This window comes from Homo sapiens, chromosome 3 (assembly GCF_000001405.40).
Source record: "Homo sapiens chromosome 3, GRCh38.p14 Primary Assembly".
NCBI lineage: Eukaryota > Metazoa > Chordata > Mammalia > Primates > Hominidae > Homo > Homo sapiens.
The window spans coordinates 22,390,639-22,678,996 of NC_000003.12; the positions used below are offsets into that span (position 1 = coordinate 22,390,639).

At 36.8% G+C, this 288,358-nt stretch overlaps 1 pseudogene; it reads right to left on the bottom strand.

Moving 5' to 3' along the window:
- FCRL4P1 (FCRL4 pseudogene 1) lies at positions 279,563-280,073 on the bottom strand (annotated as a pseudogene).

Sequence of the window (288,358 nt, forward strand, 5' to 3'; positions counted from 1 at the left end):
ATATACACTTTCACTTTGCTAGCACAAGGGGACATAAAAAGGTAAAACGCACAGTGCTGCTCCTTGAAGGCTGACTTCTTTAAGAACACATAAGGGCTGCTGTTCTGCACCACACGATGAGGAGGGGAAGTTTTGGCTAACAGTTTGGCACACTGATGCTGAGCCAGGTTTGCCTTGGTCCAGCTTTACTGCTAAAGAGTTCTACAGCCTTAGGCAAGTTTCTGAACCTTCCTGGACTTCAGTTTCATACTCCATAAAATCCTGAAAATAAAAGCAGCTGCCTCATGGGATACTTGTCAGCATTTAATGAGCATTTACAGCATTCAATATATGGCTAGCTGGTATTATAACTTCACCTTGTCTCGTATTTTTAGTTTAAATGCTTCTGAGCTTTTTTATGTGTGTATCTATGAGCATACATATAGACACAGCCTTGGGGATAGAGACCACAGCCTTTTGTTGTTCTTGTCTTGCTTAGCAGCAACTTAGTACTTCGCCTTGCATCTAATAAGTGTTCTATAAATGTTTCTAAAAAGGTACAAATCTGTCCCAACTGGTAGGGCAGGACCAGTAGGTTGGATGTCAGGAAGTATCCTCCTCTCACCTCACTCTCCACTTGTTATACCCTTTCAGAGGGTTTACCTTTCTATTCTTGCACATTCAGCCTCTTAGCTCCCAAATAAATTTAAATAGCGAAAAATCAAATAATACACCTCATTTACCACTCTGGGGGAGTAGACAAGCAAGAGATTTGCTACATTTGCAAAATCTTCACTCTCCAGAAGATGCTCAGGAACACCATGTACAAAACATGCACTAGTCTCAGAAGCTAAGGGAAGAATTTTTTTTCTCTCTTAAATGTTATCAGGAAGATGTGAGAAACTCAGCAGTAGCTCACCTCCCCAGTACAAAGGGGAGAGCCAAGCTGAGCCTTTCAAGACAAGCAAGTTAGCATTTGGCAGTGACTGTATAAAGAAGGTCACCTAAAGAGCAGGGCAGTGCAAGAGCAGTCCAAATGACCAGACTCTAGAAGCTTCTATTCAGGCCAGGTCTGATGAAGAGTAAACTTCTCTCAGCACATGACCCTAGGTTGTATAATATTTTACAAGTTTCTGTTGGAATAAAGAGAGCTAAGACCTGGAAATTCTTAGATATATAAAATTAGAAATGATTGCTCCCATTAATCAAGAACCTATATCCTTAAAACAGGTAGTATATAATTCCTAAAGGCTTTGAAGCAACAATTACATCTAAGAGAGGTTGCCAAGATACAGGAGGTGTTTCAGGCTTAACAACATGGAGAAAAAATTATCCAAGTTAGAGTTAACATACGCAGGCTTTGCTAGTTCTAAAGAAGAGTCTTATCAATGCTAATTCATAAGAGGCATCTCAGCCCTTTAGTTACCAAGTGGAACCTTGGGGTATCTTCTTTCTTCTAACATTCTGTATGTCAGGTACAGCAAGTGCCAAGACCAATCAGTAAGTTGTCTTGCTATTAACGAGAAAAACCAGAGTATTATGCTACTACAAATCTTACCAAATATTAAGAGATTAAATATGAAAAACCCTGCATTTCTTCCTTTAAAGCTTTTGCATAGTATCTACATTATAAAATTTATGCTGATAAAATTCACTGCAATTAAAAAGGAAAAAAATGAAACCTCCATGCCAGCATCAGGACTTATACCAATATTACTGACCAGCAAGTTTCCTAGCATCAGTAAACTTCTATGGAAAATTAATTTCATGCTTGTCTGCTCTGGTAAAACCCCTTACTGAGTTGTTATAAAAAGAGAAAATTGAGATGGGTTGTGGGAATACCAAAAAGAGTTGATGCAGCTAAAAAGAATTGTCATGTTTACACGTTTTATTGCTGTAGGGCTCTCATCCACCTAGAACCTTCAGTAAGTTTGCCTTGCCTGCTGACATCAGAGCTCAAAAGTTCTGTTCTCACAAAAAATTCCAGAAAGAAACACGTATACCCAGAGTTAGTAAGCAATAATAATATTAAGCAAGGCATGCTTAAGTCATTTAATGAACAGGTACACAAAGTTTCAGTGTGAAAAAACTGGCCAATCAGTGGCAAATACGCATAATGCTTCCTGAACAGAGTTTATACCTCTATCTTCCAATAATTGCCTTTGCTATACTTTGTTTCACAAGACTAATTCTAGAGTACATTCATTTAGCTTAGGGAGCTGCATATCTTTTCATTCTGCAGAAAAAAATTTAAGCAGAAACTAAATATTTATTTTGTTTATCTGAGGAAGAAATTTGCTTGAAGGTGAAATTTTAAAAAATTCACCTTCCAAATGATGTTACATTTTTTGTTATCATGCATTTGAAAACAGCTTGGGCATGACATACCACACCTTCTGCTCTTCTAAATAAGACTGAGGAACAGATGGCTACTGACCTTTATCTCCAATCAGGTTCTGCCTGCCTGCATATTATCTTATTTGTAAAAATTAATCTTCTTATCTTCAAAATTTTTCAAATTGGAACAGTTGATTCAACAGCCAATCAATAATCAACATAATTATTAAAACCTTGACACACATACATATTCCCCCATAAACTTCTATTTGGGAAGTGAACTTTTTAGCATTTTTAACAAACAAAATCCCAGGTGGAGATATAAGAAAATAAGTACATTTGCAAACCAGTGTGTCCATCCTAAAATGCTCTGGTACATTTATCAGATAAATGAGCAAATCATTCAAATATCAACATAAAAAAAAATTTACAATGATTCAGATTAATTTAAAAATTTACCATTGAGAAGCAAATATATTATTTTAAATCATGTTTTACTAACTAGAAAAGAAAGCATTTTATACATGAACACCCTTTGTGAGGCATATTATTCCTTTAGCAAATTAAGCATATATTTTATATAGATAAAATTGATGTGCTCTATAGGAAATATTTCTAGGATGTGTAGGTGTTTATTTCCATGCTAGGAGTACACAGATCTTGGGCAGAGTTAAGGGAGTGATAACTATATGCCTACTTAAAAAGTTACGCATTTTTTCACATATAGTTTCTTGTTTTACTTTTACATATTATGTGGTAGATGTTATATTCTGGTAGGTGATAATATAGATAACAAATAAATATTTAAACATTTGCAGCAATAGTCTATTCAGTTCAGAAGACATTTTCTTAGAACTGAAATATCCAAAATTATCTAAAATTGTACTTTGGTATGAAGACCCAAGTATCATATGACATATTCTTAGAGAATACAAAATATAATCTTTGAACAAAATTGTTCCAGAATGTTTTGTGATCAGAAAATAATCTTTCCTAAACTAACAGCGACCAATGTTATACGGATGGCTCCTGGGAATGGACTTCAGATTTTGTTCTCTCTATGCTGGAACATTTTTTAAAATAAAACAAATAAGTCAGGCAAACAAGTCTTCCTGAAACCAAAAGTCCTGGTGTTATCTGTGCGCAGTTTTCTTTTAATGCTAGCATCAGTAGTCCGATATTTTCTACTTAAGAAGACAGCAAATTTTCAGGGTGTGCTTTGCTTGGAAGTATAATCTCTTACCAATGAGCCTACAGATTAAATTCAGTATGAAAATTTATAAATAACATAAAGTAAAATGTTACTCCCTATTTGGAGACTGTCAGAACTTCACTTTTGATCCCAAAGTAACTAAAATAATGTAGACTGATGAGGTCAGAGTCCAGAATTCTACCTGAATGAGATCTCCTGAGAATTTACTACAAACATTCAAATACTCTTTGAAAAAGGAAATTATAATTGTTCACCTATTCTGGCTTATTAATAGCTTAAAGCAAAACTCAACAATTCAAGCTGCAATTATAAGAAATAATCACACTACTTCCCTAAAGTATTACTGAAAAATAAATACTAGGTTCATCACTAAAAAGTACAATGATATGGTCAAGATAATTAATATTTTAATGGGTAAACTCTGTTTAATTGGATTTTTAAAACTCTTACAAAAAGGGATCCATCTTAAAAATGATGTAAACATCTATTTAATATCATGTTTGCTCTCCTGAAGTACAACATTCATATAAACAATTTTTACTTAAAAATCATTATTATGGGCCTCTTTAGACAGGGTAGGCCTCTCTAGCTTACTAGAGTACACACTATTTCTATATCTATATCAATGCCAGTGTGATCCTCTAAAATGTATGTTCCTTGTCACCCTTCTCTAAAATCAAACTCTAACAAAATATTGGAACTCTTCTGCACCTTGGCATTCCCTACTTCTTCAGTATAACTTCTCTCTACTTTTCCATATGCATCTCCACCCAAAGAAATTACTTACAGATCCTTGAAAGCATAGTGCTCTTCCTGGGTGCACACGTTGCACAGGATAATCCTACCATCTTGAGCACCTTTGTGCCACCATTTTTGCCTAGCTTACTCCTTCACATCCTTCAGGCTCAAGAAACATCTCCCCCAGAATCTTTCTATAACCCTAGCTGGTCTGTGTCGTAGCACTCATCTCATCTACAATTATCACCTGTTTGATCATGATGTTCAAGTCTTTACCTCTATCCTACATTGCTCATTCATGTACCATTTAAGTCCTGTATCCATATTTCTGATTTTCATGTTCATACTTTTATTTTTTTATTTTTATTTATTTTTTATTATACTTTAAGTTTTAGGGTACATGGGCACAGCGTGCAGGTTTGTTACATATGTATACATGTGCCATGTTGCTGTGCTGTACCCATTAACTCGTCATTTAACATCAGGTATATCTCCTAATGCTATCCCTTCCCCCTCCCCCAACCCCACAACAGGCCCCGGTGTATGATGTTCCCCTTCCTGTGTCCATGTGTTCTCATTGTTCAATTCCCACCTATGAGTGAGAACATGTAGTGTTTGGTTTTTTGTCCTTGCGACAGTTTAGTGAGAAAGATGGTTTCCAGCTTCATCCATGTCCCTATAAAGGACATGAACTCATCATTTTTTATGGCCGCATAGTATTCCATCATGTATATGTGTCACATTTTCTTAATCCAGTCTATCATTGTTGGACATTTGGGTTGGTTCCAAGTCTTTGCTATTGTGAATAGTGCTGCTATAAACATACTGTTGTGTGCATGTGTCTTTATAGCAGCATGATTTATAATCCTTTGGGTATATACCCAGGAATGGGATGACTGGGTCAAATGGTATTTCTAGTTCTAGATCCCAGAGGAATCACCACACTGACTTCCACAATGGTTGAACTAGTTTACAGTCCCACCAACAGTGTAAAAGTGTTCCTATTTCTCCACATCCTCTCCAGCACCTGTTGTTTCCTGACTTTTTAATGATTGCCATTCTAACTGGTGTGAGATGGTATCTCATTGTGGTTTTGATTCTCTGATGGCCAGTGATGATGAGCATTTTTTCATGTGTCTTTTGGCTGAATAAATGTCTTCCTTTGAGAAGTGTCTGTTCATATCCTTCACCCACCTGTTGATGGGGTTGTTTTTTTCTTGTAAATTTCTTTGAGTACTTTGTAGATGCTGGATATTAGCCCTTTGTCAGATGAGTAGATTGCGAAAATTTTCTCCCATTCTGTAGGTTGCCTGTTCACTCTGATGGTAGTTTCTTTTGCTGTGCAGAAGCTCTTTAGTTTAATTCGATCCCATTTGTCAATTTTGGCTTTTGTTGCCATTGCTTTTGGTGTTTTGGACCTGAAGTCCTTGCCCATGCCTATGTCCTGAATGGTATTGCCTAGGTTTTCTTCTAGGGTTTTTATGGATTTAGGTCTAACATGTAAGTCTTTAATCCATCTTGAATTAATTTTTGTATAAGGTATAAGGAAGGGATCCAGTTTCAGCTTTCTCCATATGGCTAGCCAGTTTTCCCAGCACCATTTATTAAATAGGGAATCCTTTCCCCATTGCTTGTTTTTCTCAGGTTTGTCAAAGATCAGATGGTTGTAGATATGCAGCATTATTTCTGAGGGCTCTGTTCTGTTCCATTGGTCTACATCTCTGTTTTAGTACCAGTACCATGCTGTTTTGGTTACTATAGCCTTGTAGTATAGTTTGAAGTCAGGTAGCGTGATGCCTCCAGCTTTGTTCTTTTGGCTTAGGATTGACTTGGCGATGTGGGCTCTTTTTTGGTTCCATATGAACTTTAAAGTAGTTTTTTCCAGTTCTGTGAAGAAAGTCACTGGTAGCTTAACGGGGATGGCATTGAATCTATAAATTACCTTGGGCAGTATGGCCTTTTCATGATATTGATTCTTCCTATCCATGAGCAGGGAATGTTCTTCCATTTGTTTGTAGCCTCTTTTATTTCCTTGAGCAGTGGTTTCTAGTTCTCCTTGAAGAGGTCCTTCACATCCCTTGTAAGTTGGATTCCTAGGTATTTTATTCTCTTTGATGCAACTGTGAATGGGAGTTCACTCATGATTTGGCTTTCTGTTTGTCTGTTATTGGTGTATAAGAATATTTGTGATTTTTGCACATTGATTTTGTATCCTGAGACTTTACTGAAGTTGCCTATCAGCTTAAGGAGATTTTGGGCTGAGATGATGGGGTTTTCTAGATAAACAATCTTGTCATCTGCAAACAGGGACAATTTGACTTCCTCTTTTCCTAATTGAATACCCTTTATTTCCTTCTCCTGCCCGATTGCCCTGGCCAGAACTTCCAACACTATGTTGAATAGGAGTGGTGAGAGAGGGCATACTTTTAAATGGTCTATATAGATGTGTGTTACCCATATCCAAACCTCAATATATGTCCCCAAGTATCCACAAACTCCTCCCATGCTATTCCCTATTTTAATGAATGAATGTCCCAATGTTCTGGTGAGAAACTTAAGAATCATACTTGATACTGTCCATGGTGCATGAGCATGCACTCACAGATTATCAAATACAAGGCTATAGGTAATGCACCAGGAAATCCATCCCACATTTGTACTGGGGTCACAACTCTATAGGGCCATTGATGAAGTTCATCAGAAATCCTGTGGTAGATTCATTCATTCCTAGAGATAAAGGCCTCCTCAGATGGACAGCTTTAGTTTGAAAACTCCATAATAAACAACTTTGCAGAAAATTTATTGGACTCTACACCATCTGGAAAACTTCCACCTAACCTTCTCTTTCTCTTCTTCACTTGAGATCACACTTGCATAATGATCTGCCAGCTCTCCCAACCTTTCCAGCTTTTTCCCTACTTTTTTTTCACGTAGGTACTCTGCTTAATAAAATTCTTGCATGTTTAACCCCATGCTTGCTTCTGCCTCTCAGAGCATCTGTACTAACATTCTGTCTAACACCTGTTATCTATGTCCAGTTGATTATTTTTCCTAAATATGCCGTGATTTTATTCCTATTATCATTAATATTGCAGAGCAGGCCACTAACAACTTTTATTTAGGTCTGTTTAAATATAACAGCTTTGCGATATAATTAGAATACAATATTATTCACCCGTGTAAAATGTACAAATCAGTGATTTATAGTGTTATCGCAGAATTGAGCAGCTATCACCACAGTCAACCTTAGAACAATTTGCTTCTCCCTAGAAAGAAACCTCATACTCAGCAGTCATTCCCTATTTTCTCACTATTCTCACTCCTGGCAACCACTAATCCTCTATCTCTATAGATTTGACTATTCTGGACATTTCATATAAATGGAATCATACAACATGTGTTCTTTCATGACTGGTTTCTTTCATTTAGCATGTTTTCAAGATTCACACACCTTATAGCATGTTTTAGTATTTCATTGTTTTTTACTACTGAATATTTTTCCATTGTATGGATATGCCACATTTTATTCATCCATTCATAAATTGATGGACGTTTGGGTTGTTTTTCCTTTTTTGGGTATTATGTGTAATTTTGCTAAGCATATTCATGTACAAGTTTGACGTAGACATATATTTTCATTTCTCTTGGATATGTAACTAGGAGTGGAATTGCTATGTCACATGGTAACTCTATGTTTAACCTTTTTTTGTTTTGTTTGTTTTTGTTTTTCGAGACGGAGTCTTGCTCTGTCAACAGGCTGGAGTGCAGTGGCACGATCTCGGCTCACTGCAGCCTCTGCCTCCCAGGTTCAAGAAGTCCTCTTGCCTCAGCCTCCCGAGTACCTGGGGGACTACATGTGTGTGCCACCATGCCCAGCTAATTTTTTTTTATTTTTAGTAGAGATGGGGTTTCACCGTGTTGGCTGGGATGGTCTAGATCTCTTGACCTCATGATCCGCCCGCCTGGGTTTCCCAAAGTGCTGGGATTACAGGTGTGAGCCACCGCATCTGGCCTATGTTTAACCTTTTAAGAAATGTTTTCTATAATGGCTACACAATTTTACTTTCACATCAGCAGTGTATGAACATTCAAATTTCCCCATATTCTCACCAGCAGCTGTTATTACTGGTCTTTTAAAATTATATATTTCCTAATGGATATCTAGTGGTATCTCATTGTGACTTTGATTTGCATTTTTCTGATGGTTAATTATGTTGAACATTTTTTCATGTGCTTGTTGGCCATGTGTAAATCTTCTTTAGAGAAATGTCTATTCAGAACCTTTTCCCATTTTTTAACTGGGTTTTTGTGTTTATGTTATTGAGTTCTCAGTACTCTTTATACATTCTAGATACAACTCACTTATCAAGTATATGATTTGCAATATTTTTTCTCATTCTGTGCATTGTCTTCTCACTTTCTTGGTAGTATCCTTTTAAAAACAAAAATTTTAAATTTTGATAAAGTCCAGTTTGTCTATTTGTTTTTGTTGCCTGTGCTTTTGGTGTAATACTAAGAAACCATTGCTAATGAAATGTCACAAAGATTTATACCTATATTTTCTTTTAAGGGTTTTACCCTTTAGCTCTTACATTTTGTTTTAATTTATTTTGAGTTAATTTTTGTATCTAATGTGAGGAAGGCACCCATCTTTATTCTTTTATGTGTGGATACCCAGCAATCCTAGCGCCATTTATTGAAATGTCTAGTCTTTCTCCCATTGAATTGTCTTAGGATCCTTGTTAAAAATTAATAGATCATAAATGTGATGGTTTGTTTCTGGACTCTCACTGCTATTCTATTAATTTATACATCTGCCCTTATGCCAGTACCATATGGTTTTGATTACTGCAGCATTGCATTACGTTTTGAAATCAGTGAGTGTGAGTCATCCAAATTTGTACTTTTTTTAAGGTAGTTAGGCCATTCCAGGTCCCTTGAATTTCCATACGAATTTTAGTATAGCTTGTCGATTTCTGAAAGAAGCCAGCTAATATTTTAATAGGGACTGTATGGAATCTGTAAATTAATTTGAGTGGTACAGCCATCTTAACAATATTAAATCTTCTAATCCATGAACATGAGATAACTTTTCATTTAGTCAGAACTTCTTTCCCTTCTTTCAATGACAGTTCATAGTTTTCATAACATAATTTTTATGTTTATTTTATTGAATTTATTCTTAGTATTTTATTTTGATACTGTCATAAATAAAAGTATTTTCTTAACTTTATTTTCTAATTGTTAATTGCTCATGCATAGAACTACATTTGATTTATATATAATTGTCTTACATCCTGTAACTTTGCTGAACTTATTAGTTCTAATAGTTTTTAAATAGATTTGGCCTAAATTAGCACAATAACCTTCCAACTTGCCTATAGTTTTGCTTCTGTCCAATACCTTGTTCAGAGTACATCAAATAATCTTTTAAAACTAAACTTACAGTGTTCCCATTTAGAAGTACACAGTCACTCCCCATTGATCTTAGCATAAAGTCTACATTTCTCAATATGATTTACAAGACTTCACTTCTTAACATGTATCTTAACATAGCTTTCATACACCGGCTTCTCTCCACCTCCCACATTTATCTCGTTACTCCCTTCCTTGAACTGAAAACACACTATGCTTTTTTTAAATATTTTTTTCCAGGACTGAAAACACACTATGCTTACATTTTGCTCCCAGCAACATGCTGTTCCCTATGTCCAGAGCACAATTATTTTTTTCCCTCTTACCCTATAAAATTTCATTTTTAAAGATCCACTTAAATAAGTTTTCCAATATCTACCCAGTAGCCTTGAATAAGAAATCTTATTTATATTCCATCACAAGTATCTTACTAATGTCCCTGATCTTTCTCATTTTTCTTTGTGTAATTGCACATGTTCCATGAAAGATTTTTAGCTCCATTGCTATTATTCTACTTTCATCATTAAATTATTCAACAAATATTACAAATATATGACTGAATAAGATATTTATGGTTTCTGGAGTCATGCATTCTACACTGTAATAGGTTAACAATTAAACAATCAAAACAATTGCAAACTTTAGTTAAACCTACATAGAAAACAGCTCACTAGAATTGAAAACAAACATTTTTATCTTTGTCTAGGCCTACATTTCTAGCACTGTGGAAAGTCCTGTCATATAGTAGGAGTACTATATATACATGAATACATATATATGTGTACATATATATGTGCGTATATATATATGCGTGTGTGTGTGTATATATATATATATATTTTTTTTTTTCTTTTGAGACAGAGTTTTGCTCTTGTTGCCCAGGCTGAAGTACAATGGCATGATCTCGGCTCACTGCAACCTCCACCTCCAGGGTTCAAGCAATTCTCCTGCCTCAGCCTCCTGAGTAGCTGGAATTACAGGCATGTGCCACCACACTCAGCTAATTTTGTATTTTTAGTAGAGACAGGGTTTCTCCATGTTGGTCAGGCTGGTCTCGAACTCCCGACCTCAGGGGACCTGCCCTCCTCAGCCTCCCAAAGTGCTGGGATTACAGGCATGAGCCACCATGCCCAGCCACAATAAATATTTATTAGTTAAGTAACAGGGAACACATAAAGGAACAATGAGCTGAGGTGTAAACCAACAGGTTATTATGAGGAACAACAACAGGAAGCCTATTAATGAACATGGCATTTAGTCTGAGAACCAAATGACAATGGAAACTGTCATTTAAAAAATGAAAGAGCACTCTAAGGAATGAAAATAACATGTGCAAAATTCCTGATAGACAATGGATGGACAAATGGATGGGTACAGACATAGATAAATAATAAAGAGATATTATCTGCCTTTTTAAAGAATGACTCAGAAATGACTGGTATTAAGTTTGGAGAAGCCCAAATTAGACTTTTAAAGGATTATTTGAGGCTCCTACCCAACCCCAACACTTCAGTCTAAAATAAGATATTTTAACCAAATTTCTTCTGTTCTTCTCTGACCTGGAGTCCAATAGTGATCCCCACTGCCTTGTCTAGCCCACACCTGCCCACACAACAGGGGAGTCAGATTCCTGGTTCTGAACCACTTGCCCCTCTTTTGCCCATTTGACATCCATATCTGGAGTCCCCTTCTACAGGGACACGTTTCCCAGATAATCTCTGATTATGTCTGTTCTATGGTCACTCCCAAGTTCTAATTTACCACATGCTTTGCAAACTATATTTGTATCACTTTGGAACTTGTTAAAAAGTACAGATTCCTAGACCTACTGAATCAGTGTCTACATTTTAGAGGACATTCTCTCAGATGATGTATATGCACATTAAAGTTTGAGGAGCTCTGCTCTAATTATTCTACTCTTCAGTTTCCACTTCTACCTATTTCCAGCATCCTGATTCTTCTGATTGGCAGATTTATGCAAGTACTAGAGTGACTCATACTGAACCTTTCTGAGTCTTCACATCCCCATGGATAATTTCTCTCTCTTTTCATTTCAGTTAAAAACAAATTCAGTCATCATGGTTGGTGGGGTAAGGGAAGGAGTTCGTTTTAGGGTCTTGTTACAGAAAAAAAAAAAAAGATAAAAGCTTGAATTGTTCTTGTTAACCTGGTTAGCAATGATTCTTATCTACTGGAAATTAAGAGAGATCCTATTAAAACGAAATAGGAGCAGTGTAAAGCCTTCTCAAGCTCTGAAACAGAATGACTTTAAATTACTACTTCAAAGCCCTTGGCCCATTCTAACATTACATGATTTGCTACATATGCTTAGAAAAACATCCTTTATTTTATCAGACCCTTTAAATATCTGTACATCATACCAACATCCTAATGCCTTTACAACACTTCCCTCATTTGGAAACAAAATAGTTGATAGACTCGTGGAGTTCTAGATAATTTCTTCATCAACAGCTTCTGCTAAATGGGAGTTTTATTAGGTTGGTGGAAAAATGGCAAAAATCACAATTACTTTTGCGCCAACATAATAAATTTCACAAGGAAAACCCATAGCCCGCTGTGAGCATAGGTGATTATAGTAAAGAGATAATCCATCAAGAACTGGTATCAGGACTCACTATTGAAGCCCTCTGTATTCACCAATCAAATTTGGGGCCTTTCAGGATTCAGAAGAAATTTAGAGCAAGCAGAGTTCAGGTGACTCACAGAAACTTAACATTTCTCAACTATACATTATCTATCAAGACCTGAAGTTAAACATAGCCCCAGTCCAAGAAAGAAGGCACTAAAGATTATACAACCTCCACTTTTCCAAAATATTCTTCAGACATCTTCTCCTAATTTCTTCTATCTGACCTTATTACCACATACATAATAAAGAGGGGAAGAAGTGATGTTTCTGATGTTTACCTGATTCAGGGGCATTATCCTGTCCTTGATTTCCATAATTTCTATCACCAAGGAAGTCATACGTAGATTCCTTATCACCTTAGGGGCTAAATCCAAAGTATTAAATTACATAAATAGTATGATACATATCAGCTGGAGTAGGCATACATATTTCACTTTCCCTACACCACATCCTTGCTCATAGCCAAAGCTGGTTCTAGGTACATGTGAAGGAAAAATAATTGCTATAATCACTATGTTTAACATCTATTAAAGTTGTAAATATGATTTTCTTCTTATGTCCCTTAAGTTCAACCTACAAATCTTGGTATTTTATTTACAAATTTAGTGATTTCAGGGTTAAATTGTAAATATTTTTTATTTTTCCTTGATTAGTTTATAAATATGACAATTGAATGTTCCCTAAATAAGTATTATCAGGTTTAGTTAAGTTCCAGCAAACAATTTAAATGTTAATCATAGTTTTCTTAAGAAATTAAAACTTACAATTTAAGTTATGTTTTTTTCTGGGGATTCCAAACACCTCAAGAAGTAGAAAAAATCTCCACAGATTATAAAAATATTTTTTAATTTATGAATTTAATTGAACCAGATGAGTTTGGCTGATTTATTTATCATCTCTATCCTTACTTTCATACTTCCACTGGCATTGTAGAGTCACATAATGCCTACAGAGAACAGAATTAACAACCTTAAACTCAACTAAGTCTGATCAGTAGAAAATTTAGGACTAGGATACAATTACAAATTTGGGCAACCAATCAGAGGGCTGTAACTGGGACACAGACACCTAGATAAAATAATAATTTGAGTAAAACTGGCATATTATGGCTAGTGTTATCATAATAATTGTTTTTTTTCCTAAGCCCATGTTTTTTCTCCAAATCATATCTGATTTTTTTCAGGAATTCAGCCCTCAGACGGTTCAGGTAATCAGAGGAATCTGCCCCATCCTTAGAATCCAGGGTGTTTCCTAATGAATCTGTCAGTGAAAGCAAAGGCAGACACCTAGAAGCTCTTTCTTCAGAGTTAAGCACAGGGCTAAAGTTGTCACACGCAGGTTGAACGAAAGCAATGGCTGGGAGGTGCTTCTCTTTCCAGTTACTGCTGAAAGTAACTTATGATCATGAAACAGCCAGCCTGGTAGGAAAGTCAGTACTGACTGCATGACCAAATGACATGGAAAGGACACAGGTGTTTGGTAAACTGGATATTAGAGCTTACCTTACCTCTTGGATGATATTTTACGTGAGATAGTACACTTTTTAAAATGATGAGGTGCCATAGAAAGCTACAAAATTTTGCAAGGAAATTCTAACTTCAGATTTTTAGCAAAATTTAAATAAAGTATGCATCCCATTCAAATTGTTCAATACAAACACTTTTTACGATAATTTATTGGAAAGTCTGCCACCTCCCTGGTTCAAGATATTCTCTTGCCTGAGCCTCCCAGGTAGTTGGGATTACAGGCATGCAGCCATCACACTCGGCTAATTTTTGTATTTTTAGTAGAGACGGGGTTGCACCATGTTGGCCAGTCTGGTCTCGAAATCCTGAGCTCAAGTGATCTGCCCGCCTTAGCCTCCCAAAGTGCTGGAATTACAGGCGTGAGCCACCACTCCCTGCCACACTTTAAAATACCTATTATTTTTATATTTTGAGTATTATTAGGGACACATAGCTTTGATTAATTATTGTTTTCTGTATAATACTCAAAATATAACAGCTTTACCTATGAGAAATTCTTTAAACTGGCTCGTTTGTGATTTCAACCATGTATACTCCCCACTTTTTAAAAAATATTTTTTCTCTCTGGAAACAATAAGAACATGGCTCATCCTAAATCCCACAACAAAACCTGATTTATTTTGGATGAAGAACAGTATTAGACACAGAAATCTGACCAGAAATATAATTGTTCCACATAATTATTGATGGTGTTTTTTTTAAGTGACACTTGCAGACCCACTTAGTAACATAGCTAGAAAATATTTTTAAAGTTAATACATTCACATTGATATTTCTGATTTAACTTTTACAAGACTAAATGTTTTAAAACCTTTATTCCAAAGTAAAAATGTTATTAACCACTCTACTTAGGTTTTTTAAACTCCTCAAATTGCAGATAGAATCCTTTTTTGCTTTCAGAGTCCTTATCATCTCATGAAACACCAGTGTGTAGTGTAGTCACTTTAATAACAGATATTCTAACATGACTACAGGCAAAATAAGACAGGAAAACTCTTCTGTAAGACAGGCCCTTTTAGCTTTAGAAAATATCAAGCAAGGGAGACAGTAATTCCAGTTTTCCAGTTATGTTTGAATATAAAGATCTCCTTATTAATATTGGGGCTCTGTACCCTAAATTCTCACCTTAATTTACTAGTCCTTATCTATACCATCTGTTTAAACCCTGAAACTTTGGAGATCTATAAATGATGAACTGCAGGCTCATCTTGCATGTGGAATTTACAATGCAGCTCTCCAGTGATGCATCTTGACTGAAATAAATACATTTATAATGTCCCATAAAAACCACCAGGCAGAAAGGCTGTATCTTTATATGCCAGATAAATTTTAAAAGTAGCTTATACTACACTCATGCAATAAACAAGCTTGCAAACAGTTAATCTAAAATGTGCCTCATACTTGGAAGAAGGAAAGTGAATATCAGAATATTGGAAATGTATCTCAATGTGGTAGTATTATTTACTAGATATACCAGCCCCATGTCTGTCTTAGAGTTTCTAAAAAGCAAAATATATATTCTTTACAAAGAAGGAGTAACCTCAGATAATACACTTTAAATTTCATTAAAAATTCTTACAAAGTACCAGTTTTATGTTACATTGTATGATACTATTGTTTACATTGCAAACACAATAATCTTATAAATTCTGAAAGTAAAAGATTCTCATATACATAAGACTGAATGTGTAACATGCAGATTGGTCCATGTCGTGTTTAATGCAACTTCTATAAGCTCAAAAAAACGACTTCATTAAATTGATTGGACACACTGTGTGTTCTCCAGCATATCCGACCAAGATGGTACTATAGCTGGGTGTTGTCATATGAATATAAGGTAGAACTTCTTCACACTGATGATTTAGCTCAACACAACAATAAGGAGAACAAATATCTCTTGGAAGGAAAAAAGTTAGTTCAGGCTAGCAAAAAAAAAAAAAAAATCAGAGTACAAAGCATTTTACCATTAAAAGAGCCTTACTGAAGGAAACTGTCGATAGATTTCCTAAATTACTCTCAGAAGAACTGAGGACTTAAATTAGACAAAGAATCTTACGTGATTCCATCTGGATCCAGCCCTTGAACTAATTTACTTGAAATCTAACAGCATATGTGATGCTCAAAGGAAGAAAACTGAGGACTACTTTGAGCCTTTAATAAAGGCACCCTTGAATCAGTTACACACAGAAATTCACTAGCATGTGTTCCACAAATTCTCTGCATCCTGAATGCTATACTTCAGATGCTTTGCTAAGGTGAGCTTTATGAAGGCTACAAAAACATAACGCCTACAAAACTATTAAAAAACAGTTTAATGAACTTCAGAACTAGTCATTTTTGGGGTTCAGATCATGACTATACTGAGAGTTATTAACTGTGTGAGTCTGATATAAGACTTAAAAGTCTATGGACACCTTTTTCTGTCTAAGTAAGCATGATAATAGTGATTGGTAGCATGATTGGAGGAAAGAAAAAATGTAATATGCAGATGCAAATGACACAGCACTTGAAGAATTAAGGCTATTTATAAAACCAATATAAATTTTCTGTCAAAAATGATAGAAAAATTGAGATTTTCTTCAAGTCAGTATTTATCATGCTGCCTTAGCCACACTCCATATAACATATCCAGAAATTAAATAAAATTATTCTCTTCAAATTATATTTGATTTCGGTATTGAAAAGAGAATCAAAAGTATAGCATACATGTATATATTTGGCATGATTTATAAAAGTCACCTAAAATAATAGTCAGGCATTCGTCCTAAATTTTATCAGTATTAAAAACAAAGAAGGAAGTATTCCAATATGCTCCTTAATATCTGTATTAGTTATTTATTGCTGCATAACAACTGATCCCAAAACGTAGCAGCTTAAAACAACATTTATTATCTCAGTTTCTGTGGGTTAGAAATCTAGGCATGGTTATTCTAGATCTCTAAAACACAATTCAGAACACACATTTAGAATATGGCAAAAGTCAATACGTTTTGTTAATCTCAATATTAATGTCATTATATGTCCTTCTACAAAGTGGGAGAAACATAAGGGAGATTAAGGCTTTGTACTTGGTCTCAACCAACATTGTACACTAGATACTTTCCCTGGCGAAGCCGAAAACGGCCACGTGTTCATTAATAGACTCAGTCATGGTATCATGGTATAGGATTCACACAGACTATGCCCCTTGCTTTGTCCAGGTAAGCTGTTAATTCTTAGTAATTCATGTTTCTTATTATAGCTTCAACACTGCTTATTTCAATATATAATTTCAAGCCCAACATTTTTATTCCAATTCCATTTGGATCATTCCTAGCCTTTTTCTCTCTGGCATTCCCCACTTCCCACCTTGCATTTCTTCTTTGATGTGTTACATAGCTTTTCTTCTTGGGGTATATACCAACCTCATACACAAAAGTAAATCTTAAGCTCAGAAAAAAAGTGATAAACTATACATCCTCAAAAAGTAGTGACCATTAACCAGGGCAGGTTGAGACTCCAGGGAGAAGACTTTGAGGTGGGATTTGCCATGCAAGAGGTTTATTAAGGAGTATGCTTGGGATCAACATTTGTGAATGGGATGGAAATGATAGACTGTTCCTACTGCCTCTGGTAGTTCCTACAAAACTTTTCTGTTTAGGCAAAAGGTGCCTGGGCAGTATACATATTCAGGCTTACAAAAGCATGCTAAAGTGAAAAGTGGATTTTTTAGGAAGTAACTTTATCCAGGAAATATTTTATTTTTCTTCCTCATTCCTCATGATATATATGTAAAAATTATATACATTCTCTTTTAAAGGAAGAAGGGAAAAATTAGAGTCAACGCATTTTACCAGTGAATTAATAGTTACTATAGTTTGGACTTAGAGTTTCTGATAATTTTGTATTTATAAAATGAGATAATAGATGTCAAAAATGAAATAAATTATAGGAAGGTCTCATATACAAGTAAGCTTTCTTTGTAGTAATAATAAAAATCAAAGAATCCATTCTATTTTAAAAGGTAACCCTCAGAAGCTTTCTTTGACAAGCTTCAACTCACCTTGATTTTTATTTTCCTATATCTAAGACTAAATCAGTTGATTTTTCTTTTTTTATTTGTTCCTTTTTAAGAATTTAATTGACAGATAAAGATTGAATACATCAAAGGTGCACAACATGATGATTTGATATAAGTACACATTGTAATGATTATCACAGTCAAATCAATGAACACATCCATCACCACCCATGCTGTACATTAGATCCCTAAGCCTTGTTCATATATATTTTTTAAAATTTTAAGTTATGGGATACACATCCAGAATCTAATTGTTCAACTCCCACTTGTAAGTGAGAAAATGTGGTGTTTCGTTTTCTGTTCCTGTGTTAGTTTGCTGAGAATGATGGTTCCAGCTTCATCCATATCCCTGCAAAGGACATGAACTCATTCTTTTTTATGGCTGCATAGTATTCCATGGTGTATATGTGCCACATTTTCTTTATCCAGTCTATCATTGTTGGGCATTGGGGTTGGTTCTAAGTCTTTGCTATTGTAAATAGTGCTGTAATAAACATACGTGTGCATGTGTCTTTATAGCAGAATGATTTATAATCCTTTGGGTATATACCCAGTAATGGGATTGCTGGGTCAAATGGTATTTCTGGTTCTAGATCCTTGAAGAATCACCAATCTTCCACAATGGTTGAACTAATTTACACTCCCACCAACAGTGTAAAATTGTTCCTATTTCTCCACATCCTCTCCAGCATTTATTGTTTCCTGACTTTTTAATGATTGCCATTCTAACTGGCATGAGATGGTATCTTATTGTGGTTTTGATTTGCATTCCTCTGATGGCCAGTGATGATGAGATTTTTTCATATGTTTGTCGGCCACATAAACATCTTCTTTTGAGGACTGTCTGTTCATATCCTTCGCCCGCTTTCTGATGGGGTTGTTTTTTTTCTTGAAAATTTGTTTAAGTTCCTTGTAGATTCTGGATACTAACCCTCTGTCAGATGGATAGATTGCAAAAATTTTCTCCCATTCTCTAGGGTGCCTGTTGACTCTGATGATAATTTATTTTGCTGAGTACAAGCTCTTTAGTTTAATTAGATCCCATTTGTCAATTTTGGCTTTTCTTACAATTGCTTTTGGTGTTTTAGTCATGAAGACTTTGCCCATGCCTAAGTCCTGAATGGTTTTGCGTAGATTTTCTGCTAGGGCTTTTATGGTTTTAGGTCTTAGGTTTAAGTCTTTAATCCATCTCAATTTAATTTTTGTGTAAGTTGCAAAGAAGGGATCCAGTTTCAGTTTTCTGCATATGGCTAGCCAGTTTTCCCATCACCATATATTAAGTAGGGAATCCTTTCCCCTTTGCATGTTTTTGTCAGGTTTGTCAAAGGTCATATGTTATTTCTGAGGCCTCTGTTCTGTTCCATTGGTCTATACGTCTGTTTTGGTACCAGTACCATAATCTTTTGGTTACTGTAGCCTTGTGGTATACTTTGAAGTCAGGTAGCCTGATGCCTCCAGCTTTGTTCTTTTTGCTTAGAATTGTCTTGGCTATATGGGCTCTTTTTTGGTTCCATATGAAATTTAAAGTAGTTTTTTCTAACTCTGTGAAGAAAGTCAATGGTAGCTTGATGTGAATAGCATTGAATCTGTAAAATACTTAGGGCAGTTTGGCTGTTTTCATGATACCGATACTTCCTATCCATGAGCATGGAATATTCTTCCATTTGTTTGTGTCCTCTCTTATTTCTTTGAGCAGTGGTTTGTAGTTCTCCTTAAAGAGGCCCTTCATGTCCCTTGTAAATTGTATTCCTAGGTATTTTATTCTCTTTGTAGCAATTGTGAATGGGAGTTCACTCATAATTTGGCTCTCTGTCTATTATTGCTGTATAGGAATGTTTGTGATTTTTCCACATTGATTTTGTATCCTGAGACTTTGCTGAAGTTGCTTATCAGCTTAAGGAGATTTTGGGTTTAGACGATGGGGTTTTCTAAATATACAATCATGTCATCTGCAGAGATGATTTAATTTCCTCTCTACCTATTTGAATACCCTTTATTTCTTTCTCTTGCCTTATTGTCCTGGCCAGAACTTCCAATACTGTGTTGAATAGGAGTGGTGAGAGAGTGCATCCTTCTCTTGTGCTGGTTTTCAAAGGGAATGCTTCCAGCTTTTGCCCATTCAGTATGATATTGGCTATGGGTTTATCATAAATAGCTCTTATTATTTTGGGATATGTTCCAACAATACCTAGTTTATCAAGTGTTTTTAGCATGAAGGGTGTTGAATTTCACTGAAGGCCTTTTCTGCATCTATTGAGATAATCATGTGGTTTTTGTCATTGGTTCTGTTTATGTGATGGATTACGTTTATTGATTTGCATATGTTGAACCAGCCTTGCATCCCAAGGGTGAAGCTGACTTGATCATGGTGAATAAGGTTTATAATGTGCTGCTGGATTTGGATTGCCAGTATTTTATTGAGGATTTTTGCATTGAACTGGAATTTTGCATATTCCAATATTCATTGGGAATATTGGCCTGATATTTTCTTTTTGTTGTTGTGTCTCTGCCAGGTTTTGGTATCAGGATGATGCTGCCCTCATAAAATGAGTTAGGGAGGAGTCCCTCTTTTTCTATTGTTTGGAATAGTTTCAGAAGGAATGATACCAGCTCCTCTTTGTACCTCTGGTAGAATTTGGCTGTGAATCCATCTGGTCCTGGGCTTTTGTTTGTTGGTAGGCTATCAATTACTGCCTCAATTTAAAAACTTGTTATTTGTCTACTCAGGGATTTGACTTCTTTCTGGTTTAGTCTTGGGATGGTGTATGTGTCCAGGAATTTATCCATTCCATCTAGATTTTCTAGTTTATTTTCATAGAGGTGTTCACAGTATTCTCTGACGGTAGTTTGTATTTCTGTGGGATCAGTGGTGATACCCATTTATCATTTTTTATTGTGTCTATTTGATTCCTCTCTCTTTTCTTATTAGTCTGGCTAGTGGTCTATTTTGTTAATTTTTTCTAAAAACCAGCTCCTGGATTCATTGATTTTTTGAAGGGATTTTTGTGTCTCTATCAGTTCTGCTCTGATCTTAGTTATTTCTTGTCTTCTGCTAGCTTCTGAATTTCCTCTTGCTTCTCTAGTTCTCTTCATTGTGATATTAGGGTGTTGATTTTAGATCTTTCCCACTTTCTGATGTGGGCATTTAGTGCTATAAATTTCCTTCTAAACACTGCGTTTACCTGTGTCCCAGAGACTCTGGTACATTGTGTCTTTCTTCTCATTGGTTTCAAAAAACTTATTTATTTCTGCCTGAATTTCATTACTCAGTAGTCTTTCAGGAGCAGGTTGTTCAGTTTCCATGTAGTTGTGTGGTTTTGAGTGAGTTTCTTAATGCTGAGTTCTAATTTGATTGCACTGTCATTTGAGAGATTCTTTGTCATGATTTCCATTCTTTTGCATTTGCTGGGGAGTGTTTTACTTCCAATTACGTGGTCTATTTTAGAATAAGTGCTATGTGGTGCTGAGAAGAATGTATATTCCTGTTGATTTGAAGTGGAGAGTTCTGTAGATGTCTATTAGGTCTTCTTGGTCCAGAGGTGAGTTCAAGTCCTAAATATCCTTGTTAATTTTCTGTCTCATGAAATGTCTAATATTGACAATGGGGTGCTAAAGTCTCCCACCATTATTGTGTGGGAGTCTAAGTCTCTTTGTAGGTCTCTAAGAACTTGCTTTATGAATCTGGGTGCTCCTGTCTTGGGTGTATATATATTTAGGATAGTGAGCTCTTCTTGTTCCATTGATCTCTTTACCATTATGTAATGCCCTTCTTTGTCTGTTTTGATCTTTGTCTGTTCAAAGTCTGTTTTATCAGAGACTAGGATTGCAACCCCTCTTTTTTTCTTTCCATTTGCTTGGTAACTATTACTCCGTCCCTTTATTTTGAGCCTATATATGTCTTTGCACATGAGATGGATCTCCTGAATACAGCACACCGATGGGTCTTGACTCTTTATCCAATTTGTCAGTCCATGTCTTTTAATTGTGGGCATTTAGCTCATTTACATTTAAAGTTAATAAGTTATCTATGAATTTGATCCCATCATCAAGATTCTAGCTGGTTATTTTGCACATTCGTTGATTCAGTTTCTTCATAGTGTCGTTGATCTTTATATTTTGGTATGTTTTTTCAGTGGCTGGTACTGGTTTTTCCTTTCCATATTTAGTGCTTCCTTCAGGAGCTCTTCTAAGGCTGGCCTGGTGGTGACAAAATCCCTCAGCATTTGCTTGTCTGTAAAGAATTTTATTTCTCCTTCACTTATGAAGCTTAGTTTGCCTGGATAAGAAATGCTGGGTTGAAAATTCTTTAAGAATGTCAAATATTGGCCCCCACTCTCTTCTGGCTTGTGGGGTTTCTGCAGAGAGGTCCGCTGTTAGTCTGATGGGCTTCCCTTTGTGGGTAACCTGACCTTTCTCTCTGGCTGCGCTTAACTTTTTTCCTTCATTTCAGCCTTGGTGAATCTGACCATTATATGTGTTGGGGTTGTTCTTGTCAAGGAGTATCTTAATGGTGTTCTGTGTATTTCCTGAATTTGAATGTTGGCCTGTCTTGCTAGGTTGGGGAAGTTCTCCTGGATAATATCCTGAAGTGTGTTTTCCAACTTGGTTCCATTCTCTCCATCACTTTCAGGTACACCAATCAATCATAGGTTTGGTCTTTTCACATAGTCCCATACTTCTTGGAGGCTTTGTTCATTTCTTTTTATTTTTTTTCTCTAATCTTGTCTTCATGCTTTATTTTATTAAGTTGATCTTCAATCCCTGATATCCATTCTTACACTTGATCGATTTGGCTATTGATACTTGTGTATGCTTCAAGAAGTTCTCATGCTGTGTTTTTCAGCTCCATCAGGTCATTTCTGTTCTTCTCTAAACTGGTTATTCTAGTTAGCAGTTCCTGAACATTTTATCAAGGTTCTTAGCTTCCTTCCATTGGTTTAGAACAGGCTCCTTTAGCTCAGAGGAGTTTATTATTACCCATCTTCTGAAGCCACTTCAGTCCATTCATCAAACTCCTTCTCTGTCCAGTTTTGTGCCCTTGCTGGCGAGGAGTTGCGATCACTTGGATGAGAAGAGGCATTCTGGTTTTTGAAATTTTCAGCATTTTTGAGCTGGTTTTTCCCCATCTTCATAGATTTATCTACACTTGGTCTTTGATGCTGATGACCTTTGGATAGGGTTTTTGAGTGGGCATACTTTTTGTTGATGTTGGTATTACTGCTTTCTGTTTGTTAGTTTTCCTTCTAACAATCAGGCCCCTCTTCTGCAATTCTCCTGGAGTTTGCTGGAGATCCACTGCAGACTGTGTTTGCCTGGGTATCACCAGCAGAGGCTGCAGAACAGCAGAGATTGTTGCCTCTTCCTTCCTCTGGAAGCTTCGTCCCAGAGGGGCACCCAACAGATGCCAACTGGAGCTCTCCTATGTGAGGTGTCTGTCGACCCCTGCTGGGAGGTGTCTCCCAGTCAGGAGGTATGGGGGTCAGGGCCCACTTGAGGAGGCAGTCTGTCCCTTAACAGAGCTTGAGCGCTATGCTGGGAGATCCACTGCTCTTTTCAGAAACAGCAGGGAGGAACGTTTAAGCATACTGGAGCTGTGCCCATAGCTGCCCCTTCCCCCAGGTGCTCTGTTCCCAGGGAGATGGGAGTTTTATCTGTAAGTCCCTGACTGGAGCTGTTGCCTTTCTTTCAGAGATGCCCTACCCAGTGAGGAGGAATCTAGAGAGGCAGTCTGGCCACAGCCATTTTGTTGCACAGTCTGAACTTCTCAGTGGCTTCCTTTACACTGTGAGGGGAAAACTGCCTACTCACGCCTCAGTAATGGTGGACGCCCTTCCCCCACCAAGCTCTAGCATCCCAGGTTGACTTCAGACTGCTGTGCTGGCAGTGAGAATTTCAAGTCAATGGTTTTAGCTTCCTGGGCTCCATGTGGGTGGGACCCACTGAGCAAGACCACTTGGCTTTGTGGTCAGCACCCTTTCAAGGGGAGTGAATGCTTCTGTCTTGCTGGGGTTCCAGGCACCACTGGGGTATGAAAAAACAAAACAAAACAAAAAAACTCCTGCAGCTAGCTCGGTGTCTGCCTGAACAGCCTCCCAGTTTTGTGCCTGAAACCCTTGGCCTTGGTGGTGTAGGCACACAAGGGAATCTCCTTGTCTGTGGGTTGCAAAAACTGTGGGAAAGGTATAATGTCTGGGCCAGATAGCACAGTCCCTCACGGCTTCCCTTGGCTGGGGTGAGGGAGGTCCCTGGCCCATTGCACTTCCCGGGTGAGGCAACACATCACCCTGCTTCTGTTTGCCCTCCTTGGGCTGCACCCACTCTCTAACCAGTCCCAGTGAGATGAATCGGATACCTCAGCTGGAAATACAGGAATCACCAGCCTTCTGCATTGGTCTCACTGGGAGCTGCAGACCAGAGCTCTTCCTATTTGGCCATCTTGCCAGAGATTTTTCTACAACTATTTCTTCTTAAATGACTGAAGCCATTTCCTTGAGGAAATGTATTTTTCAACAGGTGCAAATTCTATTTTTTGTATCATGTTACTGCCCAATACAATTATCAGCACTTAAAAGTCCAGCATTCAATTTGCTAATTGACTATAAGAGTTTGAATTATAGTACTAGATTTTCTTAATCATAAATTATGACTTCATTGTAAGTTGACCAATTCATAAGCTGCATGAAGTTGAGTAGAACACCAGAACCTCATCTACAAAATTACTGTTCAAATTTATGTAGCTTCCAAAATGCCCAATTAATTCTCAAGATATAATTTATTCCCTGGAAGAATGTATCTTATTAAATTTATATTCCTTCAAACTAAAAGATTATTTTAAAATAAGGGACATTGCACACGCAATATCTCTTTGTTCTCCATATGAGATACCCCAGATGTGACTGTAATTACCTTAGCAATGCTTTTCCACAGTATTTTATAGTTTTTAAAGTAGTTCCACACTTGGTCTACATATAATTCCTGTGAGCTGTCAGACCCAGTATTATTGACTTTATCTGACAGTGTAAAAAATGGTGACAGAGAAACAAAGTGATTTTTCTAAGGTCATACATTTACAAGATGCTTTTACATCTCTTGGCTGGCACGTGTTCCAATTCAGTTTCCATTATACCATCCTGCCTTCCTCCCATCAATATTCTTGTGATTTTATATACTCCACATGAGCCTACACACCCACACATAGTTTAGTCCTAGGCTAGTGGAATGCCATTATGTTAAAACTCCCTTTTTTTAATGTCAAGAGACACCATCTGCATTTACTACACATATTTCTTCTACGACAGCAGCAATGACCCTGAGGTAAATATGCACTAAAGGATGCCCCATTGATCAGGGTGGTAAAGGCAATGGGAGGGGAAAGAGGAACTCTTCTGCCAGTTTTAAGGACACTCTTCATTACCTCTTTTCTTCACTCCATTACGTAAACCTCAGGGCTTGAGAAAACAAATCAGCATAGCTCACAATCAGCCAGCATGTTTATAAATGAGCAAATGGGGAAGGACTCATTGTCCTCCAGAATTTGTAAGGGTGAAAAGCACAGACAAGAATGGAAAAGCAGAGCTCTGCCTGTGTCAAAGGCTCACATTCTATTAACGACTATGAAAGGAAAAGATCAAAGAAAATCCAACAGAACTTAATTTGAGTTTGCCTCTTGCCGTTCTGACAAACCAATATTTCTCAATAAAATAAAAAATAGGTAGCAGAACAAGCGTGAAAATTCCATTCTAAAGCCATAGTGGTAAGAACTGTTAAGGCAGCTGTTTTTGACTAAAATTTGGAGTTACGGCATCTGGGTTCTCTTTACGTGTTACCTTTACTTTAAACTCTTAATTAAAAAAAAGGAAAAAAGACTTCATTGTAAATAGATTTCCATTTAAATTATCAGAACTTGTCTGAAGGAGTCTTCATATTGAATGAAGGAACTCACTAATTAAATAAGAAATATGGCAAAGAAACCCAATATGAAGATTTATGTTAAAAAAAAAAAAGAAGCTAATAGGCGCCCAAAATATAATCAAAATATAATGTTATACTCTTTATTTTGTTTTGTTTTATTTATTTTGAGTGTTTTGGAGAATTTTTTCATTACAAAAACATTTTTAATATAGTTGAATGGAATAAGTTGCTTAAGCTCACTGAATCTCAGTCTCCTCATTCCTATGTACCTCAGTGGGTTTTCATCACAACTAAGCCAAGGTATGTGAAAGTGAGAGGTGACAGTGTGCCGGCAGCCCTTGCTCATTCTCGGCGCCTCCTGGGCCTCAGCGCCCACACTGGCCATGCTTGAGGAGCCCTTCAGCCCGCTGCTGCACTGTGGGAGCCCCTCTCTGGGCTGGCCGAGGCTGGAGCCGGCTCCCTCTGCTTGCAGAGAGGTGTGGAGGGAGAGGTGCGGGCGGGAACCAGGGCTGTGCATGGTGCTTGCAGGCCAGCACGAGTTCTGGGTGGGCATGGGCTCGGAGGGCCCCGCCCTCAGAGCGGCTGGCCGGCACCACCAGCCCTGGGCAGTGAGGGGCTTAGCACCTGGGCCAGCAGCTGTGGAGGGTGCACCAGGTTCCCCAGCAGTGCCAGCCCACCTGCGCTGTGCTCAAATTCTCGCCGGGCCTCAGCTGCCTCCCCCCGGGGCAGGGCTTGGGACCTGCAGCCCACCATGCCTGAGCCTCCCCCCTGCCATGGGCTCCTGCTCAGCCCAAGCCTCCCTGATGAGCACCACCCCCTGCTCCATGGCACCGGGTCCCATCAACCGCCCAAGGGCTGAGGAGTGCCAGTGCATGACGTGGGACTGGCGAGCAGCTCCACCCACGGCCCTGGCACAGGATCCACTAGGTGAAGCCAGCTGGGCTCCTGAGTTGGGTGGGGACTTGGAGATCTTTTGTGTCTAGCTAGAGGATTGTAAATACACCAATCAGCACTCTGTGTCTAGCTCAAGGTTTGTAAATGCACCAATCAGCACTCTGTATCTAGCTAATCTGGTGGGGACTTAGAGAACCTTTATGTCTAGCTAAGGGATTGTAAATACACCAATCAGCACTCTGTGTCTAGCTCAAGGTTTGTAAATACACCAATCAGCACTCTGTATCTAGCTAATCTGGTGGGGACTTGTAGAACCTTTATGTCTAGCTAAGGATTGTAAATACACCAATCAGCAGTCTGTGTCTAGCTCAAGGTGTGTAAACACACCAATCAGCACCCTGTGTCTAGCTCAAGGTTTGTAAATGCACCAATTGGTGCTCTGTGTCTAACTAATCTAGTGGGGACTTGGAGAACTTTTGTATCTAGCTCAGGGATTGTAAATGCACCAATCAGCACCCTTTCAAAACGGACCAATCAGCTATCTGTAAAACAGACCAATCAGCTCTCTGTAAAATGGACCAATCAGCAGGATGTGGGTGGGGCCAGATAAGGGAATAAAAGCAGGCTGCCCAAGCCAGCAGTGGCAACCCGCTTGGGTCCCCTTCCACACCGTGGAAGCATTGTTCTTTCGCTCTTTGCAACAAATCTTGCTGCTCCTCACTCTTTGGGTCCACACTGCCTTCATGAGCTGTAACACTCACTGCGAAGGTCTGCAGTTTCACTCCTGAGGCCAGCAAGACCACAAACCCACCAGGAGGAATGAACAACTCCGGACAGGAGGAATGAACAACTCCGGATGGGAGGAACGAACAACTCCAGACACACCACCTTAAGAGCGGTAACACTCATGGCAAAGGTCTGCAGCTTTACTCCTGAAGCCAGCGAGACCACAAATCCGCCAGAAGAAAGGAACTCTGAACAAGTCTAAACATCAGAAGGAACAAACTCCGGACACACCATCTTTAAGAACTGTAACACTCACTGCGCGAGTCCGTGGCTTCATTCTGGAAGTCAGTGAGACCAAGAACCCACCAATTCTGGACACAAAAGCACCTTGTAAATGAGTTTGCTTTACCTTTTACTCCATTGCCTCCCCAAGAGAAGAGTGTAAATATGTTGGGTGCACAGTCATACAAACTAAATCAACCATATTCTTTTTTAATAAAATATTTATGATTTGTGTTCCAACAGTGACATATATGATTATTCTGATTTACTTTAATGTTTTGGGGCAATGAAAAAGGCGTAAATTGTATTTTTTTATTTTAAGATTTTGCAGGCTAGAGTATTTTCCCTCGGTCAAATCCAAGACTCAGAGGAGCCCATCATCCTGCCATGTAGAATTAAGCAGGATCACAATCAAAGGTCTATTGATCCATTAGACAGACAGGGCTCTGTAACCAATTCAGGGATTTTTAAACCTCTATCAGTACCCAATGACTTACATGGGGCGCACAAAACTTGTGGGTAAGATTTTGAACTTTGCCCACAATTTAGATTCAGACAAATACAAATAAATTGATTGGGGCTTTGGGAGATACAATTAACAAGGCAGCCGCTGAGAGGAACAAAGAAGACCTGAAGGGGAAAATCTCTGCAAGCAAGGAAGAAATCTGACAGAGTACACTAGAGTCCACTGAGTTTCTGAGGGAAGTGATTCCAAGCTCAGTGTGAGGGTGTATGTGACCAGTCCTCATATGTGTGTTCCCTACCACAATGCCTGTGTACTCTTGGAAAGGAGAGCCCTGCGGGAGCAGAAGGAGCTGTGTCCTCAGGAGCACAAGCAGTGGTGCTGTGAGACCACCTGCTCATGGAATGGGGCACAAGACAAGATTATTTAATTGCTGTATTTTGTTTTTGTTTAGTTTTGGCTAGGAAAAAAAGGGTAAGCATGTAAGCATCATAGACAGATTTTCTCCTGGAAAAACTCTGACAGGCAGCTCAGTTTGGCCCACAAGACCACAAAAATCTAGTGAGTTCTCTGTCACAAAACTCACATACTAAAGCCTTATTCTTACAAACACCTATGACCCTCCTGGCAAGATGTCAAAAAAGGAAGTAAAGGAGTCTTTTGATAAGAATTTTATGTCAAGACAGGCCTCCTGCCTGGACTCAATTCTAGCCTGAATGAAGGTACCTAGATCCTTATGTAGCAAATAAATGTAAATAAGAGGACATGGTCCAGCACTCAGGAACCAGTGTGGAGGGCAGCAGGCTTAAGGCAACACCTGTAAATTTTTTCAATACACTTGTAATAAAACCAAGCATGCAACTCATCCAACTTATCCAACTTGTCTCCTGATTGGTTTTATGGACATGGTAGTTGAGATATATATGCCTATGGAAGTTATGAGCTAGGAAATATGGACACAAACCTATATGTATATATGTAGTGGTGTGTGTGTGTGTGTGTGTGTGTGTGTGTATATATGTACATATACACCACTACCAACGTGTCCACGTTTCCTATCTCATAACTCCCATAGCACATTTTGCAGTATTTTGTTATAATGTTGAGGCACTTTAGGCCTCAACAGCAGGCCTCAGAAAACAGAATCTCTCTGCTTCACTTTCTCCTGTCCTCCTTTCACCTGCCCAAAACAGAACTCTAATTAAATTATGTGTCAAAAGACCCTCATTCCAGAGTGGTCTTCCCCATACTCTGGAGGAAGGAATGCTGTACACACAGGCCGAAAAACATCAAAACAGAGAAGAATTGCTGGGTTTAGATCATATCAATTTTGTGCAATCATATTTCAACATGGTTGTCAATTATCCCAATGCAATGAAATCTCCATAAAAGACCCAAAGGATAGGGTTAGGAGAGCTTCTGGATAGCTGAAACTGTGGAGGTTCCTGGAGGGTGGCATGTCCAGGAGGGCATGGGAGCTCCATGCCCCATTCCGCATACTTTGCCTTCCATGTCTCTTTATCTGTATCCTTTGCAATATCCTTTATAATAAACCTGTAAATGTGTTTCCCTGAGTTCTGTGAGCTGCTCTAGCAACTTAATTGAACCCAAAAGAAAGGGTTGTGGGAATCTCAACTTGGAGCTGGTCAATGAGAACTTCCAGAGTCCTGGACTTGTGACTGGTGTCTGAAGGGGAGCCAGCTTTGCGGACCGAGCCCTCAACCTGTGAGATCTGACACTACCTTTAGGTAGACAGTGTTGAAAGACACCCAGATGGTATCCATGGCAGAACTGATTGCTCAATTACTGATGGGGAAAACTCCCACCTCCCACATTTGGTCATGGAAGCCTTCTGTATGAATGATTGTGTGGTGTGAGAACGGAGAAAGAAAAAGTTTGAGAGTTTTTCCAAAAGTAGCGGAGTAGCATTATGTGGTAGCTACCTTTAAAATTTTCCATAAAATCTGCCTCAGCAGTAGAGGACTGAGTTATCCAGATGGTCCAGAGGTGACACAGCTTTGGAGAGACAAGAGGCAGCAGCAAATACTAAGTCATGACGGGTAGGAGCTTGGATTCCAGATTTTCCAAGGGCACTAGGGGATCCAGGGGCATAAGCAGCAGTGTATGTGTGCAGTCCTGGAGATTCGGGAACTGACAATGCAGTGGCCAGCAGTGGGCAAGTAGTGGTCTGCAGTCAGCGCAATGATTAAGAGTTTAAAAGGAGGCAGACAATGGCCCAAACCCAGCAGAAGTCAATAACTGATTGAGAGAGAACACACTCATTCTTCTCCAAATTTCTTGTAGTATCTATTAACCCTGTAGAAAAAAATAATATCCAGAACCATGATATCATAACCATGAGTGATAACATGGCTATTTATATTTAGATTATTTAAAATTAAATAAATTAAAAGTTCAATTGCTCAGTCACACTAGCCACGTATCAAGTGCTCAATAGCCACATATGCCCAATGGCTACCACATTGGGCAGTACAGAAAGAGAACATATCCATTATCATAGAAAGTTCTTTTGGACAGCATTCATCTAGCAGCGACCTTACATAGGACCAGTAAACTACTGCCTAGGGGACACTTGAGTTAAACACGTAAGAATTCTAAGTGATACCTAAATTGAGTGTGTGGTACATAAATAATTGTTGAATCAATAAAAGAAGAGAAAACATCAAAAATACTAGAATTCCTATTATTCACACAGATGGGAGCAAGAAGTGTGAGGCATTGAAGTGCTACTGATAAGGTGACCCTTAAAGTACAAGCCCAGGGTTCTCCAAATGCATTTGTAATGACATCCAGATGCTCTGGTAATAATAATTAATATGAGAGAGTGAAATTACATTTGCTCACACACAGTCTTATTTCCATACCTAGAATACAATGCCTCTACACTTTGGGTGTCTTTAAAAATCACTTTGATGTGTAACTTCCCTATTGTGTATGACGTCATACTGCAATCAGCAGATTGAGAGGAATTTTGGTATGGAAGAAAAACAAAGCAATTCCAACGTTAGGGTTCAGGAGCATCTTGACAGTAGCTTATTGGTCCTCCAGCCCTCCTTCTAAAATACGGGCATTGGAAAAGAAACATGTACATTAATAATCCTTGTAAGACAAATGACGTTGGTGCTATCTTTACAAATAAGAGTTGTTTCTAACAATATATAAATATTTTCAGTATTCTAAGTTAGGAAGCTTATGTTTTGTTTTAAAAAATATTTTATACAGAGAAATATTAAACCCTAAAATTATTTTGTGGAAATACAGTCATATGCTTCATTACACATCAAATAGCATTTTTAGGAATAATTCCTTTTAAGCAACAGAAATCGACACAATTAAATAATATGCAGTTTTAGGTGTGATACTAAATACATGATCCTAATAGTGATATCCAGTCCAATTAAAACACAGATGTGTAAGCTAAAAGAGACATGTTAGTACTACAAATTATATGATCCATTTCTGTTTCCTTTGGAACTACTGCATCCAACTTTTCTACACAAAAGCAGCAAACAAGGCCTTGTGATGTTAAGAAATTTCCAGGGCTCATCTAGACTGGAGGGACATCTCACTCAGATGTGCTAAAACGGAGTTCACACCCTGGCTTAAGGGCAGACAAATAATTTAAAACAGTGGCAAGGTGTGGAAATATACATTTTATGAATTACTCCACATCCACGCCAGTGAATTCAATAAATTTACTAACACAGTTTAAATACTACATACGCATGATCTAAGCTAACAGGCACAAAAAAGCATTCATTGTTTACAAATCTACTGGTTAAAATGGTACTAATGAAGCAAAATAAAGGGGATTCTCTCTTTATATAGAAATTATATTTACCAAAAGAAGTATCTGTCCCATAACTGTAAAGTAAACCTTTTTTCCTGGCTAACTACTAACCATTGGTTTCAAGGGGCACTGAGACAAAAAATAATAATACATTTACTTCATACCAAATATGAGTTAAGTACCTATTAGTAGCTATGGCAATTAAAAAAAAATAATGCAGGAGACAGAATTTAAAGTGCTGTGCAGGAGGGGTAGGCAATTTTAAATAACATGCCAAAGGTAGACCTCCTTTTACCAGCACATGAACAAAGATTCAAATGTGTAAGGTGAGGGTGATAGCCATATGAATACTTAGGGATAGAGTATCCCAGGAAGAAGGAAAAGCTAGTACAAAGGCCTTGAAATGAGACCATGCCTGTTTCATTAAAGATCAAGGAGACCAGAGTGGTTAGTGCCAAATGAATGTGAGAAAGAGGTTTTAGAAGGAGCCAGAGAGGTAATAGGGGGCTAGATCATGTAAAGACTAGTATATCATCCTAAGTAAACTTTGCTTTGACTAGGGATGAAATGGGGAGTTAGTGCAAGTTTGACTAGAGAGAGACATTATTGGATATACCTTTAAAAAGATCACTCTGACTCCTTCAATGACAGCAGTCTATAAGGAGACAGGGGATGAGGCAGAAAGCCCAGCTAGAATGCTATTAGGGTAGTCCAAGGGAGAGATGATGGCATCTGGGACTGGTATGGTAATAGAAGTGATAAAAAGTGGTCAGATTATCAATCTATTTTGAAAATAGAGTTAGCAGAATTTTCTGTTGTCAAGTATTAACAATGTCTAATAAATTATTTGCAAATATATATATATACATAGGTATATATTCATTACACATATACCAGTATCACATCCTGATTATAATATTTACAAAGACTGTTTTATTTTTCTCCAGCAGTCATGTAGGAGGGAGGCCAGTGCCTTAAATAAATCAGGAAAATTCTTTAAAAAGATGAAGTTCATTTATAACCAAAGCCACATTCAGAAAATTCATATGGTCATAAGGAAATGAACATTTTAACCTTATATGCTAGCTGCAATTGGCCCTTCGGTATTACAGTAGTAAATGAAAATGTATCACAGCTTTTGTTGTCTTCATTTGATAATATTAATTGCTGTGGTCTCAATTTTTTAATTGAAATGCTCCTTGTCCTGAGGATACAATAGATTCCTAACTGATCCATTTTTTTTAGGTTATGCACTTGTGTTCTCTTTGATATTATCTTTCAGTAACTAAAACTGTTTAACGTCTCCCTCTTGAGAATATCTGAATCTTGCCTCTCATTAAAAAGTCTTTAATAGTCTTCCTGGGGTCTTGGTCTTGTAGAAAATAATAAAAATCTCTAAAGGAGAGACAATTTTGATGAACTTAAGAACAGATGTTTGTAGATATCTATTATAGATATAAGATATGATATATGTATGTGTGTATATATATATATATATGTATGTGTGTGTGTGTGTATAACCTCAAAGATAAACCAACTTTTAAATTTAATAAAATTAATAGAAAAAAAGTCCAGAAACTTTCCTTAATTACAGTTCTTTCAGAATAAAATTGATAGGTAAGTAGGACACCCATTAAAAAGCAATAGAAATATGAAATACATTTCTAACAGTAAGTATAGTATGGCATATTTTACGAGCATATATGCTAAAATACAGTATGTTAAATGTAGTATAAACTTTTGGAGTTGGTTATATTAGACATATAGAAGAGAAAATGGAATTTAAACCTGTGCAAATAATTTTTTGCACAGATAATAAACCCAAATAGCTTATACACTAAGGAATACAATCTTCTGCATTAAAAATTACTAATAGGAAATAATGAAACTTAAAATATTCATGAAAATTAGGCTGAAACAATTAGGTTATAACATATAATTGGAAGGCTTTTATATTTTGCAAGCAGAAAGTTCCCTACAATGGGTTTAATTAAATAATAGAAAACCAGGTGATAGAGGATATAGGCAATGGTCCTACTTACTAAGAATGTTACATGCACATGTATTTAGTGTGAGCGGACAGGCAAATATATTATGTTGTTGAAATGAGAATAATCAATAAAATTCCATGGCTGGAAATTTGCTACAAAGAAAATTAATAGAAAGGAACAAAAAGTTCACAGTTCTGCTTGATATTTTTTATTGTTGTTTTTACTTGAGAAGCGCAAATGTGGAAGAGAATAGATCAGGGCATTGTCCTTATAGCGAAGATTGAATAAATTCCTATTTACCATTTCATTAATGACTGAAGGCTAGATGCTTAGAATTAGAACTGTGTACACCAACTCAGGTATCCAAAGAGGAAGTATTAATACTACTTGTATCCCTAGAGGCCAAGGGTTTACAGAAAAAGCAAAGCTATGTTTTGCAATCTCATGTGCATTTGGGTTTTACCTCATCCAATAATGATTTCAGAGGGAGAGAATACATTTCAAGGTTAATAGGTGAACCCACCATAATCTTAGCTCACATTAATATAAGACACCCTCATGTTACCTAATCAATCCTGTCAGGTCTATTTTGTATGTTTTCTCCATCCCTAAGAAATACCTGAGATATAAAACCCAAACATCACCTCTGCTTCCAACAAATATATGGATTAACAAGAACTAGACTTATGCTGTCATGTAAAACAACCAAGATAAAACACATAAAGCAATGATTTTCAAGACACTGGAACTCAGGTAACAAAGGACAGTGATCCCTGAGAAATTGAAAACAAGATGCGCCCTGTAATTGTCCTGGTTTGAGAGACTTCCAAAGCTATAGCACATTAGGGGGTCACCCAAGAAGAACTTGATAAACTCAATGAGTTAAGAAGACAGAAGATAGAATCTGGGGAAACCAAGGCTGCACTGAAGGAGAATTCCAGAAAAGTACAGAGGGCCTTGACTTATTTTGCGAAGTACTAATCAACACATATGTGTGAATAACTTAAACCCTAGAAAAAGAATTGAAAGGATTAAATAGAACAGCGCCTGACACTCACACAGGGCTAGGAACAGAGCCTGTTCCCACAAACTATGTTAGAAAAACTCACCATTCATTGTAGTGCACTCAGGAAAGTCTTACCACAGCAGGGGGAAATAAACTGCTATAAACTGAGCATTGCTACGAAAATATTCAACATTAACAAGGTACAAATTGCAATGTTTGGCATGCAATCAGAGATTACCTGGCATGCAAAGAAGCAGAAAAATGTGGCCCATTATAGGGAAAATAAGAAAATAAAAATAACTCAGTATTGTCACAAATACTAGAATTAACAAAGATATTTAAACCTCATAATTGTATTATGTACATTCAGAGTATTAAGTAGAAACATGGAAGACATTTTTTAAAAAAACAAACCAAACCTCTAGAGACACAAACCACATTATATAATATGAAAATACACCACATGTAATTAACAACAATTAAATATTGCAAAAAAAAAAAAAAAACAGTGAAATTGAAACAGATAGGGAAAAGAGAATTTATAGAAAATGGAAACAACTTTAGTGAGCTGTGGGATATTTCAAGCAGGTTAATATGCAAATATTTGGGATTACTCAAAGGAGAAAAGAGGAAGGACACAAATTTTCAGAAAATGATGGCTGAAATTTTCCAAAATTGATAAAAATTATCAACCTGATCATCTCAGGACCCTGACAAGTCTCAATCACAAGAAACATGAAAAAAGCATATCTTAATCAAAGTACACAAGATCAGTGAGAAAGAGAAAAACTTAAATGCAACCAAAGTAAAACAATGTATATACAGAGAAAGAGAGACAAAGACGGAAATATTTCTCACCAGAAACAATGTAAGCAAGAAGACAGTGGTAAAATGACTCCATAGTACTAGAATCAAAACAAAACTGTAACATTATGCTAACACTAGTCAAAAGAAAGTTGGAGTGGCTATGTTAATATTGAAGTAGATTTTGGAGCAAAAGGTAATTACTAGGGATACCTGAAGGTCAGTTCTTCAAAAGGTCATAGCAATTGTGAATTTTTATGTACCTAATAATCAAGCTTCAAAATTCATGAAGCAAAATTGGTTGAACTACAAGGATAAATAGATAAATCCACAATTGTAATCATAGATTTCAATGCCCTTGCTCCATAAGTGATAGAACAAATAGAAAAAAAAAATAAGCAAAGATATAGTAGACTGGTACCATATTGTCAACTAACTTGACTTAATTGACTGCAAATAAATTATCTACCCAACGACAGCAGAATACATATTCTTTTCAAGTGCACATGGAACACTTACCAACATACTCTGGAATATAAAGCAAATCACAATAAATTTTAATGATTCAAGTCATACAAGGCATGTCCTTTGACCAAAGTAAAACAAATTAGATACTAATAACAGAAAGATATCCGAAAATCCCCAAATATTTGGGAACTAAACAATGTACTTCTAAATAATGTTGAAAAAGACACTCAAATGATAAATTAGAAAAGGTTTTGAACGAATAAAAATAAAACACCATATATCAGAATTTGTGAGATGGTATTAAAGCTGTACTTTGAGGAAACTTTATAGCAATAAACCTCTATATTAATAAAGATGAAAGATCTCAGATTAATGATCTCATTTTATATCTTAAGAAACTTAAAAAAATAAAAATAAGAAAAACTAGTGATACTCAAAGTGAGCAGAAAAAATACAATAATAAAGATAAAAATGAAAATCAATGAAATAGAAAATAAAAACAGTACAAAATTGATTGAATTAAAAGCTGGTGCTTTAAGGTTGTCAATAACATTGATAAAGTAAAATTACCAATAAAAGGAATGAGAAAGGTGGTATCACTCAGATTCAGAAGACATCAAAAGGATAGTATGTGAGTAGTATTATTAACTAATTCATGCCTATTAATTTGATGACTTAGATGAAATGGTCACATTTTTTGGAAGACGCAAGTTATCAATGTTCTTTCAAAGAGAAATAAATTACCTGAATAGCTGTATATCTAGTACAGAAATTCAATTTGTAGTTTAAAAACTTCCCCAAAAAGAGAAGTCCAGGCCAATATCTCTTGTTGTGCATTCTGCCAAATATTTAATGAGAAAATATTACCAAGTCTATACAAATTCTTCCAGAAAACTAAAGAGGATAAAATAATTCCTAATACATCCTATAAGGCCAGGATTGCCCTGACATTAAACTCAAAGACTAGACAAACAAAACCATAGATCAATATCTCACGTGAACATAGATGTAAAAATTCTAAACAAAACTTTAGCAATTTGAATGTAATGATGTATAAAAAGTATAATTTATCATGACCAAGTGATATTTATCTCAAGAATGCACATTAAATTTAACATTTGAAAATCAATAAATGTAATTTATTCATATAAACATATGATCATCTCTACAGGCATAGAGAAAACATTTGATGAAAATCAAAATCTATTCCTGATTAAAAACGAAAGACCAAACAAACTCTAAGCAAAGTTCTATTAGAAATAGAAGTATACTTTCTCAATTAAAAACAAAAAGGAGTTGGGGGGCGGGGGAGTTCTACAAAATTTTATGGTTTTCTAGGTAAGATCAGGGAGAAGAAAAGTATTTCTGTTCTCACTCTGTTTCTATTCAACATTGTGCTGGAGATTCTAGCCAGTACATTCTGATAAAAGATTTAAAAAAACAAAAAAAGAAGAAGAAAAACAAAACAAAATTTGTTTTGACAAATTTGACAAGAAGTCTTTCTTCACATACAACATGATGATCTATAAAGAAAATCTGATCGATTCAATAAAATAACAAGATCGATATACAAAAGACAAAGTATTGTTACATACCATATACACCATATGCTTTATATATGAAACATAAATGAAAACAATATTATTTATGATATCAAAAATATGAAGTACTTAATGATAAATCTGATAAAACATATGGAAAACTTAAGTACTGAAACTGTAAAACATCACTGAGAGAATATAAATAAATCCTAAATAAGAGTTTTGGTTTGTTTATGGGGTAGAAGAGTCAATATTGTTAAGACATCAGTTCATCTTCATCTACAGATTCAATGCAACTATAATCAAAATTGTAGCATCTTTTACAATCTGAAACACAGGGTATGTAAGTGGAGTCAGGAATCTTCAAGGTATAAACTTCAGTTCCATATAGTACATATTTTTCAGATGCTGAGTAGAAAGGGGAAAGGGCCATGTCTCTGCTTCCTTTTGCTCACCAAAAAGACCAAAACTTAAGGATGTAAAAGATGGGATTTTCTTGCATAGTGTAAGGGTGTTCTTATTCAGGGGTAAGAAACTCAAGGTGTAATACATATGGGTGTTGCACAGAATTCTATTCATGCACACACGCAGCAAGTGTAGATAGAATATGCTCCTAAAATAGACTTACTGGTGAAAAAAATGTTTCTGAAGAACAAATCACCTCTAAAATAAGCTGTATGGGTAATAATCTTGTTTTTGAGTGAGGCAATCTTTACACAAGTAACTCAGGTACTCAGCCATCTTCAATTTTATTCTGGTTTTATTTATCACCAGCCTTGATGAAGTTCTTCATAAATTCTCCATAAAATCCACCCAGAAAATAAATTACTGGGTAATGAATAATGTACCAAAAATTTCATAAGGAGCCATAAGAGAGTGCTTACCAAAACCGAGCAAATTCCATACCAAACCTAGTCCAATAGCCATCATCAGAAAAGTCAAGTATCCCAGGTGATTTTCTCATGTGCCCTGCAACATGAACTACTTGCTCTCTGCCATTCTAGTGTTCTCGGCCTCAACTTGCTCCTAAACTTCCGTACCACATTCATCTCAGTGTCTAGCAAAACAAACACCCTCTTATTAATGAGGCACCTCTTCCTCCTTGAAGATAGCTTATTGTTCAGTGAGCATGCTCTGTGGGAGTTTCACCTCCTGCCCCAAATCACTAACCAAGGTATTCCTTCCAACCACAAGCAGGTTTTTCCTTGAGAGAGGTCTGAGAGATAACATCTTTCTTATTTCATTATATGCAATGTAAATAAATAAATGAATAACTGTGTGTTATTTATGTGACTGTCCATTGACACTGACATGCAAGCTTCAATGTTCACAGATAGTCACAGCTAAACAGTTGACCTCCTATACATTTTTAGGGGGGGGTGATTCTATGAGGTTCACTCAAAAAGGCTAAAAATAAAAATATACCTGTGCAAGGTTTAGATTACTTTGTGAATGGTAAAATATCGACCATCTAGTTCATAGAAATATGCTAATTTCACTTTTAGCCCCTTCCATCGAATCCTGGGCAGATTACCCATTAGAAGATTACCCACGCATTTGGCCACACCATGCACACTACCCATGAAAGAGCTAAGCTCCAGGCTCTGTGTCCTTTTGGACCTTGATTAGAGTAACTTGCAATATGAATGGAACCATCCTTTGCAGTTCAAATCACAAAAGAAGAGAGAAAAGTTCTAGGATATCTAGTTTTAAAAACACATACATTTCTATTTTTAAAAACATTTCCTCACTCTTCAGTATGCTTTTCTAAAACTGAAACCAAATGATGGGCATATTGACTTTATTAAAATATCAGTTAAGTGACTAATATACATGATTATTTAATGTCCTTTTCCAAATATGACAAAGAGATACCCTCAAGCCAAAGAAAAAACTCTTGTTGAAAATTTGAATGCATTTGGTGCACACAATAGCATTGGGCTGAAAAATCATCTTTCAATCTGAGGCAAATTGTTCCCTATTTGTTTTTAACATACGTCATGTAAGTTAGGTTTTTTTCTATATATATAGAATAGAAAATCGAAGACGAGTTGTAGAAAAAGAATACCTCAAAATTTATCTCTAATTTTTAAAGTAAGTGAAATGAAAATTAAGTGCCTCTGAAAGACATTTATTCTCCTCATATTCATGTCATGTTTCTAGGCTTCAAAAAGGTAAATTGCATCATTGCTTGTTTCTAAAATAATTCATTAAAGGGAATTTTAGCAAATCAAGATATAGTAAAGCTAGAAGTTCCTTCAGGTAAAAAATTTTGTAACAGCTGTTATGGAAAGAAGATTACTGCTTTTTAAAAGAGTCATTTGGATAATGATATTTTATAATTTGATTTCATCTTTTATTTTGATATTTTATTTTTGATAGGTGATGTTTATTCCAGGTGCAATATATATTGGAAATGTAGCTAATCTGGCCAAACTGAACTCTTCAGTTCAGTAGTCCTGATGTCAGAATCTGCTTTTTATTTATCCAAGTTAGCCATTCAATTATTTATTGACAATATCCACACAAGCATTAATTTAGCAAATTGGTATTGTTAATCTCAGTCACGAGGGGAAAAACAATATCATTACTGTCAAATTACTGACAGCATGGTGTCTGGTCAAATTAAGTAAGTTTGCTGTTTCATAATAAACCAAGTTAATGGTTTGCTTTGCAAATGTAAGTGTTAAAATTAATCTTTTCAATGGTATAGAATCATCACTTGAAATGACATAGTTTAATGATCAAAAAAGCATTCATTGGTTTTACCTAAAACCTTGATGTTCACTAGTCAAAACAGATTATGAATTATGTTACTTACATTTAAAAATAACAAACCTAGGTTTTTAAAGTTGACATATTTTTTGAATGTCAATAATATGTGTATGTAGGTATGTGCATAATTAGAAGACAGAATAAAAAAGAACTTAAACCCATATTCACATCTTGATGTATATCAATTAGCTTACTTTATGTCTATCATATATTCAGCACTGTGATAGATACTGGATGAGAGCATGACATCTCTTTGGAGAGTGCAGTAATTGGGAGAAGGGCTAGAAACAGGAAATTTGTAATGCAGTTTGACAAGCGTGGTGAGTGACAGAATATATGAGCACATAACAGAAGGTGACAGGCACATTTTCTTGAAGAAAGGAATAATGATGCTGAGTCTTTAGGATGAATAGGTGTTGGGCTGGATAAGAGTGAGTTTCTGAGTAGGGCTGGATAAGTAATGGGCTTGGGGTGAACCTGTCCCAGGTGAATGAAGAGCTTTTGTAAAGGTTCTGTGGTAGGAACCATTACAATCAATTTCAGGAATTTTAGTATGCAAAGAAATCTGAGCATGATGAGAAAGAGGAAGGAAATAGAGCTAAACCTGGGACCAGTTTCAACACTTACAATTTTTTCCTCTACCAGAATTCCCAAGTTGATACTAATTTTCAACCTATGGTTGAATTCATTTGGCCTCAGTGCCCATCATACTTCCTTTAGCTAAAGTTTCTTCACTCATTTTTTGGTTGGGTAAAGTTTATCATCTGGTAGTTTATTTGAGAATATTTTGTATGACCAAAACTATCTGTTGCCTTTCTACTTAAATGTCTATTGGTTAATTATAAACTCAAGGGTATGTTTTATTTCTCTAACTATTTGAAGGCATCTTACCATTGTCTTCTTGTGTGGAGAATCCAAAGGCCAGACAGGTTTGTTTTGCCTGATATAGTAACTTTATGAAATTTTGTAACAAACATCAGAGGAAATTCTTGTCATGCTATCATGCTCAAATGTTGTAAATAATATTTTTAACAGGACAGTGAGTAAAAGGTTACTCTTTCCAAGCAACAATCATCACTCAGAAGAAATTTTTAACAAAGTGCTCCCTATAACAGGACCATAATTCCAGGAGACACCTCTTTATGTCTATGTTTCAGGGTTGCAAATTCATACACATTATATTCACAGTGAAGATAAAATATATATCTTTGCATATCCTTAACTAATTTTATTTTATTGTAAACTCTTTATCAAGTAGTGGGGAAACAAAAGGTTACCAGTTAATAATATTTCTACCTCATTCCATTTAAATAGTTGCATTGTAGCTTAACATATTTCTTTCAAGAAAGTACTGTCAGGATTTTTTTCAGAGGTTCCCCCCACTCCAGTTTCCACTCCTTAATGGTCCCTATAAGTATGGGGGTGGGGTTGGGGTAGGAAGAGTTTATTACACATTTCTGCAGCAGGGGTGGAATCAGAGCTGCAGAGTTTTCCTCTGTAGTGTCTCCACAGGTGAAGTTCGCCTTTCACTCTTGGCCTCTCTTGACTTCTCTTTCCCTTCCCCAGCTCCAACCACCTTTAATGTGGAGGACTGTATACTGACCTGCAGAGAATATATCTAGGCAAAGAAACTAGTCAGAAGTATATTGTCATAGTCCAGGAAAGAAATGAAGATACTCTGTACCAAGGAAGTAGCAGTAGGAATCCAGATACAAAATACACAAATATTATTTTATTTCTCTCTATAAGTCTGAGTGGTATGGAGTATCATACCAACAAGGCAGATAACAGGTTCAGAGAAACAACAAACTGTGGAAGACTTTGCAATTGATAAGTTGATCCTTCTAACCCATTAATGGATGGATTCATGAATAAGTTTATCAATGGGTCAATCAATAGATCAATGAACCAACAAAAGACATGTGTCTGGAGCTGAGTAGAGAGGACCATCACCATGAGTGTGGAGCCTGATTCTTGAAGCCCTAGTGAGCGATATTACCTCACAGTGATATTCAGAGAAAGCTAAGAATGGAACTTTTAAAAAGGCTAATGTGAAAAGACTTACAAGTATTACTAGAATGGACAGATTCAAGCTATTTATATTACCATTTCTAAACTCTGAAGAAATTCTGCAGGTGGAGCTTTGCTTCAGATGTTTACCCATCACTGATCCACAGGTCAAGATGAGCCTGAATCCCTGGCCCTTCCTGAGAGGATCCACTCAGATCCCACCAACATTTTAATCCACAATTGGAATGCCTTGTTTAACTCTTCAGATCCAGGTAATTCTCATTTGAAGGCAGGGTTCAAATTTTCCTGTCACTCAGTATTCTATTTGTTGAGTGTTAAAATTCTAAACTTTTATTGAATGCTTCAATTTGCTGTTCACTGAGTTTAATGATTTGACTATTTTCTCCTACTTGTCTGTTCAAATCTAATCAAAATTCCAGATACACATTCTGATTAAAAGTTAATGACATTAGGACTATGAGAAATTTAAAATGAATCAGGTGTTAACATCACGTAAGCTATTTCAGCTTTGATACTAAATGTGAATGACTCTCAAAAAAATCTTTAAAAATAAATCATGCTGCTATAAAGACACATGCACACGTATGTTTATTGCGGCATTATTCACAATAGCAAAGACTTGGAACCAACCCAAATGTCCAACAATGATAGACTGGATTAAGAAAATGTGGCACATATACACCATGGAATACTATGCAGCCATAAAAAATGATGAGTTCATGTCCTTTGTAGGGACATGGATGAAATTGGAAATCATCATTCTCAGTAAACTATCGCAAGAACAAAAAACCAAACACCGCATATTCTCACTAATAGGTGGGAATTGAACAATGAGATCACATGGACACATGAAGGGGAATATCACACTCTGGGGACTGTGGTGGGGTGGGGGGAGGGGGGAGGGATAGCACTGGGAGATATACCTAATGCTAGATGACGAGTTAGTGGGTGCAGCGCACCAGCATGGCACATGTATACATATGTAACTAACCTGCACAATGTGCACATGTACCCTAAAACTTAAAGTATAATAAAAAAAAATCAAAAATAAAAAAATAAAATAAAATAAAAATTAAAAAAAAAATCCTTCTTATCTCAGTCTGAGCTTCTTTGAAGTCAAATAGTCTTCTTTTTTAGCTTTTTATACCTATTAAATTGAGATTTGAGGGAGTATTTATTTTTAATGATTTTATTCCATTAGCATTGCCTTATAGGTAAGTAACATTTTTATGTGTGGCTGGTACATCTCTATGCACGGCTTTTACCTGAATCCCCTTCATTATTATCTGAATGAAAACCACTTCCTTTAATAAAAACAATTTATAGACATATATATATAGAGAGAGAGAGGGAGAGAGAGAATTAACACAATGATGAGATAATGATATTATGTCTATTAGAAGGACTAAAATACAAAACACTGTTAACACCAATTGCTGGCAAGGATGTTGAACAACAGGAACTCTGATTCATTGCTGGAGGGGATGCAAAATGGTGCAGCTACTTTGGAAGACAGTTTGACAGTTTCTTACAAAAATAAACAATCTTTTACCTTATGATCCATCAACTGTACTCCGTAGGATTTATCCATATTATTTGAAAACTTACTCACATGCAAAAGCCTCCACATAAATGTTTATTGCAGCTTTACTCATAATTGCCAAAACTTGGGAATTAACAAAGGTGTTCTTCAATAGGTGAATGAATAAACAAATTGTGGCATACCCATACAATAGAATATTATGCAGTGATAAAAAGAATGAAATCTCAAGCCACAGAAAGACATAGAGAAATCTTAAAGGCATATTGCTAAGTGAAGGAAACCAACTTCGAAAGGCTACATAATGTATGATTCCCACTATATGACATTCTGAAAAAGGCAAAATTATGGAGACAGTAAGCCCATGGTTTCTAGTAGCTGGGCAGGAGGTAGGTAGAGATGAATGACAGGTGGAGTACAGATAATTTTTAGGGCAGTGAGACTATTTTTTATAATACCATAATGGTGGATACCTGTCGTGATGATACATTTAGTAAAGCCCAAAGAATGTAAAACACACAGTGTAAACTCAAATGTAAACTATGAATGTTAGCTAATAATAATATATTTTTTCATCAACTCTAACAGATACACCACAGTAAATAAAGCAATATGTTGGTAGGGGAAAATGTGAGGAGTAAACTGGGGTATACAGGGACTCGGTACTTTCTGCTTATTCTTCTGCAGTTAAAACTGCCCGAGAAGGTAAAGTCTATTAATTTTAAAAATTCAAGAGGAAAGACTATCCTTCCTATATAATTCCATTATTTTCTTTCAGTAAAACAAGTTTGAAATAATGATTTCCATTTTGCTCATTTCTTGACTATAGGGGTAGTTTACATTTGTTAAAAATATTATTTAAATAATCACCTGCTAGAGAAATGAATAACTTCTGTACATGCAAAGCCTGTACATAAATTGTTCCAGGCACTGGGACAAACCCTTCCTATAAGATATAGAAAAAAGGCTAAGTGTTCCATGGGTATACACTTATTCACATGCCAAGAATGGAAGGTATAATATAGAAGAGTATCATATGGAAGAAAATAATTTGTCTGACACCATAAAAGCATTCCTGATCAAAATTCTAATCTCAGGTGTATAGTGCTGTTCTCAAAAAATTAAATATGGCACTCTAATGGATGCTTTTTAGGTAGAAAAATTCACACACTGAATATAAAATGAGTAGCAGACACTTTTGTTTAAGCTGAGAGGAAGAAAACAAACAACAGACAGCTATTTCTTTATTTTGTGTGTTATGTAAATAAATTTTACATAACAGTGATGATAATAAAGACTAATTTAATCACAGTTTGGCTTCTCATTTGACATTAAGTCCCAAGAATATTTGCCATATTTAGCAATAATATGAAATGTCCGTCACATTGGGTGTTTACCCAGTACTTGCAGATGTTTACAGACATTTTACATGAAGGGCTTTTATTCATTGATAAAATAGATGTTGAATCATAGAACAAAGTACTGTTACTGTTGGCAAAATTAAAAGCAGCATAGTCAAAAACATCACACAAGTTTTTCTCAGACGCTCCTTATCCAAAGAAATCTCAGCAATTTCAAAATTGGTTCAATGTTTACACAAAAACATATGAAAGAAATGTGTTTTTCTTTCTTATTCAAAGTATTCCTACATCCAACTCAAAAAGGGGAAAGTTTCCAAAAGTATTTCTTAGAATTAATATAAATCATTTATTACAAATAATATCTCTAAAAATGTATACATAGTACATGTACTATCTGCATATACTGAAATGTGATTTCTTTTTGTCATAGTAATTCTCTAAGAAAATAAATTAAAGCTGTCCAGGCATGGTGGCTCATGCCTGTAATCCCAGTACTTTGGGAGGCCAAGATGGGCAGATCACTTGAGGTTAGGAGCTCGAGACCAACCTGGCCAACATAGTGAAACCCTGTCAGCCTTTGAGTGCTTTGGGTCACTGCATGCAGGCCACAGCATTTGATAATGAGAAAATAAACCTGAATTTGTGTTCAACGCAAAAAAAAAAAAAAACAAAAACCAAAAAAACAAAAAACGACTACAAAAATTAGTCAGGCTTGGTGGCCTGTAATCCCAGCTACTCGGGAGGGTGAAGCAGGAGAATCGCCTGAACCCGGGAGGCAGAAGTTGCAGTGAACCAAGACTGTGTCCCTCTAGCACTCCAGGGCAACAGAGTGAGACTCTGTCTCAATAAAAAAAAAAAAAAAAAGAAAAAAAAGGAAAGAAATGAAATGAAAGCTCATAGTAAATATAATTACTGTGTATTTTCTATATTTTAAGAACTTCATATATATTAATCTGTTTAATCCTCATAAAAGCTTTATGAGATAGATATGATTACTTACTTTATTTTATAGATGAGGAAACTTAGTAATGTAAGATTAAGTGAAACAGTTAAGGTTATGTTAAGTAACTGAAGAGCCAGGATTCAAACCCAAGCAACTGGACCCCAGAATGAGACTTACAATCCATATATTATATTTAAGTAGTACTTGGAACAAACAGCTTGAAGGCATTCAGAAAACTCACCACTGAAAGAAGACTCTGAAGAGATTCAAATAAAAATGTCCACAGCAATAGAAAAACTCCTATATCCCCATCAAATGAAACAGGATTTTGTATCTACCCAATTTTAAGTTTAGAAGTTTCCAGAATCACTGATTCAAGCACTTTCACTAGTGTAGAAGATATGCTTTTAACCCCCCCAAGTGTTAGCATTCCTATATATGGTACACTTCTACTGATGTAACAGAGAAATACCCAAAACCTTCAGAAATCTCAAGGAGAATATCTCTAAGGCCTTTCAAAATAAAGCCCAGATTTTTATTCATATTTTTTAAAAAGCAATTCATTATGTTGTACAATGGATCTCTTGAATTTATGCCGCCTGTCTAACTGACATTTTATATCCTTTGACCAAAGTATCTCCAATTCCTCCTTACATACAGTCCTGGTAACCATCATTTTACTCTTTGCCTCTATGAGTTCAACTTTCTTAGATTCCACAAATACATGAGAAAATTTGTCTTTTTAGACGTAGCTTATTTCACTTATAATAATGTTTTCCAGGTTAATCCAAATTGTCAAAGATTATGGGATATCTTTCTTTAAGGCTGAGTAGTATTCCACTGAGTATATATATATCACATTTTCTTTATTCATTCGTTGATGGATACGTAGGTAAATTCCATATCTTGGCTACTGTGAATAATGCTGCAATGCACATGCAAGTGAAAATATCTCTTGGATATACTGATTTCATTTCATTTGGATATAAACCCAGTATTGGGATTGTTGGATCATAGGATAATTTTATTTTAGTTTCTTGAGAAACCTCCATAGTCTTTTGCACAATGACTGTATGAACTTACATTCCCACCAACAGTGTGCAAGGGTTCCTTTTTCTTCACATTCTCACAGACACTTGTTATCTTTCGTCTTTTTTATAATGACTGTGATAACAGGTGTGAGGTAATAGCTCACTGTGGTTTTAATTTGTGTTTTCCTGATTATTAGCAATACTGACCATTTTTCATATACATGTTAGCCATTTGTGTGTCTTCTTTTGAGAAATATCTATTTAGGCCTTTTTCCCATTTTATAATCAGGTTATTTGCTTTGCTATTGAGTTGTCTGAGCTCCTTATGTACTTTAGATATTAACCCCTTATCAGATGTACGCTTTGCAAATATTTTCTCTCATCTTCATAGATTTTCCTTTTTTTAAGAAGCCAATTTAGAAGCTTTCTAAAAAGGGGAGCATGAGAAAAAGAATATTTTTTACATAATTACATCAAATGCTGGTCTTGTCACTATTAGTGTTATTTTAAATATCCATTAATTGAACATTTATCATATATAGAAATATAGGAATAAATAAGAATATATAGAGATAGATACATAAATGTAGTTACAGGTAGCTAGATATAGATGCATACATGATTGATAGGTGATAGATTTAATAAACAGTTGGAAGTTCAAACAACCCTATGAGGCAAGGTTTATTATCTCCACTTTACAGATGAGGAAGCACAGAAAAGTGAAGTAACTTGTTCAAGGTTATATAGACAGTAATTATTGTCAAGATTCCAACCCAGGGCTCAAAAGTCCACGTGCTTTCTAGGCTTACCTTCTTTGAGATTTTTTATTTCTGGCAAGTAAATAGGAAAGAGTAACAGGCAACAGACACAGCAAAAGACTTAGCCCTTTGCATCTCTCCCTCCAAAGTGCTATGAAATAGTAAAAGTGCATAATGGGTGTTCTTAGATGCTAATGGCAAATCTTCAGGTATACAATGAGGTACGACCACTGGGAAAATAAGTGAGGTGAGAGGCAGCTTGAGGATTTACCTATGAGTGAAATTAAGCTGAGAAAAGGAAACTAGCACTGGGCTAGGGGTAAGGAAACCGAGGGTCAGTAAAGAAATAGCAGATGTTAGGATTTTCCATTTCTTTTTGTTCGACACTTTGAATGGATTCTGAAATAGGCTAGAAGTTGAGAGAGGGGTTGAGAAGTTCGCTTCGGTGTCTGAAATTATTGAGAAAAGAAAACTGAAAACGAACAAGGAAAAGTAAGATTAAAAGAGGCTTTTACTGGCCACTCAGTGAAAGGAGAAGGTGCCTGTCCATGGTGTAAGTGGCTCAAGATTCTTGAGCATCTCTTTGCAAATTGATATACATGGTGAAGGATGACTTTAAGGCATTGGTCCTTAACTGAGATAATTTTGCTCATCCCCTTCCTGGTAGACACGACAATATCCAAAGATACTTTTAGTTGTCAGGACCTGGGGAGTGCTGCTACTTGCATGTAGTGGGTAGAGGCCAGGGATGCTGTTCAATATTCTACAATGCACAGGACAGCCCTAAAAAGCAAAACATTATACAGCCCAAAATGTCAACGGTGTCACTGTTGAGATACCTTGTGTTAGAGAATCTGTTATTTGTTTCTGTGTTTGTGTAGACACAGGACCCTCAGAGGAAAGTTGGGAACAGATGGAAGAAATAAAATGGCGTCTGTTCTCTCCTCAGTCTCTTGGATAAGTTACCGGCTCCTGTGGAGAAAGGATTTAGGGCTGGAAGCTAAAAAAGCTGTTTTTAGGAGAAACATTATGAGCCTGCGAGCAATGACACTGCTGCTTGGAATTCAGGGAACAAAGTACAACCAAAGATTGAGGAAGGGGCTCTTTTCTCCACTCCCACTTGGGTCCCATAGAAATATAGCACTTTGAGGATGTCCTTGGTCAAAGCATAATCATGGTAATCATGAACATGTAAAGCTCTCGCAAATGAATTTGTGAAGAGAGGACAGCTTCAAGAGGCAGCTGGGACAGAAAGAGAATGGGGTGAGTGGGCAACATGCAGCGCCTACCACTGGTAGACTTGTGATTTAGCTACAAATCCCAAACGCCATGACTACAAAATATACTTGAAGGTGGGGATTTTGCTGGTTGGGTAGAGGACTTGTGTAAGCAGAAAGGAGCAAAAGCAGGACATTTGAGCTTTCAGTTTTTGTGGCCACATTATAGGTACATGCTACTGAAGCTTTGAAAGTGTTTTCATTATACAAGCTATACAAACATAGGACATTCATACGTGGAGAAGTTTCCATGTAAGATTTCCTTCAAACCTGAAGGCTGATTCAAGACCTTTCCATTCAACTTCTCATTATTTCATTAGGTCTCATTATCAGGCCATTACAAACAAACAGGCTTCTGGGACCTTTATGATCCAGTTTCATCATTATTCAAGGTAACTTTATAAAATGTGTTAGCTCTAGTACTTAAACGTTGGTTTCAAATGCCATTCTGTACTAAAGAGATACAGAGGAGGTCCTCATTCCAAGAATGAAAAGTAAAAGATGATCCTCAAGCAGGTTATTTGCCAGAGAGAAAGACAAGGCTCGGAGAGTGATCAGAAAGACCCAGGAGCCAGTTTAAAGGAGCTTCTAGTGACCAAATAAGGAAACATTTGAGAATCAGATAAGTAATGACAGTAAAAGAACACAACTCATTGAACAAAATAAGAATCCAGGAGGAGTCCATGTGGATGTAAACAAATTTAAGGGGAAGAAAATGTTTATTCACATTGTTAGAATGTCAACTAGCAAATGTAGAAGAAAAGATGCAATTAGAAAATATTTTGCAAATACCATGGTTAAAATTATTCAGCTAAGAGTTATCAATGAATTCTTAAACTAGTAGGTAAAAGCTTTAAAAAATAAGATATTTAGTCTCAACTTATGCCCCCAAAGTAGTGAATAATTACAAAGGAAAATAATAACCACTTTATAGTAGAGAAACTTGACAGATACCATCTTAACTAGGTGATTAAAATCAACCCCCTGCCTCCCATTTTCACCCCTTGCCCAGTAATAACTCAACATTACATGTAATAACAATCATTAATAAGGATATGCCATTTATTCTGTGGTATTTCTGCAAAAAATGCATACATCAAATGGTTCGTAAGAAAACAGCAAACAAAACAAAATATAAGGACTTTCTACAAAATAACTGGCCTGTCTGTACTCTTCAAAAATATCAAGGTTATAAAAGACAAAGATTGAGAAGAAAAACCTGTTCTGGATTATAGAAAGCCAAATGTACCATGTGATTTGGGGTCACTACATGGATCAGATTACATTATTGGTAAATTGGTAAAATTTGAATAAGGTCTGTGGATTAGATAACTTAATTATACCAATATTAACTTCCTGATTTTGATAATTATAATGGGTTATGTAAGAGATTGTCTTTAGTTTTAGACTTTTAGTATTTAGGGGTAAAGGGGCATTATGTCTACAGTTTATTCTCAAGTAGTTCAAAAATTAATTTGGATATATAACCTAAATATAGTAAGTATGGTTAAATAAACATATTAGTAATTGGGAAATCTAGGTTAAGAGAAATGGAAGTTCTTTGAGTTATTCTTGAAACTAATCTGTAAATTTGAAATCACTTCAAAATAAAAAGTTACCAAATGATATGGTTTGACTCTGTGTCCCCACCCCACCCAAATAGCACCTCAACTTTCAATAATCCCTCCATGTTGTGGGAGGGACCCAGTGGGAGGTAACTGAATCATGAGGGTGGGAGTTTCCCATGCTGTTCTCATGATAGTGAATAAGTCTCATGAGATCTGATAGTTTTATAAATGGTAGTTCCCCTGCATACGCTCTCTTGCCTGCTGCGATGTAAGACTTGCCTTTGCTCCTCCTTCACCTTCTGCCATGATTATGAGGCCTCCTCAGCCATGTAGAACTGTGAGTCCATTAAACCTCTTTTTCTTTATAAATTACCCACCCTCAGGTATGTCCTAATTAGCAGTGTGAGCACAGACTAACACATTAAACTAAACAAAAAAAAAAAATGTAATTAGAAGACTTCTAATGACAGAGTGTTAGGGGCCCAGAAATCTCACTGCTGACATAACGCTTCATGGAAAATAGTATGCTTTTCACCTCATGATTGATTCTAGAAATGTCTAAGTATATTTACAAGGATTTTCCAGAACGCTAAAGTAAAAAAAATAGCGTAATGCTTGAACATGTGCATTCCAACGTCAGGAAAAAATGACTGATTGGAAAGATACTTCTCTCTGGGCCTTGCTTTTTCCACCTTTACAATGGGATAAACAGCACCAATGACCTCCCAACATTTCTGAGAGTATAATAAAATGAGGCAAAAGAAGTAAAATGCCTGGCACATGAATATTAGATGTTATTTTGTTATCCCACATATCTCCTAAGCCTTAGCTTTCTAAGAGCTTTAGCTTTCTAAGAGCATAAGCAATTTAGAGAGAGAAAGCAAATGCTTTTCAAAGAAAATATAGAAAATGGAGAAAACATTTTTCCCATGAAGAAATCATAACTAACTTATTTTTAAAAATACATTAAGGTAATTGGTTTTACTCTAGAACACAACTGAGCATGCCTTAGAACCAACACCAGGTTGAGACACATGAGTTTCCAGAGTTTAGTTAGCTGCCAAGTCTCCAGAAGCCAGCCTTAGCTTGTCGTGCTGACATTATTTCTGAAAGGCCATAAACAGATTCCTAGAGAAATGATCTAATAACACCACCACCATTTCCCGTTTACTGGGTGCATTACACTGAGCTAGGTGCTTTGCTTACCTCTTTGTATTAATTAACTTTTTATGGGCTCATAAAGGGTCACTGAAGTGGGTATTATTAGCCTATTATGAAGTAGGCATAGTTGAATTTTGAATCCTGGCAGTAATATTTCATATTCTTTGCTCTTAACTACTACACTATATTACCACTTGGACCTGTTGCCAGTGAATTATCAGAGCAGTGGCATGGGAATCCCATGTAGGGAAGAAACTGGTAATGGAATATCTAACTTGGAAATTTCAAGGAATTCACCCAGTAGGAAGCTGGACTCCACTCTCTGTGGTTTGGGGCAAAGGAATTTAGCCCCTGAATAAGATGTAGGTAGAGGTAAGCTTATAGCAGGGACGATTTTAAAATCTAGGTCTAGAGAGCCTGAGATTCATAGCAAATTGCCAAAAAAGGACTCAATCCCAGGATTCAAGGCAGAATTTCAGTTCCAAAGAGAAGAGTAGACTGTCTATACATTTGACTTTATGACCACATTTCAGAACATTATTCAGGGTATGAGCTTTAAAGTGAGACCAGTTTTGGTTGGAATCTCAGCACTACCACTAATAGGTTATGAACTTTCATACTCGTTATATACTTTTCTCAGTCTTAGCTTCCTCACTTGCAAATAGCATGTAATAACATCTATTTTACAGTATTATTGTGAGTATTAGAGATAATTTATGTTAAAAGATGAATTTATTGTCTGGCTTTAGCAGAGAATAAATGGTACTTACTAGTAGAGATAACAGGAGCAGTGACGAGAGTCCCGGTAGGAGTGGTTCTGATCTGGGAATGAAGCTGAATCTTCAAAGGGCAGCCAAGTTTGCCTGATAGTGTGTATAGGGTAGAGGAAGTAATGCAAGGATTTAGACATCAAGCAGAGATAAAACTGAATCGCAAAGAGATTTCCCTCCAAAATTCACTATTTGTTGTTGCCACTCATCTTCCATTTATCTTCCTTCTGAGTACTAAAGCCCAACTTCTAGAAATCAGCCTTTCCCTACCCTTATATATGTGGTTGTGAGTGAAACTTCTTATTCTTCCTCACTGAGAAACAGACCTGAGACCTTGTCCTCAACCAGTCACAACATTACATACTCTCAGCTACAATAAGTGACTTGGTGATTGGCATGTTACTCTTCCAGAGCCTATTAACTGCCTAGCAGCCTTGCTAACATTTTGGATTACAATATAATTCATCTTTCTTTTTTTCTTTTTCACTGAACAATGAACTTGAGAGAGTATATGGTCTGGAGTTGATACTGTAGGGAGTACAGCCAGCTCAAAAGACATGGAGCCTAGAGACTTAACAAAAAAAAAGACAACAGGTTTCTGGTGACATGATTTGAACACTAGCATTATGCAGTGCTTGCAGCCAGCACTACTCTTTGACTTTCTACCTATGTGTCTCATTGAATTGCTTATTACTAGTATTATTATTATTGTTATTATTATTTTTGCTCAAACCAATTTGGGCCAGATTTCTGTGACTTAAAATTCTAAACTCAAACATTCCTCACATCATATAAAGGGAAAGCAAAAAATGTAAGCCTTTTTCACTTACCAGCTTCTTTTTCTTTATCCTACTGATATTTTAATTAGGAGATTCAGAACTTTGAATATATTTCCAGCCTGAAGAATATGGAGTATAAGTAATAACATATTCTCCTACCAAGAGAACCATTAAACATATCCTTGTGGTGTTTCCTATAGGGAGACATTAACTATTCAATTCTCATACACATTATGTACATGTACATGCAAATGAAGTGGAGGAATCCATGTAAATAATTTTTACAATTATTGGATAATAAGTTATTTTTACCATCTTTTGAGTAAGCTATTTGTTTTGACAGGTTCTAGATAATATATACAAAAATAATGAAAATAATATATTGGGTGTATACTCAGAATTAATCTATAATAAACACACTACATCATACTTTCGAAAGAAGCTTCTTCTAATGAGGAAGGAAGGAGGGAAGGAAGGAAGGAGAGAATGAAGGAGAGAAGGAAGGAGGGAGGGAGGGAGGGAAGGAAGGAAGGGAGGAGGCAAGGAAGGAAGGGAGGGAGGAAGGAGGCAAGGAATGAAGGAGCGAAGGAGACAGGGAGAAAGAAAGCAAAACAAAAAAACCAAAACTGACACCAATTCAAGAAGAAAAATCAGCAGTTACATCTGCTTATTTTCAGCCCAATGTAGTAATGCAGAATTAAACTAAATTTGAACCTGGCAGTCTGAATGGGCCTCCCCACAATGTCAAATTTGGAACCAGACAATGATTCAATAAAATAAAGGAAAATAGAATACATAACTTAGATTCAAAATTATTCTTTCACGTTTAAAGCCTTCAGTTTGCAGTAGATGAAGAAAGCATATTCAGATATTTTTAAAATCAGAAATATTATAGTAAGAAAGTAAATGAAGTTGTAAGTCTAATACTTTTGTGAAATTAAATATTTGATAAAGTTTTATCATCATTTGCTGACTTAAAATTTGTCAATGCACAAATAGTCATAATAGGAGGATTTAGTTCTCCAGCTACGCTGCAGGTTTAAGTAAATGTTTTAGAGGCTTTGATCTGGGGAGGCCTGGCCACAGGCTATTGAGAGCACAGTAAAAGATGACTGAGAAATCCAAATCAAAAGTGAAACCCTAGTTCTTTTAATTGTGATGTTAGGGTGTCAATTTTAGATCTTTCCTGCTTTCTCTTGTTGGCATTTAGTGCTATAAATTTCCCTCTACACACTGCTTTGAATGTGTCCCAGAGATTCTGGTATGTTGTGTCTTTGTTCTCGTTGGTTTCAAAGAACATCTTTATTTCTGCCTTCATTTTGTTATGTACCCAGTAGTCACTCAGGAGCAGGTTGTTCAGTTTCCATGTAGTTGAGCAGTTTTGAGAGAGTTTCTTAAGCCTGAGTTCTAGTTTGATTGCACTGTGGTCTGAGAGACAGATTGTTATAATTTCTGTTCTTTTACATTTGCTGAGGAGTACTTTACTTCCAACTATGTGGTCAATTTTGGAATAGGTGTGGTGTGGTGCTGAAAAAAATGTATATTCTGTTGATTTGGGGTGGAGAGTTCTGTAGATGTCTATTAGGTCCACTTGGTGCAGAGATGAGTTCAATTCCTGGATATCCTTGTTAACTTTCTGTCTCGTTGATCTGTCTAATATTAACAGTGGGGTGTTAAAGTCTCCCATTATTATTGTGTGGGAGTCTAAGTCTCTTTGTAGGTCACTCAGGACTTCCTTTATGAATCTGGGTGCTCCTGTATTGGGTGCATATATATTTAGAATAGTTAGTTCTTCTTGTTGAATTGATCCCTTTACCATTATATAACGGCCTTCTTTGTATCTTTTGATCTTTGCTGGTTTAAAGTCTGTTTTTTCCAAGACTAGGATTGCAACCCCTGCGTTTTTTGTTTTCCATTTGCTTGGTAGATCTTCCTCCATCCCTTTACTTTGAGCCTATGTGTGTCTCTGCACGTGAGATGGGTTTCCTGAATACAGCACACTGATGGGTCTTGACTCTTTATCCAATTTGCCAGTCTGTGACTTTTAATTGAACTAGAGAAGCAAGAGCAAAAACATTCAAAACCTAGCAGAAGGCAAGAAATAACTAAGATCAGAGCAGAACTGAAGGAAATAGAGACACAAAAAAACCCTTCAAAAAATCAATGAATCCAGGAGCTGGTTTTTTGAAAAGATCAACAAAATTGATAGACCACTAGCAAGACTAATAAAGAAGAAAAGAGAGAAGAATCAAATAGATGCAATAAAAAATGACAAAGGGGATATCACCACCAATCCCACAGAAATACAAATTACCATCAGAGAATACTATAAACACCTCTATGCAAATAAACTAGAAAATCTAGAAGAAATGCATAAATTCCTCGACACATACACCCTCGCAAGACTAAACCAGGAAGAAGTTGAATCTCTGAATAGACCAATAACAGGCTCTGAAATTGAGGCAATAATTAATAGCTTACCAACCAAAAAAAGTCCAGGACCAGATGGATTCACAGCCGAATTCTATCAGAGGTACAAGGAGAAGCTGGGACTATTCCTTCTGAAACTATTCCAATCAATAGAAAAAGAGGGAATCCTCCCTAACTCATTTTATGAGGCCAGCATCATCCTGACACCAAAGCCTGGCAGAGACACAAACAAAAAAGAGAATTTTAGACCAATATCCTTCATGAATATTGATGCAAAAATCCTCAATAAAATACTGACAAACTGAATCCAGCAGCACATCAAAGAGCTTATCCACCATCATTAAATGGGCTTCATCCCTGGGATGCAAGGCTGGTTCAATATATGCAAATCAATAAATGTAATCCAGCATATAAACAGAACCAAAGACAAAAACCACATGATTATCTCAATAGATGCAGAAAAGGCCTTTGACAAAACTCAACAACCCTTCATGCTAAAAACTCTCAATAAATTAGGTATTGATGGGACGTATCTCAAAATAATAAGAGCTGTCTATGACAAACCCACAGCCAATATCATACTGAATGGACAAAAACTGGAAGTATTCCCTTTGAAAATTGGCACAAGACAGAGATGCCCTCTTTCACCACTCCTATTTAACGTAGTGTTGGAAGTTCTGGCCAGGGCAATCAGGCAGGAGAAGGAAATAAAGGGTATTCAATTAGGAAAAGAGGAAGTCAAATTTTTCCTGTTTGCAGATGACATGATCGTATATCTAGAAAACCCCATCATCTCAGCCCAAAATCTCCTTAAGCTGATAAGCAACTTCAGCAAAGTCTCAGGTTACAAAATATATGTGCAAAAATCACAAGCATTCTTTTTTTTTTTTTTTTTTTTTCCAAGACAGAGTCTCTCTCTGTTGCCCAGGCTGGAGTGCAGTGGCACGATCTCGGCTCACTGCAAGTTCCGCCTCCCAGGTTCACACCATTCTCCTGTCTCAGCCTCCTGAGTACCTGGGACTACAGGCGCCTGCCACCGCGACTGGCTATTTTTTTTTTTTTTTTTTGTATTTTTTAGTAGAGAAGGGGTTTCACCATGGTTTCGATCTCCTGACCTTGTGATCCACCCACCTGGGCCTCCCAAAGTGCTGGGATTACAGGCATGAGCCACCGCGCCCGGCCCACCGGCATTCTTATACACCAATAACAGACAAACAGAGAGCCAAATCATGAGTGAACTCCCATTCACAATTGCTTCAAAGAGAATAAAATACCTAGGAATCCAACTTACAAGGGATGTGAAGGACCTCTTTAAGGAGAACTACAAGCCACTGCTCAATGAAATAAAAGAGGATACAAACAAATGGAAGAACATTCCATGCTTACGGGTAGGAAGAATCAATATCGTGAAAATGGCCATACTGCCCAAGGTAATTTATAGATTCAGTGCCATCCCCATCAAGCTACCAATGACTTTCTTCACAGAATTGGAAAAAACTACTTTAAAGTTCATATGGAACCAAAAAAGAGCCCGCATTGCCAAGTCAATCCTAAGCCAAAAGAACAAAGCTGGAGGCATCATGCTACCTGACTTCAAACTATACTACAAGGCTATAGTAACCAAAACAGCATGGTACTGGTACCAAAACAGAGATATAGACCAATGGAACAGAACAGAGCCCTCAGAAATAATGCCACTTATCTACAACTATCTGATATTTGACAAACCTGACAAAAACAAGCAATGGGGAAAGGATTCCCTATTTAATAAATGATGCTGGGAAAACTGGCTAGCCATATGGAGAAAGCTGAAACTGGATCCCTTCCTTACACCTTATACAAAAATTTATTCAAGATGGATTAAAGACTTACATGTTAGACCTAAATCCATAAAAACCCTAGAAGAAAACCTAGGCAATACCATTCAGGACATAGGCATGGGCAAGGACTTCATGTCTAAAACACCAAAAGAATGGCAACAAAAGCCAAAATTGACAAATGGGATCGAATTAAACTAAAGAGCTTCTGCACAGCAAAAGAAACTACCATCAGAGTGAACAGGCATCCTACAGAATGGGAGAAAATGTTTGCAACCTACTCATCTGACAAAGGGCTAATATCCAGAACCTACAATGAACTCAAACAAATTTACAAGAAAAAAACAAACAATCCCATCAAAAAGTGGGTGAAGGATATGAACAGACACTTCTCAAAAGAAGACATTTATGCAGCCAAAAAACACATGAAAAAATGCTCATCGTCACTGGCCATCAGAGAAATGCAAATCAAAACCACAATGAGATACCATCTCACACCAGTTAGAATGGCAATCATTAAAAAGTCAGGAAACAACAGGTGCTGGAGAGGATGTGGAGAAATAGGAACACTTTTACACTGTTGGTGGGACGGTAACCTAGTTCAACCATTGTGGAAGTCAGTGTGGCGATTCCTCAGGGATCTAGAACTAGAAATACCATTTGACCCAGCTACCCCATTACTGGGTATATACCCAAAGGACTATAAATCATGCTGCTATAAAGACACATGCACACGTATGTTTATTGTGGCACTATTCTCAATAGCAAAGACTTGGAACCAACCCAAATGTCCAATAATGATAGACTGGATCAAGAAAACATGGCACATATACACCATGGAATACTATGCAGCCATACAAAAGGATGAGTTCATGTCCTTTGTACGGACATGGATGAAGCTGGAAACCATCATTCTCAGCAAACTATTGCAAGGACAAAAAACCAAACACCGCATGTTGTCACTCATAGGTGGGAATTGAACAATGAGAACACATGGACACAGGAAGGGGAACATCACACACCGGGGCCTGTTGTGGGGTCGGGGGAGGGGGGAGGGATAGCATTAGGAGATATACCTAATGCTAAATGATGAGTTAATGGGTGCAGCATAGCAACACGGCACATGTATACATATGTAACAAATCTGCACATTGTGCACATGTACTCTAAAACTTAAAGTATAATAATAATAAAAAAAAAAAGTGAAACCCAAGCTGACCTTGTTTTTGAGGTGTCAGCCTAAAGAGAAGAAACAGAGATGCAAAATCATGTAGGTAAGATTCAACAGATATAAATATGGCCCAGACCACCGAAGACTGTTAGGAATGTAGAGTGGAAATTAGAGCTAGGGAGAGTCTATGAGCAGAAAGTTGCCAGTTTGGAAAGAACTCATAGGAGTACATACCCAAATTCCTACCAGGGTTAGACAGGTAAAGTGAATGAGTAAAGATACACAGATACACAAAAATCTCACTCTATCTTTTATAATCCACTTTTGGTAGAGGATTCCTAAGACAAAAATCAACAGTATAAACATGATGATAAATGGAAACTGACAATTTCCCCCAGTATGAAAGAGGCAATATGGAATGATGGACACTGTGAAGAGCTGGAGTTCATTTGTTCATTCATATGTATTGAGCATTTAGTGATTGATAGGTAAAGAAGAGGAAAATACAGAAATATTCCCCTAAGCTATATTTGGAAGAAATCTAACAGTTCAGTCACAAAGAACAGGAAAAGGCAATTATGTACATTCACACACACACACACACATTTTATTAAGTGGCATCTAAACTCTAAGTACTAAGAATTTAAACCCTGACAATAGTAAACAAAATTCTGCTTATAATAAGTGACAATGAACTTTTTGGTGAGTGTAAAAAGTCAAGAATTTGGCCTAGCACAGTGCCTCATGCCTGTAATTCCAGCACTTTGGGAGGCTGAGGTGGGAGTATTGCTTGAGACCAGGAGTTTGAGACCAGCCTGGGCAACACAGCGAGACCCCTACCTCTACAAAAAAATTTTAAATATTAGCCAGGTGTGGTGGTCCACCCCTGCTGTCCTAGCTACTCAGGAGGTTCGCTTGAGCGCAGGAGTTCAAGGCTTCAGTGAGCTATGATCACGCCACTGCACTCCAAACCTGGGCGACAGAGTGAGACCCTGTCTCAAAAACAAAACAAAACAAACAAAAAAAAAGTGGTCTTTGATTGCCAACAACAAAAACAAGCTCTGATTGACTTAAGCAGGAAAGAATGTGACCAGTTGGGAAATGGTTGGCTCACAGAGTCAGGGAAGACCTGATAATCAGGCTTAGAAAACAGACAGCAAGTCTTGCAGTTGAAGGTTATAGATCGAACATATCTGCATGTATACATTCATTTAACTGTAATTCCACCTGAAACATTTCTAAAATAACAGAAAAGTAAACACACACACACAGCAAAACCCACAAGGTCAAAGAAAAAGATGAGAAGAAGTGATAGCAACCACATTTGGGGAGCCAGAATGCAGATGGATAAGTGGTAACAGATGTGGCCTACTTGATAAAGCTGAATACAAGCCAGCAGAAGGGGAAGCCAGGAAGCAACACAATTCAAAGTACAGAATCTCCAAATGGTTAAGGAACTAACAAAACCTTTACCTTCAGAAGTGAGATAAAGATGACGTTGGGGTTACAAAAGAGTATGTGCCTAAGATTCCTTCTCTTTATGTCTAGGCAATTTCTCCCACAGCAGCAGAAGCTCAAAGGTTAATTTTCCATAGAGGATAATAGGAGGCTTCTGCATTATAAAACTTCAGATACACACACGAATGAAAAACAAAAAGATTAACTAAAATCTTACAGACTGAATGTTTAGACCTCCACCAGGATCCAAGAAAAATAGCAGCCAGACTGAGAACTTCTAGGTAGGGAAATGGAAGATGTTTCCTTTGGGAATTTGAGACTGGCTTAAAAGAAGAGGTCTAAATTACTGACATCAAATGTTTCCCAGTGAAACCCCTGCCAGTCTGTGAAGCCCAGAGTTGGCAAGCTCCGTGCACTCACAATTTATACCAGCCTCAGATAGCCACTCTTAAATATGAGGAGACAGGCAAGCTCACTACAAATTTGAGAAAAATATCTAATATGAAAAGTGGACACCAAAATAAAAGGAAATAAAAATAAGCCAACTTGGGTAAAATAAAGACTATGCAGAAAGAAAAAGGGCTTTAAACAAAAATATGAAATGAGATCTTGAAAATTTAAAACTGAGCAAAAATTTAAAATTCAAGAGTTTGAAGACATATTTGAGGAAATCTTCTAGAACATTAGACAAAAAGTCAGAGATAAAAACTAATAGAGGAAAAAGGAAACTAGAAAAGTATATCAGGAGGCCCAGCATTAAAATTAATAGCAGTTCAAAGAAGAGAGATAAAAGAAAATATAAGAGATGAAAGGCATCAAAGAAATACTTCAGGAAAGCTTCCTGATTTGAAGAACATGGGATTCCTTATTAAAATTATCCATTTAGGATAATGGCATCCAGCTTGCCCAATAAAATAGTAGCTTCTAGAGAAGAAAAAAGTTGATCACATGTGAAAAATGGGAATTAGAAATGAATAAACAAAAACAATGAAACCTGAAAAATAACTGATAAATAACTTATAAATTCATGAAAATTATTTCCAATTGAACCAATCTATGATAAATGTGCAGTTAGTCTAAACACATTTTCAGATAATAAAACATTCTATGAAAATTTCTATTCCATCTTAGGAAATAATTGGAGGTGTTCCGGCAAAATCTAAGATAATTTTGAAAAGAGAAATACATATCAAGGAAATAGGAAATCTAATACAAGAGAAATAAATCTCCAGGAAGATGATGAAGGAAAATCCCAAGATGACACTATGTTGAACTATAGAGAGAAACCATTCCAGATTGGAGTTAGAACACTCCAAAAAAGACAACTCTAAGATGATAAAATTATAAGAACATCTGAAGTACTTGAGAGTATTGAGATGAATTTTAAACAAATGCAAGTCTGAAACCAAGTACTTAGAAAACTAAACAAAGCAGAAAATTAGGTAACTATTACATAAGAGGGAAAATATTGGGCAAAAACAGAAAAGAAAGTAGTCAGTGCATACAACATGGCTCAGCTGAATAACATTTACAGTCATCAAATACAAAGACATTATTGATCTAAGCAAAATTATGATATAATTATATTTAGAAGATTTGGAAATAGGAATTGGACCCATTTGTGGTGTGAAGGTACAAAGTGAAGGAGAGTTAAATCTTCATTTCCCACAATGGCAAGCCAATGTGCCCAAAACTATATTATATGATGAATTAACAAAATAAATATTTTATTGGAGAGATGGAGAGACAAATACGAAATAGAAAAGCCAAGACACTTGGAGTGATTGTCTCTGAAAAGTAGAAAATGTAGTGGAGGAGGAGCAGGCCACAGCTTTCCTTAATTTTTGTAGACTCTTTGACTTTTTAAATAATTTGTGTGTATGACTGCTGAGAATAGAAAATTGCATTAAAAAATAAAATGAATAAGAACCAAGAGATTTATGCTGGCAAAACTATAGGCAAAGTCATACCACAGGAAGAGATGAGGATATCTCTGCTAGACAATGGACTCATGAGAACTGGGCAGTATCCACCAACAGAAGGATTTTAGGACAGTGCTATTCAAAGCATCGTCTTCCAGACTGCTAGCGTTAGCACCACCTTAGACATTGTTAGACAAGTAATTCTTGACCCTCACCCCAGACTCTTGAATCAAAATCTCCAGTATTGGGCAGGAATTTGTAGTTTAACAAGTCCTCCAGCTGACTCTGATGCAAGGTTAAAGTTTGAGTAAGGTTTGAGAACTCTGCTCAAGACCACTAGTTCCCAAATTTGAACCTGCATTTAGATCACCTGCAAATCTTGCTCATCCACACATTGCTGGGCCCCACTTCAGAGTTTATTATTCAGTACACCTGGCCTGGAGCCCTAGCCTTTGCATTTCTGAGAAGTTCCCAATGTTGCTGACATTAACAAACCTGAGGACTCCACTCTAGAACAGTGACACTCAAAATTTTGTCTTGAGACTTTGTACATTCTTAACATTTGCTGAAGATCTAAATAATTTTTCTATGGGTTATATTTATCAATATTTAATACATTAGAAATTGAAAACAAAGTTTTTAAAAATGTGTATTTATTTTAATTTAAAATAGCAATAAACTACATGCCAACATAATATTTTTTTGAAAAAAACTATATTTTCTGAAACAAATTTAGTGAGAAGAATGATATTGTTTTATATTTTTGCAAAATCTTTTCAATGGCTTGCTTTGAGGCCAGCTGGATTCTTTTAGTTGTTGCAGCATTCAATCTGTTGCAATAACAAATGTCATGCAGCTTCTAGAAAACTCCACTGTACACTCATGATAAAATAAGTGTTAAAGAGCCAAATAATGTACTAGTGCTATTATGAAATTCATCATGACATTGTAAGCCCCCAAATAGAGTTATAGGGACCCACAGGGTTTCCTGAACAACATTCTGAAAACTGCTGTTTAGAGCACCCTACTTTTTATGTTACTCATTCTTGAATTAAATTCCAGACAGGATCACCTGTTTGGCTGAGATTTAGATGCAATATATCAGAAAGAGCAGGCATCCGGCCTGTTTTGTTTTCTGGTAGTAGGAGGTATAGATCTGCTTCCCACTATAATTCATACAATTACAGTTTCTTCAAGCATAAGATAAAGATTCAGATACTGATCAGCCAAAAAATATATATTATTACAATGTTGAATTTTCACCAAAATTCATTCTGACAATCATCCACATGTAGCATTGCAAGGTTGCATGCAGAACAATCACTTACCTAAAAGGAAACAAAAGGAAAAAGAAAAGGCAAATGGCAAGTGAGCAATATTATGATTTCTGATGTGACATAGTACTGAAGATATTCAAAACCAGCCCATTGAAAATGTCTAATATTCTCAGAATAGCTGGTGGACAAAGAAATGTGCCAAGAATCCTAATGCAAATGTAAGATATTAGACCCTTCCTTGAAGGTAAAAGAGTTTTCCTACAAAATATGAAAATAGAAATTGCATTTTCTAATCAAGATAAGCAAATCCATTGTTCACAAGCTATCTATCCACTTCACTGTCTGTTTATAACTACTCTTTCATTTTTCTTCTTTGAGAACTATCCAAAGAAATATTTCATATGCATTTGTATCTTAGCCTATATTTTAAACTAGTTTAGAGTCTTTTTTAAAAAATGGTTCATTGGACATTTTATATGAGCTACTTTGTTTTTCAAACAACTATTTCTTTTCTGACACGGCAGGGTTTTGTTGCTTAATGATGTTTATACACTTCACTGTTCTGTAGTTAGAAGCTGCCGTCAGTCAGAATTGACAAAGTGTGTGCAATTTAATAACGTCTTAAATACTGGCGATGCTAGTCTAATGGGGTTGTTGCTATTATTCTGAGCATCGGGCAAGTGTGGTAGAAAGTTGTTCACAAGAGCCACAAGATTAAATGATTTTCCTTCAGGTGTGTGGAGGTCAGCCTCAAGAAGAATGCAAATTAGTAGAAAGCTTAACTTACAGGCTCTGTAAATACAAAGCTACAGAAATGGACTTACAAATTGGCTCCTTCACGCAGCAGTTTGATCAGCTGGCAACAGTGTGCAAAAGAGTAGGAAGAAAAAGGAAAGACTGTCTTTGGAAAAAAAAATAGTGTGGCATTTCACCAGGGTAAGAATATCTGATAGCCATCTCATTTCATATCAAATGCAAAAAAAGAGACAGAGAGAATTAGATGTTGAGAAGCATATTCTTTTTGGTATTTGTGTAGCCATTAAACAGTAAATAACGGCATCTCTAGGTTCAAAAACATAATTAGATAAAGTATACTTAAAACAGTATTAGAAAGTGGAATATGCTATGATAACATGATGGATAAAATACTGAGCTCTTCAGTAGCTTCAGTAGGTCATAGCTCTTCAGTAAAGATGAAGCTTTCTTTCCTTCCTCTCTCAAATCTTATCATTTGAAATAACCAAAAGAGCTGGGGGTTCAAGATTGTTCCCTTAAGCTGAACTTCGATCCAAGAAGACAGGTGCCCCCCAACTATTAATGACTCAGTCACTAATATTATGCCCCATAATTTTGTTTTTGTTTGCTTGTTTGTTTGTTTTTTGAGACGGAGTCTTGCTCTGTCGCCCAGGCTGGAGTGCAGTGGAGCCATCTCGGCTCACTGTAAGCTCCGCCTCCCGGGTTCACGCCATTCTCCTGCCTCAGCCTCCCGAGTAGCTGGGACTACAGGCGCCCGCCACCACACCCGGCTAATTTTTGTATTTTCAGTAGAGACGGGGTTTCACCGTGTTAGCCAAGATGGTCTCGATCTCCTGACCTCGTGATCTGCCCGTCTCGGCCTCCCAAAGTGCTGGGATTACAAGCGTGAACCACCGTGCCCGGTGATGCCACATGAATTCTTAACTACACATTTCTCTTTTAAAATGGGATTCTACCAATTACTGTATTTTGATGCCTGTTTAATAGATATTGGTGGAGGAATACACCTCGGTGTACTGAACACTTCTCAAAAGCTTGAGTGCCTTAACCTCTCTTCATTTTGACATTTGGGACTTGAGTGTGGTTTCAAAGCCCTTTGACACTAAGAGTAGAAAACCCTCCACCTCTCTTCTACTGCAGACTTCCAGTCACTCTAATCTTTCCTACATTAGAGAAAAATGAGAACATATTATGGGAAAAGATCCGTTTGCCTATCTGAGTTTTCTGCTTTTCATTCTCAGGAGTCTGAAAGATAAATAAATAAAAGATAAGTGGGAGCAAACCTGCTGACCTGTATGAATAAGCCTATGTTGCTCGGTGCCCAAGGAAGAGTCTCTTAAAACTATTTTATTGATTCATTTTGGTAGCACAGGTTTATTTGAATCAGTCACATTATAAACTAATGACTAAAAACCATGTTTCCTATTTTCTAGCACTTAATTTTTTAAAACACAGTTTAAAAGATAAGAGTCTGGAGTGGCTTTTTTCTAGAACATAGATATAAAGCAATTTCCTCATCATTATGTATGTTTTCTGGAAATCAAAATACTAGTTACTTCAATGTCAGCTTCAACTTCAGGTGCCATTTGAAGTAATTTTCCTACTAGACAAGTGTCTTAGCATTTTTGCCCCAAATCAGATACAAATCCTTATAACTCAGTCATTCTTGATGAATCCAGTGCCCTAAACAGTTACTACATTCAGGTAAATTAGAATTAATAAAGTAATATGTGAACTGCCTCCGGCAAGTAGAGTTTTCAGCAGGTGCATGTACCATGCTTGTTACAAAAAAAAAAAAATCATTTTAATGATAGGTCTTTCACTGAAAGGGAAAAAAAATCTAAGTAGAATTCTAAAATATTCATAAGTATTAAAATCCATTCTGTCGAAATGAGAAAAGAATTATAGGCTAGACAGATCTAGTACAAAACTACTTTTAAAGGTCAGTTATCTCCTGTTTTGCCCTGATCAGTGACATGTACTTAATCAAAGTAGAAGGACCATGGGATGAGACACTTATAATTAATAGACTAAACATGTTCATCATTTTGTGACAACTAAATATTTTACAACTTAACCCAGAAATCATGAGCACAAAGTATTCCAAGCAATTATATTTTTGTCTAAAATAAAGTCTTACAGAAAAACCATAGAGAGAAGAGTGCTTCAAATCTTTCCTCTCCTGAATTAACAATTTTTTCTATTACTTTATGGGGAGATACTTACAAATAGCTGCAGAGCCTCTGTCTGATTGATCTCTGGCATAGGAGCAAGCTGGTTGCCAAAATACAAAGTTAAGAATTAACTTTCTAAAAGGAAAACAATAAAAATTCAGCAAAAAATCCACCTAAGACTTATTAAAGTGGTTTTTCCCTGTCTTATTTTATTTTTCCCCCTGACTTTCAATAAGCCTTGGGTTTGTAAAGACTGGCAAAAATGAACATGTCAGTTTTCATTGCAAATCACTGCCCAGCTAAAATGGGATTTTGAAAAGATGTGCCACATGCTTCATTAATAATAACATCAAATTCTTTTTTCTTGGTTTGTTTTATAGACATATCCTTCTCTGTTCCACAAATCATTTCTTTATGTGACTGTGGATGTTAAAAAACAAGAGAAAAACAGGAAGACTGCATGTTTTCCTCTGTCACTGTGAATTACATAAATATAAGATATATAACATATATATAAGTCTTTCTGCCTTAAATACCAAGAAACCTCTTGAAATAAAAAAGAAAAAAAGGAAAGGAAGAAGGGAGGGAAGAAGGAAAAATGGAAGGAAGGAGGTGGGGAAGGAGGGGAACCTAAATCTACAAAAATACTAGAAGCAAAGATATCAAATAACTGACTTAATTCTCAAAAACATTAATGTTGTTAATTCAATCTGTTAGTTTATTTACAAACCACTTTTATTACTCATAATGCATGATTCAGAAGCCAGAATAATATTAAAGCTCACTGCTTTATGATTTTGCATAAACTGCTATCATGGAAAGTCGGTGCACTGCAGCACTTTCAAGGCACAGATGGGATTAACTTTAGTATAATTTTAATAACAATTAGCTTATCTTATGATATGTGGCTTGTCTGTAGTAATTGTGAATTGCTTTTTTTCCCCTCATCAGCATCTGTCTGCTGTTTGTATGACCCGCTTAATATATGGCATTTGTATTTCACAAGTACAACCGTCAGACTGTCAATTTTGCCTCTAGGTAGACATACAAAGTTTGAAGTGATTGTTCTCTGTAATTTCCATACCAACCTATGATTGATGGAATGCCAAAGTTATAAAATGCTGTCAGTAAAACAAAAACTTGGTCTAGGTGTTTTGTGATTTTTATGATCTTGGTTTTCAAGGGCAAAGCAATACCTTTGCAGTCAGCCTTCATCACAGCTCCAGCAAAAACTGTTGAAGTTTCTATGGGAAGATAGCAGCACCTTTCTTCTCAGTGCACGAGCCACGGAGCAGCAGCCTTCCATCCCCCGCTAGAAATACAGAATCTCTGGCTGAGCCCAGAGCTGCTATATCAAAATCAGCTTTGTGGCAGTTGCCAGGGGATCTAAGTGTGCTTAAAGCTTGAGAGACTTGCTATAGTGCTTGCCCCCAAGTGTGCAGTATATTCCAGCAGCTAAAACCCCTTCAGGTGGACTGTAAGAACAACCCCTACCAACCTGAATCCTAGGTTGTTTTACTATGCTACTTGTATTGATGGATTATTCTTTCAGACATATTCCGATAGCAAAAAATAACATTTATATTTTTGCAATTCTTAGAACTACTCTACCCGTTAATCCCCCAGTCTGATTTTCATTGGTTTGTCTTTTGCTTTTGAGGTCCTAAGCCAATTGACTTTGTGTTTCCAATATTGATGCATGATTCATTTGGTCATCTTTCAGGGCTGGTTGCTATGTGACTAAAACAGTTTGTTTAATTAATTAATGTATTTTAGACTTTGAAATTCATTTGAAATTTTCTTTATTGAAGTATAGATGACAAGTAAAAATCATTCATATTTAAGGTGTAATATATACTTAAGGTGTACAATGTGATATTTTCATATATGTTTACATCCTGATATGATTATCCCAATCAAACTAATGAACATATCCAACACATGAAATAGTTACCATTTTGTGTGTATATGGTGAGCACATTTAAGATCTACTCTCTTAGTACATTTCAAGTATATAATAATTATTAACTGTAGTTACCATGCTGTACAATAGATTTCCAAAACTTACTCATAACTGAAGTTTTGTCACCTTTGACTCAAATCCCATTCCCCTGGCAACCACCATTTTATCCTCTATGTGTTAGATTTCTTTAGATTCTACATATAAGTGAGATCATGTGATAGAAGAAAAACAATCCTACAATCTGTATGAAACCACAAAAGACCCCAAATAGCCAAAGCAATCTTGAGAAAGAAAACAAAGCTGAAGGCATCACACTACCTGATTTCGAAGTATATGATTAAGCTACAGTAATCCAATCAGTCTGGCAATGGCATAAAAACAGACACATAGACCAGTGGAACACAATAGAAAACCCAGACATAAACCCATGTATATACAGTCAAGACAAAGGAGCCAAGAATACAAAGTGGAGAAAGTATAGTCTCTTCAGTAAATCGTGTTGGTAAAACTGGACATCTGCAAGCAAAAACAAAACTGTATCCTTATCTTATACCATAAACAAAAATAAACTCAAAATGGATTAAAAATTTAAAACATAAGACATAAAACCATAAAAATCCTGGAAAAAAACCCAGGGAAAAATTTCCTTGACAATGGTCTTGGCAATGCTTTTATGAATATGACTCTGAAAGCACAAGCAACAAAAGTAAAAATAAACTAATGGAACTATAGCAAATTAAAAATTTTCCACACAGCAAAGGAAACAATCAACAAAATGAAAAGGAAATCTACAGAATGGGAGAAAATATTTGCAAACCATACATCTGATAGCAGCTAATATTCAAAATATCTAAGAAACTCATACAACCCAGTATTAAATTAAAAAATAATTAACCCAGTAAAAATTAGGCAAAGAATCTGAATGGATCTTTTTCCAAAGAAGACATACAAGTGGCCAAGAAGTATATGAAAAAGTGCTCATGATCACTAATCATCAGTGAAATGCAAATTAAAAACCACACTGAGACATTACCTCACACTTATTAGGATGGCATCAAATGATTTAACAAGTGTTGGGGAGGACATAGATGAAAGAGAGCTCTTCTATACTGTTGGTTGGATTGTAAATTAGAACAACCATTATGGAAAACAGTATGGAGGCTCCTCAAGAGACTAAAAATAGAATTTCCACATAATACAGCAATTGTACTTCTGGGTATATAGCCAAATGAATTGAAATCAGTATCTGGAGTGAAATATCTGCACTCTCATATTCATTGCAGTATTATTCACAATTGCCAAGATATGGAAACAACCTAAGTGACCACAGATGAATGAATAAAGAAAATGTGTCATATATAATACATGCAATGGGTTATTTTGTAAAAGCCCTAACAAAGAAAAAAACTCCTGCCATTTGCAAGAATGTTGATGAACCTGGATGACATTAAGATGGGCCAGATCCAGCCTAATTTTGATTTTAAAATTCTTTGACATAATTTATAAATTAAAAAGAAAAAAAAAAACATTTCACACACAGTAAATCTCATGGGCCAGCATATGTGGATCAAAGTAATTTGGTGTGCCTCAAAGTTATTTAAGCTTAGTATTATTTAATTATGCATGCATTTACACAAGGAGTCTGCAAACATTTTCTATAAAAGGCCAGATAGTAAATATTCTCTGTTTTATGGCCCAAGAGGCAAAATCATTTGATTTGTATTTAAACTTAATGTTTTCTTGCCAGGTATGATGTCACACCTATAGTCCCAGCTACTTGGAAGGCTGAGGCAGGAGGATCGCCTGAGCCCAGGAGTTCAAGTCCAGCCGGGGCAACATGGTGAGAAGCCATCTCTAAATTTTTTTCAAATAAAAATAACAACAAATTTAATGTCTTCTATCCTCAGACTATAAAAATCATTCTTGACTCTTGGCAGTACAAAACAGGCAGTGGACAGGATTTGGCCCATAGGCTGTAGTTCGCTGATCCCTGATTTAAGTCAGCAATCTAAACTGTACATAAAGAATGAGGATCTGAGAGCTAAGAGATGCCATTGTAGAGGAGGCTCCAGGAGCTACCACCATAGTTAATCTAAGGAGACAGCAGTCTAGTTGTCACTGCAGCCCCCAAACCATCCAACGTTTTGGTCTGGTGTGGCCAAGAGGCAACATGACATATGATTCTGAAGACAAAGGTTAAGGATAACATGTGTTTAGTTATCATATTTCATTGTATTAGAAATAAGTGGATCATCTCCTTGAAACTCAAAGTTTTCACCAAATCAAAGAAAATAATCTCTCTAAAATAAAGAACAAACTTAGTAGACTCTTTGCACCACGAAGTGACAAAGATGGTTATTTTACAAACCACTTCAAATACTGTATAGAAAAAAATCATTAAAGATCAATTATTAAAATTTTGTGTAATATCATAGCTGAGAAATTTATTTTGTATTTTTTTTCCAAGAAATACTCTGCAACTTAATTAATGGCAGGCTTTACACAGGCTATGCTCAAGGTCAGAGGAAATGTTTTACAGTTGTCCTTTGACTTTAGAAGTTAGTTTTAGGGGCTACTGAAAACTCTCTTTTCCTTCCACATCCTTGGCAAACATTGCTAACAATGTGTAACACAGCATAGTCCCACTAAGCCTGAACAGACTTCAAATCAATTGATTGGCATTCAAGAGGAAACCTATGGCCTTCCTTGGGCTATACACACATTTTGCCAAAGCCAAGGGCTTAGTCTAAAAAGCAAAGACAATGTCACTGGGCATGTGGGAATGTGGATTTGACTGTGGTATCAATGCTCCTGTCCTCTGTGTCAGTGACTTAAGATACTAAAGGACCCTAACATAACACTGTGTATCTCAATAATCCAGTGAAGAGTGACCCAGCTTTCTCAGGAAGTCCTGCCTTGCCCTGTGAGGATCAAGTGATATCCAGCTATCAGGATATACTACTTCTAGGATGCACTGCCTACTGCCCACCACGCAGCAATAAATAGGGTCTATTGTAAAAGTATAGCACTATATACAGAAGCCTATCTTTTGCAAGACTCTTTAGGTACTGTTAAGGTGTTTACTGTCCAAAATCATCCTGGGGGAAGCCCACTAGCATATTTCTTCTAATTTATTTAAAAAATTACTGATCCCAAGATATGTAGATTTGATGTAAGAGAGCTTGGCTCTCTTTTTCTACATGGCTGAACCCATAAGCCTTACCCTCAGTAGTGAAAGGAAACAGGAAGAAAGTGAAGGAAGAAGTTTGAGTTTTGTTAAAATATAATATCCCAGGGCTTTCCAAGGGGAGGTGACAACAAAGATGTTTGTGCTAGCTGTCATTTCAGTGAGCAGAACATTAATTCTTCTACTAGTCAAGGTATCATTTATTCTATGTGGGTCAATTTATATGCACATGACCAAAATTTGTATAGGAAACACATAAAAGCCAATTTTGCCTTTGCTTCAGAACTTATTTCTCCCCTAGAACAATTTGTATGCCCTAGTCAGTATTCATGGATACTTGCTTCCTGTATGTTCACCCAGTTCTGGTTCTGTGCTTCAGTTGCTGCTTCTTGTCTAGCCTCCTGGGTATTGTAATCTGGTTTTAGACTGTATATTCTGGCTTCAACTATTATCCTTCAGGAAATTTTTCCTAATGTTCTCTCTATACCTCAAAGTACCAATGTCCCAAATCCTAAGCTAAAAAATAACCACCCGAACCTCATTTCTTTAACTAAATAGATGATAAAAGACGAAAAATGGAAACCCACTAGAGACTTTTGACAGAGTCCATGAACTTCAACACAATCTCCAAGGGACCCAGAAGGTTTCTAACACTGTCATTTCTAACAAAAATGAAGAGCATTTTAGGTTTTCTTTGCTACTGTTATGTCTACATAGTTTTTATGCCCAAATGGGTGGTTTATTCCACAATTCCATTGCCATGTTTGGTTTCTTTTGGTGCCAAAACCTAAGCAGGAGTTATGGCCAGTTTCTGGTTTCTTTTCTGATCTGCACAAACACCCAGGTAGAAAGTCACAATACCTTGTCTAAACTCATTCAGTGAAAGAAGTTCATTGAAGGCAGCCAGTCACCAACAGAGAAAGCCCGGGATTCTGCTGCTAGCAGGAAGTAGACAGAGGAAGTGACATGTCAATTGATCACTGATGACCATGGCTCAAAGGATAGGTTGGGAAAGCAAGAGGGAAGCAAAATTCTTAAAATTACCATTTTGCTTTCCCTAAAACAAAGGAAATATTACTCAAAATATACATTACATAAAACAGAAGCTGAACAGCTTTTTTAAAAATTATATCTCTTCCATTATATTTTCCATTATATGATAGTAAGGATATCATCACCAGCTATCTGAACCACTAGTAACACATAACATATACATTTATAATATTTTCTGGGTTACTCCCAGGTTTTTAAGATTATTCACCTTGGGCAGGGTCCTCACACATTTTCTACTTTTGTCACCATTTGTGAACCTAAAATTCCCAGGATCATCTGGAAATTCTAATATAACTACTAGGAAGCATTCTCCCAGTTAAGGTTGTTAATGTATTAAATTTGACAAATATTTATGAAGCATTTACTATGTCCCAGACATTATTCTAGACATTTGGTATTCACAAATGAATAAAACAAATAAAGAACCTTGCCAGCATAGAGCATACATTCTAGTCAGGGGGAGGGAGAGTAAATAGTAATAGAAATAAACTATAATTATAAAATAATAAATAATGCATGTTAGAAAAAGAAAGACCAGATTCAGGGGGAAGGGGAGTGCAAATAATGGGAAATGAGGCTGGAAGATGATCTGTTATAGATAGTAGGAACTCATCGTTCTGTCCTTTTAACGCATAGCACCTTGCACTTCTTATTTGTAGCCACGTTTGTATTTTTTTCTATCAAAATTTTTATTGAAATAATTTAGGATAGTAGCTAAGCATCTGAATTTGGAGTCTGACCTAAGATCTAATCCTTGGCCCACTATTCATTAGCTATGAACTTTGGGCAAGTTATTTAACATCTCTAAACCTTATTTTCTATCAATTTTTCATAGTTTTATGAGGAGTAAAAGAAATTTTTTAAAAAATGGCACCTAAAACAATGCCTAGGTATACTAAGAACTAAATAAATCGTAGATAGTATTGCCTTCTGCATACAAGAAAATTATTTTATTATAAGCATTTATCTGTTTTGTTGATGTTGTTGTTCCCTAGCGGATCTGCAGAGTTCCTAAGAATAGGGCTATATCTACGCAGCAATATCTAGCAGTAGAAATCCTGAATTAATAAAAGATGGAACACTTTTGCATTCTAGCCCCATATATGGGCTTCAGATTTCTTAATTGGTAAAATGAGAACTTTCTAATAAATATTTAACAAACTGATAAAGTGAATTAAGGTATTAAAACTCTGTAGTGCAAGGTATATGATCAATAAGTGTCTCCTGAATTGAGTCAGTAAAGATTGTAACTATACTGGATTTGACTAGAGGGTATTTTCTTGATAAATAGCTGGTTTGTTCTCTGTAGAGAAAAGAGGATTAGACATTAATAGTCTCCTCGTCCTCTCTGGGATGACAGTGATTCTTTAAAGTAGGCTCTAAGATAAGACTTTATAAAAGGGTTTCCTTTGCTGCAGCATGTGGATAAGAAAGTTGCCCTGTAACTTTCAACAAAAGGAAAAAGAATATGAGGATGAATGGCCCTAGCCAAAACTCCTTTTCCCTAAACCAAGTTTAGGTGCCAGAATACCATGGGGATTACCTTCCTAGTGTTTCAGAATAAAGGATTTATATACATACCAGATTTTGCTTTTTAGAATATTTTTAAATAAAGTAGAATTTTGTAGATAATGAAATATTACTTCTCGTGTAATTGTTGTCTCTTTCACTTCTCCTAGTCAACTGGTCCAGTATTTTTTTCTCTCTTCAGCCCAGACGCTGCCTTGAGAATTGGTGAGTCTATAAACATCTCCAGAGGGACGTCCAAGGTCCTTACATTTGCAATTGCTATCACTGGCTCACTGCTGCTGGTGAGCTTATCAGAAAATAAAGATACGTTATGGAAGTTAATAACAGTCTGTCACTTTCACAGTAGAGTCACAGCTGTGTAATGTACTCAATAATGGACTAAAATTTAGAGGATAAGTAGCTTCATCATCATGTAATTGAAAGGAACCAACATGGACAGGATGAGAAAAAAATCTTGTCTAAGCAAAGCATGTGACAAGAAAAAAGTATTGGAAAACAATCACTACAGGATATCATCATTTTAAAATTAGACTTCTTTCCCAGGAGTGAAACTGCATTTTTGATTATATTTTTAGAATATCAGAGTTCTCAATAAAGGTACATCAGTATGTGTGACAAATATTTTAAGCTGATGACCCACCTGGACATCTTTGTTTAATTCTTTGTTTTTATCATGCCTTTTAAGAAGGCTCTTCCAGAGTCATGGGGGATTATACTTCTTTGACCCCTTTGAAGTTAGGCATGGCTAGGGACATGTCTGGTTAATGAAATATATGTGAAAGTAACGTACATCACTTCTGAGAAGTTTAAAACCAGCACAAGATTGTCATGTTCCCTTCATCTGAGCAAGACAATCTGGAAGGCATAGCTGAGATGGAAACTTGGTCATCCTCAATCTCTGCACATTGGCAATGAGACACCGAGGCTTAATCATTAATTTTAAAAGACACATTTTAAAACACAATGAGTTGTGATAGTTTCAGAATCAAACATTTTAAAGTAGAAAGTTTCCTTAAAAGATTGGAATAGCACAGATCAAAACACATCTCCATAGCTCTCATCTCGGAATAGTTTTGAAGCAGAACATGCAATTAGATGAAAAATCCACTTCCATATATGGCAGGGCATAAAGATCATCCCTCCACCCCGCTCTCTGACAGTGTTTCATTCAGTTATAAACAGATGGTCTCAACTATACCAATTCTATTCAATTCTTTAGAAAATCTTTGGCCAAGGACAAAGCCTAACAAGAGCCTCTTAAGTGAACAGATAATCAATTGTCCCCATTGTGGCTGCACTTGGGGAAGAGACAAAAACAGTAGGCTTGTATTTGGTTCCAGGATCCTTGAGGTAAAGCCATGGCTGGTGGTGAAATGCATAAAATAAAGAGTGGCAACTCCTTGAATCTTTCTGTATGTTGATTTTACGTCAATTAAATAATTCTTAAAAGGCAAAGAGACAAAGAAAAGCCCTTGGATAAGGAGAAAATATTTTAGGAAAGATACTTAAATAACAATATCAGACTTTGGTGGGCAAAGTTATTTACTAAAACTTTTATAGCTATGAGGGATCTTAGAAATCACCTAGCCCAAACCTCCATATATTTGATTTGACGATTCAGACTTAGGATGTCCAGAAAAGGATAAGTCCTCAAATGTCATAGGTATACATAATTTCTTCCAGTAATTAAATAATAAGTATGTATTCAGCCCAGAAGAAGTCTTTTAATAAAGTTTGTCATTTCCTGACATGCTTTGGTCTGTGCCCTGCAAATATAGAAGAACAAATTGTAAACTTCTCTGGCCATCTTTAGTCAAAAGGGGACAATCAAAATTTTAAAGGCTGATTTGCTACAGCATACTGTTATAAAATTAATGACAGCCTTAATGAAATCCTTTAATCTGATGATTAAAAAGATCCTATGAAATAAACTGCAAGCATGATTTTCAAACGTATTTTTAGGTCGGGCATGGTTGCTCATGCCTGTAATCCCAGCACTTTGGGAGGCCAAGGCAGGTGGATTACCTGAGGTCAGGAGTTCAAGACCAGCCTGGCCAACATGGTGAAACTCCATCTCTAGTGAAACTACAAAAATTAGCCAGGCATGGTGGTGCATGCCTGTAGTCCCAGCTACGCAGGAGGCTGAGGTAGGAAAATCGCTTGAGCCTGGGAGGTGGAGGTTGCAATGAGCAGAGATCGCACTATTGCACCCTAGCCTGGGCGACAAGAGTGAAACTTCTCTAAAATAATAATAGTAAATAAATAAAAGCATTTTTAGTCCTGGAGAAATGAAGGTAAGGCAAATTATCTGAGTCTCTAAAACTTTTCATTAATAATAGCTTACATTTGTGTAGGGATTTTAACTTTTCCAAAGCACTTTTGTAACATCCACCTAATTGTATTCTTACACCATCTCTGTAAAGTAGCCATAGAGGGAATAACAATTCCCATTTGCCATTGAGGAAACTGCTGCCATAAGAGGTTATTAAAGAACTTGTTCAAGGCCAAGCAAATCAGTAGGGGAACTAACACTGAAAAACCACATTTGTAACTCCAAACCCAGTCAGACAACCAATTCCAGTGGGTAATAATATCTCTTGCTCAGGGAAAATCATTCTCATAAACAAGATTGTATTACCTTGAGGGAGTCACCACTTGAAGTAAGAAAAAGGAAACTTTGAGATGGTTTAGACACAAATCATAAAAAACGATGCATGTTTGAGAAATACATCTTAGGAACGTAATGCCCTAAAACTGATTTATTGGGAAACTTTAGCTCTGTGGACAAAAGACCAACATTACCTATGAAGAAACAACATGTAGCTTTTTCTGTTTAAAACTTAAGACAGCAAGGTAAATTACATCAGAAGTTAGGGTCATGTTGCATTTCTAAGAACATCCTAGGATAAGAATTCCAGATGCTTTTATTATCAGATGGTTTATTCCAATCATTCTTAGGAGATTTTAAAGGATGGGTACAGAGCACTGCCAATTTGGGTATGATAGACTCCAAAGTCAAAAACATGCTTTCAATATCTAAACTCACCCTCATCAACTCCAACGAAGATTTTAGTCTAAATGGAATACAGAGCATTTATATGTTTCACATGTTTGTTAACTATTGAAACAGAAGTACTTTATATGAAGGGAACTTTTTAAAGATACTGACACTTTATTCTAAAAACCAAGTGCAATATGAAAGCAAAGAAGGCTCATATGATTTTTCTAACTGTAGGCACCATCATCCTAACTAATCACCAACAAGAGCTGGTCAATTCACACATTACCATGTATAATCCACTTGTAATATATAATGATCTATTATGCGAGAAACATTCTGAAGATGGCAATAGGATATGTTGGAAACAGCCAATCTACCTTTTGGAATAAGAATGATGAGGAAGTTTACTATAAATGGGATTATATAAATGAACTTTCAAAAACAGGTTTTAAATAAGTTTCCAGTTCTTCACTAAAGAGCATGTACATATCCCTTACATATCCTTGACTACGTGCCTAACATAATAAATTTGGCATAACTGAAATCTTAAGTGTTGATGGTTTATTGAGTTCCAGGGAAGGATTGAAATATGGTTGAGTGGTTGGTTAGCTACAGCCAGTAATGACTGAGATGATGTGGCTCTCTAGTCCCATCTAATCTTAGCATTCTTCATATTCTATATTTATAGCAGGGGTATATTAAATTTAGTTAGAAGAAATTCCTACTTGTGTCTACTGTTAGATGCTACCAATAAGATTCACCTCCACTAATTTAGTCAATAGTGGTTTTATGGGGGATGGAGAGACACTGCCACATCACATTCACACAGCATAAGATGCATCCTAATATCAGAACTGCTGAAAAGTATCCAAACTGCCTCTAGACTTGAGAACCATAGTCCTTCCTACTTAGAACTGAGTTGAAAATAAATCATTTATTCTGTTGTACTCCATCACTTCCTAAATTATATACACACCTCTGTCCCAATACAGGAGCACAGTGCATGGCTGATATACAATTCTATATTCAATATTGTGATCACTGCACAGGGATGGGTGGATCCCATGCAAAACTATTGCAATATCTGAACAGAATCCACTCTTCCTGCTGTTTCTGTTTCTAAAGCCTCTTCTGCTATTTTTTCATATGTGTTCTTCTCTTGTAGGCCAACTTTTAGAAAGAAAGGGCTTATCGAGAGGACAACAGAAATGAAGGATACATTACTATTATATGAGTAATTGACAATCAACTGACTGTAGGATGATTTTACTTACCTTGTACGATTGATGTGAAGATTAAATGCAACAAAATAGCACATGATCATTTAGCATTGAGTCAGGTATTTAATAAGCAACCAACAAGTTGTAGCAGTTATTTGTTTGTCTCACACACCACAGTTCCTTTAAAATTTCCTGTGAAGAACAGGAAACCAGACACTGCATGTTCTCATTCATAAGTGAGAGCTGAAAAATGAGAACACATGGACACAGGGAAGGGAACATCACACACTGGGGCCTCTCAGGGGGTGGGGGTTAGGGGAGGGATAGCATTAGGAGAAATACCTAATGTAGATGATGGGTTGATGGGTGCAGCAAACCACCATGGCACTTGTATACCTGTGTAACAAACCTGCATGTTCTGCACATGTACCCCAGAACCTAAAGTATGTTTTCAAAAAATCTTGTGAAAGTGATTTTTATTTCCATAGGGAGCCTATCATTTGTTCAGAATTCTGTATCACAAAAGTCTCAAAGAACTGGTCTGGCAATGGCAAAGCCCTCCTTGGAGACTGAGGGAGAAGAAGAACATGAACCAGCAATACCAGAAATCTTTGCTGTGAATTAATGAACGGAAGAACGAGACCACCCATGCACTCATACATTTTGTCTGTCCTATCTTTGTGACAGCTGGTCTTAGGGAGGCCATGGTGATTGTGATAAATAAGACAAGCCATTCACTATTTCTCAGAGCTCAGCTTCCAGGCTGTAATAATTACTAAATATGGTGAGTTAATAGCATGAAACATTACCTAGTATCTGTTCGCATATGGTGGTGGAAGGGAAGGGGCTGTCAAGGAAAGCTGTTCTGAGTAAGATTTATGTTGAGATTCAAGAGAGAAGTTGGAACTGGATGGCGAGGTGAAAAATATTCTAGACAGAGGAAACACCATCTGTAATGACCTTAAAATTCAAATGACCTTTTATAAAACTGATCCCCAGTGTGAATGTGACATGGTAAGAGAGAAGGATGGTGGTGCCAGGCAAGGTGGTAAGGACCACAGAGGCCATAATACGCAGGAATGAACAACTTCTGGAAGCAAGAAATCTATGACACATATCGGGTTGCATGGGCTAAGGAACCCCTTCATCAGAAACTGTCTTGGGGTCTGATTCCCCAGACCCTATGAGCTTCCTTTCCCCCATTGGCCATTTTCTCTATGTATTCCAGTTTTGGGCTGTGTTCTGCACCAGTATCCATGACAATCCTTGTAATAATTAGAGTGATTGAAATAGGCAGATAGTACAGTAGATTTAACAGAATCTATGGAGTCAACAGGCCCACATTGTATCTACAGTTTAAAAGAGGAAAATGAGAAAGACAGTATATGTGTTGTGACAGGGGAAGATAAAACAAAAGCAGCAATATGTTGATAATGATTGAAGCTGAGTGACGGGGATACAGGGTTATATACTGCATATTATTCACTCTACTTTTATGCATCTTTGAAAATTACCATAATTTTAAAAAGTTTAGAAACCCAGTCTCTGTCACATATAAGTAGTTTAATCTTGGGTAAGTTATTTAACTATTCTGAATTTCAATTCCTTGATTTATAAATAAGAAAAATACCCACCTTACAGAGTTAATGTAAAAGTGAAATAAAAAATATATAGAAAAAGGACTAAGCACTAGGCATAGCATGATGAAGGAGGTTTATAGACTTTAGAGTTCAATATTTAAAGGTCAGCATTTAAGTTTAATATTTAAGGACCCAGCATCAAGGCAAGTCTCTTGGCTCTGTAGCCCTGGTCCTTGGTCCTAGATCTTTTCTAACTTCCATGAGCAAATGAAATACCCAGAGGCTTTGATAAAATATAGATTCTGATTCCGTTGATCTTCGGGAGGCCAAAGATCAGCACTTCTAATAAGATTCCAGTGATGCCGAAGCTACCAGTACAGGGACCAGGATTTGGAAAGTAAGCCCTGACTTCTGCCTTATTTCTGAAACTAAACTTCCAATTATGCCCTCTTTTGATTGTTTTGATTGATGGGTTTCTCCTGTTCTGGCTGAGTCCCTGGCTGGATAATTTGCCCCAGAAATTCAATCCCTCCAGGACTGAGGTCCTGGACATACTATTAGTTACCCTTAGAGTCGGAAATCTTGCTCTTGAGCTTCAGCATGGAAGTTATATCTGTCAACAATGCCTCAGATTCTGATTTCCTGCTTGGATCCCTGAGAAATTTGTGCTTCTTAATCCACTGTTGTGCTACCTCTGATTTCCTTATTATGTTCTCCTGTACCTCTCTTCAACTAAACCGACACCAACCACTTACCTAGGGCAGGACTGGTTATTTGTCTTGGTATTGTGAGGACCTGCCCAGTGGAATAGCTTCCAATTTCCTGCATCTAGATTTGTCCCTTGAGCGTTTCTCAATCCCTAGTGAGTACTTTTAGGTTAAGATCCTTCCCTGTAACCCATTCTTCACCAATAATTCTTGGCAGCCTATGTTTCATACCCAGTTGTCTTAGTTGTTTTGCGCTACTATGAAAGAATACCACAGACTGGGTAATTTATAATGAACAGAAATGTATTGACTTGTGATTAGGGAAGCTGGAAAATCCAAGATCAAGGGGCTGGCATTTTGTGAGTACCTTCTTGCTATGCTATAACATGGTAGAAGGCATAACATGGGAGTGGTGGGGAAACTAGGGAGGGGGAGAGAGAGAAAAAAAAAAGAACCCACTGAACTCATCCTTTTACAAGGAACCCACTCCTGAGATAATGGCATTAATCTATTCATGACCTAATCACCTCTTAAAGATCCCACCTCTGAATGCTGTTGCTTTGGGGATTAAGTTTCCAACATATGAAATTTAGGGGACGTATTTAAACCTTAGCACTGTCTGGAGCAGTGGAGAACATTTCAACACTGGAAATGAAGGAAGATGTTTAACCCCATCAAAGATATACATTCAGTAATGTACTTTAGTAAGCAGATGCCTTATTTGAAAGCAGTCCTTAATGTATGAACATGAAACTTACATAAACAGAACTCTAGAACAAGGCTTAGATTTTTCTAATCCACTAATTATAATCAGCCTTGTACTTTTAGATGAGCTGGATATGTATGCATTCTGAAAACTTGCAAAGAAAAGAAATCCATCAGCTTTATTACTTGTAGTTGGATTATCAGATTATATTCTGGCAAGGCTAATGAAAACTTATCTGCTCTATACATGTTTTTTCCCTCTGAGAATAATGACAGAATCAAACATTAAGAATAATGCACTCATGTTTAAACATGACTCTTCCATTTGACAGGAGTAGCCTTGGCAAACTGCCACTCATCAACACTTTCTAAACTGATAGGGGTATTCCACATCTTTCCAGCAACATTAAAAGATAATTTGCAAAATTATCATCTCACAGCGAACTTGAAGGGAATTTTCTCATTCTAATAAAAATAGTATCTCTTGAAGTTCATGGAAGCTCAGTGTTCACAAACAGTTAAACGTGCTTTCTTTTCTTTTTTTTCTTTCTTTTTTTTTTTAAGATGGAGTCTTGCTCTTGTCACCCAGGCTGGAGTGCAATGGCATGATCTCGGCTCACTGCAACCTCCGCCTCCCGGGTTCAAGCGATTCTCCTGCCTCAGCCTCCTGAGTAGCTGGGATTACAGGATCCCGCCACCATGCCTGGCTAATTTTTGTATTTTTAGTAGAGATGGGGTTTCGCCATGTTGGCCAGGCTGGTGTCAAAGTCCTGACCTCGTGATCCACCCGCCTCAGCCTCCCAAAGTGCTGGGATTACAGGCATGAGCCACTGCACCTGGTCAAACGTGCTTTCTTAAAACTCACACTTGCTCTTAGAATTTATTTTGTGCATGAGTTTTTCTCCCTAATGAAGCTTTATGTTGCTGTTAGAAGAAAGTTTATTTCGGGTTTTTGGTTATTGTTGTTCTTGCTTTATTTTCATTCCAGGCCTCTTAGGGCAGAGGAAATGTGATAAGATCTAGGCTACAAGTTTATTGGCAACTGCTTTCTAATAAGTAAATTTTACAGATGTAAGTAGTAATGATGGATATTTGCTGTGCTTTGGCTATTGAGCATTTATTTCCTCTTATTCGTTTGAAGAAAAATATTCCATTTATGCCCTAAGATTGGCCGGGCGCGGTGGCTCATGCCTATAATCCCAACACTTTGGGCGGGCAGGGCAGGAGGATGACCTGAGGTGGGGCCTTCGAGACCAGCCTGACCAACACGGAGAAACTCCGTCTCTACCAACAATACAAAATGAGCCAGGCATGGTGGTGCATGCCTGTAATCCCAGCTACTCAGGAGGCTGAAGCAGAACAGGAGAATCGCTTGAACCGGGGAGGCAGAGGTTGCGGTGAGCTGAGATGGCTCCATTGCACTCCAGCCTGGGCAACAAGAGCGAAACTCCATCTCAAAAAAAAAAAAAAGAAGAAGAAGAAGAAGAAAGAAAGAAAGAAAGAAAGAAAGAAAGAAAGAAAGAAAGAAAGAAAGAAAGAAAGAAAGAAAGAAAGAAAGAGCGAGCTTCCCCTGACCCTATTCATGGAGACATTGAAGGAGCCTGGCTGTCGTTGACTCTACTCCCAGCTCCAGGGATTGGCATTTGTTCAGGCTTGACTAGGACACTGTGATTGGTTCGAAACCATTTTCAAAATGAGAGTTTTGCTGGACCACTGAGAGAATGGCAGGTGTTATTTCTTGCTCTTGAACATGAGAAAATATAGCCTAGAATTGTTTCAGCCCTCTTGCCGTCAGGGAGAAAGAGCAAATCTGAGAATTCAACAAGGACAGAGAAAGGGAAAGTGAGAAGGGGAGAGGGAGCTTGAGTGAGATTTGTGTGAGCTCCTGGCCTGAGGCAAGCCCTGTTGCTGACTTTTTAATTACCTACATCAATAAATTCCATTTTTGCTTAAGGAAGCTTGAGTTGGGTTTTCTGCCTGCAATCAAGAGGAATGCTAACTAATGCAGGATGTTAAGAATGGAGAGATTGAGAATACCAAAGAGATATAATGTTTACCGTAATGTACAGAATCTAGGAAAATTCTCAATTACCAGTGTGTAAAGAACATGGAAAAAATAATATAATTACCTTTGAAAATTACTCCTGTTTACAGTTTTAACTTTATGGGTCAAATATCTTTTCCTTTAACATATTTAAAAGTCAAGCTCTTTTTTGTGTCATTTAGACAGACACATGTTAGTTATGAAAATAAACTGTGTGGCAATTACATCAACACCAAATATATAAAGACATTTTCTGTAGGAAAATTAAAACTTAATTGTCCTTTTTTTTTTTCTTAAGACATCCGCACTCTGTCTCCCAGGCTGGAGTGCAGTGGCGCGAACTCAGCTGGCGGCAACGTCTGCCTCTCAGGGTTCAAGCTATTCTTGCGCCTCAGCCTCCTGAGTAGCTGGGATTACAAGCATGTGCCACCACATCCGGCTAATTTTTGTATTTTTAGCAGACAGGGGGTTTCACCATGTTGGCCAGGCTGGTCTGAAACTCCTGACCTCAAGTGATTCACCCACCTTCTGCTCCCAAAGTGCTGGAATTACAGGCATGAGTCACTGTGGCCTGGCCAAAAATGTCATTTTAATGAAATATTTTACTCACCATCAAAAGAAAAGTTGGGCTACTTTCAACTTTTTAAACACTGATTCTCTCAAAATTATTCTTTATTACTTTTTAATAATATATTATACCTGATATCTAGGTAATATTAAAATGTTTTACATATATCATAGTTTCAGACTATTTCTTTAAAAAAATACAAGAGGGATATTATACACACTTCCTGCCACACTGCCCTGCCCATCCACCCCAGTACTACTTCCCAAATTCTATAACTGCAGACACTGATATTCAGGGGTAATGGAGCACAGTAGAAGAACCGTATTTAAGCAGAATATGTACACAAGCTGAATGCTAGATGTGGCATAGTTTACCTTACAGGGTAAGGTCACCACTTAGCATAAATAATGTGCTACATTATCTCAGATCCCTAATATGGATAGAAAGATAGAGTTTAATATGATGGATCTGTATCTGATATTGATATAACACTGCTATTGTATAGACATGCATTTGAAACTAAACTACCTAGTTCAAGATTGCACGATAATTTCAAGTGGACATTTTCTGGGTGGTCACATCCTTAGAAGACAGAGAGAGGGAAGAGCTTACACTTTGGTCAGAGAACGCTAAGGATCTGGCCACACTCAGGTACCACTGTGTGACCTTGAGTAAGTTAATTCTCTAAGCCTCCATTTCCTCATGGTAATGATGGGAAAATCAGCATAGCTAACTGCGGTATTATTGCTATGATTGTACAGGAGATGCCATGTAAGCGGTAGCCCAGTACCTGATTAGGGGGGATCCCCCTCATGCTTTCTTCCGCTGGTATTGGCAGCTAATGGCTCTCAGCTGAGTCACCCTCTGGGAATTGCCCTCAGCCAACAAGAGACAGGTCTTCCTGGAGGTGTCTTATATCCAGGTCTTGGTCAATTAGAGCATGAAGTCACAGTTCCCTTGGTTCACTTCAGGATAATTCTGAAAGGCCAGGTCCAGAGCTGCCCACAGGAGACAGAAACCTCTCCTATGACTCCTTGAAGCCCAACTTCCTCTGTCCAATCCTGTTTTCCTCACTCTCTGAAGTGCTGATCACAAGACCATTTCCAGTTAACTTCCTGCACACAAATCTTCATCTTAGAGTCTACTTTTGGGGCAAGTTGACCCCAAGACACTGTTGCACAGTCAGAACTTGATTATTAGCAGAGATGATGATCATGATTATGAAGCTGATGGGGGTGTAGAAACATGAACTTCATCGTTTCATTCTGATAATTCAATCTTAAATATATATAGAAACTGTTTTCTTAAATTATGTTCTCTAATAGTGTAGGACAAGTCTCATGTTATAAGTAGAGCTGATGACAGTTATGACTGGCTACTCTCCACTAACAATCAGCTTAATTAGTACATTGTATCTAAATTGACACTTCCATTTTCAGCTAGTGATTGTTTGTTTAGATATTTCTATTTTGGAGCTTCTATCACATTGAGTAAGTGTTGGTCAAAATTTTTTAAATATAAAATCCTCCTTGACAACACCTTCCTTTAAGGGCCCTTTACACTCTAATATTCCATGATTCTGTAATTTTGATGATGGCAACAACTGAATAATACATTCTCTGGAAAATAAGGTCACTTAAATACCAACATTGTCCTTAAAAACAACACCTCATAAATTTTGCAAATAAGTGAAACAAATAATTCTAGTGGCAACAGGAAAACTGCAATTGAGGAAACATAAGAGTGTCAGGAAAAATAATCCTAGCTTTTGTCCTAACAGAACTGTGGGGGCAACGATGCAGAGTATGGCCTAGTTTAAGACGTTGGTGAGCTTCCAGTAATGAAGGAATAATGTCATGCAAAATTATAATGCTGGAAAGGCCACTGGAGATCACCATATCAAATCTTCTTTTGTCATTGATTAACAAACTGAGGGCCAGTAAAACTACAGGACATGCCAATGGCCTTTCAACTAGTAAGGAGAAGAGCCCTTACCCCAAACCAGATCTTCTCACTTTTCTGGCCACTCCACGTTGACTCTGCCCACATGCTCCTTTTCTCAGATCTTGGACCAACCCAAAGAAAATTCCTTGTCCTCCTCTTTTTTATTCCTGCCAATTATTCTATGTTCTCTGCCTGAGCCCAGGCAAGTCTTTTTTTCTCTAACATCTCCTTATAAAATTTCCATCTGGGAATTTCTCCAAGATACACATTTTTCCCATCATATCCAAAATAACTTTAGCTATTGTTAAATAATGGATGCTATAATAAACATACATATTCATGTACTTTTAATAAACCCATTTGCTTTCTAAATGATTTTTACCAATAGTAACAAAGCTATAGACAAATGTAGTAGAGTTAAAACAATATCTTCATTTACAGATTTATTAGTATAGTCTTTGGAACAAAAGAATAAAGAAAAATATTTTGCCTGGTTCACAAAGCAAAATATTTTTATGTAAATGTGGGCAGCAACTAGTCACAAACAATATAACATATTGTAGTTGTTTCTTTCAAGTATTTTACAAAGTTTGATAAGTAACACTCTAAACTTTACATTAAAATAGTTCTCAAAGCCACTTGGCAGACTATTAAAAGGCATGGAGAAAATGAACTTAAAAAAAGCTGAATATTAATTTTTGAAATAATTATTTTTAGGACATTCTAATTAAAAATTTACTTAACTGGCTTTGTGGATGAGAATTTAAGTTCAGATATGGGATAATTGTAACAAACTGAAATTGGATCAAATGCTCTTGAATAATAAATGTTTTCAACAGAATTGAAGAATATGACACATTTTAAGGTAACCCATATAATCTCTTAACATATATTATTTATCTACACTGAGGATGTCCTGTAAGGCACAAACATAATTTAGCCCAATGGCAGTTTCGAAAGCAGATGCTTTTCAATGGGCTGACACTAAGTGCAATCATTACATATGCAGTGAATTCCGTATAACACGGATAACTGTCTGATCCCTTTGAATTACTCACAAACTAGAGGTTTTGAGTATTTCATATGTTTCCACCTTTATTTTATAATTAGAAAACACATGCATGCTGCAGATAAGATCAACATTTCACATTTGTAAATAATCCCAAGGTGAAAAACACACTCATTATATTTTTCCAATTATTTCATTCTATAATTTTTGCCAATCCTCCTACCTTATTTTGCTTTCACAGAGATAAAAGGCAGGGATGTAAAGTATCTGTTTTGTGTTTAGTTCTTGCCATGAACTTATAATACTGCCCAGAAGGTGTTCTTCCTTTCCTATGTAGAAGGTTCCTTATTGTGTACTTTTATAAATAAATATGTAAAATAAACCCTTTCTTTTAGCTAATACACTTGAAACCGGGTTTTTTCATGCTGATATACTCCTGTGGCAAGGTAGCTATAAGAATATTTGTACTCTATTAAGGATGAGTCAATCAGAAACCAAAATAATCACCACTAGGTCAAATAAACAATTTACGTCTGTTGTGGGGAGGGGTGATAAGTTGATTTTGGTTAAAATCAATCAGATTTGGTTTTTTATGTAAGTATTCAATTAGTTCTGTCAAAGTAGTCAATTGCTAAGATGCTGCTTAAGAGAGATAATTTTAAAATGCTAAGCTTTGCTTCCAATAATTTTGTACCAGGCTCTAGTTTATCCCTTTAAATACAGAATCTCATTTAATCTCTACAACACTATTGCAAGTTAGATTGTATCATTCTCATTTCACAAATGAGTAAAATAAGACTTATAAAGGAAAAGAAGCTAAAGAAGCTGCCCAATATCAGACAAGGAGTAAATGGCTGAGCTGTGGCTGGCCCTCATCCTTATGGCTGCAAAACTTTTGCAATTTTCATTGTCATGTTACATTTCTTTATATGTAGTGTGCAAGGATTACAACAGGCATGTAAACATCATGTCATCCCAGACCTGCCTCTCTCTTTACCCAGCTCTTCCCTCACAGCCCTCTACCAACCCTCCACAATGGCATGCTGAAGACAGAAATCTGGAGGCAAAGCTGAGTACAGACACACACACACACACACACACACACAATGTTGGTCTCTAGGGGATTGTGACATGTCCACCCTGATTCAAAACACAGCACAACACAAATGGGGCTGGAGGTGTGACACCCTCTAGAGTAAAGTTTCCTAAAGGCTTAGTCAAAAGCTTAGTACATTTCTTCCCTAAACTCAAGCCATAACTCCTTATGATGATTAATTTTATGTGTCAATTTAACTGGACCATGAGGTACCCAGCTATTTGGTTAAAGACTATTTCCAGGTGTCTCTGTGAAGATATTTCTTGATGAGATTAACATTCGATTCAGTAGACTGAGTAAAGCAGATTCTCTTTCCCAATGTAGGTGGACATCAATCGATCCAGTGAGGACCTAATAAAACAAAAAGGTAGATGAAGGAGAATTTTCTCTCTGACTGACTGCCTGAGCTCAGTCATCAGTCTCCTCCCCTCAAACAGCACTGGGACTTTACATCACTGGCTTTCCTGTTCATCGGCCTTCAGACTCATCTAGAACTTACACCATTGGTTCCCATGGTTCTCAGGCCTTCAGACTCAAGATGGAACTACACCACAGGTTCTCCTGGGTCTCCAGGGTCTTGCCAATTGCAGATTGTTGGATTCCTCAGCCTCCATAATCAAATAAACCAATCCCTTATATAGTAAATACACACACACACACACACACACACACACACACACACACACACACACACAATCTCCTATTGCTTCTATTTCTCTAGAGAACCGGAATACACTCCTTGCCCAAGCTACTGTTAGGTATTATAACCTAGAACTGTACATTCATCTCCTTTAAAATATTCAAGGATTTTAAGAGTTTCCCAGGAATGTGTAGAAGTTTGGGGAACCGAACCAGATTTATTATGAGACAAAATTTAAGAGTTCTACAAATCCTCAAGTATAGTAAAAAAAAAAGTAAGAAGGGAAGCAAAACTAATGGACGTAGACAAAGCAACCTGATTATGTGTGTGTGTGTGTGTGTGTGTGTCTGTGTGTGTGTGTGGTGGTGGTGAGTGTGTGTGTGTGTGTGTGTGTGTGTTTAGAGACAGAGTTTTGCTATGTTACTTAGGGTGGACTCAAATTCTTGGGCCCAAGTGGTCCTCCTACCCCAGCCTCCTGAGTAGCTGGGACTACAGACACATGCCACAGTGCCTGGGTTGGTCCTGTTTTTATGCTCACTACTTATGCTGGTCATTCCTGAAAGAGCAAGTGTGGCTTGGTAACAGCTTTCTATTTGAATACTGCTGTGCTAAAGAATGACTAGAGCACACATGTCAGTTGTGTAAATGACAGGCTCTGTTTATCTTTTGTTGATGGGTTTAAGCATCTATGTGTGTCTGGGTTCCCACAATCCATTGCTAAAATGAATCGTTATGCTCTGATTCACAATTTCTTCATTCCTCTTTACTACGGAATCCAATAACAAGGACAGAAAAACAGGAATCATATATATGCTGCTCATTTTCCTCTACAAGTAGAAGCAAATACCCAGTGGTGGAAACATGCTTTGCTCAAAGTTTACTCATTAAAAGAAAGGCTGGATGTATAAAACTCAGGTTAATTACCCCCAAACGACTGGGAGAGGTTGAATAAAATATAGGCTCCTTAACATTCAACAGTGCTGCTTAGAGAAGAGATGACTGGAAAGAAAGATTAAAGTTAGATGAGAACAAGTATATTTTCAGTATTTGATTTGGGTTTTTGAGCATGAATTTTTCCTGTATTCCAAATCAAATTTTGTTGATAAGCTATTCACAGAAATACAGACTCAATGATAGATCCCTTGGGTTAAAATTCTGGCTTACTAGCTGCATATCTTAGGCAAATTACTTAAGTTAGCTGAGCCTCAGTTTCTTCCTCTATAAAACAAAGGCTATGATGCCATCTACCTCATAGTGTGGTTTTTGATGACGAAATAACTTAGAACGCATGTAAATTACTTAAACAGTGCCTAAAACAGAAATATTGGTAAATAATAACAGCGGTGACCTGGAGAGCCATTTTATCACATGGGACAGAGAATTTACAGTTTTTATTCCTTGATAGTTTCCACTATTTTTAGTAGTCTTTCTATTTTCAGAAGTTATTTATTTATTTATGAAAGATTTTGTTGTTGCTGCTATTTTTTGAGAGCTGGAAAACATCCCTCTGGATAAAAATAAAATAGCATAGTGAAAGTATTTTTGAAAAGCATTAAGTGTTATGTAAGTGTAAGGAAAGGGAGCAGTGACAAAGGAAAGCAGGTGCTTGTGCCTTTTTAGCAAATAATGACATTTACTAAGAAACGGTAATAAAGATTGTACCACTTGTTTGTCTAATCGATAGTTTCCAAGCTGCTACTAGGTTGTTATCTTCAAACAAACCATTTCTAGAAAAGAATTATGCCATCTACCTTAATGCATGAGAAAAATGTTGGTTATCTTCATTCCCTATTTTCCAATGAATAACTCATGATTTTCAAAAGTCAATTTGATTTAAATGCTGCACTCACTTTGCTAATGCTGATAACAGTGCTGACAACATAGGAGTTGTGTGCCGGGGATAGTTGTCTGTAGTTCATTTTGCACCCTTTGAACATTCTGCTCACTTAGATGACTGCAGCTCAACACAACTGATGAAAGATGAGATGATGAGTGAGCACTGTGACATAGCACAAAGGATGAAAGATAATTATTCATTATGACTTATGTCAACATGTGGCCAATATATCACCTCAGCATTATGCCTAAATATGAGTGGCCATATATCATAATCTCAATATATTATAATCTTAGGGACTGAGATCTCATGGTCTCAGTTTCCACCCTTATTTGTATATTAGGCTCATATGATTGTTATAAGTTCAGACTGCAGTTTAAAAAATCAAACAGTATAAATTTCTCTGGGCTTTAAGATTCCTAAGATGAATCTCAGATTCCTGAGCACCATGTCCTTGAACAGGACACACCCTAGAATATAATCTATATGATCTGTTTCTGTGCCAGGGGAAGCTTTATTGTATTGGGTTAAGTCTCACTGAAAGCCCCCACTTGTATGTCCTGACTGGCATGTAACACATCATGGAGGACAAAGTCAGCAACATATTGAATTTAAAATGCTGGGACATACTTTGAAACATTGAAATGGATGCAAAAAGCCTAAGACTTCCTTGTCATTGCTTTTATTCTAGGACTTATTTGTTAGGCATGTGTGTGTGTGTGTGTGTGTGTGTGTGTGTGTGTATCTACACATATATACATATATATACATATATATATATACACACATACACATCTATAGTAATATACATATATGCTTTCCACACCCCTCCTGCCTTCCCTCAGCTCACAACCCTATTGGGAGTCTAAAAAATAATCAAAATATTTTTGTGTTGCTGCTAGCAGACAAACAGAAAATGAAACTATACGGAAAGTAATTTCTTAACAACCTAAACCATGTAAAAATTGCAATGTAATTTTATTTGTATCACTTTCCAAAGATAGGATATTATCCTCTTAAAAATATATCAGCCTCAATTAGGAAAAGAGAAAGTCAAATTGTCCCTGTTTGCAGATGACATGATTGTATATCTAGAAAACCCCATCGTCTCACCCCAAATCTCCTTAAGCTGATAGGCAACTTCAGCAAAGTCTCAGCATACAAAATCAATGTACAAAAATCACAAGCATTCTTATACAGCAATAACAGACAAACAGAGAGCCAAATCATGAGTGAACTCCCATTCACAATTGCTTCAAAGAGAATAAAATACTTAGGAATCCAACTTACAAAGGACGTGAAGGACCTCTTCAAGGAGAACTGCAAACCACTGCTCAATGAAATAAAAGAGGATACAAACAAATGGAAGAACATTCCATGCTCATGGGTAGGCAGAATCAATATCGTGAAAATGGCCATACTGCCCAAGGTAATTCATTGATTCAATGCCATCCCCATCAAGCTACCAATGACTTTCTTCACAGACTTGGAAAAAACTACTTTAAAGTTCATATGGAACCAAAAAAGAGCCCGCACTGCCAAGTCAATCCCAAGCCAAAAGAACAAAGCTGGAGGCATCACGCTACCTGACTTCAAACTATAATACAAGGCTACAGTAACCAAAACAGCATGGTACTGGTACCAAAACAGAGATATAGACCAATGGAACAGAACAGAGCCCTCAGAAATAATGCCGCATATCTACAACCATCTGATCTTTGACAAACCTGACAAAAACAAGAAATGGGGAAAGGATTCCCTATTTAATAAATGGTGCTGGGAAAACTGGCTAGCCATGTGTAGAAAGCTGAAACTGGATCCCTTCCTTACTCCTTATAGAAAAATTAATTCAAGATGGATTAAAGACTTAAATGTTAGATCTGAAACCATAAAAACCCTAGAAGAAAACCTAGGCAATACCATTCAGGACATAGGCATGGTCAAGGACTTCATGTCTAAAACACCAAAAGCAATGGCAACAAAAGCCAAAACTGAAAAACGGGATCTAATTAAACTAAAGAGCTTCTGCACAGCAAAAGAAACTACCATCAGAGTGAACAGGCAACCTACAGAATGGGAGAAAATGTTTGCAACCTACTCATCTGACAAAGGGCTAATATCCAGAATCTACAATGAATTCAAACAAATTTACAAGAAAAAAACAAATAACCCCATCAAAAAGTGGGCGAAGGATATGAACAGACACTTCTCAAAAGTAGACATTTACACAGCCAAAAGACACATGAAAAAATGCTTATCATCACAGGCCATCAGAGAAATGCAAATCAAAACCACAATGAGATACCATCTCACACCAGTTAGAATGGCAATCATTAAAAAGTCAGGAAACAACAGGTGCTGGAGAGGATGTGGAGAAACAGGAACACTTTTACACTGTTGGTGGGACTGTAAACTAGTTCAACCATTGTGGAAGTCAGTGTGGTGATTCCTCAGGGATCTAGAACTAGAAATACCATTTGACCCAGCTATCCCATTACTGGGTATATACCCAAAGGATTATAAATCATGCTGCTATAAAGACACATGCACACGTATGTCTATTGAGGCACTATTAACAATAGCAAATACTTGGAACCAACCCAAATGTCCAACAACGATAGACTGGATCAAGAAAATGTGGCACATATACACCATGGAATACTATGCAGCCATAAAAAATGATGAGTTCATGTCCTTTGTAGGGACATGGATGAAGCTGGAAACCATCATTCTCAGCAAACTATTGCAAGGACAAAAAACCAAACACCGCATGTTCTCACTCATAGGTGAGAATTGAGCAATGAGAACACATGGACACAGGAAGGGGAACATCACACACTGGGGCCTGTTGTGGGGTGGGGGGAGGGGGAAGGGATAGCATTAGGAGATATACCTAATGTTAAATGATGAGTTACTGGGTGCAGCACACCAACATGGCACATGTATACATATGTAACAAACCTGTACATTGTGCACACATACCCTAAAACTTAAAGTATAATAAAAAATATATATATGTCAGAATCATTGTCTATACTCTGTGCTGAGCAATAACTCAGGGCCTCAGGGACACTGAGGTAATTAACACTTGACAGTGTGACAATTCCTGCAGAGGTGTAATTGCAGCCCTCTCATTTTCAGCATTGCAAGATCCCTAATTGGAGATTATGGGCAGTGGTTTCTGGACCATTCTCCTCTCCCCTCTTAAAGTGAGCACACTTTCTTATCAGTGATTTTAGCAGATGTCCTATTTAAAGTCATATAAAAAGATTCCTAGGAAAGCAATCTTTGGTAAGATGGATTACAGAGAGAGCATAAAAGAAGAAAGGAATTTATTTAAGTTCTTGCCTCCATTTCTTACTAATTTAGTAAGATTTCAGTGGTTATTCCTTTACTGAGTAAAATACTTTCAGTAATAATTGCCTGTTGATTTCATAGGGCTATGGAGAGAAACAGAAGAAAGGAAACGTGAGCCAAAAAGTATACTACAAATAGATGGTTATTTTTATACCTCTCTCCCATTCTTTTTTCAGAAATATAGCACCTTCATTACAAGGCTCTGAGACACTCTTGCTATAGAAAAGACAAAGATAGCTGAAAGGATGATCCTTACCCACCCGGATATCACCCGAGTTGGGATTATTAAATAAGGCACTGAGAACTCCTAGTTGAGAGCATGTGCTCCTTCTAGAGCGACAGGAACAGATGACTTCATCTAGGAAAAAGCACATTAAGCCAACATGAAAACAGGCAAGGAATAGACAGGAGATATAGTTTGTTTATGTTTGTTCAACCTGGGGTCTCTTCTTAGGTTAAATTCAAGCCTTCTAAAACTATTCTTCATCTCAAATCAGAGAGGTATTGTCAAGATTAGAGGAAGTGAGAGAACTGAGAAGCCACACAAAGAATGATGCTCTTTATAAAGACATTAGCAACTGCAGCAGGCTCTTTAAGCATATTGATGCTGAATCACCTTAAATTCTACAAATACACATCTTCATGATAAATGTAGTTGATGAGGATTACATATTTAATATTGGACTTTTCAGAGATGGGTGCTCTTCGGGTACTGATAAATGCATCTCTGTGCGTGCTTATATTTATTGTATGGGAAGCTTCTATAGTCCTCCATTATTTGTGGAGGTTTAGTAATTCATTATAAAGTCTTGTGTTAATGAGAGCTAGCTAGATAGATGGATAATTTGGACTTAAATTGACAGTTTCAAATGACAGACTAATTAGATAAGCAAGCAGCACCTCTTACAAGAATGGTGTCTTACCAAAGCTTAGTGCTGTCTGCCTCTGCTACAAGTTATATATACTCTGTGGAAAGTAATTTCTTAACAAAATAATATATAGATTGCAATGAGATTTTATCTGCATCACTATTCAAAGACAGGACCTAATACTCTTACATTTATGTCAGGGTCTTTACCTATATTCTACAATTTCAATTGTGCCAAGATACATCAGCAGGATAGACATTCTGTGCTACTTGTACAGGGTGGTTACATCTTAGTTACCCAGAGTTCATATCTAGCTATAGTACAGAGCCATGTCCTGAGGCCATTTACTAAGAAGTCTATGTCTTAAAGCTAACTGGCCCAGGTAAGAAACGAAACGTCTAGCCTTAGTGTCAAAAACAGGAAGTTATAACCAATTGTGCTAACCTGCTAACACTAACTACTAAAATTTAGCTAAGGAGAACTATGACATTCTTCAATCTCAATATGTAATAATGTTTACGTTTATTTCTTCTAGAGGACTGTACTTACATTAGTAGCAAGCCTAATTTTTACAGATTTATTTCATTCTTTTGCTGGTTTAAATAATTTTTCACTTAAAATGAACTGTATATTGTTATTATTTTGATTTCTAGGAATATAATCAAGCCTGTTTTGTCCATTTACTTCATAATATTAGGCACACACACATATACAGATCCACACACCTACATACTCGTGTCATAGCAGGACTATAAGAAGACGTTGCAGGGATCTATGTATATAGCAGGTAGTCTTTTTAAATCACATTCTTTCTGGGAACTTACTTTCACCTGCCAATTCAATTTCCTTTCAAATTACATTTGATGGTTTCTTTCCCTCGATTCTTCTATATGTCTCTGATTTCTGATCCACTAGCTTTCCTATAATTTTTTTCAACTCAACATATCCAGCAGAGGCATTTTATTACCAGGCAAAAACAATATTTCTCCACCTTTTTTCTTTAGTACCTCTAGCTGAACTGACAGGGTACTTTATAGAAATGAACTTTGCAAGAAGAATCAGGGGCATCAAAAACCTTGTCAGAGCATGTACACTCTTGCAATTAGGTTAAGAGGAAAAAAATAAAACCTGTTGAGCCTTTGTAACAATATAGCCAACAACTCAGATTTCTGCCAAGCTTCTATTTGAAAGATTTTCTTTAAAAAAAAAAAAACTCTACCTACTTATGATCAGAAATGTAGGAGAAGAAGAGATTCTTTATTTTCATCTTCCATTTTGAAATTACTCTTTCAAAGCATCCTTTCCATCCAGTGGAACATGGAAAGGATATGAATCCATGACTGGCTACTCAGTTACCTATATGGCTATAAAGGAAGCTTAGGGAACTGAGAATGTATTTTCAATATTTCAGAGAATTTAATGAAAATTTCTGATTTCCAAGATTGGCACATGTAGACTGACTAAAACTTGCATGGGCTATAATACATTAACCTGAGGACGTTATTCAGTTTCCTTCATGGTCATTAGAAATTCTGACTTCTGTTTTATGTGTCTGTAAATTTAACATGAAAAGACAAGAATTTTCACTGCATAATATTTTTTGCTTCATGGGCATCATTTTACAAAATTTGTTCATTCAGAAATAAATAATATAAGACTTCTTCATTGCTATAAAACTTGGAAAATGATAAATCTTTGAGACCCTGGTCATTAAACCTGACTTTGAAATTCCTTTAATTATACATATTTGAAACCTTCTTTAGAAGTCTCTTGGTTTCCTCTCAAACCACATGAGATATAGGCTCCTTCAAACACAGATATTAGTATATCTTTCTTTTCTATCCCTTATATAAGCAGACTAGAATTCAGTATTCATCAAATGCAACTACTGACCAATAAGAACAAATTCACTTCTTAAAAATTCCAAGGGAAAAAACTAATACTATACAAATCCATGTGTTACCTATTTCACCCCATTTCTATTGTACTCTGACTTAGCTACTGCTCTGTCTCCTATCTATATTCATCATCCATTCAGTCCAAACCACAACACATGCTGTCTTATATTTTATTTATTTATTATTCCTATCAGTTCCTTGACTGAAATGTGTTTTCGTTTCTGTTCTTCTCCCCAACCTCATCATCACAAACTGTAGATGTTTTGCCCATCAGCATTATAAACACCTTTTGCTACTCTATATTTGGTACCCAGGTCTCTCTAGGATTGATAATATCTTTTCATTCCTAAAAAAAAGTTCCATCATGAGTAACTTTCTATTTGTATGTCCCAAATTTCTTCTTAGACATTATTTCTTAATTTTTTTTCTGCCGATTTTCTGGCCCTGCCTATACAGTGCTCTGTGAAAATCCACACAGCAGCTGACAAAACAGAATCCTGCAAAGTGTGAACTATCCTAAAATAATGACACCACCAAAAACACCTTTCTCCCACTGAAATGTTTGAGACATAGCCATAAAAAGCATCCACTTCTATAGTTAGAAAACACTGATGTCAAGAGAAAGATATTCTTTCACAGGAATCAGAAAAAGGGCGAAAGAGTAACCCCCAAAGCTGGAAGCAGCCAGAATGTAACCATAATCACACAAAACCTGCTATAATTTTATGAAAAAAGTTTTCAAGTGGCTTTTTAAATGATAAAGCAAGAGCCTGAGATATGAGTGAATTGTCTAGACACAAAACGAAGTGTCAAATATATGCAGCTTCTACACTCTAAAAGCCTAGTGGGAGCTGTGAAAGCCATCAGTCAAATAAACACTCAAAAGGTGGGGAGAGGAAGATTTAGCAAAGAGTTGAAACTTATAACCTTGGAACCAATGTGCTCCGGAAGGAGTTAGTGAATGTCACATACTGCACAAATCCTGAATCTGAATTCATTAAAGATTAAGAAAAATCAGCAAATGTGCCACGAAAAAATCTATATAGAGGAGCAGTGCTTATGTGTTCATATGCAAAGGTAGGTTAGATAATGTATAACTAGTTGTAAGCACCCAATTAGGTAGCTCTGATCATTTCAACAGTAAATACTGATTGTTAGGGGCAGGAAGTAGGTGAGTTGGATAAACCATCAGGGCAAACCTAAAAGGTGACTAGCCAGGAAAAAGTAAGATCATGCCAAGTGTTTGCATCAGCTTTTTCTGTGTCAAGGCCGTTATAAGCATGCAACCAACAAATTCCAAAAGTATCTGTAGGCAAATTATTTCTTGCTGCATCAAAGTACACCCTTTGAGAAGAGCTCTGGGTTAGCTAACTAGGTAGTCTCCCCACACACACCCACTTTCTCCCATATCCAAAATTTTCTATCCCTTCACTGGTTTTATGCTCAGATCAGGTGTCACCCACCTGAAAATAAAAGTAAATGCCTTCCCTGAATTCTCATGCCTTTAATTCTTGCCCTAGTATTTTGTGTGTGTGTTGTATGTGTGTGTCTGTGTGTGTGTGTGTGTGTGTGTGTGTGTGTTTCCTTTCAGAGTTAAGCTTTTCAAGCATTCATACAAGCCTGGCTTCGTTTTGACATCAACACAGTCTGCACCCTGACATCAATTGACAGCACTCAACCAGCTCTAAATCAGGGAGTTTACTTCAATTTCTCTCCCTTTTGACCATGGTTATTCAGCATCTTAAAAGTTATTAAACTCTACTTTATTCTTCTTCCAAATATAGCTTTCTGATTCAAGCTGTTCTCCTCAGGAAAGCCCTTTTCTCATTCCCTTACCTTGTACTTACAAAAACAGCCTTCTTTGATTCCTTGTCTCTGGTTTCTGACCTATTCCACTCCATTATTCACACATGGCTGCCAAAATAATTTCCACAAACCTTTTCCATTTCACTCCTTTAATCAAATATTACAGAGGTGACTTCTGGTTAAACTTGGCAAATTGAATACATGCACTTATCTCCATTACTTCCTGAAACCCCATTAAAATGACAGTAAAGACATTTCAGAAAATATAGCTAGCAAGGACAATGAAAAAAGAAAGGGAAAAGGAGTGGGGGATGAATGTCCTCCAGTTTGGAGAAACTGAGAAGCAGAGGTAGGAGTGTCATCTGACTTAACAAGGTAAACAATGTACACACCAAAGAACTATGGGACATAGACACAAGTCAGAGCTTCAGAAAGTCTCTGTTAGTTGAACCACTAAAAAGAGTAAAAAACAAGAATGGGTGATTGGGTTGAAAATAAGAACTCTTATTAAAAATCTTCATAAGGAACAGTGAGACTCCTTTAGGTCTCCTCCTTTCTTCCAACTAATTCAAGCAACAAAATGAATAGAGGTTAGGTAGTCAAAAACCATAGAGATCCACTATAGGATCTGCACTGTAAAAATAACTATGTACAATTGGCAACTTTAAATATATTAGTCTATTAGAGCACAACAACATCTTCATTAGCTTCTACTCCAACACCGGGTATAAGGATGAAGAGATGTTGGCCTATCCACGAAAGTGCCTTGCTCAAGTTCACTGTCTAGTCGAGGACAATACTAGTATTTACACATAGGCCTCTTGACTCCTGATCCAGTGCTCTAAAGTGGCTTTGCAGCTATAAGCCTTAAGATTATAGGATGAGAAAATGTGTTCAAATCAGAATGTCATCTTGGTGATAGTAAGGAGTAGAGGGTAAGAATGAGTTTTCTCTGTAGCAGCTATAGGAGATGATATTTTTAAATGACTGGCTTCAGGTCTTTAGATAGATAGTTCCAGAGTCTGAAATAACAATTTATCAGCTTACTTTTGCCAGAAAGGATATCAATTTTCTTTGATGAGATGGAATATGTGGGAAGAAATCATAAGCTTTATTTTATCTCCTAAGCTGAAATAACTTTCAATGCCAATGCTTTCCAATCCCCCTACCTCAAGACCCTCCATACCCTGATCACCTGCCAGGTTCTAATAGGTCTCAGGCAAAGTGGATTTCCTACTATGAAATAACTCTGATTTATGAGTCCGTCTCTATGACTTGTTTATCATGCCTCAGCTTACCAGAGACTGATTACATCATGGTGAATTCATAGAATTGAATGCCTTTTTCTGTGAACCTGAGTAAAGACACCTGAACCAAAGAGCAACTGCCAACCTGGCCTGAGAGAGTCAAGAACTCCCACCCTGACCTTCATCTTTCAATTCCTACTGCCTCAGTCATGAATTTTTGGAGCTGCTCTACTCTCCTTTCTCACTATTTCCCAATAGCTAGAACCATTTATTTCCTGACTAAATCTGGCTTATTCCTCTATGTTTTCATAACTTTGTTGAAGTTATCCTGTAATCCTTTTGAGGCTAAGTTCAAATTCCGTTTATGCAAATAGCAGCACCTACTTATTCTGATCATTTCTTTATGAGACCTCCCTCTGTGGAAGCCTGAGATCTAAACCCCAGTCCACTACTCATGTGTTTGGACAAGCTAGTTTACCTCTGTGAATTTCAGTTTCCTCAATTATGAAACAGGAACAACTCCATATACTTAAGGGAGAGGTGTAAGAATTGAGACAATAAATATGAATGACCTTGGCAAGACACATCACTAGTAAATTTTTGCTCCTACAGCTAGAGTACAATGGTGTACATCAAAATAGAATGGTGACATTTCATGAAAACTGGAATTAGAAGTTCCAGAACAAGCACTGTTAACTGGGTAAATGACTCAAGGTAAGTAACTCATTTTCTCTGATTTCCATTTGTATCATCTGAAAAATGTACTCATTAAACAAATATTTGTTTTGAGACTGCTATGAGCCAGGCAACATTTGAGCGTCTTGGGAAACATTAATAAGCAAAACAGGCAAGGATCACTGCCCTCATGGGAGAGGAGTGACTATAAAACCTACCTCACAGTATAATTGTGAAGATTAAGAGACATGATTAAAGTGAAAGTGCTTTATAAATAGAGATGTGTTACACTGATGTTAGTTATTGTTGCTTGCCTTGGTAGAATCATAAGCTAGAGTGTTCTAGTATGTAAGATTTAATCAATCTCATTCTAGAGATAAGGAAACTGAGACTTAGCTGTGAGTGGCATACAGGATCACACAGCCATAGAGTTAGTGCTACAATTTGAGTCTCCTACCTACCACAGGAGTCCTCTTTCTCCCCCATCATAGCACCTCATTCAGTGGGGTACCAAGTGTGCAGTGATGGGCAGGTGAGGGCAAAAAGAGTGAGCATTGTAAAAATATAGAAGTAATATCACAACCAAGTAAAAATTGGCCTGCTTTCAGGATTCAAACAGATATTTGTATACCAATGTTCATAATAGCATTATTCACAATAGCCAAAAGGTAAAAACAACCCAAATATCCATTGACAGATGAATGGATAAACAAAATGTGGTATGTAAATCAATGGAGTATTATTTAGACTTAAAAATAAATGAAATTCTGATACATGCATGTACAAGATGGATGAACCTGAAGGATATTATGCTAAGTGAAATAAGCCAGACACAAAAGGACAAATATTGTATGACTCCACTTATATGGGATACCTAAAATAGCCAAATCACAGGAACAGAAAGTAGAATGATGACTGTCAGGGCTGGGGAGAGGAGAAAATAGGGAGCTACTGTTTAATGGCTACAGAGTATCAGAATTAGACGACATAAAAGTTCTGGAGATGGATAGTGATGGTTGCACAACAACGTGAATCTACTGACTGCCACCAAACTCTATACTTAATATGATTAAATTATGCTATATATATTTTACTACAATAAAAAAGGAAAAAATGGTTTGTTTTTATTAGCAAACCAGCAATTTTAAACAATGTCAGCAAAATACTCCATCCCCCCAAAATCTTTTGTTTCCTTTAAGTTCTACAAAATTGTTACACTTACTGTTATAATTTAACTAGATAAATACATAATATAGATATAGATGTGTATATAATTGTGTATAAAATGATGCAGTTATATTTTTATAAAATATATAAATATGCACATTTTATGCTTCAAATTATTAGCATTTTTATTGTGTTTTAACAAACCTTGCATACTACATGAAAGTTAATTTGGAGGAATCCCAGTCTCCAACATATGCAGACTCAGCTACCTGTGCTCATTTTTGAAAGTAAGTTCAGAGTAGCTAAGAATCATCCAAGTCAGGCATGGTGGCTCATGCCTGTAATCCTAGTTGGGAGACCAAGGCAGGCAGATCACCTGAGGTCAGGAGTTCGAGATCAGCCTGGCCAACATGATAAAACTCTGTCTGTAATAAAAAAACAAAAATTAGCTGTGCATGCTGGTGCACGCCTATAATCCCAGCTACTCAGGAGGCTGAGACAAGAGAATTGCTTGAACCCAGGAGACGGAGGTTGCAGTGAGTCAAGATTGTGCCACTGCCCTCCAGCCTGGGCAACCCAGAGAGACTCTGTCTCAAAAAAAAAAAAAAAAAAAAAAAGAATCATTTAAACACACTTCAGGCATAGTTTGTGTCTCTGACCCCTGCGATACTAAGATTACCGAATGTAAACTAGATTTAAGACTACTAATAATAACATAGTGATTGATTGTAAGGACAAATAAATGGAACTCAGGTTAATTTATTTTTTCTCTTTTTGAGACGGAGTCTTACTCTGTTTTCCAGGCTAGAGTGCAGTAGCACAATCTTGGCTTACTGCAATCTCCACCTCCTGGGTTCAAGTGATTCTCCTGCCTCAGCCTCCTGAGTAGCTGGCACTACAGGCATGCAGCACCACTCCTAGCTAATTTTTGTATTTTTTAAGTAGAGATGGGTTTCACCATGTTGGCCAGGGTGGTTTCGAACTCCTGACCTCAGGTGATCTGCCAAACTCGGCCTCCAAAAATGCTGGGATTACAGGCATGAGCCACCACCTGCGTTGACCACTTGGAATTTTTGTTTATGTTTTAAGTTTAAAACAGTGAAACAGAATATAAGCTGCAAAGTGTAATATTTTTATTTGTTAGTGCAAATCCTAATTATATGTGTATATTTCTTTCTCTTTAACGTTATTACTGAAAATGAAGTTAAAATATATGGCAGAAAGAAGGGTGTTGAAAAATGGTCTGCTGCAGGTATCAAATATGTTAAATACAGCAATACCTTAATAAACGCCTAATGACAACAGTGAGTGAATGAATAAACTCAAAATGCAAATAATAATGCCAAAAACATATCTAATCCTCATCTGAAATAAATAAATCATGTACTTTTGGAGGAAATTGTTATTATTACTATTATTATTTTGAGGCAGAGTCTTGCTCTGTCACCCAAGCTGGAGTACAGTGACGCGATCTCAGCTCACTGCAACCTGGGCTTCCCAGGTTCGGGTGATTCTTATGCTTCAGCCTCCCAAGTAGCTGGGATTACAGGCATGCACCACCTCACCCAGCTAATTTTTGTATTTGTAGTAGAGATGGGTTTTTGCCATGTTGGCCAGGCTGGTCCTGAACTCCTGGGCTCAAGTGATCCACTTGTCTTGGCCTCCCAAAGTGCTGGGATTAGGGGTGTGAGCCACCACGTCAGGTCCTGGAGGAAATGAAAATATTCGGAGATTCTACCATATGGCAACATCTCTAGCGCCACAGAAACACCAAAGGGAAGTATCATTTGAATGATTGTTTTTCTTTAGTCAGGTAATATATGTTTGAAGTATCAGCCATGCTTCTGAGTTCTCTGGCATGTCTTGTTACCAAGGAAAACGCACACATACCCAAACATTTGCACACTTTTTTCTATCAAGAATTTCCTAGTTTGGAACTACTACACGCAGTTTTCTTGATAGTTCCCTCAAAAGTTTGAAAGAAGAAAGAAGATACTACAAATTCCTTCAGTCAACCAGAAGTATTAATTAACTAGCACTCTTGAGTTGTGCCATTATAGATGAAATTTATAACGATGACTCCGAGGCACTCTGAAACATCGAAAAGTTAAATTATGTGCAACAAAATTTTGATTTTAAAATGGCCCTCACCGTGTTGTTTTAACAGCTTTATTGAGGTATGACTGATATACAACTAATCATACATACTTAATGTATACAACGATGAGTTTGGACATGTCTATACACTTGTGAAACTGTCACCATGATCAATGTAATAGATATATCCATCACCTTCAAAAAAAAAAAAGATTCCAGTCTCATTCTGCTGATATAATTAATGTTTTAATATCAATTATATTTTCCATCTTGGAAATAACAATGAAGCTATTCCTTTCCTGGAAAGATGGGTCAATTCTTCCTTTTCTCAGAATAAAGAAGAAAATTGGGTCACCATGGGAAGATTCAACAGACTACAAATTTAATGCCATACCACCTTCTCATACACACACTCCAGGATACATTTCAATCAATTAAAACAACCTTTAAAGTAAATGACTGGCTTTCATTTCATCTTTTTGAAGCATATGGTATATGAAATTTAATTGATTTTTCTTCTTTTTAGCGACTACTGCAGAGGAAAAGTGCTGTATACAGACCATGTAACTTGATTATTTGGATCTCTTTCAGTTTCTTTAAACAGTTACTATTTACCAACAGCGACAAGCTGACAGTGAATATTGCCTTCAACCCTAAGGCCAGATAATATCACTCAGGAGGTCAAAACTAATATCTTGTGTTATGCACAGTAACTTCTAAGCTAGTGCACCACCAGGATCCAAATCTCCTTCATTCGTAAAACAGTGTGGACACTTACCTTAAACTGCTAGAGAGACAATAGGCATCCAGGAACACTAGCCTTGCTGAGTATAGTATTGATTTGAAAAACAATGTTAGGTAGTATTTGTTTAGGCCTGGGAGGAGATTTCTTCAATTGGTAACCCACTGTGTCCCAAACATTGAATTATAAAAAGGAATGTTTTATTTGGATCTGTATATTCTCAAAGAAACACAAATTATACTTTTTTAATGTAAAATTAAATGTACTCACAGTTCTTGTGGTGTGGTTTAAATATGTTTTCAGTATTTCCTCCAGAAATACACAGAGTGTAAAATGATTTGCACAGCTTGAGTTTCTTTTTTTTAATGACATAGAATTAACTCTGCTGACTTCATAAAACAAAACTAAATTAAGCCAGAATTACATTAATTTAAAAAAAAATAGCTGCATCAGCTAAGATAGCCTTAGTGGAAATATCCATTTTATGCTTTATTTAACTCTGTGGAATTTCTCTCTCATTTAAGTCTAAATATTACACTGCTTTATTTGGATTTTTTTTTGTTTACTTATTAGTTTGGCAAAGGAGCAGTTTGGCTGATGCATTTTTTTCCTCTTTATGGATTCAAACATTCCAAAATATGAAGATCATTTGGACTGGCCAGGCCACTCAGAAAACAGAACAAAACAAAAGATAGCTTGTAGTAGAAGCAAAATTCTAAGACCTTTCATTTCCCTTTGGATGCAAAGACGTCCCATAAATATATAGTCAATGATACAGGTACCAAGTCCCTTCACAAGAATTCTCATAAATACGTAATCAGTAATACAGGTAAACAATCCATCCCCTTTCCTTAACAGAGTATTTCTGTCGGAGCCCACCTTAGAATCTTGCTCCATGATTCAACATCATAACTAATCAAACAGGAGATTTTTCTCACTATTCTTTTTTTAATGTTATTGATGTTTCATTTATTTATTTGTTTGTTTGTTTTACTTTAAGTTCTGGGATACATGTGCTGAACGTGCAGGTTTGTTACATAGGTATACATGTGCCATGGTGATTTGCTGCACCTATCAACCCGTCATCAAGGTTTTAAGCCCCTCATGCATTAGTTATTTGTCCTAATGCTCTCCCTCTCCTTTTCCTCCACCCTCCAACAGGCCCCGGTGTGTGATGTTCCCCTCGCTGTGTCCACGTATTCTCATTGTTCAACTCCCACTTATGAGTGAGAACATGCGATGTTTGGTTTTCTGTTCCTGCGTTAGTTTGCTATTCTTAAAAAGCATTTTATGCTAAAAGTATAACTTGTATCCCCCTATCCTTGGTCACTATGTCAGATATCCAATGCCACACAGTGTTGCATAACAAACCAAAACAAAACATCAGAGTCATACAACAATTGTATATTGCTCATGCATCTGGAATTGTTGGCTAGGTGGCCCTGCTGATCTTGACTGGGAACATTCACATATCTTGGAGTTGCCTAGCTGTCAACTCATTTAGGCTGCACTTGGCCAGGAAGACTAGGGCAACTCAGCTCTGCTGAGTACATTAGGCCAGTACATTAGGGTTCTATTGCTACTTAGCACATTGCCACAAACTTAGCAACTTAAAACAACTCAAATATGTTATCTCACAATTTTGTAGGTGAGAAGTCTGGGTTGTCTTAGCTGGATTTTCTGTTCCAGGTTTTAAAACACTGAAATCAAGCTGTTGGCCATCTAGGCTCTTGTAAGGCTCTGGGAAGCATCTACTTCCAAGCTCATTCAGGTAGTTGTCATGATCTCTTTTCTTGTGGTTATCCATGACAGAGCTGGAAGCAGTGCACTGAATCCTTCTCATACCTGGAATCTCTTCATTTTCCCTTCTGCTCTATCTCTCTCTTCACCCATCTTCTGACTCCAGCCTAAGAAGATTCTCTGCTATTACATAGTGATCACGTTGGCTCCATCGATATAACTCAGGATAACCTCTTTATCTTAAGGTCTGTAACCTTTATTACAGAAATTTTTTTAAACATCCCTTTTGCTATGTATCATAACATATCCACAGATTCCAGAGATTAAAGTATGGACATCTTTGGGAGCTGTTCTAACTATACCCAAGAATGCTGTCTTACAATGACAGAGGCATGGGAGAGGGTCAGCTTACTCACACCAGTACTTTTCAGTCTCCAGTGGTCAAATCAAGTTACGTTGTCTTGTCCAGTATCAGAGTGGAAGGGCACCACACAGTTACATGGCAAAGGATGTGGATACAAAGAGGCTAAGAATTGGGGCCATTGTTATGATCTACCATAGACTCCTAAAGACAACAGAGTGATGGCAGTGTTTGGTATGTTAGCCATCTCCAAGCACCATGCAGTAGACAGGAGTAAATGTCTTCGCATCCTAGAAGTGGCCCATAATACAGAATCAGCTGTGCAATTACCAACAGCTTTAACACACCATAAGTAACTATTAGCCAAAGACTGCCTTGTCCCTCACTACTGGCTGGCATATGGCAGATGCTCAAAATAAAAATAATATTTATGCTAATACCCTATGCCAGAAACTGCCCTAGGTAGTAAACATGTATTAACCCATAAAATTTTATGAGGTAGATATTAGTATATCCTCTGTACATATACACTTTATAGATTATCAAACTGAAGAAAAACAATTATAAAACTTATCTAAGGTCACACAACTAGTAAGTGGTAGAGCTAGTATGCAGATCCAGAAAGTAAATGAATATTTGATTTATTTTTTTTAAAAAAAAGGATCCATCTGAGATTCTCACAATTCTTTTGAGGTATTGGATCACTTTGAGTTTCAAAAAAAAATTTGCATTAATAGTTTTGATTTTTAAAGCACCCTAAATGTTACATCACTGGATAACAGCCATCCATCAAGGATAGATTCAATTAATCATCAATCATTCATTGAATTCATCCTATGTAAAGCTTCCAGATCAATGTTTTGGGGTTTTAAAGATGTCTTGCTGCCCTTGAGATCACTAAAGTACATATTAGAAGCCTCAAGTATACCAGTGGGTATAGGTCTGTTGCTTAATAAAGGGGGTTTGGCTGAAGAAGACATATACACAGAATGAATAAAAATACTTATACTATAAGTGTATGATGCGTGAAGGTGACTGGAACTCAGGAGTAGAGAGATTAAGGGCACCTTGTTAGAGAAGGTGGAATGTGACTATAGACTTGAAGGGAGTCTGGAAAGTAAACAGAGTTTCCCCGAGAGGGGATTTATAACTTTATCCTAAAAACAATGTGTGTTCAGACCTGTGTTGCATTTGTGCCTCACTCCAGTCACTCATTCATTCATTTGAAACATATTTATTGAGTCTCAGGATTTGTCCAAGTCTTGAGGATATAACAAAAATGATATCCCAGCTCTTACAGAAAGTCTATTCAAGCAGAGAGGCAGACATTGTGGAAACAGTCACACCAAATAACTACGTGCAGTCAAGGAAATTAATATGATTCAGTAATCATAATTAATATGATTCAGTAATCGAGAATAACAATACTGGCAGCACCTTATTTTAGATATTGTGATTGTCCAGTCCCCTCTGAGAGGGCTATTTCAGCTGCGATCTCAAATATAAAGAAGGAGTCAGCCATGGGAAGAGCTGAGGCAAAAGCATGCCAGACAGCAGCTGCAATGGTCTGGAGGTGGGAGAGACCAGGAGTGTTTTTGACATTGTCTGAGGTTGCATATGGCCAGAGTACAAAGAGTAAAGAAGAGAAAAATGCCTGATGACCCTGCAGAAGTGGGCAGGAGGTGCAGAGAGCCACACCCTTTGCCTCTGAGGGGGAAAAAAATGGATTTCTAAGCAAAGAATTAATGTAATTTTTTTAAAAAAATGTAAGATCTCTTAGTATTATGTAGGGAATTAATTTGCATAGAACAAGAATGAAATCTGGGAAGCCAAGTAAGAGACTATTGTGCTCATGGGAAATCACCATGGTCCAGACCAGGGTGATGGTAGTGGAGGTAAAAATGAATGGACAGACTTGAGATCTATTTCAGTGGTATGGTCAGCAATATTTATCAGGGAATCAGGTGGATGGGAAAAGTGAAAGAAAAAGAGGAAACTCTAAGGTGATGCTCAGATTTTTGTTACGACATAAAGGCTGATGGTGGTACTAAAAACAGGCATATCTCATTTTATTGTGTTTCTTTTTATTATGCTTTATAGATGCTGCATTTTTAACAAATTGAAGGTTTGTAACAACTCTGCATCTAGCAAGTCTATTGGTGCCATTTTTTCAATAGCATGTGCTCACTTCATGTCTCTATGTCACATTTTGTTAATTCTCACAATATTTCAAACTTTTTCCTTATTATTATATTTGTTATGATGATGTGTGATCTGTGATCTTTGATGTTACTCTTGTAATTGTTTGGGGGCACCATAAACCATGCCCATATAAGATGGCAAACTTAATCAATAAATGCGTGTGTTCTGACTGCTGCATTATCCAGTCTTTCCCCCATCTCTCTTCCTCTCCTTGAGCCTGTTTATTCCCTGAGACACAACAAGATTGAAATTAGGCTAATTAATAACCCTACAATAGATGCTTAGTGTTCAAGTGAAAGGAAGAGTCACACATCTCTCTCTTTAAATCAAAAGCTAGAAAGAATTAAGCTTAGTAAGGAAGGCATGTCAAAAGCTGAGATAGGTTGAAAGCTAGGCCTCTTATGCCAAACAGTTAACTAAGCAGTGAATGCACAGGAAATGTTCTTGAAGAAAATTACAAATGCTGCTCCAGTGAACACAAAATTCTAGCGGTCTGGACAGAAGATCAAATTAGCCACAACATTTCCTTGAATCAAAGCCTAATCCAGAGCAAGACTCTTAACTATCCTGAATTCTATGAAAGCTGAAAGAGGCGAGGAAACTGTAAATGGAAATTGTGAAGCTAGCACAAGTTAGTTCATAAAGCTTAAGAAAAGAGGTTATCTCCATAACATAGAAGTACACAGTGAAGCAGCAAGTGCTGATCCAGAAGCTGCAGCAAGTTATACAGAAGCTGTAGCTAAGATCGTTGATAAAGGTGGCTACTACACAATAGATTTTCAATGTTGGTGAAACAGTCTTCTATTGGAAGAAGATATCACCTAGGATTTTCCTTGCTAGCAAGAAGTCAATGCCTGGTTTCAAAGCTTATAAGACAGGCTGACTCTTGTTAGAGACTAATGCAGCTGGTGACTTTAAATTAAGGCCAATGACCATTGACCATTCAGAAAACCCTAGGACCCTTAAGAATTATGCTAAATCTACTCTGCCTGTGTTCTATAAATGGAACAAAGCATGGATAACAGCATAACTGTTTATAGTATGGTTTACTGGATATTTTAAGCCCACTATTGAGACCTACTATTCAGGAAAGAAAATATCCCTTTCAAAATATTACTGCCCACTAGCTCTGATGGAGATGCACAAGAAGATGATTGTTGCTTTCATGCCTGCTAACACAGTATCGATTCTGCAGACAATGGATAAAGGAATAATTCTGAATTTTAAGTCTTACTACTTAAGAAATACATTTCATAAGGCTATAGGAGACATAGAGGGTGATTCTTCTGATAAATCTGGGCAAAGTAAATTGAAAATTTTTGGAAAGAATTCGCTATTCTTGGTGCCATTAAGAATATTTGTGATTCATAGGAGATCAAAACATCTACATTAATAGGAGTTTGGAAGAAGTTGATGCCAACCTTGATGTATTACTTGGAGGGATTTAAAACTTCAGGGAAAGAAGTAACTGCAGATGTGTAGAAGTAGCAAGAGAATGTAATTAGAAGTGGAGCCTGAAGACATGAGTGAATTGCTACAGCCTCATAAACAAGCTTGAGCAGATGAGAAGTTGCTTCTTATGAATGAGCAAACAATGTGGTTTCTTAAGATAGAATCTACTTCGGGTGAAGATGCTGTGAACATTGTTGAAATAACAACAAATAATTTAGAATATTACATAAACTTCATTGGCAGGGTTTGAGAGAACTGACTCCAATTTTGAAAGAAGTTCTACTGAGGGCAAAATGTCATCAAACATCAACGCATTCTATAGAGAAATCTTTTGTGAAAGAGTCAATCAATGTGGCAAAGTTCATTGTTGTCTTATTTTTTTAAATTGCCACAGCCACCTCCAACTTCAGCAACCACCATCCTGATTAGTCAACAGACATCTACATCATAGCAAGACACTCCAACAGCAATAATATTATGACTTGCTGAAGGACCAGATGTTTATTAGCACTTTTAAGCAGTACAGATATTTATATATTTATTTATTTATTATTTATTTCTGTAGAGATGAAGTCTCACTATATTTCCCAGGTTGGTCTTGAACTCCCAGCCCAGAGCAATCCTCCAGCATTGGTCTCCCAAAGTGTTGGGATTACAGGCATGAGCCACCATGTCTGGTTAAGTAATTTTTAATTAAGGTACATTGATTTTCAGACAAATGCTATTGCATACTTATAGACTACACTATAGTGTAAACATAACTTTCATATGTACCGGGAAACCAAAAGATTCATGTGACTCACCTTTTTTGCAGTACTCTGTGCAATATCCTCAAGGTATGCCTGTAATAATATAAAGAAAGCTGAAGTGAAGGCATAGAGCTGTGTGTATGTGGTGGCTATGGATTCAGTATTTCTGTTTTGGATGTGTTCCACTTAAGATATATAGGAGGAAGTGTTGAATTTGCATACCTGTAGCTCAAAGAACTCTAGACCAAAGATTTAAATGTTGAAATTATCCAATAGAAATGATATTTAACCCTCAGAAATATGCTGTGAAATCACCTTGGCTGAAAGTGGGGAGATGGAAAGAAACAGGCACATTTCCAAAGCTGTTATTTGGAGATTAGGTAGAGAAGGAGAAACCAGCAAAGAAGACTGAAAGGTAGAGGAAGAAAAGAGATTAATGTGGTGTCATGGAAGTCAAGAGGTAAAATTTCTCAAGAAAGAGGAAGAGATTGTTTGAAACATGCTGAGAAGCAACTGAGTTAAATGCATGGAGATAAGTTTTTCATCGATTTTAGCAAAGTTGAGATTTTGCATGACTTTGAAAAGGACAGTTTCCATAGAGTGGTAGGGAGTGAAGTCCAGATAAAAAGCTATATGGGAGGTGAGGACAAATAATACAAACAATATTTTTTAGGAACTTTGTCATGGAAAGGAATAGAAAAATGAACAGTGGTTGTAGAAGAATGAGAGGCCAAGGTCAAGTTTTACTTTACGTTGGATTATTCTGGAGCAGTGATTTTCAGACTGTATCTTACCTCAGAATTACCTAATGGGTTTATTTGGAAAACCAATGACTGCTCTTCAGAGTTTCTGATTGAGTAGGACTAGGGTAGAATATGAGAATTTGCATTTCCAACAAGTTTCCACAAGATACTGATGCTATTGACTCGGGGACCACACTTTGAGATCTGCTACTCTAGAATATGTGTGTGTGCTGCAAGAAATGGTCCTATATAGAGGAAGACATTGGTGAGGCAAGAAAGGAAGAAGTTTAGGAGCAAAGTTCTTGAAAATATTAAGGCCTGGGATGCATTGCACAAATGTCTTTTATTGTAGCAGGGAGACTGTCTCTATGTGGACAGGAAGAAGAGATTGGCGCTCCCCATATTCAGGTCCCTTGACCCTTCTCTGTAGGTCCTTTCTGCTTCTAAATGTAGGTCTAACCTGCACTGGTTAGATGCAGTTAAAACTCCTTATATGGTTCATCATACAGGGGTTTTAGGGCAACACTGGTCAGTTACTCTAACTGCTAACACTCATTTGACCTTCTGCCTCTTCCCTGCCCACAAGACACCAGCTTTGGCATCAGTAAATCTGCATGTTCCTTTCAACCAGGACTTTAAATACTTGCCTAGTGGAACCCTAGGGATGTCGAGAAATTACTTTGGAGGTTGCTACTCTACAGGAAGGAGTGAAGATCATGATATCTACAACTAGAACACCTCTACTGGCATGTAACTTATACATTGAGATTCTGAATGTTTCGATTTGAAATAGCAGAAAATGATTTAAAATGCACAGCCTTGTAGATGAATGTGTGTCTCTAAGTCCTAGCTGCCTTCTCTAACATGAGTTATTAACTTTATAACCTGTGATACCTCAGTGCCCCAACACAGATTCCTATCCCTCAATATTACCCAGGGACTGGAGTCTACTCCTGGACCCCAGTTTTATGTTTGAGACTCTACTCCATGTTGATATTTGCCTGCATGAATCTAAGCACAGTTAATACTTTTTAACTCTCATGCCCATGATCTGCCAAAATGAAATGAGATGTATATCTTTCTTCATTGGACGTTTTTTAGTGCCACCTGCTTGTCTGGATGAATGTCACATTCTGTCTATCATTGAACTCATGAATAGGTAAAACTTGTTCCTGGATGTTTCTCCCCAGTGTTTTCTCAGCTACAGTGGCTGAGGTTGATTTCGGTTGTCTGCTTCTCCACTGCATCCCAAGCACATTTAACTCTTCAGTGTCACCATACCTTAGGAGATGGGCCAGTAGGGAAACAATGAATGATTTGGGGCAGAGGTTTGTATAGGAACCTCTTTGGCTTAGGGAAACTTACGCTGTAATCACATGCAAGACAAACAAGGATGAAGAGGTGGTAAACAGACAGACATCTATGGATAAGGCTGAAACAATAGTCTAAGTGAAAGGTTAAAAGACCTCAAAGTGACAAGTAAAAGGAAGAAAGGAATTAATCAGGAGATAAATGAATACGTAGAACTTTGTTGTAGACATTACTTCCTGGCACACAAGAGGGTTTAACTCAACCATCCTTTGAAGGTAGATATAGCCATATAATCTGCTTCAACTAAAGAAATGATTTTGTAACTTCCAGGTAAAAGCATTTAAGAACTGGAGCAAGGTTCTCCATGCCCTTTCTTCCCTCTTCAACCTGGAGGTATGTATTGTTTACGAGAGCCAGAGAGCAAAACAACCTGGATAATGAGTCTTCATTGGGAGAATTGTCCTGGAAAGCCACTCAGATGCCCATTAAACTAGGGTGTTATGCTAAATACACCCTTTGCTGAAGGGAAGAGAGGAAAGAGAAAGAGACAGTTTCTGCAAATAATCTAGCCTAGCCTGTCTGGTGCAAACTTTATCAAGTATTATTTTACTTCTTGGCAAAGTACGACCAGAAATTTAAACAACACAACCCCTCCACCATCAGCCAGTCTTTCACTTGCTCAGTCATTGCCCATTTCTTCTCAGAAAGCTGAGTGCATGTGTTTTTGCAATGCCCTAGATAAAATAAACTTTATAAACATCTGCTATTTCAGCACAATATAGTATGTGTTTCCCTGTTTTTCTTTATGCATCTCTCATTTCTGATGTAAGGCAGTCCTTAAACATTCCCAGGGTCAGACCTACAAACACCTGAGAAAGAGAGAAAAAGAGACCTAATTTTCATCCTTTTGTTCTTTTTTTAGTTTCTTTAAACTACAGTTCAAAATTTGGCATTGCCATTTTTATAATGGATTTTGTCTTTCCCTTGGGCAGTTAGTGACCTAAGATCCTTTGAGTTTGAAGGAAATCAAAATTGTGGAACCTTTCTGAGGCCTGGGTCTAATTGTCTCTCTAGTTAAATTCAGCAACAAATTCTTTGTTAAAATCTTTATTTGAAAATAGCACATTATTGTTAGACAATAAAATAATCTGTGGAACTCACAAAAGTCCACATTTATCCTCTCCAAAACATCCTGACCATGTATCTTCCTGAAAACTTTCTGTTTCTCTTTAGGACATGGTTAAATAGCTTTTCACTTCAATGCCTCATGACACTAGCTATTTCAAGCACTAGAAAATGCTAGGCATTGTACATTAGAATTACTTTCCACAAAATATCAACACATTGTCAACCAACAATACATTCAAAATAGTGACGCAGTGTATCTGCAATAGTGAGGATAATACCAAGTAAAATATTGGGATAAAACTGGAGAAATTCAACATAGAATTTATTTTGATTAAAAATGCAAGAGGATTTTTGTAAATTGCTAACATTTTAAAAATATGTGTATTTTAAATTATATTCTAAGACTTACTGATAATTTAATATATAGAATTGCTGAGCTTATAGCTAGAGAATTATTTATAAAAAGAAATTGTGAGAAAATTGCAAGCTGACTTAACAACCACCTCTTTATAACCCTCATTCTTTTTTTATATAATACTCATTCTTGAGGCAATACAACAATACTACAGGATTATATTTGACCTCTTTGTGGCTAAATTGGCTGTGTGAGGTCTGATAAGAATTCTGAGAAGCCTATGGTTTTCAAGCAAGTGTTCATTATTCCCATGAGGATTATGATCTGTAATGCATACTTATCATATTGATGTGGCCAAATCTTGTGTACATATAATATTGTCTGAGAGAGCACAAAAGCTGAAACCCCTGATGGTTGCATTCATTCTGTGGCACTTTCCAGACAAAAAGAAAGAGCTCCACAGACTAACACACTTCATGAGAAATTAATCTGCTGCAACATGTACATGTACATGGGCTTCAGCCTGGATTGGTTCTGAGATTGGTAGAGACAGGAATAGGGACACCAGAATAGCCAGGAGTGAATTCTGTGAAGGTAAGAGAAGCCTATAAAATACATTGGGTGATAAGCCCTTGATGTCCAAAATGTGGTCCATGAAACAGCAGAATCAACATCACCTGACAGCCTGTGAGACATGCAGAATCTTGGGTATCACCCTAGACCTCTGGATTCAGATGGCCTTTTAACAGGATCTTCAGGTGATTCTTTTGCACACTAAAGTTTGAGCAGCACTTGCTTGTACAGAATTAGCTTTTAAGATTAGGTCCTAAAAGAAATCACGTTGCTTCCAAATAAAACTTCAGATCAAGTAAGAATCAATGGCCCTAGCAAAATTGTTACTTCAGCTACTATTATGTTCCTCCTTAGGTTTGGTAAGGGAATCTGCTTAAACTTCTGGGAATTTTGAATGATACCGCTACACCAGTGGTGTCGTCTAATCTGCTTAAACTTCTGTCAGTATCCCCTTGGGTTTTGTGCTGTTATAAAGGTGATGCTAATGTGGTTACTTTTCTTCTTCTGTGAATTAGCTGTGAATAATGAAATTAAACATTTAATATAAAAGGAAGAAGACAGTCAATCAACATTGCTGCAATACTACATCCCTTCCATGTTCTGTGCAGAGCATTTTTAATTCATTAATTTATTCATTTGACCTATTTTATTAATCATGTAGCTTATGCCAGGCACTGCACTTGGCTCTGGGAACACAGTGGAAGAATATATTCCTCAGCACCATGTGGCATCCTTTGCTAACTATTTAATGTAAGAAGATAATAAATAGTTTTCCAGGATGGGGATTGTAAAATGTGAAGGGAGATTTTGAAGATTATTTCTAGGTGAGTGGGTTTGTTTGTTTGTTTTTTGTCCTTTGTAATGTCAGGGCACATTTTAACTTAGCAATTTGTATAGAATTCACAGTATTCTCTATTCTTTTGGGTATATCATCTCGTTAACCAGATGATATGCTCCTCCAATCAAGAGCTCCCTCTTCATTTGCCCTAGTGCCTAGCAAAGCACCTGACTTAGTAAGTGCCTTTGATGATCTGAACTAGCTTCTCTTTGAGAGACTGCTGGAAACCTGCCTTTGGCATGAGTCAATATTGAGCTCAATATTTGACATCCTATTCAAAGTAACCACTTGAACAGTAACTTCATAGCTAGTGCCACTGTTTTAGACAGTGTTTATGATTTCTTACCAAGATGACAGAAAATGATGCTAATTAAAGAAGAGAACAACCACTACCATTAATTGAGCCACTAGAAGTATAAAGCACCTCATTATTTTGAATATATAATCTTCACAATGTTATAATATTTTAAATTATTTGTGATATAATGCATCTTTTACAGATAAGGAAATTGAGGCTGAAAGAGCTCAAATGACTTGCATATTATCATAGGACTAATAATGGGCAGTGTTATTATTCAAGCTCAACTCTGACTCCAAATACGATACTAATTGTGCACATCAAAATTAATACCCATAGTTATAATGACCACAGGTATTTTTATATAATTTTATTTTCAAAGTATTATATTTAGGAATGAGGAAAGAGAACCCATTTCCTTCAGATATTAGAATTTTGAGAAAAACTTCTCCCCTTGCACTGAGCAATTAATGTGCATTAGGAAGTGGGTCAGGAAAAGTTTTCAATAAGCAAGATTTTCAGCCCCATCCTTTCAAAGACAATGTTTCACATTCATTTATTAATTCATCCAACAAGCAAATTCTTAGAGTATATTTGCCAGATGTCCTTGGCACCAGGGACTTCAGGATGAACAGACTCAATTCCTACCCTCAAGTTGCTCTCACCACTGGAGACATACTCTATGACCTCCAAACCTTAAAATATTTACTAGCTGGGTCTTTATAGAAAACATCTGCTGACACTTAGAATACATAAATGTGAAACTCAGAAAAGAGGTCAGATCTGGGAATTATTAGAATATAGAAACTATTTAAAGCCATGAGACAGGATAAGATCACTGAGGGAAGAAGGAAAAATCTGAGAATTGAGCTCTGGATCACAGCTGTGCTCTGCTCAATGTGGTGGTTGAGGGCAAGGAGTGTGACATAAGAGACACTAGCAATTGAATACATCTCAGTTAACTACCAGTTGTGTTTCCTTGGGCTAGTTATATAAACTTTATGAACCTCAGCACTCTCTAAGCAAATTAAGAGTAAAAGAATCCACCTTCTATCATGGACAATAAGGATGCTAATTCGTATAAAGTACCTGGCTTTTTAACGACAGGCCTATAATGGTTAGAAGCACAGACAAGTGGGTTGGAACCAGAGCTCTGCCACTTACTAATTCTGTGAGCCTTGTCAAGATCTTTATTCTCTCTGTGCCTCCATTTCTTTAGCTGCAAGATGGGGATAATAATAATAATACTTGCCTTATTAATTTTTGCAGACGACACTGAATTGATTCATGGAAAACATTTAGAACAATGTCTTCCAAATAGTAAGATCTATATAAGGGTTAGCTACAATTAAATAGTTAACAAGAGCTGTTGTTAGTATCTGCTCAAGGGGCCACACTTCTGTCTGTGAGGGCTTTTCCAATAAAGAAACATACTGGAGAAAACCCACAGGGGAAATCAAACTGCACTAACTAAGCAAGCTCTTCCCTTGAAGCAGAAACAAATGGGTGCTAGAGATAGAAAAGGAAGAGCAAATCAGGCAAAATTCAATAAGGTGCTGTTCCACCAGAACAAGCTGAGTCTCGGAGAGAACTCTAAACAGGGCACTAAACAATAGAAATTGAGTTTCAGGCATTGAGCCACAATTTGAGTGATTCAGCACACACACAGGCCCTGGTGTTAGAAGTTTGCATCACTAGGGCAAAAGTTTTTACTTAAAAAAGTCATTTATATCTTACACTTGGTTTTATTCTAAACTAATAAATGATGGGCATTCAGTCCATACTTTCCCCCTCATTTCCCTGAGTAATTACTCGAAGTGAGCTCATCTGTAAATACTCACCATTCACAGAGTCTGCCACTGTTTTCTCTTTGGCTCACCAACATTTTGAGAGGTCAGTGGGTCTACTGTAGTCACTCAAATGGAAAATGTGAAAAACGCCTGAAGATTAATGGATTAGGAAATTTTGAGCACAAACTCCATTTGGCACTGCACATACATCAACTTAGAGAATGATATAAAAGAAAATAAGAACCCAAAGAGGGCTCTTACTCTCCTTTCAAGGTCCAATAGAGCCAAGGGCTAAGAAATTGGAAAACCTTCTTAGCCTACCTATATACTTTTCTCCCATAGCATTATATCGGCAACTCTGTTCCTTTTCTGCTTCTTGCGACCTAGAAAATCCCCCTTCATCCTTCAATACTCAGGGCAAATGTCACCTATGATGTTATGCATTATCATTCCCCCAAAACTGAATTAATTGCATCTTTGTACTAAGCTACCTTCGGTTTTGGTACTTTTTACTATTACATGTTGTGATGTAGTACACCTGGAAGTTCCTACCACTAGACCATAATTTCCTGCAGAACAATAAGATTACTCTGTCTTTATCTCCAGTGATTGTGAGTACACTAACATGGCCCCCTGAATCTGTAATCATGGATCAAGAGTTTCTGTATTCCCAACCATGGGGGCGGAGCAAGATGGCAGAATAGAAGTCTCCACACATCGTCCCTTTTGCAAGGACACCAATTTAACAACTACATCTACAAAAAAATTAAAAGCACCTTCATAAGGACGAAAACCAGGTGAACACTCATAGGACCTAGTTTTAACTTCATATCATTTACAGAGGCACTGAAAAGGATGCCTTGAATCATGGATGCCACCCCACCCTCATCCGCCTGCAGCAGCAACATGGTGTGGAGAGTGTTTTGGTGCTCTGGGGAGAGGGAGATCACAGCATTTGTGAGACACTGAACTTACTGCTACCCTGTTATAATAGAAAATAAAATCAGACCAAACTCAGCTAACACCTGCTCATGGAGGGAACATTTTTTTAAATTATACTTTAAGTTCTGAGATACATGTGCAGAACGTGCAGGTTTGTTATGTAGGTATACATTTGCCATGGTGGTTTGCTGTACCCATCAATCCGTCATCTACATTAGGTATCTCTCCTAATGCTATCCCTGCCCTAGCCCCACGCCCTCCAGCAGGCCTTGGTGTGTGATGTTCCCCCGCCATGCCCATATGTTCTCATTGTTCAACTCCCACTTATGAGTGAGAACATGTAAACCAGCCCTAGCCAGAGAAGAATCGCTGATCCAAGTAGTCCAAACTTGAGTTCCCACAAGCCTCACTACTACAGGCTAAAGTGCTCTGAGACCCCAACTAAACTTGAAAGGCAATCTAGGCCACATGGAATGCAAGTCCTAGTGCTAAACTGGGACCAGTAACAATGGACTGGGGGGACACATGACTTGCTGAGACACTAGCCGGATCAGCTAAGGGAGTGCTGGTACCACCCCTTCTCTAACCTCAGGCTACACAGCTCATGGCTCCAAAAGAGACCCTTTTCCTCTGATTGAGGAAAGGGTAGGGGAGAGTGAGGAGGACTTTGTCTTACATCTTGTATACTAGCTCAGCTAGAGCAGGATAGGACATCAGTCAGAGTCATGAAGTCTCCTTTCCAGAACCTAGCTCCCAGACAACATCTCTAGACAAACCCTGGGCTAAAAGGGAACATGGTGCCTTGAAGAGAAGGACCCAGTACTGGCAGGATTCATAATCTGCTAACTGAAGAGCCCTTGGTCTGTGAATAACCAGTGATACCCAGGTACTACGTTATGGACCTTGGATGAGGCTCTGAGACTTCCTGGTTTCAGGTGAGACTCAGCACAATCCCAGCTATGGTGGCTATGGGGCAACTCCTTCCATGTAAGAAAATCAGAGAGAAAAGTAAGGGGGTCTTTTCTTACACCTTAGGTACAGTTGGGCCACAGAGTTGTAGATCACCAAGCCAGCACTTGGGGTCCCTGATTCCAGAACTTGGCTCTTGAATGGCATGTCTGGACCTTCCCTGGGCCAGAGCGGAGCCCACTGCCCTGAAAGGTGAGTCCCAGGCCAGGAAGCACTCACCACAAGCTGACTTAAGAGCACTTGGGCCTTAAGGGAACATCGATGGTAGTCTGGCAGTACTTCACAAGGGCTTGTGGTGGCAGTGGCCATGGGGTGAGGCTCCCCTGCCTATGGAAAGGAGAGGGAAGAGTGGGAAGGACTGCATCTTATAGTTTGAGTACCAGCTCATCTACAGTTCAATATAACACTGGGTAGACATCTAAGAATTTCGACTCTAATCTCTGGTTCCTGCATGGCACCTCTGGACCTACCTGGGGCCTGGGGGAACTCATCAAACTGAAAGCAAGAACACAGTCTTAGCTGCCTTTGGCCCATGATGATTGTAAATCCCCCGGGCCTTGAGCAAACGTAGGCCATAGGCCATAGCCAGAGAGTGGTTACAGCAGGCTTTGGACAAGACCAAGTGCTGTACTGGCTTCAGGTTTGACCCAGCGCAGTCCTAGTGGTGGTGTCCACAGGAGTGCTTGCGTCACTCCACCCCAGTTCCAGGTGGCTCAGAACAGAGAAAGAGACTCCATTTGCTTGACAGAAAGTAACCGAAGAGAATAAGACTCTCTGCCTGGTAATCTAGAGAGTTCTCCTGGATCTTGTAAAAGACCATCAGGGTGGTACCTCAATGAGTCTACAAGAACCACAGTGTTACTAGGCTTGGGGTTTCCCCTAAAGCAGACACAGCTTAGATCACAATATGTAAGTCCTTTCAAATACCTAGAAAGCCTTCTCAAGAAGGATGGGTATGAACAATCCCAGACTGAGAAGACTACTAAGAATCCCTAATTCTTCAATGCCCAGACACAGACCAACATCTACAAGTATCAAGACCATCCAGGAAAACATGACATCACCAAATGAACTCAATAAGGCACAAGAAACCAACCCTGGAGAAACAGAGATATTTGACCTTTCAGACAGAGAATTCAAAATAACTTTATTGAGGAAACTGAACAAAATGTGAGAAAACACAGAGAAGGGATTCAGAATTTTATCAGATAAATTTAACTAAGAGATTTAAATATTTGTTAAAAGTCAAGAGAAATTCTAGAGCTGAAAAATACAATTGGCATATTGAAGAATGTATCAGAGTCAAAGTAGCAGAATTGATCAAGTGCAAGAAAGAATTATTGAGCTTGAAGACAGGCTATTTGAAAATACACAGTTGGAGGACACACATACACAACAAATAAAAAATAAAGAAGCATGCCTACAAGATCTAGAAAATAGCCTCACAAGACCGAATCTAAGAGTGTTGGCCTTAAAGAGGAGGTTGAGAAAAAGATAAGGGTAGAAAGTTTATTCAGAGGGATAATAATAGAGAACTTCCCAAACCTAGAGAAAGATATCAATATCCAATGAAAGTTATGGAAAACCAAGCAGATTTAACTCAAAGAAGACTACCTGAAGGCAGTTAACAATTAAACTCCCAAAAGTCAAGGATAATGAACAGATGCTTAGCAGTGCAAAAGGCTTATTGGAAAAAGAAAGGATTCTAAGAGCAGCAAGGGAAAATAAAAAAAAAAAAAATAACATACAATGGAGCTTCAATACATCTGGCAGCAGAATATTCAGTGGAACCCTATAATCCGGGAGAGAATGGCATGACACATTTAAAGTGCCAAAGGAAAAAAAAAAAAAAACCTTTTACTCTAGATTATATGTGGTAAAAATATCCTTCAAACATGAAGGAGAAATAAAGGCTTTCCCAGAGAAACAAAAACTGAGGCATCTCATCAATACCAGACCTGTCTTACAAGAAATGCTAAAAGGACTATTTTAATCAGAAATAAAATAATGATAATAAGCAATAAGGAATCATCTGAAGATAAAAACTCACTGGTAATAGTAAGTACACAGAATATTTTACACAAACACAAAATATTCTAACACTGTAACTGTGTTGTATAACCTACTCTTAAGTACAAAGGCTAAGTGATAAACCAATAAAAATAATAACTACATGTCACTTTTAAGACATATACAGCACAATAAGATATAAACAGAAGCAACAGAAAGCTAAAAGGTTGGGGGGACAAAGTTAAGGCATAGAATCTTTATTAGTATTCTTTTTGCTTGTTTGTTTGTTTGTTTATGCAAACAGTGTTAAGTTATCATCAGCTTAAAATGATGGGTTATAAAACAGTATTTACAAGCCTCATGGTACCCTCAACCAAGAAACATGCAATGAATGCACAAAACATAAAAAGCAAGAAACTAAATCATATCACCAGAGAAAATCACCTTCACTAAAAGAAAGATGGGAAAAAAGAAAGAAAGAAAATAAGACCACAAAACCATCAGAAAACAAGTAACAAAATGGCAGGAGTAAAGTATTTACTTATCAATAATAACATTGAATATACACAGACTAAACTCTTCAATCACAACACATAGAGTGGCTTAATGGATAAGAAAACAAGACCCAATGATCTTTTGCCTACAAGAAGCACACTTTACCTAAAAAAACACAGATAGACTGAAAGAAAGGAATGGAAAAAGATATTCCATGCCAATGGAAACCCAAAAAGAGCAAAAGTACCTATACTTATATCAGACAAAATAAATCTCAAGACAAAAACTGTAAGAAGAGATAAGGAAGGTCCCTATATAATGATAAAGTAGTAAATTCAGCAAGACGACATAACAATTTTATAAATATATATGTGTGTGTGTGTATATATATATATATATATATATATATATATATATATATATATATGCAGTCAGCACTAGAGCACCCAGATATGTAAAGCAAATATTATTAAAGCAAAAGAGAGAGATAGGCCCCAGTACAATAACAGCTGGAAACACTTTCAACATTGGACAGATCTTCCAGATAGGAAATCAACAAAGAATTATCAGACTTAATCTGCACTATAAACCAAAAGGACCCAATACATATTTATAGAATATTTTGTCCAAAGCTGCAAAATAAATATTCTTTTCCTCAGCGTTTGGATTATTCTCAAGGATAGATCATATGTTAGGTCACAAAACAGGTCTTAAAATATTAAAAACAATAAAATAATATCAAGCATCTTCTGACCATGTGGAATAAAACTAGAAATCAACAATAAGAGGAATTTTTGAAGTCATACAAATATATGGAAATTAAACAATATACTCCTGAATGACCAGTGGGTCAATGAAGACATTAAGAAGGAAATTGAAAAATTTCTCAAAACAAATAATAACGGAAATGACATACAAAAACCATGGGATACAGCAAAAGCAGTACTAAGGGGGAAGTTTATAGCTATAAATGCCTACATCAAAAAAGATAAAAACTTCAAATAACCTAATGATACCTCTTAAAGAACTAGGAAAGCAAGAGCAAACTCAAAATTAGTAGAAGGAAAGAAATAATAAAGGACAGAGCAGAAATAAATGAAATTGAAATGAAGAAAGCAATAAAAAGAGCAATACAACAAAAGTTGGTTGTTTGAAAAGTTAAACAAAATTGACAAACCTTTAGCAAGACTAATAAAAAAAGAGAGAAGATTCAAATAAAATCAGAGATAGAAAAGGAGACATTACAACATACCAAAGAAATTCAAAAGATCATTAGTGGCTACTACAAGAAACTACATGCCAATAAATTTAAAAATCTAAAAGTAATAAAGTCCTAGATACATATAACCTATCAAGATTGAACCATGAAGAAACTTAAAATTTGAACAAACTAATAACAAATAATGAGGTTGAAGCCATAATGAAAAGTCTCCCAGTAATGAGCAGTCCAGGACCTAATGGCTTCACTGCTGAATTCTACCAAACATTTAAAGCAGAACTAATACCAATCCTACTCAAACTATTCCAAAAAATAGAGGAGGAGGGAATACTCCCAAATGCATTCTACGGGGCCAGTATTACCCTGATAAAAAGTAAGCAAAGACATATCAAAAAAAGAAAACTACAGGCCAAAATATCTGAAGAATATTGGTGCAAAATTCTTCAACAAAATACTAGCAAATCACAATAAAAAGGTCATTTATCATAACTAAGTGGGATATCTCCCTGGGATGCATGGATGGTTAAACATACACAAATCGATCAATGTGGTATATCATATTAACAGAATGAGGGACAAAAGCCATGTTATCACTCCAATTGATGCTGATAAACATTTGAGAAAATTCAACATCCTTCATAAAAAAAAAATTTGAAAAAACTGGGGATAGAAGCAACATACCTCAACATAATAAAAGCCATATATGATAGACCCACAGCTAGTATCATATTGAAGGGGAAAAAATTGAAAGCCTTTCTTCTAAGATCTGGAGCACAACAAGGATGCCCACTTTCACCACTCTTATTCAACATATTACTAGAAGTCCTAGCTAGAGTAATCAAACAAGAGAAAGATATAAATGGCATTCAAATTGCAAAGGAAGTAGTTAAATTTTCCTTTTTTGTAGATAATATACTCTTATATTCAGAAAACCCTAAAGACCCCACCAAAAAACTATCAGAACTGATAAATTCAGTAAAGTTATGGGATACAAAATCAACATACAAAAAATCAGTTACATTTCTATATGCCAACAGTGAACAATCTGAAAAAATAATCAATTTTGTATTACTATAATCCCATTTACAATAACCACAAATAAAATTAAATACCTAGGAATTAACTTAACCAAAGGAGTAAAATATCACTATGATAAAAACTATGAAACACTGGTGAAAGAAATTGAAGAAGACACCAAAAAATGGAAAGATATCCCATGTTCATGGATTGGAAGAATCAATATTGTTAAAATGTCCATACTACCCAAACCAACCCACAGATTCAATGCAATGTCTATCAAAATATCAATGTCATTTTTCACAGAAATAGAAAAACTATCCTAAAATTTACATGGAACCACACAGGACCCAGAATAGCCAAAGCTACCCTAAACATAAAGAACAGAACTAGAAGAATTACAATTCCTGACTTCAAATTATGCAACAAAGCTATAGTAACCAAAACAGCATGGTACTGGCATAAAAACAGACACAGAGAACAATGGAACAGACCAGAGAACCAAGAACTAAATCCATGCACCTACAGTGAACTTATTTTGAACAAAGTTTCTAAGAACACACACTGGGGAAAATACAGTCGCTTTGATAAATAGTACTGGAAGAATTGTATATCCATATGCGGAAGAATGAAACTAGACCCCTGTGACGGTTAATACCGAGTGTCAACTTAATCAGCTTGAAGGATGCAAAATATTGATCTGGGTGTGTCTGTGAGGGTGTTGCCAAAAGAGATTAACATTTGAGTCAGTGGCTTGGAAAAGTCAGACTCACCCCTTAATTTCAGTGGGCACAATCCAATCAGCTGCCAGCATGGCCAGAATAAAAAGCAGTCAGAAGAATGAGAAAAGGCTAGACTGGCTTAGCCTCCCAGCCTACATTTTTTTTCCCATGCTGGCTACTTGCTACCCTCGAATATCAGACTCCAAGTTCTTCAACTTTGGGACTCAGACTGGCTTGCTTGCTCCTCAACTTGCAGATGGCCTATTGTGGGATCTTGTGGCTGTGTGAGTTAATACTCCTTAATGAACTGTCATTCATATATATATATATATATATACACACACACACACATACACTTCATATATATGTATATATGTATACACATACACTTATATACTTATATACATATATACTTATATATACAACTATATACATATATGTATATATATAAGTATATACATATATGTATATAATGTAGGTATGTGTATATATGCACTGATATATTCATATATTATTCGTATATATCTATATATATACACATACATATATACACACACACACACTTAACTTATATAAGAAGAAAACTTCCAGGTGGAGTGTACAAAAGGCTAATTTGAATTATAAAAACAGAAAATCATGACCTCTCAATCAATTTCCAGATTTGAGCCAGCTTACAGACCCAGAAGCCTTTGAATGAAGGGAAGGCGGGGTCGCTTTGAGGAAGGACCCCACTACACTACTGATAACTTATACTATTAATCTCTTTCCCGTCCTTCCCCAAGGAGACCTCCAGCCTTTTACCAGGTTAACTGTGCATTGGGGAAAGGGAAACGATCAGACATTTCAGGGACTACTGAACACTGACTCTGAGCTGACGTTGATTCCAGGGTACACAAAATGTCATTGTGGTCCTCAAGTTAAAGTAGGGGCTTATGGAAGTTAGGTAATTACTGGAGTTTTAGCTCAGATCTGACTTACAATGGGTCCCTGGACTCATCTTGTGGTCATTTCCCCAGTGCCAGAATGCATAATTGGCACAGACATACTTAGCAGGTAGAACCCCCACATTGGCCCCCTCACTGGTAGCATGAGGGCAATTATGGTGGGAAAGGCCAAATGGAAACCATTAGAGCTGCCTCTATCTAGGAAAATAGTACATAGTAGTATTGTCTTTATTTGAAGATTATGTATGATCTCAGGAGATGTATATGGGTTCAAGTTGACAAGCGGTGGACTTGTGATGGTTAATACTGAGTATCAAATTGATTGGATTGAAGGATGCAAAGTATTGATCCTGGCTGTGTCTGTGAGGGTGTTGCCAAAGGAGACAATCTAATCAGCTTCCAGTGTGACCAGAATAAAAAGCAGACAGAAGAATGAGAAAAACACCAGACTGGCTTACCCTCCCAGACTACATCTTTCTCCCATGCTGGATGCTTGCTGCCCTCGAACATCGGACTCCAAGTTCTTCAGCTTTGGGACTCAGACAGGCTTCCTTGCTCCTCAACTTGCAGATGGCCTATTGTCAGATCTTGTGATTGGGTGAGTTATTACTCCTTAATAAACTCCCTTTTATATATATATATATATATATATATATATATATATATATATATATATATATATATATATACACACACACACACACACACACCCTATTAGTTCTGTCATTCTAGAGAATCCCAACTAATATAAGCCCTATATGTCACCATATACAAAAATCAAATCAAAGTGGATTAAAGACTTAAATCTAAGACCTTAAATTATGAAACTACTACAATAAAACACTGAGGCAACTCTCCAGGACATCAGTGTGGGAAAAAATTTATTGAGCAATGCCCCACAAGCATAGGCAACCAAATAAAAAATGGACAAATGATATCAAATCAAGTTAAAAAGCTTCTGCACAGCAAAGGAAACAATCAACAAAATGAAGAGACAACCCACAGAATGGAAGAAAATATTTGCAAACTACCCATCTGAGAAGAGGAGATTAATAACCCAAATATATGAGGATTTCAAAACAACTCTATGAGAAAAAAAAATCTAATAATCCAATTGTTATAATGGGCAAATTGGTTTCTTAAAGAACTAAAAGTAGAATTACCATTCAATCCAGCAACCCCACTGCCCGGTAACCAAAGGAAAAGAGGTCATTATATGAAAAAGACACACGCACATGCATATTTATAGCAGCACAATTTACAATTGCAAAAATATGGAGCCAATGTAAGTGCCCATCAACCAATAAGTGGATTAAAAAATGTCTTTTGAAGCAACTTGGATGTAGCTGGAAGCCGTTATTCAAAGTGAAGTAACGTAGGAATAGAAAACCAAATATATGTTCTTACTTATAAGTGAGAGCTAAGCTATGACAGTGGTCCCCAACCTTTTTAGCACCAGGGATCAGTTTCATGGAAGATAATTTTTCCATGGACCAGGTGGAGGGGGGATGGTTTTGGGATGAAGCTGTTCAACCTCAGATCATCAGGCATTAGATTCTCATAAGGATCATGTAACCTAAATCCTTCACATGTGCAGTTCACAATAGGGTTCATGCCCTGTGAGAATCTAATGCCACTGCTGATGTGACAGGAGGCAGAACTCAGGTGGTAATACTCACTCACCCACTGCTCACCTGCTGTGCAGCTCAATTCCTAACAGGCCATGGGCTGGTGCTGGTCCACAGCCGAGGGGTTAAGGACCCCTGAGCTATGAGGATGCAAAGGCGTAAGAATGATATGATGGACTTTAGAGACTTGTGAAGGAAGGGTGAAAGGGGAGTGAGGGATAAAAAAATACTACATACTGAGTAGAGTGTACACTGCTTGGGTGATGGATGTATTCAAAATCCGAGAAATCACCACTAAAGAACTTATCCATGTAACCAACAACCACCCCCGTACCCCCCAAAACTAGTGAAATGAAGAAAAGTGTTTAAAGGAGGCAAAAGATTTGAATAGACATTTCTTCATTTTTTTTTTCTTTTGAGACTGAGTCTCACTCTATTGCCCAGGCTAGAGTGCAGTGGCATAATTTCAGCTCACTGCAACCTCCACCTTCTGGGTTCAAGCAATTCTCCTGCCTCAACCTCCCAGGTAGCTGGGATTACAGGTGCCTGCCACCCCCCTCCTGGAAAATTTTTGTATTTTTGGTAGAGACAGGGTTTCACCATGTTGGCCAGGCTAGACATACAAATGGCAAACAGGCATATGAAAAGGTGCTCAACATCATTGATCATTAGATAAATGGAAATCAAAGCTACAATGAGATGTCGTCTCACCCCAATTAGAATAGCTTATATCGAAAGACAGACAATAACAAATACTAGTAAGGCTGTGGAGAAAGGGAACCCTTGTACACCGTTGGTGGAAGTGTAAATTAGTACAACCACTATGGAGAACAGTTTGGAGGTTCATCAAAGAACTAAAAACTGAGCTACCATATGGTTCAGCAATCCCATTGCTGCGTATATACCCAAAAGACAGGAAATCAGTATGTCGAAGAGATATCTGCACTCCCATGTTTATTGCTGCACTGTTCACAACAGCCAAGATTCAGAAACCACCTAAGTGTCCATCAACAGATTAATCTATAAAGAAACAAGTGATACTTATACACAATGAAGTACTATTCAGCCACAAAAAAGAATGAATTTCTGTCATTTGCAACAACATGGATGGAACTGGAGGTCATTACGATAAGTGAAATAAGCCAGGCACAGAAAAACAAACATCGCATGTTCTCAACTATTGGGGGGATTTTGTATTTAAAACTATTGAACTCATGGAGATGGAGAGTAAAAAGATGGTTGCCAGAGGCTTGGAGGGGTAGTGAGGGGTTGGTGGTTGAGGGGGGATGTAGGAATGCTTAATGGGTACAAAAAACTACTTAGAAAGAATGAATAAGACCTGGTATTTGATAGCACAACAAGGTGATTATAGTCAATAATCATCTAATTGTACATTTTGAAATTACTACAAGAATATAATTGGATTGTCTGTAACACAAGATAAATGCTTGAAGGGAAGGATGCCTCATTTTACATGAGGTAGTTATAATGCATTGCATGCCTGTACGAAAATACCTCATGTACCCCATAAAGATATATACCTATAATGTATCCACAATAATTAAAATAAATTTTTATAAAAGAGGTTCTGCATTCTGTCTTCCAGATAAAATTCCACCTGGAAGCACAGGGAGGTGAGAGGTATTTACCAGGTTAAAGCAAAAATGGAAATAAAAATGTGGCTTCACCCAATACCAGAATCCACAGACTATGCTAGAACCTTAGGCAGAGTACTGCTCCACTGCTCCTGCCAGAGTACCCCTTTTCTCTTACAAACATCCTAAGTCCCTTTCAGATCAAGAGTGTATAGTCCTAAGGCCTAAAAACATTTTGCCTCAGCGTCAAACTATACATTATTACTCCCACCTGTTTTAGCAGCTCTTCAACTCTATTTCTAATCATTTCCAAACTCCGTACATGAATGAAACACTAAAAGAACTCAACAAGACTTAAGTCTCATGTCATGTTGAGCATATGTAGTTGTTTAGAAGATTATCTCTGTGAATTCTACTCCTTACAGATTCTTTATAGTTAGAGGGGAAAGAAATGAAGGGAGAGGGGAAAACATAAGATAACACTTTTATCACATTAGGCTGGGGAGTATTAGTTGCTGAAACAAGAGAAATAAGCATACCTGCCCTCATATCAGACTGCTCATTCCCCGAAGGAGGCACAGTTCAGAACAGACATCACTCTTTGCCTCACCATTGCCCCAGAATAGAATCATGTTTTGCATGCTGGTTACACATGTCCATACAGAGTTAGAGGCCAAAATATTGAAAGATTATGGATAAAATTTGACATCTGGAAACCATCATTCTAAGCAAACTATCACAAGGACAGAAAACCAAACACTGCATGTTCTCACTCATAGGTGGGAGTTGAACAACGACAACACATGGACACAGGGTGGGGAACATCACACACCAGGGCCAGCTGGGGGAGGGGGGCTGGGGGAGACATAGCATTAGGAGAAATACCTAACGTAAATGACGAGTTGATGGGTGCAGCAGACCATCATGGCTCATGTATACCTATGTAACGAACCTGCACTTTGTGCACATGTACCCTAGAACTTAAAGTGTAATAAAAAGAAAGAAAGAAAAAAAAACTTGACATCTAATATTCCAAAGGTCTAAAAAATACTTAAGGTCAGGAACCGTTTCTGCTACATTTCTTAGGTGTTGCGAGCAGAGAATATTTTTTTCCTCCATAAGGCTGGGTTTATACTGGATTCTTTCAGATGCTTTTTTTTTTTCAAATATACAGACGTAAAGCCTTTTTAAGAAACTCCAAACTTCTTAGGCTTCTCATTTTTTCATGGTGTCAGTGATATGAATTAGCAATATTTCACTCAATTTATATAGTGTTATGTAACAGAGTAAAGTATTTTTGGGCACACAAATGACTCATTTGACAGTATTCAGTCATTTTTATAAGTAGAAACTAGTTAACCAGTCTTTCTTCCTGGAGCATCAAACCGCTCCTAAAAGATTGAACATTTTACTTGCAATGTTCAACAAAATGCTTACTTTTCCAACCGTATGTAGCAAGCATTTAGGAATGACACTTGGGTAGAAAGTGAGAACCTTCAGCTTCTGAGAAAGCAGAGAACGTCATTGCTCTACTTGACAAATTGATAATCACCATTAATCAATCATACCGTCATCTACATTAACAATTCAGACAACTGAAGTGAATAAGTCACACACACACACACAAATACACAGATATGCGTGCACACCTTTAAACATGTCTACTGCTACTACAATATGGAGACATGCAGTAGTAGAACTACAATTACAGTTCTACATTGTCAGAACTACAATTAGTTCTGACCATGGAAGTTGCAAGATGGCTAGAAGTTTGTAGGCAGTCCCAACATAAAAGACAATTTTGTTCTATTTTGGTATAGCTATACAAAAATGTCTTATCCATAGGTTAAATTGCCAATCATTAATCCAAATAGACTACAGAGATATGTAAGTCACATCAACCATTGTTAATGAATCCAGCTTTTGTTGTGTTGTTGTTTAAAAATGACAGATGGATCTGTTATAACCATTCATCTCCTCTTATTCTGTGGTAGATAGTCCCATAAATGAGTTAGTGATATTGTGAATAAATCATAGTTGCTCAATAGGTAAAAACTCTAAGTTAGTGCTTTTCTATTTATGTTGCATTTTTATTCATATACTGTATACATTTCTTTTGAAGCGCTAATCTTCATTAAATCAAAATGTTATATTTTTGTTAATTTTATAGTACTTGTAGTAAACCAAAGAAATATTTTTAATTACTTGTACATTTCTTAAGAGACTGACAATTTTTGAGAAGAAGAAAAGTGTTATTGGTAGATGATACCTTCACATATTTAAGCTGAATGCAAGAACTCTCAAAATTTATGAAAATAGGAAAAAGGAGGCCAGGGAAGACTTTTTTCAAAGATTCAATACATACCAATAACAAAGGAAATGACTTATTTTAAAAAAATAGAAAAATGAAAATGAAACGTGACAATTCCTATACAACAAAAGACAGTGTAGACAGTGTGGAAAATTGCAATGGATGAGAAACAAGAATATATAATAACAATTACACATGAAGATACGAACAGGCACCTCACCTGAAAGGAATCACAAAAGGCAAATAAACACAGGAAGTGAAGATCAGCATAAATATATGCACACTAAAGGCAAGTCAGGTAATGAACAAGATTTCAAATCAACAAAGTTGAAAAAGACTCACAATATCAAGTGCTGGGAAAGAAATAGGAAGATATTTTTAATTCTCACAGGTAGTATTGATGATAATGTAAATGGATTTAACCATGTGAGAGAACAATTCAGCAATATCAAATATAATTGAATGTGTACACACTTAGTTTATATTCTCCTGATTATAATTTAGAGAACTCTAACACATATTACCAGGAAACATACAAAAGGATGTAAATTCCAGCATTGTGGGCAACGTTAATATTTTAGAACAACTTGAAAGTAAAGCATATGGGAGATGATAGTATTTTGCTTCTAATAACAGGGAAGTTTAAATATTCAGAAGGGCTTTATGCTGAAATAAAGAAGATCACAGATTATAACAAACATATGAGGGGAAAGACTATCAAGAATGAGTTAACGGAGAAGGAACAGGTGATTCAAATATTTTGATCATAGCCATATTTATATAAATTGATTGATTAGACCCTTCAGTTAAAATGTGAAGATGGACAAGTTGCATTTTAAAAAGTAGAGAAACAAACAAACAAAAACCACAGAGGAAAAAAAACAAATCAGCAATATACTATTTATATAAATTACACTTTATAAACACAAGAACATATTTGATATTGTAATTTTAAAAAATGTATTGTGGCAAGTATTTATTGGTATCTCATTTGGTATTAATTAACATCATGTTTATTGGTCTTTTGGGTATCCTCTTTTTTGAAATGTTTCTTCAAGTGTTTTGCTATTTTTCTATTGTATATTTTTATTGATGTGTAGAAATCACATATTATAGATATAAATGCTTTGTAAATAATTATATGTACCAAGGATATATACTTTTACCTGTTAATTGCCTTTCTACCCTCTTAAAATAGTACAATTCTTATTTTAATTGCAATGTTTCAATATAGCCTCATACATTACTTGTTGGTATAAAAATTGACATTATGGAAAAACTGTTTGTCCGTGTCTCTAAAACTTACCATAGGCCTACCCTATGACTCAGCAATTCCACTTCTCGGTAAATACCCAATAGAAATGTATGTATACGTTCACCAAAAGACATGTATGAAAATGTTCATTGTAGCATTATTCATTGTAGCCAAAACTGAACATAATTAAATGTACATCAACAATATGAGTAAAAAAAGATGTTTTATTCACAACATGGACCATACCTGCAAAATTGCCACCCCACATCCAGGAATGATCAGTGCAGGTAGAACCCCATCCTTTGCCCCCGATCATGCAGGGGGAAATACATATATTTTCATATATATATATATGAATGAACTCTTTTTGCAGGCAAGAACTTAAATAACTTTCACTTACACAATGTTAAGCAAAATAATCCAAGCCCAAAATATATATGGAATATATATGGTTCCATTCATATAAAAAATTGTAAAAGAATCGAAACTCTTCTACGGTGTCAGATGTCAGCATAGTGGTTGCTTTGGGGAAGGACTGGGTAGTAGTAACGAAATATATGTACAAGGAGGGCTTTTGATTACCGGTAGTGTTCAATTTCTTGAGCTTGGTGGTGGTTACATGAGTATGTTCATTTTATGCTGTGTCATACAACTATGTGTTTTTGATTAATGCTTTCCTTTTTCTATGTTATGCTTCAATTAAAAATTATTTTAAAAAATGGTTAATTGATGTTAACATTTGTCAAATATGTGGCCTGATAGATAGGTATATCTTTTATTAGGATCTGCACCTTTCTCAATTTCTGAAATAATTCAAAATAATAAGTAAAACTATTAATCATCAATCATTCTCTTGAAAGGATTGAGCTTTAAAGTGCAGATAATGTTACCTTTGAAGGTGTCAGTGATCAATTAATTTATTATATCAATTAATTTAATAGAATTTAACCTAATCCTTAATTGTCCTTCCCTGCCCATTGTTTCACTCTGTTAAAAATATCCATCACATCATTGTTTGAGTACATATCTATATGCATATTTATGCCTACCTATATGTAAATCTTCTTTTCTCCACAAAATGATAATCTTTGTGGAGACCTGCCTCCTCTAGAAAGCATGTTCACACTCAGGACTTTTTTGGAAACTAATTTTCAGAGCAAAAGAAGCATTAATGCTTCTTAACTGCTGACCTTCTTATGAAACACTAACTACTAGTGAGCTAAGAATTCAAAAAAAGGACAATGTCAGGCCAGAGAAATATAACACATTGCTTTTGTTTTTAAACATCGAAAAGAATATATATATTTTACTGCATGGAAAGATAATTATCTTAGTCTGTTTTGGCTGCTATAACAAAATACCATAGAAGAGGTACTACAAACAACAGAAATTTATTTCTCTCAATTCTGGAGGCTAGAAACCCGAAATCAGGGTCAGGTTCTGGTGAGGGTCCTTTTCCAAGTTGCAAACAGCTAAATTCTCCTTGTAGTCTCACATGGCAAAAAGGGCAATAAATAGCTAGCTAGCTGGACTCTTCTTATGAGGGCATTAATCCCAATCTTGAGGGTGCTGCCCTCATAATCTAATCATCTCCCAAAGGCCATTATGCCATCCAATTGGAGGTTAAGGTTTGAACATACGAATTTTGAGAGAGACAAACATTCAGCCTGCTGCAATAATCATTCATATTCTTATATAGTCTACCAATCTTTTTTTCTTAGGTACGTGCTGATTTTTTTTAGAAATATAACTATCTAAATGTAAAACACAGGCTATATGTAAATTGTTTTATAGTTTTCTTTTTTCACCCAATAAAGCATGAACTTTTTTATGTAATTAAGGTATGCATGATAATATTCCTTAATCCAATGTTTCACAATCTTCAGAAGTATGACAACCATATAGAGTATAACTGGAATATAATCTTTATGTTGTGGTTATTTATCTAGCACTCATGAGTGTTTGGCTGCCTTAGGGGCAATATGAAGTATTCGTTATTAAGTTCTGTATTTTTACTTTTCTTATAAAATGGGTCCAACTCTACAGTAAACCTTGGATCTCTTCTCCATTTTAAAGAAATGCCCTGTAACCTCTAAAGACAGAAACCGAACTTAATCCAGGAGGGAGTAGAACTTTCACTGAGAAAGTTGCATGATGGGTGGGTCTTCAGTGAATTTCTTTCCCACTTGCCACGGTTACTGCCCCATTAGTGTTTTCTAATTTACCTTTCCCCTCCTGTCTACTGACTTCAGATTTTCTGTTTGTTCATTTGTTTGTTTTTACCCTGTCACCTCCTTAATGATGATCATGATGAGAATTGCTATGGGATTCACTTACATGAACTTAGAAAAACTAATCTCACTTCTTTCCAAAACTAAAACCATGGGAGAAAAAATAGTGTTCTAAAGTTATTCTTTGGCTGACTTCTGCTTAACTTCTCTATTTACAATTTCAGTTTATTTTTAGAAGGCTTTAGAGCTGATGATTACATTCTTTATGCTTAGCTTGACAGAAGGACAGATAAACTGGTTTACTAATACCACATTATTTTACTATTATAATAAATGCATTTAAATTGTAATTTTAAGGCAGTTTGTGAGCCAACCCAAAGGTCTTCATGTGCTCTTTCAAAGTGTATCATCTGCTTCAAATTAAACTATAATTTGGCAATCCTCTCTGGTAAACGTACAAAAAGCTAGTTAGAAGAATATAACCTGAAAAGTTTAGTGCATTTTGGCAACAAAGAAAAATTATCTGTGGGTTTACATTCTCAACTTACTTGATTCTTTTTGACAGATTTAGTACATGGGTTATATAAGTGAAAATAATGAAAAACTAAATGCATATAAAGAAACTTCTGACCCAATATGTAGAATATAATAGTATTATAGTTTATAATATTTTTTGTAAGAAATTACATATTTTTTAGGAAATGAGAAATACAAAATAATCTAAAATGGCACTGTTCTTTTTTGGCAATGATGAAATGTCTAAGTGAATTCTGAAAATTTGCTTTAGGAACTTCAAAACTTTGTGTTATCTATGATGTGTTTCATTATTAATGCCCTGATGTAGCTGGCAATGTTTAGTCTAACTGGGTTTAAATAGCTTATTGTATGAAACTTTCATTTGGGGTTATTTTTCCAGGCTCAGGAATATCTTGAGTAATTGAGAATTTTTCCTAAAAATCTTTGCCAAGAGATAAATATTGTCAGCTGAATAGTTGTATCTGCTCATGTCTGTGAAAGGATAGATAAATCTAGTAACCTTACTTAATAATGATGATTGTGGTTTTTCCTAAGTATACATATATCAGGGAGAGCTGGTTCATAATAGTTAATCTGTCCATAAGATGTTGGATTATCCCTGGGTGGTTAGGCAGAAGGAAAGAATTACTAGGAAGTATCATATGTACCTTCATCTGAACAAGAAACGTCATTACCTTTGATCCTGCCTCATTGGGGAAAGAAAAAAATGGACTGCTGAAAAACTTGGTATAATTGGGGCAGGATCAGAGCTCCACAGCTCAGAGTCATTATTCATAAGGAGAAATGAATAATTTCTATCTCCCTCTCCTTCTCTCTCTTTCTCTCTCTATCCATCTCATTCTGAGCCAATCACTGTTCTAAGTGCTTTGAAATATTTACTCATAGGTGAAAGAAGTGAATTCACAATGGGAATAAACACTGTTTTGTTTTACATTTTAGCCTTAAAAATGCCAACAGTAACACAATAAATTTAAAAATCAGGGAGACATGGGGTCTAGGTAGAGAGTCTCTAACCATTCTTGAAATAATTGGCAGAACCTACCTTCTGCTATGAGCATAATATATTGTCTCTGGCAAAGTACTAGACAGCTTCTGGGAACAGCTGATAAGGAGTAAGGGGAATGAATAAAACCCAAATTTTTCTACTTTGCTTTATTGATCACTGCATCTTACAAGGGTGGCAGAACTCATTGGTTATTTAGGGTAGCCTCTCTGGTATTCAACAGAAGATGACGACTAATGTCCATATTTTACCTTTTGTTATTTATTTATTATACTTTAAGACCTGGGATACATGTGCAGAACGGACAGTTTCGTTACATAGGTATACACGTGCCATGGTAGTTTGCTGCACCCATCAACCCGTCATCTACATTAGGTATTTCTCCTAATGCTATCCCTCCTCTCACCCTCCACCCCCCAACAGGCCCCAGTGTGTGATGTTCCCCTCCCTCTGTCCATGTGTTCTCATTGTTCAATTCTCACTTATGAGTGAGAACATGCAGTGTTTAATTTTCTGTCCTTCTGTTAGTCTGCTGAGAATGATGGTTTCCAGCTTCATCCACGTCCCTGCAAAGAAAATGAACTCATCCCTTTTTATGGCTGCATAGTACTCCATGTTATATATGTGTCACATTTTCTTTATCCAGTCTATCATTAATGAGCATTTGGGTTGGTTCCAAGTCTTTGCTATTGTGAACAGTGCTTTATTAAACATATGTGTGCACGTGTCTTCATAGTAGAATTATTTATAATCCTTTGGATATATACCCAGTAATTGGATTGCTGGGTCAAATGGTATTTCTGGTTCTAAATCCCTGAGCAATCACCACACTGTCTTCCACAATGGTTGAACTAATTTATGCTCCCACCAACAGTGTAAAAGCGTTCCTATTTCTCCACATCCTCTCCAGCATCTGTTGTTTCCTGACTTTTTAATGATCGTCATCCTAACTGGAGTGAGATGGTATCTCATGGTGGTTTTGATGTGTATTTCTTTAATGACCAGCAATGATGAGCTTTTTTTCATATGTTTGTTGGCTGCATAAATGTCTTCTTTTGAGAAGTGTCTGTTCATATCCTTTGCCCACTTTTTGATGGGGTTGTTTTTCTCTTGTAAATTTGTTTAAGTTCTTTGTAGATTCAGGATATTAGCCCTTTGTCAGATGGATAGATTGCAAAAATTCTCTCCCATTCTGTAGGTTGTCTGTTCACTCTAATGATAGTTTATTTTGCTGTGCAGAAGCTCTTTAGTTTAATTAGATCCCATTTGTCAATTTTGGCTTTTGTTGCATCTTTTACTTCTATAGTAAGTACACTCTGGGTTCCAATTCCAAAGACACCCTAAAGTTACAATTGGAATTAGTGATTATTTAATTGTTTCCAGCTTTTTTTTCCCTTTCCAGTCCTCTAATGTGGGTTTTATTTTCCTCGTTAGTGATCACCCTTAATTGTCAACTCCTAGATTGGATGAATCCTCTTAAACATTCTGAAGTAAAGTTGAAATTATTTTAATGCAATAGCCAGTGACCTTCTCAGAGACTAGGATGATGGCAGGGTCACTAGGTAGGACCTAGGGTTATCTTTATGAACATCAATTCTGAAAACTACCAGAATTAGAAAAAAAATCTCATTGACAAATGATTACAATGGTCATGACCAACAATACTGTTTTTCTGCATTCTGGAGTTTTTTTTAAAGTAGTAGTAAAAATCCAGACACTTCTCAAAACAAGACATACAAGTGGTCAAAGAATATATAAAAAAATGCTCATCATCACTGATCATCTGAGAAATGCAAATCAAAACCTCAATGAGATACCATCTCACTCCAATCAGAATGGCTATTACTAAAACGTCAAAAAATAACAGATGGTGATGAGGCCCTGGAGAAAAGAGAATGCATATACATTATTGGTGGGAATTTAAATTATTTCAGCCACTGTGAAAAGCAGTTTGGAGATTTCTCGAAGAACTTCAAACAGAGCTACCATTCAACTCAGAATCTCATTACTGTGTACATACCCAAATGAAAATAAATCATTGCACCAAAAAGGTACTATTCACAATAGCAAAGACGTGGAATCAACCTAGATGCCCATTGATGGTTGATTGGATAAAGAAAATGGAATACTCTGCAGCCATAAAAAGAATGAAGTCATGTCCTTTGCAACAAACATGGATGTAGCTGAGGCCATTGTCCTACGTGAATTAACACAGGAACAGAAAATTAAATACCACGTATTCTCACTTATAAGTGGGACTTAAATATTGAGCACACTTGAACATAAATATGGGAACAATAGGCACTGGTAACTGCTAGACAAGGGAAGGAAAGAGTGGAACATGGGTCAAAAAACTAACTATTGGGTATTGTGCTCATTACCTGGGTTACAGGATCCATACCCCAACTTCAGCATCGATATACCCATGTAAAAGACCTGCACATGTACCCCCCGTACCTAAAAGTTGAAATTTAAAAATAATTACAAAGAACAATAACTAAAATGCCTTAAAACGTGTGAATTATGATGGGAGGACTAAGTCCCAAAGCAGTTTATCTGTGTACCCCAAGACTGCAAATAAATTTATAGAACGGTGTTGCCTGGTAGAATTTTCTATAATGATAGAAATGTTTTATGATCTGTACTGTCCAATACTGTAGCCACTGGCCACATGTGATTATTGAGCACTTGCTATGTGGCTAGTGGAATCAAGGAACTAAATTTCATATTTTATTTTAATTAATGTAAATGTAACTATAAATGTATTAACATGACAGTTCTACTAATCCCTTTTCTGAAATTTTAAATTATAACTACTTCTAAATTATGACAAAATTTTACACTAAAGAAAATTCTTATATATTTTATACTATATACTATATATCATGATATTTTAAATATCATATACAAACTATAAGAAGCTAAGGAAGCAAATGCCTGGTTCTATATATATATATATATATATATATATATATATATATATATGTACATTTCTAAAATTATATTCAATACTATGGTTTAGAATTTTAAGTATTTTCCTCATTGGCACTGAATTTTAATTAAAAAAATAATTTTTATTTAAGCTAAAACATGATAAAATATGGCTGTGCCAGTGTTAAAATAGTCTTAACTTGAAGTATTATTTATTTACTGAGAGTTCATTTTTTGAAATAGATTTATGGAGATACAATTTACATATCTCAAAATTCACTTATTTAACACATAATGTTTTTCAGTATATTTACAAAGTTGTACAACCATTATAATAATCTAATTTTTAGAACATTTTCATCATCCGCAAAGAAAACCTTGTACCCGTAGTAGTCACCTTCTATTTCCCCTACAGCCAGCTTTCTGTGTCTACAGATCTGCCCATTCTAGACATTTCACATGAATAGGTATCATATAATGTGTAATATTTCGTGACTTCAACTAAGAGAATTTTTTTTTTTTTTTTTGACATGGAGTCTCACTCTGTCGCCCAGGCTGGAGTGCAGTGGCGCGATCTCAGCTCATTGCAAGCTCCGCCTCCCGGGTTTCCGCCATTCTCCTGCCTCAGCCTCCCAAGTAGCTGGGACTACAGGCGCCCGCCAGCACGCCCGGCTAATTTTCTTTGTATTTTTTAGTACAGACGGGGTTTCACAGTGTTAGCCAGGATGGTCTCGATATCCTGACTTCGTGATCCGCCCGCCTTGGCCTCCCAAAGTGCTGGGATTACAGGCGTGAGCCACCGTGCCTGGCCAAGAATAATTTCTTTATCCAAAAAAATATAGCTTCACCTGAAAAAAAAAAGTAAATATGGTTAAAAACAATAAATTTCACTTAAAAGAATGTCCAGAAGTTTCTGGAAAAGAACATCCAATAAATGTTAATAAAATAAAAAATCTAATAAATGTTAATAAAGAGAAGTGTAATGATTAATAAAATGTCTACCAAACCAGTACCTAGAAACATAGTCCATAAAATATTTATACTTTCCCTAAAGTCACTACAGCTGAAAGGTACGGAGTGCAGATACAATGATGTAAGGCATTGTCGTGGGAAAGTTTTTAATTTTTTTAAGCAATGTTTTTCTCTCTCTCGGGATCCTTATACAATCTACCCTCATTTGCAGGTGCTATCTGTTCTGCCAGGGGTGTTCAGAAAGATCTCTTGGAGCATCAACGTTCTGTTGTCCTTAGGGAAGGATTCATCCTTTCCTTTTCTAATGGTTTACTCTTTTAGAGGGAAACAAAGACAGGTCTGCTTCTGTCCTAGAGTCTTATGATGTTTTAAGTGGACACTTCCTTTAGCTTTTGCCTACTGCTTCCTTCTGCACTCTTGCTTCTCTTACTCCTGGCATTCAGATATATGCACATAAAGGAGTGATGAAGGAAAAATGCATTATATGGAAATTATGATCTACTCAGAATTTCTCCTCTTTTCTGTGGAATAAGACCATACTACTGAGTCCATCTCCAGAAAGCATTTCCATCTAGAAGCCACTTTGAACTCTCATGTAAATTAGCTTCCAACAAGTCAAACTCCCCAGTTTGTCAGACGTGTTCAGATATTTTGGAACACCAAATCTATGTAGAGTTCAACTGAAGTTGGGAAATGCAATCCATTTCTCTCTGCAGCACCATAAGGCGTCTCAGAGAACAGGAATAGAATCTATATGGTAGTGGACTATCTAGACCCACCTTCCACCACCCCAGATTTTGGCTACTGTGGAATTCTCAGGTTCTATCACTATTTTTTTTTTTTTTTACATTTTTCCATCTGTGATGGTAGTTCCCAATTCTCCAGAAGTTGAAAAGTCATCATTTTTCTCATATCCAATAAGTCAACTTCTCAAAACTCTATTTAAAGTAGAAACAGATATATTCAAATGTTTGTCTCCACGGTTTATCTTGAAAAGGGCTATATACCCCATCAAAAAGTGGGCGAAGGGTATGAACAGACACCTCTCAAAAGAAGACATTTATGCAGCCAACAGACACATGAAAAAATGCTTATCATCACTGGCCATCAGAGAAATGCAAATCAAAACCACAATGAGATACCATCTCACACCAGTTAGAATGGCAATCATTAAAAAGTCAGGAAACAACAGGTGCTGGAGAGGATGTGAAGAAATAGGAACACTTTTACACTGTTGGTGGGACTGTAAACTGGCTCAACCATTGTGGAAGTCAGTGTGATGATTCCTCAAGGATCTAGAACTAGAAATACCATTTGACCCAGCCATCCCATTACTGGGTATAGACTGAAAGGATTATAAAACATGCTGCTATAAAGACACATGCACACGTATGTTTATTGCGGCACTATTCACAACAGCAAAGACTTGGAACCAACCCAAATGTCCATCAATGATAGACTGGATGAAGAAAATGTGCACATATACACCATGGAATACTATGCAGCCATAAAAAAGGATGAGTTCATGTCCTTTTTAGGGACATGGATGAAGCTGGAAACCATCATTCTCAGCAAACTATCGCAAGGACAAAAAAGCCATACACAGCATGTTCTCACTCATAGGTGGGAATTGAACAATGAGAACACTTGGACACAGGAAGGGGAACATCACACACTGGGGCCTGTCGTGGGGTGGGGGGATGGGGAGGAATACATTAGGAGATATACCTAATGTAAATGAGGAGTTAATGGGTGCAGCACACCAACATGGCACATGTATACATATGTAACAAACCTGCACGTTGTGCACATGTACCCTAGAACTTAAAGTATAATAATAATAATAAATAAATAAAAATAAAATACTAAAAAAGAAAAGAAAAGAGCTATATGTCAGTGGCAACCAAACAACCAATGTGGTTCCCCTCCTTATGTTAAATTCAATATAATGGATCAAAAAACACTAAAACTTTGGGGTGATGAAAACGTTTTGGAACTTGGTACGGACAGTAGTTTTGAACCATTGTAAACGCACTAAATGCCATTAAATTGTACACTTTAAAATTGTTCATTTAACTTTATATAAATTTCACACCTCCAGAAAAAAAAGATGCGTGCAGAGTTAAACTATTCTGTGTTCTAAGCACAGCAACAGTTCTCATTTTCCAAATAAAATATTGAGAAGTATTTCACCAGTATTTTGTAATCACTAGTAGTCAAAGTATAAAATTTGTGAAGATTGATGTTTGTATAAATTGGTACTAATTCAAGATTAGTCTTATTCTTAGAATAATATCATCCACATATTTGCATTTTAATATGCATTCTCCACTGTTAGAGAAAAACTAGAGTTTCATCAGCTACCATTTGTAATTGCATACAACCCGCAGTCTGCTTCACTCATCTGACCATCTTAGGGATAAAACTCCACAGGCACACCTTAGCAGCAGTGGGATATTTTCAATATTACTGTCCCTTTTAGCTGTGATTTTTTTATTTATTTCTAGACTAATTTTTATTTCACCCATGGAAAAATAGCTAACAGGAAGAAGGCAGAAGCAGATGAGACAGGGTGATTAGAGCATATACATTCACATTCCCTTTCAGGGATAATAATGCTAGAAAATCTCTATAAGGCAAAACAGTTGTAAATCCCATCAAAAGTAGGCAAATTAACAATACAAGTAAAATTGACAAAAGCATTCTTCATAGTGATAACTGTGTTAAAAATCCACAAATTCAATATAGTCTCATTTTAATCATAAAAAATTATTTTGCTTCTTTTATAGGAACTAATCTTCATTAACATTATCTGAGAGAAAAATCAAGTTTTATCAAAAGAAAATCCAACACTTTTAAATTCATGTAGCCATATTTTTTCTTGTAAACTTCTATTTTTAAAACTTGAAATAAATAATTTTGTGACTCGTGCTTACAGAATAGTTTTTATAAATATAATTTCAAAAGGGAAAATGTTTATAAGCCTCTGTCACACTTTCCTACAAATTTCGAGGTGATTTTATTAAAATCTGTGCATGTCATTAGAGTATCACATGTATGGTTTTTAGGATGAAAGAAAGAGATTTGCAAAGGCAGAGTTAACACCATTATCCAAAAAGAACCAATAAATCATAAAAGCTGTTTTCATTATTTCAGCAAACATTTGTTAACCAGCTATTATGTGTTCATTCTTTTCTTGTCCTGCCATTTGCATGTTCCAGTAAAGTTGTTCCTCCCTTTGCCTTTCAGGGCTTTACACTACTTTTGGCCCTGAGATTCCTGATGTGGTAGTGACTTTCTATTATATACCAAGTCAAGCCTTCTAGTCTATCTTCTTTATCCTGCCATCTTCTGCCTTCTTCCAAAGCCCCAATTTTATTAATTGTTTTTAGCATACTCATGTTTTTAAGAGGAAGCAATAACCCAAGCCCAAGAAGACAGCTTCTTTGTTCATCTAAGCCAAACATAGGCGTGTCATTCACCTTCCAAAGTGATTGGCTTTAGTCATTGGCTCGTGACACAATCACAGCTAATAAAAAACAGAGGAGGTCTGCTGAATGGTTTCTGGGAGGGATTTTCTCACTGTTCAAATGGGACACAAGAGAGGCATGTACCCTTTTCTGCTTTTGGATTAGCTGCTTATGCCAGCTAGAATTGGGCAGCAATTTCAGGAGCATGAGGGGTCCCAGAATTAGAAGCTGTGGCAGGGCAGCTATGTCAGAAACAGATATTAAGACAGAGGCTGGAGTGCAATGAGTTTCTTAGGGATCAGTATCTGTAGGAGGAAGGGGCAGGAAGCAGGACTGAGCTAAGGGAGAAGCTGAATAGTAATGCAGGTCCAATAAAGCCTCAGTCAACTCTGCACATGCTCCGGGCCAGTGTCATCCATAGAAATTGTCCTGCTTTGGGCTGAAATGGTCATTCCTTTATACTCCGACTTTACTCAGTCATCTGAAGAGAGAGCATGACCCATGGCCATTCCCTGCAGCTGAGACATACTGTCTTAAAAAAAGCTGACAGCTGAGACTGCCTATTGACCTTACTTCTCAAAGCTGGGCATCAAGACCTTCATAGAAGGGGGATCTGGGTAGCACATCTTCCTGTCTACCATGGAGTATAAGCCAGTCCACTGAGAATTTCATGTGAAATGATGCAAGATGTCTGAGTCCTTGTTAATGTCACTGATCCACTACATTAACCAACCCTGGAAATTTCCTACCTTCAGGCTTCTTCTTATATGAAATTATAAGGTTCAAGTTTTGCTAAAATTTCCATGATTTGCAGGAGGAAGCATCTTTCTTGATACACTAAAATTTGCATTGAGGCTCTTGACTTTCACAGACTTTTACAGAAGTTGGGACAAACTTCTTCAGTCTGATATTGAAATATTTCTTCAGGCAGAATTCTACTACTTCTTCAATTGCACTTGCTGTGACCAAGACATGCTGCCTATTTTCTGCAGTTTCCTTCCTAGAAGAAAGGGCTCAGACTCCATACCAGGCCTTGTGTATGTTCTGGGGAAGAAGAGAAGAATGGGACAAACTCCTACCTTAAGAAACTCAGGGGCATCAGGAAAATCCTGTTTTACCTTGAGTAAAAAATAGACATTGCTAGAGCAATAAATACATTTTAATGATAGAAAGTGTGCCCTATCTCCCTACATTGAATTTACTTTTTCTCACCACTTAATCTAATTCTTATTAAGTATATATTCAAGATCTATTTCATTAGCAAGCTTTGCAAACTTTAGAAACACAGTATCTCACTAAGCTTCAGTTTTCTTGTTCATAAAATGAGATGTTTAGAATAGATCATCTCTAGGGCCCCTTCTAACTTTAAGATCCTACAATTCTATGAGCCATATGTTCATTTCTGCTTATGACTTTCTGTTTCCTGAAGTACATTTCTGATAACAGCCACCAAATAATAGCCATCCAGACACTTTCTGTTTAAATTCTCCTTTCACCAGATGTCACCCTGAGGGCCTCTGAATACCTCAGTGGAGCAACACACACAAGGGAAGCTGACAGACAGCTCCCTTCTGAGCTGTCTTCCACTAAAATGGCTAATCATATCTGCTATGTGCAAGCAGCCATCCAGCCCCAGGCACAAAACAGAGGCTAGCAATAAAGCATTCCCCAGTGACGCCTGTGTTTCAGCAGGCTGTGAGCAGTAGAAACATCTTATTGCAGAATCTGTTGGGGACCAGCTGAAGGAGACTCCTGTGTATTTTTTTAAAGGAATATATAGGCTTTTTTTTTTTTTTACAGCCAATTAGCCTTGATCTAGGAAATGAAATTGTATTTGTATTGATTTGGTTTCTTTTTGAATCAGTTACTTGGAAAGGAAGCACTTACCTATTCTGGACACAGGAGGACCTCCCCAAAGTGCAATTGGTAAACAAGTCTTTGGTTCAATCAACAGGCAACTCACAAAAGAAGATATCTAAATGGCCAATAAATGTATAAAAAGATACTCAACTCCATGAGTAGTCAGGGAGATGTAAATTAAATGCACAATAAGATGATACCATAAATTCACAAGAAATGTTTAAAATTTGAAAGAATGACAATGTAAGTGTTAGGAAGGCTGTGGAGTACCAAAACTCATACATTGTTGGTGAAAGTAAAAGTTGGAGCAATCACTTTGGAAAACAATTTAGAAGATTCCAATAGAGTTAAACATATGCTTCCCCTATGACCCAGCCAATCCTAGGTATATGATTCAAAGAAATGAGAAAACATATCACAAAAAGCCTTGTAGGTGAATGTTGAGAGCAGACCTGGTAATAACAGTGAAGAGCTGAACATAACCCAAATGTCTATTAAGAGGAGAAAGGAATGATACATGGGTGAATTTCAGAAACGTTACATTGAGCAAATGAAACCAAACACAAAAGATTGCATACTGTATAATGCTACTTATGTAATTAGGAACAGACAAAGTGAAACTATGATTATAAAAGCCAGAATAATAGTTTCCTCTAGGTGAGGTGGAGGACATTGACTGAAAAGAGGCATCAGGGATCTTTCCAGGGTACTGAAATCCTTCTAGATCTTGATCTGGGTGGTGACTACACAGGTACATACATACATAAAAATTTACTGAGCTATAACTTAAGATTTGTGCAATGTCTTCCAGGTAAATTTTACCTCAATTAAAAAATTTTTTTTTGTTCCCTCAATAAGGACAGATGAGGCCAGCTTTATTTCCTCATGTAGACCCTGTCCTAGAAATACTGCTTTTCTCCTCAAAGCAATCTTCCCAGGCAAGCTGGACCCTGTTAGTACCACCTCACAATAAAGGAACATCTGCAGCCCAGACTGACTGCAATTTAATGGAGAAGTAAAAGGCTACACCAACTACATAAGCAGCTTTCATATATCAAAAGATTTCCATATACCACACACAGTGTATGTCATGATTTTTGATTTTCAAAACCATCATGCAAGGCAGGTAATATTAACTACATGTTCTAGATGAGAAAACCAATGCTCACAGCAGTTAAGTAACTTTCCCAAGTTAACACAACCACTAAGTGGTAGACCTGGGACTCAAACGGAGTTTGATTTGGAGACAAATCTGAGATCTTTTTAATTTGTCCTGCCCCTTTTAGTGGGAGAAGTGCAGGAGGCCACATAACCCACCAGGAGATATGTCTTTACTTGTTCCCTTATGCTATTTTGAGGATGGTTTCATGGGCTTTGGATAAGGCCAGAGTGGGTCAGAGTGTAAGCACCTCAGGAGTGAGAGAAAGCTCCCTTGCATGAAGCGAGAAGAAGTTAATGAATCACCCAGGCTCCTGCTGGCAAAACATGGCCTTCACACCTGTTCAGAGGAAAAATGAGCAACAAAGCCCCTGCCCACCCCCCCACACCACACACACACACACACACACACACACACACACACACACACGGACACACACACACACACAAACTCTAAAGTAAAGCTTAAAATCTTTATGAGTGTGTTCCTAGGTGCTTCATAAGATATATACTTTTTTCATTTAAAAAATATGACAACAATGTTTCCAACTATAATCCTTATTTTTCTCCACTCCAGGCTGCCAAGCATTCAGATCAAGGAACTTTTATGTCTGAAATTGTTTCAAGCCAAATAGTTCCTTGGGGTTGGATAGGTGTGATTAAATCTGGCAACTCTTATGAACCTTATGAAAAGGACACTGAAATTAATGTCATTATATTACCAATCTCTGTTATTCTACTCTTCGTGCCTTTAAAACAACTTTTAAAAAATTATTAAAAATATATTGAGGCTTGGTGTAATTATAAACCCAGAGAAAAATAATGAAAGCAAAACATAACAAGTACCCGTTGTAATTTGAACATACCACTGCTGCTTAAATATATGTGCTAGAAAATATACAATAAAAGGCTTGATTTTTAAGTAAGGTTTATAATCTTTTGGTTATTATCTGGTGCTTAGCAAAACCCAATGGTAATAAGGAGCCCAAAGTGAATACTAACAACGTCTTCTGGCTTAGAAAAGCACAATCACAAAATACACAGAAGTGTGTCAAAAGCCTCATGCAAACAAATATGTAATCATTATACTAAGCTCACTACAAGTCCCATGAACTAAGGTTGTGAATATGAGCCTGTCTTAGTCTTATATGAGCTGTAACAAAATACCATAGACTGAGTGGCTTATAAACAACAGAAGAATATTTCTCACTGTTCTGGAATCTGTGTATTCCAAGATTAAGGTATCAACAGAATCAACAGATTCAGTGCCTGGTGAGCGCTCGCTTCCCCACAGATAACTGTTTTCTTACTCTAATGTTATTGTGGCAGAAGGGTGAGGGGTCTCTCTCAGGATTTTTTTATAAGGACCTTTTTCTCAGGGCTTTTATAATCCCATGCGGGAAGATTCTGACCTCATGACCTAATCACCCCGCAAAAGTCCTACCAACCTCCTAATACTATCACTTTGGGGGGTTAGAATTTAAACATATGAATTTGGGGGAAAGGGAAATGCAAACATTCTGATCTTAGCAGAACCAAACATATCTGAAGGAAAATCACCTAAAGTAAATCCTCCCATCAGACAAGTTTATGAAAATCATATAATAAAATATAAACTGTGCTTATTTATTGGAAGTACTGTGTCACTAACCCCTGTAGATTTATGTTCTCAAAAAAAAAGTATGGTCTGCTATAAAAAAAAATCTCAAAAATTAGGTCTGCCATTTACCAGAATTGTGAGTTTGTGCAAGTTTTAATATGTTAAAGACTCAGTTTTTTATCTACCTAACAAATGTGATAGTGAGGATGAAGGAAATTAAATACATGCAAAGACAAATGCAAAGGCGTTCTCACTTATTTGTGGGAGCTAAAAGTTAAAACAATTGAACTCATGGAGCTAGAGAGTAGAAGGATGGTTACCAGAGGCTGGAAAAAGTAGTGGGGAGGCTGAGGAAAGGGGGAAGTGGGGATGGTTAAGGGGTTCAAAAAATAGAATAAATAAGACCTAGTATTTGCTAGCAAAACAGGGTGACTATAGTCAAAAATAATTTAATTGTACATTCTAAAATAACTAAAAGATTATACTTGGATTGCTTATAACACAAAGGGTAAATACTTGAAGTAATGGATGCCCCATTTACCCTAATGGGATTATTAAGCATTGTATGCCTGTATCAAAATATCTCATGTAATCCCAAAATATATACCCTACTATGTATCCATGAATATTAAATTTTTTAAAAAAAGGATAAATGCAAAGGAATATTGTAGCTACAGCTGCTAAGAATAAGAATGCTTTGTTTCAGCAAGAGCTGAAGATGTCCTTCGGAGCACAAAATAGTAAAACCAGCTCCCTGATGGGTGGGTTGGAGCAGGCTCGCACATGAGGCAGAAGACAACAAAACATTTTCTTTTTCTGATTATAGCCTTCATCTCCAAGGACCACTTTATCTTTGACCTCCAAGACACTTTAGGCAAATGAGCAAAACGAGTGACTGCCTACCCTTAAAAACAGACCAGGATATTTGAATAAATTAGAAATGCCTTTCATACTGTAATCGTCCACTTAGAATTTTAACTGCATTTTTGTACTGCATTTTAAGTGGACATTATTTACAACTGACAAGAATCTGACCAGGTGAGTTGCAGGCTTCCAAAATCCCACCAAAGTTTATTCTTCCAAAATTTTGGAGCAATCTAGTACGCTTGCATAAAAACACAAAGTGTATGTTGATTTGTAACAGAGTATTTTATTATTTTCTTCTCTTCCTTTTTTCTTTTTTACTCTATCTTTGGCTATATATATATATACACACACACACACACACGTGTACATATATGCATATATGCACATATATGTGTACATACACACACATATATGTACATATATGTATACATACACATATGTATGTACACATATATATGTGTACACACACATATGTATGTACACATATATATGTGTACACACACATATGTATGTACACATATATATGTGTACACACACATATGTATGTACACATATATATGTGTACACACACATATGTATGTACACATATATATGTGTGTATTTTGGAGCAATCTAGTATGCTTGGATAAAAATACAAAGTGTATGTTGATTTGTAACAGAGTATTTATTCTCTTTTGCTTTTTCACTCCATCTTTGGCTATATATATACACACATATATGTGTACATACATATACACACGTATATGTGTACATGTGTACACACGTATATGTGTACATATGTTATATACACATATGTGTACATGTGTGTATATGCATATATGTGTACATATATGTACACATATATGTGTGTATACGCATATATACATGTGTACTTATATATACACACTTATATGTGTACCTATATATGTATATATGTACACATATGTGTACCTATATATGTATATACACACATATATATGTACATATATATGTATATATACACATATATGTGTACCTATATGTACATATATATGTATACACACATATGTGTACCTATATGTGTATATATACACACATATATATGTGTGTATATATACACACATATATATGTGTACATATGTGTATATATACACACATATATATGTGTGTATATATATGCATACTGCTCAACACCTTTTCCATCTGTGGGCCGCTGTGGGGTTTTATCTTTTTTTAGACAATCTCTTTGGTCTCTCCTATGTGATCAACATATCTGATTACATAAAAACATCCCTACCTGAACCCAGACATACCGCCTCCCACAGATCTGGGCAGCCACCCACACAGGGACAAGGGGACGTTAAAAACAAGCTGGCTGTATTGAACTGGCCTGGCTCCTGCAACTTACAGGAACGAAGTGTCCGTTAGCAAGAACACTGAAAATTGCAGCCATTCATTCTCAGGCCATTTGACACTTTCGATCGCCTTACAGATCAACGGTTACACAAGGACAGACTGAAAGCTGTCACTGAGCTAGAAACCAAACCTGCAACCCTCCCTTCCCTCTATAAAGACCCACCAGCTAGACTCATGGAGCCCAGGATGGAGGAACACAGGTTACCTGGACTGAGAAAGTAGGGTATTTCCAAATGTCAGCATCTCATTAGCAGATTAGAAATAACATACGCTTGACTAAATTTAGGTGACTCTTATTTCATGTTTAACGTGGCTACACTGCTACTCTTGACCATGGCACATCCTGCCTGCAAGGGGGGAAGAACATAGCTCTAGCCTCCCTGATAATTGGCTTGCATCTTTACTTGTTAGTTATCATGATAGCCCCAGAAGGTGTATTGTGAAATCAGGCTCATGGGGGTAAAATGCTTCAGGTTATGAGTCATGGGTAAATAACTATGTGATATATGTTTAGTTGCTTTCAGCTGAGAAACTTTGTATCTCTGGTAGTAACCTGATCCTTCTGATTCTTCTCCCTGGGAGTTTATTGACTGGACAGTGGGGGATATCTGTGGGGGTCAAGAGAACTAAATGGAACCCTCACATGGCTAAGAGATCTTCTGATATCATTTTATAATAAATAGTAGAAGACAAATTCTATACTCCACAAAGACAATGTATTAGTTTCCTATTGCTGCTATAACAAATTTCCGCAAACTGAACAACTTAAAACAATACAAATAGATATTACAGTCCTGAAAGAAATAAATCTAAACTCAGTTTTCATAGCCTAAGATCAAGGTGTTAGCTGAGCTGCATTCCTTCTGGAGGCTCTAGAAGAAAATCTTTCCTTTCCTTTCCTAGCGTCTAGAGGCTGTCTTCATTTTGTGGTTCCTGCTTATGCATCACATCACCATTTTTCCTTGATATCACCTTCTCATCACCTTCTGTTTTTTCCCAGATCTTCTTATCTCCCCTTTGTGAGGACCTCTGTCATTACGTTGGGGCCAGCTGGATAATCCAGTGTACTCTCCGCAACTTAATCACATCTGCAAAGTTCCTTTGCTATTCAAGGTAACATAGTCACAAGTTCCAGGGATAAGATGGGAACATCTTTGGCAGTATATTATTCAGCTGGCCAGTCATCAAGCAAACGTAGTCCATTTTATAAAACTGTTATTATTCATTAAAATTGAACACTTAAGTTTAAGAGAAAAACAATTTACATGGTTGATATGGTTTGGCTTTTTGTCCCCACCCAAATCACATCTTCAATTGTAATACCCAGGTGTTGAGGGAGGAACCTGGTGGGAGGTGATTGGATCATGGGGCCAGTTTCCCCCATCTTGTTCTCATGATAGTGAGTGAATTCTCACAAGATCTGACGGTTTTATAAGTGTTTGGCAAGTTCCTCCTTTGCTCACTTTTCTCTACCTGCTGCCTTGTGAAGAAGGTGCCTGTTTCCCCTTCACCTTCCACTATGATTGCAAGTTTCCTGAGGCCTCCCCAGCCATGTGGAACTGTGCCAATTAAATCTCTTTCCTTTATAAATTACCCAGTCTTGGGTACTTCTTTATAGAAGTGTGAAAACAGACTAATACAATGGTAGAATAAAATACTTGCATAGTAGACAAAACTCTCTGGACTATTTACATACATAACATGAATAGAAAACTTTATGCATTTTAATGGCCCCGAATTAATTAGCAGGAAAGCTTCACTTTTAATAATCCTGTATTAATGCTACAAAAAACTATCTCACAGTTTTTGATTTTTTAAAGTTTGTTTTTCTCTGATTGCTGAGATTGAATTTTATCTTATGTATAATGTCCATTCTGGTGTCCTTTTCCTGATGCTTTGCTTATGTTTTGTCTGCTTTTCTTTTGGGTTGTTCATTTCTTCACTCATTGAATTATATGTATTTTTATATGTTCTTAATATTGAACTTATTCAGTATTAGATATGTTGCAGATGCCACTTTTCTGTCTATAAATTAACCTTTAAATTTGTTTATAATATTTTATAGCAGAATTTCTTTTCTTTTTTTTTTTTTTGGCTTAACACGATATAGATTTATTTCTCAGTCATATCAAAAAACAGTGCAGGCTGGAAGGGGGTTCCATCTCAGATGGATACACAGGTCCAGCCTCCTTCCATCAGGCTCCACGCTCTCCTCAGAGTTCTCCGCTGGATTCTCTAAGCCAAGCTGGAAAAGAGAGAGCATGGAGGATTGTGCAGAAGTTTTTATGAGTCAGGCCTAGAATGGCATGCATTACATCCAGCCATAGTCCACTGGACAGAATTCAGTGACATGGTTGCCCGTAACCACAAGGGAGGATAGAAAATTGTCATCTGGTTATACGCTTAGGAGGAAAATGAGTGATCAAATAAACAATTATTCAATCTCTGCCATAGACCTCCAATCTGGTCATCAAATATTTGTGTAATCTTCCTCTCATAGGCAATCCAAAGGAGACAACCCCAAAGTCCCTCAAAGCCCCACCCAGTCTCTGCACCCAGATTAAGTCTAGGATCTCCAAGGACTGCATGGTCCCCTCCATCACATCTAGATGTGACCTCTTCGAGTCTAGAGACCTGTCACTTTGGATTAAAAAACGAATTTACCTGCTTTGCTTTGCATTAGCCCTCCCCCATATCAACCCAATATACTATGATGGGTTAGGGGCAGGGTATTCTCAATAGAAACTCTCACTTATAAAGGGATAGAAGAGAGATACAACAACATTGGCCCTTAGCTAGACAGTCAGTAAAAAGGCTCCCTCCCCTGGGATAGAAGAAGTACTTTAGTTACACCCTAATTCTGCAATCTGGGAAGAACTCATTTCTCCTTCATTCTCTAGGGCCCCTGGTTTGGCCCTTTGTGGTGTTTTTTTCTAGTCTATAATTTCTCTGTCCCTCTCTGAAGTCTGGAGAGCTGGAGTATATGTGCTTATGGAGTTTATGTGCTTAGAGCTTTTACAGGAGTGAGGCAAATCTGGAAGTCCACCCTGGCCTCTCAAAGTGCTGGGATTACAAGCGTGGGGTTTCACCATGTTGGCCAGGCTGTTCTCAAACTCCTGACCTCAAGTGATCTGACTGCCTTGGCCTCTCAAAGCGCTGGGATTACAGGCCTGAGCCACTGTGCCCAGCCTATTATTCATTTTCACAAGAATCTTGTGAAGTAGATACTTGTATCAGTTAGGGATACTTGTATTAAGTCAGAGATACTTGATACTTGTATTAAGTCAGAGAGGCAGGACCTCTAGGAGCCATGCAGAATAAGGAATTTTTATTGGGATTTGGCCTTATGCAATTGTAGGATCTGGTTAAACAATGTATGTGTGACGGTTTTTTGTTTGTTTTTGTTTGGTTTTGTTTTTTTGCATCTGGTGCTGGGTCCTGAAGTGAGTAGGACAAGCATTAGGGAACTGTGGCTGTTAGTCTCTACGATGATGGCCCCAGTGATTCCTGCTTCCTAGTATTTACACCCTTGTGTAGTCCCGTCTCATATGGTACCAGTAGCAATCTGTGTGACCGACAGATACAGCAGTAGCGATGGCATGTCACTTCTGAGATTGGGTTATAGCAGAATTTCTAATATTAACTTGGTCAGATTTATCCATGTTTTCTCTACACTATGTGCAATGTGCTATCTTTAAAAAATCCTTTCTACCCTCAGGTCATCAAAATTTATCCTACGTTGTTTTTGCAAATTTGGGATCCTTTTTGTTGTTTTTAAAAAATTATAACTATAATATTTTTATATGATCTAATACTGACATAATTTTATTTCTGATAAGATACCCAGCCAAGGCCGTGCACAGTGGCTCACGCCTGTAATTCCAGCACTTTGGGAGGCCGAGGCGGGCGGATCACGAGGTCAGGAGATCGAGACCACCCTGGCTAACACGGTGAAACCCCATCTCTACTAAAAAATACAAAAAAAATTAGCCAGGCATGTTGGTGGGCGCCTGTAGTCCCAGCTACTCAGGAGGTTGAGGCAGAATAGGGTGAACCCAGGAGGTGGAGCTTGCAGTGAGCCAAGATCGCGCCACTGCACTCCAGCCTGGGTGACAGAACGAGACTCTGTCTCAAAAAAAAAAAAAAAAAAAAAAAAAGCCTAGCCAAATTTTCTAGCATCTCCCTAGGTGACTGTCTCCTTGGAAATTTGAGCACCACCTCTATTCTCTGCAATTTTTCATATTTGCCTCTGTTTTGAGTTTCTATATAATGTTCTGGTAATCTGCTTGTCACTGTTTCAGTCACTGTATCTTTCCAAAAAATAAATAAATAAAAAACAAACATAAGGTTTTATTCTCATAGGATTTGTCTCTTTTTTTCTGTTTTCCCCTTAAGAATTACTTCAACTTTTATTGGAATTTCAACCAAACCCACTAATTTTAGAATTACTTTGTCAGGTTTCATGAAAAAACACTTAAAATTTCCACTGAAATTACAATGAATTTATAGATTAGCTTGAAGTGAATTACAACTAGTCTCGTCACTCCATCCACAAATGTAGCTAATCTCTAAACTTATCACTTTTTATATATTTTAAAACCCTTAAAGGCTTGACATTGTCTTCATAAAGTTTTTGTAACTGAAATTTTAGATGGATTTCTCAGTACCCTGTCATTTGTTGCTATTACTAATGAAATAGATTTTCCTGACTACCCTTGCAATTGGCTATTCCTGATGTATGTAAACACTATCAAATATTATATATTGATCCTTTCTCCAAAAACTTTACTGAATTAACACTAATTTATAAATTTGGCTAGTAAATTTCTTAGATTACAATGTACAACCTTTTATCCACAAATAATAATTGTATCTCCTCCTTTTAAATAGCCTGCCTGTTTTCCTTCCTTCCTTTCTTCCATTTTTTTTGCTTATTGTGTAGGATGTGACTACCAGTAGATTAAAGAACAATGGTGATGATGGCAGACATACCCCTATTGTTTCTGATTCTAATTTGATTTGTCTTCTAAATTTAGACCACTAACTGTGATGTTAGTAGTTACCATGTATCAGATTGACATGATTTGGCTCTGTGTCCCCACCCAAGTCTCATCTCAAATTGTAATCCCCATGTGTTGAGGAAGGAACCTGGTGGGAGATGATTGGATCATGAGGGCGGTTTTCCCCATGCTGTTCTTGTGATAGTGAGTTCTTACAAGATCTGATGGTTTAAAACTGTGGCACTTCCCCCGCTCTCTCTCCTGCTGCCGTGTAAGACATGCCTTGCTTTCCCTTTACCTCCTGCCATGGTTGTAAGTTTCCTGAGTTCTCTCCAGCCATGGGGAACTGTGAGTCAATACACTTTTTTGTTTATAAATTATCCAGTCTCAGGCAATTCTATACAGCAGTGAGAAAATGGACTAACACACAGATTAAGGACAATGCTTTCTATTTCTGTTTGGGATGAGATTTTAACAAGTATGTTACTGGATTATATTAAAAGCCTTTTCCATATCTATTTAGGAGATTACTAGACTTTTTAATACATTACTTTTAATATATTAATGAAATGATTACATTTGTTTTTCATGTGAATTATCCTTATGATTGTGGATTAAAATCTACTTATTTATTTATTTATTGAATTTATTTTGAGACAGAGTCTAGCTCTGTTGCCCAGGCTGGAGTGCAGTGGTACAATCACAGCTCACTGCAGCCTCAACCGCTTGGGTTCAAGCAATCCTCCCACCTCAGCCTCCCTAGTAGCTGGGACTACAGGCATGTACTAACACAGCTGGATAATTTTTGTATTTTTTTTTTGCAGAGACAGGATTTTGCCATATTTCCCAGGCTGGTCTCAAACTCATGGGCTCAAGTGATCCACCCACCTTGGCCCCGGTAAAGTGCGGGTATTACAGACATGAGCCACTGTGCCTAGTCTGTGTTTCTTTTAGACAATGTTAGATTTTACTTGCTAGTGCTTTGTCTAAGAATTAACATAAAATTTTTATCCTTTATAATCCCAGTTGGGTTTTGATATTAGTTTTACGATCCTAAACAGAATAGGATACATTTAGCAAATACTGTGACTGTTCTATGAAGCCTAGTAAAGTGAAACTGTGAAGCTGACTGAAGTCTGATTTTTTTATGTGGGGTGAAAAAAAAGAGAGAACAGAAAGTTTAACTAAGTCACTAGTTCTCCAGCATTTGGTCTTATGACCATTTTACATGCTTATAAACTCTGAGGACTTTAAAAAGTCTGTTTCTGCTAGTTATATCTATGAATATTTGCAATATTAACTTTAGTCAGAGACTATCACTTATATAATACTGTTTTTCTGAAATTTTTTGAGAATCTCTTTGTGGCCTTGTAATAAATAAGTTTATACAAGTGTGTGAATAAGCACTAAAAAGAATGTATATTCTTTGGGTGTTGGATGAAAGATTTTATATACATTTATTAATTTAAGCTTATTAATTTTGCTGTTCCATTATGGTATAGCCTTACTAACACTGTTGTCACTTTCTGCCTTCTTTATATGTTTCTAAATTTTCCAAAAGTATAATTATTTTCATTTTATATGTCATAAATCCTGGTTAGGTTGTTAAATGCATAAAAGTCTTGAGAGTTATATATTCTTAGCAGATTGTTTCTTTTAACATAAAGTGATGTTCCTATTTCTTTTGTATTTTTGGTTCCTATGTACTAGACATTTCAACTCTTTATTTTCAAAATTTCTCTAGCCTTAGATTTTAGTTGTCACTTTTATTAACTCCATATAGCTAGTTCTTTTTTAATCTTATTTAATGCTCTGTTTTAATAGGTGAATTTAGTAATTTTACTTTTATTGTATTACTGATATATTGGACCTTGACCGAATCTCCAAGTAGTTGTTGTAGCCTTTACTTCCACAGTCTGTACAGATATACCAATACACCATTTCCTGGGCTAATATTTTCATTTGCACATCTCCTATTGTTTATTATCCAAGCTTCATATAATATATATACACTTCTCAATACAATGGCTTTGTCCAGTGTTTGCATAGAATAAAATTATGTTTCATCCACAAAACTCATACAATGTTTTTCACAAAATTAAGTAGGGGAGAAATCTAGAGTTATTTTTCATATACATTATTAAATGGGATGACCTTATTACTATAGATATTCTGAAAAGTATTTGGAGTGTCAAGAAAGCAGATTCACATCCTGGATGTCAATGGCACTGAGAAGGCAACTTGTACATGTTACTGTGTAGAAGACTACTGGTTGTTAGCAACCATATTAAAGTTCATAAGCAATGTGTATAGCATGGTTTGTTATTGGAAAGCACATTGCCATATTGTGCACATTTTAGGAAATTGATAAGTTCACAGGTAAAAGACAATAACTTCTTCCCGTTTAAAAAGTAGGAAATAGCTTTCCAATTAGCAAATTGCCTAAAATGTGGGCAAAACATCTGATTTTTAAAAACAGATTACAGATATTAGGTAACAGATGTCTGTATTCAGTTCTGACATTTCAATTGCTCAAAGTGGTTTCGTTTCTCACTCACTGCTGTAGTTTTGTAATCCACTAAAGTAACGGTACCCCAAAATGTTTCTTTTCTAACTTCTGACCTCTGCTATTTGTTTTAACAAATTTTATTATATTTTATCTCACCTGGTTAGTAAATCACCTTGAAAAAGTGTGAAATTATTTTAAAAAAAATGAAAGCTAAATAAGCCCTTTTAAAAAAGAAAATGAGAAGCTGGGCTTTTATATAGGAAATTTAAACAAAAGAGCTTGAAATTCTACAAGAGACATTTGAATAAGTGAAGCAGAATTTATATAAGATACATTTAACGTTTCGTTATATGATGCATAGATTTTGAAATGTTTCTGCCACATGTTTAAAAAAACTAATAGTATGAAAATTGGATTCTAGACATAATATCAAGTAAAAATAATGTAGTTTCAAATGTTGATTATAGACTGCTAGAAGACAATAAGATTGAATATCTTCAAGAACTTGGGGAAGAAAAAGATAGCTTAAACCGGATGAAAAAAATAGTAATAACTATAGTGAAATCAATGAATTGAACTACATTAAAATTAAGAACCATCGATTATTAAAAAGACACCATTGATACAGGGGAAAAGAAACTGACAATGTGAAAGAAGATATTTACAACAAATATAATTGGTAAAAGAGTTATATGCAGATTATGTGAGGAATTCCTTCAAATGGACAAAACAATGAAGCCATTTAAAAAGAAAGTGGGAAAATATTTGAACAAGTCCTTCACAAGAAAAGGATTTCAAAACTTCACAAATGTATGTATAAACATCCATGATCCAGTTGTAGCCAATGGCCATATGAGGGCAAGTCTTATTCTGGGGATTCTCAAAGAGTTTTCTCTACTTCTGAAAGAGATGCACAGAAAGATGAAACCATTCTGCAGATGAATGGTGGTGATGGTTGCACAACCACAAACAGTATGAATATACTTAATAACACTGAAATGTACACTTAAAATTGGTTAAGATAGTAGATTTTTGTGCATTTTTTCACAATAAAATTGGGAAAAAGAGAGCTGCATGGAAAAAAACCACACTAAAAAATGCCCAACTTCACTAGTCATTAGGACAGTGCAAATATAAACCCTAACAAATATGTATCTACAACAATTACTAAACATTTAAAATTTAGAAACCCTAAATTCAGGCTGGGCGTGGTGGCTCACACCTGTAATCCCAGCACTTTGGGAAGCTGAGGCGGGTGGATCACCTGAGGTCAGGAGTTCTAGAACAGCCTGACAAACATGGAGAAACTCCGTCTCTACTAAAAATACAAAATTAGCTGGGTGTGGCAGCACTTGCCTGTAATCCCAGCTACTCAGGAGGCTGAGGCAGGAGAATCTCTTGAACCCAGGAGGTGGAGGTTGCAGTGAGCTGGGATTGAGCCATTGCACTCCGGCCTGGGCAACAAGAGTGAAACTCCATCTCAGAAAAAGAAAGAAAGAAAGAAAAGAAAGCCTCAATTCATTGCTAGTAGGAGTACAAACTAGCACAATCACTTCAGAAAATCTTTTTGTAGAATCTACTGAAGCTGAATACACAAATATCCAATGACCTAGCAGTTCAAATCCTACATACATGCCCAACAGAAATATGTGTGTGTATATATGTGTGTACATATACGTAAATATGTGTGTGTATATTATAAGCTCTTTCTACACATAGACACACACACATATAAATAAATATATATATAAATATACACACACATACATATGTACAAATATATATGCTGGAACACATCCACACATATATGTGTGGATATACATATGAATGAGTATCAAAAGGCATATACAAGAATGCTCATACTAGAAACATTCAAAATATCCTCATGAATAAATTACAAATTGTGATATAGTTACACGATGAAATACAATGTCAGTAAAAAGAATAAACTTGCTACACAAAATGAAACAGATGAATCTCATGAACCTAATTGAATGAAAGAAATCAAAACAAAAGAAAACACTGCATAATTCTATTTATATAAACTTAAAAATGGCAAAGTATCTATGGTATCAGAATAGTCATTATCTTTGGGCAGGAAGAAGAGTATAGTCCTTGAGAAGGGGCACAAATAGACTTCTGGGATGCTGATAGCATTCTGCTAGTATTCTGCTTCTTATCTGGTGTCTTAGCTTGGGCTCTTCTCGAAAGTAGACCCTGAAATAGGGATTTGGATGCATGTAATTTGAGAGTTGATCACATAAAGTACAAGTGAGGACATGGAGAAGGTAAGACAGGGAAGAAGGGAAAGCAAGCAAAGAAAGTTGCACTAATGAGCCGATGCCACTGCAGACAGTATGGGCTTATTCTTGCTGCTGTTAACTCTCTGAGAACCATTTGGAACAGGTTTGTCCTGCTCATGTTTCACTGGAGGATGAGGATGGAGGATGAGGATGAGGAGGATGAGCAGTCTGTGCCACCTAGGACCAGACTCCCAACCTGTTGTTTGAGGGTTGCCCCATGGGAATTAACCACCCACGTCCTCTTTCTATCAACAGTTTTTCATTGTGACAGAGAAAGTGCAAGACCCCATCTTTCCCACATGCAGTTGAATCCAGGTGGGCTGCAGGGCTATGATGCACAGCATCAGTAATGCCTGTTACAGGCTGTGTGCTGATTGCCTGGCTGTGACAATTTCTCATGCCATCTCCTTATGACTAGTACGCTTTTATGTATAAGTGTTACACTTCAATAAGAAGTTTATTTAAATATTGTTCAAAGTAAATGCATGAACTATGAATGCAGTGTCATTCCAGAAAAAGGATAATAGCTGAGATGCCTTATATTTAAGAGCAAACCCTTCTCCCAACTACTCTGGCTCAAGTTTCAAGGTGATCCAATCAGCTAGTGTTTGTCTCAATAATAGCAGCATCTCAGAGTCCCTTACATGACAAAGTTTTGCCAATATAGAGAATGATGCTGGCCATGCAATTCAACCTGTGCTTACAAACATAATTATTCACTCGGTCACTCAGTCACTCCCTTGTTCATCGAGTATTGAATACTCATTCAGTGAGTATTCAACTGACCATGCAGTTGGTCAAACACTGCATGTGGTTCTGGTGATAAAATGATGAGCAAATTCTTCCCCCACCTTCAAGGCATTCATAGACCAGTAAGGAGGAGAGATATGTCACCAATTAAATATGACAGAAATAGTTTAGAAATAAAACAGCAAGCCTGGGTGTGGCGGCTCACGCCTGTAATCTCAGCACTTTGGGAGGCCGAAATGGGTGGAACTGCTTGAGCCAGAAATTTAACACCAGCCTGGGCAACAGGGCAAAATCCTGTCTCTACAAAGAAAAAAATATATACAAAAATTAACTAGACATGGTGGGGCATGCCTGTAGTCCTAGCTACGCAGGTGGCTGGGTCAGGAGGATCACTTGAGCCCAGGAGGTTGAGGCTGCAATGAGCCATAACTGCACCACTGCACTCCAGCCTGAGCAATAGAGCAAGACCCTGTGGGAAGGGAAGGCAAGGGGAGGGGAGCGGAGGGAAAAGACAAACAGGTAGGCAAGAAGGAAGAACAGCAGCATAAGCAAAGTTCCCCGAGCATCAGTTTTGTCCAAGACGTCTGAGAATGGCATTGCAGAGACACTTGAAGGAGGAGAAGATTTTGGTGAGATGAAAAAAGCAGGCAAAGACGACAAATGTAAACAAAGACAGGAGGCTGCGGGTGCTTTCGATTGAAGGAGGATGTAATCAAGTATGGCCCAACTCTACACGGTGGTGTGGGTGGTAGGGAAATGAGTTATGGAGCTGATGTGGTAGGGAGAGTCAGATGGTAAGAGGTCTGAAATTGTACATTATTGTAACCAATATTTATTTTATACATAAGGTAGAATCTTCAAAAGTTTTGTAAGTAAGTGAGGAAGTGACATCAGCAAACCCCTGTCTTAATAAGCAGAGACATTAAGTGGAGGATAACTTGGAATGAAGAAAAACTATAGACAATGAGGTCAGTTGAGAGGCTACTGAAATACTTCAAGGAAAGGCAATATGGGCATCTACTTAGTAGAGTCTAGAGGTAATATCTCTATAAACGTCCAAGTTTTACCATTATGTGTGGTCCTAGCACCAGACAGACTATAATGTGCTATTCAAGTAATAAGCACCCTTGACAGACAAGTAAAGGGAAAAATAGCCCTCTCTAGGAACCTAAAATATATTTACAGAAGTGAGACAAGGCAAAGAAGCACAATTTAAACACCCTGATACAAAATCCTGTAAAATAATAAAAGAGAAAATGAGCAAATAAAATAGAGCTGAATGTGTAAGGAACCAATAAAGCTATCTCTAGTGACTAAGTTATTAAATTAACACACACACACACACACACAAACACACAAAGAAAATGAAATTTTTGTGAGAAAAATTTCTTGGTGCATTTTTTTTTGTTTTTTGTTTTTACAAAAAAAGGAAAGGTCTAAAATATAATTAATAGCAGATTAACAAGTCAGAAAAGCACAGGGCTTTGCACGGAATTTTAGGAATATAATTCGTATATATAAAATGTATAGACTAAATAAAAGAAAACAAATTACTAATATGCTTTGGGAAAAAAGTTGAACTTCCAATAAATAGAACTATTTTCTAGGGGAAAAAATAAGTACATGCAGCAATTCTAGAAGGGGAAAAGGACACTTAACAAAGCTGTTAAAAATCATAAGAACAATGGCAACAAAAGCCAAAATTGACAAATGGGATCTAATTAAACTAAAGAGCTTCTGCACAGCAAAAGAAACTACCATCAGAGTGAACAGGCAACCTACATAATGGGAGAAAATTTTTGCAACCTACTCATCTGACAAAGGACTAATATCCAGAATCTACAATGAACTCAAACAAATTTAAAAGAAAAAAACAAACAACTCCATCAAAAAGTGGGCGAAGGATATGAATAGACACCTCTCAAAAGAAGACATTTATGCAGCCAAAAAAAACACAGGAAAAAATGCTCATCATCCCTGGTCATCAGAGAAATGCAAATCAAAACCACAATGAGATACCATCTCACACCAGTTAGAATGGCAATCATTAAAAAGTCAGGAAACAACGGTGCTGGAGAGGATGTGGAGAAATAGGAACACTTTTACACTGTTGGTGGGACTGTAAACTAGTTCAACCATTGTGGAAGTCAGTGTGGCAATTCCTCAGGGATCTTGAACTAGAAATACCATTTGACCCAGCCATCCCATTACTGGGTATATACCGAAAGGATTATAAATCATGCTGCTATAAAGACACATGTACACATATGTTTATTGCGGCACTATTCACAATAGCAAAGACTTGGAACCAACCTAAATGTCCAACAACGATAGACTGGATGAAGAAAATGTGGCACATATACACCATGGAATACTATGCAGCCATACAAAAGGATGAGTTCATGTCCTTTGTAGGGACATGGATGAAACTGGAAACCATCATTCTCAGCAAACTATCGCAAGGACAAAAAACCAAACACCACATGTTCTCACTCATAGGTGAGAAATGAACAATGAGAACACATGGACACAGGAAGGGGAACATCACACACTGGGGACTGTTGTGGGGTGGGGGGAGGAGGGAGGGATAGCATTAGGAGATATACCTAATGCTAAATGACGAGTTAATGGGTGCAGCACACCAACATGGCACATGTATACATATGTAACAAACCTTCACGTTGTGCACATGTACCCTAAAACTTAAAGTATAATAATAAAATTAAAAATAAAATAAAATACAAAAAAAATCATAAGAACACACACACATACCTATCTGTACATTCAACAGGTACTTCTCACACACCTCTTATTTGCCAGGCACTGTTCCAGGGCTGGAGATACAGCAGTGAATGAAACAGATACAAATCCCTTCCTCACGAAACACACATTATCATCCACTTTGCAATCAATCTATTCCTTACATTTCTAAAACGCAGTCCGATCTCACCCCCTGCTTAAACCCTCCAGGGGTGTGCCAGCATGAACCCTCACTATTCTCTATGTAGCCCAGCCAGACCAAGCCCTCCCATACCTCTCTAATCTCATTTTCTTCCATCTACTTCCTTGCTTTCAATAGTCCCACTATACTAGCCTTCTTTATGTTCTTCAAATACTTCAAGCTTATTTCTATTTTAAAGCTCTGTCTCTTGCTTTTCCCTCTGCCTTGCAAGACTTGCCCCAGATATTCACATGATGCTGCCTAAGCCCTGCAGACTCAGCTCAAGTATTCTCTCCTTGGTGACATTTTCTGGACTGCACAAGCTCAGAGCACTTAGCACTTTAAAATTGTTTTATCATCTCCTCTAAGCTCCACAAGAGCATGGAGCATGTCTATCACATTCAACAGTAGAGATGCCTAGTGCCTGTAAGTGCTTGACAAACAGTAGATGTTCAAAAAGGACTGCTGTTACATGACCGAGTATGTGTGCATATGGTTTAGTGAGAGAAGGTCACTTGAAAATTGCAACTTAGCCAATTGCCCAGCCATGAAAATTTAAAGAAGAATAAGCTCTTTCTGCCAATTCATGCTGTTTGTGCTATGCCCTTATGTGGCAGGTTCTCAAATCAGCAACGGGTATTTGGTGGCAGAATGGCAGTGGTGATTTTGGTGATGATGATGATGACTAAATGAGTTTTCCTGCACTGTACCCTCAGATAACAAGTCTGTACACAGGCCAAAAACCTCAACCAACCAACCTCCAACTAACGGTCAGAAAAGATAGAAAGTAAATTCTTTTCTGCTCCTGAATTTTAATTGTGACTTGCAACGTACATGTGTTTCTCCTTTATCTTCTCTAAGCGCAAGGCACTGTCAGTTTTCCTCAGCGGCTTGCTACAATGAAGTGTGTATGTCTATGCATATATGTATTCATTCCTCAGGATTTTGAGTGAAACTCCAAGTTTTATTTACACTCGCAAAGCTTCTACAAATTTGTAAAGCCACAAAACTCAAGGCTGACTCTAAAATCTTTAGACATGCCATTCCAATTTGGTGGCAATCAGAGTTCAGGTCATATTTATGTGGCTTCTTAGTCCCAGCAATATTTAAACTTCAAATGCTGAGCATCGTATGTACAAGCATGATGCAGTGCAACCTGAACCTGGAAAAAAAAACACTCCAGCACCTTTGATTGTCCTGTTGATTGCAGAGTGGTGAACCCATGTACACTGACTTTTCAATCAACCACTTTTTGCCTCAGTCGGCTCAGAAAGAGAACTTCAGCTAAATAAATATTTCTGACAATTGACCTGCAGTGCAACAAGACGCTCACAAAAGAAAAAGGAAAAGATACATCTAAACTGCCTGTCAGCTTTTCTTTTTCTGATAGAAAGTAGAGCTTCAGATACTCTGAGAAAGATTCCAATTTGTACAATTTGTACATACTGGTGGTAGCAGAAAATAAAGCCAAACTATAAGGGAGTTCAAAGTGTCACTCATTTTACAATTAAAAATCAAGGACATCAGGAAGGAATGAAAATAACTCACTTGTATAGAGGCAGTGAAAACAACATTCACGTCACAGATATAGCCATTTCCATCTCCACCCTCCTCATTACTCAGGCTGAAAAATGGAAGAGTGAGGCTGTCTTACCCAGGCTGAACTCTTCCCTGCAGCCAGAGAAGGGGAGACAGTGGAGGAACCTAGCTGTGTCAAGCTAGCTCTGTGACCTTGGTAGGTCACCTCATGGCTGCACCTCTCTTTTCCCATCTACGAAATGCGGAGGTGGAGATGAGGATTGTAATTCCTGTTAATTCTAATATTCTAATAGTTTGTTTTTCACAACCTGCAGAAAAACATAAGGGAAAACAACTTGATACTTCTATTCTCTCCTTTCAATACAAGTAATACATGAATCACTTAAATTCAAATTGAAAAAGAACAAATAGAATTTCACCCCTTCTCCCTATTCCTAGTTTTCTCAATAATGTGTTTTAAATCTATTTCCATATCTTTCAGGACCCAAGGATATTTCTTCCTAATTTCCACCTCCAAATTTGCTACTTCATGGCACTTACTTTTTAATGAGTAAGCTTCTGCTTTCTTCAAGAAGCTATCTGAGAAGGTGGGGTCAGAGAACCAAAAGATATCATTTATTCTCTTAGGAATCTGAGACTATAAATATTTTGTTATGGGTGCAGATTCTTTTAACCTGAAGTTTAGATCATGTTAAATAGAGAGTATCTGCCTTAAAACAGCTTGACATGTGACCCCTATATTTATAACCCTTCTAACTTAAAACTGCAGTACTCACCAAAACTCACATATACCATTGCCAAAAGATTGCTACTTAAGTATGTTTTCCATATTGGGACACATAAGCCAATCTACAACCATGTATATACAATGCAAACATTTATTTCATAATTACTTTTTAATTTTGTAGATCTTCTTCAATTTGTGAATTTCCTTTGCTTTGCTGTACTTGAAATGGACAGCACATGCATGGCCCATAAAATTAAAAACCAAAAAAAGTCAATGAAATCTTTTATTTGGGAAATTAATTCTTGATGGTTTGAGTCAACAAGAATCAAGAATAAAAGATTCTAAATCTACTCTGTGAGATAAAATGGTCCCATTGCACAGTGAGTGCTCTCCTTCAAGGCAAGCAAAGAGATGCTTGAAGCCCATGATAGTGCTAGGCCCATAGAACCAATGATGATAAGAAAGCTGTTTTGCTAATGTAGGAAATAGGAAAACTTTTTATTCTATTGTTCTAGAATCAGATGATGTAAATTCCTATACCTGTATACTAGACAGTTGAAACAGTCTTGGTGACACTGATACCACAAAATTTTCTCACCAAACAACAGAACTTGGCAGGCCTAGTATCATATTCAGCCATAGTTCAATCATAAAGGAATTTGGAAAAAACTCTGCCCTAAGTTTGGTCAAGATCTTGAAACTTTATGCTATAATAAGTATCACTGAAACTGTGACAAACATTACACACATTACACATATCCTAGAACTAAAAGTTTCTTTCGTGGTTTGAATTATTGGATCCAAAAATTTTAGCATTGAAATTCTTATTGAAATGGAAAAGTAAGAACTGTTGAAGATTTTTTTAAAAAAGAACTAAGCATGAAAACCATACTTTAGCTAACAGAAAACTTTTCAGTATTCTCCTAGATATAGATACAAGTAAAATAAGCAATGCCAGCATTCTGGAGAATAGTTCTCCCCTTCTCTGTTGCTATTCCTACTTTATTGCCTTCATAGAAACTTTCCCTCTCTGACATTGCCAGATTTGCTTACCTATTCCATGTATAATATCTATCTTCCCCTAATAAAATGTAAGCTCCATGAGGACAGACACATTATGTCTCTTGTTCACCATCATATCCACAGCAAACATTTGAAAATAAAATAATTGAATAGACGAATGTATAAATGTATGAGGTAAAATTTGAATGTAGTACAAAGTTTCTTGACATGATGAAGCATGCCTGTATTGCTACAAATAAGGATAAGTAGAAATACAAATAAGTAGAATAAATAGGAAGAGAGTCATCTTTAATAAAACCTGCCTAGCATTTTAAGAAGCCTCAAATAACTTGTGCAAAAAAGTTACCAATATTATTATCCAATAATATGTTGGATAATATATTACTACATAAATAAATGTATTGTGCCTTATAATTTAAATACTTGGTGGTATACGATTAAAGCATTCTTTAAAAAGCATGTATTTCTGTTTGACTTGTTTTCTGATAAACTATTCTATTTAAATAGTGTGAAATGTGCTTTTAGAACCTAAGTACAGCATACATAACATGAACACCGTCTATTTCAGAAATAAAAATTCAGTTTACCATTGTGGGACTTAATTCATTAGTTTTTGATGTTTTAAATTAGGGATTTCTTATTTACAGTTTTTTTTCCTACTTTTTCCGTTAACATGATCCTATTCATGTTATACATTTTATAACTATCATTGCACTGTATTCTAAATTATGTTAGGTAAGTATGTTATGAAAGCATAACTAGATAAACTGGACTACATCAAAATTTAACATTTCCTCATCAAAGGACACAATCAACAGAGTGAAAAGGCAACCCATGGAATGAAAGACAGTATTTATAAATCATATATCTTCAAATCACCAAACAAATGAAGAGCTCCTACAACTCAAAAACAAATAGTTTAAAAATGGGCAAAGCACTTGAACAGACTTTTCTCCAAAGAAGATATACAAATTGCTAAGAAGCATATGAAAAGAGGCTCAACATCATTGTCATTAGGAAAACGCACAACAAAACCACCATGAGTTACTACTTCATACCCATTAGGACATCCAGTATGAAAACAAAAAAAAAAAACAGGACATACCAAAGGATGACGAGGATGTAGAGAAATTGAAACTCTTGTACATGATTGGTGGGAATGTAAAATGGTACAGCCATTATGAAAATCAATATAACAGTTCCTCAAAAATGTAAAAGTTACCATATAATCTAGCAATTCCATTTCAAGGTATATGCCCAAAATAATTAAAAGCAGGGTTTCAAAGACAGACTGTACACCAGTGTTCATAGCAGCATTATTCACAATAGCCAAAAGGCAGAAGTAACCCACGTGTCCATTAATGGATGGACACATAAAACGTAGCATATACACGCAATTGATTATTTAGCCTCAAAAAGGAAGAAAATTCTGATACTTGCATGTATCACATATGTCAGCTCTATGTATCAGCATTTATTTGTTACCCATTATCAGACTTTGGTTTCTTTAGGTCATGTGTAATGTTTATCTATTAAAAATAATGCAGCAATAAATATTTGAATGACTTAAGCCTTTCTCTGGATTTTGTATTTGATTTAACCTTAGGCTAGCTTCTTCTCGGGCTAAATTAGTAGGTCATAGACTATAAACATGTTTGAAATTCTCTACTCACAAGAATTTATTTTTAAATGTGTTAAATTAAGGTTTAGGAAATTTGCCAGGACTTACTGGCTACAGGAGGTATCAAATATTAGATAAATATATCTGCAATCGTTTTTCAGTATTTCCAGAAGATACTATGTTTTGAATTTAAAAATCTTTAATGAACCTTTTATATAGAAAATATATTTTGATAGAATTGTTATTAAAGATATGCCTCAAGTTATGCAATGTTATGTATAAAGACTCTACTGGTGAGATCTATAGGTGACTTATGGTCAGAAAAATATCTGTCTCTTTTTCGATTTTGCTACCGGGCAGCACCAAGTTGGGCCTATTTTTGTGTTTAATGACTGCCATGTTCTTCGCTCAGAGTTTTGTTACAATATTTCCCTGTCTTCCGTTTTTTACCTGGGAGGATAGAGATGGGAACTACAGACCACGAACAACGCAGGAAATTTTATATACATCATTCCATATAATCCACTTGACAGCTGTGTATTATGTTTTTTTCAGATTCCCTTTCCACCAATAAAACTGATGCACAAAGTTTGAGTGGCTCGACTTTTATTACAGAGTGATTCTTGGCCTTATTATATTCAAGTTTTTATTGTATGTTGCTCCAGGCCTTTTTGGAAATAAAGAGGGTGCATAAATAAATAATGTAAACTAGTATTTTCAACATCAAAACATCATTTCATTTAACGCTGAGCACTGAAGACTAGTAGAATGTTACAGCCAGAAGAAAATCAATCATCTTTTCAGCCCCATCCTTTGACAAGCAAAGGCCCAAAGACATGACCTAAAGGACCCATAGCATATAACGGGCTGTTAGCTACATTTCTGGGTCTTCTTTTTCAAAATAGAGTAAAATTATTTTTTGTAGCTCATTTTCACTTCCTGTGCAAGAATCTCATTGCCTATTAGTCTCAGGATGCACGTATTACTCCCAAGGAAAGAATGAAAGTGAGATTTAAACAAATTAATAAAATCAGTTTGTACTAGAGTATAATGCAACTACATGAACAATAGACATTCAAACTTTATGTGCAAAAGTCTTTCTTCTATTCTGCAATACATTTTACATCATCCAATGTTATAATAAAATCTCTATTCTCCAGGCTTGTTAGCTGTTTTATTCATTTATATCCTTGAGAAAAAGGGACAATTTAAATTGATACAATTTAACCTACTTCTAGAATTTATCCTAAGGAAATCAACAGAAAATGTACCAAATAAATATCCATAAAATGTTAATAATAGTATTTACTTTATTTCATTTAATTACAGTATTTTTAAAGGGAGAAAAGTAAGAATTGTGTAAAATCTCAAACAATAAGATTATTTAAATAATGATACATCACACAAAGGAGTCCTGAAAAGCAATAAAAATCATGATGCAGAACTATATTTATTGACATGAATAAAGGATAAGCCCATTTATCTAAACAAACGGATATTGCTATATGTTTTTAGGCCTATCAGTGTATCTTCAAAGAAACTCTAAAACACACTTTGAATTGTCTATAACAGGACTATGAATGAGTTGCCTTTATTTTTTATGTTTCTCTTTTTTTCTGAGACAGGATCTCACTCTGTCACCCAGACTGGAGTGCAATGGTGCAATCATGGCTCAGTGCAGCCTCAACCTCCCAGGCTCAAGTGATCCTCCCACCTTAGCCTCCTGAGTAACTGGGACTACAGGTGTGTGCCACCACACTCAGCTAATTTGTTAAGCTTTTTTTGTAGAGATGGAGTCTCACTATGTTGCCCAGGCTTGTCTCAAACCCATGAGCTCAAGCAATCCTCAAACCTCAGCCTCCCAAATTGCTGGGATTACAGGTATGAGCCACTGCACCTGGCCTTCTTTATACCCCACAAAACTTTTCTATTTCTTACCTTTTCTGTTTCTCTGTTATCTTCTTGTAATTATATAAAGAGCAGATATTAGTTTATAATCAGTAAAAAGAAAATAAATCTACTTTTATCCAGATAAAATTATATTAAGTATTTAAAAACCTATCTAAAACTAACTTACCATATTATCACAATGAACTTGATTTGAAAAATCCCGGCCGGGCGCGGTGGCTCACGCCTGTAAGCCCAGCACTTTGGGAGGCCGAGGCGAGTGGATCACGAGGTCAGGAGATCCAGACCATCATGCCTATCACGGTGAAACCCTGTCTCTACTAAAAACACAAAAAATTAGCCGGGCGCAGTGGCGGGCGCCTGTAGTCCCAGCTACTCAGGAGGCTGAGGCAAGAGAATGGCGTGAACCCGGGAGGCGGAGCTTGCAGTGAGCCGAAATCGCGCCACTGCACTCCAGCCTGGGAGACAGAGCGAGACTCCTTCTCAAAAAAAAAAAAAAAAAAAAAGAAAGAAAGAAAAATCCCAAGTAGTAATCACAGATTTTTACAAACACAATGCACTAAAAAAAGTCAATGAAGCCAATAAACAGAGTTAAAAATTGTATATGCTATTTTTTGATCCAGTGAAACATACTCCATGTTTCTCATATGCTGTCTTGTTCAACCTGCCTTTGTGACTGGTAGGAAGAATAATGTCCCCACTCAAAGATGTCCATATTCTAATCCCTGGAAACTATGATTATGCTATTTTACATGGCAAAGTGAAGTTAAGGTTGCAGATGGAATTAAGATGGCTAATCAGCTGACCTTAATATAAAGAAATTATCCTGGACTACCCCAGAGGGCCCAGCGTAATCACAAGGATCAAATGTAGTAGAATGAGGCAGAAGGTCAGTGCCAGAGTGACGCAGCCTAAGGAAAACTGGACCAGCCACTGCTGGCTTTAGAGACAGAAGGGGGCCATGAAATGAGGAATTCAGGGAGATTCTAGAAGCTAGGAAAGGCAAAGCAAGGAAATGGATTTTCCCCTAGAGCCTGCAGAAGAAAGGCAGCCCTGCCAAAATCTTGATTTTAGCTTAGTGAGACCCATTTCAGAGTTCTAATCTCCAGCACTGTAAAATAATAAATTTGTGTTGTTTTAAGCCACCAAATTGTTGGTAAATTGTATTACCGTGATAGAAACTAATACAGACCCTGGTATATTCATGTGATGATTTTAAAATTAAATGTAAAGGTTCTACTCCTCCGATAATACTAATTAATACTAACATATTATTGTCATAAATATGAAATACACCCTTGGACTAGTCTTTATGCTATTACATATCATCTTACCTCGAAATCTACACACATACACACACACTCATAGCTTGGATTCATTCCTTTATCATTCATTCATCTCCTGAGCAAATTTTTTATATTATCTTAAAAGCTTCCACTCATTCTAAGTATTCTGATCTTTTACAGAATGTTTGACAATGACATTTCTCTAACTTTCCATTACTACCCGTATCATCTCCTCAGTTCTTCTATTAAGCCTGACCAAAGTACGCTCCTGACACCAGATTCTCCCTGACATAAAAACCAGGGGAGTTGGCCGGGCACGGTGGCTCACGCCTGTAATCCTAGCACTTTGGGAGGCCGAAGCGGGTGGACTGCCTGAGCTCAGGAGTTCGAGACTAGGAACACAATGAAATCCCGTCTCTACTAAAATACAAAAAAATTAGCGGGGCGTGGCAGCGTGCGCCTGTAATCCCAGCTACTCGGGAGGCTGAGGCAGGAGAATTGCTAGAACCCGGCAGGCAGAGGTTGCAGTGAGCAGAGATCGCACCACTGCACTCCAGCCTGGGCGACAGAGGGAGACTCCGACAATAAAAACCAGGGCAGTTAGAGGAATTAATGTGCATCTCCTGATAAGAGCACAAGGGGGAGCACTGTCCACAGAGTAGCACTTGGTCTGAAAGGCGGAGGCAGGAGCAAAGCGCAGCTTTGGTTCCTAGATTCCTGTTGGCATCATGGGTTCTGACACAAAACCACCCACAGAGGTCCCCCACGTTTCCAGGTGCTGTCCCAGGCCAGGCTGCAGCCTACTGCAGAATTCTTGTTCAGGGTGAGTGAAGTAATCACAAAACCACAAATTCAGAGCCCAGAACCACATACATCTTCCTTCTCACAGTCTCTTCCTGGGCTTCTCCTTCAAACCTTACATATCTAAAATGTAAGACTACTGTCCCTTCCTTGAACAATGAGGTTACTTGGTCACCTTCCTAACAGTAAATTTAAATGCTTCCAAAATTCTGTACCATCTAGAATCCCCTGACTCTCTTCAGAAAACTTTCTGGTATCTCTCCCTAGACCAAAACAAACCAAATGGACAAATAAAAGCAAAAAGAAATTCTCCACAGTGCATCTCATTACACATGCTTACTAGAATATTTATGTAGCTTTAAGCAATAATTCATACCTCCCAATGTGTCTCATTTGTATTATTATCTCAAAGTAATTGTGTGATTTGTTACCTTTTTCTTTTAATAAAACATTTCATTTCCTCATTATGCTACCTATATAAGGCCAAACAAGTTTCAGAAATAAGGCAATGCTTCATGGTTTTTTTTGTTTTTTGTTTTGTTTTGTTTTGTTTTGTTTGAAACAAGAGTCTCACTCTGTTGCCCAGGCTGGAGTGCAGTGGCACGAGCGATCTTGGCTCACTGCAACCTCCGCCTCCCAGGTTCAAGCGATTCTCCTGCCTCAGCCTCCCAAGTAGCTGGGATTACAGGCCCATGCTGCCATCCCAGCTAATTTTTGTATTTTTAGTAGAGATGGGGTTTCACCATGTTGGCCAGGCTGGTCTCGAACTCCTGGCCTCATGTGATCTGCCTACCTTGGCCTCCCAAATTGCTGGGATTACAGGTGTGAGCCACTGCACATGGCCTTATGTCTTTACTCACCCTGTTCATGAAGGATAGTGTTTAACAGTTGAAAGTTTAAGAGTGTCCTTATCTTTCTTTCCTACATTGTTGTGGAAACTTTCAATGGTAAGTAAATTTTCATTGCCAAGCTTAATTTTCAAATAGCTAAAAGCATTTTACAAATATACAATATATATATCAAAGACTTATTTATTTCACAAGTGAGGCAACCAGGAGGATGATAAAGCTGGTTCAAATAGCACTTGAGAAACAGAGATTCATATATCCTGTCAAAGAAGATCTGCTGAAATAGGCTTGCTAAGTTAGAGAAGAGATGGGTTAATCTTCTACAGGACAATTAAACTATAACCATTGGGGTTATCTATTCATTTGCATCTGTACTAGAAAATTTCTTCTCTATGAGACAAAAATCTACAAATTAACATGTCAACTTCATAAAGCCTGGGCCATAATCAATAGTAATCAATCAGTAGTAATAAAACAAGGATATATTCTCCTAGGAAATTAAATAATCCTTGGGTGGGCTTGTTAAACAATGCTCAGGTATGATGTTGAGAACACACGTCCTGCTTTTGTTTTATTGCCACTTTTAAGGTGATTTTTCTTATGAGAATTAGATAAGACCTCTTTTTGTATCCATACCACTCTTTTCCTGGGTTGCTTTCTTCCCCAATTAATGTTTTGAATTTGTACATCTTTGGTCTGCTTTTCTATTAATGGTAAAATAATTCACCTAATAATTTTTTTAGTATCTTCCATTTACCACGCTGTGTTCTAGATACATTTGTATAATAATTTATATTTCAAAAAGTACCTTCATCTCGAGTCTTATTTTTCTTTCAAGTTTAAAGAGATATGGGTACTTTAGTAAGAACTGAATAAATTCAAAAATTTATTACTGAGTAATTAGATTTTAGATTAATATAAAATAGTTACTATTTGTTTAATTCTCACAATAACTTTAGAAGGTATATTTTGTTGTAGATCAGGAAACCGAGGCTCAAAGAGGGGATTTTCCTTATAAGTGAGCAGATGGGTTTCAAAGCTGGTATTTTTCTCTAGGCCTCACTATTTTAAGCTATTTTTTTTTTAAAAAGCATGAAGATCAAAGTTTTTAAAGTTTAGGTTTATCTTATTTATACTTTAAATGCCAGTCTGTGATAAAAAGCTGAAGACACAATTCAAAACCACTTGCTAAATAAAACTCTTTTAACAGATAGGTCTATAAAATTAGAATTAGGGTAAGATTCTATCCCCACAAATAATTGCTAAAATGCTGGTCTTTCCTGACACCCATTAAATCTGTACCTTTCTGTGAGATTTACGGCCCAATAATGTATAATTTTATTATTGGATTTTAATTATCAATTCTGTGTTAATTAACCTCTCCAGGTGTCTCTCCTGAGGTTGGTGTCTCACAGTCCCTAGAAACAGTCTTTTTTTTTTTTTTTTTTTAAAAAAATGTGGAGGAAGAGGTAACTGCTGAATAAATAACTAGATTTCATTAAATTCTAAGAATGATTGATGATTTCATATACATTGAATGGCATATACATTATTTATAAATATTCAAGGACAATATACTAGAATACAAAAGATAACAATAGAATGAAATGTGAATTCAGCACGAGAAAGTTGAGGTTCAACTGTAATTTTGAGCAAGGAATTTACTTCATCTCTATTAAACTTACTTACATGTCAGCTGAGATTGTCCTGAGTAGTAAGCTAGATAATGCATGAGGATGTGGTTGTAAACTTTACAAATGTCAGGTGTTATTACCTCTAGGACATACCCTCCCACCACATTGAATTTCTTTTATGTCTTTAAACTTTCCATGTTCTCTCAGTGTAGGAGACTTGTACATGCTCTGCCTTCTGCCTGGGATCCATCCACAGCAGTTTCTATTCTCTGTCTCCTACTATTTTAAAGATGCCCACTTAGAGCACTTCTGGAAATTTTCCTCCATTCCCCATCCTGAGTTGCCGATAAGACCTCTCCTTTTTCCATCAGAATATATGTCACTCTGTTGTCTTCTTACTTGCCCATCTCCACCATTCACATTAAGCTCTCTAAGAGACAGGATCACATCTATCTTCTCTCCCCACCACTTAGGGCAGTCCATATTATATGGTAAATACTGAATAAATCTTTGTGGAATGAATTTTAAACTGCCAAGTAGCATATTTCCACCTCGTTACATCTAGGCAAAGTGTATTCAGCATCTAATACTACATAAGTAGTGTCTATGGGATTTAAATGATATGGTCCCCACTCAAAGGAATTGAAGTATTAAGATTTAGATTAAAAAATTACAGAATAAGGAAAGCATGTTTATGAGTAAATAGTGAATGCACTACAAAGTATTCATGTAGATAAGGGAAGTGTTTTATAGGAAGTAGGAAAGTTTCAGGCAAGCTTCCATAATCGCCCCAAATCATCAGTATTAAAAACCATAAACTCAAACAGACTACTCCTAACATCACACTGAGGCTACCTTTGGGAAAAATGACAACTGTGAGTACACAGAAGCGTCACAGAGGAGGTAAAGGAGAATGTTTCGTTATGGTCACTCTTTGGCATTGTTTTCATAGAGCCTTTGTTTCTGAGGTTAAAAGGTTTGATCTCAGCAAATACTTTGTCAGTTCATTATTTTTACAGGAGGAAATCTTCTAATATATTCTCTGTGCTTACTGCTTTTTAGTTCCAAACAACTTTCCCAGGAAGGCCGCAGATTCACCAGAACTCCCCATTCACCTTGGTACCATTGTATTGCTTTGAAACAAGCTCTTCTCATTGTGGCAAGTGCTGAAAGCAAATTTAGTGTATTTGATTCAGACCTGTCCTTCATTATTTTGGCAATAGGCCTAACTAAGTAAATTTATTATTATAGCTTTAAAATGATTATAAGACCTGAAAAGGAAAAAAAAACTGATTTAAAGCCATTCCTTCCTGCAAGGATTTTGATAAAACAATCACATTAGTAAACTGTGTTGGGTATTTTGTACTGATATCCATTTACAAGCACATACATCAAAATGTATACATGCATTTTTATTTGTGAATATATATGCATATATTAAATTACACACACACTTCATGTATGTATAATATACTTTGTCCATCTGTTTGGATCATTCCTTATGTAAATGGACATCAGTACATACCTGAGATGCCACAAGGTACTGTTTTATAACATCATAGCACAAATATGCACGTAAAACTGATAACATCATCCTTACAAAATGAATTATGTTGCCAAAGTAAAAAAAGTATAAAATACAATGTTAGCATATCTTCATCAAAAAGAGTTAAAGCTAAAAATAAATAAATAAAAGTTTATCTCCTAATTACAGGATTGCACTTCAGAAACATCAAACATCCCAGTTGCAGATTAACTGCGTGGGCCTAAATGTTCCATAGTAGATATTTGTTCCTTTTCTTGATTTCTTCCCTTCCACCTATATAACATTGGAACTGTATAAAGAGAAGTAGACTTGTAAGGTTATTATTTAAAATATTCTGTCCCTGAATGGACCAGTTTGGTATTTTGTAACTATGCTCTCTAATTTTTAAAAAATCACTGGTACTAAAAATACCGATTTGCAGAAACTGCCTAGTACATTAGAATCTGCAACAGAGGGCCTGACAATCAGTACTTTGAACAAATGTCTAAGGTCAATACTTCTCAAATGTTAATGCTCAAACTAATCACCTAGGGAACTTGTTAGAGTGTAGCTTCAGACTCAATGCATCTGCAGTGGCACCTAAAATCCGCATTTCTAGCAAGACCCCAGGGAATATGAAAAACACTGGTTACAGGACCAGACTTTGAGTAGTCAGCTCTAGCTGATGGTGACCATAAGGCATGATTAGGAAGTAGTAGTCTAGTCATTAGTTCTCAAAGTGTCAGATACTAATTTGCTTAGGTAAACAATTTGGAGTCAAAGTTATTTTACTAGTAATATTAATTAGTTTACAAAGATGAAGAAGAAAAAAAAAGACTTAGGAAGAAATACTGTCTTCTTAACCTGTTGGGTTACTGTTCCATACACCTCAGCTAGGCTAGTTATGGTAGAACTGAATAAATTGTAATAGGCATTTCTTAGCTCCATAGTTTTCTATAACTTCTATAGCAAATAAAACTTTATAATTATTCTCTGTTTGGTTGATTGATGGATTTTCTTGTTCTTGTTGTATAATTCTCAAAAGACACGTTTATTTCCTTTCGTAGATTCTTTCAGTCCATATGTATTGTGTACATACTGAACTAAATGGTATTGGGAGTTGCAAAAGTAAATAAAACACTATTCTTATCCTTCAAAGCATATAGAGTCTGTCCAGGAGAAGAAACAAGATACGAACTCAAATATCCTAATTCAAGGTAACATGTTATGTCATTGAAACAGAAACACCAGGGCTATTGTTACAGGACTTCAGAGGAATGTGAAATTATTTCTTAGTGCAGTGCCAGAGCACGACACAAATTTGAACCAGGTCTGTCTTACCCATAATTACCACACTGTGCTGAAGACTGGAAACACTGGGGCCCAACTGTCAATGCTACAGGACTCTGAACTTGTCCTCAGGCAACAGGGTGCTGGCAAAGGTGTTTGTTTAAGCCTGACAATCATTCCTTCAGTCCTGAGTTTAAAACCTCAAGCTTCTCCTTGAGGCTAATCAGCTGAGTTTTTAATGGGCCTTTACGGGATCAGTGTTGAATGAATACAATTTTCAATATGTCCACTTAACATTCATTTCTCTGCTGCGTGATTTTCATCTGTTGACATCATTCCCCCCAAAAATATAGTTTTTAATTATATGTCTTTTAATCCTAAAACTTTTTTAGTTTATTTAGTCACTTTTTAGCACATAAAAGAAAACTGATATGAGACAAAGTTGTCATGTGGTATTTGGGAATTGCATTCAATTTGTTTTGCTCTATTGAATTATGACTATTATTATTATATAAAAAAGACTATAAGAGAATAATATAAGGCTATTTCTGACATAATTCAAAATATGCAAAACAAACAAATCTAATTTGTGTGAACCATTTTGACTCACAATTATACTTTTACAAGAAGCCTTAAAAATAAGTTATCAATTCAAAGGAAATTATCCTAGCAAGGAAACATTATGAAGCAATTTACCGGTTCTATGACTTAGAGAAAAAAAATTTACTTTTATTCTGTATTATGCACCTAAATCTGCATTATTATAAAAATGGACCATTAAATCATTTCATGAAATAGTGAATTGTGGGTTTTGTGCATAAAGCAATGAGTATTTATGGAAGAAAATATATGCAAAATTTGTATTGCAGAAAAGCAAGATGCCATAACATCTCAGCAATATGATCATATATTTTTAAAATCGTTATTTATGGTTCACCTGTATATTGAGATAAAACAGAAGGAATACATTTTTAAGGACCAATGCCCCATTCCCTTCCAAAATTAATCATCATTTGAGTTTTCCAAATTATAGACAAATAATAATGTTTGATTTTGACATTGTTAACCATGGGTTTGTACTGCAACCATGTGTTAACCAAGCAAAGTCACCTATCAAAAATAATAACAATTTGAGAACTGATTCCATTACATTTATACTATGACGGCTAAACTATCACATTGAGAGCTGGCCCCAAAAAAGTGTGATGCATACTTTGGATTTGGCACTGAGTCCTAGGACACCCAATTATTGTGATGAATGCCTACTTTATATGTCTTTAACATCCTTTAAAAAGTGATAGAAGGAGCTCTTGTCAATGCTGAGGAACATGAAGGGCAGTGAACAGGGTCAACACACACCAGTTAAGGTACTCAGAAATTCTTTGAATCATTCCCAGTATATGCTCAATAAACATCTGTGGATGGACCAATTCTGTACAAACTTCATGCTGACAATAGTTCTTCCAGCAACTGTACATAATCCAGGTCCTCATTCTGCTGCATGGCTGTGGTTTACTCTGGCCATTCCTCTGCCAAATGCACAAAGAAGCCTCGTCAGGTAAAACTCTTCCAACTCTCTAAATGTAAATGACTGGCCTCCAGAGAGGTTATCTATCATGCATTATGAAGACAGCCCTAGACTTCTCTGTGAAAATATGGAACTATTATAAAGACACAGAAACCAAAGGGCATTATGTTTTTCACTTTCTTTTGTAAAAAGGGTCCCAAAGGAGGAGTGTGGGAGAAATAGAAAAGTCACAGAGGAGGTACAATCATAAGTATGATTATTTCCACCATATGTTTGCATTATTTCTACCATATGCCTAAACATATGGTAGAAATACCCATACTTATGATTATACCTTCTCTGTGACTTAGCGAAGAAACTGTCTTTATTTAAGTCTTTATGAAGTTGTAGTAATAGTTGGAGAAGCTTTCTCAATTGCTTTATTATAAAGAACAAAACTGGGAAGATACATTACCATAAAATAACATCAATTTATGGCAGTTATTAGAGGTTACCTTGCAGAATCAGTTACCAAAAAAAAAGAACCAAGAAATTTTGCACATTTAGTAATCATAACTAGAGATGTGATATCACCATCACTGGATGTCATTGTAAAGAAGCCTTTGAGCAGTCATTTCAAAAGTCATTATAATAAGCAGTTACTTTAAGGAAGCCATGAATATCCACCCACAGAAACAATGAAAAAACAATAATGCTACTGTTATGCATATGGATTATTGTAGCATACCATCATTATCTCAACTTAAAAACAGTATTCTTAGTCTGTAAAACTTGTAGATGAATCAAAAAAATGGCTTTAAAACTGATTTGTTAAATTGTTATCAAAACTGCCTGTAAAAAGTATGAATTTTTTTTTTTAATGTGAGATTGAAAAAAAGGGATGGGCTGGGCACGATGGCTTATGCCAGTAATCCCAGCACTTTGGAAGGCCAAGGTGGGTGGATCACCTGAGGTCAGGGGTTCGAGACCAGCCTGGCCAACATGGCAAAAGCCATCTCTCCTAAAAATACAAAAATTAGCTGTGCATGGTGGCGCACACCTGTAGTCCCAGCTACTCAGGAAGCTGACGCAGGAGAATCACTTGAACCTGGGAGGTGGAGGTTGCAGTGAGCTGAAATTGCACCACTGCACTCTAGCCTGAGTGACAGAGTGAGACTCCATCTCAAAAAAAAAAAAAGGATGTTCAAAATTGATGTCATTAATGTATATAATATTAAATATGCACATGTGACTAAGTAAATTAAATATTATACCAATATAATAAATTTATCTACATTATTTAAAGTTTTTATTTCCATGAGAGTGAGATATTTGTATATTTTGTTTACTTTTGGACCTCATGTGCATCAGACAGGAATCGACATATTGTGGGCATGCCGTAAATATTTACCGAATGAATAAATATAGTTAGTTTAAAACTTTTCTTTAATCTATTCACTAGGAAAAAAGTAAATTTCACAATAATAATATAGTCAAACATATGTGGTAATACCTTGTTTTTTTATATGAAACAAAATCTATATTTTTATTAATTTATATAGAGAGAAACAATTATAGATTCACATGCAGTTGTAAGGAATAATACAGAGATCCTTTGCACACTTTGCCCAGTTTCCTCAGATGGTAATATTTTGCAGAATTATAGACTATTATGACAATAAGGATATTAACATTCATATAATTCACTGATCTTATTCAGGTTTCCATTCTACTTGTTGAGTCTGAGACACGGATTCATGAAGGAACAAAAGTGAAAATAGTTTTGTATTAAATACTTTTGTATTTAATACTTTTGTATTAAAGACATGTTAATGCAGTCATTAGTAACAGCTGTGTAATTTTTTTCTTAATCACTCTTTAAAAATGTTAGTATCATCCTCAAAATGCCTAAGTTCTCTGATTAGAAACATATAGGATGAGCTGAACCTATTAAATCGATTAGGTAGAACATATATGCTTTTATAGGCAAATATTCAATAAACAGATAACATGAGCCCTTCAAAGTTTATTCTCCTCTATTGTTTTAACAAAGAACAATGGGCTTTTCTGCATTCATGGAAGCACTAGTTTGGAAATAATTCTGTGTTATGGGCTAGGCCTATCTGCTTGATCAAGTTGGAAAGATTGCCTGCTGACTAGTAAAATTAATGAAGTGAATTCACACTTGGGACTTTAGAGAAGAAGAAAATATTCTGATCTATAGTTTTCTCACCAATAATGAAAAAGGGGTTGAAGTGCTCTATAAAGACCATTTAGCTCTAAAATTTCTATACTTCTAAGCTACTTGCCAGCATTTCCAGTGCATATAAAATGAGATTCTTTACATAATTGGCTGGTTATGTCTTGTACCTTCAGTACTTACCCACTTAACATTATTCTTTACTGTGATATTTAAAAAGTTCCATAAGTAATTTCCACTAAAAGCCAATTATTACACACCCGCACTTACAAAAAGCCTGTGGCTCTCTCTCATATTGCACAAAGCTGCAAAGAGTCCTGACTGCCTTCTCCTACTTGTACAATTTAGTTAGCATGCTCTTCAGCTCCAGTAGTTGTCACAAAAATGAGCGAGGCTCAATTTCCACATAGTCACTGAAATGATCCTTTTCATGTTAAACTGCTTCCAGGGTGCCAGTCTGGAAGGCAGATCCTATGTATTGAATATCTAATTTTCCCCATGGAAAGTTCTGTGTACCATGGGGAATCCAGAAAAATAGGCACAGTCCTTGAGCAGTATATTCTGAGACTGGAGTTTCTCTTTTCATATTTGGGTCTCTTTTTTAGACTATCAGTAACATTAGTTACATAGAAAAATAAACAGGGAGAACGTTGCTTGGCATAATATGCTAGGGCTTTTACAGTAATAACTCTTGAATTACATGGGGAAATTGCACTAAATGAATTCTAGTGTCTCTTTCAACTGTAAAATTTCATGATACCATCCTTTTTTGCCATCTTAAATAATGAAAAAAAACTGATGTATCAATACATGAAGCTTCTTTCTCAGACCTTCATTCTTTGGCCATTATTTTTATATTAGTAATGCCTGTCATACCTTCTCTTTAGGTAACCTTCAAGACTTACATCAGGTTTGCCTTCTAACTACGTGTCAGGTCCAGATGGGTGATTCTTTCTCTTCTCTGTTCCCATAGCAAGGTGTACACACACTGATGCTGTAGCACTCTTCATGTGTTTTTTTGACAAGTTAGCTTTTTTCTCTTCATATAACATTTGTATACTCATAGTTTATCAATCGCCCAATAAATTTATGTTGACTGGAATTTTAGAAATATTGACACCTGGTACAAAATTTAATCGGAATCTCTCATTTAAGAATTCCATTCTACCTGACTATGTCAATATTTTTCACTGTTCTAGTTGATTTTAAGGCCATTTTAAATTAGTGGCCATTCATGAGGCACCATGAACTTCAACAACAGCAACTACAAACAGCACACGCAGTGAGTTAATGAGAAGAACCACCATCAACATAAGCATATCTACTAATTTCTTCCCAAGAAGAAAAACCAAATAGCAACTGTAAGAATGATTTTTTTAATCTTTTTAATCTTTGACCAAACTTTAATCTGTATACTCAATTATTGATTGGAAAGGTAAGTAGAAAAAACATAAATGTGGGGCTCCAACATATCAGAGTTCAAATTCTAGTTCTACCAATGACTGACCATGTGAAGTTAGGAATATTTAGGATCTCTAAGACTTTGCTTTCAGGTTAATAAAATGATAATTGTAATCCCTACTTTGCATAGTTGCACTCAAGATTTGAGGAGGTAAAGCTGCTGACAAACAGTAGGCACTCCTTAAATGATAGCTATGATGGCTATTTCTCAAATTGCTCTTAAAAGTTTACTTGGTTCTTGGATATTGTTTCAAGGAAGTGTGATCATAAATTATGGAAAATAAGACTTATCTATATTAATGCATTCTTTTCAGAGGATGTACATGCTGATCAAGTTTAAATGCATCTTAAATATTCAATAGATCTTTTGCTATTGCCATGCTACTCTTTTATAGCATTAAGTAATTATACTTTGAGATATTTAGATTTTTAAAAATAGAACAGTAATTAAACTCTTATCCATGCTGAATTCATTGATGAATAAGTTAAAATTCCAGGGACAGGCCGGGCGCAGTGGCTTATGCCTGTAATCCCAGCACTTTGGGAGGCCGAGGTGGGGGGATCACCTGAGGTCAGGAGTTTGAGATCAGCCTGGCCAACATGATGAAACCCGTCTCTACTAAAAATACAAAAAATTAGCTGGGCGGGGTAGCAGGCACCTGTAATCCCAGCTATTCGGGAGGCTGAAGCAGGAGAATTGCTTGAACCCAGGAGGTGGAGGTTGCAGTGAGCCGAGATATCGCACTGTTGCACTCCAGCCTGCGCAACAAGAGCAAAACTTCAACTCAAAAAAAAGAAAAAAAAAAACAGGGACAATCAAAGAATGTCAAGAGGTGGCTCTCTTTGGGGAACTGTGTCCTATCTGGCCAATCTTGCGGTAGGATTTCTAAAGAAAGTTTGAGGGAATATATGTCATTGTCTTTATGAGGCATGTTCCAATTCATCAGAAATTCGTCAGAATGAACTAAAAACTAACAAGCTGGTTAGCACAAGTTGAAGGTCATTTTCAAAATGGTTTAATTTCACCCGTATCAATAGGCAAGGTTTAAGTATCTGGTCCCTTCTTACCTCACCATATTAAGTAAAGGCTTTCTCTTCCAGTTTCCCACCCAAATTAAGCACATGTGAACTGTTGGCCATCAGTCAAATTTCTGCTTGTTCTTTGATGCACTTTTGAAACGTGATACATTTATCCCTAGAGAGGAAAAATTTGAATCCCTCCTGCCACTGTCACTTAGGTCAAAATTAAATTAATTATCTTTACCAAATACAGACTGTTATTTGCATGTTACTTTTTTAGTGAATAATATCACCAAGTAGCATCAACATAAAAACCTGAAGTCCTCCTAGATTCTTCTCTCTCTCTCTCTCTCAGCTTTTTCTCACCTAATTGATGAATGAATCTTGAACATTCTACTTCTTGTTCCTTCCAAAAATAAAGTGATGAGAAGACGCAAAGATAGCTACATGTAGAGATTGGGATGCCTACAAAAGGGGACACTGGCATCTATCTCTCTTTCTCCAGCCAGACATGTTCTGAATTGTTGAATAATGATTTCCATTGCTGCCATGCAATTTGCATGAAGCCTTATGACAAAGTTCTTGGGAAAAATAATGATGTGTGTTCCTTCAAGCTTGTAGGCAAACATGAATAATGAAACACTTACTTTCTCATGGTCTTCAGAATTCTAAAGGCCAAAAACTGAGTAGCCAGGAATAGTAGCATAAAAAGAAAAGACACTAATGGGAGCTGCACTTTCAACATTTGTTGGCAAATATATATATCACTTAAGGTGGCTGAATTTGAGCCATCTTGAATTCTCTCTAACAGGCTCTCTGATAGAGTGAAGAGTCTCTAGAAGTATGTGACAGATAACCAAGATAGGCCTGAGGAGAAATGGTGGGGAAGAAGGCAGGCATGGAAGACCAGCTCAACAGGGCATCACCCAAGTCAGGAAGTGTACAGTATACACAGCTTCATAAAGGGCTTCTAATGACCCACAGATGTATACCCAAGAAGGCCTGGGTTTACATGTGTATTGAGGCCATTGAACAATATTTTTGTAAGATTATAATTCTTCTCCACTTACTCCCCAACCTCCATGGTCCGTGTGTGGAACAGCCAGTAGCAGAATGGTACTAACAAGTTGAAGGAAGAGTGAAGAAAAAATCCATGTCTTCCTTTCATACTTAAGGTCCCAAAGTCAAGGGATAAAGTGACTTCTGGAGAAAAGAAATGCTTGTAATCAGGTTGAAAATGAAAGATTTTAGGTAAACTGGCTTGGGATTTTTAACACCTATGGAATCTACCCAAAAAACTACCCGTGGACCCGAAAGTATGATCCAACCAAATATGTTTAAGGACCTTACTTGGAGGAACAAGAAGCCATTTCTTACATATACCAATTCAAATTCAGAGTCTGTTCAATAAAATATTAGCTTCAACAATTATTGTTACTGTGGTGGTTGTGGTAGTGGTGGTGGTGGTTGTTACTGTTATTGCCAGTAGCGATAGCAGTAATATCTATTTCTTCTATGTGGTAAAATTTTTGAAGGCAGAAAATGCCTTTGGTTTGTAACCTTATAACTTAATGCAAGACCAAGTTAACTAATTTTTTAATATCTGCTTAAGTATCTCATGAGACAGGAAAATGTGAATAAATTTTGACCCTGCTTCATCCTTAACTTGTTAAAGAATAAAAATTCATTCAGTCACTCATTCACAAACATTTATCATATGCCTACTACATTCCAGAAAGTATACTAGACACTGGAGTACAATTATAAGCCAAAGAAATGTGATCCCTGACCCCATGGACCCTGTAGTCTACTGGGAAATTCAGGAAGTTACTGGGCACCTATATTACACAATAGGAACTGATATGAGGAAAGTCTATAGGAACACTTAGAAGGGACACTTAATTCACACTGTGATATGGCCACTGAACCTAAAATATTTACTACCTGGCCCTTATATAAAAAGTTTGCTGACCTCTGAGCTAGAAGTTTGGTTAGGCTAGAATGTCCAAGATGGCCACATTTATACATCTGGGAGTTGGTCTCAGAGTTGGGTTGCCTCCCTTTTCTTCTCCATGGCCTCTTATCCTTAAGTAGGCTTCTCCATGCTTCTTCCGAACATGATGCTTGCAGGATTTCAAGAGTGTGAAGGTACACTTGCAAGAATTCTCAGAACAACATCACTATAATCACTTCTATTGGACAAGGTAAGACTTAAGACCAGTCTGCATTCAAGGAGCTGGACAAATGAACTTTCTTATCCGTTAGTGGGAGGAGTAGAAATACTGTATTTATTCCCCTTTGCAATAGTAATTGTACTGTCAGCAGTGTTTCAATCATACTACATAAATTTTTATATGTTTGTGATTTTATTATCTTAACTATCTACCACATTCAAGAGTAAAGTTCTTGCATCTTGATTGGGGTATAATTACAAATGTGTATACTCGTGTAAGTTTTTTGTCCCTACTAACAAAATCCAACTTAAAATTATCCATTTAAAGGCTATTTTTGTCTATTTATAGCTTTCTGTTCACAATGGCTAACTTTTAACAAATATTAAAGTCTTATTTTCTTTCCTTTTAGTTTATATCTCAAATCATCATAAGGATTTTGGTTTCTTATGGAGAATACAGTCAAATTAATGGTTCTTGAACTACTGCTCAATTAAAACATCTACTGTTAAAAAATAAACAGAAAATCAGTGAGGATACAGAAAATCTGAATAACACCACCAACCAACTTGACTTAAATGACATATATAGAACACCCCACCACCAACAGCAGGATATATATTACATATTATTTTCAAGAACACACTGAACATTCTCTAGCGTAGACCATAGTCTAGGTCATGAGACAAGTCACTGTATTTGAGAGGATTTAAACCATACAGAGAATGTTCTCTGGCTACAATTTAATATAATCATGAGTCAACACCAAAAATAAAACTGAGAAATCTTCAATTATTTGGAAATTGAAAAACATAATTATAAATTACTAACAGACCAAGAAAAAATAACAGAAATTTTTAAATATCAAACTAAATATGAACACAATAATTAAATAAAAATCATATCAAATTTTATGGGATGCAGTTAAAACACTGCTTAGAGGAAACTTTATAGCTGTAAACACTACTCTTAATGGAAAAAAATCTAAAATCAATTATCCAAGTTTGCCTTTTAAAAAGGTAGAAAAAAAGAGAAAATCAAAGCCAAAGTAAGCCAAAGAAAATAATAAAGATCAAAGCGCAAATCAATAAAATAGAAAACAGACAGCAATGAAAAATTGATACAATTAAAATTTAGTTTCCTAAATTTTCTTTAAAAAGGAAAATTAGTAAAAGTTCACCTAAAATGACCAAGAAAAAGAATAACATCAATTACCAAAATTAGGAACAAAGTAGAGTTTTTCACTATAGAACACAGAGCTATCAAAATATTTATAAGACAATGTTACAAAAAACTTTATACCAAATAGATTACATGAAATAGACAAATTTCTAGAAAGACACAAATTACCAAAACTGAGTTAGGAATACATAGAAAATCTGAATAGACCTATATAAAGTAAAGAAATTGTAATTTAAAATCTTCCCACAAAGAAAAATCAAAGCCCAGATGACTTCTCTGATAAATTCTATCAAACAAACATTTAAGCAAAAAGTAATACCAATCAAAACCCACATACACACGCACACACACACACACACACACACACACACACTCTCTCTCTCTCTCTCTCTCTCTTTCAGAAAATAGAAGCCAGAGGAACATTTCCCAATTCAATTGATGAGGTGACCACTACTTGGATACTGAAGTCAGACAATGACATCACAAGGAAGAAAAACAATATGGTACAATGTAATTTTGTGATAATTTTTAACATGTTAGCAATATCTGTTCTTTTACAGAGATAAGAAAAACTTTCACTTGGTTTTATTTATAGATACAGTAGAACTAATTTTTTTAGAGCTTGTTCTATACTAAGCACTGTGCTAAGCCCTGGGAAATCAAAAGCAAGTGTCAGTCCCTTTTTTAATTGCTCACTATCTTGAATAAAATGACAGAAATGTAAATGAGTAGCTGTTCTTATGTTCTAAAAGCTCTATGATGCTGTGAAATGCAATGGTACACACAAAAAAAATTCATCACACTCAATGGTATTAAGAATTACTTCATAAAGAAATGCTTGAACAGCCTTGAAAAATCTTAGAAGATGCTAAGTTTTATGAACAGGAATTTGGACTTTATCCTTAATGTCAGTGTTTCTGAAAATGTGGGAAAAATCACTTTGGCTATTAAAGATAACACTTCTGTGCTTGACTCTAGATAATAAGAACCTCTGTGGCACAAACCAGGAATTTTTAACAAAAGTAATTTCCTAAAGTCCGAGAACTCTGGAATTAGTAACAAAGTATCACCAAAGGATTTTGATGAGGTTTATGGTAACATCAACTAACTGTTAATCCTCGTTTGGCCTCTGCTCAGTCAGTTCTACCCAACTGGTCTCTTCTTGGATGTTCTTAACGTCCTCCTCATCTTGAGCTCCACAAGCACCAAGTCAGTCACTGTGGCCTTCAGTAGGCCTCTGCATCATCCACCAGGCCATTCTGATCTTCCACTACTTGGTCTCCATTCCTAGGGATCCCAGTTCTATTAAATAGATTGATCAGATCATACACACAAAGTTCACTATGTCCATGCCATTTGGTCTTAATCTGGGCCTTGATCTTCTTGGCACGTGCACTTTCTAAAGGCCCATAATCCTCTTTACAGTTATGTTTCCTGCAGATATCTTTCTATGTTACTAATGAAATTACTCCTTCATCAATTTTATACAGTCATGAATAAGAAATGTTGAACAAAAATACTTCATGTGGCTACGTAAGCTGAGAGATATTTGACAGTAACACATAAGAATTATCAGGAAGTGGTATGCAGGCGCCTGGGAAAAGGACTTTCACGATCATGTCAGGTTGGAAAGTGTCTTTCTATCAAAGGAACAACCAATGTTATTCAATGCAGAGGGATTTCACAGAGATACAAGCATTCAGAACAAAGAAAGAGAGCAAGCTATGATAAACCCTCCAAGAGGAAAGTCCTCTAGAGGGACAGATAGCAGCCATTTTCAAACAAGCCTTTTCAAGTCCCAGAACTAAATTGAAATTTCCAGTAGGAATTAATCAGAGGAGAAAGCTATTCACAGTGTTGATGAAGCTTTCCTATTATCAACATGAACTTTGAACAGGACTAACAAAGAACTGAAATGTCTGCAATTATAATGAGAAAGGGAAACATTCAAACACAGACATCTTGGGATTTAGAACAGATGGGACTTAGAAGAGACTCACTGGATGACTAAAAACCAGAACAAGAGAAAAGTAGCAGGGCAGAGATATTTCCCTAAGGTTTTTGCCCATTGTTTAGTGAAAATGTACTAAAAATTTAACATCAGAACCATACTATGTATTGGGGGAAGTTTTTTGTGTATAGTTTATAATCATGCTTATTTGAGTCACTAGGGAAATTGTATCTTATACATTCTACAGTAAAGTTGTAGTTACTCAAAGTCCTCTGATTGTCTTTAGAAAATCCTGATTTAAGATAATAATAATAATACATTCCAGAATTTTGTGGACTTAACAAAAGTCCTTGACCATCAAGGACAGGCCAGATAAACATTGAGATCTGAACTTTAATCAGGCCTACAGTGACTCTCATACAGCCTTAAATTCATCTCAACCACAAGCATGAAAAGATTAAGCTAACTGGCTTAAGATGTTACATAGACTGTCACTATCACCTCAACATATCTACACAGGGCATGAACTTCCTGGGCAAACTTGAGTTGTGTTACCTGGTCTCTCTGAGAAGCCAGAAGCTCTGATCATCTTATCCACTAGAATCTGGGGAGGGAAGTGGCTGAGGCTCCTAACAGGTGAGTTCAATGGAGGCCATAATAAATCCTGACCCTCATTCTTAGTGGAGGCTGAACTGGACAGAGGTGTTAGAGAGTGTTCAGCATGAACATCAGAATCACCCAGAGGGTTTGTTAAGTCATAAATTGCTGGATCCCACTTCAGAGTTTTTGATTCATCAAGTCTAGGATGGAGCCTGAAAACATGCATTTACAATAATTTCTCAGGTAACGCTGATGCTACTTACCCAGATACCGTACTTGAAGAATCACTGTGTTAGGAGTGAGGTGATAGCAGCTTAGGCCCTGGGGTTAAGTGGGACTGAGTAAATGTGGGGAGACACAGGAACCAGGTCCAATGCAGATGTGTTCCATTCATTCATAGACATCCTTAAGTTGATTTTACATCAACTTGGTTATCCAAAGTTATGCTATATAGTGTGACCTGGAAAAAGCTAACAAGACTGTCCTTTCATTCAAGACACGTTTATTGAGTGCCTACTGTGTAGCAGATGCTGAGCTAGGCACTAGGCATTCAGAAATGAAACATGATCTTGCTGTTATAAAGAGAATTCTATTTTGAGATGTTTAAAACAATGATTCTTCCATCCCCATAAATCATGTTGCCTCTGGCTTCTGATTTAATGGCTTCTTTTCATTTCTGAGGGAAGTCAGATGCTGCCTAGAATAAAGAAATCATTGTTCAGCTTTAAACACCAAAAAAAATATTTTCTTGCATCCATAGTGTAACAGTCTTACAAACCAAGCTTTGTTTTGAGGCAAAATGCTTTGCTAAATTCCAAAGCCTTACTTGTACATATCAAGGGCAGGAAATCTGGAAATCTGAGCATAGGGTTTTATTCTATAGAAAAGTGAGAATTTGATGGAAGATCACCTTCTATTACAGAGGAAATAAAAATACAAATCTCTCTGGCCTCTGGAAGGAAGACGCAATAAATTTAGAAAAATTTCAAAAAAGATAAGACCAGGGTAAGGTTGTGGATTTCTTGAAACTCAGTGCCCTAATGTCCTGAGCATGGTTTCAGAGGAGCAATAGATACATCATAATAGAAACTTCAAGCTGACAGAAACTTAAGAACAACAAACCCATATACCTTGAAGGAGAATCCAAGAGCATCTAAGTGGGGCTCTGCTCCCTGAGTCAAGACTGACATGTTGCAAGAATGATAGAGCATTATTTGTAGAGTGAGGTGTCTATATGGATGGTCCCAAAATACTGCTCCTGTCTTTCCCTACTGCTTGCTCATAGCATGGTAAGGATCCAGAAATCCCCGTGCAACTATATGAGGGATGCAGATGTCCAGGCTGAGGGCTGAAACATCCCAAAATCAGGAGGGAGGGGAAGCACCTGAGTCATAAGAGAGCCAGGAGCACCTGAGGAAGCTGACGTAAGGAGCCAAGCACCAGTGGTCATGGTCTTGGTGAACCTCAAGCCATGATTTCATTCACCACTGAGACGTCAAACACATCACCTGAAGATGAGCATGAGCAGACTCAACAGCCAAGCACTCTGGCTGATATGAGCTACCACTAACAGCATCAATATGTGGATCCAAGGTCTCCACAACTAACAATGTGAGTGGGGTAGAATTTTTTCCTGAACTCTGATGACACAAGGAGGAGAGAAAAGAAGGAGAGGAAAAGCTCTCAAAAAAAAAAAAAAAAAGACTGAGAGGTTACTAACAAAAGATTGAGTTTATGAAATGGAGACTCCTAAATTGAAGGAAACAACTTTATCCAAAAGAGACTAATTTAAACAGGAAGCTACTAATTTACATTTTAATGGACAAGCTTGAAATGTATTGGTGTTTTTGTTGTGGTGGTTGTCACTGTTGTATTTCCTGCTTATGAGCAGGAATGGAGATTCTAGAAGAATATTACAGAAAAATTTTAAACTGCAGATTGCTTTATTATGAGGAAGATGAAAGATTCCTGAGTTCCTTTGAATAAATTTTAAACCCACCACAGTCACAAGAAAATTCTAATGTCTTTGGCTTATCTCTATACACAGATAATTATTATAAAATTACTCCCTTATTGGTTAAGGGAGTAACTAATAGAGAGTAATTCTATAATAACTTCATAGTATCCTGGGAGCTCACGCTCCCACTGAGATTGAGACCTCTAGGTAAAACTGAACAAGGAAGTGGGACCCAGAGTTGAGAGCAAAACACAGGCTGAAAAAAAGAAGTGTTCATCCAAGCAGCTGAATAGATAGGTTAGATAATGATGATGATGATGATGTCGACGATGACGACAACAACAGAGGCATATAAGGCAACATGACAGTAACTAGAATCACCATCATCAGCTAGTGGGAATGAAATGGATGTCCTGGCACAGAGTAGGTATCATTCATACACATATATATTTAGTATCATACATATGCATATATATTACTACTACTAGAATGACGAGTAGGTGGAAAGTAGAGTGTGGAATTACTATATGAGTTCTAGATTATAATATCAGGGGCATGTGTAGACTGTACTTAAGCTCACAAATAATCTGGGAGGGAGATAATGGGGGCTATTAGCCACCCTATCCACTCTCCCTTATCCATATCCATTTTCCACAGGGCAGTGTTTGATGACAAGTATGAGGCAGGTTCTATTGATGATAGAAGGTAGGCTCCCACAGCCAACTCTTTTGGGTTGTATTTTCCCCAGTAAACTTGGTTCTGAATCTTAGACAGAAATCCAGCACCTCCTGGTAACCTGTTGTGGTTCCCAACTCTGCATCCTACGACCCAGAGAAGTCACGGGGACATCGAGGCGTCTCTGTGTCTGGCACAGTGGGAGCAGAGAAGCATGTGATGAATCTCCAAAAGGGAAGCAGGAGGATTCCCAAGGCCACTGGATTACGACCACTGTCACCTTGAGGAACGTCCTCCTGCTTTCACTGCTGGCTGGTAGAATGTGTACGATTGCTAGAGAGCCATCCCCAGGCTGCCAAGTTGGTGAGTGAACTTCCTGTATAAATCACTGGACAGGGAAGGACATCATTGTGATATTTCTAGACAACCAGAAATTACCTCCTTATATTCACTGCTGTTAATATCCCCAGAAGTTTCAGGTAATAAAGAAAGATGGAAACCACAGTGTAAAGGCTGTGTTTTTTTTTTTTTCTGCTCAACACTCTTTCCTTCTTTCTTCTCTCATTCTAACTTTTTGAACTCAGAAAAATAACACATAGTTAATACCTCCATCAGATTGTCTTACTGTAAGGAACAATGTTTTCCAGGTTACTGACACAACTGTAGCCCAGCACTCAGTGGTTGATCTGAGTGCTGAGATTGAGTTAATACCTTCTTAACTCCAAAATCTTACATTCCCCATGTATGCCATGCCTTCTCCCACAATATGGCTTAAATTCATGTAGATCATACCTTGCACTAGCATTTTGGTCACATTTGAAAAGAACCTGTGGCTTTTATTTAAAGCCTTCTTTGCGTTTTGGTTTTTATTTTTGAAAAAAAAAGTTTAAATTATATCCGAGATAAATGGTTTTAGAAAAATAAATGGTTGTATTTTAACGGGACTGATTCAGAATCAGAGATTCTCTGAGGATGAGAGCCCACGATGTCTGAGAACACGGAGAAAGCGAGTACCCTGCCCAGCCTAGCCTTTCAAGTAGCATTGGCTATGTGTTAGGAGGTAATTAAAGTTTGTCTGTGATAAGCAGCTGGGAAAAGGCTGAAGCCAACGATAAGCAGCTAAGGAGCTACAAAAAAATGACCAAGAACAATGCTGTCAGCAGAGGGAAGCCAGTGTTTAGATAAGCACCCTTGAAGAGTGTAGCAGGGTAGAAAGGATAGCAGATGAATTCAACAGTCCAGGTACTATTCTAGCCTCTGGCAGCCATTTCTAGGGTGACTCATCTATGACAGTACAACTTCTCATGCCTCAATTTCCACATCTGCAAAACAAGAGGACTGACTCATATGCCCCCTTCAGTACCCAAAGCCTCATCAAGCTTCATCATGCTCTGAATTCATAAAACCTGGACGGTGAATGTAACATCTTTTTCCAGGTGCTTTCTCCTTTAGAAACTTACAGCACCCATCATTAATTAGAAATTTAATTCATAGCTCCCATTTGGATTAGAATTATATTTTGGTAAAAAAAATGTATTGTTGATTTATTTTCTAGTCTCAGTTTTCCAAAGCTAAGAAAATAAGTGCTGCTAATGCCTTGCCTCCACCATCTGGGCTTTCTGGAAAAATGCCAATTATGTGTTATGTGAAATCCCCCCACCCCCACTGCAATTAGAAATTTCCTGCATTCTGTTATTCAAACTGTATCTCCCTAACTGCCACTTACCACCCAAAGTTGTACAGCGTTACTGTCAAAGGTGTTTTCAGCTTTTTGCCTTGGAAAATGTGTTCACGGTGTCTGTACTGATACACAAGTTCTGCCCATAGGGACAACAATAATCAAAAGAAGTGAGAGAATAAATTATGCCCATACTAATGTGGAAAACATAGCCTTGTGATTATTTCTATTAGCTATTAAATAAAATGTATGTGACCAAAATGTCCCTTTGAACTCTCCAACTTACAGGTACTAGGAAGTCTAACATTTTGTTCCTAAGTTGGGTCAATTGTTCCTACTTGTTCACTTGCAGGACCCCAGCGCTTTACAGTTGTAGCTGTCATTGGGAGGAGCATGTCTTATAGACAAGGCTGGCCCTGGCCTTGCGGGCTCACCAGCACCTCTGCTGCCCTCACCACCCATCCCTTCCAATGTCTGCTATGCTCACCACATTGCTGCAGCGCCACTAAAGCTGGGCAAGCGGTAGCCCTGACTTAGGCTGCAGTACCTCTTGGGGTGTATTTGCTTTCCACCATTACTGATATAGCTGCATCATTACCTATCTTTTGATTTCCGCTGTCCCCTTCCTTATGTGAAAAGCTAATGCCCTCCGTCTTGTGGCCTATTCTTAGAAGGTATCCTGTGACAGAGTTGGGTGGCTTCTTGGTAATCCATAGCTTTTTATTTTGCCAGCCAGTCTTGTATTCATTTTTTAGGACTGCTGTAACAAATTACCACAAACAGTGTAGCTAACAACAACAGAAAACTTTTTTTCTCACAGTTCTAGAGATCAGAAGTCTGGAATCAGAGTGTCAGCAGTGCTGTGCTTCCTCTAAACGTTCTAAGAAAGAATCTTTCCTTACCACCTCCAGCTTCTGCAGACGCCAGGTGTTCCTTGGCTTGTAGCAATACAATGTCTATCTGTTTTCACCGTCACTTTCATGCCTTATCCTCTTCTCTACGTGTCTGTTTCCCTTATAAAAATACCTGTTACCAGATTTAGGGCCCACCTGGATAATCCAACATGATTTTATCTGGAGACCTTAAGTACATTTGAGAAGACTTTTTTCCAAATAACGTCAAATTTCATGTTCCACGAAGTGGTGAACATATCTTTGCCACCCTCTGACCCACTACAAACCCTCACACTGTGAGAGCGTGTATTAATCTGTTCTCACACTGCTATGAAGAAATACCCAAGCCTGGGTAATTTATAAAAGAAATAGGTTTAGTTGACTCACAGTTCTGCATGGCTGGGGAGGTCTCAGGAAACTTACAATCATGGCAGAAGGCAAAGGAGAAGCAGGCACCTTCTTCACAGGGTGCAGGACGGAGTGAGTGCAAGCAGGAGAAAGGCCAGACGCTTATAAAACCATCAGATCTCATAAGACTCACTAATTATCACGAGAACAGCATGAGGGAAACTACCCCCATGATCGAATTACCTCCACCTGGTCCCGCCCTTGACACGCGGGGATTAGAGGATTACTATTCAAGGTGAGATTTGGGTGGGACAGAGCCAAACCACATCAGAGGGTTTCCCAGAGAAAGAGCTTAGATTTGTAGCAATGCTTCTGTAATTTCACATGCATCTCTTCCTCACAGAGCATGCAGGCATGTGGACCATAGCTCCAGACTACTTAGAATTACTGCTTCTTCTCAGCCTTTAGATCGCAAAGCTGAATGTAAGCTGCCATAGCAGATGTCGCCTTCTGGGGTTATGTTTTGCTCGGGAGTTGTCCCTCTGCAATATGATTTTTACCTCTCCTCAAAAGCCTGTTAGAAAAATCTTTGTCTGAATTCCAAAAAAAAAAAAAAAAAAAAAAAAGACTTTCAAATTCTTTTCCATTAAGCTCCTGGGCCCTCGAAAACCAGAAAATAAAGGAAATACATATACGTAAATATAAAAAATATGTATTTAAGGAAACGTTTATACCAATTTATATATAATAAATATTTTATATAAATATATGTGTATGCATATATATATACATATATATAGTGTGTGTGTGTATATAAATGTATATATACAATAAAATATAAGGGCATTGTTGCCAAACCTCACAGATTGGCTTCTCCAAGTCTGTGCTCTAATCCATCCGTGATACCCAGTTACCTGTCATACATTTCAGAAGCTAAGCAGGAAGCAGGTAAAAGTCATGCTGATTTTCTTGTATCAAATAATGATAAGACAAACCTCAAAATATCTTCTGAATGTCTTGCTCTCAAGATACATAACTGTGAAAACTGATGTACTAAGGAATAAAATCTGAAGTCTTTTCTTTAAGCTATTTGTCAGTAAAACATTTATCTTGTGATTTTCATAAAGTTCTTTTGGATCAGGATGGAAAAAATATTGTAGTTCCATATCTGATCTCTCATCTCCCTCAATCCAACTAATGACTTCATCTTTCTTCTCTTTCTGTACTTACTCTTACATTAAGAAAGAAGCTTGGGCTTGTATCAAATGATGATTAAAGATCAATAAATGAGACCACAAAACCTGGGTCATAGGAGTTTGTAAAATATGGGCAGGAATAAGTAGGGTTTGATCTTGTCACCCATTGTGTCATGTTACGACTTGAATTATACTTAATTTTTACTTAGGGTACTCAGAGCATGGAAACCCAGGGTCAGCATGGGTCTGAGAGAAATAGACCTTGGAACCTGAGCTCTAGCTATGAGTGGAATTGTCATACAATTAGAACACCACCCATGCCCCATCATTTCAGCAGCAGGAACTTGAATGAAGTGGGGCACTGCAGAGGCAAGGATACCATCAGCCTTGGTTAAACAGTTCTAAACTACATCCCTGTGTATAATGTATATGGTGGTGTGCTGCTGCTGGCTTATACCAGCTCATGCATTTTCAAGAAATTTGTGAGTCAGTTAAACACCACAATTAAAAATAAATTTATATAAGCTTGCAATTAAATAAATTATATTGAAAACAAAGGCAATAAATACTCAAAACTAATCATTTCCTAATTATTTCATTACCCTTTACTAGTTCACTTGTATAAGAAAAATCTCTAAAGGCTCAGGATTTATTTTATTTCACCACTAAGGGCTCCATGTCACATGGCACAGGAAAACAGAGTCAACTCCTACATGTCTCAAAGGCAGATTTAAGAATCCATGGATATTCTGCAATAGGTACATTTAATTCATCTGTAATTTTCTCCTTCAAAGTACTGATGGAATTTTTCTCTGACCCTAATATCCAAATTTTGGGTCTTTTTGCTATCATATTATATGAGAGACACAAGGAGGAATAAGAGAAAGAATAAAGGGAGTAGTGGAAGCATGTGAAATAGAAAATCTTGCCTCTGTAGATACCAAGTCCTTGTCATCCTGCTCTAGCAGCCCTTCTCACCCAGGTGGTTAAGCATGAAGCCCCTCTTCTAATTCATCTTTTGTAAGAAAATCAAAACTCAGAAGCCCTGTGTCTAACAAATTAGGTTAGATGTTATTTTAAGTATGTCAAGTACAATTCATTTCCAGCTAAGGGAAATCAACTACTTCACTGGAGCAAGTTATGCTTTTCTTAGATTCACCTAATTACATTAAACTGTCACAGGGTCGAATACTCTGCTAACTGGGACCCTCATCAGGTAGCAGACAGAATGCACTTTGGGTCATATGTTTTATGACTGAACTTACTTTAATCATCAAGCTAAACTGTAAAAGATTGTAAGTGTCTAGTAGAGCATATACTATTGGTGGCCAGCCCCGAACTCTTTGCCCAACTCTTCCTTGCTGACCAAGTCATGATTATGTTTGAATGTTCACCTTCCTCCAGTTGGCAATGTGCCTAGGAAGGTGACCCCATCTCCTACTTAGAGGTAAATCTTAATACATCCAAATCTAGCACAATCTCATTCCCCTTCTTAGTGACTGGGTATGTGACACATTTGTTGCCAATGAGAGATCCTCTAAAGGCACCCAGGAAGGGTTTTCCCATGGTTTAAAGGACACACACCAGAAAAAATGACTCCTCTACTTTCCCTGGACATTCTTACTTCCTCATAGGGTACTTTGTACTGGAGTAGCTGGATTGTGACCATGACAGAAGGCATGAAGGCAAGGCTGATAAATTGAGAATATCTGAACTGCTTCATTATCCATCTCTGGAACTGCCCTACCCAAGGCTTTCTTATTATTTAAAATAATAAGCATCTTTATTGTTCATGCAAGCAATTCTCAGTGTGCTGTCCCCACATGATAAGCACCAGCATCACCTGGAAGCTTTCTAGAAATACAGAGCCTCAGGGACTATGTCAGAGTCGAGTCAGAACCTCTGGGGAAGGCACCCAGAAATCTATGATTTAATAAGCCCCTTGGTGTTTCTGGTGCATTTTCAAGTTTGAGAACCACCGGTTTAAGCCATTGGATAACACCTGGCAATGGGGCTTTGAATTTATTTGAGAGGTACTGAAGAATTCATGGATAATTTTTAATAGAAAACAACATAATATGTCTTGCAGGTGATCTATAGGAGCTACTCTCCAAATGTCAGTTAATAGTTGGTGACCATGAGCAAATCACTTAACATCTTTTTGTCCTGGTTGTATTATAAAATGAGGTGATGGTAGCTCCTAGGCTATGTAGGGAAATTGTTAGCATCCTATACTAAAGACAAATGATATATACACCAATTATCTCGTTTGATGCTTTTATGTTTTTTCTCTTGGCTAGATACTAAAATGTTCTATTACATCTATTGTGATTATCTAAACTACCAATTATACAGTGAGGAATGATAATTACTAAAATACTCTGCCCTCTTGTTTTACTTCAGAACTAAGGTGAAGTGAAAAGCTGGCATGCAGTTTCTAAGAAATTTTCAGGCAGAGCACTGGAGAAAATGTATGAAACACTCATAATTAAAATGCTTAAAAAGATAGGCTTTCAGAATATAGGAGACAGGTGAGGATATAGAGTCCAGCTTTAAACTTGCCCACACATAATATATTGAAATAACATAGGACCCCTTTCATTTTGGTAATAAATGGACCAATCAATGTTCTACAAAGAATGCTAGTAAGGTTGACATGTGCACAGAGAAAAATAAGATAATATAATAGATACGACTTGGATGCTAATTGAGGTTACATCCCTTTCTTCATTGATTTTAAATTATATTCAGCTGTATAGTTAACCAATGACAAAAAAATTATCAAAAATAACAAGTATTTAGCACATACCAAACAATCAATGAGAAAGTACACATAGATTCACCAAACTGTATGAATTTGTGATTAGAGGTCTAACAGGATGAAAATCAGCTTGTAACAGTAGCTTAACTATAGCAAAACCTAACTTTTGCCACAGCTTCTTTTGATTTATTCTATTTATAGAAACATAATTATGACATTGCTGTCATACAGGCCACATTGCAAGATCTACCATTTTCTCTTCCAGGTTGTCTTTCCTATGCAACATGGTTTCTAAGTGTAGTGTAATAATCCATTCATCTTCATTCAGATCAAGGGAAGAGGCAGTCAGTGTAAGGTGTTTGAGCACTGGGTCTGGAGCTAGACTTCCTGGGTTCCCCACCTCATGGTGTAATAGGGATATGTGTAAAGTTCTTAGGATAGTACCTGGCACAGTAAGTGCTCAACTTATGTTAATTCAGTAATATTAGAGAGTGGTTTTAGTCTCTCTCCTTATGAGAGTGTATTGAAATTACCAGAAGATCTATTTCTTTCAAACTATAATCTATTGAAAACTAAAAACCTATTACTCAGGAATTTTGAAAAACACCAGTAGGGCACATGGCTATCCTTTCTCCACAGCCCCACAACACACAGACACTCCCCTTCTCCTCTTGCAAATCATTATTAGACTGAGCTGCTGTTACTGTTCCGCATGTTTTCTGTCACAGGAGATAATATGAATTTGATTTTAGGCTTTATTAGGTCAAATTTTGCTTTATTTGCCATGTATCCTTAACACTTAGGAGAGTGTTTAAAAAATAAAATGTTATTATATGAATGAGTGTGACATACTCTCTTTAGCTTCTAGACTACAATTTGGCCTTCAGACTATTCCCGGGTGTTTTTTGTTGTTTTTTTATTTTAGGTACAGAAATGCCTTGCAGAACACTTTTTTTCCTTGTGTAACACTTCCTTGGAACATAATCCAAAATAGCGTTACCAAGGCAAATGATCATCTCTAGGATTCTTACCTCATATTGCCAAACTGCTATGTATAACCATTGAGTTCATTCATAGTCCTTCTAGCAGTGCATAAGTATACATGCTTCCGTTATCAACAGTAGAAGGATATTTTCATTTTGCCAAATTAATAAATGTAAATTCTGGTTATGGTTCCCAAGTTTGGGAGTATAATTTCTAAGGGTACCTCTGGAGCAACTGGAAAAAAATCATTTGCCCTCAGAATTGGTCTGGCACAATCAGGGCACTTTGTTAGTGGGTTTAGTTGCTTTGTAGCCTTTTGAAACTTAAATTCCTTTCATTGCTAATAAAACTAGATACTTATGTCCACATATCCACATAATGCATATGGACACTGGATTGGAAAGATACGCCTTAAATACACTAAATTTGGAGCCTGAGATGTAAGTAGACGTTAGTTTCCAAGGCTGTTGTAACAGATTACCACAAGCTGGGTGGTTTACAACAGAAGTGTATTCTCTCACTATCCCGGATGTGAAAAAAATCTCAAATCAAGTATCTCCAGGGCAACACACCTTCCAAAGGCCCTAGAGGAGAATCTTTCCTTACTTCTTCCACCTTCTGGTGGCTCCAGGTATGCCTTGGCCTGTGGCTGCATAATTCCAATTTCTGCCTCCATTTTCACATGCCGGTCTCCTCTTCATCTATTATCGTTCTGTATTTTTCTTATAGAGACACTTGTCATTGAATTTAGGACCCACTTGGATAATCCAGAATGATCTCATATACAGCTTCTTAATTACATCTGCAAATAACTTTTTTTCAAATAATGTCATATTCACGTGTTCCAGGGATTAGGATATGGACATATTTTGGGAAGACCCCATTCAATCCATTACAATATAGATGTATGTTAAATTAGAGAAATAAGATAAAATAAAACAGGGACTCTGCACAGACCCACTTGTCAAAATATGGTGCCATGAACCTAGCAGTATGCTAAACTCAATTCTAGGTAATTAAGATTTGAAGGGGAAAATTTTAAGGCAAAACAGTCTATATAGATCTGTATTATTCCTGTCAAGCCTAACACAGAGAGGCTTCAAAATAGTGCATTTTACAACAGTAGACAAAAAAATAATATCTGAGAGATCGGATCTTCTTAATCTGGAAATCAGTAAGCTCTTTAAAGTCTTGAATACAAACATAATTTTGAATTCTCCATGAGGAAAACAGGTTATCCACCCTGATTTGGGAAATGCTCAAAATGAATATAATCTACAAAAAAGATTTTAGATTAACATTTGGCAGTTATTAAGCTACCAACTCCCAGGCAATTCCACCCCACACCACCGTCCCCAACCTCCAACCCTTCTAAATTCTGCTTTGTGATGCTGGAGATCTCACACTACATTTCTCCTTTGGTCTTTGCTAAATAACTGGTGTGGCCTCTGTCTGCACGACAGGATACTGAATGGATGATTAATTAATAGTTCTTTTATTTATTTGTTCAACAAACATGACTTGAGGCCTTCTGCATGTTTGTAACATCATAGCCACTATAACACAAAGATGAAAACAATAGTCCAGGAACTGAAAGTCTCCTGGAAGCCTACTGAGAGGCTGAGTGAAATGCTACTGCCCTTTCTCTCACAATAACAAACGTAAAAGACCCAAGATGTTCCTTTTTATCCCTTCAATTATTTTCCTTCTATTTCAAAATAGTCTGCAAAACCTGTTTTGTTTTTCAAAATACTGATTAACATATGCTATTAACTACAATTGTACTCTGATCTTTACCTGTGTTTCTTTAGTTGACATTTAAGCCTTTACTTTAAACCTAAAGGTTCAATTTGTTAGCTCATTTATCATCTGTTTTTTTTTTTCTTACTAGATGAAAAACAATTCTACTAAGTGCCCACAGATACCTTTGGAAGGGCCAACCCTGTATATCTCCAACTCTGCCGTCAAACTTTCCCAAAGATATGGAAATGGATGCCACAATCAATCACAGGGTTGAAACCAGTGCTTCAGAAGTAAATCTAGTTTTCAAACTGTTACTTCTGAAACTATGGACTCTTGCTGGAAGTTAGGTCAGTGTCAATTATTCTTATTCCCAAATTGGGCACATTTTAGAAACTCTCAATTAATAAGAGGTAATGCTGAGACAATGTCACAGAAATAACTTGTGTTCACTTATTTATTTAAAATTTTTTTCAACTTTTAATTTAGATTCAGGGGGTGCATGTTTGTTCAGGTTTCTTACATAGGTATATTGTAACATGCCGAGGTTTGGAGTATGAATGATCTCATCAACCAGGCACTGAGCATAGTACCTAATGGCTTCAATCCTTGCCCCACTCTCTCCCTCCCGTTCAGTAGTTTCTAGTTTCTATTGTTGCCATCTTTATATCTCCGAGTACCCAATGCTGAATTTGATTTGCTAGTATTTTTTTGAGAGTTTTGGTGTCTATGTTAATAAGAGATACTGGTCTGTAGTTGTCTTTTTTTGTTACGTATTCACTTATTTTAAGGGCAGTAGGGTATCTTCAAATTAACTGTAGAATAAAAACAACATAAGGGAGAGGCAGAGCTTCCAGAATGACAGAATAAGGAGCTCAGTGGAGACTGTCCCTAGCAAAACAATTTAACTGGTAAAGATTATATTTTTAAAAAATGATTTGAATCTGGAAATTGTCTTAAGGGAATACATCAAATGGAGAAACATTTATTTATGAAATTCACTAAATCTTGTTAAAAATAATGAGTTTGTGCCACTTACATCATGATTCACTCTCCTATAGCCCTCCCCACCCAGCTCTATTACAGATCTTTCCCTCAGACACTCTACTCCAGGCAGGTAGAATCCAGAAGTAGGTGGATTACTTCAGCCACTAAACAAACAAATGACTAAGCAAACAAAACAACTAGTCCTGGGAGAATCAGTATACAGAGATGCCACAATATGTTATCTAAAATGTCTAAAATGTTCAGTTTTCAACTAAAAATGTTAAGACATGTAAAGATAAAAAATATATCCCATACACAGAGGGGAAAAGACAGGCAATAAAAGCTACCTTTGAAGAAGTCCAGATAGTAAACTTACCAGCCAAAGACTTTAAAGAAACCATGATATAGATGTTCAAAAAACTAAATGAAATCATGCTTAAAAAAGTAAAAAAGCTATTATGACAGCGTTTCATCAAATAAGGAAGATTCATAAAAATTATCTAAAAAGAGGAAGACAGAAAAATACATCTCCCTCCCCCAACCAAAAAAAATGACTGGAGGGGCTTAGTACATATGAATTGGCAAAACAAAAAAATTTAGGAAACTTGAAGATAGATCAATAGAGATTATGTCATCTAAAGAACAGAGAGAAAGAAATATGAAAAAAGAAGATGATTGGAGTCTCAAAGAAATAATGGATGCCATATAAACAAACCAACATATGTATAATGTGTGGGACAGGAGAGAGAAAGGAAAAAAATTTCAAAGAAATAAAGACTGGAATTTTTCAAAATTTGATTAAAAAAAAAAAACACTAACCTACACATTCAAAAAGCTTAATAAATTCCTAGTAGAGAAAATGCAGAGATTCACATCTAGATACTCCATATTTATAATGTTGAAAGTCAAAGTTAAAGCAAATGTCTTGAAAGCAGTAAGATAAAAATGACTCACTGCATAAAAGAGGAATCTCAATAAGAATATAATACAATTCGGATTTGTGTCCCCACCCATAGCTCATGCTGAATTGGAGGAAGGTCCTGATGGGAGGTAACTGGATTAAAACGGAAGACTTACCCCTTGCTGTTCTCATGATAGTGAGTTCTCATGAGATCTGATGGTTTAAAAGTGTGCAGAACTTCCCTGTCTGTTCCGTCTTTCTCTCCTGCTCCACCTTGGTAAGTGCTTGCTTTCCCGTCACTCTTCTGACATGATTGTAAGTTTCCTGAGGCCTCCCAGCCATGCTTTCTGTTAAGCCTGCAGAACTGTGAGTCACTTAAATCTGTTTTCTTCATAAATCATCCAGTCTCAAGTAGTTCTTTATAGCAGTTAAGAATGGACCAATACAGAAAATTGGTACCAGTAAAGAGGACACTGCTATAAAGGTACCTGAAAATGTACAAGTGACTTTGGAACTGGGTAACAGGCAGAGGCTGGAACAGTTTGGAGGCATGAGAAGAAGACAGGAAGATGTGGGGAAGTTCAGAACTTCCTAGAGACTTGTTGAATGGTTTTGACCAAAATGCTGATAGTCATATGGATAATTTAGTCCAGGCTGAGGTGCTCAGATGGAGATGAGGAGCTTACTGGGAACTGGAGTGAAGGTCACTCTTGGTACACTTTGGCAAAGAAACTGGCAGCATTGTGCCCCTGCCATAGAGATCTGTGGAACTTTGAACTTGAGAGAGATGATTTAGTGTACTTGGCAGAAAAAAAATTTCTAAGCAGCAAAGCATTCAAGATGTGACCTGGCTGTTTCTAAAACTGTATGCTGATATGTGTGAAGAAAGAGATATCTGAAATTGGAACTTATATTTAAAAGGGAAGCAGAGCATAAAAGTTTGGAAAATTTGTAGCCTGATCATGCAGTAGAAAATAAAAACCCATTTTCTGGGGAGAAATTCAAGCCAGCTGCAGTAATTTGCATAAGTAAAGAGGAACCAAATGTTAATGACCAAGACAATGGGGAAAACGTCTCCAGGACATTTCAGAGACCTTCACAGCAACTCCTCCCATCACAGGCCCAGAGGCCTAGGAGGGAAAAATGGATTTGTGGGCTAGGCCTGGGGCTCAGCTGCTCTGTGCAGTCTCAGGTCATGGAGCCCTGTGTTCCAGCCCCAGCCATGCCTAAAAGGAGCCAAGGTACAACTTGGGCTGTGGCTTCATGAGGTGCACGCTCCAAGATTTGGTGGCTTTCACCTGATGTTGGTCCTGTGGGTACACAGAAGGCAAGAGTTGAGGTTTGGGAACCTCTGCCTAGATTTCAAAGGATGTATGCAAATGCTTGGATGTTCAGGCAGAAGTCAACTGCAGGGGTGGAGCCTTCACAGAGAGCCTCTACTAGGGCAGTACAGAGGGCAAATCTGGGATTGGAGCCCCCATACAGAGTCCCCACTGGGGCACTGCCTAGAAGAGTTGTGAGAAGAGGGCCACCATCCTCCAAACCCTAGAATGGTAGATCCACCAACAGCTTGCACTGTTGCACCATGCACCTGGAAAAGCCACAGGCACTCCATGCCAGCCTGTGAAAACAGTTGTGGGGATGGTACCCTGCATATCCACAGAGGTGAAGCTCCCCAACGCCTTGGGAGCTCACCACTTTCATCAGCATTCCCTGGATCTAAGATACGGAGTCAAAGGAGATTATTTTGGAGCTTTAAGATTTAATGACTGCCCTGCTGGGTTTTGGACTTTTGAACTTGCATGGGACCTGTAGCTCCTCAGTTTGTGCCAATTTCTACCATTTGGAATGGGAGTATTTACCCAGTGCCTGTACTCCCATTGTATCTTGGGAGTAAATAACTTGATTTTTGTTTTACAGGCTCATAGGCAGAAGGGACTGCCTTGTCTCAGGCGAGACTTTGGATGTAGACCTTTGAGTTAATACTGAAATGAGTTAAGACCTAGAGACTGTTGAGAAGAGATATTTGTATTTTGCAATAAAAGAAAGGCATGAGATTTGGCAGGGGACAGGGAGGAATTATGTGGTTTGGATTTGTGTCCCTTCCCAAATCTCATGTCAAATTGGAGGAGGGGTCTGGTGGGAGGTGATTGAATCATGGGGGCATATTTCTCCTTTGCTGTTCTCATGATAGTGAGTTCTCATGACATCTGATGGTTTAAAAGTATGTGGCATTCCCCACTTCACTCTCTTTCTCTCTCTCTCTCTCCTGCCACACCATGGTAAGGCATGCTTGCTTCCCCTTCACCCTTTTAACAAGATTGTAAGTTTCTTGAGGCTTCCCAGCCATGCTTCCTTTTAAACCTGCAGAACTGTCAGTCAATTAGACCTCTTTTCTTCATAAATTACCCAGTCTCAGGTAGTTCTTTACAGCAATATGAAAATGGACTCATAGAGAACATAAGCTAACTTCTCATCAGAAACAATGAAAATGATGCCAAACAATGAAAACTCAAATCTACATAAAGAAATGAAGGGAACCACAGAGGGTAAATAAGATTAATATTAACAAAAAGAAAGTGGAGGGAAAGAATCTGTAAAAGAGTAAAGTTTCTCTATTTAAATGGAACTAAGTCAATGTAAATATTAAGTAGATTGCAATATGTTAAAAATGTCTATTATAAACCCTAGTGCAACCACTAAGAAAATAACTCAACAAAGTATAAAGAATCATTAATAGGAATTATGATATTATACTATAAAATATGAACTTAATATAAAAGAAGATAGTTCTCAAATCACTAATCTAATCATCCCCCTTAATTTGAGAAAAAAAGAACTAAACCCAAAGCTAGTAGAAGGGACACAATAATACAGAACATGTATATATTAAATAGAGAATAGAAAAAAATCAATAAAACCAAAGCTTTTTTCTTTGAAAAGGTCAACAAAATTGACTAATCTTTAACTAGATTGACAAAGATAGAGAGAGAAAAGATTCAAGTAACTACATTGAGAATGAAAAAAGATATGTTAATTACTATTAAGCTTATAGAAACAAAAATTATATATACAGTATACTATAAAAAATTTGTCAGCTAATTAGATAACCTATAAGAAATAGACAAATTTCTAGAAATATGCAAATAACCAATACTGACTCAAGAAGAAATAGAACATATGGATAGACATATAGGTAAAAAGATTGAATTAGAAATCAAAACACTTTCCACCCAAAAAATGTCAGGACCAGCTGACATCACTGAACAATTCTACTAAATGTTTGAAGAAGGTTTCATACTAACTCTTCACAATCTCTTCCAAAATTAAAAGGGAAGGGAACACTTCCAACGGATTCTATGAGATACCATAGAATTCTCTAGAATTCATAGAATCGTAGAATTTATTCTATGATACCAAGTTTGTCATGGTAATATATAAAAAATACATTATCTTGATTTAAAAATCACAAGGAAAGAAAACTGTAGATCGATATTCTTTATAAGTATCGATAAAAAATGCTATCAACAAAATGCTATCAAACCAAACCTTGCAACATATCAAAACCGTGTATATACCATGATCAAGTGGCACTTTATTCCAGGAGTGCAAGTTTGGTTTAGCATTTCAATAAATTAATGTAACATACCATGTTAATAGAATGTACGAGAAAAATAACATAATTATCTCAACAGATGTAGAAAAAACGTTTAGCAAAACTCAACAATTCTTTCATAATAGCAATCTCAACAAACTAGAAATAGAAGGAACACCTTCAGCTTTATGAAGCTCATCAACCAAAAACTCACTGCAAACATCATACTTATTGGTAAAAAGCTGAATGCTTTGCCCTAAAAATCAGTAGCAAGAATGTCCACTATTGGTACTTCAACAATTGTACTAAAAGTTCTCGTCAGAACAGTGGCACAATCTTGGCTCACTGCAACCTCTGCCTCTCAAGTTCAAGTGATTCTCCTGCCTCAGCCTCCCAAGTAGCTGGGATTACAGGCTCCTGCCATCATGCCCAGCTAATTTTTACATTTTTTGTAGAGGCAGGGTTTCACCATGTTGGCCAGGCTGGTATCAAACTCCTGACCTCAAGTGATTCATCCACCTTGGCCTCCCAAAGTGCTGGGATTATAGGCATGAACCACCACACCTAGCAAAAAAAAAAGGTATTCATATTGGAAGAAGTAAAATTATCTTAATTATTTCTAATTTTGGATAATAATTTTGTATATCGAAAATCCTTAGATGTAGAAAGAATAATCCATTTTTTAAAATTGAAATAAATAAGTTTGGCAAGGTTTCAGGATTCAAGAACAATATACAAAAATGAATTGTATATCTATATAATAGCAATTAACATTTTGAAATACGAAGTTAGAAAAACAATTACATTTACAATAGTATCAAAAAGAATACAAAAGTAAAGCTTCAAATAAAATTAACAAAATAAGTTTAATGCTTTTATGTGGAAAACCACAAAACATTTCTGAAAGACCTAAATAAATTGAAAGTCATCTAATATTAAAGATTCAGAAGATTCAATATTGTTAAGGTGGCAATACTACCCAAATTGATCTATAAATTCACCACAATCCCTGTAAACATCCAAGTTGGATTATTGTTTAGAAATTGATAAGCTGATCCTAAAATTTACATGGAAATACATGAGACTCCAAATAGCCAAAACAATGTTGAAATAGAAAAAAAAAACCTGGAGGACTGCAAAACTTACTATAAAGGTACAGTAATCAAGATTCTGTAGTACTGGCATAAGAATAGACACACACATCAGTGGAATAGAATTGAGAGTACAGATGTAGACAGACCCTTACATCATATATGACCAACTGGTTATTGACAAGAGTTTGGTGACAAACAGGGAAAAAAATAGCCTTCTCAATAAATGGTACTAGAAAAATTTGATATTCATATGAAAAGAAAATCTAAAGTTGGATGCTCTCACTCTGTATAATAAAAATTAACTCAAAATGAATCACGAACCTAAATTAAGAGCTAAAATTATAAAATTCTTACAACATAACAATAAATGTTTATGACCTCGGGTTAGGTATTGGTTGGTTAGCTACAACAGCAAAAGTACAAGCAACAAAAGAAAAAAGTAGATTAAATCTCCTTGGCCAAAACTAAAAACTTTTGTGCTTCAAAAGACACCACCAGGAAAGTGAAAAGGCAATCCACAAGGTTATGGACTGAATATTTGTGTTTCCCCAAAATCCATATATTGAAACCTAATTCCCCAATGTCATAATATTTGAGGGTGAGGCTTTGGGGAGGTAATTAGGTCTTGAAGTAAGTAATGAGGGTAGAGCCCTCATGAATGGGATTAGTGTTCTTATAAGAAGAGACACAAGAAAGATAATTTCTCTTTCTCTCTCTCTCTGTCTTCCATGTGAGGATTCAACAAGAAGGCACCCCCTACAAACCAGGAAAACAGCCCTCACAAGCCCCTTGATCTTGGACTTCCCAGCCTCCAGAATTGTAAAAAAAATAAATGATTGGTTTTTTAAGCCACCAAGTCTATGGTATTTGTTATAACAGCCCTGGCTGACTAAGACACACAGAATAGGAGAAAATGTTTGCAAATCATATCTGATACGCAACTTGGGTCCAGAATAAAGAACTCTGACAACTGAATAGTAAAATAACAAATTTTAAAATGGGCAGAGAATGTGCATAGACATGTCTCCAAAGAAGATATGCAAATAGCCAATAGGCACATGAAAAGATGCTCAACATCATTGGCTATCAGTTAAATAAAAATAAAAGCCATGATAATACCATTTCACACCCACTAGGATAGATATAGTAAAAAAGACATAACTGCTGGCAAGCATGTGAAAAAACTGAAACCCTCATATACTGATGGTGGGACTGTAAAATGGTGCCAATGCTTTGATAAACTGAATGGCAATTTATCAATACTGAAAATAGAGCTATGATATGACCCAGAAATTACACTCCTAGGATTCCCAAGAGCAATAAGAACATACATCCACTCAAAATTAAGAAATAGAATGTAACATATCCACACAATGAAATATTTTTAGGCAATAAGAATGGAGTAGCAATATATGCTACAACATGAATGCGCCTTGAAAATATCATGGTATGTGAGAGAAGCCAGTTATAAAAGACCACATATTGTATGATTCCATTTCTATGAAATGTTTATAATAGGCAAATCTGTAGAATTAGAAAGTAGATTCATGGTTATTTGGGGCCAGAAGTGGGGTGGTGTTGGGGAAAATTAGAAATGACTGCTAACAGGCACAGCATTTCTCTCTGAGGGAGCAAAAGTGCTCTAAAAGTATAATGTGGGGTTGTACAACTGTGTGAGTGTAGGAAAAAGTACTCAATTGTATTCTTTAAATGGATTAATTATAATTTATATCAATTACTTCTTAAATAGATCTATTATGAAAAATAATAGAACATTCCGCTGGAAATCATTTTGGCCTACTTGAGTTCAATGTATTCATTTAAGTTTGGGGAAAACTGAGACTGGCAAGTCACGTAACATGTCTGAAGTCACACAGCTAGAAATGAGTAAAGCTGGGAATGGAATCCAACTAATAAAAATGGTAATTATATTTACTGAGATACCATTAGATATCTGCACTACTTGTGCCTCCTGAGACACTCCTCCACAATTATTGGAGGCCTCCCACTATCTCTGCCTTTGGAACTACCTCCAGGATCTGCACTCCTGAACCTATTTCCTAATCTCACCAAGCTGGACTGCTAGTCCTTTGCTCAAAGTCAGTTATTGCCCCTCTGCCTTTCCTTTTGGGTTTCTTATTATCTGTTTTCTTCCCAAGCCCATATTTACCTGGCATCTTACAAGCCTCAGCTTTCCCTTTGTTCTACATTTCACAGCTTTCCAGGATCAAGTCCTTGCTCTTCAGTGGTACCAGTGCCACCCCTGGAATCCCACCCTTGGTCAGAGCTCATAATAGAGTTCAGACATTATGAGCTAAGTACCAGGTTGTCTTGTTTTTAGAAAAAAGTCTATAAGGCAAGTATCTTCTGGCCATTTTGGAGAATGTTGAAGTTTAGAAAGACTAAATAATTTGCCAAGGGTCATTTTGACAGAAAATGGTAGAGCAGGGAAATGACCTGTCTGATTCTGTTCTCCTTTCTCCTGTGCAGACAACCTGGAGGTCTTATGCTCCCGTTTATTGTTTTTACTATATTCATGGGTTATAGGATCTGATAGTTTTCTGTTGCTGCTATAACAAATTATCCACTAACATACAGGTTTAACACAACATAAATTTGTTATCTTACAGTTCTGTGTCTCAGAAATCTGATGCAAATCCCACTGGGCCAAATCAAGTGTCGCCAAAGCTGCATTCCTTCTCTAGGTCTAAAGAAGAATCCATTTCCTTGCCTTTTTAGCTTTTAGAGGCTGCATGCATTCCTTGGCTTACAGTACCTCTCCATCTTCAAAGCCAGTCATAGCTAGTCAAGCCTTTCTCAAATTTCATTCCTCTGACATTGGTTCCTTTTCTGCCTCCCTCCCCTTAATAGATTAAAGACCTATTAGATTATATTGAGCACACATGGATAATCCAGATTAATATCTCTCTATTAAAGTCAGCTGATTAGCAAGCGTGTCCCTTCTTGCTGTGTAAGGTAACATATTCACAGGTTTGATAAATAAGGGACATCTTTGGGGGCCATTATCCTGCCCATTATGTAGGATGAGAATGGCTATTCACTAGAACAGTGTAGTAATCTCAAGTATCCTTCCCCAGCCCTCCTTATTTTACCATTCCATACCCTAACTATTTCCTTCATCCTCCATTAGGATCTGCCCTTTGACACATCTAATGGATTGCTTCATGTCCAAACATTTTTCTCATTCATCCTTGCATCACAATTCATGTTGTCTTCCTCATTCATTTGGATTTCCACATATCCCTGGCTCAATGGATAGTCTAAGTTGAACTCAAACGTTTATGTTGGATAATAGTATAATAAATTACTCCTACAAGAAAATGCTGATATTTTAATATGGCCCCTACCCCATGCTTTATTGCAAAAGAAGTAGAGTCAATCCTTCAGGGATTCTCTGGATATACTTGGAAAGCTCAGGTTTCAAATCAGATCTAACTTTTGTTTAAATCTGCCAGAGTGCTCAGGGGCTGTATCAGTTAAGGTTTTTGTTGTGGTTTCAAGTGACAGAATTGAATTTGATAGTCATTTTCATGCTGTGGCCAAGCAAAAGAAAAAATTAATTTTAAAAAATACAATAATTAGAGTTGAAATAGAGCAAAATAAGAAAAGAAAGAAGTATAGAAGGATCTTGTTAAGACATTTCTATTAGAAAAAAACTTGAAAATGTCAGAGTTTTTTTGTTTGTTTTGTTTTATTTTTTATGTTACTCCCCTCAAGAGAAAGACTATCAAAGTAATTAGCTGGCCAAGTTTAGCTTCCTGTCTTTCCTTGGCTCTACTATGGCAACGAAGGAAAAGATCTGGCAAGGAATAAACTAATGGATTGTAGGACATTTCTTTAGTTTCATTTGTGAGAAAATAGGGATTAAAGGCGTTATCTCTCAGGGTTCAACCAGAAAAGAAGAACCAATAGGAGGTATAGATTAATAGATGTATATGTAATGCAAGAAATTGGCCAGCTTGGTGAGATTAGGAAATAGGTTCAGGAGTGCAGATCCTGGAGGTAGTTCCAAAGGCAGAGATAGTGGGAGGCCTCCAATAATTGTGGAGGAGTGTCTCAGGAGGCACAAGTAGTGCAGATATCTAATGGTATCTCAGTAAATATAATTACCATTTTTATTAGTTGGATTCCATTCCCAGCTTTACTCATTTCTAGCTGTGTGACTTCAGACATGTTACGTGACTTGCCAGTCTCAGTTTTCCCCAAACTTAAATGAATTATTGAGGGCTGGCTAAGTAAGTTCAAACTCTGCAGACCATCAGGAAGGGAGGCTGGAACTCTCAATACAGGCTGGAGCTGCAAGCCATGGGCAGAATTTCTGAGGGAAGCCTCAGCTCTGCTCTTAATGCCTTTCACTGATTGAATCACACCAACCCAAACTGTCAAGCATAATTTCTTCACTTAAAGTAAACTGATTATGTACTTTAATCCCATCTACAAAATGGCTTCACAACACTTAAATTAGTGCTTGATTAAATAACTGAAAACTGTAGCCTAGCCAAGCTGATACAGCAAAAAGAGCATCACAGAAGAGGAGTAGCAGAACAGGTCATCTCAGTTTATAGACTCATCGAAAACTGTTCACAATGTAGGAGAGATAATTCACCAGAACAAAATAATGGGAGAATATTGGAAAGGGGTAATATACTCTGGAAAGCCAAAAGCAATGCCCCTAAAGAGACTGGAGAGATTGGCAAGAGAGGTTCTTGCAGAGTAAGTGGACAGTCTAAGATGGTAAGAGGGCTTTTTTTACCTGTCTGGATCTTTCTATCAAATTGCCTTCTGCATGTGTCCATCCGATGAGCTACTACTCTGTGAGGCACCATAGTCCTTCTTGTTATCTTTCATCTCTGTAATGCAGAGTAACTTTGATGTGGTAAGTAATTTAGGATTATCAGGTACAGGAGAGTTTAGTTGGAAAAAATATTTTGAAGGCATAGATGCCTATGGGAACCCTCAAATTACAACATATGGGCAGCTACTGTTTTAGCCTATGGTCAAGTGTGGCCTTAGTGATAGGATCACTAAGATATATCAACCTTCTAGTAACAACATGCCCACAGGGACTGAGAGAAATTTACTACACTCAAGGAAAACAACTCATTGCCATCAGCACAAAACAAACTTAAGATGGAAAACATGATAAACATGAAGTCAAAACTTTAAGAGATATATCTGTCAAATAATACATCCAATTGATGTCTAAATTCCTCAGGATTTCTGAAAACACAGAGGTTAAAGTTGAGCTGGAGCCTCTCCTTTGTCTGTTCCACCACCTGAATTGTTGGGGTTTTTTTCCTTACCATTCATTTTGCAAATTTGTATAAGCTCTCCCTTTCTTGGTTACCTAACATCTTTCCCACCTTCATTCCCTCTATAAATACCATTTCTGCAGCATCTTCAAAAGCTTATCTCCTCTCCACAGCTGTCTGTTCAAAGTTGAGAGTCTGACACTGATTTAACCAGCTTGAATTGCTCTGAAATAAATTTCTCAGGGTAGAGACCAATTGCTTAAGCATTGTCAATAGCTGAATATAACGTTGGTGCTTCATAAACACAGAATGAACATAAATAACAGAAAATCTAAAATAGAGTATTAACTTCTGTATTTTGTACAATTAAAATTTGATGTTGGGGATTGAACTATGGAACCCCCCCAAAATTTATCAGTAAGTGGGTGCTGTCTTCTGTTATATAGGAGACAGATTTTTACAAATGGAAAGGCGGGGATCCTTTCAGCATTATATGAATGCACAGGAATACTGACTTTTTATTCCACTGCGCCTAGACTCTCCATAGAAGAGAATATTAGCTGTTCACAATTATTCTTTCCCCTGTGGCCTCCCTCTGGGTAGAAAAGACTTCTCAATTCTATTGACTTTGAACTTGCCCATGTGATTTCATTTGGCTAACGAACTGTAAGTGGATGTGGCTTGAACAGAGGTCTTAAATGTGCTTGCATGTATTGCTTTGGCCTCTAGAGGTACGGAATTTTATGAGTTCAGAATGAAACTGTCATGTTTCCAGAATGAGGAGACCTGTGGAAAAAATCTGGACTCATTCACAGCCTAAAACGAGTCCGTCTAACCCCAACCGACCCTAGTCAAGCCCAACAGGGTCACAGCTGACTCTCAGATGTGAAAGCAGGAAATAAATGTTTATTATTATAAACCACTGAGATTAAAGGGTGGCTTTTTACATAGTATAATCAGAATGATAATAAGTAATATATTCCCAGATCCTCAAATAATTTCAATGAGAAGAAATGAAACATTAGGAAATATTGAGAGTCTAAAGAAAAGTTTGCTCCTACATTATACTTCCTGGAATCTCTCAGGTCAATTTCATCCCACAGATGAGATCTCAGAAATGTGATGAGTCTGTAGTTCTTTTTTTCAAGCATTTTTTGTAATAAGGCACCTTGGACGTATGCCCAACCAATGTGTAATGATTAGTCTACCCACAGGTATAAATGAATACCTCTGGAGGAAACACAAATTATTCATTGTGGTATAACTTGGTTCTAAGACAATCCCCTAGGGAATCACATTCCCTGTATTCATGCACTTGTGTAGTCCCTTCCTACATTAAATGAAGAAATGAAGCACATGTGACACTTTGTGACTTCTGAAGCTGTTATAAGAAGCCCTGAGGCCGGGCGTGGTGGCTCACACCTAGAATCCCAGCACTTTGAGAGGTCAAGGCAGGCAGATTGCCTGAGTCCAGGAGTTTGAGATCAGCCTGGGCAACATGGCAAAACTCTACCTATAGAAAAAAATACAAAAATTAGCTAAGCATGGTGGTGCACACCTGTGGTCCCAGCTACTTGGGAAGCTGAGATGGGATGAGCACTTGTGCCCAGGAGGCAGAGGTCACAGTGAGCCAAAATAACACCATTGCATTCCAGCCTGGGCAACAAATTGAGACCCTGTCTCAAAAAAAAAAAAAAAAAAAAAAAGCAGTTTTAAGTCTCTTCCTTGGTCTCTTAGAGCACTCACTCTTGGAATCCTGAGCTGCTCTGTGAGTAGTCTGACTATCCTGCTGAAGAGACCATATGAAGAAGGCCTGGAGCCCTATGGAGAAAGAGAGAGACCAAGCTGAGAACAGCCTTTCAGCTGTCTCTCCCAAGCCACCAGACAAATGAGACCTCAGACAAATGGAACCTCTGTGAACTGTCCAAGACCATCCCAACTGCCCCACCCTGCCCAAATTCTTGATTTATGGCTCATGGGCATAATAAAATGGGCTTTGTTTTAAGCCACTGGATTTAGGATAGTTTGTAACACAACAATAGAGACCTGGAAGCTTCATTTACATGATTTACCAAAGTGACATAACTAGTTATAACAACAGGCAACATTTATTAATATTGTCAAATGTATGCTATGCACCATGTATCATTATTTAATTTCTTCCTCACATTGAAAATAGTACTAATGAAATGCAGATGATACAATTTTTCAGCCTTATGAAGGTGTGAAATTGATATGCATTTGGCAGAACCCATACTTAGAATTTTTCAATTTCGATCTTTTCCTGGACTAGCATTATGAGGTACAGTACTCTCTCTCTCTCTCTTTCTCTCTCTCTCTCTCAAAATGCTGGACAGTGACAGCAAGCCATTCTGCCTTTCGCTTTCAATACAGTGATATGCCCAGTGAGGGCCCGGAAGCTCCACACCCATTTCCCCATATTTCATCCTATGCGCCTCTTTTTCTGTGTCCCTTCAATAACCTTTCTAATAAGCTGGTAAACATAAAGTAAGTAAATTACATTAGATATTCAACACTGTATTATAAAATAGGCTTTGCATTAGATTATTTTGCCCACCTGTAGGTTAATGTAAGTGTTCTTAGCATGTCTGAGGCAGGCTAGGCTTACGCCATGATGTTCAGTAGATTAGGTGTATTAAATCCATTTTAGACTTAGGATATTTTCAACTTATGGTAAGTTCATCAGGATATAAACCCCATCATAAATCGAGGAGCATCCATATGTAACATCATTATTGCTGTTGAGCAGGTGAGAACGTTTAGACATAGAGATATTAATTAAATTGCCCAAAGTCAGATGGGTGGTAAAGTAGTGGAACCAAGATCTAATCTAAGTATCGCTCCAAGCCCCAATCTCTTAACCATACTAATTAAAAGTTAGGAGAAACCCAGGATCTGGTTTCCTAGGGCAGTGCTCATTTACTTCAGCCCATCTGCAGCAACCAGGCAGTCAGTTTAAAGCCTTTTGATAAATCGTACAACATTGGCATTTGTATGAAGAAACAGGCAGGAAATTAAATTACACCTATTAAAGTAAAGGCTGATTTAGACCAGTGGAAAGTCTGGCCCATGCAGTCTTTTAGGTGTTGGAAAAGGAACAGAAGGCCAAAATAATTTATGTTAAAAAAAATTGCCAAGAGCCATAAAAACCTGAGTATTCACAACAAAGACAACTACTATCTGCCAATTCAAGAAAAGCTAGCAGAATTAAGTAAAAGGATAAAGCAAATAACTTTTCCTCTCTAGGTGGACTTGTCTTTACGGGCCTGATTCAGTTGGATATGAAATTGGATTATGTAGGTGACTAAGGTTTTCACAAGGGTGTTCCCTCAAACATAACTGTCTTTATGGCCAACAAATAACCAAAAAATTTTCTAGTCATTTATAAAAAATGTGAATCCAAGAAGAGTATGAGGGAAAGGAATCTAAATAATATGGAAATGATAAATGTCTTCTATTGGCTGTGGCTGGTAGCAGGAGATCTGATTATTATCAGCAAGTGGCCTTGACAAAAGGGCCTCTGAACCTGGGTGCTAAACAATTTTAGGCAGCCTCAAATCAGTGGTATAAGCTATTGTTTGAAGGTGACTATCAAATATATGAAATAATAGGTCTATCAAAAGCATAGTTAGGAATGTCTTCAGTTCTATCAATCAAACAAACCAATTTGAGGAACAATCTGCAAAATAACTGGTTCGTACTCCTCAAAAATGTTAAGGTGATAAAAGTCAAAGAATAACTAAGAAACTATAATAGACCAAAAAAGACTAAAGGGACATGACAACCAAATGCTACATGATATTCTGGAATGAATCCTGGACCAGAAAAGGGAAATTATTTGTTCCCGTTTGCTTAAAAGGACAGTAAGAAAACTAGTAAATTTGGTTTATCAAATACTATAGATAATACGGTATCAATTGTAATTTCCTGATTTTGGTTGTGATTTTGATTATACTATAATTGTTTGTAGGAAATACATATTGAAGTATTTAGGTAAAGGGATATTATACTTGCAACTTTCTCTGACATGATTCAGAAAAAAAATACTCCATCTGGAATTTATTTTTGTACATAATATCAGATAAGAGCCTAATATTACTTTTTATATGCATAGGATGTAAGTCCAGCACAGCTTATTAAATAATTCATCCTTTTGTACTAAATTATAATATTGCCTTTGTCTTGTATTATCATATATAACTAAGATCTATTTTTAATCTTTATTTTAATCATGCATCTACTTTCCATTCCTTTGCCAATATCATAGTGACATGATTGACTTTATGGTATGTTTTAATTCTTGGAAGACAAGATCTACCCTACTTTTCTTTTCTCTACACCCCCTTTTATGTATATATAATGTATATATATGCATATAATACATAACTATTCACATATACATGAAATATTTATATATGTACATTGTATATATATTTAAATATACATATTTATGTGTATATATACATTGTGCATATTTATGTATGTACTTATATGTATGCAAGTTTGTATGTACATATATGGGTGTAGATACATATTGTATATATTTGCGTAGATATATTGCATATACATAAACACATATATATGAAAGTATATGTGTATTGCTACAGTAAATCATTTTCCCCCATATTTTTTAAATTGCTCTATGCATGGTTGCTCCTCTTTATTCCATTTTTTATAATTTTGCTTTCTCGCCTTTTTCCATAGACTCTTGAGGGATCTAACCAGTATTTCAATCTTTCCAAAAATGACAATATCCTTCCCAGTATTTTGTTTCCCCCCCCATTATTTTCATTTTTACTTTATTAATTCCCTATTCCTGCTCTCTGGTTTATTTTTTCTTTCTTAATGTTTTAAAATTGATAAGTTAAATTCCGATGTGGAGAAATAGGAACGCTTTTATACTGTTGGTGGGAGTGTAAATTAGTTCAACCATTGTGGAAGACAGTGTAGCGATTCTTCAAGGATCTAGAACCAGAAATATCATTTGACCCAGCAATCCCATTACTGGGTATATACCCAAAGGATTATAAATCATTCTACTATAAAGACACATGCACACGTATGTTAATTGCGGCACTATTCACAATAGCAAAGACTTGGAACCAACCCAAATGCCCATCAATGATAGACGGGATAAAGAAAATGTGGCACATATACACCATGGAATACTATGCGGCCATAAAAAAGAGGATGAGTTCATGTCCTTTGCAGGGATATGGATGATGCTGGAAACCATCATTCTCAGCAAACTAACACAAGAACAGAAAACCAAACACCGCATGTTCTCACTCATAAGTGGGAGCTGAACTATGAGAACACACGGACACAGGGAAGGGAACATCACACACTAGGGCCTGTTGGGGGGTTGGGGGCTAGGGGAGGATAGCATTAGGAGAAATACCTAATGTAGATGATGGGTTGATGGGTGGCGCAAACCACCATGGCATGTGTATACCTATGTAATAAACCTGCATGTTCTGTACATGTATCCCAGAACCTAAAGAGTAATAAAAAAAATAAATAAATAAATGGCAAAATTTTATATAAAAAATAATAATTTTTATTTTTATTCCTTAATATTAAAGGCATTCAAGGCCACACTCAGTTGCTCTCCGTACAGCTTTGGCTGTGTCATGTGGTTCCAATTTGCATTGCTTTCTGTACAGCGATTTTCTTTCAATTCCAAGTTTCATTCAATGGTTATCTAGAAATATATTTGGAATTATTACATATTTAGTATGTGGGGGTTATCTTCATGCCATTTATTCCTAATTTCTAATATTTTTTTCATTCATTGTATAATATTCCTTGCAGCATGATCAGAAGAGATGGCCTGGAAAAAAAAACACTTTTTTATGTGCAAAATTTATTTGTGGCCAAGTACATGATTAATTTTCGTATATATTTCATGGCTAGTAAAGTATATTTTTGGAACACATAAAAAGTCTCCTCTTATTAATTGTACTATTTTTTGTGTAGTTACTTAATATTGTATACAAGTTATACATGCACAATTCAAAAAGAGGTGTACTGAAGTAACTGTTGTATTTGTACTTTTATCAAGTTCTCACAATTCTAACAGTTTCACTTTACGTCTACTAAAAGCTGTTGGGTTGTTCGGTGCATACTAGTTCCTGGCTGGTATATGTCTTTCATAACTCTGCTTTTCATCATTATCCTTCCATGACCTATTTAGTGCTTTTAACCTAGAATTCTGTGTTGTCTGATACTACCTTTGCCTTTCATGCTTTCTTTCTTCTTTGCATTTTCTTAGCATTGCTCTTTATTGTTTTAATCATTTTAAGTGTCTTTTTTTCCTGTAATTAACATTAACTGTCTTTTTTAAAGGCAGTTTGACACATTTAACTGGAGAATTCAGCTTTCAAATTTAGTGCAATCACTGGCACATGACATGTTATACTTTCCCCTTTCATCGTTTATTTTATATTATTGTTCGTCCTTTTTTCTGACTTATTTTTCTAGTTGATTATTATTGCTATTTGGTCTTTACCTTATGCCTGTTTGTAAATTCTGCCAATAGATTTTTTAATTTTTTAACGATTATCTATTTTCTTTGTTCATACCAAAAACTTATTTCTCTACAATTGTTTGACATAAAAATAAAAACTATTTCCCCCAATGAGATGTTCTATTTCCTATCTTTTTCCACCTGTCCATACAGTTACAGGTTTAGCATACAGTAGTGGTCTGAGGGAGGTATGTTCCAAGCCCCCAGTGGATTTCTGAAACCACAGATAGTATCTAACCAGATTACCGTAAACTGGAACACACTTCTGTTCATGTCTTCCACCCATAAATTTCTTGTCTTTTCCATCTTAACTAAGCACTCATCACACATTGTGGCCATAATTTTTGCAGTTTGAAGTGAGACAGCAAAACTAGAACAAATTTCTTTTTCTTCTTCACAATTTCACAAATGGAAGATTTGTTCTTACAATTGATCTCAACAACCTCCGCCTATGATTTTTTTCTTTCCTTGTTAAATCAGAGAGTTCACCTATTTACTTAAAAGAAGTACTTTACGACTTCTCTTTGGCATGTTGGAATTGTCAAGTTTCCTGCACTTTAGGACCATTTTTAAGTAAAATAAGGGTTATTTGAACACAAGCACTGCAAAACTACCAAAGTCCACTTGATAACTCAGGCGGCTCCTAAGTGACTAATGGGTGGGAAGTGTCTACAGTGCGGACAAAGGGACAATTCACGTCCTGGGTGGGACAGAGCTGGACAGTGTGAGATTTCATCACACTACTCAGAAAGGCAGGCAACTTAAAACTTATGAGTTGTTTATTGCTGGAATTTTTCATTTAATAATTCTGGACCACAGTTGACTGTGGGTAACTGAAACTGCAGAAAGCAAAACCGTGGGTAAGGGGAACCTACTGTATATGCATTTCTCTAGAGCATCCTCCCCCAATGTTGAGAAAGAATTTGAAATGATTTACTTCCCTTATCTTTTTTCCCCACCTCAATCGTAGGAGTTACTAAAAAAAATTTAGTAATTTTAAATCTAAACTATTACATGAATTTTTATTGCAGTGTGTCTCTTCTCTTTATTTATACTTTTATCATAGTATATTTAGCATTTATATAACATATACTCAAATACTCTATATTATGATCCATTCATGTCTAAGTAAACACAAAAACAGCATTTATCTACCATTCATTGTTCTCAGTTTCTACACCATTTCACATTTCCCTGGCTTGATTTCTTATTTCTCCTTTACTTGTTCACTTAGAATCTCTTCTAGACCATTGTGTTTTCCTGAAAAATATACTCTATGAATTATTATAAAATATTAATAGAATAATTTGACCTTCCAGATGAATTACAGTTTTGCAAAGTAAGAGAGTCTCAGGTTGAAATCCTTTACACTGCGTTGTCGTGAAGAACTATACCACTGTATCCCTGACTCCTATATTGCAGATTCAAACTAGGAAAATAGTCTAAATCTCTTCTCTTATTTGTGACCTTTTCTTTCTGGCTGGAAGGTTATAAGAATTTCTTTTTGTTCTTAAAATTCCAGAATTTTCCAAGTATACTCATGTATATTTTATCTCATCAATATTCCCTAGCCCTCACAATATGCCCTTTCATTCCATGACTTGGGTCTTTGATCTCAGAGAAATTGTATTCCTAAATTATATGTGCATTTTGATGTCCAAGATCTGTCCTCCGTGTCTCTTATTTTTGGTCATAATTTCTCTCTTTATATTTTTGTTCTTTATTTTAAAAAAATTTAGCCCAGTTAATTTCCTGGGTCATCAATTTATTCTCAACTCTGATCATTCTTTCCTTCAATTAAACCAAAAACTCTTGCACGAAACTTGTTTTTAATTCCAGAAATTTTACTCTTATATTGCCTTGAATGTTTTTTTATTTTTAAGCTGTCATTTGGCTCCTCTGTTCTGACTGATCTTCATATCTCTAGCTTCTGGTCATTTTTAATATTGTTTTTCCATGGAGTCTAAAGGTTTGATTGCTGGAGACCACTATGCCCTGTAAAGAGAGGAAGCTAAGTATTCTCTACTCCATAAGTCTCTGCCAGTGCACCAAAAACTAATTCTTTGCCTAATCCCTAGCCTACTTTCACTCTCTCTGCCTGAGAAGCAGGGAGGACTTCATCCACCCATCAATTTCTTTTTGGCCTCCTAAGCACCAGTGAGACCAGCCATACACCCATGGACAATGTTGACCATCTATCAGGAAGGGGGTCCACACATTGCTGAGGCCCATGGTTTCCACAGGACTTTCAATTTTCAATCCTCCCTGCAATTCCTTCTGATGGTCTTTGGGTTATCATCTATCCATAAAGGCAAAAAAAAAAGAAAAAAGAAAATAAAACTCCATTCTCCTTTGACCCACCCTAACTCCTGCAGAATTCAAATCTTACTAGCAAATAGCTTCCTCTGAGCCCCAGCAAGCTTATTATTCAAGAAAGACAGATTAGAAATAAAATAAAAAGAAAAGGAGTCATAAGTTTCCCAAAACACCCCTTTTCTTTACAGTTTTTAAATTTTTCCTCATATTTTATCTTGTTCGATCCTTACATTATGCAGTAAAGGTTCAAACCCTGAAATTACAGGCTCAAGGTTATTTCCACATTTTAGAAAACTGTAATAAACAGAAAAACAACACTTAGATTGACCTTGCTTAGACATACATGGTCACATTCCAACATAAACATGCTCATGTTTCAAAGCCTGCAAATAATCATTATATCCTTCCAAATTTTTAAGAACATGATCTCCAAAGGGAGGAATATCTGAGATATGGATAATAAAGAATGGAACAGCTCACATGGTCTGGGGCTGTGGGCTCAGCGCCATTAACATATGCTCTCCTAACAGGACTGTACCAATGCATAGTCACTGTCAGCTTTTCTGAGCTTCTTGTTTGCACCAAGCACAGCTGGAAGTACAGATGTAGGAAGCACACCGGCAGGCTGGAAAAGGATCAAGACAGGTACCGATAAGGCTCTTTTCCTTTAGATCTTAAAAGGAAGATGTACGTCCTTTTCCAAACTCCAAATGACATCTAAAAAACCTTCGGTCAACACAGTGTTAGGAAAAACATGTGTTAACTTTTTATTCATTTATTTTTCAGTTACAGACTACATGCTAAAATTCAAATGTGACTGTTGTGTACTCTCCATGTAAAAAAATTAACAGGAACTATACTTCCTCTGACACAATAAAACTTTAGTCATTTTTACAACGCTCCAATGTGTGAACAAGTATGAGAACTAGACTAGACAACCCTTTCTTTTCGACATATATCTCTCACTGTAGTCTTGAATGGTATAATAACTCTTATTCTTTTACTTCCCTTTTTCCCTTAGCCACTTCATGCTCAGAGTTATCACCCTGGAGAATTGCCACTGCATGCCCAGGTTATAACTTGGATGCTGATGACAGCTTAAAGGGGAATGCCTCTTATCAGTTCGTATTTTAAAATTTCCCGCCCTTTGTTCTCACAGGAGCCCTCATTAACCAGTTCTGGGTCTGCACAGTCCTGTAGAAAACACATCTTTCAAGTTTATGGGCAGAATACTACAGGCTGGTGCTTTCACTAAGTAGCCCTCTCTAATCACTTTTATAACTTATTGTCCCATCAGCAAGCAAAGCTTAAGATAAACTGCAACCTCTGATATGGTTACAACAAATCCAGCTTGCAAAAGTGCCTCCTCTCTTTTCAGGAAATTCCATTCAACAGTGGTACAGGCAATCATCCATCCATCTTCCTTGACTTTTTTCTTTCCATTTCTTCTTAAGCAGTGGATACAGTCACAGATTTGAAATCAAGGAGACTCAAGTCTTCCCTTTTCTATTTACCATCTCTAAACTAGAGTTTCTTATACCGATGCCTACTCCCTGGGTAATCAGGTATGCAAAGAGCTCAATACATTTCCTGGCATATATTAGGTGTTCAATAAGAGGTGGATTTTTATAGTAGAAGGCTCTGGGATCAAGGATGTATAACTCTTCACAGGAAGGAAGAATGGAAAGATGAGGGATGGAAGGACGGAAGGAAGGAAGGAAGTCTGGTTTATTAAAAATGAAGCCACAGTTCAGAAACGTTTACAGTTCTGTAGTACTGCCTCAGACTTTTCGCAGCATTCTTTGTGCCACCACTCTAGATAACTTTAATAAACCAGTCAGGGAAAATGCCTTTGGCAGTTGTATAAAAAATATTTTTGTCTATTTTGTGGAGATGATTTTTGCCAAATTGAGTTGGTTTGTAAATACATAGCTTAGTACTACCAAGGCATGTCTTCCTTCTGGGACAGTCATGACACAAAATATTCCTTTCTAGGATAGGCCTGGTGTTACAACTCATCTTTTATAACACAAACACAAACTCCTTGATTAGACTCTCTCTTATATCCAACAACATCTCTCCTCATCCCCATTAGCCAAAAAGCAATAGAAAATGCTGATGATAGCAACAAATATTACTTTAATATTTAGGAGTTCTTGGTCTCCGAGGAATTTGAGATCTGACATATAGAAATCACTCAGTAACTATTTACGGGAAGGAGGGAGGAACGGAGGGAGGGAGAGAAAGAGGGATGGATGGATGGCCGAAAAGGGTTTGAAATCATCTGGGATAGCAATGATCTTTTTCTCAGTGCTACTTGCACAGTGGCCACACTCTCCAACATTGCCCTATATTTTTCTCAGATTTTTTAGGATATACCTACTCTAAGTTCAATGGAAACAAACTCAACTGTAGGATATCACACACACTGAACATTATGGCAAGAATTAGTACTGTGGAAAGAAGTATAACACTAATAATAAGTATAATACTAATGATAATAATAACAACAATAATACAAGGTGCAACTAAAATTAATTTTATACTTAACATCCGACAGTCACTTTCCTAATTCCCTTACTTAGGAAAGGGCTTTTATTTTAACTTTCTTATTCCCTTTTTTGCAGTTTGGGAAAATAGAAGCCCAGAGAGAATTAAGTTACTCACCCAAGGTTACCAGCTAGACAGTAGTGGCTGGCATTTGAACCTAAATCAGTCTGACAATGGAACCCACACTCATATTCATCATACTGTCATTTTGTAGTCATCACAACATATCAACCCTCAACTTCTTGATGCTCTGACAGCTATCACTGAAAATAAGCAATATGACTGTATTTATTAGTAAAAGCTAACCCGAATTTTTCTCCTGCTTCTACTGGTAATAAAACATGGTAATAAGTCCAAGACATGGTTGTGAGCCCAGGTATAAAATCCTAACATTGCTACATGATCTCCAATCCTCCCTTCTACCTTTAACACACTAAGATTCCATGTAATCAAAGATCAGTGTGGAAGGTCTATGTTGATGAATCATGATGTTAAAATAAAATTTAACCATAAACAAGAAGAAAATAACAATATGAAAAATACATGATGTTAGTAAAAAATCTTTTTACCTTAGGAGATGGAAGCCCTGTGTACAATGTGCTGTGTGTACATTTCCCAGATTTTAACTATGCTTGCTGTGCTTTATTTATGAGCCATAAAACAGTAATCCATAAGTGAAGAATGAAACACTCATAGTGCTGTTTAATGTGATATTTACACTCTTAGAATCAGATGCCCTTTTGTCATCATAATGGGGCATATTATGAAAAAAAAGGGAAGTAAAGACTGAAGAGATTTACAGGCAGAATTACCAAAAGTGCTCTGCAAGAGGCTGAAAATCACTATCAGATTAATTGTAATAATAATTAAAAATCTCTAAAAAGCTATGATTATTCACTGAAAAGAACGAGTATGCTACATAATTTCTTTTTCAGCAAGAATGGACGACAAAATTTGAAGAAAAACAAAAAGTAGGGGGACAAAACAACAGAAAAGGGAGGAAGGAAGATGGAAAAAGGAGCCAGAAGAAGCAGCAAAGAGTGGAAGATGACAAAAGAGGAAAGAGAAGAAGGAAGGGTGAAGAAGAGGAAGAAAAAAGGAGGAGATGGAGGACAGAAGTGGCGAAGGAAGATGGAGAGAGAGAGAGAAAGGAAAAGAAAGAACCTTCCTTTTGGCCATGGATATAGAACTCACATTTGCAGCTATTTCTTCAGCTCCAGTGTTCCTTCATGCAGATTACAACTAAATCTGAGATAAAATGAATCTTAATGTTTCCCCAATGTTCAACCTTCTTACAGATGTTAAGATACCATCAGAGAGGGCTACACTATTTAAAATTTAGAGAGAAGGGAAAAAATATAAAAATGCACACATGCATACACACATTTATACCTTATATTTGACAAGAAAAGAATTTCCATAACTTTATCCCAAGCTGCCGTCACTGTGAAATTATCCATCATCTATGAGGTCATGAAAAAAGGCAGGGATTGTCAAATTTTCTCATCTCAAGTTATTTCTTCAGATATCAGCTTTGTAACACAGAGCTTCTCCATAACTGTAAATTAAGATGTGTCAGTAGCATCCAAAACAAATGTGAAATATTTGCTTTTGAGATATCTCTTTGCATTTCAAGGAGAGAGCATAGAAGTGCTCTTTCTCTCTATATCTCACTGCTCCAATAAGACATAGAAGAATCCCTTGTAGAAAAAAACTAGCAATAGTGTCATCATTTATTTAAGAGTAAGCACATTAATTTTTTTTTTTTTTTTTTTTTTTTTTTTTGAGATGGAGTCTCCGTCTGTCACCCAGGCTGGAGTGCAGTGGCCCGATCTCGGCTCACTGCAAGCTCCACCTCCCCGGTTCATGCCATTCTCCTGCCTCAGCCTCCTGAGTAGAGCACATTAATTTTCTTTTTGGGAACTGATGCCAGCAGGAGTTAGCTCAGTGAAGGTAAGAAATAAGTTATGAGGGCAACAGGAAGATAACACAGCAAGAGGGCAATTTAGGATCTTAAATATTTAAAAGTATATGATTTGAAAAATCATACAAGATGTTTTTAATCCTAAGTTCATGTCTACCAGAAGCAAGTATTTCTAAGCATATTGTTCTATTCTTCTTCTCCAGATGAATTATTTTTATGATTAACTAAGTATATTCATATATTTATTCCTTAAACAAATGTGGTTTAGGGATCTACAATACAGATCAAAGCTATAAATGTGATAAACCAAATATAATTCTCCTAGATAATTCATATACAAGGGAGGGACAAAATTTAAGAAACTACATACTAAGAAGAATAACAGCTAATGTTTGTGGGTATTTACAATATGTCAGGCAAGTAGGCACTATTTTATTATCCCCATTTTAAGAATAAGAAAACTGTGTCTAAGAGAAAGTAACTGTTTCCAAATTTGTAAATTCTATTTTAAAAATTGGCACATAAACTCTAATCTTTCACCTGTACTTTCAACTGCTGTGCTACTATATATTTATGTAAAAGATTTTTATTATCAGAGAACAATCAAGCATTATGTGTGTTTAGATAATAGAGAGAAATTTGCAGCTGGAAGGACCAGAAAAGATTTCATGGAAGAAGTAGCATTTAAGCCAAGTAAGTTTCAGTTCTTTGAAGATGGAGCACCATGTAAATCATTCCAAGTGAAGCAATTCTATCTACCTCGTGTTTTTAGAATTACTCTACTGGGGCTGGGCAAGGTGGCTCATGCCTGTAATCCCAGCACTTTGGGAGGCCAAGGTGGGCAGATCACTTGAGGTCAGGAGTTTGAGACCAGCCTGGCCAACATAGTGAAACGCTGTCTCTACTAAAAGTACAAAAATTAGCAGGGTGCCGTGGTGGGCACCTGTAATCCCAACTACTCAGGAGGCTGAGTCATGAGAATCACTTAAACCCAGGAGACTGATATTGCAGTGAGCCGAGATCACATCAAAAGCCTGTCAAAAAAAAAAAAAAAAAAAAAAAAAAAAAAAAAAAAAAAAACCACCTCTATTGGTATAGGAACTCCTGTCATTTCCTCTAAGAAGTGTGTATCAGAATCATCTATAATGAACATCGATGTTCATTTAGAAATTGGGGCTTGTAGCTTTCTCTCCTTTATCCTCCCCTGCCAACATCCCTGAGCAGAAAATCACATCTCATGGTGAGTCCCTATGGCTGATAGGAACACTCAGGTGTGCTGGGCCTGTGAGGAGGAGTGCTGCCATAGCTATGCAAAGTGGACCAGAACAGAGAATTGAGTGAAGCTGAAGAGACCATGGCAGAGAGGCAAGCACAGGATAGTGGCAGGAAATTTCAGCTGTTAAACATCCACTCCAGCAATGCCAAGCATATTAATCATCCCAACAATTCCTAAGTAGGCATTGTTTTCCGTGCAACATATGGGATCATGCAGAATCTGAAATGGAATTTGCCCAGGCTTACACAGAGAGTGAGAGGATTTGAATCAAGATGGGTCAAACACCAATACCCAGGGCTTGTACCTCAACAGACTGTGGTGTCAGTTGCCTCCCTACTGTCCTCACTCCAACCACAGTCTCTGTCAGGTTTTTATAACAAGGGAAGGTGAAAAAGCAAACACATGTTTGCTGTTTGAAAGAGTATGTCTGTCTTACTTGCAGAATGGCCCGGTAGAATTATTTTGTCAAAAATATACTACCAGTCTCCAGCTTTAGATAAATTATAAAATAATACTACTAATAATCAAGTCCATTCTAAAATTGAGAAAGGAAATTAATGAACTAGAGGAGATAGAAAGGATCATAAATGCAGTCAGTGGGCAAAATATTTAGTGGCAAATACTTAGGGCTAGCCTAAGAAAACCTCACACCCTTCTGGACTTTATTCTCTAAGAACAGTCAAGATTCACTCAAGAAAGCATAACTGCAATAGAATAAGGAGTTTATCATAGGAATTAGACCGTAAGCAAGTGTCAGGGGGTCTGGAGGAGGAAAGCTCCAAAAAATGAGAAATTCACTCACCAGCCATGTTGTGGGTGAAAATGTTCAGACTTCAGAGATCTGGAACCTTAGCATGTTCACATTCTACAGTAAGAAAGTGAATGAGGCTGGTTCTACAGAAGGTTTCTGTTTGCAATGAGTTCATAGCAAACTGTCTCTGAGTGGGATGGGGTCACAGTTGGTCAAAGAGCCTTCCACATAAAGCAGAGTTGGACTTTCAACAGAATGAATTGCAATTGCCCCTCTCTCTGTCTCTCACCATCTCTAACCACCAAAGCCCTTCAGAGTTTGATATACGCTGCTCTGTTTCACTTTTGCTTTACAAACTCTCACACCAATTCTAATCTAACACCATCCCGGCAGGGGTTGTGGAAAATGTAGTACCAAGAGAGCTAGGGCAACAATGGGGAAGAGGCCAGCAAAGTATGTACAGCCTATGGAACAAATCCATCCCACCTCCTGTTTTTGTAAGCAAAGCTTACCGAAACACAGCTATGCTTATTTACTTATGTATTTTCTGTGGCTTCTTCCATGCTAGAACAACAGAGTTGAATAGTGGCAACAAGACCAGAAGGCTTACAAAACCTAAAATGTATATTCTATGACCCTTTACAACAACAAATTTGTTGACCCTACAACAGAATAACCCAGGAGAACCTTCATCACATTTGTAATCATTTATTCAGTGACAGAATTCCCATTTAAATAGTAAGCAGAACTCTTATTGCCCATCTCTAAGTCCAGAGCTTGGGTCATAGAAGTACTCAGTAAATGTCTCTTAGATCACAAGTCAATTGAGGTATCTATTAGACTTGGGCTCTGACTTGAAGTGGTAGGAATCTGAACAGGAACCCCCTTGGGGTAGGCACAGTTAAAGTCTAAGCAAGTGGTCAACATGGAGGAATTCTGCCCAGATAGAAGAGCTCCACCCCTCTCCAGGGATCGGGAACAGGACGCTAGCCCTTTGAAAGAGCAACTGGTGGTGGCAAAATAGAACCCCAATCAAAAAGAGATAAGGATGCTAAACATCTATAAGGATGCTATAGAGAAAAAAAAAGTTCTTGTTGATAAGGTGACACTTGATCAGAGACCTGCAGGCAGTGAGGGATAAAGCCATGCAAATACCTGGAGATGAAGCATTCTGGGCAGAGGGACCAACATGTGCAAATAATATAAGAAGCAACTTGTTTGGCAAATTCAGAAATAACCTATTTCTTTAAATATTGATGCTAGGCTTTAATTTTGAGATAGACATACTTGATGTACTTGCCTAAAGTTAGAATTATGTCCAGATTTGGGGGGGAGAGTAAGGAGATATTGGTTAAATGGCTATAGGCTTAGAAATTGGGCAATGCCCAATATACTAAAACTAGAATTTATTTGCATAGAATTTCTAACCAAAATGCAAATTTATTCATTTATTTTTAATTTAATTTGATTTTAAGTTCCAGGATATATGTGCAGGATGTGCAGGTTTGTTATATAGGTAAATGTGTGCCACGGTGGTTTGCTACACCCATCAACCCATCATCTAGGTATTAAGCCCCACATGCATGAGCTATTTATCCTGATATTCTCCCTCCCCACACACCTGCCACCCCCAAACAGGCCCCAGTGTGTGTTGTTCCCCTCCCTGTGCTCTCATTTTTCAGCTCCCACTTATAAGTAAGAACATGTGGTGTTTGCTTTTCTGTTCCTATGTTAGTTTGCTGAGGCTAATGGCTTCCAGCTCCATCCGTGTCCCTGCAAAGGACATGATCTCATTCCTTTTTATGGCTGCATAGTATTCCATGTGTATATGTACCATATTTTCTTTATCCAGTCTATCATTGCTGGGCATTTGGGTTGATTCCATGTCTTGGCTATTGTGAATAGTGCTGCAATGAACATACACGTGCATGTATCTTTATAACAGAATGATTTATATTCCTTTGGGTATATACCCAGTAATGGGATTGCTGGGTCAGGTGGTATTTCTGGTTCTAGGTCTTTGAGGAATCACCACACTAACTTCCACAATGGTTGAATTTCTTTACATTCCCTCCAACAGTGTAAAAGTGTTCCTATTTCTCCGTAGCCTCACAAGCATCTGTTGTTTCTTGAGATTTTAATAATCACCATTCCAAATGTCATGAGATGCTGTCTCATTATGGTTTTCATGTGCATTTCTCTGATGATCAGTGATGTTGAGCTTTTTTTCATATGTTTATTGGCCGCATAAATGTCTTCTATTTAGAAGTGTCTGTTCACGTTCTTTACCCACTTTTTAATGGGGTTGTTTTTTTCTGGTAAATTTAAGTTCCTTGTAGACCCTGGATATTAGACCTTTGTCAGATGGATAGATTGCAAAAATGTCATCCCTTTCTGTAGGCTATCTGTTCACTCTTATGAGAGTTTCTTTTGCTGTGCAGAAGCTCTTTAGTTTAATTGGATCCTAAATTTTGCTTTTGTTGCAATTGTCTTGATTTTTTCATCATGAAATCTTTGCCTGTACCTATTGTCTAGATTTTCTTCCATGGTTTTTATAGCTTTAGGTTTTACATCCATCTTGAATTAAGCCTTTAATCCATCTTGAGTTAATTTTTGTATAAGGGGTAAGGAAGTGATCCAGTTTCAATTTTCTGCATATGGCTAGCCAGTTTTCCCAGCACCATTTATTAAATAGCTTGTTTCATCAGGTTTGTTGAAGATTAGATGGTTGTAGATGTGATTCTTATTTCTGATATCTCTATTCCATTCCATTGCTCTATGTGTCTGTTTTTGTACCAGTACCATGCTGTTTCGATTACTCTAGCTTTGTTGTACATTAATAGTTTGAAGTTGGGTAGCATGATGCCTCCAGCTTTGTTCTTTTTGCTTAGGATTGTCTTGACTATATGGGCTCTTTTTGGGTTCTATATGAATTTTAAAGTAGTTTTTTCTAATTCTGTGAAGAATGTCAATAGTAGTTTAGTGGGAAGAGCATTGAATCTATAAATTACTTTGGGCAGTATGGCCATTTTTATGATATTGAGTCTTGCTATCAATGAGCATGGAATATTTTTCCATTTGTTTATGTACTCTCTTACTTCTTTGAGCAGTGGTTTGCAGTTCTCCTTGAAGGGGTCCTTCACTTCTCTTGTTAGTTGTATTCCTAGGTATTTTATTCTCTTTGTAGCAATTGTGAGTAGGAGTTCATTCATGATTTGGCTCTCTGCTTGTCTATTGTTTGTGTATAGGAATGCCTGTGATTTTTGCACCTTGATTTTGTATCCTGATAATTTGCTGAAGTTGTTCATCAGCTTAAGAAGCTTTTGGGCTAAGACGATGGAGTTTTCTAGATATAGGATCATGTCATCTGCAAACAGAGACAGGTTGATTTCCTCTCTTCCTATTTGATACCCTTTTTTTCTTTCCCTTGCCTGAGTGCCCTGGCCAGAATTTCCAATACTGTGTTGAATATGAGTGGTGAGAGAGGGCATCCTTGTCTTGTGCTAGTTTTCAAGGGGAATGCTTCCAGCTTTTGCCCATTCAGTATGATATAAGCTGTGGGTTTGGCATAAATGGCTCTTATCATTTTGAGGTACGTTCCATCAACACCTAGTTTATTTAGAGTTTTTAATGGAAGGATGTTGAATTTTATTGAAGGCCTTTTCTACATTTATTTAAATAATCATGTGGTTTTTCCCTTTATTTCTGTTTATGTGATGAAGTATGTTTATTGATTTGCCTATGTTAAACCAGCCTTGCAGCCTGGGGATGAAGCCGACTTGATTGTGGTGGATAAGCTTTCTGATGTGCTGGATTCAGTTTGCCAGTATTTTATTGAGGATTTTTGCATTGATATTCATCAGTGATACTGGCCTAAAGTTTTCTTTTTATGTTGTATCTCTGCCAGGTTTTGGTATTAGAATGATGCTGGCCTCAAAAAATGAGTTAAGGAGGAGTCTTTCCTTTTCATTATTTGGACTACTTTTAATTATTTTGAATAGTTTCAGAAGAAATGGTTTATAGTATTCTCTGATGGTTGTTTGTATTTCTGCGGAGTCAATGGTGATTTCCCCTTTATCGTTTTTTATTGTTTCTATATGATTCCTCTCTCTTTTTTCTTCTTTATTAGTCTAGCTAGCAGTCTATCTATTTTATTAATTTTCTCAAAAACCCAGGTCCTGGATTCATTGATTTTTTGAAGAGTTTTTCGTGTCTCTATCTCCTTCAATTCCACTCTGATCTTGGTTATTTCTTGTCTTCTGCTAGCTTTGGGGTTTATTTTGGGGTTTGTTTTCTCTTAGTTTTAGTTGTGATGTTATGGTGTCGATTTGAGATATTTCTAGCTTTTTGATGTGGGAATTTAGTGCTATAAAGTTCCCTGTTAACACTGATTTAGCTGTGTCCCAGAGATTCTAGCATGTTGTCTCTTTTTTCTTATTGGTTTCAAAGAACTTCTTTATTTCTGCCTTAATTTTTTATTTACCCAGGAGTCATTCAGGAACAGGTTGTTAAATTTCCATGTAGTTGTGTGCTTTGAGTGAATTTCTTAATCTTGAGTTCTAATATAATTGTGCTGTGGTCTGAGATACTGTTATAATTTCAGCTCTCCCACATTTGCTAAATAGTGTTTTACTTCCAATTATGTGATAATTTTTAGAGTAAGTGCCATGTGGTGCCAAGAAGAATGTATATGCTGTCTTTTTGGTTGCAGAGTTCTGTAGATATCTATCAGGTTCACTTGATCCAGAGCTGAGTTCAAGTCCTGAAAAACCTTGTTAATTTTCTGTCTCAATGATCTCTCTAATATTGACAATGGGTTGTTAAAGTCTCCCACTATTATTGTGTGGGAGTTTAAGTCTCTCTGTGGGTCTCTAAGAACTTGTTTTATGAATCTGGGTGCTCCTATATTGGGTGTATATATATTTAGAATAGTTAGCTCTTCTTGTTGAGTTGATTTCTTTACCATTATGTAATGCCCTTCTTTGTCTTTTTTCATCTTTATTGGCTTAAGTTTGTTTTTTCAGAAAGTAGGACTGCAACCCCTTCTTTTGTCTGCTTCCCGTTTGCTTGGTAAATTTTCCTCCATCCCTTTACTTTGAGCCTATGTGTGTCTTTGCACATGAGATGGTTCTCTTGAATACAGCACACTGATGGGTCAAGACTCTTTACCCAGCTTGCTATCCTGTGTCTTTTATTTGGAGCATTTAGCCCATTTACATTTAAGGTTAATATTGTTATATGTGAATTTGATCCTGTCATCATGATGCTAGCTGGTTATTTTGCAGACTTGATATAGATGCTTCACAGTGTCATTGCTCTTTGTACTTCAGTGTGTTTTTGCAGGGGCTGGTAACAGTTTTTCCTTTCCATATTTAGTGCTTCCTTTAGGAGTTCTTGTAAGGCAGGGCTAGTGGTGATGAATTCCTCCAGCATTTCTTTGTCTGAAAAGGATTTCATTTCTCCTTCACTTATGAAGCTTAGTTTAGCTGGATATGAAATTCTGGGTTGAAAAATGTTATCTTTAAGAATATTGAATATTGGCCCCAATCTCTTCTGGCTTGTAGGGTTTCTGCTGAGAGGTACGCTGTTAGTCTGATGGGCTTCTCTTTGTAGGTGACCTGGCCTTTCTCTCTGGCTGCCCTTAACATTTTTTTCTTCATTTCAACCTTGGAGAGTCTGAAGATTATGTGTATGGGGTTGATCTTCTCATGGAGTATCTTACTGGGGTTCTCTGGATTTCCTGAATTTGAATGTTGGGCTGTCTTGCTAGGTTGGGGAAGTTCTCTTGGATGGTATCCTGAAGTATGTTTCCCAACTTGGTTCCATCCACCCCGTCTCTTTCAGATATCCCAGTCAGTCTTAGATTTGGTCTCTTTACACAGTCCCATAGTTCTCAAAGGTTTTGTTCATTCCTTTTTATTCCTTTTTCTCTAATCTTGTCTGCCTGTCTCATTTCAGCAAGATAGTCTTCAGGCTCTGAAATTCTTTTCTCTGCTTGGTCTATTTGGTTATTGATACTTGTGGTTGCACTGTGTAGTTCTCGTGTTGTGTTTTTCAGCTCCATCAGGTCATTTATGTTCCTCTCTAAACTGGTTATTCTGGTTAACAGCTCCTGTGATGTTTTATCATAGTTCTTGGCTTCTTTGTACTGGGTTAGAACATGTTCCTTTAGCTCAATGAAATTCATTATTACCCAACTTCTGAAGCCTACTTCTATGAATGCAACTGTCTTAGCCTCTGCCCAGTACTGTGCCCTTGTTAAAGAGGTGTTGCAATCATTTGGAGGAGAAGAGGCACTCTGGCTTTTTGAGTTTTCAGCATTTTTTCATGGATTCTTTTCCATTTTTGTGAGTTTATTGAGCTTCAGTCTTTGATGCTGCTGACCTTTGGATGGGGTTTTTTAAGAGACTTTTTTTGATGCTGCTGTTGTTGCTTTCTGTTTGTTTTTCTTCCAACAGTCAGGCCTCTCTTCCATAGGGCTGCTGCTCTTTGCTGGGGGTCCACTCTAGACCCGAGTCACCTGGGTCCCTCCCACACCTGGAGGTGTCACCAGTGGAGGCTGAAGAACAGCAAAAATGAATACATGCTCCTTCCTCTTGGATCTCTTTCCCAGAGGGGCACAGACCTGATGCCAGTGGAAACTCTTCTGCATAAGGTGGCTGGTGACCAGTGTTGGGGGGTGTCTCACCCAGTCAAGAGGCAAGAGATCTGGGGCCATCTTAACAAAGCACTCTGGCCGCTCCTTTGTGGAAGCGGTATGCTGTGCTGGGGGATATCCCAGTAGTCCAGACTGCCTGGATTCCTCAGAGTCCACAAGGGGAAAGACTAATTCTGCTGATCCTAGAAGACTGCAGCTGCGCCTCCCCCAAGGGGCTCAGTCCCAGAGAGATCAGAGTTCTGTCCCTAAACCCCTGGCTGCAGTTGCTGAAATTCCTGCAGGGAGGCCCTGTCCAGTGAGGGGGGATGGGTCAGGGTCCAGCCTAAAGAGACAGTCTGGCCATGACCTGTCACAGTCTCTGTGCTGTGCTGTGCTGTGCTGTGGGGAATTCCTCTTGGGTCTAAACTGTACAGTCTCCCTGGCACTGGCAGGAGAAAAACAGCAAACTGGAGCTGCAGTGATGGTTGCTGCCCCTCCACCTAGAGTTTGCAAATTTCTTATATACCTAAAAGATCAAGTCTAGCTACCTTATCACTCTTATTTTAAATAATTATCAGGTGCTTACAATATGTCAAGCACTTTCCAGCTGCCAAATGCTTGGAAGGGCTGCTCTAAGCTCCTTGAGGGCAGGAAGCCTCATATCCATGTATATTTCTTAGTGAGAAATTGCACATCTTCTCTTAAAATAAAAGTATACCCTTTCGTACATTCTGTATACTAGGGCATATGAAGTAATTTTATTTGTGTTTAGTATGTGGTTTAACAAAAATCTCTAACATCATTTTTTTTTTGTTTATACTTTGATCTCAGATCATTACCACTTGAGTGGCAAATTGATAAGTTTTCTGGATTCCTCTGAGATGACAAAAGGGCATCCAGGCAGTCTGATAGGAGTTTATAGCACGCCTTAGTTTAATAAGCTATTAAATTACACTGCTCTCAGTCAAAGCAGTGTACCACAAAACCTGAACAAACATGAGCAATGCTCAGGAGCCTTAACCTGTTTGGGGGAGTGCCCCCCCCAAAAAAAAATACTGGAATATTTGATACACCTTCACCAGGTTGTCAACAGCACTTCCAATAACTCTGACCTGACCCATAAAGCACATTGAACTACAAATTGCCTTTGGTCCCTTCAAAAATCCAGAAGACACAAAGTGATATCTTCAAAACATTATCACCTAAATTTTAAAATGTGATTGCCACCTCCAGCATAAATTGCTTATACAATATTCGATCTATTCAATAAACACTCAGAGAGCACCTAAAATATACTAGGCTCTGTTTTAAGTGCTTTAAAATATTAACTTATTTAATCCTTACAAAAATCCTTTAAGTATTGTTACATACTCATTTTATATATGAGGAAACTGAGGCATGAGGAGACCAAGTAGTTGCCCAGGCTTACATAGCCAAACAGTATCTGAACTGGAATTTGAACTCAAGAAGCCTCACTCTTCATTAAGATTCTCTAAGATGAATCACTTGGTGGCTTTTCCGATCTTTTTATTTTTTCTTCTGACTCCAGTTGTTGAAGTTTGGGGAGGGGGTAGTATCTAGAGGGAAAACTAGAAGGGGAATAAGAGGAAGGGATTTTACAGTAATTTTTCCTGAGTATAAAATTCATATTTATTCATGGCAGAAATGGCAAATTATAGAAACAATATAGAAAATAAAAAACCACTGTTTTAGATAATTATCATTAATATTTTGTTGTGAAATCATTCAGGTTTTTTTCTGCATATGTGCAAACAAATGTGGGTTTCAGAGACTTGGTATCTTTTTGATTTTGTCCATTTTATATCAGGGACATTAACATCATTATTAAATATTCTTTTGAACATTATTTCCAGTGGCTACATAGCTTGAATTCACAAGGATATGTCATAATGTATTTTCTTGTTGAGTATTTATATTATTTCCATATTTTGTCTTTTTAAGTTATAAATACCACCACAATAAATGTTTGAGCCCATCTCTGCTTATTTCTTCAAAATATGTCTCCAGGAATGAAATTACTGGGTCAAAGGATATACAAGCTTTTAAGGCTTATGATAAACTCCTTAATAAATTGCCTTCCAGAAAGGCTGTAGCAATTTGGAAGAAAAGGATAATTATTTTCTCAAGCCTCAAGCTTTTTCTTTAGATGGGGTCACATTCCATCTAAGAGACATCCCAAGACAGATACCCATGGGAAATATACTTCCACGCAATTCTCTTTTGCATATCGTCTCTCTAGAGTGAATCAAATTATCTTTTATTCTATGGTGACAAACTGTAAACAGTGCAAAATAGAACAAAGTGGGAGGTGGAGAGACAGCACCTGTACAGGCTGGGTTCTGCATAGTTAGGGCTTATGGTTTAGAAAAGCGATAACTTAATTGTCATTAGCCATCTCCACTTTCCAAAGTAATTTACATTCATTCATTTGGGATTTTCTACATCGATTTCTATAGGATCCAGGAAGGTTAACTAGACCTACAGTGCTGCAGGGGTAGGAAAGAAAACTGATGTGGGGAACTTTTTGCACTTGTCAGGACTGATTCTTCTGACGGGCAGCCCTGCTTAGCAACAGCTGGTCGTGGTCATCTGAGACAGCAACTCCGGAATTACAATTTTCCAATTCTTAAAGAGAAGTAAGAAATTTGGTATTTTGTGCAGTCTTCCGGTTTTTAAATATTGGCAATGAATTCAATTCAAAAAATGTTGCCCTAAATATAGGACATATTGTTATTAATTTACCTCTTTAGAAATCATTCCATCTTACTGTACTCCCTTAGTCTTATACCAGAATCTTCGAAGTAGTCAAAGGAGTAGCTATAGAAGAGCAGCTTTGTACTAGCACTCTACCTAGGAAGAAACTGGTACAGGTACTTGGAGGCTCTGCCACCTGTCTTCCTCCCAGGTATTGATTATTTAGATGAAATGGCCTAAAAAGGGTAGCAGGCTCAACTGAGTGACAGGAGAAACTAACTTTAAAGAACCCCATTACCACCCATAGGTTTATGAATGACTGCCACTTTTAACCTATCTAGGTATAGCTGAAACTTCCTAGGACAAAGACCCATATTATCTGTGACATGCTGCTGCCACCTAGTCCATGACAGCCATGGCGAAGAGCCTGTACCATGATCTATTTTAATATCTCTTGACCTATTTTTATATTCCAGCACTAAAAAGTTAAACTGCTAACTTACCAAGCCTGAGCATGCCATTTTCCAATAAAATACATTTTTACAAGAAGCTTTCTATCCCAGTTCCGTTTTATGGGATAGTTTCCATTGTACAGAGGTACTGACTGATCTTCAGAAAGTTGAGAAATGGAAAGAGTCTTTAATGCGTTGTAGCCCAGAGGTGATCCTTAACTACTGACAGCTTGGAAATCATTTGCACTCCCAGTGTGTGCAGTCTCCGATCTTAACTCCCCCTTTTGTGGGAATGGCATTATGTGGGTTATAAAAACAAACACAACACTTAACAAAGCTACTAACATTAGTGCTCAGGAAAAAGTGAACACATTGATTTCAATTCTTGGCCATAAGAATTCTTTCCTTAGCACTCTTCCAGATCATTATTCACTCCACTCACTTCTCCATTACAAGAATACCCTTCAGATATTGAGCTGTCTAGCTTCCAGAAAATGTAGGGCAGTAGACTTTTTACTGTGACAATTACTACCCTGTTTTATTCACATTTCTTTGGGCTTGTCTAAAAGTCTCACAATACTGATTGAGGGAAGAGAGTAAAATTGATGTGATGTAACACAAAACTAGTTCATCAAAATGGAAAGCTACTATTTCAGTCCATTTTCTGCTGCTATAACAGAATACCACAGATGGGATACATTATTTAAAAAATAAATTTATTTGGCTCATGGTTTTGGATCCTAGGAAGTTCAAGGGCATGGCTGTGGCATCTGCTCGGCACCTGGTAAGGGCCTTCCTGCTGCATCATCCCACAGTGGAAGACAGAAGAGCAAGAGGGCACATATGCCAGAGAAAGCAGACAGAGAGAGAAGGAGAGAGAGAGCATGAGAGAGAATGAGAGAGATATCAAACTTGCACTCAGGCCCTTTTATAATTAACAGTAATCCATTCATGAAGCTGGAGCCCTCATTATCTAAACACCTCCCATTAGACCCCACTTCACAACACTGTTGCCGTGAGAATTAAGTTTTTAACACATGCTTTTTGGGGTACATATTCAAGCCATAGCAACTGCTGAATGCAAATTATCTGGTATTGGTTTCTTTAAACAAAAGGATTTAATTACTTGAAAAAGATAAGCTTTATCTATTTTTAAATTTTTGCTAATAAAACTCAAAGAAACGAAGAACAATTCAAGCCTTTCTTGTGGTTTTAACCATACTTTGTTTTGCAGAAGTTCAAAATGATTGATATTATCTGTCCCAGTCCTATTCAGTGTTAGGAGAAAAGTTGTAAGTGATGGCAACAGATAAGAAGCTTAAGAAGGACACCTCCAGCAAAATTCTCAAATAAAGGGGTCATAAGACTCATCTTGAAATGGAAAAACAACCATATGGGCCCCAAGTGAATATCCAAAACAAAGAAATGTTTAAGAAATGTTTTACACATTTCTGGCAGCATCTTCAATTGCCTGTAAAATATCTAATTATTAAACCACTGTTTCCATTGTAACCATAAAGGACAGGAGAGACAATAGAACTATTATGTACCCTTTGTTTCCTCTTCCACTAGCAGAAACACTGATGAAAAATTATCATCAACAAAATAGGCAGCTGTCAGAGTGGAGAGTAAATCAAATTGCCATATGGTTCCGACCCACCATGTGGCCCTCGATTGAGGAAAATGTATCCTGGCCCACACAAAAAGAGGTTGCTCAGTGGGTGTACAGTGCTCTTCAGCTCCCATTTAGAAATGACCCATTTCATTTGCTTGCATCTCACTCCTCAAACTGCCTTCCCACTTTCATTTCATTCCTAAGAAACGAGCTATTACTTCACCTTAGCCCAAGGCACCATCATCTCTTGCCTCTTCTAGAGCAACTGTGTTGTCTTCTTCATTCTCATCTCTGCAGACCATACACAGAGAAACCAGGAAGTTTTCTTAGATTTTTAAATTGAGATGAAATTCACATAACATCAAATAAACGATTTGAAGTATACAGTCAAATGGTATTTAGGACATTTATATCTTGCACACCATCAATTCTAAAACATTTTCTTCACCCCAGAAGGAAACCTAGTACCCCATAGCAGTAATTCCCCATTTCTTCTTCCCTGACCCCTGGCAACCGCTAGTCTGCTTTCTGTCCATATGGATTTACCTACTCTAGATATTCCATATAAATGAAATGATAAAATGTTACCTTTTGTATCTGGTTGTTTTCACTCAGCATATTTTCAAAGTTCATCTATGTTGCAGCATGAATCTGTACTTCATGATTTTTTATGGTTGAATGATATTCCATTGTATGTATATACCACATTTTGTTTATCCCTTCATCAGTTGATGGAAATTTGGGTTCTTTCTGCCTGTTGACAATTATGAATAGAGCTATAAATATGTTTTTATATATCTGTTTTGAATTCTTTTGAGTTATACCTGAGAGTGGAATTGCTGGGTCATAGGGTTTAGCTTTTGAGGAAATGCCAGTTTTCCACAGCAGCTAAATGTTGTTTTCACTAGCACTGTACAAAGATACCAATTTCTCCACATCCTCACTGATCCTTTTTTATTATTATTACGGCCACAAAAATCTTTTTATAGCTGTAGCTCAGATGATGTAACTCCCCTCCAGGGGTTTCACATCATTTAGAATAAAATTCAGAGTTCTTATCATGCCCACAGGCCCTGAGCGATCAGGGATATTCTTCCCTCACTCTTCTCATCTCTCATGACTTGTTTTCTTTCTCACTCCAAGCCAGCAACATTATCCTGCCTGTCAATCCTCAAAAGCACCAAGCCTGCTCCCATCTCAGGGTCTCTGCACTTGCTGTTGCCTCTCTCTGGAAAGTCCTCAAAGATCTCTGCATTCTACTTCCTTATTAAAGCTTCAGCTCAAATAACATATCTCCTAAAATGTTTGGTCTGAACATACCATGTAGCACAAACCCACAGCATAAGCCTGGGTTCCCTAAAAAATAAAATGAGAATCAAGAGCTACATGCTAAAAAGTATCGGGAAGGGAAGTAAAATCCTAGAAAAGAGAATGAGCATAATAGGGATGTGGGATAATTAGTAAAAGAGAATATATGCCAGGGGTTGCGTTATTGAGTGGCCCACAATTTCTCAAGAAAAAAAAACACCTAGTTACTTGATCTCACAGAAGTCCCCAGAAGAGCTACATGAAATTATGTGGTCTCCTAACAGTTTGTCAGTGTAGGGCTCAGTAGAGAAAGAGTGAGCAATTTATCTCCTAGCTTCTTCCAATACCCAACTTGTCATTATTGAAGTCTATCCCCAAAGTTTTTTGGGGTTTTTTGGCGTTTTTTAAATTGTGGTAAAACACACATGGAATAAAATTTAACCACTTTAAGTGTGCAGTTTATTTGGGTTAAACACATTCACATTGTTATGTAATCAATCTCCAGAAGTTTTTTGTCTTGCAAAACTAAAACTCTATACACATTAAGGAACAATTCCCCACTTCCCCCTCTCCCCAGCCACTGGAAACCACCATTCTACTTTCCGTCTCTATGCATTTGACTACTCTAGAAACCTCATGTAAATTTAATCACACAGTATTTTTCTTTCTATGACTGGCTTATTTCACTTAGTATAATGTCCTCTGGGTTCATCTAAGGTGTCACATGTAGTGAGATTTCCTTCCTTTTAAGGCTGAGAAATTTTCCACTATAGGTAGTGGAATTTTCCACATTTTGAGAAATTTTCCACATTTTGTCTGTTCATAGGTGGACATTTGGGTTCCTTCTACCTCTTGGCTATTGTGAATAATGCTGCTGCAAACACAGGTGTGCAAATATCTCTTTGAGACCCATTCTCAATTATTTTTTATACATACCAGAAACAGAATTGCTAGATCATATGATAATTCTATTTTTAATTTTTTGAGAAATCACCATAATGTTTTCCATAGAAGATGCACAATTTTACATTCCTACCAACAGTGCATAAGTGTTCCAATTTCTACACATCCTTGCCAAGAGTTATTTTGTGGGGTTTTTTTAATAGTAGTTATTCTAATGGGTGTGAAATCCAACAACATTTTAACTCCCCCACACTTCCAGTTTGTGTAAAGCAGCTGTTTCAGGAAGCTTCTGAATAAGTCTAAGACTTCAAGCATACATTCCAGGTAAGGCATGGAGAGGGGGCCTCTCCTCTTAAAGTGGCATCATGTATGGGGGTCTCCTTAGATGGTGATGGTGGCGATGGTAGATTTATAACCCTGGGGATGATACAAGCAATCATTAGGTCCAGCTGAGTCAAAGAAGCAAGGTAAGTAATCAACACCAGAGTAAGTATGCAGGTAGGTAATGCTAGGCAGATCCAAGATCGTGTTTCAACTGGGTCTAATATATCCATTTACTTTGCTTTATTGCTTCAGTGTATTTACCATTATCTAAAACTAGATGTTTGAACATATATGTTTATTTTCTTCTTGTTCATCTCTCCTAAAATATGTAAGTTTCATGAAGGCAGAGAATTTATCTTGTTATCCCTGTATTTTCAATGCCTAGAATAATTCCTGATACCTACTAGGGAAATACAAAAATATTTATAGACTGAAAATTAATAATTTATCTAGCTTTATTTTGTCTTATATCCAAATTCCCCCAAATCTTTGTCCACGAGTTATGTCTAAGAGACTGGGTTGCAAGGCTTCCACTTCCAATTAATATTAGAGAAACATGAAAGACTATTAAAGGAAAACATATATGTATCTATCTATATCTATAGATAGATACAGAGAGATATAAATATATAGATATATATATTCTACAGAATAGAATATAGTTCTAACACAGTTCTATAGAACTATATATTCTAATACGTAATTGTTTATTTTAAAATTTATCATCTGTTTCTTCCTGTCAGAATGCAAGCCTATATTAAGGAATGTATATTGTTCATTGCTCCATCCCTAGTACAAGAGATATTCTCTATTGAGAATGCCAACATTTATTATTTTTTTATTTTTTTGATCATGGCCATTCTCGCAGGCATGAGGTGGTATTGCATTGTGGATTTGATTTTCATTTCCCTGATCATTAATGATTTTGAGCATTTTTTCATATGTTTGTTGCCCATTTCTGTATCCTCTTTTGAGAACTGTCTATTCATGTTCTTAGCCCACTTTTTGATGGGATTGTTTGTTTTGTTTTTGATGATTGGTTTGAGTTCCTTGTAAATTCTGGATATTAGTCCTTTGGTGGAGGTATAGATTGTGAAGATTTTCTCCCACTCTATGGGTTGTCTGTTTACTCTGCTGATTATTTCTTTTGCTGTGCAGAAGCTTTTTGGTTTAATTAAGTCCCATCTATTTATCTTTGTCTTTGTTGCATTTGCTTTTGGTTTCTTGGTCATGAATCTATGCCTAAGCCATTGTCTAGAAAAGTTTTTCCAATGTTATCTTCTAGAATTTTTTTTCCTTTTTTTAATTTTTATTTTAAGTTCAGGGGTACATGTGCAGGTTTGTTACAAACATAAACTCATGTCATTGGGTTTTGTTATACAGATTATTTCATCATCCAGGTATTTAAGCCCAGTCCCCATTAGTTATCTTTCCTGATCCTCTCCCTCCTCCCACCCTCTATCCTCCAATAGGCCTCAGTGTATGCTTTTTCCCTCTATGTGTTCTCATCATTTGACTTCCACTTATAAGTGAGAACATGCAGTGTTTGGTTTTCTGTTCCTGGATTAGCTTGCTAAGGATATGGCCTCCAGCTCCATCCATGCCCCTGCAAAGTGCATGATCTCGTTCTTTTTTCTGGCTGCATAGTACTCCACAGTGTACATATACCACATTTTCTGTATCCAGTCTGCCATTGATGGGCATTTAGGTTAATTCCATGTCTTTGCTATTGTGAATAGTGCTGCAATGAACATACACATGTCTTTATTTTTTTAATTTTTTAATTTTTTATTTTTTATTATACTTTAAGTTTCAGGGTACACGTGCACAATGTGCAGGTTAGTTACATACGTATACATGTGCCATGTTGGTGTGCTGCACCCATTAACTTGTCATTTAACATTAGGTATATCTCCTAATGCTATCCCTCCCCTCTCCCCCAACCCCACAACAGGCCCCGGTGTGTGATGTTCCCCTTCCTGTGGTTTATATTCCTTTGGGTATATTACCCAGTAATGGGATTGCTGGGTTGAATGGTATTTCTGTCTTTAGGTGTTTGTCTTCCACAATGGTCGAACTAATTTACACTCCCATCAACAGTGTATAAGTGTTCCCTTTTCCCCACAACCTCACCAGCATCTGTCATTTTTGGACTTTTTACTAATAGCCATTCTGACTGGTGTGAGATGGGATCTCATTGTGGTTTGATTTGCGTTTCTCTAATGATCAGTGACTTAAGAGTTTTTTTCACATGAATGTTGGCCACATGAATGTCTTCTTTGAAAAGTGTCTGTTCATGTCCTTTGCCAAATTCTTAATGGGGTGATTTGTTTTTTTCTTGTAAATTTGTTTAAGTTCTTTTTAAAATTATTATACATTAATTTCTGGGGTACATGTGCAGAACATGCAGGTTTGTTACATAGGTATACATGTGCCATGATGGTTTGCTGCAGCCATCAACCCGTCATCTACATTAGGTATTTCTCCTAATGCTATCCCTCCCCTGGCCTCCCACCCCATGACAGGTCTTGGTGTGTGATATTCCCCTCCCTGTGCCCATGTGTTCTCATTGTTCAACTCCCACTTATGCGTGAGAACATGCGGTGTTTGGTTTTCTGTTTTTGTGTTAGTTTGCTGAGAATAATGGTTTCCAGCTTTATCAGTGTCCCTCCAAAGGACGTGAACTCATCCTTTTTAATGGCTGCATAGTGATCCATGGTGTATATGTGCCACATTTTCTTTATCCAGTCTATCATTGATGGGCATTTGGGTTGGTTCCAAGACTTTGCTATTGTGAACAGTGCTGCAATAAACATACATGTGCATGTGTCTTTATAGAAGAATCATTTAAAATCCTTTGGGTATATACCCAGTAATGGGATGGCTGGGTCAAATGGTATTTCTGGTTCTATATCCTTGAGGAATCGCCACACTGTCTTCCAAAATGCTGAATTAATTTACACTCCCACCAACAGTGTGAAAGTATTCCTATTTCTCCACATCCTCTCCAGCATCTGTTGTTTCCTGACTTTTTAATGATTGTCATTCTAACTGTCATGAGATGGTATCTCATTGTGGTTTTGATTTGCATTTCTCTAATGACCAGTGGTGATGAGAATTTTTTCATATATCTTTTGGCTGCATAAATGTCTTCTTTTGAGAATTGTCTGTTCATATCCTTCACCCACTTTTTGATGGGGTTTTTTGTTTTTTTTCTTGTAAATTTGTTTAAGTTCTTTGTAGATTCTAGATATTATCACTTTGGATGGATAGATTGCAAAAATTCTGGATGGATAGATTGCAAAAATTTTCTCCTATTCTGTAGTTTGTCTGTTTACTCTGATGATAGTTTCTTTTGCTGTGCAGAAGATCTTCAGCTTAATTAGATCCCATTTGCCTATTTTGACTTTTTGTTTACCATTGCTTTTGGTGTCTCAGTCATGAAGTCTTTGCCCATGCCTATGGCCTGAATGCTATTGCCTAGGTTTTCTTCTAGGGTTTTTATGGTTTTACGTCTTATGTTAAAATCTTTAATCCATCTTGAGTTAATTTTTGTATCAGGTGTAAAGAAGGGATCCAGTTTTAGCTTTCTGCATATGGCTAGCCAGTTTTCCTGACACCATTTATTAAATAGGGAACCCTTTCCCTATTGCTTTTGTCCAGTTTGTCAAAGATCAGATGGTTGTAGATGTGTGGTGTTATTTATGAGGGCTCTGTTCTGTTCCTTTGGTCTATATATCTGCTTTGGTACCAGTACCATGCTGTTTTGCTTACCATAGCCTTGTAATATAGTTTGAAGTCAGGTATTGTGATGCCTCCAATGTTGTTCTTTTTGCTTAGGATTGTCTTGTCTATGCAGGATCTTTTTTGGTTCTGTATGAAATTTAAGGTAGTTTTTTCCAATTCTGTGAATAAAGTCAATGGTAGCTTGATGGGGATAGCATTGAATCTATAAATTACTTTGGGCAGTATGACCATTGTCACAATATTGATTGTTCCTATTTATGAGCATGGAATATTTTTCCATTTGTTTGTGTCCTCTCTTATTTCCTTGAGCAGTGGTTTGTAGTTCTCCTTGAAGAGGTCCTTCACATCCCTTATAAGTTGTATTCCCAGGTATTTTATTCTCTTTGTAGCAACTGTGAATGGGAGTTCACTCATGATTTGGCTCTCTGTCTGTTATTGGTATATAGAAATGCTTCTGATTTTTGCACATCAATTTTGTATCCTGAGACTTTGCTGAAGTTGTTTATCAGCTTAAGGAGATTTTGGGCTGAGATGATGGGGTTTTCTAAATATACAATGATGTCATCTGTAAACAGAGACAATTTGACTTCCTCTTTTCCAAATTGAATACCCTTTCTTTCTTTCTCTTGCCTGATAGTCCTAGCCAGAACTTCCAATACCATGTTGAATAGGAGTTGTGAGAGAGGGCATCCTTGTCTTTGCCAGTTTTCAAAGGGAATGTTTCCAGTTTTTGTTCATTCAGTATGATATTAGCTGTGGGTTTCTCATAAATAGATCTTATTGTTTTGAGATACATTCCATCAATACCTAGTTTGTTGAGAGTTTTTAGCATGAAGGGCTGTTGAATTTTGACGAATGCCTTTTCTGCATCAATTGAGATAATCATGTGGTTTTTGTCACTGGTTCTGTTTATGTGATTGATTACATTTATTGATTTGCATATGTTGAATGAGCCTTGCATCCCAGGGATGAAGCCGACTTGGTCGTGGTGGATAAGCTTTTTGATGTGCTGATGGATTCATTTTGCCAGTATTTTATTGAGGATTTTCGCATCAATGTTCATCAGGGATATTAGCCTAAAATTTTCTTCTTTGGTTGTGTCTTTGCCAGGTTTTGGTATCAGGATGATGCTGTCCTCATAAAATGAGTTAGGGAGGAGTCCCTCTTTTTCTATTGTTTGGAGTAGTTTCAGAAGGAATGGTACAAGCTCCTCATACCTCTGGTAGAATCAGGCTGTGAATCCGTCTGGTCCCGGCCTTTTTTTGGTTGGTAGGCTATTCATTTTTGCCTCATTTTCAGAACTAGTTATTGGTCTATTCAGGGATTCGACTTCCTGGTTTAGACTTGGGAGGGTGTATGTGTCCAGGAATTTATCCATTTCTCTAGTTTATTTGCATAGAGGTGTTTATAGTATTCTCTGATAGTAGTTTGTATTTCTGTGGGATCAGCAGTGATATCCCCTTTATCATTTTTTATTACGTCTATTTGATTCTTCTCTCTTTGCTTCTTTATTAGTCTGTCTAGTGGTCTTTCAATTTTGTTGATATTTTCAAAAAACCAGCTCCTGGATTCATTAATTTTTTGAAGTATTTTTTGTGTCTCTGTCTCCTTCAGTTCCCTGTGATCTTAGTTATTTCTTGTCTTCTGCTAGCTTTTGAATTGGTTTGCTCTTCCTTCTTTAGTTCTTTTTGTTGTGTTGTTAGGGTACCAATTTTTTGTATTTCCTGCTTTCTCTTGTGGGCATTTAGTGCTATAAATTTTCTTCTACACACTGCTTTAAATGTGTCCCAGAGATTCTCATAGGTTGTGTCTTTCTTCTCATTGGTTTCAAATAACTTATTTATTTCTGCCTTCATTTAATTATTTACCCAGGAGTCATTCAGGAGCAGGTTGTTCAGTTTCCATGTACTTGTGTGGTTTTGAGTGAGTTTCTAAATCCTTAGTTCTAATTTGTTTGCACTGTGGTCTGAGAGACTGTTATGATTTCCATTCTTTTGCATTTGTTGAGGAATGTTTTACTTCCAATTATGTGGTCAATTTTAGAATAAGTGTGATGTGGTGCTGAGAAGAATGTATATTCTCTTGATTTGGGGTGGAGAGTTCTGTAGATGCCTATTAGGACTGCTTGGTCCAGAGCTGAGTTCAAGCCCTGGATATCCTTGTTAATTTTCTGTCTTGTTGATCTGTCTAGTGTTGACAGTTGTGTGTTAAATTCTCCCATTATTATTGTGTGGGAGTCCAAGTCTCTTTGTAGGTCTCTAAGAACTTGCTTTATGAATCTGGGTGCTCTTGTATTGGGTGCATATATACTTAGCATAGTTAGCTCTTCTTGTTGCATTGATCCCATTACCGTTATGTAATGCCCTTCTTTGTCTCTTTTGAGCTTTGTTGGTTTAAAGTCTATTTTATCAGAGACAAGGATTGCAACCTCTGCTTTTTTTTTTTTTTTTTTTTTTTTGCTTTCCATCCCTTTTTTTCCCTCCATCCCTTTATTTTGAGCCTATCTGTGTCTTTGCATGAGAGATGGGTCTCCTGAATACAGCACACTGATGGGTCTTGACTCTTTATCCAACTTGCCAGTCTGTATCTTTTAATTGGGGCATTTAGCCCATTTTCTTTTAAGTTTAATATTGTTATGTGTGAATTTGATGCTGTCATTATGATGCTAGCTCATTATTTTCCCCATTAGTTGATCGCTTTCTTCATAGTGTTGATGGTCTTTACAATTTGGTATGTTTTAGCAGTGGCTGGTACCAGTCATTCCTTTCCATGTTTATTGCTTCCTTCAGGAGTTCTTGTAAGGCAGGCCTGGTGTTGACAAAATCTCTCAGCATTTGCTTGGCTGTAAAGGACTTTATTTCTCCTTCACTTATGAAGCTTAAGTTGGCTGGATATGAAATTCTGGGTTGAAAATTCTTTTCTTTAACAATGTTGAATATTGGCCCCGACTCTCTTCTGGCTTGTAGGGTTTCTGCAGAGAAATCTGCTATTAGTCTGATGGGCTTCCCTTTGTGGGCAACCTGACCTTTCTCTCTTGCTGCCCTTAACATTTTTTCCTTCATTTCAACTTTGATGAATCTGATGATTATGTGTCTTGGGTTGCTCTTCTTGAGAAATATCTTTGTTGTGTTCTCTGTATTTCTTGAATTTGAATGTTGGCCTGCCTTGCTAGGTTGGGGAAGTTCTCCTGAAGAGTGTTTTCCAACTTGGTTCCATTCTCCCCATCAAACATATATTTGGTACACCAATCAAACGTATATTTGGTCTTTTCATATAGTCCCATATTTCTTGGAGGCTTTGTTCACTTCTTCTCACTGTTTTTTTCTCTAATCTTGTCTTCTCCTTTTATTTCATTGAGTTTATCTTCAATCTCTTATATCCTTTCTTCCACTTGATCGATTTGGGTATTAATACTTGTGTATGCTTCACAAAGTTCTTGTGCTGTGCTTTTCAGCTCCATAAGATCATATATATTCTTCTCTAAACTGGTTATACTAGTTAGCAATTCCTCTAACCTTTTTTCAAGCATCTTAGCTTCCTTGCATTGGGTTAGAATATACTCCTTTAGCTCAGAGGAGTTTGTTATTACCCACCTTCTAAAGCCTATTTCTGTCAATTCATCAAACTCATTATCTGTCCCATTTTGTTCCCTTGCTGGAGAGGAGTTGTGATCCCCTGGAGGAGAAGAGGCGTTCTGGTTTTTGGAGTTTTCAGCTTTTTTATGCTGGTTTCTCCCCATCTTCATGGATTTATCTACCTTTGGTCTTTGATGTTGGTGAGCTTCAGATGGGGTTACTGAATAGACATCCTTTTTGTTGATGTTGCTACTAATCCTTTCTGATTGTTAGTTTTCCTTCTAACAGGCCTCTCTTCTGCAGGTCTGCTGGAGTATGCTGGAGGTCCACTTCAGAACCTATTTGCCTAGGTATCACCAGTGGAGGCTGCAGAATAGCAAAGATTGCTGTCTGTTCCTTCCTCTGGAAGCTTCATCCCAGAGGGGCACTTGGCAGATGCCGGCAAGAGCTTTCCTGTATGAGGTGTCTGTCGGCCCCTACTGGGGGTTGTCTCCCAGTCAGGATACATGGGGGTCAGGGACCCACTTGAGGAGGCAGCTTGTCCCTTATCAGAGCTCAAACGCTGTGCTGGGAGAGCCACTGCTCTCTTAAGAGCTGTCAGGCAGGGACGTTTAGGTCTGCTTAAGCTGCCCCACAGCCACCCCTTCCCCCAGGTGCTCTGTCCCAGGGAGATGGGGGTTTTATCTATATGTTCCTTACTGGGGTTGCTGCCTTTTTTTCAGAGATGCCCTGCCCGGAGAGGAGAAAATCTAGAGAGGCTGTCTGGCCACAGTGGCCTTACTGAGCTGCAGTGGGCTCCATCCATTTTGAAGTTCTAGGAGCCTTTGTTTACACTGTGAGGGTAAAACCGCCTACTCAAGTCTCAGCAAAGGTGGACGCCCCTCCTCCCACCAAGCTCGAGCATCCCAGGTCAATCTCAGACTGCTGCTGTGCTGGCAGCAAGAATTTCAAGCCAGTGAATCTTAGCTTGATGGGCTCCATGGGGGTGGCACCCACCAAGCCAGGCACCGGAGAGGATCTCATGGTTTGCTGGTTGCAAAGACTGTGGGAAAAGCATAGTATCTGGGCTGGAGTGCACTGTTGCTCCCAGCACCGTCTCTTACAGCTTCCCTTGGCTAGGAAAGTGAAATCCCCTGATCCCTTGTGCTTTCTGGGTGAGGTGATGTCCCCACCCTGCTTTGGCTCACCCTCCATGGGCTGCACCCACTGTCCAACCAGTCCCAATGAGATGAACTGGGTACCTCAGTTGGAAATGCAGAAATCACCTGAGTTCTGCATCGATCTCACTGGGAGCTACAGACCAGAGCTGTTCCTATTCAGCCATCTTGCCAGCACCTCTTCTAGAACTTTTATGGTTTCAGATCTTAGATTTAAGTCTTCAATCCATCTTGAGTTGATTTTTGTATAAGATGAGCGAAGAGGATCCAGCTTCATTATTCTACACGAGGCTTGCCAATTATCCCAGTATCATTTGGTGAATAGGGTGTCCTTTCCCCACTTTATGTTTTTGTTTGCTTTTTTGAAGATCAATTGACAGTAAGTATTTGGGTTTATTTCTGGGTTCCCAATTCTGTTCCATTGGTCTATATGCCTATTTATGTACCAATACCATTCTGTTTTGGTGACTATGGCCTTACAGTATAGTTTTAAGTTGGGCAATGTAATGCTTCCAGATTTGTTCTTTTTCCTTATTCTTGCTTTGGCTATGTAGGCTCTTTTTTGGTTCCATATGAATTTTAGGATTTTTTTTTCTAACTCTGTGAAGAATGATGGTGGTATTTTTATAAGAATTGTTTTGAATTTGTAGATTGCTTTTGGCAGTATGGTCATTTTTACAATATTGATTCTACTCATTCATGAGCATGGGATGTGTTTCCATTTGTTTGTGTCATCTATGATTTTGTTCAGCAGTGTTTTGTAGTTTTCCTTGTAGAGGTTTTTTGTTTTTGTTTTTTTTTACCTCCTTTGTTAAGTACATTTCTAAGTATTTTCTTTTGTGTATTTATTTTTATTTTTTGCAGCTGTTGTAAAGGGGTTGAGTTCTCGATTTCATTCAAACCTTGGTCACTGTTGGTATATAGCAGAGCTACTGATTTGTGTACATCAATTTTGTATCCTGAAATTTTGCTGAACTTTTAAAAGACCTTATTGGCTAGATTTCAGATGGCTTCAGGCTGGTTCTACCATATGGCTCTCCTCAAACCCACAAGCAAAGTTCCTACACCCTTTGCCCAGAGAAGCTCAGAGCACAGACTGATCCAAAGCTAGCCACAGCAACTCTACTGGCAAAGCAGCTAATGATCAGACGCCAGTCCTCTAGGGGAAATCCCATCTCAAAATCTCCATGGTCCCGATGAAGTGCTTTTCACTAGAGATACTCCCAACACCCTTTCCCCTTGGTGAATGGCAGAAATCACTACACAGCTTTACCAAAGAAATTCTCTTCACCAAATCCTGCAAAAATCCTCAACAGCCTAATTCTTGTATTACCCTTTTTGAATGAAGGTATTTAAGAGCTATGAAACTTCTCTTTCCTTTGAAAATTTGTATCTTCGTTTGGTAACTCACATTAGAAATGCCTATTGATTATACCTTGATTCTTCAACTGAAACTTCCAGTTTCAGAAAGATAAAGATGATAATACATATTACCCTAATTTTTTTCTTAAAAATTTTATTGGAACAATTTTTGTTTTCTTGTGCCTCTGGTTAATAAGTAACAGAAACTTTTTGTTTCCTTGACATTGTGATGCAAGGAAAAAATCTCGGAGGAAAGAAAGGAGATAAATATAGGCTACAAATCAATAAAAACTTATTATTTCAATGCAGTAGAAGAGTGGGAAATTGTATAGGGTCACGTCTCTGAGGTATTGTTCATACAGAATGTTGCAAAGAGCATGTAGCTCTTTAATTCAGGCTTTCTAAACACAAGTTTTGAAAGAAGGAAGGCTTTCTTCTTTTCAATGTTTAGGTGCAGAGGCTGTATGGTGGCAAGTGAGGAGGAAGCATAATATCTCCTAATTCGTAAATTGTACTTAGTTTTGTTGTTTTTAATTTTTGTGGGCACATAGTAGGTGTATATATTTGTGGGGTAAATGAGATGTTTTGATACAGGCATGCAATGTGAAAAAAGCACATGAAGAATGGGGTATCCATCCCCTCAAGCATTAATCCATTGAGCTGCAGACACTCCAACTACACTCTAAGATATTTTAAAATGTGCAGTTAAGTTATTATTGACTATAGTCACCTTGTTGTGCTAGCAAATACTAGGTCTTATTCATTCTTCCTATTTTTATGTAGCCATTAACCATCCTCACCTCTCCCCCAGGTCCCCACTACCCTTCCCAGCCTCTGGTAACCATCCTTCTACTCTATATCTATATCTCTATGAGTTCAATTGTTTTGATTTGTAGATCCCACAAATAAGTGAGAACATGCAATGTTTTTCTTTCTGTGCCTGGCTTATTTCACTTAACATAATGATCTCCAATTCCATTCGTGTTGTTGCAAATGACTCAATCTCATTCTTTTTTGTGGATGAATAGTAACCCCCTGTGAATATGTACCAGATTTTCTTTACTCATTCATCTGTTGATGGATACTTAGGTTGCTTCCAAATCTCGGCTATTGTAAATAATGCTGCAACAAACATAGGAGTGCAGATATCTCTTTGATATACTGCTTTCCATTCTTTTGGGTATATACGCAGCAGTGGGATTACTGGATCACATGGTAGCTCAATTTTTATTGTTTTGAGAAACCTCCAAACTGCTCTCCATAGTGGTTGTTAATTTACATTTTCACCAGCAGGGTATGAGGTTTCCCTTTTCCCTGCATCTTTGGCAGTTTTTGTTATTGCCTGTCTTTTGGATACAACCCATTTTAACTTAGGTAAGATGGTATTTCATTGTAGTTTTGATTTTCATTTCTCTGATGATCAATAATGTTGAACACTTTTTAATATACCTGTTTGCCATTTGTATGTCTTCTTTTGAGAAACATCTATTTAAATCTTTTGGAGATCTTTTGATCAGATCATTTGATTTATTCCTGTAGAGTTGTTAGGGTTTCTTATATTCCAGTCTTTAATCCTGTGTGAGATGGATAGTTTACAAATATTTTCTCCCATTTAGGGAATTGTCTCTTCACTTTGTTGATTGTATCCTTTGTTGTACAGAAGCTTTTTTCCTTGATGCTATCTCATTTGCCCATTTTTTCTTTGGTTGCCTGGGTTGGTGGGGTAACCCTGTGCTCAATGTGCTCAAAAAACTTTTGCCCACATCAATGTCCTGGAGATTTTCCCCAATGATTGTTTGTAGTAGTTTCATGCTGTTAAGGTCTTAGATTGAAGTCTTTAATCTATTTTTATTTGATTTTTGTATACAGTAAGAGATAGGGGTCTAGTCTCATTCTTCTGCATATAGATATCCAGTTTTTCATTACTTTATCCAGCACCATTTATTGAAGAAACCGTATTTTCCCCAGTGTATGTTCTTGGCACCTTTGTCAAAAATGAGTTCATTGTAGGTGTGTGGATTTGTTTCTGGGTTCTCTATTCTGTTCCATTCCTCTATATATATGTCTGTTTTTATGCCAGTACCATGCTGTTTTGGTTACTATAGCTCTGTAGTATAATTTGAGGTCAGGTAATATGATTCCTCAAGATTTGTTATTTTTGCTTAGCATAGTTTTGGCTATTCTGAGTCTTTGTGGTTCCATATAAATTTTAGAATTGTTTTCTATATTTCTATGAAGAATGTCATTGGTATTTTGATAGGGATTATCTTGAATCTGTAGATTGCTTTGGGTTGTATGCACATTTTATCAATATTGATTCCTCCAATTCATGAACATGAAATTTTTTTTTTGGTGTCCTCTTCAATTTCCCTTATCAGAGTTTTATAGTTTTTATTACAGAGATCTTTCATTTCTTTGGTTAATTACTAGGTACTTAATTTTATGTGTGACTATTGTAACTGGGATTTCTTTATATTACTTTTTCAGATTGTTTGCTGTTGGCATCTAGAAATACTACTTATTTTTGTATGTTGATTTTGTATCCCACAACCTAACTGAATTTGTTTATCAATTCTAATAGTTTTCTTGTGGAGCCTTTCAGTTTTTTTAAATACAAGATCATATCATCTGCAAAAAGGATAATAATTTGGCTTCTTCCTTTCCAATTTGGATGCCCTTTATATCTTTCTGTTGTTGGAATGCTCGAGGTAGGACTTCCAGTATTAGGTTGAATATCACTGGTGAAAGTGAACATCCTTGTTGTGTTCCAGATCTTAGAGGAAAGGCTTTCCATTTTTCCCCACTCATTATGATACTAGCTGTGGGTATGTCATATACAGTTTTTATTATGTTGAGGTATGTTTCTTCTATCCCCAATTTTTTGAGGGTTTTCATCATGAATGGATGTTGAATTTTTAATTAAAGCTTGATTTTGTCAAATTCTTTTTGGATTTTGTCAAATTTAAAAATTCAAACTGTTTTCCATAGTGGTTGACACTCCTCCCCAGATGCCCGTGGTGGTGGCATGGCGCCGTATCCTGCCTGGGCTCTGGCCTCTGCTCTGGCCTCCTTCTTGCTCTATCTGCCCCGTTTCTGAGAAGCCTAGCGGCTTCTTAGTCCGGCCCATCTCTTAATCAGATGATTAGAGTTTATCCTATAGAGTTATTTGTGCTCCTTGTGTATTCTGGTAATTAATCCCTTCTCAGATGGGTAGTTTGCAAATATTTTCTCCCATTTTATGGGTTATTATTTCACTGTGTTGATTGTGTCCTCTGCTGTACAGAAGCTATTTAACTTGATGTGATCTCATTTATCCATTTTTGCTTTGGTTGCCTGTGCTTGTGTTGCACTACTCAAGAAATTTTTGCCTAGACCAATGTCCTGGAGATTTTTCCCAATGTTTTCTTGTGGTAGTTTTATAGTTTAAAGTATTAGACTTAAGTCTTTAATCTATTTTGATTTGATTTTGTATACGGCAAGAGATAGGGGTCTAGTGTCATTCTTGTGCATAGGGATATCCAGTTTTTCTGGAACCATCTATTGAAGAGACTGTTTTTTCCCCAGTGTGTGTTCTGGGAACCTTTGTCAAAAATGAGTTAACTGCAGGTGTGTGGATTTGTATCTGGGTTCTCTATTCCAGTGACCCTCAACCTTTTTGGTACTAGAAACTGATTTTGTGGAAGACAATTTTTCCATGGACCGGGGTGGGGGTGGAATGGTTTTGGAATGAAATTGTTCCACCTCAGATAATCAGGCATTAGATAGATTCTCCTAAGGAGCACGCAACCTAGATCCCTTGCATGCTCAATTCACAGTACGGCTCACACTCCTATGAGAATCTAATGCCACCACTGATCTGATAAAAGGTGGAGCTCAGGCAGGAATGCTCACCTGCCTGCAGCTCACCTCCTGCTGCATGGCCCAGTTCCTAACAGGCCACAGACCAATGCCAGTTTATGACCCGGGAGTTAAAGGGCTCTCTCTGTTATGCTCCATTGCTCTATGTGTCTGTTTTTATGGCAGTACCATGCTGTTGTGATTACTATAGCTTTATAATATAATTTGAAATCAGGTAATGTGATTCCTCAAGATTTGTTCATTTTGTTGAGAGTTTTAATCATAAAGGGATGCTGGATTTTGTTGAATGATTTTTATGCATCTATTGAGATGACCATGTAATTTTTGTTTTTAATTCTATTTATGTGGTGTATCGCATTTATTGATGTTATAATATATATGTGGTGTATCACATTTATTGGTATGTGTTGATATATGTTGATATTTGCTAATATATGTCGATATGTGTTGATATATGTTTATGTGGTATATCACATTATATTGATATTAATGTTAAACCATCCCTGCGTACCTGGTATAAAACCCACTTGATCGTGGTGGATTATCTTTTTGATATGTTTTTGGATTTTGTTAGCTAGTATTTTGTTAAGGATTTTAGCATCTGTGTTCATCAGAGATATTGGTCTGTAATTTTCTTCATCAGAGATATTGGTCTGTAATGACCTTTCTTGGTTTTAGCATTAGGGTGATATAGGCTTCACTGAATGACTCAGGGAAGGCTCCCTCTTTCTTTATCTTGTGGAATAGTGTCTATAGAATTGGTACCAATTCTTCTGTGAGTGTCTGGTAGAATTCTGCTGTGACTCCATCTGGTCCTGGACTTTTCTGTGTTGGTAACTTTTTTATCACAGTTTCAATCTCACTGCTTGTTATTGGTCTCTTCATGGTATCTAATTCTTCCTGATTTAAACTAGAAGTGTGGTATCTTTCCAGGAATTTATCCACCTCTTCTACGTTTTCCAGTTTATACACATAAAGGTGCATTGGCATACAAGGGACACACCTCAATATAATAAAAGCCATCCATGACAAACCCACAGCCATTGTAATACTGAATGTGGAAAAGTTGAAATCATTCCCCCTGAGAACTAGAACAAGACAAGGATGCCCACTCTAACCACTCCTCTTCAAAATTGTACTGGAAATCCAAGCCAAAGCAATCCCACAAGAGAAAGAAATAAGGGGCATCCAAATTGGTAAAGAGGAAGTCAAACTGTTGCTGTTTGCTGATATGATTGTTAACCTGGAAAACCCTAAAGACTTTTCCAGAAAGCTCCTAGAACTGATAAATTCAGTAGTTTCCAGATAAAAAATTAATGTACACAAATCAGTAGCTCTTCTATACACTAAGAGTGACAAAGCTGAGAACCAAATCAAGAACTCAAGGTCTTTTACAGTAGCTGCAAAAATAAAATAAAATAAAATAAAATACCAAGGAATATACCTAACCAAGGAGGTGAAAGATCTCTACAAAGAAAACTACAAAACACTGCTGAAAGGAATAATAGATGACACAAACAAATGGAAACACATCCCATGCTCATGGATGCATAGAATCAATATTGTGAAAATAACCATACTGCCAAAAGCAATCTACAAATTCAATGCAGTTACCATCAAAATACCACCATCATTCCTCACAGAATTAGAAAAAAAATAGAAAATTTATAGGAAACCAAAAAAGAGCCAGCATAGTCAAAGCAAGACTAAGCAAAAAGAACAAATCTGGAGGCATCACACTACCTGATTTCAAATTATACTATAAGGCCATGGTCACCAAAACAGCATGGCACTAGTATAAAAACAGGGACACAGACCAATGGAACAGAATAGAAAACTCAAGAATAAATCCAAATATTTACAGCCAATTGATCTTTGACAAAACAAACAAAAACATAAAGTGGGGAAAGGACACCCTTTTCAACAAATGGTGCAGGGATCACTGGGAAGCCACATGTAGAAGAATGAAACTAGATCCTCATCTCTCACCTTATACAAAAATCAACTCAAGATGAATTAAGGACTTAAATCTAAGACCTGAAACTATAAAAATTCTAGATTATAACATTGGAAAAACTTTTCTAGACATTGACTTAGGCAAGGAATTCATGACCAAGAATCTAAAAGCAAATGCAATAAAAACAAAGATAAATTGCTGAGACTTAGTTAAACTACAAAGCTTTTGCACAGCAAAGGGAACAGTCAGCAGAACAAACAGACAACCCACAGAGTGGGAAAAAGTATTCACAATCTATACACCTGACAAAGGACTAATGTCCAGAATCTACAATGAACTCAAACAAACCAACAAGAAAAAAAAAAAAATCCAAAAGTGGGCTAAGGAAATTAATACACAATTCTCAAAAGAAGATATACAAGTGGCTAATGAACATATGAAAAAATGATCAACATCACTAATGATCAGGGAAATGCAAATCGAAACCACAATGTGATACCACCTTACTCCTGCAAGAATGGCCATAATCAAAAAATAGTAGATGTTGGCATGAATGCAGTGAACAGGGAACACTTCTACACTGCTGGTGGACATGTAAACTAGTACAGCCCCTATTGAAAACAGTGTGGAGATTCCTTAAGGAACTAAAAGTAGAATTACCATTTGATCCAACAATCCCACTACTGGGTACCTACACAGAGGAAATGAAGTCATACAAAAAAGATACTTGTATACACATGTTTATAGAAGCACGATTCACAGTTGTAAAAACGTGGAACCAACCCAAAAGCCCATCAATCAACGAGTAAAGAAATTGTGGAGATATATATATAAATATATACATATATGATGGAATACTACTCAGCCACAAAAAGGAATTAATGGCATTCGCAGTGACCAGCATGAGACTGGGGACTATTATTGTAAGTGAAGTAACTTAGGAATGGAAAACCAAACATAATATGTTCTCGCTTATAAGTGGGAGCTAAGCTATAAGGATGCAAAAGAATAAGAATGACACAATGGACTTTGGGGACGCAGGAGGAAAGGGTGGGAAAGGCGTGAGGGACAAAAAACTACAAACAGGGTGCAGTGTATACAGCTCGGGTGATGCATGCACCAAAGTCTCACAAATCACTGAAGAACTTACTCATGTAACCAAACACTACCTGTTCCCCAATAACCTATGGAAAATAAATAAATAAATAAATAAATAAATAAATAAATAAAAGATTTATTCTTTTTGCTTAGGATAGCTTTGGCTATTCCGAGTCTTGTGTGGTTTCATATAAACTTTAGGATTGTTTTCTCTATTTCTGTGCAGAATATTATTAATATTTTGATAGAGATTGCATTGAGTCTGCAGATTGCTTTGAGTAGTATGAACATTTTAACAATATTGATTCTTCCAATTCATGAACATGGGATATCTTCACATTTTTTGGTGTCCTCTTCAATTTCTTTCATCAGTGTTTTATAGTTTTCATTATAGAGATCGTTTACTTCTTTCATTAATTCCTAGGTATTTAATTTTATGTGTGGCTATTGTAATTATGATTACTTTTTATTTCTTTGTCAGATTGTTCACTGTTGGCATACAGAAAGGCTACTTTTTTTTGTATGTTGATTTTGTATCCTGCAACTTTACTAAATTGCTTATCAGTTCTAGTATGTTTTTGGTGGAATCTTGAAGTTTTTCTAAATATGAGATCATGTTATCTGCAAACAAGGATAATTTGAATTCTTCCTTCCAATTTGGATGCCCTTTATTTCTTTCTCCTGTCTGATTGCTCTAGCTAGGACTTTCAGTACTATGTTGAATAATAGTGGGAAAAAGTGGGCATCCTTGTCATGTTGCAAATCTTAGAGGATTGGCTTTCAATTTTTCTCCATTCAGTATGATACTAGTTGTGGGTCTGTCATATATGTCTTTTATTATATTGAGGCATGTTCCTTCTATCCCCGGTTTTTTTAGGTTTTTTATCATGAAGGATGTTGAACTTTATCAAATGCTTTTTCAGTATCAATTGAAATGACAAAATGATTTTTATCCTTCATTCTACTGATATGATGTATCACATTGATTAAGTTGCACATGTAGAATGATCCTTGCATCCCAGGGATAAATTCCACTTGGTCATGAAGAATGATCTTTTTAATATATTGTTGAATTCTATTTGTTGGTATTATGATTCATATTTTTGCATAAATATTCATCAGAGATATTGGTCAGTAGTTTTCTTTTTTTGATATGTCTTTCTCTAGTTTTGGTATCAGGGTAATACTGGTCCTGTTGAATGAGTTTGGAAGTATTTTCTTCTCTATTTTTTGGCACAGTTTAGGTAGAATTGGTATTAGTTCTTATTCAAATGTCTAGTAAAATTCAACAGTGAAGCCATGGTGTCCCAGTCTGTTCCTTGGTAGGAGACTTTATTATGGCTATGATCTCATTATTTGTTAATGGTCTGTTCAGGTTTTGGATTTCTTCATGGTCCGATCCTAGTACTTGTATGTGTCTAGGAATTTGCCCATTTCCTCCAGGTTTTTAAATTTATTGGTCTATAGTTGCTCATAGGAGCCACTAATGATCCTTTGAATTTCTTCAGTATCAGTTGTAATGTCTCTTCTTTCATCTCTGATTTTATTTATTTAGGCCTTCTCTGGTTTTTTTTTCTTAGTTAATCTGGCTAAAAATTCACCGATTTTGTTTAAGTTTTCAACAAACAATCTTTTGGTGTCATTGATCTTTTGTATTATTTTCTTATTTAAATTTTATTTATTTCCACTATAATCTTTACTATTTCCTTCATTCTACTAATTTTAGGTTTGGTTTGCTCTTGCTTTTCTAGTTCTTGAAGATGCATTTTTAAATTGTTTATTTGAAGTTTGTTCTCTTTGCTAATGTAGGCACTTATAGCTATCAGCTTCTCTCTTACTACTGTTTTTGCAGTATTCCAGAGGTTTGGGTATGATGTGTCATTATCATTTTTTTCAAGAAATTTTTATATTTCCTTCTTAATTTCTCGATTTACCCACTGGTCATTCAGGAATATGTTGTTTAATTTTCATGTATTTGAATAGTTTCCAAAATTCCTCTTTTTAATTTCTAGTTTTATTCCACTGTGGTCAGAGAAGACACTTCATGTTATTTCAATTTTTTGAATGTTTTAAGACTTGTTTTGTGACCTAACACATGATACATGATGTATCTTTGAGAATGATCTGTGTGCTGAGAGGAGAATGTATATTCTGTAGCTTTTGGATGAAATGTTCTGTAAATATGTATTAGAATCACTTGTTCTGTAGTGCACATTAAGTCTGATGCTTCTTAGATGATTTTCTGTCTGTAAAATCTGTCCAATGCTGAAAGTAGGGTGTTGAAGTCTCCAGCTATTATTGTACTGGTACCTGTGTTAGTCTGTTTTCATGTGCTGATAAAGACATACCCCAGACTGGGTAATGTATAAAGAAAAAGAGGTTTAATAGACTCACAGCTACACATGGCTGGGGAGGGGCCTCACAATCATGGCAGAAGGTTAAAGGCACATTTTATATGGCTGCAGAAAAGGGAGAGAACTAGTGCAGGGAAACTCCCCATTATAAAACCATAAGATCTCATAAGACTTATTCACTATATTGAGAGCAGCATGGGAAAGACCTGCCCCCATGATTCAATTACCTCCCACTGGGTCCCTCCCATTACACATGGGAATTGTGGAAGCTACAATTCAAGATGAGATTTGGGTGGGGACACAGTGAAACTATATCAGGGTCTGTCTCTCTCTTTAGCACGAATAACATTTGCTTTATATAACTAGGCACTCCAGTGTTGGGTGCATATATATTTAAAATTGTTATATGCTCTTGCTAAATTGATTCCTTTATTATTAGAGACATTCTTTGTCTCTTTTTATAGTTTTTGTCTTGAAATCTATTTTGTCTTATAAAAGTATAGCTACTTCTGCTCTTTTTTGGTTTCCATTGGCATAGAATATATCTTTTTCCATTTTTTTTTTCAATCTATCTGTGTTTTTATAGGTAAGGTATGGTTCCTGTAGGCAACAGATTTATGGGTCTTGCATTTTTATTCAGCCAGTCTATGTCTAAATGGAATGTTTAATCCATTTATATTTAATGTTATTACTGATAACTGAGGACTTACTCCTCCAATTTTGTTACTTGTTTTCTGGTTGTTTTGTGGTCTTCTCTTCCTTATTTCTCTCCTTCCTGTCTTCCTTTAGTGAGGCTGATCTTCTCTAATGATATAATTTAGTTTCTTGCTTTTAATATTTTATGTATCTGTTGTATATTATTTGGTTTGAGGTTATCATAAGGCTTGCAAATACTATTTTATAACCTATCATTTTAGCAAAGAGAAAAGTAATGAAAACTCTACAATTTATCTTCACCACCCCACTTTTTAACTTTTCATTATTTCTATTTTTATTTTATTTTACTGTCTATGTCTTGAAAATTTGTTGTGGTTATTGGTTTTGATTGGTTCATTTTTTAGTGTCTCTACTTAGCATAAGGGTAGTTTATACACCACAATTACAGTGTTATCATATTCTGGGGTGTTTTGTCTACTTCCTATTTCCAGTGAGTTTTCTTAGGTAATTATTTTTGCTCATTAACATCCTTTCTTTAAGATTGAAAAAATCCCTTTAGCATTTCTTGTAAGACAGGTCTGGTGTTGATAAAATCCCTCAGCTTTTGACTGCCTGGGAAAGTCTTCATTTTTCCTTCATATTTTAAGGATATTTTCCCTGGATATACTATTCTAGGGGAAGGGTTTTTCTTCAGCAATTTAAATATGTCATGCCACTCTCTCCTGGCCTCTAAGGTTTCCACTGAAAAGTCTGCTACCAGATGTATTTGAACTTCACTCTATATTATTTGTTTTTTTTTTCTCTTGTTTCTCTTAGGATCCTTTCTTTATCCCTGACTTTTGGGAGTTTGATTATTAAATGCATAGAGGTAGTCTTTTGTGAGTTTAATCTACTTGATGTTCTATAACCTTCTTGTACTTAGGTATTGCTATCTTCCTGTAGGTTTGGGAAGTTCTGTCACTATGCCTTTGAATATACTTTCTATATCTATCTCTTTCTCCACCTCCTCTTAAAGGCCAATAACTTTTAGATTTGCCCATTTGAGGCTATTTTCTAGAACCTGTAGGAATGCTTCATTGTTTTTTATTTTTCATCTTTTGTCCCTCTGACTGTGTATTTTCAAATAGCCTGTCTTGATGCTCACTAATTCTTTCTGCTGCTTGATCACGTCTGCTATTAAAAGACTCCAATGCATTATTCAGTGTGTCAACAACATTTTTCAGCTCCAGAATTTCTGCTTGATTCTTTTTGGTTATTTCAATCTCTTAGTTAAATTTGTCTGATTGAATTCTGAATTTCTCCTTTGTCTTTCCTCAAGACACTTATTTTGAATTGCATGTCTGAAAGGTCACATAATTCTGTTTCTCCAGGACTGGTCCCTGGTGCCTTATTTAGTTTGTTTGATAAGGTCATGTTTTCCTGAATTGTTGTGACACCTGAGAATGTTTGTCTGTGTCTGGGCATTGGAGAGTTAGGTATTTATTGTAGTCTTCACTGTCGGGGCTTGTTTATTCCCATCCTTCTCAGGAAGACATTTCAGATATTTGAAAGGACTTGGGTGTTGTGATCTAAGCTGTGTCTGCTTTATGGGGCAAACCAAGCCCAGTAACACTGGTTCTTGCAGACTTGTAAAGATACAGCCTTGATGGTCTTGAATGAATATGGAAGAATTACCTGGATTACTAGACAGAGAGACCGTTGTTCTTTTCCCATACTTTCTCCCAAACAAACGGAGTTTGTCTCTTTGTTCTGAGCCACCTAGATCTGGGAGTTTAGTGACACAAGTGCCCCTGTTCACACCACTAAGACTGTGTTGGGTCAGACTAGACACCAGCACAGCACTGGATCTTGTCCAAGTCCTGCCACAACCATTCTCTGGTTACTGCCTATGTTTGCTGAAGGGCCTGGGGCTCTACAATCATCATATGGTAAAGCCACCCAGTGCTATGTCCTTCCCTTCAGGGTGCCAAGTTTTCCTAGGCCCTGTGCAGGTCCAGAGGTGCCATCCAGAGTCAGTGACTAGAGTGAAAAACCTTAGAAATCCCCCTGGTGCTCCATTGTATTGTGGCTGAGCTGGCACTCAACCACAAGATGCTGTCCTTCCCACTCTTCCCTCCCCTTTCCAAAGGAAGAGGAGCTTCACCTGTAGCCACTTCCACCACAGGTCACAAGAAGTACTGCCAGACGACCACTAATGTTCCCTTAAGGCTCTTAAGTCAGCTTGTGGTGAATGTTGCCTGGCCTGGGACTCACCTTCAGGGCAGTGGCTCCTCTTTGGCCCAGGGCAGATCCAGAAATGCTATCCAAGGACCAAACCCTAGAATTGAGAACCTCAAGAGCCCATATGATGCTCTACCTTCCTGTGGCTGAGCTGGTACCTAAGGTACAAGACAAAGCCCACTTTTCTTTTATCCCACTTTTCTCAAGCAGTAGCCTTGCCTTATAGCCACCACAGCTGTAAATGTGCTGAGTCTCACCTGAAGCCATCAAGTTTCAGAGTCTCACCTAAGGCCCTCGACATAGTACCTGGTTATCGGGGTGGGCTCGAAAACCATTCTTTTATGTCCTTATAGGAGATAACAAAAGACACACAGAAATAAGGAGGAAAAAAAGTGATGTGAAGATAGAGACAGAGACTACGGTGATGCATCTATACGCCAAGGAATGCCAAGGATTGCTAACAACCACCAGAAGATAGAAGAGAGGCATGGAGTCGTTCTTCTTCAGTGCCTCCAGAAAAAAACAATCTTGCTGACACTTTGATTTTTGACTTCTGATCTCCTGAATTGTGAAAGACTAAATTTCTGTTAGCTTAAGCCACCAAGCTGTGATAATTCGTCATGGAAATTGCAGAAAACTAATGTATAAAGAATATTAGAAAATAGTCTGAAATTAATGAAAATGACAAAATGTATGAAGTACAGCTAAAACAGTCGTTAGAAGGAAATATATTGCTATAAAAGCCTATACTTTTTTAAAAGTGAAGAAAATTCTCAAATCAACTATCTAATTTTCTACCTTAAGATTCTGGAAAAAGGAGAGCATGCAAAAAAGAGAGAATGAAATGCAAAGCAAATAGGAGAAAAGAAATAATAAGAACTAGAATGAAAATTAATTAAATAGAGAATAGACAAACTGAGAAAAATCAATGAAACTAAAATTGGTTCTTTTAAAATAACAACAGTGCTGAAAAACCTTTAGCAAGACTAATGAGAAAGACAGAGAGAGAAAGAGCATATTCAAATGACTAGAATAATAAAGTAAAAAGGGGATATTACCGTCAATTTTACAGAAATATACAGGATCATAAAGAAATACCATAATCAATTGCATGCTAATAAGTTAAACAACTTTGACGAAATGGACAAATTCCTAAAGGAGACAAACTACCAAAACTGACTCAAGAAAAAGTAACAATCTGAACAGACTTGTAATAAGTAAAAAGATTGAATAAGTAACCAAAAATACCTCCTACAAAGCAAAGTTCAGGCCAAGATGACTTCACTGATGAATTCTACCAAAAATTCAAATAATTAACACCAATCCTTCAGAAACGCTTCCAAAAAAAAAAAATACAAGAGGAGGGAACAATTTCCAACTTTATTCTGAGGTCAGTATTACCTGATATCCAACCCAGAAAAAGGCATCACAAGAAAAGAAAGATACACACCAATGTCTCCTATAAACAGATATATTTTAAAAGTCTCAACCAAATACCATAAATCAAATCCAAAAACTTATCAAGAGGATTGCACATTATGACCGTGAGGGATTCATCCCAAGAATGCAAAGTTAAGGTAACAACCAATAATCAATTTATGTAATACATGACATCAATAGAATACATGACAAAGATGTTATCATCCCAATAGACAACAAAAGTATTTGACAAACTTCAACACTCATCTATGATTTTAAAAAAATTCAACAAAATAAGAATAGAAGGCAATTTCTTTAACTTTACTAATGACATCTATTAAGAAAATACACAGCTAGCATCATATTTAGTGATGAAAGACTGAATGTTTCCCCCCAAGATCAGAAATGATACAGCATGTCTGTTATTGCAACTTCTACTCAGCATTGTACTAGAGGTTCTATCCAGGGCAATTAGGCAAGGAAATAAAATAAAGAACATCCAGATTGGAAAGGAAGACATGCAACTATTGCTATTGCTCTTAATACAGAAAATCTAAATACAGAAACCTAGGAAAAGATAATTCTATGGAATCTACTAAAAAACTATTATAACTAATTAAGAAGCTCAGCAAGTTTGCAGGATATAAGATTACCATATAAAAATGAACTGATTGTCTATACGATAATAATAAACAAAGTGAAATCAAAATTAAGAAAATAATTCCACTTACCAATAGCATCAAGAAGAATAAAATAATTAGAAATAAATTTAACAAAGGAATAATACTCCTGTGAAAACTACAAAATACTTTTGAAATAAATTTTAAAAGACATAAATAACTGGGAGGACATTCCACGTTCATGGATCAAAAAACTTTTTTAAGATGTCAATAATCCCCAAATTTATCTACAGATACAATGCAATTCTTATCAAAATCCCAGTTGGCTTCTTTCCGGAAATTGTCAAACTGATATCTGACAATTTATATGAAAATTTATATGAAAATTCAAGGGATGCAGGATAGCCTAAACAATCTTGAAGAAAAAGAATAAAGTTATTTGCCTCCATTTAAGCCTCAATGCATTTTCCATTCCTTCTTAAAGTATTGCAGTTTAGATTAATCAACACAATTTTACAGATTTAGATCACTTGGAACATCCTAAACAGGAAACCTCAAAGTAAATCATGTCCAAACACATCGTAATCAAACTGCTGAAAATGAAGTCAGCCAGAAAACAGCCAGAGAAAATAACACATTATATAAAAAGGAACAATTCAAATGACTACAGATTGCTCAAGAGATGCCAGAAAACAATTGCATCAGTTTTCTATTCCTATATAACAAATTGCCACAAATTTGTGACTTAACACAAATGTATCATCTTACAGTTCTGTAGCTAAAGGTCCAACACAGCTAACTAGGCTAAAATCAAAGTGTTTTCAGGGCTGTATTTCTTTTTGGAGGCTTTAGGGGGAAACCTCTTTTCTTGTATTTTTTAGCCTCTACAGATTGCCCACATATTTGGGATCATGGCTCCTTTCCTCCAGTTTCAAAGCCAGCAACAATGCATCTCTCTGTCATTCTTCTGTGGTCACATCTCCCTCTAATCACAGCTGGAAAAGATTGTTTGCTTTGAGGGAGGCTTGTGATTTGATTGAGCCCACCTAGATAATCCAGGCTAATCTTTCCACCTCACTGTCCACTTAATCACATCTGCAAAGTCCCTTTGCCCAGTGAAGTAACATTCACAGGTTCCAGGGATTAGAACAGGAACCTTTTTGAGGGACTATAATTCTCTCTATTGCAACAATGAAATACCAGTTTTAAAGTACAGAAAAACCTGTCTCAAGAGAATGAGAAGATAAGCCACAGACTTGGAGAAAGTATTGGCAAAGGACATATCTGATAAAGGACTACTGCACAAAATATATTTTTTAAACTCTTAAAATTTAACAAAAGGAAAATGAAAAATCATATTAAAAATGGGCAAAATATCTGAACACTTGCATCACCAAAGAAAGAAAAGAATATGTGCAGATGTTCAATGTCATGTCATAAAGAAACGGAATTAAAACAATAACATACCATTAAATCCCTATTAGAATAGCCAAAATCCAAAACACTGACAACACTAAATACTGGCAAGGATGTGGGACAACAGTAACTCATTCATTTCTAGTGGAAATACAAAATGGAATGGCCAATTTAGAGGACAATTTGGCAGTTTCTTATAAAACTACCATAGGATCCAGCAATTGCACTTCTTAGCATTTACCCAAAGGAGTGTAAAATTGTGTCCACACAAAAACCTGCACATGGATGTTTATAGCAGCTTTATTCATAATTACCAAAACTTGAAAGCAACCAAAATGTCCATCAGTAGGTGAAAGAATGAGTAAACTGTAACACCTTCAGACAGTGAAATATTATTCAGCACTAAAAAGAAATGAGCCATCAAGTCATGAAAGGAGATGGAGGAATGAATATTACTAAGTGAAAGAAGCCAATCTTAAAAGGTTACATACCTTATGATTACAACTATATGACATTCAGAAAAATACAAAACTATGGAAACAGTAAAAAGTTGAGTGGTGGCCAGGAATTGGGAGAGGGAGGGGTGAAGGGGCCGAGCATAAAGGATTTTTAGGGCAATTAAATTACCATTGTAATACTATAGTGATAGATACATGACATTATAAATTTGCCCAAGCCCATAGAATGTACAAGACCAAGAGTGAACTCTAATGTAACCTAGAGGCTTTGTATGATAATGATGTGTCAATGTAGGTTTATCAATTTTAATGAATGTGCCACTGTGATGTGAGATGTTGCTAGTGGGGAGGCTATGAGTGTGTAGGAGAGAGAACATATGGGAACTCTATTTTCTGTTCAATTTCTCTGTGAACTTAAACCTCCTCTACAAAATTAAGTCTATTAAGAAAAAACTGTTAACCCGGAATTGCATGTTTAGGAAAAATTTCCTCAGGAATGAGGAAAAAATAATAAAAGCAATACAGCTTGAAAAGAAAGAAATAAAATGGACTCTATTTGCAAATGACATGATTGTTCACATAGAAAATCTCGAGAAAGCTAAAATAACACTCTTGTAACTAATAAATGAGTTTTCACATGATAAAAGCACAATATACGAACACCAATTACATGTCTACACACCATCAATGAATAAATTAAAAGTGAAATTTTAAAAATACAACTTTCAATAGCTACAAAAATATAATATATATTTGCAAGTTTAACAAAATATATGGGGGATCTGTATGTTGAAAACTATAAAATGCCGATTAGAATTTGTTGTGGATATTGACAAGTTGATTCTAAAATTTATATACAAAAGCAAAGAAAGTAGAAGCCAAAATAAATTTTTTAATGAATAAAAATGTTATAGGATTTCCTCTACTTGATTTCAAGACTTACTATAAAACTACAGAACTCAAAAAGATGTCACATTGGTAAAAGAATAGACACAGAAATAAACAAAACAGACTAGAGGGTCCAGAAATAAGCCCACACAAATACGGTCAAATAATTTTCATCAAAGGTGCAAAGTCAATTCAGAGAAAAAGCAGTCTTTTCAACAACAAAAAGAAACTACTGGAATAATTGGGCATCTATATGTCCCACACCTTATACAAAAATTAACTCAAAATACATTATAGACTGAAATATAAAACATAAAAATATAAAACTTTAGGGAAAAATAGGTTTTCATGACACTGGCTTCAAAAAAGATCCTGAGATACAACATCAAATGCACAATCCATAAAAGAAAAAAACTAATAAATTGGATGTCATCAAAATTAAAAACTTTCATTCTGTGAAAGACACTTCTAAAAGAGTGAAAAGAAAAGCTACAGAGAAAAGATTTGCAAATCTGACAAAGAATATGCTAACAGAATATAAAAAGAACTCTCAAAACTCAGTAATTTTAATGAACGGTAAAAAGTCGGCAAAATGATTAACCAACATCTCACCAAAGAAGATGCACAAGTGAAAAATAAGTATATGAAAAGATGCCCAACACTATACCTGCATTAAGGAAATGCTAATTGAATCCACAACGAGATACCGCTTCACGACTATTAAAATAGCTAGGGAAAAAAAACTGACAATACCAAAGACCGGTGAGAAATCAGAACTGGGATTCTCATACATTCCTGGAGGAATATAAAATTTTACAGCCACATTAACACACAGTTTAACAATTTCTTGTAACATTAGACAAATAATTGCCATATAACTTAACAATCTCACTGCTAGGTATTTACCCTAGAAAAAATAAAATATTATGTTCACACAAAAACCTGTGTGAATATTTACATCAACATTTTGCAGTCACCCCAAACTGAAAGCAATACAAATGTCTGTCAGCAGAGAAATGGATGAACCATTGTACATCCATACAATGGAATACAACTCAGCAATAAAAGAAACAAGCTATCACATAGAACAGCACAGTTGAATCTCAAATGCATTATGCCAAGCAAAAGAAGCCAGATTCCTAAGGGCGTATGCTTTATTATACCATCTATGTGACATTCTAGAAAAGGCAAAACCATAGGGATGGGGAACAAAGCAGTGGTGTCTAGGGTTTGGGAGTAAGCGGCACTACAAGGGAATGATGTGAGGTGATGGAACTGTTCTGCATCCTAACTATATGGTAGTAGTTACACAACTCTACATATTTGTCAAAACTCATAGAATTGTACATCAATAAAAGTATATTTTAATGTATGTAAATAAAAAATAAACATTGGCAAAAAAGAGACCATGAATGGCTTTTCTTCAATAAGTTTGCAGTTGTATCATAATAGGTTGGTGCCAAAACATTTGAGACATTTATTTATTTCATTGCAATAATGCAACATAATTTTTTTTTGAGACAGAGTCTTGCTCTATCGCCCAGGCTGGAGTGCAGTGGCGCGATCTCAGCTCACTGCAAGCTCCGTCTCCCAGGTTCAAGCAATTCTCTGCCTCAGCCTCCCGAGTAGCTGGGATTACAGGTGCCCACCACATCGCCCGGCTAATTTTTTGTATTTTTAGTAGAGACGGGGTTTCACCATCTTGGCCAGGCTGATCTTGAACTCCTGACCTTGTAATCCACCCACCTCAGCCTCCCAAAGTGCTGGGATTACAGGTGTGAGGCACCCCGCCCGGCCAATGCAACATAATTTTACGGCTCCTATGATTTTGATTCCTATTAAACAAATATCAAAATGTCATCTGTTTCTACCAGTTGTGTGCTGTAAATATACACACATAATGTATACCAGTACACATACTTACATACGCACACACACACCACACACACACACACACACACACACAAATTCCTTAATGTTATCTACATGGTACTATACAATCTTGTTCTTACCTCTCTAGTCTCATCTTTTGCCTTGCTTTATTTACTTAAGTAAGGTATTCACTTCATAGCATACTGTATTCCATGCTGCTCCATTGAAATTTCAGTTTCTTAAGGACCACTTCTTAGTTAAGTAATCCCCATCTTTTTTTTTTTTTTTTTTTTTTTGCTGTACTCTGTGTCTTTTCTTTAGGGGCTCATTACAAGTGTGATTAATTACAATTGTTGTGATTATTTCTTGGATGCTTCTCCCCCTTCTCCACTTATTCAATGTTAGATCTATGATGGTAGAGACTGTTTGTGCTGGGAACTAGCACAAAGCCTGGCTGATAATAGATAATCAAAACTCCGTTAAATAAATGGATAAATGACAAATTGATTCAATACTTATCTCACAGGCTCTTTTGTCTGCAGTTCACTGATGATGAAAGTGTTTTATTCATGGGGGCCAAAAGCAAGTTAAAAAAAATTTTAAGTGAAATACAGATGCCTAATCTCAAAAATGGCACCAAACACACCAGGGGTGCTGTGACTCTCTGGGTTCAGAAACTTCTTGTACTCTTAAAAATTATTAAAGACCTCAGATAACTTTTATGTGGGCTATATCTATCACTATTTAATTAAAAATTAAAACTGATCATTTTATTTTTATATATTCTATTAAAGGTAAAACCACATGTGTTAACATAAATAACATTATTTTAAATTATATAGTGAAAAGTGACATTGCTTTAAATTTTTGTAAATTCCTTTAATGTCTGGTTTGATAGAAGACACCTGGATTCTCTACCTGCTTCTGTGGTCATTGTGTTGTTACAAATCCATTATACACATGAGTGAATGAGAACGATAAAGATAACTAATGCATGTCTTAGAAACATTATGAAAATAATTTTGATTCACAGACTCTCAAAAAGATCCCTAAATCACATTTTGAAAATCACTGATTCAAAAAAATCCAAGAAAATGCTTCATGTAGAAAAATATATATATTTTACAATGGAAATATCACTGTCTATTGACTGAGTACATATTTATACCCAAATCATAATTTGAAATGAAAATAACATTTAAGCTAAACTCATTAATTTTTTTCCTTAACTTTTTCCTTAGAAGGCAAAAGCAATGTGGCAACTTCTCTTTAGAAGCAACTAATCCACCAACAATTTCCAACTCTGATGAAAGAAATTAAGGTAGTGGTTCACAAAGCTGACTAGAAATTAGTGTCACCTGTAAAGCTGTTAAAACTGCAACAGTCCCAGCACAGAACAACTAACTCAGAAGGGGTGGGGTGAAATGCTGAAACATTGGAATTATTTTAAAGCTTTCCAGAGCATTCTGAAGACCAGCCAAGCACTGAGAATCACTGTTTCAGTGATTCAAAGGCCACAACTCCTAGATTATTTCATTCCTTCCTAGTGCCTCTCTTTTCTTATAAGTAGCCACAAGCAGGAATGAAAAATCTGGTCAGCAGCAACCCCCCACCCTTCATGAGTTATGGCAAAATATGTATTTTGCTTAAGACTTGCCTGTATCTTGGTAGCTTATGTCCAGTTGTATTGTTTTAAGTTGGTAGCTTTTACTCCTTATATTATGGATTTTAGGCAGAGCCAAATTCATAGGCATGTGAACTGCACTTGCACAGTGCCTCACACTCAGAAGGGCCCTGCACGTGGTTTATGGCTCTGCTGTTGCCATTTTACAATTATTAAGGCTTGTTTAACAGGAGGCCCTGCATTATCATTTTTCACTGAGCCCTACAAATTATGTAGCTGGTTGTAATTCCAGGCTAATTCATAAATTACAAAGATTTGAAAAAGAGCAAGCTGACGTAATTTTTATAAGGCAGACCTACAGTGGGCCTGTGATATAAAAAGAGATTTATAATCTATCCCCCTACATTCTAATCCCTAGATCTCACTCTTCCTTTCTTTAAATACCTCAAGCCACAATTCATAACCTCTTTTCTACCACAACTCTTCCCCATGGCCTATGTTCTTCTTGCTGATAAGAATTATAAAAGGGATTATGACTTTAGGTTCCCAGCTAGAAGCAAATAACACATTCAAATTAGGATACTTCGAGATGGGCTTACAAACATGTGCACGGGGTTTAAGAAAACTGGAAGGTGCTAGAGAACTATCCCAGAGTTGAGCTAATGACCTCTGGAGTTGGCAGGAAAGAGTCACATATAAGAGACTACTTTGAGTAAAGCATTGAGCTTTAGTCAAAAATTCAGCCAGCAAGAGGCAACTTCAGCCAGAAGAATAAGTACTCAGACCTCATTCTTCCCCCTCCTGCTGATCTGCCAGCCATGGCTACCTATTGGTCAAACCCAACCAGAAAGTGGAGGGCAAAGAAGACCATACATTGAAGCCTTACAAGTGATTGCCTGGGGCAGAACAAGATTGAAAAGTGGATCTTGAGATGAAGAGTGAAATTACATGTCACAGTTAACCCCTTTTTCCTCTAAACATTCATCATTGCCCCTTATCCAGGTGAAAAGTTCCTGCCCACAACACAGGAAATGTTTGGAGTCCCATTGATAAATGTACCATAGGGTGATGTCAATTCAGTCATACTCCCATCTCAGATCTTACATGCTAGTCAACACTGAGGTTCTCCATATAGAGGTAAGAAGCAAAAGTAAAAAATAATTAGGTAACATAAATCATAGCTTCTTTAATTGTTACTTCTGCACCTGCTTCATAAGACTTAAGTTTGTATTTACAGCTTTCTTCTTCTACTCCACAAACTTCATTCCCATGGGAAATGTCAGTGGTCTTATCCTTATTAGGTTGCCACAATTTTCTATTAGCCAGGACTGTTGGAAAAGGAAATATCAAAGGCACTTCAGTGAATTCCCTGGATCCCAGATATAATCATCCTTGCCCCTACCATGGAGGAGCAATCCAATTTCTCTCTGATAATTGCAATCTATTTCCCCTGCCAATACGATGATGCTATTCTCTGCCTGTGGATTCAATGGCAGAAAAAGCCCAGTGTGCACAGGACATCAGTTATAGCCTCCAATCCATGGGAACTATAACTATGTTACCTGAGGAAAGCATTCCTCCCTTGAGCATGAGGACCTACCTCCAAATTCTTTCTGAGCCCAGGAGCGCAGCAAAGAGAAAACAGAAATTCTTATAGTGGATTATTAAGCGTAATAAGGAAAGACATTATTCCCACCACCACCCAGTGGTTTCTGACCCATGCTTTCTGACTACAAGGGAAAGGGCATGACAAATGTATACACAAGTATATGTGTATGTGTATATGTGTGTGTTAATGCATATGTAAGTGTGTTTCTATATATGCATTTCCAATTATCTTTCTTCTTATCTAATTTAGGTAAAGAATCTTGATAAAAGGATCTTATAAAGACTTTAGTAAATACTGTATTTGCTAATTGTGTATGTTTTGTATGCGTGTTGTGTGTGAGAGAGAGACAAATGAAGAATCCAAGTTCATCAAGCCCACTTAAGATTAATGGATTTACTTAAAGATTTTTAATGTAATGAGTTCACAAATTTTTACGTCCAAAACACTGCACAAGCAATAATAGGTTTTATAAATTCTATTATATAGACAGAAGGAAAAAATGAGTAAATTGAGCAAGGAAAATGAAAATACAACAACGAATGCAGACTCCATGAAATGATTACAAGTTTATTAAGATTTTAAATAGAATAAATTTATCAAGTTACTAAGGTAATAAGACTGTCTGTCATATCAGCTTTGGACTTGTATGTCTACAAAAGCCCAAAATTGACCTACATTTCTTTCTTGCATATTAAATATTTAGTTATTTACAGAGAGAATGATGATTAAAATATACTTAAGCCCCTTTTCTCCACTTTCGTACTAAATTTTGCCAAATTTGCTTCCTTTACGGCCTTTACCCTTATGTCGTACTTTGCATATCAGCCTAGTTTTAGTACATTTTAATGATAATGTCTGGTTATAAAAAGGAACACTAAGAAATCTGTTAAATGTTATGTTCCAAGAATAGTATCTCCTATGGCAAGCAAATGGACAGAAATATATTGGGCTTTAAATTGTAATTTCACTTCTTTTTGGCCAGTGAAATGTGAGAAACAGGGAAAGCAATATCTGAGATGGTTTTCTTATTCATATATTAACCAACATATTTCTTACACATATTTTAACTCTTCCTTGTGGAAAATAAAACACATGCAAAAGTAGAGAATAGTATAAGCCTCTCTTCTTCCCACAATGTACCCATAACCCAGCTCCAGAAATGTTGCACACATGGCTGATCCTGCTTCCATTCTACCGCAACCCACTTCCTACCCACTCTCCCGTCACTGGATTATTTCAAACCAAGTCACATCATGTGACCGACTAATTTAATGTATATTTAATCTAAATTAATACATTTAATCTAATACTTTGGTATAAGCTCTAAAAATAGGTATCCTTTTAGTTTTTATAACAGCATAGCTATGAAACATTATCATTTACATCTAAAACATTCAATAATTTCTTAATATTAGTGTACAAATTTCCTTTAGTGTTTCATGAGTGATTTTTTTTCTTAACTTGATTTGTCAGGATCCAAACAAGGTCCACCCATTGCTTTTGGCTGATATAACTCAAGTCCCATTTAATTTGTAAATATTATCTTTCTTTTTTGTGTGGGGGGGTACATGAGGCAAATTAATACATTTATATAATTTGTAAAGGTCAAATCAGTGTAACTGGGATATCTATCAACTGAAATATTTGTCTTTTTTATGTTAGAAACATTCTTATTACTTTTTCTTCTTCTCTTTTTCTCCCTCTCTCCTTTTTTTTCTATTTCTTTTTTCTTTTGCCATTTATTTGTTAAAGAAATCAGGTCATTTGTCCTATAACAGTTTTTCTCTATTTGGATTTTGGTGGATGCAATCCCATGGTGTTATTTAACAAGCTCCTTTCTTCCATGCATTTGCTATAAACAGGTATTTAAATCTAAAGCCGTGATTGGATTCAGTTTTAATATTTGGGGCATGGATGCTTTGTAGGTGGTATTGTATGCTTCCATCAGGAGACCTATAATGCTTGACTGTCAATTTTTTATGTTAACTTAACCAGTAGGTGTATCATGAAACATCCATACAAAACAGTGGTTTCCTATTTCTTTCATTCCATCTTCATTTATTAGAAGAATTAATCTCACATTAACTATTTGGTAATGCAAAGACACAGTTCCTACTATGAAGAAGGAACCCTATTTCTTCTCACAGGGAATGGTATTTAGGGAATACAACCTCTGCAAGGAGTGCTTATTGCTAATGGGTTGGTAATTATTTCTAGACCTTTTCAGTGGACAGACTTAGGAAATACATATCTTTTTTTAAAAGACAGAGTTTATTATGAGTTTATATTGATATTTTCAATTCAAATTTAGGTTTGCAGAGTTACTTCACTTTTTAATTTTATATGTGTGTCTCTTTTCTCTAATGTTGCAAGACTTTGTTCTAATGACATTAACATAATTACCTTTTGCTTCTGGAAGCTGAGCCTAGAGCCTACATCTCCAGCTCTTCTGGTGATTTTGTAAAGTTCTCAATATCCTCTTTTAAATTCCTCTCTGTAAACCATTTGGGGTGGTTTCTTTTGTCTGCAACTGAATCCTGACAGTATAACCTGTGCAGGCAGCAATGAAGGGGCTTTGCATTGTCAGTGCAGTATCTGTGCAGCCACTCAGGGTTAAACCAACTGGCTCAAGTGATTCTCTAGTGAGAGAATTGTTGTTAATGTATTAAACAGAGATGGTGATCACTCAGTCTTTGTCATCTCTGTGCAAATCCAAATTTACCAAAATTTGTGCTTCTGTTTTTCAAAAACAGTCCTTCTCTCTTTTTATCTCTTTTCCCAAAATCAGACCCTGGGGGATATATTAGGTCAGGCCCTCCGCAAGTAATACAGGGTCTTCTCTTAACTGTGGATCGTGGTCATTTTAGTGAAGTTGTTCAGAGACCATTCCATCCCCACTGCAGAGGGAAAGAATGAGAATTCTTGGGAGTGAATGCACGTGGGTTAGAAGAATTGGAAAGCTGGAATGAGTTTGTTGCTTCAGGAGCCTTGAGGACTGCACTGGGCTGGGGCTTTGGATAAGGGACAAGTCAAATGAGTAGGACATTGATGTAACTTTCCAAGGTGTCTTCATCCTTAGAGCTAATCTTTCCAGCTGAGTTATCTGGGGGATGTGTCTTCATGTCAGAGTAAACAACTGAGACATTCTGGGATGGAAAGAAGATAGAAGAACTTATCCTCTAGAAATGTCCTGGAGGTATTGCCTTCTCCTTTTTTACCCAACTGAATAGTCAGGATCTCAGAATATACCAAGTCTCCCCCTGCACCCTTTAGAATGCATAATTCCATAAAACATCTACAGCTCCACCACGGCAGGGCAGCGCAGATGGAATGAGAGGACTTCCTGGACCACCAGTGGGAGGGCTCCTGGTTTTATCTCCCCAGAAACCATCTCCTGAAGAAAGTGGAGCCAATGGAGTCAGCACAAGATGGCAGGCTCCATCTCAGACCCAGAAAAGTCTTTGATTTTCACCAGCACCAGCAGTGAAACAGCAGGGCCACAGCCAGAAGAGGAATGCTGAGCAGCTCCGCCGTGTCTCTTGCAGCGATAAGGCCATCTCTGTTGCCTAGAGTCTCCAAGGAAAAATAACCTGTGTGAGCCTCAGCAGAGAGGTACAGAACTCGGAATTGCCTTTTCCTTAGCTTTGTTGGGTCCTGAGCCATGGGAGAGGAGGAAGCTAAGGGCCTAGGACTCATGAGGACATCCTGGTCCAGGTTATGGCCTAATTTAACCAATATTTTTGGGTGCCTTCTATGCACCATCCACTATGGCAGATAAAGTGTACACTGTAGGGAGCAATAAGGATGAGTGGGGTTAATAAATAAAACAAGGCATAGTCATAGACCTCAAGAGAAATAAAATCTAGTATGAAGGATTCAACATATACCTGATAAATGACTAATTACAAGTACATGACTGGTAATTTCAGAGGAATAATATGCTATTGGAGTTCAAAATAGGAGGAAGTCACCTTTGTGGGTTTAAGGAAACCCACCTTTGGGGAGAAATTTGTCTCTGAGGACAAAAAGTACCTGGTAGCTGAAAAATGGACCATGAATGAAGAGATTGCTGAGGCAGAAATATTGATTTCAAAGCCATTTGCTTTGAATTACTAGATAAAACTTAAAGTGTATAAAATCACCCATAGAAAATATATAAAGATAAAAAAGAAGAGGGTTAAATTGCTCAAGCCTTAACTTGGAAGATATGGACATTTGTTGGTGGGGGGTGGGGAGGGTGTCACTCAGGATTAAATGATTAAGTGAAGGGCACTGAGAAAGAAAGATGTAAAGATAATTAAAATAATATCCTATTATGAAAGTAAAAGTCAAAGAGAATTCAACTAGTAAACCCCAACTTAGTGCCTTTAAATGTTCTGGATCCTCTAAATTCCTTTCCACATTGCTGTTAATCTCACATTCTCTTTTATCATGATTATTTCCTAACTTATAGGTCTACTTCTCTTTGGCTGTACACCTACTTCTTAAACCTGACTTGTTATTCAGCTCAGTGTTTTTGATGATTCCAGCATCTGCAAGGCACTTATTAGGCAATTGGCACACACATAGAAAATCAATTTTAGACTATTTTTAAAACCCTTTTAGAAACAATAAAGCAATATTGTGAGCTAATACTATCACTAATAATAGTTTAATGTGATGAAGAGTAAGTTTTTTTTCAGCAAATTTTTCAGAGCAATTATGTATGATGTAATCCTGAATAGCTTGGAGTATAGATCAGATTTTATATCCAGGCAGTTTCAGTTTATTTTCTTACTCTTTATATTTGCTAATTATGAAACTTCAAATTTACATACATTATCATCAGTGGCAACAATGGCCCAAACATGGGCTTATAAATTATGGAAAGATCTCTCCATAACATACTACTTTAAGAGCGCCATCATGTGCTAAGTTAATGAATATAGCATACCTCCAAATAGAAAAATTGCCTATTTCAACTTGTAAAATAATGTAAACTGGTTTCTAGTTTCTGTTTTGGTTGCATACAGCTTTAGAAGGTTTTTCTAAGTTGTAATCTATAACAAGCTTTAGATATTGTTTGTAAATGTGACTAATATATTATTGTTTTGTTTCTCCAATGAGAAATGAAAGTCATAAAACACAAGGGAGTGTCAACTCTTAACTATCAAACCATTTTAGCTTTTGGTATCACAATGTGATTATTACAAATTCTGACTTTTTTCAGGTCTTCTAAATGTGACATTACATAAAAGTAACATGGTTTAAAACATTACCATTTTTATGAAAAAATTTTAAATCATTTTAAAAAGTCATGTTTTTGAAAACTTATGCCTACACAGAAACTTGCACCTGAATGTTTATAGCAGACTTATTCATAATTGCCAAAACCTGGACACATAATTGCCAAGATATCCTTCAGTAGGTGAATGGATAAATAAACTGTGGTACATCCAGACAATGGAATATCATTCAGTACTAAAGAGAAATTAGCCATCTTGCCATGAAAAGACATGTAGGAAAGTTAAATGTATATTAATAAATAAAAGAAGCCAATAAGAAAAAGCTACATACTGCGTGATTTTAACTATATGACATTCTGGAAAAGGCAAAACTATGGAGACAGTAAAAAGATCAGTGGTTGTCGGGGATTAGAGGGAAGGGAGGAATGAATAGACAGAGCACAGAGGGATTTTATAGCAGTGAAACTGTATGATACCATAATGGTGAATATACATCACTACACATTTGTCCAAACCCCATAGAATGTGCAACACCAACAGTGAACCCTAATCTTAACTAAGGAATTTAGGTGATAGTGATGTGTCAATGTAGATTCATTGATTGGAACAAATTACCACTGTAGTATGGGATGTTGATAGTTGGGGAGGCTGTGGGGTTGTGAAGGAGCACGTATATGGGAACTCTGAATTTTCTACTCGGTTTTGGTGTGAACCTAAAACTGCTATAAAAAAAAGTCTATTTAAAACAAACAAATGAAACCTCATGTGTGCTATTTTCCTCTCCGATATGGTTTGACTCTCTGTCCCCACCCAAATCTCATGTTGAATTGTGATCCCCAATGTTGGAGGTGGGGCCTGGTGGAATGTGATTGGATCACGGAGGTGGTTTCTAGTGGTTGAGGATCATCCCCCTAATTCTGTCTTGTGATAGGGTTCTCATGAGATCGGGTTGTTTAAAAGTGTATGGCACCTCCCCTCTCTCTTCCTTTTGCTCTGGCCGTGTAAGAACACTTGAGCCCAGGTGTTTGAGATCAGCCTAGGATACATGGTGAGACTCCTCATCTCTAATAAATAAATAAATAAATGTCTTTTAAAAAAGAAATGTTCTGTAAATATATATTGAGTTCATTGGGCCTACAGTGCCGATTAAGTCTGATATTTCTTTGTTAAATACCTGTCAGGATGATTTGTCCAATGCTGAAAGTGCGGTATTGAAGTCTCCACACATTATTTTACTACAGTCTATCTCTGTCTAAATTTAGCTTTAACAATATTTGCTTTATTAATCTGGGTACTCCAGTATTGGGTGCATATATATTTAAAATTGTTATATCCTCCTGCTGAATTGACCACTTTATCACTATATAATGACCTTCTTTGTCTCTTTTTACAGTTTTTGGCTTGTTATCCATTTTGTCTGATAAAAAGTATAGCTACTCCTACTCTTTTTTTTTCTTTTTGGTTTCCATTTGCATGGAATATTTTTTCCATCCTTTTATTTTCAGTCTATGTATGTCTTTAGAGGTGAAGTATGTTTCTTGTAGGCAACAGAGATCATTGGGTCTGTTTTTTTATAATCCATTCAGCCACTGTGTCTTTTGATTGGAGAGTTTAGTCTATTTACATTTAATGTTATTACGGATTAGTAAGGACCTCCTCCTGACATTTTGTTGTTTTTCAGTTGTTTTGTAGTCTTCTCTTCCTTCCTGTCTTTTTCCTGTCTTTCTTTTTCTGAAGGTGATTTTCTCTGGTGGTATGTTTTTTTCTTTTTATTTTCTGTATATCTGTGGTTTTTTGACTTAAGGTTACCATAAAGCTTGCAAATAGCATCTTATAACCCAACATTTTAAATTAACAACAACTTAACAATGATTGCATAAACAAATAAACAAACAACCAAAGAAAAAACTCATAAGAACTCTACACTTTAACCTCATCCTCCCCCTTTTAACTTTTTTTCATTTCTATTTATATCTTCTTATACTATCTCTGGCTTGAAAAGTTGCAGTTACTATTTTTGATCAGGTCATCTTTTAGTCTTTGTACTCAAGATATGAGTAGTTTACACATCACAATTACAGTGTTATAATATTCTGTGTTTTTTCTGTGTACTTATATTACTAGTGAGTTTTGTACCATCACATTATTTCTTATTTCTCATTAACATCTTTTTTTTTCAGATGGAAGAACTCCCTTTAGCATTTCTTGTAGGACAGGTCTGATATTGATGAAATTCCTCGGTTTTTGTTTTTCTGGGAAAGTCTTTATTTCTCCTTCATGTTTGAAGGATATTCTCAATGAATACACTATTCTAGGATAAAAGGGTTGCTGTTTTTGTTTTTTCTTCTGTGCTTGTAATATGCTACAACTCTCTCTCTGCTGACCTGTAAGGTTTCCACTGAAAAGTCTGCTGCCAGATGTATCGGAACTCCTTTGTATGTTTTTTTTCTCTCTCTCTCTCTCTCTTTCTGCTTGTAGAATCGTTTCTTTGTCCTTAACCTTTGGGAGTTTGATTATTAAATGTTTTAAGGTAGTCTTAATTTGGCTAAATTTGGTTGGTATTCTATAATGTTCTTATAGGCTATTGATACCTTTCTGAAGGTTTGGGAAGTTCTCTGTTATTTTCCCTTTGGATAAACTTTCTACCCCTATCTCTCTCTACACATCCTCTTTAAGGCTAATAACTCTTAGATTTGTCCTTTTAAGGCTATTTTCTAGATCCTGTATGCATACTTCATATTTTTAGTCCTTTTTTATTTTGTGTCCTCTGGCTGTGAATTTGCAAATAGCCTGTCTTCAAGTTCACTAATTCTTTTTTTCTGCTTGATGAATTCTGCTGTTAAGAAACTCTGATGCATTCTTCAGCTCCAGAATTTCTCCTTAATTCTTTTTAATTATTTCAATCTTTTTATTAAATTTGTCTGATAGAAATCTGAATTCCTTCTCAATGTAATCTTGAATTTCATTGAGCTACCTCAAAACAGCTATTTTGAATTCTCTGAAAGGTCACTTATCTCTGGGATGGGTCACTAATGCCTTATTTAGCTTATTTGGTGAGGTCATGATTTCCTGGATGGTTCTGATGCTTGTCAATGTTCTTCTGTGTCTGGATGTTGAACAGTTAGGTATTTATTATAAGCTTCTCAGTCTGGACTTGTGTTTACCTGGTCTTCTTGAGAAGGTTTTCCAAGTATTCAAAGGGACTTGGGTGTTGTGATCTAAATTGTTAATCACTTCAGCTTTATCTGCATTGGGGGCACCCCAAGTTCAATAATGGTGTGGCTCTTGCAGACTTGTAGCGATACTATTTTCTTGCTCTTGGGTAAGATCTGGGAGAATTCCCTGAATTACCAGGCAGAGACTTTTGTTCTCTTCCCTTATTTTCCCACAAACAAAGAGTCTCTTTCTCTATGATGACCTGCCTGGAGCTGGGTAAGGGGTGACACAAGCACCCTTGTCCACGACTACTAGAACTGTGCTGGGTCAGGCCTGAAGCCAGCATAGCACTGGGTCTTGCCCAAGGCCCACAGTGACCACCGCCTGACTGCTGCCTGTGTTCACTCAGGATAAAAGGCTCTACAGTCAGCAGGTGGCAAAACCCTCTAGGCTTGTGTACTTCTCTTCAGGGTGGCAAGGTCCCCCTTGGCCCCAGACAGGTCTGGAGATGCCATCCAAGAACGAGGGCCCAGGGTTATGAACCTTAGGAATATATCTGGTGCTGTATTCTACTGTGGCTCAGCTGGCATCTGGGCTGCAAGACAAAGTCCTTCCCCTCTCCTTAAGTAGAGAAGTGTCTTCCTACGGCCACCACTCCCCTAAGCCCACAGTGAATACTGCCTGGCTACTATTGATGTTCACTCAAGGCCTGAGGGCTCTTCAGTCAGCTTGTGGTGAATGCTTCCAGGCCTGTATCTCTCCCTCAGTGCAGTGGGCTCCCTTCTGGCTCAGGGCAGGTGTGTAAATGCCATTTAGTAGTCAAGGCCTGGAATCAGGGACTCCAGGAGCCCACTTGGTGCTCTACCCTACTGTGGTCAACCTGGTACTAAAGCTGCAGGACAAAGTCCCATTTACTCTCCCCTTTCCTTTCCTCAAGCAGAAGGAGCCTCTCCCCATAACCACCACAGGCTGGAATATGGTGGGTCACACCCGAAGCCTGTGTTGCTCTGAGTCTTACCCAAGGCTCATGGTGAGTACTGCCTTGCTACTACTGCTGATTATTCAGGGCCCAACGGCTCTTTAGTCAGCATGTGATAAATCCTGCCAGGACTGGGTCCTTCCCTTCAAGGCTGTGGGTTCCCTCTGGCCCAAGGTGTGTGTAGAAATGTGATCTGAGAGATAGGGCCTGGCATGGGGTCCTCAGGACACTGGCTGGCTTCCTCTTCTGCTGTAACTGGGCTGGTACCCAAGTTACAAAGTTTACTTTCTTCTCTTCTCTCCTCAAGCAGTAGAAAGGAGTCTCTTTTGGAGCCATGATCTTCCCTGCATGAGGTTGGGGGAGAAGTGATGCCAGCATTCCCTTGGCCACTCCAGCTGGTGTCTCACTAGGCCATGTGCACCCCAAGTTCTCTGGCTCTGAGCCCTGCACCACAAGATTTGCCCAAGAATTGCAGTCCTTGTGGCTTAAACTGCCTTTCAAGTTTACTTAGTATTCCAGAGTACTTCAGCCCATGGTGCTGGAGCTTACCAGAACTCAGCTTCTGACTGCTAGGATGGAAAATTTGCCTCTGGCTATGACTGGTCTAAATGCTCCCACTGTGGACACTGGCTGAGTTCTGCCCCATGATACTTTCTACTGTGACAGGGCAGCACTGAGTTCCCATGCAAAGTCCCACAATCACTGTGCTATCCCTGCCCCAAGCACACAGATTCTCTCTCCATGCCATGTGGCTGCTGATGAGGGATAGGGGTGGGGTGGTGTCAGCAATTCAAGGCCATCTTTTCTACCCTTTTCAGTGCCTCTTCCCTCTTCAGTGCCTCTTTCTTTAATATGACGTTAAAACCAGGTACTGTAATCAGTCACCTGATTTTTGGTTATTATAAAGGTGCTTTTTTGTGTGACCACTTGTTCAATTTGGTGATCCCCTCTGCAAGATAATTGCTGGAGGCTTCTATTTGACCATCTTGCTTTGCCAGTCCAAAATTAATGCACTTTGTAAACTGATTTTCTATGAAGAATAATACTCTGATTTATGCTACTGTAGTTTGGCATTTTCTGCATATCAAGTGACCAAGTTCATTAATTTCCTACTAAAAAAAGAGTGTTTTGCCCTTGTTTTGGAAAAAAAAGTATCAATTGGTTTAACAAAAACACTTAATTTGATGACTGTTTCATTTCTAAATGATGCTAAATATTCTGATAATTGGCTTCATGCCAGTGACTGACAGTCTTATACAAAGAAAAAATACCAGTCCAATAAAATACAATGTCCACATGTTGATTATTACATTTATGTGTTTACAGTCCATATTTGTGGGGGAAATAAATACATTCATCTTCAGCAACTTTCTTTGTCTATACAGTACGTGGCCAGACTCATCTATCTGTTGTGATCTTGTAAATTTCCTTATTCCCCACTATCTTATCCTATCTTTTAAAAATTCTTATCTTTGGTTCCTAACACTAGCCTTAGGTCTTCCTAATACTAACCCCAGATTTTCTGAATCTGAAGTTTAGTGCAGTCTCTGTTACAATTTTGAAATCACCCCCTGTCACCAGAGAATCACAGATGAATGTGAAAATTCTAGCAGTCCTTGAGGGCAAGGCATCGGAGCCCATGTATTCTGTGAATCCTCCCCACTAAGGAAGGAGAATCAGATAACCTCCATTAGTGCTTTGGCTCATCTATATTCAGTTTTTTTGCACTACTTGAGGAGGTTCTTTTACACATGTTAAGTCCAAGCTGACTATAATAACATCGTTCCAACTAGTAACGTAACTACCACTCGCTTAATCTTTTGGGATACTTTTCCTGCATGTATTAGTTCATTTGAATCATGTCCTTGAAAAAGTCCTTCCTCTATGTTGATAACCCAGCTATTTCCAATCTCTTTTCCACCCTTCATAGTTTGTGGCATTTAAAAAATATAATGCAATAAATGTTCATCATAAAAAATGTACAGAATGTATAATGGTTTTTAAAATGAAGTAAATGTTTGTTATCTTAAAAAGGTAAATTTTATCTTACCTGCCTGTGTCATCCTTCTTATTGGCATGTCTATATCCTACCTGAAAAAAATACACGGAAGTTATCAAGCACTATACTTTACTCTTTTTGAACATCTCTGTTGTTATCTAGGTAGAAGTTGATACATCCACTCTTATTGCTAACATCTTTTCACTAGAATTTGGATTTAATTTATTTAAAGGCCTGAGGGCAGAATAATCAATACAAAGTCCAATTGAAAAAGTTGTCAAGAACATGAGCAAGACAATATTTCTTTATCAGTCTACTTAATCACCCATCCTTACTGAGTGGACCAATTAGTTGGTCAAACCATTAATCAGTTCACTGAATTAAATTACTTTATCACATGGATGGACCAGGCAAGTCATTTAAGTAAGTGAACTAAGGGTAGGGAAGTGGAGAAACTATGGCAAATTACAGAAGGAAGGTTTCGTAGAAAGGGGGCAGAACC